The sequence below is a fragment of the Calypte anna genome, chromosome 3 (genome assembly GCF_003957555.1).
Source record: "Calypte anna isolate BGI_N300 chromosome 3, bCalAnn1_v1.p, whole genome shotgun sequence".
Classification (NCBI taxonomy): domain Eukaryota; kingdom Metazoa; phylum Chordata; class Aves; order Apodiformes; family Trochilidae; genus Calypte; species Calypte anna.
Window position 1 is genome coordinate 110,318,129 of NC_044246.1, and position 288,358 is coordinate 110,606,486.

The 288,358-nt window shown below is 40.1% G+C and overlaps 9 protein-coding genes across 16 annotated transcripts; 2 read left to right on the plus strand and 7 right to left on the minus strand.

The window, feature by feature from the left end:
* Positions 1-306: 306 nt before the first annotated feature.
* On the minus strand, positions 307-33,255 carry CDC5L (cell division cycle 5 like). Its single transcript, XM_008499829.2, has 16 exons — positions 33,094-33,255; positions 31,120-31,223; positions 30,036-30,197; positions 29,163-29,290; positions 28,253-28,352; positions 27,775-27,993; positions 26,684-26,828; positions 26,010-26,198; positions 25,092-25,240; positions 22,940-23,102; positions 21,823-21,987; positions 20,356-20,436; positions 19,804-20,049; positions 16,934-17,131; positions 2,416-2,628; positions 307-774 (listed from the first exon to the last, which is right to left on the minus strand). Exons 1-16 carry the CDS (start codon positions 33,136-33,138, stop codon positions 670-672), a joined length of 2,412 nt encoding a protein of 803 aa, XP_008498051.1. The 5' UTR covers positions 33,139-33,255; the 3' UTR covers positions 307-669.
* A 5,886-nt stretch (positions 33,256-39,141) lies between these two features.
* LOC103533938 (zinc finger protein 62) lies at positions 39,142-44,538 on the minus strand. Its single transcript, XM_030448215.1, has 3 exons — positions 44,383-44,538; positions 43,483-44,166; positions 39,142-42,808 (listed from the first exon to the last, which is right to left on the minus strand). The coding sequence occupies exons 1-3, from the start codon at positions 44,423-44,425 to the stop codon at positions 40,284-40,286; spliced, it is 3,252 nt and encodes a 1,083-aa protein (XP_030304075.1). The 5' UTR covers positions 44,426-44,538; the 3' UTR covers positions 39,142-40,283.
* A 27,189-nt stretch (positions 44,539-71,727) lies between these two features.
* Positions 71,728-77,784, plus strand: LOC103533937 (opsin-5). Its single transcript, XM_030447589.1, has 4 exons — positions 71,728-71,800; positions 75,019-75,312; positions 75,887-76,218; positions 77,437-77,784. The coding sequence occupies exons 1-4, from the start codon at positions 71,728-71,730 to the stop codon at positions 77,782-77,784; spliced, it is 1,047 nt and encodes a 348-aa protein (XP_030303449.1).
* Positions 77,785-82,457: 4,673 nt separating this feature from the next.
* MMUT (methylmalonyl-CoA mutase) lies at positions 82,458-120,323 on the minus strand. 7 transcript variants are annotated; one of them, XM_030447705.1, is made up of 14 exons: positions 119,898-120,323; positions 104,135-104,292; positions 101,765-102,172; positions 98,670-99,037; positions 97,800-97,957; positions 96,565-96,736; positions 93,988-94,236; positions 92,561-92,672; positions 91,074-91,189; positions 90,448-90,563; positions 87,743-87,874; positions 84,492-84,639; positions 84,209-84,376; positions 82,760-82,888 (listed from the first exon to the last, which is right to left on the minus strand). In XM_030447705.1, exons 3-14 carry the CDS (start codon positions 102,141-102,143, stop codon positions 82,760-82,762), a joined length of 2,247 nt encoding a protein of 748 aa, XP_030303565.1. In that variant the 5' UTR covers positions 102,144-102,172; positions 104,135-104,292; positions 119,898-120,323. The 7 variants fall into 7 exon arrangements, with proteins under 7 accessions (XP_030303561.1, XP_030303560.1, XP_030303562.1 ...); XM_030447702.1 differs by lacking the exons at positions 104,135-104,292; positions 119,898-120,323 and adding an exon at positions 103,451-103,694 and having other exon boundaries at positions 82,474-82,888; XM_030447707.1 differs by lacking the exons at positions 104,135-104,292; positions 119,898-120,323 and adding an exon at positions 103,204-103,393.
* Positions 103,516-110,964, plus strand: CENPQ (centromere protein Q). Its single transcript, XM_030447708.1, has 9 exons — positions 103,516-103,839; positions 105,623-105,772; positions 106,387-106,444; positions 107,004-107,127; positions 107,372-107,440; positions 108,727-108,856; positions 109,149-109,268; positions 109,491-109,568; positions 110,012-110,964. The coding sequence occupies exons 2-9, from the start codon at positions 105,626-105,628 to the stop codon at positions 110,138-110,140; spliced, it is 855 nt and encodes a 284-aa protein (XP_030303568.1). The 5' UTR covers positions 103,516-103,839; positions 105,623-105,625; the 3' UTR covers positions 110,141-110,964.
* Positions 120,324-122,014: 1,691 nt separating the features above from the next.
* On the minus strand, positions 122,015-129,696 carry LOC103533936 (cytochrome P450 2K6). Of its 2 annotated transcripts, XM_030448013.1 has the most exons (9): positions 129,389-129,696; positions 128,063-128,225; positions 126,619-126,768; positions 125,786-125,946; positions 124,950-125,123; positions 123,776-123,917; positions 123,387-123,571; positions 123,016-123,157; positions 122,015-122,671 (listed from the first exon to the last, which is right to left on the minus strand). In XM_030448013.1, exons 1-9 carry the CDS (start codon positions 129,572-129,574, stop codon positions 122,484-122,486), a joined length of 1,491 nt encoding a protein of 496 aa, XP_030303873.1. In that variant the 5' UTR covers positions 129,575-129,696; the 3' UTR covers positions 122,015-122,483. The 2 variants fall into 2 exon arrangements, with proteins under 2 accessions (XP_030303873.1, XP_030303874.1); XM_030448014.1 differs by lacking the exon at positions 124,950-125,123.
* A 7,706-nt stretch (positions 129,697-137,402) lies between these two features.
* On the minus strand, positions 137,403-150,027 carry RHAG (Rh associated glycoprotein). Its single transcript, XM_008499826.2, has 10 exons — positions 149,853-150,027; positions 145,209-145,392; positions 143,844-143,994; positions 143,524-143,671; positions 142,508-142,674; positions 141,533-141,670; positions 140,626-140,747; positions 139,902-139,987; positions 138,446-138,519; positions 137,403-137,639 (listed from the first exon to the last, which is right to left on the minus strand). Exons 1-10 carry the CDS (start codon positions 149,986-149,988, stop codon positions 137,562-137,564), a joined length of 1,284 nt encoding a protein of 427 aa, XP_008498048.1. The 5' UTR covers positions 149,989-150,027; the 3' UTR covers positions 137,403-137,561.
* Positions 150,028-162,789: 12,762 nt separating this feature from the next.
* On the minus strand, positions 162,790-168,364 carry LOC103533929 (cysteine-rich venom protein). Its single transcript, XM_030447301.1, is given in 8 exon segments — positions 162,790-162,917; positions 163,118-163,206; positions 163,837-163,931; positions 164,483-164,628; positions 165,150-165,240; positions 166,547-166,678; positions 168,243-168,326; positions 168,329-168,364. Coding segments are annotated over 8 exon segments (801 nt in total).
* Positions 168,365-197,608: 29,244 nt separating this feature from the next.
* Positions 197,609-206,955, minus strand: LOC103533935 (serotriflin). Its single transcript, XM_030447302.1, is given in 8 exon segments — positions 197,609-197,694; positions 198,754-198,842; positions 199,708-199,802; positions 200,514-200,659; positions 201,942-202,047; positions 202,533-202,652; positions 203,909-203,970; positions 206,882-206,955. Coding segments are annotated over 7 exon segments (627 nt in total). The 5' UTR covers positions 203,969-203,970; positions 206,882-206,955; the 3' UTR covers positions 197,609-197,683.
* Between the last annotated feature and the right edge of the window lie 81,403 nt (positions 206,956-288,358).

Here is a 288,358-nt window from a genome sequence, read left to right on the forward strand (position 1 = left end):
GAACCATTAGGCTATGCTGGGTGCTACCCTGCTCCAGGATGGTGAAGTTATGCTTACTGCTGGTATGACCATTTGAACATCTTGATATAAATAAGAATGTTCAGTCATATGCACACAAATCAGGAACATGCTATTACCTGGATCACAGCTATCCTGCACAGGTTCTCCCTAATACAAATAAGTGTCTTGGAAAATAAAAGCAACAGTAGGTGAAGGGAAGAAAGATAATTTATCAGAAACACTAATAAAGCCTGGGATAGGGGAGGACTCCATTTCAGTTAAAAAGACAGCCATTTTATTTCTTAATTACTTTTTAACATTCTGGGTTTATTCAAAAGACATTATTCGGCAGGCATGTATCTTACAGATTTTAAGACTGATAAAACACCAGGAATAATGTGGCAATCCTAGCAAATGAAGACATGGCTAAAATCAGACCAGTGTTTTATGCTTTTCTTTTCGTAAAATTCTGGACATTTCAATCCTATTTTTAATATTGGCCAAAGTCATTCACACCTAGAGCATTTGGAATAGTCCATCAAAGGAAAAAACTTGACAAGATGCAAACAGCAGACTATATTTGATTTCTGCAACTGATGGCAAAAGCTGCTGGAGAAGTATCTGTACACTTTAAAGATGTTACATCAATGACAAACGGAATTCTGTACTTTAATACTTTGCTTGGAAAGTCTCTTTATCCAACATGAAGTCAGAAAATCTCTGCTGGAGCTCCTTTTCTCTTTCCTGCTGTCGCTGCACATCTTCCTTCAGACACTGAAAAGAAAACATAAATAAGCAACTAAGTAAGTCAGATTTTGTAGTAGTCACACTCATAATGATCTTTAGAGAAAGTTTTACTTCCATCAGAGGAAGGGGTCAGAACTGAAACAGAGCACTGCTTATTTTAAATGTAAATGCAAAACAGAGCAGTTGCTGTAGAGTATCAGGAATCACAGTTATCTTACTTCAGATGTCAAGCATTTTACCCTGGTTTTGACAGCAGTTAGTATCAAATGCTTCAAAAGGAGAGATTTCAAATTGGAAACTTGCCACAAGCACTTCACTGTTTTTAAGTTATCCATGGATTCCTCTTCCATGAGTTTAAAATCTTTTTCTGAAGGTAAACTGCATCACAGGCCTTGTTTCACTAACTACAGGGCATGAACAAACTGCCTGGGCTCAAACTGCCAGCTGCTACTTCATTTGATCTCCCTTCACTCTTGTATCAGCAAAGCTGGTAAATGTATTCCAAGGACTAGATCTGAGTAAGGTGCCATTGACTAAAAACAGGTGCTATGTGTAGCTGTTGAGCTATTTAATATATTTTTATCATTAACTCTAAATCAGTTAATCACTCTGAGTTTTTAAAAACATCTTTTAGCATTTCCAAACCATCTTGATAAAATCAGTTTTAAGAACTGATACGTTTTATCTCCTTACAGCAAGCAGTTGAGAAGATGTGAGACAAATGGAACCCTCTCTTCTGGAAGAAAAAAGTGAGCATGGTTTCAACCAAACTGAGTTGCTTGAAAGTTGCCTTGTTGGCTGAATAAAGCAGCAAAGGATATAATGGAGATGATTAGCATAAGAACAGTGGCTCTGAGACAGTTTTCAGGTACCTCAGTGTGTGTTTCTCTGAATTCCAGGCTTCATTTAAGGATACTTAAAAATAAAGATTTTCCTCCTCAAAGCCATGCCAGCTTAGTTAGAGGCTGGCAGGCAGGTGGAGTTATTCAGGATGGTCCACATCACACATGTACCCACTGTCAGCTACAAATAGGTCTGAAGGCAAAGGGCCTGAACTCTGAGGATGGCTCAAAACTATGATTACTGAAAACTTCTGAACTTCTGCAACTCAGAGCTGTGTTTAAATCAGTACAATAACCCCATTTCAGTACTGGCTTTCTAGATGTCCAGCCATCTGCTAGTCTGACAACAACAGTTTCATGGAGTAATGGAATCAACATGTGAAAGGAACAGGGAATCTCCTGCAGTGGCATTGGTATTGGCATTTGGTCTACTGACTTTTAAGGAAGCAGAAGGCTTTACACACATTTCAGATCTATCCTAACAGTAATTAAAACCAAAATAAGCCAAATTACGATAGGTACGGAATTTCTGCTGATACACATTGTGGAAGATTAATAAAAAGAACCACATAAGGAAATAAAATAAAATAAAAGTTAAAGAACACACTAGTAGATTAGTCCCAGCTTCTAATAAATATATCACAGAATCTTTGATATTGAACTAAACAGCAGAGAAGTTTGGCAATAGCCAAAAGTATAATATAAAAAGACCATTAAAAACTTGATACAAGCAATGGCTGTGAACCTCAGAGGACATGCATTGAAATCACATCTTTTCCACAAAGTGCCTGTCTCTGACCTAAGGTATTACATTTAGGAATCTCACCTCCAGTCTCCTAGGGATTGCAGCATCTTCATGTTTCTTCAGTTCCTCAAATGTACGGAGCTCCAGATGTGCCTGCTCAATTTGGTCCCACAAATCATTTAACTGTTTGATGAGGCCCATTGCTCGAGACTGATAACCACCCAGCAAAATCTTCAGTTTCTTCTCCATCTTGGCAGCCCTCTTTGCTTCAGTTGTCATGTGTCCTCTGTTTATCTGTCAGAAAAAACCCAAGAATTGTTTTATTTAGCCAGAACTCAAAAGTCAAGATAAACAGACAAACAAAAATATAGTCAACATCTATCTGTGCAACTGTATTGAGTTGACCAAGTTCTCTGATTTCTATTAATAAATCATACTGCAAATTTTAACATTTCTAGATTTCTGGATTAAAACCTTTACAATGTCAATACATTGAAATGTGAATATAGGGGTGAAGTCCACTAGCCAGCATGTGGGTGATGACACACTGTATCAGTACAGCTTTTTAGTACAGCAATTCTTATGGTTGCTGACCTAAATAAGCAGCCAAGATACAGGACAGCTTGCTACACCACATCCCACCTGCACAGGAGATGTTCTTGCCTTAGTAAAGCAAAACTAAATTATTTATCCTTATTATTTATTCTTTTTTAAATTACATTCTTATTCTGCAAACCAGCCACCCCTTGGAACCCTTCTGCCCACCCCAACAGGATTTATCTAAATCATATTCTTTAAAATAAATAAAAAAAAAACAATTGGGAATGCTAAAGCAGCTCTGAATCCGTCTCTCTACTGCAGAGGACTGTAATGAAAACATTCAGATCAGTATGAGTGGCAAATGAACAGCAGTGGGGGGCACGGAGGCACTAACTGCAAGAACAGGAGGAGGGCTATTGAAATTGTAACAACCTCCTAACACCTATCTGCAGGCACTTTCTCAGGACAGCCAGATCAGAAAACAATGGACCAAGACTAAATCCTGGTAATTCACAGGGGTGGGACAGGATGGAGACACCAACTACTGTCTGCTTCTAAAAGGTATGAAAGGCAAATTAAAAAAAAACAAAAACAACACACGGTCTCCATCCCAAGAAGAACCCAGGTGACACTCATCAGGTGGTGCCCCTTCATTCCTGGAATCACCACAAAGCATCTCAAAGACCACTTGGATTCAAATGTAGCAGAATGCTGGACAGGTTACTTGAGTTGCTGCCTAAAGTCAGCTTGGATGGGGCTTTCAGAAACCTGATCCAGTGAAAGATGTCCCTGCCCATGGCAACCAGGGCTTTTCCTTTATGGATTACCTTTAGCTCACAGACAACTACTGAATCAGCTGCCCAAGGTCAGTAGCAAAAGCCAGAAGCAAAACTCCACAACTTACAGTCCAATAGTAACATAACAGTTAGTATAACAGAGTACATAACAGAAGTAACAGAGTTAGGAAATTAAGATGTGATGTTAAAACCATGAAGCACCTGGCACATCAGATACGAAACTCCCCCTGGTATACCCTGGATATAGAAGTTCCCTTAAAGTTGTCCAGGTCAGTCCTCTAAAATCCTAATCCAAATAATCCAGAAGTTATACAAATCTAAAATTCTGCCAACTGGGACACAATGCAAATAAACAAGCATATTCATGTTAACACCTTGCACATATTTTATATAACATTTATAAATAGCAAAGGTAACAGAAGCCTTTGCACAATTTTATACATTTATTCAGTGGGGCAAAATGAAATGAGCAGTAAAAGCATTTTTAGAGCTGGATAGATGGCAAAGAAATCTTTAACACCGAATCACAAACTAACAACACAGGGAGAGGTGTAGCATTTCACACCTCTAAATGTGGACATAAGGTTGCTGGTTGTTTGGGGGTTTTGGTTTGGTTTGGGTTTTATTTTTTGTTTTTCTTTTAATGCTACTTCCTTTACAAGAAAACACATACGTTTTTTAAAAACCATTTGGTGAAAGACATCAAACTCAATGGAAAAAAGAACTGTGCTTCTCAAATTTTCATTGTTGTCACAGTTAAGGATCTATTAGTCTAAGAGATGAAGAAAATATGTTAGGTTTCTTAAGTGTTAAAATATAAAAGCCTAACTGGTGATTGAACCACAGCCTAACCACAGTGGCTGAATAGCCTGTCCTTGCCTTGTGTCTTTCAGAAGTGAAGCTGTGTTGGTGAATGTTCTTACACACAAAAAGAATTTCCACTGACAACCAAAATGCAGAAGCTTTCCACAGGTTTGAATCCTACTGTCACCCAGGACACCATCCTTTACCAATGAAACTAAACAAAAACTGCCCTCTGATCTGCCCTGTACAGTAGTACAAGAGCAGCAACCACAGCCTTATGCACCAAGCTATTGTAAAGTGCATTTTCATCAACCTTTCACCCATCCAACTTGCTAATAAATTCTATTATACATCTGTACATTTCTCTAAACTGCTCTGCTCCTTCACAATTTATTCCCTCATTTAGAACAGTTTTGGTAGGTGAAGCAGAGATAAACAAAGTGAATGGTCAAGGGAGAAAACTGTTAGTGGGGGAGTGAAAGAGAAATTTGACTTTCTGAGCTGTCTAGTTTGCCCCTGGGGGAGACAGATGCAGACTGCTTTGCTTTTCAGGTTCTGTTTGCAATACAGACTCAAGCTATGCCCCAAGGTGCTTTAAGTGTACAGAAAGGCGCCTCATTTTCAATATTTATATAAATCTAGAGAAAATTAAATAAATAGATTAGGGATTTGCAAGGATACTCTCTGATGGAAAACTATGAAAGCTTTAAATGTCTTCACTGGTAAATAATATGCTATTACTGCAACAACAAATACAGCTGTGTGGTAAATGAACTGTTTTCCAATTACTGTCTCTTGGATGAAAAACGTGCATTGAGAGCCACTGACATTTAGAGATCATGGAATAGATGGATGCACAGGCCACAGAATTTTATTTGTAACAGAGGTGTAGTGTAACAAAGACCAATTGTGCTGTTTCATGGCATTACAGGAAAAGGAGAGTACACTTGGTGTGAAATGGAACTCCAATCACAACATCACTTCTCTGTAACAGGTTAAAAAAAGACCATTTAGGAAAGCCACTATTCTGTCATCCTGAGTGAAAATCTGTCAACAACCTAATTTTCTAATAAAATATTAAACCCTGAGTATCTGAAGCCATGAAATGCAGTTCTAGATGCTATCTCCAAGCCACAGAGAGGCTGGAGCAGGGCACGACAGTCAAAAGCACTCAGTTACCTGCATGCTCTGTGGACCTGTATGGTCTGCAACTGGTCCTGGCAAGTACTGGGTTGGTCTCACACTTTTACACACTCCAGTTGAGATTCACTTTGCATCTAAGCTTGTCACTCAAGGTCTTGCCATCATCAGGAGAGAAATTGGTGACTCTAAGGCATGGCTTATCTGAATGGGCCTCAGAATGAGACCAAGTGTGGCCACTGAAGTTCTCTCCACTGAGATGTGAGCCCAGAGTCCTTGCTCAGATGCTGTTACCTGAGGCCACGTGGATCAATCCCACCCTCACTGTGTACTCTTGTCATGTTTCAGATATAATAAAACATGCTTTTTTTCTCCAAGGAAAAACAAAGCCAATTCAAAGCTAATGCTTCTTATAATATCAGACCCTGACTATTTAAGCACTCTTTAAATTTTCAGACAATGAGAACTGGACTTAATATTTCCAAGCTGTTCTGAATATATTTTCTTACTTACTTTTAACTACTAGAGCTTTTTACATTATACACTGCTATTCAGCCCTTGTTTTTAAACTCAGTTCCTTGTCTATCTTGGATTATGATAGGCCTCACTGCTATAAAACAAAAAAATAAGAGGGGAAAAAAACCCTCCCAAGTATCTAAACCCAGAAATAACAGCCCTTTCTTCCCTGTTTGCTTATAGAGAAAAATGTGAACACTCACCACCTTCCCTCCTGCCTCCCAACTACAAGATTTTAGGATCTACTACAAAAAAGGTCAAAAGGAGGCCCAGCTTTTGTAACAAATACTATTTATTAAAAATTGCTGACTGCTGCATTAATGCCAACAACTGCATATAATTTTAGTTCAAGCTTCATAAAATTTTAAGGCTCAGATACCAAGCTCAAAATTCCAAGCACTTATGAAGAGGTGTGTTTAAACAGTAGTCTACATTATTTTGCTTGAAGCTAAGAAATAGATTTTAGTAAAATCTGACAACCATTTCCCCCTGAACTTAGCAGAATATGTTAAGGCATCTGAAAGATTTCTCCACTTATTTATTTTGTACTGCACCTTGGCCAACTTTGGTTCCACTGATTCTTGTACCAGCTATAGCAAAGCTGGAACAGCATGTACAGACATGGAGTAAAGTGACACATGAAGTTAGGGCAAGAGTGAGAGCCTCATTTCATTCCAAATTTCTAATGTAAAAGCCTTTCCTCATGCTTAGGAGAGCTTTGTTCTGTTTTCAGTACTGCACTAGAGATCCAAAGAAGACAAACTACAACAGATATAGTCAGAGGTTTACAAAACACCAAGTAGAAAAGGTAGACTGACAGGAAAAATGGGGGTGTTTTTAGTTTTGGGGTTTTATTTCCATCTAACAAAAACACAGAAAATGAAGAAAGACAAAATGTTTTAAATATGCCAAGGATCATCATGAAAAATTGTTCTTGTCATATGAGAAAGGAGGAGGGATTTAAATTTGGCAAAGGAATTTTAGATAGAAGGTTAGTTGTAAGGTTTAGCTAAGGACAACAAAGAAAAGGGAAAGACTACTTAGGAGAATAAACATTCATTGGGAAATTTAAAAAAAACTGAAACTGAGGAAGGAAGGGTTCAAGTGCCTCCAAAACTGCATTTTCACAATTCCTTATCTCACAAACCCTACTAAGGACAACCCTCCACAACTCAAAGGGGTTTTCCCTTGTAGTGACTGCTTTGCTTTTCCTTCCATTAAACATGGAACCTCTGCTAATCCCTAAGGAGCATTAAGATCTCTTGTATTCTAACCAATCTTCCTAATCATGCTTGATGGATGAAAATATGGAAGAAAAACTACTGCATATTCTTACCAGAGCCACAGTTAAAAGTAAATCAACTTGGATTCTCCATATCACCATCATAAAGCTGCTTAAGCTTGTGCAGAGAAATCCTCTGCCAGCTTCAGCCAGGCTGGCTGAACAGGTTCCTCTTGGAACCTATACAGGATACTCCAGATGTTACTATAACTTCCTTACTCACCTCAGACCCATAAGTGGCCTCCCCACACTCAATTCTGCTGGCAGAGAGTTGCATTAACTCAATTTATATAGCAGGCTTGGTGAACTTGCCTTGCAATGGCTCAGACAGCCAGAGAATGAGACACTGCACACTGAAATTATTTCTGCTCAAACCCTACAGGTTTCACCAGCACTTCAAACCACCCCAGGGACAATGATGACTGGAACACTAGGGAACCCTCTGTGTGTATTTCAGCCTTTACAAGCAAAATGGTGCCACACTACAATAATACCTTTTTACATGAAAATCATTAATTGCTCTACTTGAAAATATTTTTCCACTTCCATGGGACAGAATTCTTCAATTTTTCACTTGATCTATCTACAGCTTGACCAGGCAAAACTCTATAAAGCCTGCCTCTTATCTTGAATTATTAAAAGGTAACAGTCAGCTCTGCTGGTAACTGAGGCTGGGGGTTATTATCAAACAAAAAATTGTATTTACAGAGAAAAACAATATGGGCTCAACCTATCAAACTGACACCAACACTAGGATTAGCTCAACTAATCAGCTGAAACCACTCAGTAGCTTGACCCAATTTCAGCTCTCTGCTGCAACACTGAAGATGATGGGCATGAGGATCACGAAGAAAAGGTGCTGCCCAGTATCAGAGTAGTCACAAAGGGACTGAGTGTGTAACTTCGAGGGATGGCAAAGTTGGATTTAATTCTTAATGACTGGGATTCAAAGTTTTCCATGGGAAGATTGAGTCAAAGGTGATCCTCAAATTCAGTGCTTCATATTAAGGCACTGCTGGTATTTAACTGCAGTTTCACAACTGCAACTAGATCAAACAACCAAAGCTTGCATGGAAATATAAAACTACCTTTTCCCAGTTTCATTGGGAAGCCACAACATCAACTCCTGTGCCGTACTTTGTTATGGAGATCAAGTATCATTATGACTGATACCTGCAGAAAGCTACTCCTCTCTCTACTCACAGTCAAAACTAACAACCCAAGAACAATCTCCAAGTGAATGGTTTCAGAAATGATGATGCCCCCACCTTCAAACATCATAACAAGAGTTGGTGAGACTGTTGAGTAAACACAGTACAGGCTTTACTGAGAGTGTTTCCACAGATGTTCATGGCACCCAACTACCCAGATCTAGAATAATCCAAAAAGTGACTGGCAGTCACTGCTGATCTACAATGATGACATTAAAGCCCACCTTGAATACTTTTATTTGGGAACTGCTTCTAAGCAGCATTATCAGTGATACCCACTATCACAACAACAGTAGAAATATGTCTAGAAGAGCATAGATTAAGAAGTAATTTATTTTTACTAAGTTTTTCTGAAAACTCCCTAGCTCTTCCAGGGAAAACAAGAGTGACAGAAAGATCACAAGCAACAACTACCACCTCAGGCTAACAGCTTTGATTAACCCTAAGCAAACACAGGTTACTGCTGTGTCTGATGAGATAACACAGCAGTGAGCATGGTGTAATTACCTTCAAAAAACTACACCTTGGAACCCAGAATTCTTGGACTGGTCTCTTGCAGAGAAGAGGATGCAAGCTCATGCAATAAACAGGCCATCAAATAGCCTGGTTCCTTCTCAACAGACAACAGAAACCCCACGATGAGCTTGCAGCAGTGCCCAGTGTTCTACTGTAGCAGCTTCTATTACACAGCTATAAAATAATCAAGGTATGTTGTGAGTAGCAACCCAGACTGACCCAACATGGCCAGGTTCTGACATTGCTTCACATTAGAACACTCTTTAAAGAGTGACAGGTCCAGAGGTAAGGTGGCTTCCAGCAAAAGACATTATCAATTTATACTGTTCTCTGTTCAAGCACAATTTTCAACAGTAATAGTAATAACAGCCTTTTGTAATGCTCAACGTTTTTTTTTAAGCACAGAAGTTCCCATTATGAACTACATTTGCAAATGTGAAGGCTCATTTCATCAACCACGACAGAGGAAATTAATGATTTTAGACATAGAGGGAAAAAAATCTCTCACCAAGCTGTGAGCAACTGGCCACACAACAAGTAACTGCTGTGCAATCAAACCTTATTGTTAAAGACCTTTTTCATTGTTTATTTTCAATGTTTTGGTACATTCTGGACAAAAGACGTAGAAAAAGACTCTTTTCTATATAAAGATTTATCCAGCCTCCCCAAAATTATGAGGAAGAAAGGCTGGCACAAAGTTGCAATTTGAAGACAAATTTCAGTGTCACAGGCAAGATCACATAAATAAGAATATGAAGAACCTTCATACTGGTGTTCACCTGCTTCCTTCCAAAGAGCCCAAAGTAAGTGAGTAGTTAAGAGAACTGGTATAAAAGCAACTAATAGCATTTTCCTCTAAAAGTAAATGTTTAACATGACAAGTATAGCTGTGTTTCCCAAAGTTGTTCAACTGGCAGCCTAGGAAATTTCATTGTTTTAAGAGTTAACTGGTTACATTTGAATAAAATTAGATCTGCTTTCCTCCTTCCTGCTCACAGTGATAAGGGTTTTAATGGGGGGGGTTTAAATGTAATTATAATTTGTGGGGAAAACTAATAATTTAATTCACCTAAAGGACAGTGAACAATGTAGTGTTGTTTCAACAGACTTCTAATGTGCCAAGATGGAAAACTCCCGCTCAAGCTGTAACTGGAAAAGAAAACTATTTTCTGAGTAGTACATGTACACTTAAAGATTATCAGTTTTAGACAGTGATTTTCAGACACAAGCCTAAAATTGCTTTGCAAACAAAACTACAGAGCAGATCAAGGTAGGCATTACTCCTTTTCTAGTGACAGAGTAACCAAGGGAGATGTTAAGACCTAGATTTGTTTGACTGAACCGAGGTGCTCTAGGGGGTGTCTGTGATAAAAAGAGAAAAACAAGAAACTGGAGAGGGAAATTCAACTCTTAAATGGGCCAACCTGCTCTCAAGAGGTGCCTTGTATCTACCAAAAACAAAGGAGGCCTAAGGCAATTGCAGCTTTGTTTTAGTTAGAAGGCTAAGGTGTATGAAATCTAAACTCACAAGACTTGCTCAAAAACAGGCAATGAACACTCACCTGCACTAGAAAGAAAACACAAGATTTCTGGCTAAATCAGTTTTTCTTCCCTGTCACATTTTTTTCCTGCTGTAGACTTGTTATCCTTGGCAATACAAAAGATTTTTATTTATTGCTTTCCTCACTATAGGTTATAGGTTACCTTGATTGTGGGTCTCACAAATATTCAAAAATTCTAGAGGCAAAGAGGTGATGTCTTACAGCTAAGCTGCTCTACCACCCAGCTACAGTGGAAAGGGGTTTGCTACTTAATCTAAAAATAATTAAATTTCCTGCCAATTCAATGAGCTGATCCAGATTACCACAAAGTTACAAGAGTAATGGTGGTACAAGGTCAGGTGGTTAATGGCAGGAGGACACTTGGAGAAAAATGGGTAGCATGGACCCTTTTTGACATAAGCTAAAATGTTAGAGCATCCTAGGTACAGTATAAACTGCACAGTAAACATTCTGGTAAACAGTAGAAGTGTTTTCAAGCAGAGGCAAAGAAAATTCCTAAGGGATCTGCCACATACCTGGGTTATCCAGGAGAAGTATATACCCTCCAAAATTGCTATGCTAAATGCATGTACTCTGATGATCAGCTGTACATTAAGCAGACACTGCATAAATAGTCAGCCCTTTCAGATTCTGAACAGTTTGGCAGTGAAGACCACAGATAACCCTCAGATGAGAACCTCTGAGGGCAGCAATATGCCCAACAGACCTTATTTTAAAAAGTGTATTTCACAAAGGCAAAACAGTAGTACAAATGAATATATGTGACCACAGAAGGAGGCTACTCAGTCATTCCACATTTTAGCTTTATAAGTAATTTCTCTACTTCTAGTCTTACAAATTCTCTTTGTTTTCTCCAGGTGTTTTCTCAGTAACAGCACACTTGACAGTCTGAAAGGAATTAATTGTAAATTTCAGAAGCACCTGAACTAGAGAGAAATTAAAATTCAATCTCCAGTAAACTGATACTCCTTGCATCAGAGTGTATCGTGTAGCCCATAAAACTCCAGCCTAGCAACTGGTTTTCAATGTAAAGTAATTCAGAGGACTTAGGCTGCAACCAAAACCAAAATTGGACACTTTGGTCTGGTAAATTACCATCTTGGTGATTCTTGGACATTGCAAAGAACAGGTATTTTGCTTTGTGTTTACAGTGTAAATACATCTTCCTCCCTTGCAGACTTCCAATAGTGTTTACCATTTAGCAATCAACTGAAATAAAGACATTAACTACCACATTTTAATGTAAATATTTGTATGCTGCAAGCCAACATGAAGATACACCTTCAAAGGAAAAGTAATGTCAGCAGGAAATTCCTGTGCTATGAACTAGGAAGGGAAGCAACAAGCTTCTTAAACAGGTGCCTCTCCTATCTCATTTCATCTGATAAGGGTCCTAGTTTAACATCCACCTTAGGTAGGAAAGCTTTTCTTTGTATGTTGCTTGAAAGAGTACAAGGTATCACCGAGAACCCCAAATATAACTGCAAGCATCAGAAAACTCCCTTTTCTGACATGACTAACTCTGCAGTGTAGCCCAGCCTTGAGCAAATATGCCAGACTTCTAGAAGCTACTGGAATGAGCAGAGAATTCTATTAGGATTCAAGCAAATCTAAGCTGTACCACAGGCATACAGTGAAATCACAGGGATTCATTTATATGGACCCGAAACCCCCCCCATCTGTAATGCAAAAAAGTTCACATATTAGTCTTGTAGTGCTCATAAACCACATTGAGTAACACATTCAGAGAGTCCAAAACCCTCAAAATAAAGGAGAACTGAAAACTATTACTAATCCACAACAGTAGACTCCAACATTAAAATGATCTCCAAGTTGCGTATTCTTGCAGCTGATGCCTGGACAGGATATCCAGCCAAACAGAAGCTCTCCACAACTGCTCCACTTTGCCTCCTCAAGTTCATCAGTAACAGCACAAATCTGTTTGTGATATCACCATCAATTTCAGAAAGATAAATGTCATGTCAACATACACGAGGCTGCCACCACTAAATCACTCAGGCAGTGAAAAGAGGCCAATTAGAGGAGGACGACTGTTTGTCCACACCATCAATCCACCCAGTAATCCCTGAGCTCTGAAGACAGAGCTGGAAATAGCACAGGATCTGCAGGGTGTTAGCAGTCCCATATGGAAGTATTAGACACTGACTACCCGATGTGCAGCTGTCTCCAGGAAATATCACTGAACTCTTTTGTGTTTTCTTTTTCCTGATGATCTTAGTGCAATATGAAGGGGAAGAAGCAGCCCCAAAAACTGATCAACATCAGTTTCTGGTGCTGGCAATCTCTATTTTGAAGTTTCTACTCTTCTCTCAAAGGAAGTTAAGAATACAAGAAAGTATCTTGGAGCCCTAAAAGCTGAGCTAATATCCCTGGTTTTCATTAAGGTTGCCTGATACTTCCCATTAAAATATCTATTTCAACTGACATTGCTTTCAGACAATTTTCCTTGGAAAAATATTAAAATGAAGGTGGGTTTTGCCATTGCTGAGAATGGGTTAGGAGAAGATATAATTGCTGTGGGGTTTTTTATTGCACATTCATTTGTTCATTAAGCTGCTATGCTTTTTATTTATTATTTTTCAAACTATTCAACTGGTGACCTATACTTAGAAAACCGTATCTTATATCTTGCTTTTAGGAAGGGCTTTATAAATAGGTCAGGCAACAGAGCTGCACTAAACTGCATTTTGCAGACACTTGGGAGAGATTTTCAGCTCAAATTCAACTTTGTAAAGAGTCCACCTGCACTCAACAAAGAGCAAGTTATGAAAGGCAGTGCTGCACCTGCAGCTGTGGGGCACAGCAAGCTCTGCTGGCCCCAGGTGCCTGACTGAGCTGGGGTGTGTAGTACTTTGAACATCTATTCTCTCATTTCACTCATTTAATTTATCATGTAGATATATTATAGAATCATGGAATAGTTTTGGTTGTAAAAGACCTTTAAGGTCATCAAGTCCAACCACTAACCCAGCACTGCCAAGTACAGCACTGAACCATGTCCTCAGTGCCACATCTACAGGGATGGTGACTCCACCACCTCCCTGGGCAGCCCATTCCAGTGAGTGATTACTCTTGGTAAAGAAATTTTTCCCCATATCTAGTTTAAAACTCCCCTGATGCAATTTCAGGACATTTCCTCTAGTTCTATTGTTATTTACTTGGTAGAAGGGGTCAACAACCACTTTGCTCCAACCTCCTTTCAGGTAGTTGTAGAAAGCTACTTTACCAAGACATGGAGTTTGATGACTGCAGCATCTGACTGTAGACACAGCAAGCTGGATTTTGTTACCTGTCTACCACGGAGGCCCATGCAATGTTGGAAGTAAATGGAACCTAACTTTTCTTCCTCAGCAAGGTTTCTAATATGTATTTTCCTGCCTGGGTGACTGTCCCATGACTACAAAGCAATAAACACTTACAGACAGAAGAAATGCAAGGGGTGTGACAACTGGATGACTTGACCTTGCTTTCTTTTTTTCAATATCCTTAATAAGTATACCACCACCAACTACTCAGACAAATATTAGGAGCAGATGAACAGTAATAAACAGCACAAGAAGACCACCAGAATACAAGAAACACTGGCACAGGTTGCACAGAGAGGTGGTGGCAGCCCCATCTCTGGAACTTTTCAAGGCTAGGCTGGAGAGTGCTCTGAGCAACCTGCTCTAGAGGGACGTGTCCCTGCCCATGGCAGAGGGGTTGGAACTAAATGATCTGAAAGGTCCCTTCCAACCCTGAAAATTCTATGATTCTAAAGTCCACACACAAGTAACCAATTTAGACTGCAGAAACAGAGTGCAGCACAAAGGCACAGGGCCACACAAGGAACAATGAAAACAGAATATTCAATAAGCTACTCATTAAGCAAGTACCATCCACCCTATGCAGTAAATAAGTCGTTGGAAAAAATGGCCTATAATCATGAAATTAAAGACTGTCTCATAATGCAGAGGCAAATTAAGGCTGCCAGAATAAGGCTGTTTGTGCATTCCCTAACTTTGACTGTTTGACTCTGCAGCTTTAATAACTCACTTCGCCTGCAGTTTCGGGCGTAAGATATTTAAATTTCAAAAGCATTTGTACCCAAATTAGGTACAGCCCTCCGACTGCTGGAGTGATGCCAGCACAGCCCCGGCCGCCATGCGAGCTGCTGCTGTGCTCAGATACTGTTTGTGTAAAAATTTATAGAGTAGAACACAGACGAGGCGAGAGCACAGCGAACCCTCTGACAGCCTTGGGCAGGGCAATGGTGCTCTCTGCTGGGTGAACGGCAGCACGACAAGAGCTCTGTCACCAAAGCTAAATGCTCAGCTCCTGGGTTGACCTGCAGGTGAATTATTCCTGGCCCAAGTGGTCGACTAACAACCATGGAGCCTGTACCTGGATGAGTTTCTTGACTGACAGGCAACAAAACACACGTTCAGGTGTATGAATCAGGTGCCAACGTAGCCTTCTTGGACTGTCTCTTGTGTTATTCCACTAGCTGAAGAGGTTTAGTTCTAGCTATGTTGATGTTAATACAGAAAAACTTTTTTTTAAAGTTTACTTTTACCATGGAAAAAAAAATTAGAGACTAAAAAAAAATTAGAGGCTAAAATGGTGTTCTGGAAAACAGTTAATGACTTACTGCAAATCTGGTGATGACTTACTGCAAAACTGCTGTTCAGCCTGGAGAAGAGGAGGCTCAGAGGAGACCTCATCACTCTCTACAACTCCCTGAAAGGAGGTTGGAGCCAGGGGGGGGTTGGTCTCTTTTCCCAGGCAACTCTCAGCAAGACAAGAGGGCAGGGTCTCAAGTTGTGCCAGAGGAGGTTTAAGTTGGACATTAGAAAGAATTTCTTTACAGAGAGGGTGATGAGGCACTGGAATGGGCTGCCCAGGGAAGTAGTGGATTCTCCATCCCTGGAGATATTTAAAAAGAGACTGGATGTGTCACTCAGTGCCATGGGCTGGGAACTGCAGTGGTAGTGGATCAAGGGTTGCACTTGATTATCTCTGAGGTCCCTTCCAACCCAGCCAATTCTATGATTCTATGAACAAACACATGTTCTGTGGGAAGAGACAATTTAAAACCATGCTGCTTTTTATCATGGAAGCTCAGTGTCTTTTTGTAAGGAGTGTTGGGAAAAAACTCTAGAGAAGGAGACACAGCAAGGGTAACTGGTGTCAAAGGGTCTAAATTCTACTTCGTGCACCACACTTTAGATGATTTCCTCCCCCCACAAAATTCCCTCAAACCCAGGACACCCTACCAAATCTTCTTGTGTAGTTAAAGCTTGTGACCACTGCATTTTCAATAAACCAAAGCATGGTGACAAGGGAGGATGCTGTATTCTACAAATCAGATGTAGTTCCAGTTCTTAGTTCCTTAGTACCAGTGCCCTGCCACACGACTGAAATTGCATATGGACACAATCATGAGATGCTGCTATCCAAACTCTGCTGTTCTGCACTTGCAGAAAATATTAGTTGGGCAAAGGCACAATAGCAAACTCTAAATTTGAGTTTAAAAATCACTCGTAAGGAAGCCTACCATTTCCTGAGAACGTGGAATGGGATCTCAAACATCCATTGTTCTCTTTTTTTGGAGGGAATCACTGGAACTGGCAGAGGATGTGAGTCTGGCAAGAATTCAGGACTATCTGAACTTATATGTATGCAACAAAGAAACCAAATATTAAGTTGGAAAGAGAACTTGACAAGAGTTTTGGGACAGAGACATTCTTTTAAAGCATCTTGCTCTAAAATATCTCATACTGGCCACTATCAGGGAAAAGTGCAAAACTTGAAAGGTTATCTGAGCTGCTCATAGCAGAGACTAAGAAAACAGAAAAAAACCATTATGGAGTCAAATCAGAGCAGAACCTGACCTACTCTGCAGCTGATAATGAAGTGGGTGAGATGAGCAGCCTTACAGCCAGTACTGCAAAGAGAAACCGTGTGGGGGAATACTCTTGGGATATTTAAAGGAAAGGAGGAGGTAGACAGAAAGGCAACTGCAACACCTCAAGATTATCTATTAACTCTCTAGGAGAATTCCTCAACAACCTCTTTGAAGGAATCCTATTGAAGATCTGAATGATTTATAAAGTAACCAATAACTTATACAGAAAAAAAAAAAAAGGAAACAAAACACACCAGGAGAAACTTGAAAGAGAACAAACACCTGGGTGCACAAAAAAAAAGGAGAAATAAAGCAAGACTGACCTCAAGCCTCTTTTCAAGTGACTCTATCCTGTCTTTTTTGCTGGCCAGGTTGGCTCTGGTGTAGCGGTTCTGTCCAGGCAGGTATAACACTTGGCTGTAACATTCTTCCCACACCTGGTTATAAGCTTCACTTGAGAGCTCTCCATGCCCCATTCCTTGCTTTACCACTTCCATCTCTTGTGCCAGAAGTTCCTGTGCCTGTTGGAAATGATGAGAAATAAGCTGCAGCTACAATACACAGGATAAAAGAGAATTCTTCTTGTTTTCAAACCTTTAGCATGCAATTCATGGGGGCAGTTTCTCTTTTCATGAGGAAAAAAACTTCACCATCAGGTTAAGCTAACTATGAAATCTAACACAGATGCTGTAGATTATAAAATGAAACCCAGGCTAGAAAGCTACTCATGGTGCAACTATGCTTCATTTTATATAATTTGACCAAACCTGACATCACTCTACTGTAGCTAATGAAAGCTGTGGCACAGCTAGATAATTCATCTTGCTGAAGAAGAAAAGAGATAAAAGCAAGAAACTTGAGGGGAGGGAGAACTGTACAGACAGAAGCAGCTGTTCTATGAAACAAAAATCACTTTTCATTTCCTTTTGCTTGCTTTCTCCACACAACCTGGAAAATAAACTAAATATTAACGGGTGAGCTGTGTAAGCTCCACTGCAGGAAATACTACCCTGACTTGAGCTATCACATATTCTGTTGCTAGAGAACTACTACTAAATATGATCATTCTGTTTCCAGTGTAGTTTACAGTGAATTTCATGTTGCTCTCACAATTCTTAATATTTCTCTCAAAAAGCCTGGTCCACAAAGCTATAAAGGCACCCAGGTCTTTCCAATTTTGGTTTTTTTTTAAAAAAAAAAAACACACACAAAAAAAATCCAACCCACACTGAAGTATTTTTGTGGATCTGGTTTTAATTGGTCGGAAGTGCATGTCTTCCCTTTCAACAGGATTTATATGTGCACCACAAACTTCCCTATCAGTAGTAGAGACCTCACTACATGCAGACTTTTGTTTTACAACAGTACATTGTCCAGGAAGTAATTCAAGTATCATCAGATTAGATAACTTCAGGGATAATGGGGAAAGGAAAATGTAATTACTTGTCTTTGATGGTCAAGGCAGATAAAACATGAGTGCTCAAACCACATCTACCAAAGTTAAATATTATAAAGGTTCTCTTTCAATTAGCCACAATTTGTGCACTGTGACTCCTTAAGGATGTTTAGTTGTGGCACCAGAAAAGTTTCACAGCTTTAGAAGTTCAGGACACTGTGATTAGCACCACTGCTGATCCTTCCCCCAAAAAGCACTACACATTAGGAAAAGAAACAGGTATTTTATGAAGGGATTTTAGCAGGAAGATGTTGTAAAACTTATAAAGAAATAAAACAAACTAAACAAGCCACAGATGAGAGAATAGAGATAGGAAAACTTCCTTGTTTTAATTTGATTTTCTACAAACAAGGAATATTATGTTGAATGTTACAGCAGAAGCAGAAGCAACTATGCAAAACACTTCTGCCCATCAGTTAGGAGGCAAAATTTCCAGGGGCTGGGAAGAAAATTTCCAGACAAAAACTACTGGACTGTGTAACAGGCTTTAAGGGAAGCAATCGAAAACCCAATTCTCGTTGCACTTCAAAACAACCCGAAAAAGCACTCAGAGAGTGTTCCTAAGGGAACAATTTGACACTGGCAGGGCAATATAATTCATGATCTAACTGCATTTTCCATCTTTAACTTCTCCTGCTCAGAAATCTTGAAGTATAATTTTTCATTTAAAAGCACATTGGAAGTACATACTGTTCATTGTTTCTCATTTGAGGCACTTGATTCATTTGTCAGATATGGTCAAGGAGATGGATTTAAAATCTGCTTGTATATCTTTAGAGTCACTTTAAAGTAATATGGGATTTAGGTGTAGTAGATACCACAACTGTTGTCAGAACACAACACTTAGACAGCAGGAGGCTGCATAAAACAGATGATTTGGTGGCACGTGATTTTTTTTTTCCCTCATTTTTATTCTTATAAGCATCCAGTCAAACGTTACTGGCACAACTTCACAGGTGAAACTCTTTGAAAAACCTAACCACAGCACTGTGTGTCTGAACTGTCTGTCACTTGGCAGCAAAAGGCAACATCTGTAGCTGCTTAAATAAATGAACAACCCGAACCGGAACCCTTGGTAGAGCACCACTATTTAACTTGGGATTACAATGCAAAACAGGACAGAGTGCCCAGACAGTCAACTCATTTCATCCAGCAACAACCTCTCATGCCTATTCAGCACTTTTTTTTACCAGGTACACTTTAAGATCAGTTGCCACAGCCCAGCAGGCTCTGCACTACCACAGCTCTGTTGGATCAGGCTTGACAAGCATAATTAAACAACTTGTTTTGCTGCTCCAAGTTCTACAGGGGCTACCACTGTCTGCAGCGCAGTAAAAAAAGGCTTATTGGTTCTGGATTAACCAACTACACAGGCAACAGAAGATGGATATTCACACTTAATTAATGTCTCAATGATTTAACATCAATTTCCAGAAACAGCCAAGTAGATTTTGGTAAGTGTTGGGGTATTATAGCTCCTATCTTTACTTAAAATGATACACAAACACAACACACTCAAAGTTTTGTGGACAAATGCAGCACAACAATCAGTCTGCTGAGTTCCTAGATCAACATTAGTTCTCAGAAAATACATTGTGCACTTCTATTATCCTTATGGCTCTTCATGCAATGACCTGGAGGTGTACAACCAACTTCTGTGCAGGCTTGAATCTGGTTCTTTGCTAGATTACAGAAGAAGACATTAGGTCACTGGTAAATAGGTCACATAATTCTCACCTTCTTGAGATCCTCTTTGGAGAACTTCTCATAAGGATTTTGTTCCAAGTAAGCCATGTGTTCTGCATTGTTGCTTCCAAATCCTGGGCCTTTCCCCTTCTTACCAATGGGCTGTTCTCCAAAGGGGTGGTGTAAAAGATCAAAATGAAGCATAGTGATCATCTCTTTCTTTATCAGCTCTTCACTTTTCTGCAAGTCTGTTAAAGGTGGTTCCACATTTAAGGGTCTCAGTATTGTTTCATTAACCTGCCCAGGAATAACAAAAGTTCATAAAAATCATATACACCAAGATCACATGAAATTGATATTAAATTCATCCTTAGATGGAGGTATATATCAGCTAAACAATGCAGAACAGGTGCCAAAAATCTTTCATTTGTGCATATGATACACCTCATGACAATTTCACTGTGAAAGTTTCCCATAGTGCTGAAATCAGCATTCTCAAAGATTTCATTCTCTCGTGATCAACTTAGACTGCATTTCCTCCTAGAGTGGTTAGAACCTTTATTTCTACTTTTTCCCTTAAGAGTGAATTTTGTTTCCACTTACTTCTGAGGGCCGTGGCAGATTCTTCTGAACAGCTTTGTGCATTCTCTTCAGTTCCTTTGCACGTTCTGCTTCTCGAAGAGCCTAGAGAAACAAAGCTAAGTTTTACTCCAACTACTGTAACACAGTTGGATGCTTCCTAAAAATGTGTGAGATATAAAAACTAATTGATTAGTGCAGGAACCATTCCTTTAAGTATAAGGATTAAGTATAAGGATTTCATGTTATGGTGCCAGAGCCAAACAATGCGATGACATCATATGTATTGCCTCTGAAGTAAAGAGGACAGCAGAATAACTCTAAGAGCAGTTATCCTAAAAAGTCATTTCCAGGCATCAGATTCTCTTCAGCTTCAACCCCAGCAGACTTTACAATTTCTCCACATCAAGTGTGACAACTGCTCTAACTCTCCAGACATAAAATTCACTAGAAAAAAAAGAGTCTTAAATTTGCAGCCAAGACTCCTGATCATTTGCTTCATTGACATAAAATAACTACTTTACTAAAATAGCAATAGTGAGAGTGCAAAACCATGACAATGCTCTTGAAATTACACTTTCAGGAAATAAATAACATGAAAAGGCAATGTTGTCTAAAAATTCTAAAAACAATGCACATCTTTCATGTTCTAAAGTCAGCCATGTCACTCCTTCATTTGAAAGAAAGAACTCTGTTCTCTTGTATATTACAACTCAAATTCTTTATTCTACACAAATAACTTACCTGCATTTATTCAGAATTTTATTAGGGTGTGTATGCACAGCACATGCATATATATGCATATAATGTGCTCCTCCCTAACAGCACGTGCTAGGAATAAAATTCTGGAAAATGCTTATAGTATTAGAAGATACCAGAGCACAGGATTTTTTAAAAATAATTTCTTCATTTGTTAAAGCACAGTCATTGAAAAAACCCCTCTGAACTAAAAAAAAGAAATTATTTGAGGTATATAAGAAAACTAGATTTACATCACAAAAATCAGAATAAGCAATAAATGGTAAAGATATTGTTCTTATTAACAGAGAAATTCAAAGTGCCTCTAATTACTGGCCAGTATAGCTTTTTAAGCAGCAGAATTTAAGCTAGCAGTTCATCCAGCCTTCCTTGATTCTGAAACAAAAAAGGTGACCCTTTCACAACTGGATGTCTGGGGAATCCTGTGGTACAAGTCAAGTACAGGGACACCAATCCACTCCATGGCAGATTTCTGTCTGTGTACCACCAGCCTGCCTGAATTTGTATGTACCTGTCCTACATTATCAAGTTAAGAAAAGGTTTTAGAGATAAAACTGATTTAGACTGTCTGTATAATACAGATGGCAGCACAAGAAACTAGTACATTTTACAGTGTTATCTTGTAGAAGCTGTACCACTTCTACTAAAAAGGTAGGAAACACAGGAACTATACAGGGAATGTAGTTTGTTTTAAACAAAAGGCACTACCTCATCACACACACACACCCCTACCTGCTTACGGGCATCAATATCAGCAGCATCTTCTACAAAGGTTTCATCTACTTCATGTTCTTCAAGTTCTTTTTCTGCATTTTCAGGTAAAACAATCTCAAAGTCATTTTTTGGAGCAGGTAGGGCCATCAGTCCAAGGCGAAGGTGTTCACGAGACTCTCTCTCCTGTTGAAAGGACACCAAGATATAATTCTTGATATAATTGCTTCTGGATTCATCATGCAATACAATCAAATATCATCAATCTATATTAATAGAGCTGAACAATGAAAAAATAACATCACCTGCCAATAAATATTTTTCTTAAAGACAGTGTATGAAATCCTCTTGTAATGAAAAATACACTCAAATAAAATAGCAGGGCACCCTTGCCTGTGTTTCAGTACGACAGTAGAGACTTGCATAAATACCTTTCAAGAAACTGAGTATGTGAAAATGAATCCACATGGGGTGGACACGGGGGTATTTGCAAGCCTAATTGGAACTTTTTTTCCTTGCAGTTGCTCACAAATCTGGCAATGGTAGCACAGTTTGAAAATGAGACAAATAGCACCAGATCTGGAAAACAGTACAGTCCATCAGGAAACTGAAGTTCCAGTTTTCTTTCTAGCAGTCAAAAAAAGCCTTCTTACTAAAAAAAGTGGCTAAGACAGAACTAAAGTAAATATAAGGATTAACCTTGTTCTTTAAGCTAAGAGAAAAACTGAAATTCTGAACCTGAATAGTTATTTTTATACGAAAACATGCCAAAAACTTGAGGTGGATACCCTTGGCTAGCCCAAAAAGAAAAATGTCAATTGCTCTGGTGGGAGAAAACCAAACCAGCAGTTAAGGCTGCAAAATCAGCCATACAAAAGGAGTTCCTAAGGTGCTACCTATTAGATATCTGCCCTTTTATACCATGTCTAATTGGCAGGGTACATCTGGATGAATCTCCAAGAATGGAAACATCTGTTATCAAAGGTGATGAAAGAGGCTGGATGGGACTCAGATTATTAACACACCTCAAACCCAAGGGCTTCTAATGGCAAAAATTAAATTCCTTTAGCTCAATGCTGTCAACAGGAGGGACTGATGAAAAGATCCTGTAGGTTTCCAATTCTAAAGTACTTCTTACCATTTGTTTTGCATAAGATGGGTCACTGTAATCTGCCATTCCCTCTTCTGGGTTGATATTTAATTTATCACGCAGTGGAGTTCTACCAGGAGTTGTCCCAACCACAGGTTTAGGAGTCAGCCCTCCACGAGGAGTTAAGCCTTCTTGTCCATGAGAAGGTGTTCTAGAGGAAGTACAAATAAGTTATTTTTTTTCCTAAAGAGATCTACTTACAGAAGTCTGAATGCTGCCAAAAGTTACATAAATACCATTAATAAATTCAATCTAGATGTTTTTTTTCTTGCGAGGCAGTGAAACCATAATATGCAATTAAAAGAATAAAAAAAATATATTGTTTAAATCTGCTAAGGTGTAACCAAGAATCTGTCAAGCTGGAATTCAGGCACATCATTGTTAGGAGATGTTTGAGGAACTACATCAACACTGTCTCCCACTGGTACTTTTGAGAGATTATTCAACCACCGTGCATTACTCTCGGATACAGTGACCAGGACTTAACTGCAAGCTCTGATTTCCCTACCACCTGTGGCAAATCATTCACTCTAAATTCATTTGGCTTAACAGCTGTCCCATCTTACAACTGAATGAATCACTCTGAAGATGCCTCTTTACTTTCACTGATTACTGAAGGGGCAATTACATTGCAGTAATTACTTTTAAGCACCTGATGTTTGGCAAGATGGGTTATCATCATTTGCAGGATGACACCCACAAGAAACAGCAAAATCAGTTTTTGTTTTCAAATGAATGTTTCATAGGATATATTTAGTTTGCTGACTATACTAGTAGAAAAAGTTTTATGCTGACCTCCTAGAAGGAACAATTTCCAAGTAAGGGGCAAATAAACAGGTTGTTTTTTTTCTAGCTGTCCCAGTTCCATGCAGTGTTTAAAACCCTGTTACAAAAGAATTCTTATAACTAGGATGTGGGGGTGAAAAAAAACAACCAATCAACTGACCTAATGCAAGGCAAAAATTTCCATTAAATCCTTCCATCAAAATACTCCAATACACATATCATGAAAGGAAAAAATGGTGTACTTAAATTGTATATTTGCTCTTTTAAGCTAAATATGATGATGGCTCTACTTCACTATTCCACCTCCTTAAAGATTTATGGCTTCCCTTTGTTTATTTTTAACCACTTAATGGATTTTTTGTTCTCTCTGCTAAAAATCTTCTGTTTTCACACTGATGCAGCATTTCTGCAAACAATTCAATACACAGGTACCACATTTACATGTGCAAATTTGAACTTTGAAGCTAAAAAACACCACAAAAAAACCCCCCTATAACGTCTATGTATTTTGTTTTAATATAAAATAACCCAAGCCAACAGCCAGATCACTCCAGGCCAAACTCTACATTTGTTCTGCACCACACTGACGCCAAGAAATCTCCAGAAAAGGTATGAAGATCCAATTAAAAAAGCACACAGCTTTTATGCAACATTACAAAGCTGCTTTTGAAAAGCTGCCATAAAGGTCCTTTTGATTTCCTTCTCCCCTTTTCCTATTAGCATGATACAAGTAAAATTAGAACCCAAGTTGAAAAAATTGACAGATAAAAAAAAAATGCATCGAGTGTAATATTTTTTAGCAGCATGGTATTTGGCATTTGTGGGCTAGGTATTTATTCAGGACCTACTGTAAGAGTTAAACCAGCAATTAATTCCATACTATTTAGATTGGCAATACAAGAAATATTTTATTTTGGATATATATGGCTTAAAAAATATTTACTTCAGCTTTTCAAAAATTCAGTGTGGGTTTGGCTAAGGGACCTCCCACACCTTTGCTTCAGAGGTAATACTTTGGAAAGGCAGGGATCCACATAGAGAGTGACATTCCAGCTTACTATTTATACTCCTGTATTACTCCAGTATAATTTATATTGCTCCAGACCACATAAAACCTCAGTTTGGACCAAAACTCCAGTGAGCTACAGACTGTGCAAATATAGATGAAGATGATGTGGCTGAGCTTGTGAAAAGACAGAGAAGGAGAAAGCTGTAAAAGGGCTTGAAATAAAAATGAGTTAATTTGTTTTAAAGCTCTAATCATGACCCACTCTCTCACATGCTGAAATCCACACTGTCCACCCCACTACAAATATGCCTAGCCAAGCATGCAATAAAAGAAAGGCTACTTTACCTGAAGGGTGTGGAAAGCACAGTATTTGGAGTCTGAACAACCTGCTTCTGTGGTGTTACCCCTGAAAAGTCACTTTCATGCAAGGGTGTGTTGAGACCTCCTTTCAGGGGGGTATCCACATTAGTGAGAGCCATCAAATTCTGTGCTTCCTATGTAACAGACAAGACACACAGTACATCAGTAACACCTTCAGGGTCACACTCTACTGTACATGTTTAACAGAGTCAGAAGCAGTAAAAATAATTGAAGAGTCATTTTAATATCAGTTTGTGGAAAATGTTTAACACTTCTTAACTGCAACTTCCATGTACAGATATTTACAAACCCTACTGCTTCTCTGAAAGGGATTTTCATTTCCAGTGAAATGTATTATAAATTGGAATTGCAAATATGAGTTATAAATTCCTTCAGTCTGCCAGACTCCACAAATCTGCAAGATTTATTAATGAACAGTCAAGTCATTCCAAGGATCCTGATTTTCAGAGGGAAAAAATCCAACCCCAATGAAGTTTACCCAAACTGCAGTCCAAAGAGAATGTTCCAGGTCCATGACTCAACTCAGACTTTCACTAATACCATTCTATTATTAATATTTTTATAATGAAGAATTAAGACATTGAAAATTAGCAGAGGTAATAAACTACTGCATAGAGCAACTATATTCACAGAAGATCACTAGAACATCTACAAAACTGTGTATATGCATAATACTGCAACATATGTGATATCTGAGTCCTCCAACTGAAGATGAATGTGACCACTCCTGCAAACACTGCACAGAGACTTTGGCCATGATCTGCAGTCAGGAAATTTCTCTTTTCTCCTATCATGAAAGAAAAACTGTTGAAATACAGCTTATTCTATTCAGTTGATCATTGCATTAAAACTTAAAACCCATTCTGTGCATTTATACTCTACCTGCAGTATTCTGTCTTGTGCTGCTGGAGTTTTGGGAGTCCTTAGTGCTATGCTGTTGTTGGTCACACTATATTCAGACAGAAGAGTGCTGGAAGCTGAGTTTGTAATTCCAGATTCCTCAGCAGTCTGGCGTGCAATCTCACTTGCCTGGCCCACCTTCACAACTTCTTCAAGTTCTGTATCAGATATCTTTAAAAGAAAAAACAATACCAATCAATGTATCACCTTTAGAAAAACTTAAACTTTTGCCATGTCAGGAAGCACGTTCCACTTCTTTTAATAGCATTACATAATAAGTCTCCTCTCATCACTACTCCCTTTCCCAGATGTGAATTGCATTCACACTTGGCATGCTCAAACCAGCTAAAGAAAAACCCACCAGTTTGTGAAGTGTCATGGTCTCAAAATAGAGCCCACTTATACCCTGCAGAAGGCTTAAACATATAATACCCCAATATACCTCCCTTCACCTCTTCCCCCAAATCTACTTTAAAAACCATTCCAAGATAAATCTTCCACCTGCATGTACTGACTTCAGTCTGCTCGTCTTTCAGCACAGAAAAAAATTCCAAGACATAGTAAAAACACAACAACACCAAAATCAACTTGATGAAACAGAAACCACCAATTGGCACTGGCCTTCTAGGTCATTTACTGATCAGCCCACTGCTTACCTGAGGAGCTGGGAGCACCAGTTTACTTCTTTTTTTGGTAAATTCTGACACCCCACTGGTCTGTATAATAGCTGAAGGTAAGTCTGACTCTTTTTTCCGTTTCATGTGTTGTTTGTCCTTTTTGCGCTCTCTTCCCTCCCTTTCACTGTCATTGTGGATAAAAGAATCATTTTAGAACACACAGAGCAGCAAATAAGCAGAGAACAAAAAGCCTGTACCCTAAAAGTGGGATATGCTGACATAAACCATGATGCAGAAGTTGTTAGCTATGGTCTGCTGATATAGATTGACCATGAATTTACATAGGAAGATTGCAAGAATCAGAGGAGGTGAACAGTCCCTCATTTTCTGTCAGATATGGGAACCATCTTCACTTCAGTATTTAATGAAAATGGTACTTTCTTCAAACAGCACTGAAGTCAGACAGCTTAGTAATACAGCTTGAAGCTCCTACCAGACCCTCTGAACTAAGAGCTGTACAGTATGAATTAATTATATACCAAGATAATAAACCAAATCATACATAATCCTACCTTCTCAGCTAAAAACTGTGTTGGCAGGAGTGAAATGCAACTGTGCCATTAAACATGTGCCACACTGCTGCTAATGAAGATGGGCATTTAATTTCTTAACCCTGTGCTTTTGGATTTCTTTGTGAGAGGGGAGAAATTAAGCGTTTAAAGAAGTTCTACCTAAAAACAATTCCATCAAAAGTAATACTACAAGAAGTAAAATCTGCTCTACTGAGCAATCTTAAAAGTGGTATAACTTGGAGAAACGACTGCAAACACACAAGCAAATCTACTGCTAAAAGGAAATGAACCTCAAAAATCTTAAGATTTCCATTTAAAGAGAAGAATGTGCATGAGAAACTTCATTCTCAAGGAAAAAGGATCAACTACATCTTTGAGAAAGTTAAAAAATACAGGAGACTGTAAAGGCAGCAGCATCTTGCATTAGTATCTCTCCCACTGAAAATACTGCTCCTGCTCACATTATATTTCAGACACTTCCAAGACTCAGCACATAATAAATGGATGGTTTTTTGCAAATACACAGTTTCCTCCTCAGCATCTCACACACACACTTACGATCTTAATTCTCCATCCAGGTCTTGCTGCCGTAGCTTCCTGAAATCTGCATCCAGGGACTGGTAGTTCTCCTCTGATGTATCATAAAAACCAGGGGCAGGCTTCTTTTCAAATGGAATTTCTGCATTATAGTCTACACCTCTCTTCTTTTTTCTCTTTTTCTGGATCTCAATTCCAGCAGCCCGAAGTTCTCGTCTCTTCTGGAGGGCTGCAAGCCGCCTGGGGAAAAAATCATGAGTGATTTCAAGCCCACACCCACCCGTGGCTCCTCTATCCTAAGATCTGGTACTACTTTAAGCAGTGACTGCTGTTGATAGGGCTGTACATATTTACACAAGAATTAAGCTCCTGTCATAAGTGACTATCAAAAAGTTTGATTCTGCAATGACACGAGGCTGTGCCTGACTTAATGAACTGTAAAATTCAATAAAGTCAATAAAAAAGCAGCCCCAGTAGATGAAACTCAGCTTATGCTTACCTAGCTTCTTCCAGCTGCTTCTCTCTGGCTTTTCTTTTGGCCTTCTTCCCCTGTGTGTTAGCCAGACGAGCTCTAGCTTCAGACAGCATTTCAAGTTCATCTACAAATCGTGCAGATACAGTTAAAGATGGGAGTGAGGAAAAAAGTGACATTAAGATCAAAAAGCAATATTCAAAGCTGAAACGTTGCCACAGGCATTCTGCATGGTCACTGAACTGTTCTTCCCCAGGTTGCTCCAATACATTTTATAAATCATTGGACAGGTGAAACGACTTTAAGAAAATATGCTTAATGCTGAAAATAAGTAAACTCATTTCTAAAGCAAATCAAAGTATCTAAATAATGAGGCAAACTAACCACACCAATGAAACTACAGTTTTATTACAGCTTCATCTGAAATTACTTTATCATAGAACTTGTTAATTGTGTCTACATCCCAATTCAAGAGCACTACAGTTGTAAACCTGTGACTGGTCAAAACCACCACTGGTCCATTAATGGCATTTCAGCAATGACCATTTTAATAATTCATAACATTGCTATGTGCAAGCTCTGTAGTTCCCCTGTGGTTCAGCAGGGATTTATCTGGGGAGGGGGAGGGGAAAGAGGTACTGGCTGACAGGAAAAGATGAAGATACAGCAGTAAGAATGAAAACAAGCAGAGCAGTTGTCAAAGAATAGTCAGTCATCAACAGATGACAAAGACAGATGGGAAGGCAGGAAACACACCATGAAAAAGAAAACTGGAAAAGTGTAACTGATTGGACAGTTATAGAAATAAGAGAAAACCCACCAGAAAAGAAATAGGAGGGAGGGGCAGAGACAAGAGAAACCCAGGGTAGAGAGGCTGTGTTAAAATTAAAAACAAAGAGGTCACATTTCTGCCAGAAGTGGTAAAAACCTGTCTTACCTTCATCCATGTCAATAGGATCTGGCCTGGCTGGTTTGGTTTCTGGATTTGGATCAATTTCTCCAGGTTTAAGTTTCCGAGGATCATCAGCAGTTTCTTCCTCATTGTCCCTCTGAGCAGCTTTGTCCCTAAAAAAATATTGTATGTATGTCACAACAGGCTCTTTGTCACCAAAGACTGATCAAAGAAGTAACCTTGTACTATGTACCATGGTACCCTAACATAATCTTAAATTAAAAATAGAAAGAAGTCAACAGAGTACCCTATTCAAAAAATAAAGTATTAAGTAAAATACAATAATGACAAAACTAATAGCAGAGAACTCTCCTCAGCTAAATCTTTAACAGTACAAACAAAAACTCAAGCAGTGTGAAGAAATGAGCAATCAGGAGTTCCTCAATATGCTGTTATACTCAATCACACCAGAATTAATCAAGCTCACAAGGGAAGAGATCACTTTCCTTCTCTTCTCACAGTCTACTGAAACCCTCTGGAGCATACAGAGAGAACTCATGACAATATGTTTTATGTTTCTCTTTTCTCTCACTCATACTTATCAGCCAGTAAAAAATACACAAATAAACCTAAACAAATGAAATGGAAGAGCATAAAAAGCACCTATCTTGACACTCCTCAGGCCAGAATCACCAGAAGCAAGAAAATATACACTGGTGTCTATTTGAGCATGCTCTCCCCAGTTTCAGAGCTGCTTTTTTCAAGCTAGACACATCAACTGAGAGAGTCTTCATGGACTTGCTTACAAATGGACTTGATCAACTTGAAACTTCAGCACCACAAGAGTGGGGAATGACACATCCATACAACAAACTGCAGATTTTCCCAGTGTGTAGCTCTGGATAAACAGCAACTCACAGCAGAAACTCATAGTGCTCCAAACACTGTGCAGCAGTTCTCCCAATAATGGGAGCAATGGTTCTCCACTGGGTTGGCATGAGCTTGGCCAGGTGCAACAGTTTCTCCTCTTCTTCCCGTGACCACTCTGTCTTCTTGATGCTTGGATCCAGCCATTCATACCTGTTAAAAAATAAAAAAATTAAGGATGACAGATCCAAGTTATCCATTGGTCTGTCTTGCACTGAGAACACTGTTCAACCAAATCATCTTAGCAGGAATTCAAAACCTTGTCATGCAGATTTCATACAAGTTTTTTCTGTACAAAAAGAAGCTACTGCAATGTATTTTTATGACGTGTTTGAGCTTTGAAATGTATAATTTATTCACCACTTTTCACACAGATATTGCCACTTCTTTCTGCTCTCATCTCTATTCTGGCAAAGTAAAGAGTCACAACACTTATCCAGAAAAATTAAAGTAAAAATCACAACAACCAAACGTACCAAAAAGTGTAGGTTGGTTTGTTCTGAATCCTTTTAACAGCTATCTCACTAATCTTTAACTGCACCAGTGACTGTTACCTTTCAACAGATGTATTGTAATAACTATGTGCAGTTCAGTACTTGAGAAACTTTTGTCTGATTAAGTACTGCATGTATTTGCATTCAACTAAGTTTCTATTTTTTAATATAAATTAAATGCCACAGTGCTATTTCTAAACACATATCCCAAAGCTGAACTTTCATTATGGAAAGTCATAAAATTATCTCTAAGATATTAAGATACTAATTTTATTAGAGAGAGATATTAATATATCTAAGATATTACTTTTATTTCATAGGTAATACTGCTTGATTAAAACCTACATATACACTACTTTAAGTGATCCAGCACTTGCTAACAGTGCAGTCAGTAGCAAAGAACATCTGGCTACTGTTGTTCAATTACTTTCAAGCAACAGGAATTTGAACTATTCACAATAGCAGAAATCAAACAATCTGTAAAGTATTGTTCCTCTGTGCACATAAATTAATCTGTGGTAATGTCTAAATTCCCACTCATTATGAATCTCATATTGCCAGACACAGCAGTTCCCACTCACCATCTGGCTTTGCACTGCTTTGCTGATTTTCTATGCAATAAAGAGGCAATACGAGACCACTGGTTTTTGCCATATTTCATCACAGCTGCTTTCAGGATTTCATCCTTAAAAAAAAGAATAAAATATACTGTTATGGAATACAAGAAGTCACAGAGGAGAAATTTTGAGCTCAAGCAGAGGAGAGCACGGTGAACTTCACCTGATGGGCTGACCCAGTGGAAAGAGCACAGCACTGCTGCTCCTTTTTCACCTTTTCTTCTGAAGATCATAGAATACTGGAATGGTTTTGGTTGGACTGGGCCTTAAAGATCAACCAGTTCCAACCTCCCTGCATGGGCACGGACACCTCCCACTAAATCAAGCTCCTCAAGCCCCATCCAACCTTGCCTTGAACACTTTCAGTGAGAGGGCAGCCACAGCTTCCTTGGGCAACTTGTTCTAGCATCTCACCACCCTCACAGGACAGATTTCTTTCCTAGTGGCTACCCTAAAACTCCACACTTCAAGTTTTAAACCATTTCCTCTTGTCCTCTCACTACACATCTGTGCAAAAAAGCCCTCCCCCAGCTTCCTTGTGGGCCCCCTTCAAATATTGAAAGTCACTTTAAGGTCACCTCAGAGCCTCCTCTTCCCCAGGCTGAACAACCCCAACCTCCTCAGCCTGGCTTCCCAGGGGAGGTTCTCAGGCCCCTGAGTATTTTAGTGTCTCCCCTCTGGACATGTTCCAGGAGCTCTGTGTCCTTCTTATGCTGGGGACTCCAGAACTGGACACATTGCTCCAGGTAGGGTCTCCCAAGAGCAGAGGTGGAGAATCACCTCCCTTGACTGACCCAATATGAGCTGGTTCCACTTTCTGTGTAATTAATGTTGCATGCATAATCAAGATTTTAATTTTAAAAGTAAAAATCTCTGGTATACAAAAACGAGTGAATGAATGAATGATCATTTAACCCGTTGCTGTTTCTTGACACAGCCACCAAAATAAGCCAGAAATAAGACTGCAAGAACAGGGTAAGCACACAGTAGTTCCTTCTATCCAACTTAGCAGCCTCCTGTCAAACAGCTGACATGTCACAAGTGGTTAAAAAGAGATGGTAGATTCATATTTCTTTTCTTTTTCCTCACTGCTTATTTGGAACTATGTAAATGCCTTATGTTAACAGCATGCAGTGACAGAGTTCTGTATTTTACAGGATGTTGGGTACCTCCTTTTGCTTTAAACATGCATCTAATAAAACTGACATCCTTGACTTCTCACATCTTTTTTTTTTTTTTTTTTTTTTTGCATGGTCACTTACAGTTCTGAATGCACATGACAGCCCAAATAGGAGAAAAGGAGTTTATTTTGAACAATATTTCTGTGTACAAGGCAGGCTAAGCTACAGGTGAAGAGCTCATACCCATCTTCACCACTTTTGTATTTGGAAAAGTCCCCAAGGGCAAGAGATTCCAGAATCCAAAATAAGAACCCTTCCTATACAGAAGACACACTCCAGCCTACAAAAGGGTCACCTCTGATAACAATAATGCCCCTGCATTCCCCCTAGCTGCTCTAGGGAAGGTTTCTCGTGGGTGGAAGGGGGATAAGACACATTCATGTCTGTGGGGAGGGTTTGTCAGGAGAAAAAGGGGCCAGGATACACTCATGGCTGAGCTCCCTGTCCTCCCCAGCTCCCGTCAGGAGCAACATCACCGAATGGACCTTTTGCGCACTAGGACGGGGGAGAAGGAGGAGGAGGACCCGGGCAGTAGAGGGCTCAAGCCCACCAGGGACACATTACCTGGAAATAATGAACTCTTTACGCCCTGAAAGACCCCAAAGTGTCCCCACCACCACACGGACCCGCCGCGCATGCGCACCACGACCCCTCCGCCAGCGCCTGCGCACCAACGCTAACGACCCCCCCCCCCACATACAACACACCAGGCCCCAGCTCTCAGGGTCTGGGGGATTAAAGCCAGGCGGAGTCCTACCTCGGTGTTGCGCCACACACCGCCTTTAATCATAATCCGCGGCATCTTGGCGGTGTAAGAAGCTCCCAAGTCCTGCGGGGAAGAGGCGGCTAAAGGCCGCAACCGCTGCTCGCCTCAGCGGGACGGGACTGAGCCGCGCAGGCGCACAAGGGACGGAGGGGGGAGGGGGTGCTCTGCGCAGGCGCAGCGAGACACGCTTAGCGCCCCCTGCCGGCTGGAGGTGGGCAGGGCGGTCGGGGTCGTGCCGTCCGGGTTACGGGGAGGAACAGAACGGGAAGGGAGAAAAATAAAACTTTCAGCGTATCCTGGGTTGTATTAAAAGAAGCGCGGTCAGCAAGTCTGAGGAGGGGATTCTTCCCCTCTAAATGTGCCCTGGGGTCCCCAACCTGGGGTGTTCTGGGGTCCCCAACCACGGGATACGGGAGTTGTGGGGGTGAGTCTAGAGGCCAGGAGTGTGAGGCAAGGGCGGGAGCAGCTGTGAGGCAGCTGGGGTTGTGCGGCATGGGGAGGGACCTGAGGAGACCTTAGGGCACCTTCCAGTACCTGAGGATGCCAAAGTAAAGGTGGGGAAGGACTTTTTAGCAGGGCATGGCGTGACAGGGCAAGCAGGGGACATTTTCAGGCCAAACAAGGGTAGATGTAGGTGTGGTAATGGGAAGAAATTGTGAGAGTGGTGAGCCACTGGCCCAGGTTGCCGGTGTCCTGGTTTGGGCCACGATAAAGGTGATTTTCTGTCTTGTACTTTTGCTTTCAGCTAAGTGTCTCTTGTAAGTAGCTGCACCTGCTGAAATTAACAGCAAGTTTCTCAGACAGTGTCTGCTTCTAGGACTGATAACACTCAATGTTTACAGTTACAGCCAGAGACTGGTATGCAGAGCCAAGGACACTGCTCAGCTCTGAGGAACATTTTGCTCTCTGGAAGGAGAAAAGGAGTAAAAAGGTCACACCTTAAACCCTCCTTTGGGGAGGAACAGACAAGATAGATGGCCAAAACTGACCAGAGTATTCCATCCAATACACATCATAGTCAGTATAGATTTGAGGGATCACAAGAGTCAAACTCCTGCAGCCTCAGTGGTGATGAGTTATTGGGGGAAAGGGAGGAGGAACATGGTGTCAATTTTTCCTGTATATTTGTATAGATCTAGTAATTTTTCCTATTTATCATTACTGTTTCATTAAAGTTGTGTAGTTTAGTTTCCATCCCGTAAGTCTCTCTCCCTTATTCTCTCTCCTTTCTTTATCATGGAGGGGGATTAATAGAGAGCATCTGTTATTTAATTGCCAGGCCAGTGTTAAACCCTGACACCCAGAGAAGCTGTGGCTGCCCCATCCCTGGCAGTGTCTCAGCCCAGGTTGGATGGGGCTGGGAGCACCCTGGGCTGGTGGGAGGTGTCCCTGCCCATGCAGGGGGGTTAGAACGAGATAATCTTTACAGTCCCTTCCAACCCAAACCCTGCTGTGATTCTAAAAATGTTGCATTTACAGTGTTTGCAAAAAGCCACGATTTGCAAGGATGAACACATGAAAACTGCAGTAGTGACATGTAGTAACATACAGATTTTTACACCTAGTAAATCTTACCTTTGGCTCCCTAGCAGTGTGCAGAGATCTCCACACCATGCTGCCTGCCACCACAGGCCTGGCAAGTATTTCAATCCCCCTCAGATGGGTTTATCACATCAGATTTGGCTCAGGTCTCCAAGAAATTACCAGCATAGTGAATTCTCCTCATTTGTTTTTGGGATTAAACTGTAAGTAGTTGACAGAGACCAGATAATCAACAGTTTGTACTTACCTTTATGAGGCAGTACAATCTCGAACTGTTAGTACCGAACAATTGTTGATGGAACAATTCGACCATAAGCCCTGGGCTATGTGCAAGGACAGTGCTGCTTAAAGCATATTTTGTAACCACAAGGAACAGCACGTTAGAACACTCGAAGGTTAAGGAGTAAGCAAGACGATTAGATTAAGGGACTCGGCACGATAGCAACATCCACGAAGAAGCTCGAATGTGTGAAAGATAAGCTTTGTTAGTTAATTGTTGCTAAATGCTTTGTAGCCAATCAAGTTAAAACGTGTGTAACGAGATGTAGAAATCACCAATCAGCAATATGTATACGTGGCATTAGCTCTTAGATTAGTGTATAAATATCGCCTTCTGATTCAATAAAGGGGGACATTTGTTTGCATCAAACTGGGTCCCTGTCTTGGACTGCGACAAATGGTGACCCCCACGTGATTCGGGTTGAAGATTTTCCGGTCGCAGGTCTCCAAGAACTTTGGTTTTGAAGAAGAAAGGCTGTGAAGAAGCCGGTTATTTGGTGCGCACCTCATCACCTCCTCGCGATTGGTAGGTGAAGCTTGGAGAAACTTACTTCTTTTTATTATGGGTTCAAAAGAAGAACGAGACGTTTATTATACTTTAAAGACTTTACTTAATAAGGATAAAAAAGTTATATCAGGCCATGATCTAAAACTGCTTTTAAAATGGACTCGTGAGCATTTTTCTGACATCAATTTGGTCTCTATTTATGACCCTACATTTTGGGACGAGGTCGGAGTTAAATTATGGGATGCCACTACACGGGGCGATAATGAAACCACCAAACTCTTAGCACCTTGGCGAACACTTTTTGAAACTTTAAAAGGGAAAGACTCTACTACTTCATCTGACCCCCTTCCGCCCCCCCGCTGCTAACCACTGCTGCTATGGTGAATGTGGATTCGGAGCCAGACCCCTTTGACCCAGGTCCTGTCGATTCTGATTCGGAACCTGATTTATATCCTGATGATTATGATGACCCACGAAATGTATGGGCGACGATTAAGGTCGAAGCACAGAAAGCAGGGAATATGGACATTGCCTGTTTAATTGAAATCCCTCCAAAACCAAAGCCCCGTAAGGAAGACAGAGGATCCGTGATAGTTGCGCCTGTAATATATGGTGGGAAGGGGCGACCTCAATGGACCGCGCTGAATTTCTCTATTGTAAAAGAACTTCGCCGCACTGCAGCAGAAAACGGCTTAAGCTCTCATTATTTTCAAGGCTTGTTTGCAAACATTTGTGAGGGGCATGTACTTACTCCTTATGATTTAAAATCTATTGCTGCTCTTCTTCTCAATCCTGCGCAACAATCATTATGGGAATCGCGTTGGAGAACGGCGGCAGAAAAACTGCTACAGGAGTATGCAGCCGGAGATAACCAGCAGCTGCAAGCCCTTACAATTAACCATCTCATGGGTACGGCTGAGTTTGGCGACCCCGCGAGACAGGCTCGAGATGTTCCGAGAAGGGCATTGATAGATAATATGCATATAGCAAAAAGAGCCTTGTTGCAAATCCCTGATGCAAATAAGCCTGAAAAAGCCTTTACAACAATTTCTCAGGGGCCAAAGGAATCTTATATGGATTTTATTTCAAAATTGCAGGATGCCCTAGAAAAACAAGTTGATAATGCTGAAGCCCGAAACATTCTCCTTCTTAAATTAGCTGTTGAAAATGCTAATCCTGATTGCAAAAAGCTTTTGAAAACTTTACCTAATCCTAACCCAACTTTAGTTGAAATGATGGAAGCCTGTAATAGGTTTGGGTCTTCCGAACATAAATACGAAGTTATGGCAGCGGCATTCAAAAATATCCAGCTCACTCCAGCACAGCCTAGATTCTCTGGGTCCGCCCCTATTTGTTACGGTTGCGGGAAAAAGGGACATTCGCAAAAGCAGTGTCGAGTTAGAACACTCATTCCTATTTGTAGCTGGTGTCGAAAAGGTCGGCACTATAATAGCCACTGCCGTTCTAAGTTTGATATAGATGGGAATGTGATACTTCAACGTCAGAATGCCTTCCAAGGAAACGAGAGGCAGAGCGTGGGTCGGCGCCGCGCTCCGACACCAAATTGCATGCCGAATCAGCAGATGCACAATCTTCCGCAACCACAAGCGCCAGTGCTAATGCCGACCCAAACACCATTCGGGCCACCAGTGGCAGCGCAGGCTTGGACCTTTATTATAATTATACCTCTAAAAATGTATCTAAATCCACTAACAAACTTTTATTGCTTCCCCTGGGCTTGTTTTTTTTATAGACCATGGCCTGAAAGTTGCTGAGGAGAATGAGAACTGCTCCTCGTACAGAGAACACAGAGTAAAAAAAAAAGAAAAAAAAAAATGAAAAAGAAAAAAAAAAGAAAAAAAAAAAAAAAAAAAAAAAAAGAGTGTGTATGCCTTTGCTATTTAAAGGCTTGGAATTTTGTCTATAAATAATTTTATTTGGTTTTTTAGGTTTCAATTTGGCAACCATGGAGGAAACCAGGACTCCACCGTGCTGTGATCCAGGAGGGGTCTGGGGACGCTTTTGGGGCCCCCCGACCAATTTTTGTCGGATAAGCCTCCTCTACCCCCTTGGTTCTATGCGCCAGTGGACATCTGAACTTCCTCATACTAAAAAGTTATTTAAGTCCTTCCACTGCAGTGTGAAATGTGCTTTTCGTATTGTATTGATAACAGGCTTTTGTTAATGTTGTAATTCATGTGATCGTTTATATGTTGACTAAGGGATCCCTCGTCTATGTGTTGATTGTTGATTGTGCTATTCTGTTGTACTGCTCTTTTTATTGTTAGCTTTTAGGTCATGTTTGTGAAGATTTTAATGGAATGTGTTGTATGAATCTTTCTGATCACTCTCAATCTATACATGCTGCAATACGATCACTTAAAGAAGGGGTTGCACATTTGCAATCACAAGATAATTGGGACTGGTTTGATAAACTTTTTTCAGGATGGGGTTTAACAGGATGGTTAAGAAGTTTAGTTAAGACTGTTATGCTTTATTTGCTTTCCTGCTTTTGCTAACATTGCTACCTTGTATCTTCCAATGTTTTCAACGGATGCTCAATCGTGCCATGAAAAGAGTTTATCTTGTTCAGTCAGAAGGGGGAATTGAGGCAGTACAATCTCGAACTGTTAGTACCGAACAATTGTTGATGGAACAATTCGACCATAAGCCCTGGGCTATGTGCAAGGACAGTGCTGCTTAAAGCATATTTTGTAACCACAAGGAACAGTACGTTAGAACACTCGAAGGTTAAGGAGTAAGCAAGACAATTAGATTAAGGGACTCGGCACGATAGCAACATCCACGAAGAAGCTCGAATGTGTGAAAGATAAGCTTTGTTAGTTAATTGTTGCTAAATGCTTTGTAGCCAATCAAGTTAAAACGTGTGTAACGAGATGTAGAAATCACCAATCAGCAATATGTATACGTGGCATTAGCTCTTAGATTAGTGTATAAATATCGCCTTCTGATTCAATAAAGGGGGACATTTGTTTGCATCAAACTGGGTCCCTGTCTTGGACTGCGACACCTTTAGGCTGATGAGATTTGATTTTTTTTTTCCAGAGCTGAAGTCTTGCCTGTGTCATTCACTGACCAGCAGCAAAAAGCCTTTATCAAAGCAGCTGTAGAGCAGTTTCATTACTTTACTGAACTACAGTTAACAATGTTTGCAAACAAAAAAGTGAAAACAAAGTAAGAAGTAAAAAAAACATAAAAAAGTAAGAAAAAGCAGTAAAAAAAGGAAACTTGACCTATATCTTTCCATGTACCATAGATAAATCTTGTTGGTGGTTACCCATATTGCAGCATGGCTTTATTCACCTATATTAATTTACTCAGTGTTTAATTTTTATTCATTTACTTAGTAGATGCATAGTAGATGGAATTACCTATTATCTGAAGCTGTCATGTGATTTCCTTTTACTCTGCACTGTTTTATACAAATTCACTGTGTTCATACACAAAACTAACCATTTTTTTCAGTTGAAAATAACTTCATACTATGATTCAGGAAATGCTTTTTGTTCAAACTCTGCAAGAATAAAAAAATATTACACCTTTACCTAGCAAAAAAATTAAATATTAATAGCAGCCTATGTCCTTATTTTAAAATAAGTATGCCTTTACATTTAAATTTCCCTGACTCAGCAGATATAACATCCAACACCCCAAGGTGCAGTGCATTGCATAAGGAACAGAGGGGAATCTAGTCAAGGATGAAATACTTTATTTATTTTTATTAAAGTCAACTACCTGAAATAATTATTTTTACAAACTCATCAAGTTCCATCTGAAAATGTCTTGTTGCTCTTACTTAAAAGAACTAAAAGGAAAAACAAACTAAGGAAGAAAGCCTAAAAGAAACTCATGCTGTTTACAAGCTCTTAAAATTTCCTTCAGTGAATTTATGCCCTTTAAATTGTGCTCCCTTTTTCATAATTGCATAAAATACTTCTAAACAATTATTCTCTATCAGATTTAGCTTTCCTAGTCTCATCTGATAGAGGTTTTCAATTCTTTGCCATTTTTGTTTCCTCTTTGTATAGCTTCTGAATTTTTCTTCACATAAATTATCAGAACTGTACAAAAATTCCCCCTCACTTGTATAACAGTGCCAAGTACCTCTTAATATTGGCCTTGGAAATGACTGATTATTTTTACTGAATGTTTCTGAAAAAATATCTGTGTGAAACAAATGTGGCAAAAGAAATTTCAGCATGAAAGTGCCAGCATAGCAACAATTTATCGTGGAAAGTGTGAGGAAACCTTAATCTAGGATATTGGTCCCTCTGCTTTTGATAATCTGAAAAATGAACATAAAAACACTGACAATTTAGCAGAGTGTAATAAGCCATTGCTTGTCAAAAATAATATTGTAGGAAAAGGTCAGCTGCTCAGGAAAGCAAGTGCCTGTGGATTGACAAGGTTAATCATAAAAATAAGTGGATCACTGCCAATCTGTCAGTTGATTCTCAGTATCATAAAATATCTGCTTAAGAACAAATATACTATTTCTGTCAGGCTACTCCAAAGATTATCAAAACCACAGAGAGGATTAAATGCCCAATAATAAACCTTCAAAACTGATCACCACTGGCTGAATCTTAACTGATCTCACAGTATTAAAAAGTGACTTGGGCATGAAAAAGTGCCTCCAAGATCTTCTTTACCAATTCTTCTAGAATTGGAGCTCTCAGAACTTGAAGAAAACCAGCATTCCAAGTTTCCAAAATGCTGGATGCTTCCATCACCAGCCATCATTCCAGGGACAGCAGGGGAGTGTGAAGCAATTTAAACATAAATCCAGGGCACGCAAACCTCTCCGGAACCAAGCGCCAGTTTGCGATTCCTAAGCTTGCATTCCAAGATGATGTTGCTGGCTATGCTTTTCTAGGAGTTTTCTGGTAGGCAGCATCACATTACAGCTTCCACACCTGTATTTTTTTTTGTGTGTTTTCACATGCTTTTGGAAAGCATGTTTATCCAATGTGGAAAATTTGCACCTCCTGCAGCGCAGCTTGAGGTGAGTCAGGAAATGGCGCTTGAGGTGGCTGGATGTGCGGAAAGCAAGGAGGCACTGGCTGCACTTGAATGGCTTCTCCCCTGTATGAATCCTCAAATGTGGCTTCAAGTTTCCATTGTGGGCTGTGGAATAGCCACACTCCTCACACGAGTATATTTTGAAAGGCAGCTGTGTTTCTCTGTAGCTGCAGCCAGTAGATGAGCTTTCCTCACAAGAGTGGGAGGCCAGGTGCTGTTTCAACGCCAGCCATTTGTTTGTTGAATAGTCACAGTTTCTGCACTTGAAATGCCCCGTGTTAAAATGGGTGATTCTGTGTCTTTTCAGGTGACTGGAAGTACGAAACTTCTTGTGACAAACACTGCAGTCGTGAGGCTTCTCACCCGTGTGTGTTCTCACGTGTAGTTTGAGGTTGCTCAAAATGTAAGTTGTGTAGTCACACTCCACACACTGATAAAATGAGGGCTGACTTTGTGCTACCAGATGACTTCCATTGCCTCTATGGACATCTGGCTGTATTCCACAGACTTCTGACCCAAACAAGGAATGGATGCTGTCTGAAGCTTCCAATGAACCAAAATCTCTTTCTGGACACATGCCTACATGCATTTCATTCAGTCCTTCATCTGTATGTATTTTCTGGTGCAGCTTAAAGTCTCTGTGATCAGCAGTAGCATAACTACAGTGCTGGCATTTGTACATTCTGAAAGGAGAGAAGCTGAGAGGCCATGGATCTCTTAAGTTTTCCACTGATCTGTGGTAGGCATCATCATCTTGAACTTGGGCATGAGAGGCCTCGGAGTTGAAGTGAAGCTCCTCTTTGCAAATTACACTGTCCACTTCATGTGAATTCAGAACAACTTCTGAATAGTTCCCAATATTAGGTGGGTTGTTGCTTCCACAGCTCTTTTCAGGAAATTTCTTTCTAGAGCATGTTTTCTTACTGTCCTGCACACCACATCCCTGCTCCAAGTCGACTTCTGAAGCCAGCATTCCCCCACTGAGACCAATACCTTCTCTACCAGGAGACAGAGAATAAAGATCCCGAGACTCTCTGCCAACTCTGCACATTTTGTTTTTATGATACTCCTTGCTCTGATTTGTATAACCATTACCATTAGGCTTCAACTGCTCATGAAATTTCTTATGAAAGCTGAGATGTCCTCTGGTGTAAAACACTGCATTACACTCATCACATCTGTAGCTCCTTAAAGGTCTTTGAGCTTTTTTTCCTCCACTTACAAAGTCGAGTTGCTGCCCTTGGCACATTTCTTGGCCTGCATGTAATCTTCTGTGTCTCTTCAACCCAGCCATGGTGGCAAATGCTGACTGGCAGAACTCACAGGGATATGGCTTAGCCCCTGTGTGTATGTGGCTGTGCCTTACCATGCTTGCAAAATATAATGAAAAAAAGGTGCAAAACCTACACTGATACAGTTTATATCCAGCATGCCAGTACATGTGATTTAACAAATAGGATATGCTAATGCAGGAGTAATCACACTGAGGACACTGGTAAGGTGGCCTCTCTTTATGTCCTTTCAAATGATGAACAAAAATCCGAGGATTTGATGAAACAAAGAAACAAAATTTGCAGGAAAAACTAACTGGCTCACCCATAGGTGTGAAGTCTCTTTCCATTTTCAAGAAAAAATTCTCATATTTACTCTCTTTTTTCTTACTCTCCAATTTTTTTTCTTCAGATTTTTTCTGCCTAATTTTTCTTGCATTTATTCTATTTTTCCTTGCCTTTTGCAGCCTAGCAATCTTCTTATGGAATTTAAGGTGGTTGTTAAGGTTGACAGAAAAGAAAAAGGTTCTTTTACAAAAGCAGCACTTATGTATTTTCTTATCTTTATGAGCTGCATGAACATGTTTCTTTAGATGCGAGCTGCATTTATATACAGAATTGCAAAACCTACACTTCAAACTCAGTGTTTCAGGCTGATTTATAGAACAGGATGCTAGAGAAAGAGGTTTGATGGTCACATTGGTATTTAGACATGTTAAGTCTTCTTGCTGGCTTTGGAATTCTTTTGGGCTTGCATTATGTGAAACAACTTTTTGTTGCCGGTATTTTTTTTTATTAAATGGTACTAAAGTCTTAATAATATGCTTCCCAGTAGTATTTGGCTCAGGAGAAGTGGAAGCCTTCATCTCTGCTTTCCTGACATCTTTAAGCAATTCTTCTGAAGTAGGAGAACATCCAGTGAGAAACAGAGTAGAATAATCATTGGTACATTGTGGTTCTTCTTTCACGTCATGTTGCAAATGGAAACTCTGAGTTTCATCTTCAAATTTGCTTCTCTTTCTCTTTTTTTTATTAGTTTCATTGCCTCCACTCTTTGAAGGATCTACAGGGGAACAGCAAGTCACATGCAGGACATTTCAATCAATCAGCAATGTTCATGATGAACTGGTATTAATAATCCCAAATTGCCTACCAACTTCCTTGCTCTTCACTCTTTTCACTTCCTTAATATTTTCTTATCTTCACTTTCCTGGTGTCTCTCTTCATGCTTTCCTCCCCCCCAGAATTTAAACAACATTTTAAGGAATTCTACTGAGAAACCTCCTTCCTTCCATTTCCTCTTTTCACACAAAGCTCTGAATTTCTCAGGAAAACACTGCATGCCCTGCAGTTTTTAATGAAACAATTTTATGCCAGAATTCCTGTGAAAGTACTATTACTGTACTTGCCATTCCATTCTCAAAAGTAAAATGCTCCTTTGGCTTTTTTTTTTTTATTTATTGATTTTCAGATTCTTTTCCCTAATGAAAGGCTGCCCATTTGCAGCAGAATAAAACCACACCAACTTCCTGTAGTTTTCACTACTTTTCACAGGCCCCTGTGAAAGAATTACACATATTCCAGCCAATACCAGTATATGGTAATAATATATGCTGAAAAGCTTTCTCTAAAATAAACAGGCTTGGCACTCATAATAATAGGCTTTCCTACCTATTTCAAAACCTTGTGATTCAGCAGATTTCTTGAGCTGTTGCACAAGTCTTATTAAAAAGTTACCTTTCATTTCAGCAATTGCCTCCATCTCCTTGGGGATTTCGGGTTGCTTCTCTTGAGTGCCAATGGGAACAATACTTGTAACACTGACAAGTTCCTCTCCATGTTTGGGATCTTCTCCATGTTTGGGATCCTCTCCATGTTTGGGATCCTCTCCATGTTTGGATATCACTGCCAATGTCAACTCTCTACTTGTCTCAACAGTATCTTCTCTATCCTCACTGCCAGCAGCGGAGAGGAGTGGAGGTGTCTTTGGAAAGCCATCATCACCATCACATTCTTTTGTTTCACTGCTTTTTTTAACTTCTATAAGCTCTGTTTTGCAAGGCAATGCAGGCAGCACATTAGTATGACTATGTTTAGCTGTGCCTGCATCACACCCGTCACCTAAAGACAATTTTGAGCTGTTACACACCCTCTCAGCAATCCATTTGCCTTCAGAGCATTTCAGACTATTATCCTTATTGTCGGCAGCTTTGTTTTCTTCCCAAATGCTTATGCTGCCCCTGTCATTTGAAAGCGTCACGTCGCCCTTTAGGAAAACGCTATTGCTTAATGGCATCTCCTCCTCATCCTCCTTCACCTCGGGGACCGACGCTGCCTGTTCCTCGGCGTCACCCTGCAGAAAATCAGCATCGCTCAGCACCAGGACAGTGATGGGCAGAACGATTTCAAAGGCATCCGAATCTGAGCGGAAAAAAAAATAAATAAATAAAGAGTATTAACCCTAAAACCAAAACACCTGCAAGAACCGCAACCCCACCTCCCCTCCCCCATCCCATTGCGCATGCGCCGAACTCTGTTTTCCGCGCGCGCGTGGTACCAGTTGCCGCCGCCACCACCTTGCCCCCCCTCCCACCCCCCCTTCCCCGCTCCGTCCCCCCAGGCAAACAGGGCACCTACCGCTGTCTTCCGCCGGCTCCGGTTTCCTCTGCACCACCGACATCTCCCCGCCAGGCCCGGCCCGAGGCCGAGCCGGTACCTGACAGCCCGAGGCCACAATCCTTCCCTACGCACCTCCCCGCGGGACTCCTGCGCGCCTGCGCGGATGCCGGTAACGAGAGAGGGGGGCGTGTCCGGCTGCCGCCTTCCGATTGGATGGAGCTACAGGGGGGCGTGGCCTCCGCGGGGCGGGCTACGGCTTGTGCCCGCCCCCTTTCCCTGAGGTAACTGCGTGCGCAGGGGAGTCATCCCTGGTTGCTTCAGCGTTGGCGCAGTCGCTCTAATATTGTTTAAAAATAATTTTCCTCACCCCCTACCGGAACCTGAGTACCCCAACCGTGGGCAAGGAGCTTTTATGGTTGTTTTTTTTTGCTAGAAAGCTCTACAAAACCCATTCTCATTTTAAGCATGTAGTCCGTCAACCAGGCAATGGAGGGCTGGGAATTCTCGGTGCCCCTGAGGTGTTCCCTGGTCAGGCAGCGGAACAGGAGGTGCTTGTGGTGGGGTGGCCATGGAAACCCGTGTTTCCTTCAGCACAACCTCTGAGGAGGGATGATGGGGGTCTGAGGGGTTGTTTACAACAGGTATGTTGTTAAGAACAGTATGTTTACAACAGTATGTTAACAACATACAGGCGTGGGGACCTGTCTGGTGGGGGAGGATGAGGAGGTGCCAGCAGCAGCAGCTTCCCCAGCATGTGTTCTCCATAGGTAGCAGGGACAGTCCCTCAGAGGTGGCTTCAGGAGTGGAATTCAGAGTGTGTTGGTGAGGAGCTGAGCTCAGAAATTGATGTCTTGCTTCCCTGAAGCTGATAACGGAAGGAGGGGGTTGTCGAGTGAATTATTTCTCAGGGTTTAAAGACTGCTTTTCGCTGCTCTTGCTTGCTGCTCTTCTCCAGGCTCTTGGCCACGCAGCTTATTAACTGATGGGGAAAAAATTAAAAATAAAAACCATGGTGTTGTTAGACCCAAAGGGTTTCACTTACAGTGAAGTAAATTATTATACTGGGTCTGGTTGGCATAGTGTCCTGGTTTGGACCAGGATAAAGGTGATTTTCTGTCTTGTACTTTTGCATTCAGCTCAGTCTCTTGTAAGGAGCTGCACTTGCTGAAATTAACAGCAAGTTTCTCAGTCAGTGTCTGATTCTAGGACTGATAACACTCGATGTTTATAGTTACAGCTAGAGACTGGTATGCAGAACCAAAGACACTGCTCAGTTCTGAGGAACATTTTGCCCTCCAAAAGCAGAAAAGGAGTAAAAAAGTCACACCTTCAAACTCTCCCTTAGGAAGAAATGGACAAGATAGGTGACCAAAACTGATCAAACAGAGTATTTCAACCCATATACATCATAGTCAGTATAAATTTGAGGGATCACAAGGGTCAAACCCCTTCCTCCTTCTCCTTCTTCACCTGTCCCTGCTTGTTTTGGCATCCATCCATTCCATCCATCCATTCCATCCATTCCTCTGCCTGTGCTCCTGATCCATGCCAGCCTGAATCTGTGTGTTCCTGCCTCCAGCTCCCAACTCCTGCTGACCCCAGGATTCCAGCCTGGACTTTCCCAGGGCTGCCCTGCAGCCTCGGTGGTGACATGAGATTATTCAGATATTCAACAGAATATTGAGATTATCTGTCATTCAGTTTAATTGCTGAGCCAGTGTTAAACCATGACACACAGAGTTCATTTTTTTCATAGCAGCCAGTATGGTGCTGTGCTTGGTTTCTGGGACTAAAACAGCCCTTTATGCTGCACCAGGATTTGGGCTGAACAGCGTTTCCACAACTTCAAAACCTTCATTGTTTCTTTTCTCTCCTGTGGAGGAGGCTGGAGGCTGGCAGGAGGTTGGGAGGGGACACAGCTGGGACAGCTGACCCCAGGTCCCCCTAGGACCTGGCAGGAGGTTGGGAGGGGACACAGCTGGGACAGCTGACCCCTAGGTCCCCCCCCAGGTCCCACTCAGTGCCATAGTCTAGTGACTGTGGCGGTAGTTGATCAAGGGTTGGACTCGATGATCTCTGAGGTCCCTTCCAACCCAGCCTATTCTATGATTCTATGATTCTATGAATTTGATCCAAATGACTGACATAGACTCATTCTACACCATATGTCTACCTTGTCTGTTGTTAACACCGTTTAGTTACAAATGTAACAGCACCATGCCAGCTGCTATGCAGAGCTCTTAACTCCCTCCCAGCCTTGAGCCAGTGCTGGTGCTGTTGGCTTAGAGATTCAGAGGAGAATTTGTTCCTTTTTTGTTTACTGCTCAACTACTCATGCTCTGAGGCTGTTGGCTGACAGCAAAGGAAGGTGAATTAAAAAGTAAACCAGTAATGAAAGTAACATTTGTCACATTTGTGCTGAAGGGATTATTTTCAACTGCTCTGGTGAGCTCTCAGGTGCTGCCAAAAGTTTGCAGTCCCTTCTAACAAAGTGAGTATACAGTGAATCCCTCATGCAAGGCCTGAGAGGAAAATGTTATGGTTTGCTGAATCCAGTAGTTCATTCCATGGGAAGTGGAACATGCATGTGTGTTAGAGAAAGGCAAGGACAAGTGTAACCTTCTCTGGTTGAAATTCAACGAAACCCATGCTAACTTTGGCATGTAGCCAGTCATCAGTTACTGAAATTTTGCTTATATACACAAAAATGTTACCATCTGGAAAGTGAAAAAAAAAAAAAGGATAGAGAAAGGCAGTATCATCCGAAGCTAAATATGTGCCTACTTCTAAGTTTGTCTGCTGTACTTTTCTGCCTTCCATGAATGCCAGCCTGGTGCCTACTAGGTAGAGTGATTTTCCTGTGTGTTGGTAGCCTTTATACATTGAATCATGGAATGGTTTGGGTTGGAGGGGATCTTTAAAGGCCACCTAGTCCAGACCCTCTGAAGTGAGCAGGGACATCTTCAACTAGATCAGGTTGCTCAGGGCCCCATCCAACACGACCTTGAATTTTTCCAGGGATGGGGCACCTACCACTTCTCTGGGCAACCTGGCCAGTGTTTCACCACCCACATCATAAAAATGTTTCCTTGTACTTGGTCTGAGCCTCTCCTCTTCTTCTATAAAACCATTACTCCTTGTCCTGTCACTACAGGCCCTGCTAAAAAGTTTGTCTCTGTCTTTCCTCTAGCCCCTTTATATACTGAAAGGCTGCAATAAAGTCTCCCTGAAACTTTCTCCAGGCTGAACAACCCCTACTGTCCTCATAGGATGTGATTAAGATGTGATAATCTCCTTGGACTTCTTCTGGATCTGCTCACAAGTCTTTCCTGTGCTGAAGATTCCAGAGCTGAACAGAGCACTGCAGGTAGGGTCTCAAGAGACCAGAGGAGCAGAATCACTTCCCTCAACCTGCTGCCCATGCTGATTTTGACCTTGCCCAGGACAAGGTTGGCCTTCAAAGTTGCAAGTGCACATTGCTGCCTCATGTTTAGCTTTTCAGCCACCAGTACCCCCAAATCCACCTCATCAGGGCTTCTCTCAATCCCTTCCCCCCCAGTCTGTACTAATACTGAGGACTGCCCTGACCCAGGTGCAGGACCTTGCACTTGGCCTTCTTGAACCTCTTGAGGTTCTAGAAGCCTTTTTAAAAAAATCAAGTAGCTTTTCCTAAATGCAGGATTGCATCCCTTTTTTCCACACAAAATGAGATGAAACTCCAGGAATGTTAGAAAGAATAACTGAAATACTTATCTTTCTCTTGCCTTTAGTGGGAGAAGCATTGGTTCAGCTTCTGAAATGCAGTTATATTTTCAAAAAGAAGTTGCAAAACCTCTTGTTGGGAGCATTTGCAAAACCCTCCTAACTGGGAGCATTAAATTAGGAAAAATTGAGAGGAATATTTGTTTCTGTGTTTCAGCTCTTGTGGTCAGAAGACTTGAGACTGTCTGGGTGAAGCAGATGTTTGTGTGAGCAGGATGTCTTGTCTAGATTTTTTTCTGCCACAGCACTCCTTAGGAGTCCTTCTTGTTCCTCCCATGCAACAAAAAACACAAAAAAAGGAGCAAAACAAACAAACAAAACCCCAAACAAATACAAAAAAGGAACAAAAATCTCTCTCCCTGCCAGAATAGGTCGATTCTCCACAAGAGGGCTCTGCGGCCCTGGTTTGCTCCCCAGATGCGCTGAAGAGAGGCTCTGAAATCCCAAGGATCACGATCCTGTCTGTGTTCATCTGGTCCAGAACATCCCTTGGGGAAAAGGGTGGTGGGTAAGAGGTGAATTTCTGGTAGAAATTACGGAGGAAAAAAATGAATAATCTCAGCTGTAATTGTCAAAGTTAACGGGAAGGTAATATCCCACACAGTTGTTATTCCCTTTCCATAGGTGACTTTCAAAATGCAGAAGCCCCAGCTGTTGCAGGAAGTCCCTTATCAATAGGATTTATTTTTGGGATGTGAGTCAACTCTCAGTTCCTACCAATGTGTACACTGCTGTGCTGATGGACAGTCAAATATGTGTCTTGTATTTGTGGGAGATAATAAAACCTGAAAAACCTGAAAAAGATGGAAAATATTGGACACTGTAAGGAATTGAAGTATACCCAGTAAAATGCTGCTGTTATTATTATTATTATTATTATTATTATTATTATTATTATTACTATTAAGGTGGTGGTGGTTGTTATTGTTATTTGGATTGTGGACATCTTGAGGCAGAATGGTGGCCCACATTTATTCAGCTAACATAAACTATTGACCTGAAATGCATAACCTGGCAGTGTAGTCACCCTGGGCTGCTTCTAGAGCAGTGGTTTTTATCCTCATGCATCCAGTGCTGTACTTTGGAAAGGACCTGTGACAGCAATTAATGTTTTACATCAGGATGCTTCAGTTTGCCAGAGATTTCTCTCTGCCTCCAAGAAGAAACTTTTAGACTTCTCCAAGCTGAAGAAGGTTGAAAACCATTGTTATACAGTGAGAGCAGAGGTGAGGTGCTCTACTAGAGCTCAGCAAGTCTGAATCACCTTTTAATGGTGTCTTTCTTGATTATGGAAGAAATAAAGGGAAATCACACTCCTAATAAGCAAACTTTGGCTGCAATTCTAAATTGAGGGGGAGTGTGTGTGGCCCTCTGCCTGTGCTTCTGCTTGAACAGTACCTTGCTTAGTGGAGCACACTCTGATTACCCTTTTAAGTGATCCTGCTGTATAAATACTGTTATTGCAGCAGTTGTACTTGCCAGTTCATATCACATACATTCTGTTTCCTTATCACACAGATAACAGCAGAACCTGACAGATAGTCCCATCCTAGGCATGGCCATATCCTGTTTAAAACCTCAAGACAAATGGAATCATCTGTAGATTCTTTCAGGTAATCATCTGGCCATAGACATCCACTGGTCCTAATAATTTCAGCTAAAACTTGTGGTTTGGCAAGTTAAAAAAAAAATGATCTGGAAATATCTCAGCTGAGAATATCTTTCAGGCAAAAAGCCTGTAACCCCAGGGTTAAAAGGTAATATCATTTTTAGACCAGGGAGAGTCAGAGAATTTTTCCTATGAAAGAGCAGGCATGGTCTGGCAATTAGAGCAGGAGTAGCTGTAGCTGTATCCAAATCCAGTTGAATTGAGTTAGGATTGAAGTAATTAATCTATCAGTTAATGTAAAGAGGGAAAATATCTCAAGAAGGGTTGACCAGCACAAAATTATTTAGGATTATAAACTGCAATGGCCTCTTTCAGAGGCATTATGTTGCAACTTAGTAACTAAATGGCTTCTTTTATTGTAAAACCTGCTGGGTTGTTTTTTTCCCACTGCCACTGACTCATTTGTTTTCTTTTTTTGTTTGTTTTCTTGTTTTGTTTTTTTCCTTTGCAAACAGCTCCACTAAAGTCTGTTCCTGAGGGAAGAGAACACATCAGTGAAGAGCTGGTCATTGGCAAAGAACTGAGCAACACTTAGAGACAGAGCCTTCTAACACCAAACGCCCACGGAGACACTTGCCTGGGGACTGAGAGAGTCACACAGACTCCCCGGTGCATTCTTCTTTTCATTACTTTCTGCCCCAAGCTCTTGTCATTAAACTCACCTTGAATTTACTGAAACTGTATGGCTAAGGAAGAATCATTCAGTGTTACACTTAGGGCACAGTAGGCAGGAAGTCTGATTTCCACTCCTGATTTTTCTGCAGGTTTGTGTAGATCCCTCCTGTTGGCAAAGTGTTCTTCACATTGTTTCAGGAGAACAGTACAGTGTTATTATAAAAGCATTTGTAGCTCTTGGTAATAGGGAACAGAGTTTTATTTATTTCCATACAAGGCATTTCCCTAAATCATGAGACAAATGTATCCGAGGTAGATACTCAGGAAAAACTGAAAATACACCACCCTTTCTCTGGCAAATTGAGCTTGGTCCATTCTGCTGAATTTGTTCTTTCTCTCTCCCTACAGTTTTCTTGTGCCTTTCTGATGTGAAAGACAAAGAATCTTTACCAGCATGGACATCAATCTGAGAACATTTGAGGCAGATGATTACTTTTTATAGAACCACCCTTAGATACTAGTCTGGTACCAAAGTTACTGCTCTGGAAGATATGCAGAAAGAACTAGTAAGAGACAAAAATCTAAATGTTTATTCCTATTTTGATCTGAAAAAAATAGCTAAAAGCTCTGGTTTGTGGGATTTGTTGCTGTTTGAGAGAGGGAAAAGAGATGACACCAAATGTTTCTGTCATGCAGTCCTGGTCACAGCTGTTTCCCTAGAAGGGTGAGAGGTCCTCCTGCTGGAGGTCCTGTTTCTTAAACACACACTTAAATGCATAATCCATACACTTCCCTTCATCTTTTGCCCGTGTTCTGCAAGAAACATCTAAGAATATGCTCTTTCCTCTGCTCTTATTTCTATTAATTTACAGTTTTCTGTCCCTTTTTCCTACCTGCCAGTTTTCTTTTTGCATTCCCCAGAGTCTCATCTTTCTTTCTGCTATCCTTTTTCTCCTGAACCTTTTCATGCAAGGTCTTATTCTCATGTTTCAGAAATCTTTATTTTACTTCACCTTTCTTTGCATGGCAGGAGCTCCAGCAATTCCTTTTGCTTCCTGTATCCCTGACCAGCACTTTGGTGACCTGCAGCATCTTGGATAAATCTTTACAGGAAAGACCCCCATGACCCTCAGTCCCCATGACCAGAGGGTGGATGTGCCTAATGATGTAAGGGATGGTGGGAAAAGGAGTTGTGCTGAGAGGAGCTCAGTGTCAGCACACTGGACAATATAGCTGTCAAAGTGAGTCTCTTCTGAGCATGTATACATTGATTTTTTCAGAGGCTCAGAGCTTTGTCCTTTTTGGAATAACATAATGAAAACAGCCAAAGACACAGCCTTGTCCCCAGGGTCACATGTACAGCTCAATTGCAAGTTCCTGCTTCAAAGCACAGAACTGCAAGAGCTTTTCAGCAACACTCTACAACTGATTGTGGGGGTTTTATTACTGTACATCCACAAAGGATTTCTTAGCACTGGCCTTGGAAATGACTGGTTATTTTTACTGAGTGCTTCTGAAAAAATATCTGTGTGAAACAAACGTGGCAAAGGAAATTTCAGCCTGAAAGTTCCAGCATAGCAAGGCTTTGTTGTGGAAAGTGTGAGGAAATTTTAATCTAGGATATTTATCCCTCTGCCTTTGATAATTTGAAAAATGAACATTAAAATACTGACAATTCAGCAGAGAGTAATGAGCTATTGGTAATCAAAAATAATATTGTAGGAAAAGGTGAGCTGCTCAGGAAAGCAAGTGCCTGTGGATTGGCAAGGTTAATCATAAAAATAAGTGGATCACTGCCAATTTGTCAGGTGCTGGGTAACCCACAGCTGAAGGAAAGTGTATTTGCTTAATGGAAGAAATGTAATGATTACCAAATATGTAAAGTTTTGTGAGAACCCTTGATTACCTCATTTGTTCTGCTGCTGGTCTAGAAGGAGCAGCTGCTCTAATTGTGTCCTATTTGCCAGCTCTGTGAGGATGTCTCCCATACCACAGAGAGTTTAAAACAGTACCAGAAGTCCATCTATGAATTGACCCAAGAACATATGTAGACTCGGCCAGATCAATCAGGGTGTCTCAAATGGCTCAACACTTTTATTTAGACAATGCACTCTGCCTCCTATGTTTGGGCAGCTACTCTCTCTCCAGACTACATTGATAATATTCACTGCAAGCTCAGTTCAGTTGGCTGAACATGAATAACAGGTTTAGTTTTGATATATCCCTAATCAACATCAAATAAATTAAAATAAAACATTCATACCAGAGAAAATAAAGCATATGTGATTGTCATGGTTTAACACTGGCCTGGCAATTAAACCGAGTAACAGACGCTCTCTATTAATCTCTCCTCCTTGATAAAGAAAGGAGAGAGAATAAGGGAGAGAGACTTATGGGTTGGAAACTGAACTACACACCTTTAATGAAACAGTAATGATAAATAGGAAAAATTACTAAATATATACAAATATACAGGAAAATTGATACCACATTCCTCCCCCCCTTCCCCCAATAACTCTCACGTCACCACCGAGGCTGCAGGGCAGCCCTGGGAAAGTCCAGGCTGGAATCCTGGGGTCAGCAGGAGTTGGGAGCTGGAGGCAGGAACACACAGATTCAGGCTGGCATGGATCAGGAGCACAGGCAGAGGAAGGGATGGAATTCTCCCAGGATGCTGGGTGAAGGAAGGGAAGCAGAAAAGGCAGGAAGGACAGGCAGCCAGAAGCTGGAAGCAAGAAATCTGGCTTGGCCCTCATGATCCCTCAAATTTATACTGTGTGATGTGTATGGGATGGAATACTCTGTTTGGTCAATTCTGGCATCTTCCTTGTCCGTTCCTCCCCAAAGGAAGGTTTCAGGTGGGACCTCTTTATTCTTTCTGGAGGGTAAAATGTTCCTCAGAGCTGAGCAGTGTCCTTAGTTCTGCAGCCCATTCTCAAGCTGTAACTATAACCATGGAGTGGAATCAGTCCCAGCAGCAGACAATGACTGAGAAACTTGCTGTTAATTTCAGCAAGTGCAGCTACTTACAAGAGACTGAGCTGAAAGCAAAAGTACAAGACAGAAAATCACCTTTATCCTGGACCAAACCAGGACAGTGATTTATTCATGAAAAAGTTTCTTCACAGGCACAAGAGTTGAAGACCAAGACGAACAAATGGTAAAAAGAACTTGATGACTAAGATGCCTCACTCAAAATGGAGAATGTTCTTGCTTTTGACTGGATATTATTTGATTGTTCAGCTGATTCTTTCCATGTGGCAGGGCTTTTTTGCACACTGGAAGCCTTTTGCTGGGATCTGGTCACGTCCTGTTGTGAATTTCTCTTACCCTCCAGAACTGGGTGGCTAGATTCCAGTCACCATTTGGGAATTACCTATCCATCTCCCTCTCACTGCTAGGCTACACCAACAATTTAAACAGTGACAGACACCTGCCCAAGGCAATAAAACTCAGTCCATCTAGATTTTCAACAAGGTACTGGCCTGGCTTGGATCCAGTCAAATTAAAACTCTCCAAAGCAATTTCCAGGCTCAGTTTAGGAGTCAGCATGGGCCAGGGATAGTTTCTCAGGACAGAGAGCAAGACAGAGAAACAAACAGAGAGAATGACCTGAGAAGATTTCTTTACTAAACCAGGTGGAAATCTCTAGCACCAATGAAGTCATTTAGAATCATGAATGCTACAAAACAAAACTGGGCCAATCAGAGCTTAACTCACCTTCTCCTGTTTTCCCAGAATATTATATTGCCAGAATAATGTATTATTACCTCACTATCTACCTTTCTACAAGGCTTCCTTTAAACTAGACAGCTACAGCTCTTCTTATATATAAAAGAGAAATAGGCACCTTTAGTGTGTAACCTTTACATGTCTGCATTAAAAGAAGATTCTTTCACCTGGAAGTACCTGGTGTAGTGAGATTTATCTCAGCTTAGATGATTCCCATCCAAAGGAAGCTCCATAACTTTTCTGAGAAGCTTCTCTCTGCAAACTTTGTCCATTGGTCACTAAAGTCATCAGCAAGAGAGACTAAATGTGGACATGCAAAATGAGAGATCTCAGAGCTAGGACTTCTGGGCTGCAAAAAAAAAAAAAAAGGATCTTTTGTTTTACTGCATAAAAAGGTAATTTGCCTAATTATAACATATAAGTAAATTTTTGTTTCTTTCAAAATATTTCTCAAAAAATCCTGCCAAAACAAGGGCTATATCATGATCAGATGTGGCTTATGGAATTATCATCAGTTTGATTATTTTTCTGCAGCTGGGAGGAGTCTCTCAATTGAAAACAAAAGAGAAATGGCTTTTCAAGTGTTTTACAACTTTGCTGTGTATTCTGCACTGCTTCATAATAGCAAAAATAACTATACTGCTCATGCTGACAAAATAGAAAATGATGGAAAATAATGGAAAAGAAGCCAAAGATTTTGTGTTTGCAACCTTTTCTCCAGCTAAACACATCAGTTCCCTCCTAGCCTATTTCTGTGTTTTCCCTCCAGCTTAGCTGATTCCATCCTAAAACAATTTAGGTTATACTTTTTATAATGGGAAACACATGAGGGGCATTTTATGTGATGATACAAAAATTTTCACCAGAATTGATATTCCCCTGCTTGCTTCAGAGTACCAAATCTGGCTTCAAGCAAATTCCATTATTGCAAATACAAAATAGTCTTTTCCCCTTCATTTTGCCTCTCCTAAGTGACAGTTCCATAGCATGTTAGAAGTGACTGAAGCATTCACCAACTGATATGGACTTCTCATGATAATAGGATTATTAGTAGGATGACATCACTCAAAAGGCATTATATAGTGTCGCAGACGACACTAAGCTGGGGGGGAGTGTCAATCAACTGGAAGGCGTGAGGGCTCTGCAGAGGGACCTGGACAAACTGGAGAGTTGGGCTGCTTCCAATGGGATGAGGTTTAACACAGCCAAGTGCCAGGTCCTGCACTTTGGCCACAACAACCCCACCATGGGGAGCTCCAGGCTGGGCACAGAGTGGCAGAAAGGGACCTGGGAGTTGGGAAGCTGAACATGAGCCAGCAGTGTGCCCAGGTGGCCAAGAAGGCCAATTGCATCCTCTCCTGCATCAGAAACAGCTTCGCCAGCAGGTCCAAGGAAGTGATTCTGCCCCTATACTCAGCCCTGGTGAGGCCACACCTTGAGTACTGTGTCCAGTTCTGGGCCCCCCAGTTCAGGAAGGATATCGAGGTCCTGGAGCAGGCCCAAAGGAGGGCAACCAGGCTGGTGAAGGGACTCGAGCACAGACCCTATGAGGAGAGGCTGAGGGATCTGGGGCTGTTCAGCCTGGAGAAGAGGAGGCTCAGGGGAGACCTCATCACTCTCTACAACTACCTGAAAGGAGGTTGGAGCCGGGGGGGGTTGGGCTCTTTTGCCAGAAGACTTTCAACAAGACAAGAGGGCAGGGTCTTAAGTTGTGCCAGGGGAAATTTAGGTTAGATATTAGAAAGAATTTCTTTACGGAGAGAGTGATCAAGCATTGGAATGGGCTGCCCAGGGAAGTAGTGGATTCTCCATCCCTGGAGATATTTCAAAAGAGACTGGATGTGGCACTCAGTGCCATGGTCTAGCAACCGCAACGGTGGGTCAAGGGTTGGACTCGATGATCTCTGAGGTCCCTTCCAACCCAGCCAATTCTATGATTCTATGATTCTATATTTGCATTCATATTAAATGAAACACGGGTGAGACTCATAAGCAAGCATTGCTCTGAAAAAATGTTGTTCATATAATGCTGAATTGAAGGAAGTTTCCAAGGAAAGGGGACAAGAAGAAATTTACTTGGCACACAATTTCTCTGTACTGCCCCACATCACTGGCTTGTGCTTCCCCAGAGGCCAACCTGTGGCATGCTATAGAAGGCCACTTCATTCTTTCCTTAGCAGACAAAAAAAGCACTTGGGATTTTTCCAGAGGGTCATTTGTTGTGCCTGCATGCAGCACTCATTCCAGGTACAGCAAGGTTCATGCCGACAAACTTCTCCCAATCTAAAGTTAGCTGCAATAGCTACAGTTCACCCAGATAGAAACCAAACCATATTTCTGTTAGACAGGCTTCCCACCAAAAAAATATTAGAGAGGAGAGATCTCATTTTAGAGATGGAGAAAACAGAGAGGACTGTCTTGCCTAAGCAGAAAACTGGAACAGAGCCCCAGTGTCCTAGGTTCCATCTCAGTGCTGTATCAAGAGGACAACAGGCAGTTCATGTTGGTTGTTGCACTGACAGCTCTGCAGCCCCTGCTGTCTCCCAGCTCCTTTGCCTGACACTGCAGTGCTGCAAAGCCTTGTGCCACCTGTAATCCTACTTATTGGCCCTCATTGAAAAAAAACATTCCACACTTTAAAAGGTTAAGTACAGTTTCGAGGCAAAAACTTATAGTGAGCCTACTTGAAATTCCCAATTTGGCTCAATTTTCAGCAGTTCATGCCTTACCAGTATTTCTTTATAGGACTTTTGAGAAGAGAAGTTCTTGCCCCAGAGGGAGCTACATTCCCTCATAGATGATACAAGCCTGTACAACTTAACAGATAAGTCTGTTACGTTCACAAAATACACTGAGATTTCAAAACACAGCTATTATGGAAATAGCTATTGTTATTCTTGGTTTTAATAGCTGCTGACAATTACAAATATTTTGAGGACAAGTGCCAAGTTAGAAGCTGGGTTTCAGAACATAAATACACAAGGGCTATTATGGCATTTTGGACAATTTCATGAGAAGCTTTATGTTGGTGTGTCTGGACTTTCACCCAAGAAGCATCTGGTGGAAGGGGATCAGATTGACACAATAAAGACTGGCAGTCATAATTCAGGTTCCCTTGTGGAGCCAGTTTATGGGTTTGCTTGTGCTAAAGATGTTGGACACTTGATATTTGCAGGGCTTTATTGAATTTACTTGAGCTGGCTTCAACTCAGCATTTACATTTCATGACAGATTTCAGAGTTTGACAAAGTTTCATTCTCAGTGTGAACAAACCCAGGAGTACACAAGCTTTCCTACTCACTTAGAAAAGTGCAAGTAAAGTCCATATATTTATATATATACGTATGTATGTATGTATGTACACATAATGAAATTGTTACCTCAAAGCTTATTTGGGGTTGTTTTTATCTTTGTATTAATTCATTATCTCTTGACATAACAGCTCTAGTGGTCCAGGATATGGCACATCTCATCACACTGTATCCTGCAAGGATGTAAGGATGTTATTACTGGGCAACAAACTGGGCAGTTTCCACTGGATTGGATTCAACTACAATTACCTCATTTTAGGTATCTTTTTTTGTATAGTGATTATATTGGACCTGGTGGCCAAATTCCTCATTTGGAGGATTTGCTACAGATTTTCATCCATATCTGGAGTCAAGTCCAAGTCACCCTAGAGTAGACACCTACATTTAGGGAGGTGAATTTCCTTCCAGTTTCTGTTGCCTGTGTTGACCAGTTGTGCAGTAAATATAGCAGGATGCTAGACTCTCTTGTTGACACATGCATTAGGTGCTGAATTTCACCCTATGATGTCCACCAGAGGGAAGAATTTTCTGAGGACAAAGTAGTGGCAATAATTGGAAACTTCTTGTCCATCTAATATTATTATCTTTGAAATTCACCAGAGACCAATTTTGGACCTGTCATCCAGAACATGTAAGCAGAGAAAGGTACATTTTGATGGTTTTGGCTGTCTTTGTCACGGAAAAAAAAAGAAAAAACTCTATTTTTATATAATAGTTTACTATAAAATCCTACTGAGGCAAAGCTCTGTAATTCATGCAAGATAAAGCTGAATTTGTTTACCTGTCTCCACCAGGATCTTGTGCTGACTTCTCTCTTTTATTTAGCAATCAGATATAAAAATGTGACATTTTTTAACTTGTCTAATGAAGATACTTGAAGCTAAATTCTTCTGACCACATCTCAATGTCTGAATCTGAGCAAATTACCTCAGGCTCCATTTATTGTCAATGGGAAGAAGCAGGCATTTGGAGTGTGAATCATCTGACCTATTTCGGAGTCCATTTTGTAGTGATGAGTTGCAGATGAAATACTGACTTCTCTCCAGTTCTTTAGCACCAGAAAAGCAGAGAGTGAGTAGCTTAGATGTAGATGTCTAATGGGAGTAGATGAACTCATCCCATCCCCACTTAAAACTACAATGAGGTTACACTTTGTCTTATCAGCATCAGATTGGTTTTATCACCCAACAAAGACCAGGCTGATATGGGATCTGTTCCAAGTCTAATCTGCATGGAGATGAGAACAGGCACTGGAACTGGAGCTCCATTTCCATTTAAAAATGAGTCACAACCCACTGTGGTCAATGGGAATCTTTCCACTGGTTTCAGTGGCCTTTGCCAGTCCTGGGGTTTTGGAATACATTAATTTAGCAGCTGGGTACCACGGTTTAAGATAACCTCATTCTTTTGTTTTCTGATTGTTAATGTTTTGCCAGAGGTCACAACTTTTGCCACAGAGCTGGCAGAACAAAATGAGTCATATATTAATATGGGGGCTCACTCAGTTGTAAAGGATATTCTATCCTGGTAGAATACATCAGCACAACAATCCTTTCCCTTAGAACTTGGGTCTTCTCTGCTTTGGTTGATCTCAGTCTTCATTATCATGGCAATCATTAATTAATTCTTTTGTCCATCTCTTCAGAGGCTGTGATTTATAAACAATAACCTCTTCATCCAATTTGAGTCTTAACCACCTTCCTGAGAGAGCCTTACTAGTCTGGTCAGCTGGTTCATCAGAGACAGGAGTAAGTTAAGGAGTCTATTTTTAACTGGTTACAGAGGTTTTCATGATGATCTGTGAAGGGCAGGTCACCTCCACCCATCATCCAGGTGGGATGATGTTCCATATGGAGGGAATCTGTGTCTGTGCTGCAGAGGGTGCCTGTGGATAAATAACATTTACAGGACAGTCAACAAAATGTGAATCCATCAATAACTGTTTCCCTGATATCCAATCTTTGTTATTTCATCATCTGACCATTCTGAACCCTACATCTCAGAAGCAAGTCTGGTGGATCTAAAAAATTACCTCTGGTGATGAAGGGGCTGAAAGTACCTTTGATAAGTACTTTGATAAGTACCACACTTTTGGGATAGAAATGCTTGTTCTTCCTCTCTGCCGGACAGGCAGAAATGTCCCTTACATGAGGGAGAACTAAAAGAGGAAACACGTTATTGAACTGTATTGAAACTTTATTAATCACCAATGAAGTAACATGAAAAGCTATTGTAGCTTTTGGGGCAAGTGAAGACTTCAGAGAGAAAATATGAAGGTTTAAGGACTTGTCTTATTTTTGTGGCATGTGGGCACTCTTGCAATATTTATACTTCTACTCACCCCACTGCTCTGATCTTCCTTATCAGTTTCTGGGAAAGATATCTCTTTTGTGCCTGGAGAATGCCTCAGAAAACGTGCTAATGCATTACTAGCAGAGCCTTACAGATTCTAACAATTTTCTGCTACAACAAAGTGACAAACTTGTATTTCCCCTGTTGTCCAGCTCCGTGGGATATGACTTTCACAGTCAAACTGAGAGCATTCATTTACCAATTGTCCTGAACATGTTTCTACAAGAGGAAACTGGTAATTTAAAAGCTTTGGGAAAATAACACAAATTAAGTTGGACAGCTGGAGTACTTTTTCATTTTAAACAGCAAACAGGAATCATGGCTGTTGCGTGGGCTGAAGAATTTCAGAGTTTGGTAGCAATATAAACAGGGAGAATGTAAAAAAATTTGAAGCCTTGATTCAAGATCTGAGACACCTAAGTTCCAGTTCAGCCTTTCCTATAGGTTTCTTGTGTTGCCTAAAATAAATATGTCAGGACAGGACTCAACTCAAACCAAGCTACCAATTCAGGTGGCTTGTTTAAAACTCCTCTCTGGGCTCTCTGTAATGTCAACAGGAGCTTCCAAATGGCAACTGATCTCATTGAGAAAAGGTGCATGTTTTTCCACCAGGAGTGCCTGTCTTGCACCATTTATTCTAGAAGTAGTCTGGATATCCAGTTTGAACTATATCTGAATTTTTTAAGTGGTTTTATTTAGCTGAAATAAATTCTGTTCTAATATTAGGATTATAAAATCCATGTGACAGACAGGTTTTAATATATTCAGCTACAAGCCAATTAGTAAGTTTTGCTTCTCATGTTAGGGTTATAAAACCCATTTAAGTACATGTGACAGACAAAAATATTCATATATTCAGTTACAGGCAAAAATAGATTAATGTTGTCCTGTCATGTCCACGCATTAATGTGGTCACAAGTCAGTATCACAGAAACAATGAGTGAAAAAGGCATCATAATTGTGGTTCTTTATTTACCTCATGGTTTTTATGCTTGTTGTATTAATGCTTTCAGAGCTCTTCTAAATAACCATAATGGACAAAGATGGCCTAGAATTGTCCCTTCTGAATGAATACAGAGATTCTCTCCTAATGAGGAAATGGAGTCAACAAACAAACAAACATGTTTGCAACACAGACTGAATAGAAAATGCTCTTTGGGAGCATTTGGTATCATCCAAGTAGGAAGCATCCCTACTTCCAGATAAACCAAAGTGTGCCATGGGGACCTGTGCCCCTATATGCTTGGGTGAGTATATCAATTTGCCAACAAGAAGCCCCTTTTGTCTTCTCTCTGTGCTTATGTGAGTAAAATAAGGCATCGTCTGTGCTCTGAGCAGGAGGGCAGGTGGTGCTTTCTTGAACCTGAACCTTCTTGTCTCCCAGCACAGGAGGGAAACTGCCAACCAGAAATGGTCCCTGGGGCACCTTTGAGTCATGTCCAGACTTTGCTGTCCTTTGGGTCATGTCCAGATAGTGCCTGAGAAAACGAGGCTTTGCACGAGCCAGAACTCTGCCACGAATTTAAAGGCTTGAAAAAAGAAGAAGAAAGCTTTATTGACATCCATAGTTTAATTTTTGGGTGTTAAGGCAAGGGAAGATTAAATCACTTTCCAAAAAAACAGACAGGGAGACTGTGGTGAGGAAAGGGACTGAACCCAGCACTCCCCAGGGTCCTTGCCACAAGACTGTTGATGTTTGGTTTGTTTTTTTTTTTCCTGAGGCTGGGTTCACCTCTGTATTTTCAGGGTAATTTAGTGCAGAAAGTGCAGTCACAGTTGCTGTTTTTAAGCATGGGCTATTATGGAATAATCTGCAACACTGTCTTAAAAGTGAGACAGTATTTTTTTCTAATGTACAGCAGAGGCATTTGTGTCATACCCACCTAGAGATGCAGAAGGCTGCAGTGGTTCACAGCTTTCCTCAGGCCTTTTGTCTTCCTGCTAGTTTTTCCCTATAGAGTGTCCCTTGGAAGGGAATCAGAGGGATAACTCAATATTAGCAAAGCACTGCTTAAACATGGGGCAAATAGCTGAAAGTTTCTCTGTGCAAATACAGGGAATATCCACTAAATATTTAACTTAGCCCCTCATCCCACTTTTATTTCCTTTCAAGTATCAAGAGCAACAAGCAGAGCACCTGACTGCAAGTTAATAACACTGGTGAAAATTTTTTTTTTTTTTTTTGTAACTTAGATGATGCCTTATATCCCTACAAAGGGCATTTCACACTGCTGCAAAGAGGGAGTGAAGTATTGGAAGGCTAAAGCACCTTCCAACACAGAGGTGTGGGATATGTTCTCCAAAAGCAACATGTAGCTGCAGCTTAACTTGGAAAACTGAAGCAATGAAAATGCTGGTGCCTAATATCTAATAATATCAAGAAGACAGTGCAGGAGTTGCTCTTTTTTGCTTGACAATCCTCATCTGTGACATATTTACAACCAGCTTGATACCTGGAAGATTTTTATAGCAAGGATTAAATACTACTTGGTTTAAAAGGTCAAAAGGCCATAGAAAGGAATGAAATCAGCACAGAAAAGCTGTGACCTCCCTCACTCACATAAATATAATCTGAAGGATGGAAGAGACCTGAACATGATTATGCAAATTTGGTAAAGACCTCAAAAGATGACCTCAAAAGAGTCCTCACATTATTCTGCTGCCATCCTTGCTGCTCAGGACCCTGAAACTCACTCAGCCAAGCAGTATTCCTCACCTGAAGATCCAAGGAAGTTGCTTTAACAGTGAGTTGTTGCAGTAGCAGTTGCTGGGCAGGCAGCTCTGCTGAATGATGTCCTCAACAGGGTCATTTAAAAAGTGCTGCCACCACAGCTTATTGCAGAACAGAGGTTTTGTCTTCTCCATCCTATCTCATGAGAGATTTGTTATCATAAAGCCTCTCTTGAGCTTTTTGTTACCAATCTTTCAAGTCTTCTTTCTCCATTAAACATTGTGTTCCAGATTGAACAAAGAAACCTGCTCTTTTCCATCCATAAGATGCATGTCCATGAACTTCCACTCATATTTTGCAGTATATTTTTACAGGATGCAGTCTCTTGGCTATTTTTCTCTTTCAAATTTCTCTAAATAAACTGGAATCCTGGCATTTCTGAATTCCCAGTGTGGGTCCACTTAGAAATTAGTAACAGGAAAATCAGCCAAATCCTAATTTAAAAGAAAATTGGCCTCCTTAAAACTATTGTTCTTGTATCACAATTGTGCTGAGAGGCACAAGCCAATAATGGCACTGCATTGTTACCAGAAACTGAGCAGAAATAATAGGGCAGCCAGACTTTGAAAAATGTACAATTTCAGTAAATAAATTAGGGGCAGAAAGAGGATGATGAGTGTCACACAGTAGGCAATAGCAGGCCTAGAGCAGCACCATTGTGTTCATCTGGAGTGCCATATGATTGCACCCTTAAATTCTACTGATTGGTCTGTCTGCTCTGGATACACAGCCATGCTTTGCTTTGGTAGCACATCCCTTGTCTGCTGTATTCCTGCTTTTGTGGAGAAACTGGAAGAGGGAACAGAGGCAGGTGCACCTTGGCCTTAGAGCTTCAGTCCTGCAGACAGTGTTTGTAAACCCCAAAAAATGTCCAGGGACTTCTTGGAGTCACAACAACTCAGTTACACCACTTGGGTAAAGAATATCAGTGTGTATTTCATCTTTGTTTCCAAAGGTAATAGAATTCTTTGATCTTTTATCTCTTATTCTTCTGGTTACCTTTAAATACATCTAAAAAGCTAATCTCTCAAAAAAAAAAAAAAATTAAAAAAATCCCTCTTTCCCTGCAATGAAGCACACAACACCAACACAATCAAGAATGCAATTAATGTGCTCTACCAGAGGAAGCACTGGGTGAGTTTTACTCTCTTCACACCTGTGTTCAAAAAGGATCCTCCAATGTTTGCCATTCCATAGGACATTCCATGCCAAAAATCCTCATTTCTGGCCATCCCCACCACAGCCTGGTTTGTCCTGTCTCAATTCTGTCAGATCCTTGTCCTGCTATCAAACTTAGTGAACAAAGAGAAGGAGTAGTTTCACCTGTGCTGTTGGGGTTCTGCAAATGGTTCTGGATTTCCCAACAAAGTGGAAAGAATTGAGTTTTGTCATTCAAAGGAGGAAGGAATGAGCCTAAATCAGCACTAGGTCATATGAAAAAGAGACAAGGAGCAGAACTGGGACCTCTCCTGGAGCTGGGAAGACTCCTCTCCTGAAGCTGGTTTTGCTGCTTCCAGTTCTGTAGGGAACTGAGCAGGTTTGGCTCCAAACATACAAACTGTGATCCCTTTCTGATGTCTCTCCCAGTGGCATGATTACTATTTTGCTGCTTCCAGGACAATCCTGAGCTTAGGATCACCAACACTTAACTCCTTGTTGCCAGCATTCTGCACAGAACTGGAGAGTCTCAGGTGATTCAGTCTGCTCAGGTGTGTAGAGGGGCTGCAATGCATCACTCCCCACCTTCCCCTTCTCTTTAGCTGTGCCCCTGCATGCAGGCTGCCTAGAGGGGTGCAGAGATGTTGCAGAGCTACTGCAAATATTCTTTTGGTAGTAGAGTTCTTGGTGGTTCATTCTACCAACTGTATGACTTTTCCCCATGGCCTGAATGGCACAGAGGAACCATGATTTAAAGGAGTGCAGGACCAAAATGCAAAGGAAAATTCAGTGGAGCTTGCCACCAAAAACTCAAGTACATAAATGGTTGAAAAATGGCTTAAGCTAGAAGCAAATATCCCTTCATGATTATTTGTGCAATATCTACCATAAACAGACATGAATTTGTCTTCCAAACTTCATAAATGAGAGGATTAGTGCTGTTCATTCTACTCTTAAACTGAAACTGGGAACACTGTCACCAGCTGAAGTATGAGCACGTTTGCATTGTCAAATTCCATACCAAGGGCAATAAGTTTTATTCTCTTTTCCTGACATAATACAAGTTTTCATTTTATGTTAGCACCTTTGGTGCCAGTTCCTTTCCACTCACAGTGTATTAGTGTTTGTCTTCTCACACCTTTGAAAGGAATGGTTATAAAATGCTTCATACTTGCAAGCTGAGTTAACCTTTTCCTATCTCATTACCATCTTTCCCTTCCCACCTTGTGTTTCTTTCTGCTTTCTTTGTCTTGTTTTCATTTTCCTTCTCAAATTAGTGCCTTTCATTTCATACTTTGGGACTGTGAAAAACAACTCAAAGAAAAGTTGTCTCTGAGAGGGCAACCTGTTGAAAAGACTTAGCTGGCATGTCAGGGACCCAGCACATCTTAACTCCACATGTGACTTTCCTTACAGCTCTACATCTTGTCCTCTCCTTTTCTCCAATGCAGAATGAGTAATAATGTTTTTTAGCTACCAGACAAAAGATGACATTGTTGTTCAGTAAATGTGAGCTTCTGGGTTTAGTTCTGTGCTATACTTACTAGTCCTAGGGATGGAAGAGGTGCAAGTTTTTGTTTCCTTGTAGGTCAATCACTGGTCTTTCATTTAATGTTAAAGTGTTCTTTGTCCTCACCTCAAACTGCCAGTAATTTCTTCTTAAAAACGAAGAATAAAAGTAATGTAAAGAGTCTTAAAATAATCTTTCAGTCCTGTGCCTACAAGATGGTCTTGTAGGTATTCATTTTCTGCTCTGGGGTCAAACACCCTCTAGAATAACAGCTGCAGGCCAAGTCTTCCTGCTGACTCTTTAATTGTATGATGGAGAGCTGTGCTCACTTTGCCTGGGTTAACCAGCAGCTGAGATGTAAAAATGATTTTATTAGATGTAAAAATGGTTTTAGTGAAAGAGAAATCCAATGGATTCTTCAAGGGGGCAGCTACATTCAGCAGAGGGAAGCTGGGGATGTTACTGTCCCTAGACCAAATTAAACTTTGTAAATAACACCTCAGGAAATAACATGCAAGTCAGTGCAGACATCCAGAAGGAAGCAATTTACAAATGACTGTGCTTGAGGTTGCAAATACCAGCTTGAACAAGATTTGGTTGTTGAAAACATACAGCTTCATGGGCAGACTCTGGGAGTTCAGCTGAATGCTGATTCTGGTTGTCAGAAATAGAGGTGAAAACTCAGCTGGAGGGCTCAGCTCAAAGATGAGCTTCCAAAAGTAAGACTGCAGAAATAGCCTAAGAGTTAAATAGAGGAAAGCTGTAGGAATTCCTGGGCAATGAGATGGTGTCATCCTCTTCAAGCCGTTTGAGAAATGTGGCATTTGGTAATGGGAAAACTTGAGGGTGTATGATGGTTGTTTGGTTCTGAAGAAAGGAGAAGGCACCCAGAAGGGACTGCCCAAGTAAGACTGTTAGCAGGACACTGCTCAGCTTGAAATTTCAAAACCTTCACAGAAGTGAAGATCTAGACAGAGCAGCCATAAATAAACTAAATTAGCAAAGCTATACTCTTCTTCTAAATGCTAAGTGAACATATTCAATAGAAATTAATTCTGTGCAGATATGGATGTAAATTCATAATCCTCTCCATTGACATTGATGTGACAGAACCACAGAGTCACAGAATGTTAGGGGTTGGATGTAGTACCAAACATTCTTGGTCCAAACAGATCCAAATATTGAGAAATGTTATCTCTGCAAAATGAACTAGCACATACTGGCAAAGTGATAATCCAGAACAATTCCCTTGTTCTTACAGGTTTGGTTTTTTGGTATTTATATTATATAATATATTATATTATATCCCCATGCAGCGCTACAGACTGGGGACAGAGTGGCTGGAGAGTAGCCAGACAGAAAGGGACCTGGGAGTCTGGATTGCGAGGAAGCTGAACATGAGTCAGCAGTGCCCAGGTGGCCAAGAAGGCCAATGGCATCCTGGCCAGTATCAGGAACAGCGTGGCCAGCAGGTCCAAGGAAGTGATTCTGCCCCTGTGCTCAGCCCTGGTAAGGCCACACCTCAAGTACTGTGTCCAGTTCTGGGCCCCCCAGTTTAAGAAGGATATCGAGGTCCTGGAGCAGGTCCGAAGGAGGGCAACCAGGCTGGTGAAGGGACTCGAGCACAGACCCTATGAGGAGAGGCTGAGGAAGCTGGGGCTGTTCAGTCTAAAGAAGAGGCGGCTCAGGGGAGACCTCATCGCTCTCTACAACTCCCTGAAAGGAGGTTGGAGCCGGGGGGGGTTGGTCTCTTTTCCCAGGCAACTCTCAGCAAGACAAGAGGGCAGGGTCTTAAGTTGTGTCAGGGGAAGTTTAGGTTAGATATTAGAAAGAATTTCTTTATGGAGAGAGTGATCAAGCATTGGAATGGGCTGCCCAGGGAAGTAGTGGATTCTCCATCCCTGGAGCTATTTAAAAAGAGACTGGATGTGGCACTCAGTGCCATGGTCTAGCAACCGCAACGGTGGTTCAAGGTCTGGACTTGATGATCTCTGAGGTCCCTTCCAACCCAGCCAATTCTGTGATTCTATGATTTTTTTAGGGTTTTTTCCCTGTGGTAAGGAAGAATAAAGTTGTAGGATGTTCTAACTTGGTAGCACCAAGTAATTACTCAACCCCTACCTTGTTTTACATCAACAACAGAAATTTGTTTTGTATATATGGATATACTTCTGTCAAAAATGTATATATGGTTTCATAGTGAGTTCATTTTTTGCCCTAAGTTTCATATAACCTTTCAGAAGGGAGTAGGTGACAACTTCACTCTTCTAATTTAAAGATCACTTGAGTAAATTGAAGTTAAGTTTCACAAAACAATTCTAAAATATGATCCCCCAAAATTCAGCCTGTCAAGACTTATGAACCTTGACTGTGCTGTTGTTGTAAACAGCAAAATTTGGATTGGTTTGACATGCAGAAAGATATTGCTGGGTTCAGCTTGCTGTTGTTAAATGATACATGAATAGTACACTGGATTTAGGATCAGTCAACTCTTCTGGTTTTAATAATTTATTTTATTTTCTTCCATTTCGTAACTGGACAGTTGATGTAATCCTACCCCATGTGAATGCTAAATTCAGGGTTTCACAATAAATGAAATGCCATCTAAACCAGCATGAAACATCCACACAGTGTAATCTAAGGTGGTCACAAAAACTGGAAGAGGACCAGGCTCCTAATGTAGCCCATGGGGTCTCCAGGGAGTAGTTAATTTCTCAGCAAAGAGTTTTAATCTTGCTTCTGGTTTCTCTTTGCTTGCCTGAAGTCATTTAGTATTTTGTTCCTGTAGTGAGAGGATAGAGCATGCAACAAGTGGGAAAGCAGGAGATCTGGCTTGAATTGGGTGACATCAGTCTTCTTGAACTGAGCTCTCTGTCATCTTTTCATCAAGAAAGGCCAAAAAACATACAGTAGGTGTGCTGACTACAGAGTGGACGCTGGGCAGTTTTACAAAGAATTTTCTTTGTCAGAGCTATAAGCTCTATTTGAGCACTACCAACTCTTTAAATCAGTCACCTCTCATCTAATGACTGCACCTGGAGGATCTCCTGCTCAGCTAAATGTTTGTACCCAGGATTAAAGCTAAAGTCAGGGGCAACATCTGTTCCAGGGAACTAAAGAGTGTCACTTTGTCCTCAAAACTGATGTCCTCATTGCCTATTGGGAATGGACCTGGGTGTGTTTGAGTTGACTTTTGTCTGAGGATGACTTTGGCTGGGCCCAAAAAAGTGCCAGCAGCTCTTCTGGGAATTTAACAAGGTGAACAGTTGATTTCCAGCATCTTTGTGGTGATCTGGCATAGTTTAATTTAGCAGTACTATGGTTTTGTATTCACTACACTGGATTAATATCAGAATGCAGTGATATTCTACTTTCTGTCACAGGATTTACTGTGTCCATTGCTGACTCTAGCAGACATTTCTCTCTCAAACTGGGATCAAATGCTAACCTCTCTTTCTTGAACTGACTACACTGGTTTGACCAAGCTATTTAAGAATCTCATTACTGGGAATATTTTTGGGAGCTCATATCTGTCATTTTTTAGCCTTTTCAGATAGATTAACTTTCTTTTATAATTATTATTGTACATATCCTATATTCTTAGGCTAAACTGATGCTCACTTGCTTACACACCCAAGGCTTGAGAAGCAAAAGCCTTTTGAGATTAGCAAGAGGTATTCAGCTGGATGTTCTGCCAAGGAACATTTGGTGAAGGACATTTGTACTGAACAACTAATGAGCAGATGCTTCATTTCTTGAGTTAGGTGGCATCTTTATTCATAAACTCTATGAGACTTTGACTGATACCACAAAGGGACACTGGAACAAGTTGTCCTGTTGTGGAGTCTCCATTCATGGAGATCTGTAAAACTCAACTGGATACAGCCTTCAGCAATCTGCTGTAGCTGATACTGTTCTGAGCAGTGGGCTGGAGCTCTCTGATTTTCAGAGGTGATTTCCAGCCTCTGTGATTCTGTGTGCTCTGGTGATTGGATCAAGGTTTGGAATATCACTCTCTCTGCACCTAGAGAAGAGTCAAAGTCTCTTCTGCCTACTTTTTCTTCCCTCTACCCGTAACTCATGTCTTCCTAGTTGTGAACCCCACAGCCCTTTTGTCTTATCTCTTCATTTTTTTAAGGCCAGCAATTTCTGCCACTGAATTAGCATTTTATAAGCTCTGGAGAGGAATCAATGGACTGTTCCATCTCCTAGTGCTTGTCTATGCCACAAATACAAGCAGATACCATTGTGCTTCTACTGACTTTGGAGTGATGGGGAACTGGTTGGGGGAATTTTTGAGAAACACTTGAGCTGGCTACATGTAAGTCAGCCTTGGATTAGAAGTAACTTTGCACAGGGAAGTGGTCCCTGAGGATGAGAGTCTTTGGGCTGTAGCATCTCTTGAAATCTCCATGGTGGTAGCAGCATGAGCTGCAATGTCCATTCTCTGACAGAATAAGGGACATTCCACCTCTGATTTCTTCTGCTAGATCTTAACTACCTAACTCTGTCCTAGAGCTCAGTCTCCTTTAAAAATACAGATTGTGTCTGTGACAGCAGAACTAGTGCTTGAATTTGGCACCCAGCTTCTCAGTTCAGTGGGAGAAGCAGATTTACAAAACTCCTAACACCCAGCATGGTGCCAGGGTGGGGTCCTGATATGGAGCTACAGCTCCAGGTACAGGAATTTTGTTTCTCTGAAGTGATAACTATTTTATTAATTTTTTTTTTGTTTGTTTCTCTGAAGTGATAACTACACCTTGAGTGAGACTGGGTCACTTTGAAGCTGTCGCTAGTGGCCAATACTGAAGCAAAATTACCTCTGCATTTGTTTTGTTTTTCAAGCCATGGCTGTTAATTGCAAACTGCATTAATAACTTTTGGAACAAGAGCTCCCTTCAGCACCTTACTAGAGAGTCAGACATCAATTTGGTTTTTTCTCCCTCCAATCTTGTGACTTAGGTGTGAAGCAATCCAGCATCAAGTGGAGAGGAAAGCATCTCCCTGTTAAGCCGTTTTCATCACCCCAAAGCATCTATAACTTGCAGAATAAAACTGTCTTGCAGGAAAAACTTGTTATTTGAGGCTCTAAATCCAGAGGAGGGAACTGATTTCTCTGTTTCATGGAGGCTGGCTAAGCTTTTAGGACAACAGTGCCTTTATCCTATCCTTTTGAGAAGGCTGAGAATACTCCTGAGCCCTGTGCTGTACGTGTTGTGTTGCATGGGTTTGGTTGCTGAATAAAACTCTTCAAAGTCTTCAGTGTAGGGATCCCTGGTGTGTAAATCCCAGAAAGCTTCAGCAGGGGACAAGCACAGAGACATGCACCAAAGCTGAGGTGGCAGCACATCTGCTCATGGCCACTTTTGCTTTCTGGTGAAACTTAAAGCTTTTAAAATCTCTCAGATTCCAAAGGATTTCAGAATTTAGGGTGGTACTGTGATACTTAGGTGCCTAAATTCCACCTATGTTGCACAAGAGATGCCTATTTGCTCTTGGGGATCTTAAAATTCCCTGTGTCTGAACAGAGTGAAACAGACCAAGCAGAGAATGATGCTAATGCAGCTTAACATATCCAGGTACTGGAATTAAATAATTCAGAATAGGTCAGCTCTTCAGTGGACTGGCTGAGTTGTGCCCAGACTAAAATTCAGCTTAATGGCACTGCAACTACAGACCTCAGAGATGAGCCTGTAACACACATTTGGAGCTAGGAGCAAAACTTAGCATTCTTTGTAAAAAACTGAGAGACCATTATCAAGATTTAAGTCTCAGGTATAATAAGGAGAAGGAAAACCTGGATGTGAGGCATTTCTCTTGTTTCTTGCCAAGTCACACCACTTAGAGCATCACTAGAGTGAACTCAGAGCTTGGTTCCACTGTGCTGCTCTGCAGCTCTGCACACTGGGCTGAGCATCTTCCAGTTCTGCCCTGGAGCAGCTCTGAAAGTTCTGCCTTCAGTGATGGGACTTTGGTTCTGAGGAACCCTTGGAGTAAATCCCTTTCCTCTAATACTGCCACACAGAGATGCCCCCACCCCAACCTGGTATTTCCCATCAAGCTAGAAAATAAAACACCCAATCTTTCTTCTTCTGCCTGATCCCTCAGCCTGGATTTATTTCCCAAAGGCTGCTGATGGTGGAACAGAAATTGTTTGTGCTCAGCCATGGCAGTCTGAGGGAATTTGCCTTGTGAAGATGCCTGAGAAACCAGGGAGCAGAGTGGTGTGAGAGGAGGGGGTGGGTGGAGAGATGCTGCCAGCCAGGCAGGCGGGAGCTCTCTGGCAGTGGCTCTTCCTGGCTTTCACTGTCTCCCCAGGGAGGGAGCTTTTCTTTCACTCCAGGCTTTTTCCCTGCCACAAGAGAGGGAGGGAGAGAGGAGAAGACAGAAGGGTCCCTTCACCCTGACAGCACCCAACTGCCTGGCTCACATCTGCAGCCAGCAAGCCATGAAGAAGAATCTCTTTGACCCTACAGCCACTTTGCATCTGATTTAAACCCTTCACCCACTTCCACCAGGGACAATGGAGGAGCAATACATTTCCAAACTCCATCCTGCAGTGGATTATGGAGCTGGAGTCTTTCTTCTGATCATAGGTGAGTTCTGCCTTTGCACTGTGCTTGTTAGCTCCAAGCCCAGGAGCAGCCACACCGGGGCTGCCCCATCCCTGCTGCTCTCAGCCAGAGGAAGCTGGAGGGAAATGACAGAAAATCTGTTTCCACACAGGGTCCTGCGTGTTGCCTTTGAGTCTGTTGGGTGCCAGGATTAATCACTCTCAGATTTGCAGCCTTTTGTCTCAGTGCAGAAGATTTATTGCCGCCGTATGTTTGCCTCTCTGGTGGCACAACTGTTCCAAAGAAGTTTTCTACCTCTTCTCCTTGCATCTCAGCCCTGATCACCTTGGGTCTGACTCTTGGGTGGTTGTGTTTCATTATGCATGAAGAGCAGTTGTGTCCCACTAGGGCAAATTGGTATAAAATAGCAAAGAGTTTCCAAATAGCAGTTCAGGTTTTGATAATTGCCCTGCTGAAGGCAGACTGACAAAGAAATACAAGCAGGGATCTGTTCCAGCCTGTTCCAGCATGGCTTTACTTAAGTGTTTTCTTCCTTGTCTCTCTGTTGCCTGTACCCAGGTGATGTGTTTACTATGGTTGATTTTGACAGGAGCAGAACTGGTTTAGGCATGGAGTCCAAGTGAACTTTGCTAGGATGCCAGTCCCTTTCTCCCTTCAGCTCATTTACAAAAGCCTGGTTGAGATGCATCTCAGAAGGACAAGCACAGATTTTTCTGTGCTCTAACAGAGAAGGTTTAGGCAGCAGTTCCAGGCTTTAGCATTTCACATCTCATGCCTGTTTCTACACACTTTTCCCTCTACTGTCCCCTCAGTTGTGCTGACAGCAGAGAGTACCACCCAGGGGGAGAAAAACCACTGTCTGCAAAATGACAAAGGGTTTTTCTTTCAATGCAAGTCAGGATGCCAGCTGCTTCCTCAAGCAAAAGTAAGTATGCAGGTGCAGGTCACAGTTTTGTCCTGTACCAGCCTGACAGGCAGTGGGATGGAGGGGAACAGCATCTGTCAAAGTAAAAGAGAAAGTGGGCCTGGATGTTTAATCCTGTTGGTAAGATAAAGAGCTAATCCTACCTCCTGTGTAGTGGTTAGGGCTCTCTTGGAAAAAAAAAATGAATTGATGATGTCCCAACCTGTGGCTGACATTTGGCAGGAGAGTCCCCTTCCCACCAAGCCACAGGTTGCTCCCTGTCAGCAAGATGTCCTGTGCCAAACCACTGTGGGCATCTCTGTGGGTGCAGATGTACAACTCATGAGAGCTCAGGGAACTCTTCAAGCATATCCAGAGGTGCCAAATGAATGAGGGATGTGGCGTCTCAGATTTGTAGCTCTGGTCTGTTTAAAGCTTTCTCTTGGCATCTCTGCCCCCATCCTTGGATTTATGCCAATGTACTTAAAGTTGGTATTTCTCTAAAAAAAAAAAAAAAAAAAACAATAAACTAAAAAAATCAGTCTGGAAAGAAGAAGGCTCCAAGGAAACCTTATTGTGGCCTTCCAGTATCTGAAAGAGCTACAAAAAAAGCTGGGGAGGGACTTCTTAGGATGTCAGGGAGTGATAGGACATGGGGGAATGGATTCAAACTAGAGGAGGGGAGATTTAGATTAGAAATTAGGAAGAAGTTCTTCACCCTGAAGACATTGGAACAGGTGTCCCAGAGAAGTGGTAGAAGTCCCATCCCTGGAAGTTTTTAAGGCCAGGGTGGACAGGGCTCTGAACAACCTGATCTGGTAGGAGGTGTCCCTGCCCATGGCAGGGGGGGTTGGAACTGGATGATCTTTAAGGTCACTTCCAACCCTGAAAATTCTCTGATTCTACTTATTCAATTTTGTTGCATGTGACTTTATTAAATTACTTTATTACGTGGTGTCTGTGAGCAAATGCAGCCTTTCTGCTCTCACAGCAGTGAGGGAACATCACAGACCCCTTTTTCTGTTTCCCTACTTCACTTCTTAGTTTAGAGGACACCTTCTCAGGAAAATCTTTGATCAAAATGTAGCTCCAGCACTACGTTCACTTGAAAGAAAAGAAAAAAATTAGTTGTTTGCTACGTGTACTTTTGACACGGTTGTCATGACTGCTTTGAAGCCCTATGGCATGTCTGAATAATGTATGTCTGGCATGTCCTTTTGCAAAGCAATCTCTGGTCTGTTGCATTCCTCTGTCAAATAAATTCTTGTGTCTGCCTCACTGCACTCAGAGACCACCAGAGCAGTGTGGGTGTCTAAATGACAGCACACTGTGATTCTCAGCTGCTTGACTGGCAAATGTTGACTGTCAAGGCAGCTCAGAGGCCAGGACACTTCTGCTGGGACTCCAGTGGAAGATACGTTGCAAACAGGGAAGGCTTTGGGAATTGGAGGGCAGGAGAGGAGAGGAGGGGAGAGGAGAGAAGAGCAGAGGAAAGGAACATGGAAGTTGGACAGTTCTTCATTTGGAAGGACAAGTGGGAATATGACCCAAGAAAAATCTAAATGGATCTGTCTAACTTTTCTTCTTCCTGTACAGAACTATAGAGTGGCTAGGGGTGGATTGAACCTTACAGATTATTTAGTTCTAACCCAACTAAATAAGGTTGCTCAAGGCCCCATCTGACCTGGTCTTTCTCTCTCTCATTCTCTCTCTTTTCCTTCCTAAAATCATTAACTAATTCAAGGCTTACAACATTTTTTCCAGGTTATGCAGCTTGAACACATATGTGGTGTGATTTTATAATCTAAGCATCAGCCTGTATGGATTGCATAGCTCAAGCATATATAATAATCAAAGTATTAGTATTTCTTCTATAGTTCTAATTAAAACTAATGTTCAAATATAGACCTTGAGTGTCCTTTCACTTTAATCTGCTCAAGGAGTATCTGGGGGTCGAGCATTTCCTCAGAATGAAAAATTTCAATCACTCTCTCTGGGAGGGCCTGGTCTGAGACTAAAGTTGGATGCAGCTGCATGAAGACTCCTCTCTGAGAAGTTTAGAATGCAAGAGGGTCCAGTCTGAATCTCCCTGGGTTGCTCTGTCCAGGTGGTGACAGCAGGGCACAGCAGATACACACGGGGGGGATTTCAGAGCATCATCACAGCACAGTGTTAGCCTGGGAGATGCTGAATTCTGCCTCGTCTTCCAGTCTGTCCTGTCTGCTAAACTTTAATCCCAGGCTGACAACTGGCATTTTCCCCATTGTATGGAGAAGCATTTCACAGCTGTGTTAACTCTGTGATATTACTGTCTGTGCTGCTTCTTCTCTTCCAGCCATCCTGACCATCCTTGGAAATTCAGCCGTCCTTGCTACAGCCGTGAAGCGCTCGTCCCTCCTCAAGTCACCGGAGCTGCTTACAATCAACTTGGCAGTAGCAGACATCGGGATGGCAATCAGCATGTATCCACTGGCCATTGCATCTGCCTGGAACCATGCTTGGCTGGGAGGAGATGCCTCCTGCATGTATTATGCCCTGATGGGTTTCCTTTTTGGGGTCTGCAGCATGATGACCCTGTGTGCCATGGCTGTGATTCGATTCCTTGTTACCCATTCATCCAAATCTAACAGTAAGTAATTCCATCTCTGGTAAACTCATAAAGTTGAATTTGAGTGATTATGGTCAGAGAGGCACTTTGCTGAATGTGGCACTGAGTACCAGTTCAGTAACTGTAGGAATTAGCCTCAGCTTTTATCACATATCAAATCTCTAGTGTTCCCAGAGAGATCTGATTAAATTCCATATTAAACAGTGAAGCTTCTCAATAATACCAAGTGGAACTACCTGAGGGTGCAGAGCCCAGTTTTTTTCCTGATCTCTTTTTTTCCTCTTTATGTGCAAGCAGACATACTGAAACTTGAGAGGAAGTTCTTGTGGCATCCCTGGGCTGGAAGCATGGAACATTTTGGATCAACTTGATCTTGTAAAGCTGCCTGACATACCAAATTTAGATCAGCACCGAGGTCTCACCTTATCCATAGATTCTCTCTGTTATGTTTCTCCAGACCAAAGATTAGGGAACTGAAGCAGCAACCCAAGCATATTTGTAGCCACCATCCTGCTGGAGAAGAAGTTATGGCAAAACCCATGTGGCTGAGATGAGATTCATATATCCTTGCTCTTGCTCTTCCTCTTTCTTGCAGGTAACAAAATCACCAAGAACACTGTTCGCATCTTGATAACATTCATCTGGCTCTACTCCCTGCTCTGGGCCATTTTGCCCTTGGTAGGCTGGGGCTACTATGGCCCTGAGCCATTTGGCATCTCTTGTACAATAGCCTGGGGCAAATTCCACAACTCCTCCAATGGCTTTTCATTCATCCTGAGCATGTTCCTCCTCTGCACAGTCTTGCCTGCACTGACCATCGTTTCCTGTTACTTGGGGATTGCCTGGAAAGTTCACAAAGCATACCAAGAGATCCAGAATATTGACAGGATCCCTAATGCAGCTAAACTGGAGAGGAAGCTGACACTGGTGAGTTATCCCTAGGATATAGGAATCAGGAATCAGGAGCCTGCAGAGAACTGGCTCTGCTTATGCTTTGCTTGTGATGAGCTCTCATTGCCTGTGTCTGGCACTGACCAAAGACAGAGATGCATTTCCAGTCTCCTCCATACTTTGCACTCCTCAGAGGAGCAGAAGGCTTCTGGCATCCCTGTCCCTTAGCTGGTTTGATTGGGATTATATAACATAGGTATGATGCAGCTTGTTAAACCTTCTTTAGGCAGCTGTACCCATAATTTTCATGAACATGTATTTCCAGTCATGCTGGTGGAGCTGTTGAATCCAGACACATCACAGTTAGAGAGGAGGTCTTGTTCTGTCGTCCCAGGAATTTTTCACTGACCAAGTGGCTGTCATGAGTAAGAGCTACACAGAAATCCTATATGCAAGCATTTTTAAAAATATAACATTTTTTCAAATAAGCAGTTTAGTTGCTCATTTTTTGGTGAAAAAGCAGAATTGACCCAAGCTTTCTAGAGGCCAGTCTGTTGACAGGTTATACTGTCTGGCTGGGTCATCTATTGCAGCCAGAGTTAGGAAAGGAGATGAAAACAGCAACTGCGTCATGGGAAACCCAGAGTGTAGAGATGCTCAGTGGGAATAGAAGCAGGTATGTGCTGTGCAGTGTTACCTGTGTCACATCACAACTCAACAGACACACAGCTTCAGGTGTTGTGCCTGAGCATCAGACCCAGTCAGTGCAAGCCAAGAATCATAGAATCATAGAATCGGCTGGGTGGGAAGGGACCTCAGAGATCATCAAGTTCAACCCTTGATCCACTACTGCTACGGTTACCAGCCCATGGCACTCAGTGCCACATCCAGTCTCTTTTTAAGTATCTCCAGGGATGGAGAATCCACTACTTCCCTGGGCAGCCCATTCCAATGCTTGATCACTCTCTCCGTAAAGAAATTCTTTCTAATATCCAACCTAAACCTCCCCTGGCACAACTTGAGACCATGCCCTCTAGTCTTGCTGAGAGTTGCCTGGGAAAAGAGACCAAGCCCCCCCTGGCTCCAACCTCCTTTTAGGGAGTTGTAGAGAGTGATGAGGTCTCCCCTGAGCCTCCTCTTCTCCAGCCTGAACACCCCCAGCTCCCTCAGCCTCTCCTCATAGGGTCTGTGCTCGAGTCCCTTCACCAGCCTACTTGCCCCAGGCAAGGAACTGAAGCCCTGTTTCCTTTTCAGATGGCCGTGCTCATCTCAGTTGGGTTCCTGAGCTCATGGACACCATATGCAGCAGCTAGCTTCTGGTCCATATTTAACTCCAGCAATTCCCTCCAGCCCATCCTCACGCTGCTGCCTTGTCTGTTTGCCAAATCCTCCACGGCTTACAACCCCTTCATTTACTACGTCTTCAGCAAAACTTTCCGCCAGGAAATCAAACAGCTGCAGTGCTGCTGTGGCTGGCAAGTTCATTTCTTCAGCACCAACAGCTCTGCTGAAAACCCTGTGCTGATGATGTGGAGTGGGAGAGACAGCGCTCGTCCCTCCTCAGCTGCAAAGCTGGAGAACCAGGGAGCTGCCACCAGCTGAAGCCCCGCGGGGGTTTCGCGTCGCAGGTGGGAAGTGGGGCTCAGTCCTGGGTCCAAAGCAGGAGGAATGCAGCATGTGGGGTTGTCACTGCATCTCTTAGCTCAGCTAGAGGCGTTTAAGCATCTATTTTTAAGCAGCTTTCAACTAACTGTCTTTAGGCTGCACAATGGCAAAAATGCTATTTTTTTTTATTTCCAAAATTTTCCACTTTAGAGATTTATGTACTAAATATAAAACCATATAAACTAACTTCATTTTCAGGGAAACAGCTATAATTAAGAGGATTTATTATTATGGGGTTTTTTTTGTCATTGTTACACTCTTGACTTTTTAGTGCAATCTATCTGCAAACTCTTGGCTCTGTCAGCAAAACAGCCATCAGAGAGAACTGTAGTTTGAACACAAAGCTTTACCAAATAAACACAGCTGAGGGTGTAGCTTGCCAGAAAACCAAATGGGTAGCAAGAAATATTCACTGCCAGGAAAAGATCATAAAGTGGCTGCTATTGAAATGTCTTTATGGAGATCTACAGCTCTGTCAGAGGGATAGTTCCAGCTCCTCAGAACACAACCTCGAGAAAGCCTTAGACTGAAGAAGTTAGAATAGAATCATAGAATTGGCTGGGTTGGAAGGGACCTCAGAGATCATCGAGTCCAACCCTTGAACCACTGTTGCGGTTGCTAGACCATGGCACTGAGTGCCACATCCAGTCTCTTTTTAAATATCTCCAGACACGGAGAATCCACTACTTTCCTGGGCAGCCCATTCCAATGTCTGATCACCCTCTCCAGAAAGAAATTCTTTCTAATATCCAACCTAAACCTCCCCTGGCACAACTTAAGACCATGCCCTCTTGTCTTGCTGAGAGTTGCCTGGGAAAAGAGCCCAACCCCCCCCTGGCTCCAACCTCCTTTCAGGGAGTTGTAGAGAGTGATGAGGTCTCCCCTGAGCCTCCTCTTCTCCAGCCTGAACAGCCCCAGCTCCCTCAGCCTCTCCTCATAGGGTCTGTGCTCGAGTCCCTTCACCAGCCTGGTTGCCCTCCTTTGGACCCGCTCCAGGACCTCAATCTCCTTCCTGAACTGAGGGGCCCAGAACTGGACACAGGACTCAAGCTGTGGCCTCACCAGTGCTGAGCACAGGGTCAGAATCCCTTCCTTGGACCTGTTGGCCACACTGTTCCTGATACACAGGCCAGGATGCCATTGGCCTTCTTGGCCACCTGGGCACACTGCTGGCTCATGTTCAGCTTCCTGTCAATAAGTTAGGTGGGAATGTGGCAGTCAGTGAGAGATGCCTTCTGCATTTCACAGACAGCACAAGGAGAACTGAAGGAATCTTTTAGCTAAAGGAACTGTGCAGTGAAGCTGTGGCTTGCTGAGGTGTAACAACTCTTCTACCATGAAAGCTGTCCAAGCATTTGTTTCCTGGAACTCTGCATGGCACAGCAAAAGATGTCCCCAGGACAACCTGCCTGGCAGTAAGTTTGTAGGTACAGTCCTGGCTCTCATTGCTTCACCTGGCTGGAGCACTGACTCGACTTCCACAGGGAACAGTTTGCTGATTCAGTGTAAAGCACATGTGCAACACCCTACAACAGCACTCCCTAACACCCTCCTGCCAGCCAGTCTGAGGTGGAAAGGATGAGCTCCTACAGTTTAAAGCTCTCTCTCTGTGACTTAATTTGTAAATTAAAAGGACAGAAACACCCATCTTTAGGGTTTGAACTGTAGAAAACATGGCTTGATGGCTGCAGCAGTTGTTGCTTCTCCTGCTTGCGCAGCTGACCACAACTTTCTTTGCCTTAAGTCTGGTGAAGACAAAAGGAGTTAAATCACAAGCGGATTTGGCAGAGATTTTACTTGACAGCCTAAAACAATAGTGAATGGATTTGGAGGTGCTGGGGGATTAGGAAATTTTAAGGAGCCTGCCTTCCCCTGAGCTCCTGCCACTTGCAGTGTCACCAACTCTCATAAATATTCCACTAGATTAAACTAGGTTCATTTGTAAAAAGTTGTGAAAAATTCCTAAATTAAGCTTGCCTTCAAGGTGATGTTATCTTGTCCTGGGCTGTCACTCACAGATACTCCATACAGAATGAGACTGTGCTCAGTCCTCTGTCCCAGATACTAAGAGGTGAAGCATCCTCTGGGATACAGTTACCTCCAGCAGCCTGTGGCACAGGAAAATGGGAAAAGGGAAGAGGGATGTGAGGAGCAGAAGAAAATAGCTGTTACTGAGAGGGGAGCTTGTGAAAAATAAAGGAAAGTATTTGGGGAGAGAAGAGATAAGATGCAGGTCTTATGCAGGTGTATGTGGGAGGAGGGGGCAAAAGAGACAATATTGTAAAATATAAGAGGGGACAGAGGAGTGTGGCAGTGGGTAGAAAAAATGTTAACATGCTAGAAATGGACTTGTGAGGGTAAATGTCAATTATCAGCCTTTTTTTCAGCTTTTAAAAAAATAACCTGATTGGAATCTGCATTTTAATAATCATCTTCCACCTTGGAATTCCTGCTTTCAGTTGCTTGATGTTCACGCTAAATAGCAAAGTAGATATTCCCATCTGCTAACTGCAGAACTATAGATGCACATTTATACTGTCAGGTAACTGGACCTTCCTCTGTAAAAAATTCAGGAGCAGAACACATACGACCACATCCACCTGTAAATACTTTTAAAGTGTAATATGAAAAATATGTGATTCTACAATACAGGCAGAATCTCTGTAAACCCAAAAGATCTGTATATTGCTAATGTTCAAGAAAAAAATCCTTTAATAGCCTGATTTATTACCTGTTTGTGTATTTAATTTTTAAAAATCAAAGTCCAGGTGTTTGTGTATCAAATATGCCTCAAATTTCTTTTTGATCTCTCTGACTCAGTGAGAAGGAAATCAAAACTTCCCCAGTAGAGACTGAATTTTAAATGGCTTTATATTAAATACAGAAAACTCTCAACCCAGGGCTGCCCTTGGCCAGAGAACTAGGGAAGGAAGTATTTCATACTGTAAAGGGGACTAGTTGTTTTCTCTTAGTTTTCATGAAGCTGATTTATGGTTAAATTATAACTCTATTTCCCTGGTATTTCCTGCCCAGGCCTGGAATGTGTTCTCAGCTCATCTTCTGAAGCAGAAAGCACTAACCTCAGGGGTGAATCTGTCTGCAATCAGCACAGACAACCCAATATAAATATTTTAAGTAAAAATTCCAAGGGCATCTAACCTACTCACTAGGAGTTGTCTCACCAAACCTGTAGAAGTTCACAGTGCAAACATCCACCTCTGAGCAAGCCACCTTCAGCTAAGATTTTTCCACTGAGGATAAATGGGGCTTCCTACTGAGATGACATAAAAGTTTAGGGATAAGATGATGATAAAAGGACTTGATAACTCAAATACCAGTAAAGGCTGAGGAATAACTGGGGTCTTTTTAGATTGGAGAAGACTGAGGAGGAAGCTTATTGATGCTTATAGATGCATAAAGGAGGCTGTAGATATGTAAAGACTCTGTAAGGCAAAACCAGGTGGATGACACATTATCAAAAAACAGAGAAACTACAAAGATATGAATGAAACCTGTGTCATTGTGAAGCTCAGGTGTCATCAACACTTTGACCAAGTATTTTTTCCAGTTGGTTGGCAGAAAGGCTTGGGAAAAGACATTAAGGGATTATTTTTATTGTGGTTACTTTCTATATATCCTGGTTTGAACTATACCAATGCTTCTTGATGGAAATCAGCTACTTATAAACAGTTGAGGATAAACCTCCAAGGAGTTTTAAAGGCAAAGGTCTGCTTTGAGATCAATATTTTATATCTTAATTAGAAAGACAGAGAAAAGAAAACATCCAGTCAGTTATCCTCCTTGTTTCTGAGCAGCCTGAGACTACAGGCAAGTAAAGGTCTCACAAATTGCAATCTTTGAAGTGATGAGACAATGCTATTAATTGGATCTGTGATTTCCAGCCAACAACAGAAAATCTCATTTTGAATAATGTATGATGGTGCCAAACCTCTCAGAAATGTGCTGCAGCCTCTTCCACCACAAGGCAGATAAAAGCATTCTCCCAGTGAGGCTGTGGTCTCATTTAATGACGAGTTACAATGATCAACGATTGGGATAGGGCCATAGGACCAGAGACAGCCCCTCAAAAGACACTCACACCCTATTTGCCTTGTATGGACTCCACAAAGGACTTTTCTCATGAATAAATCAAATTCCTTCCAAAGGGGAGAAAAAATGGTGAGGATTTAGGATCAATTTACCTGAAGAAAGTCAAAATGCTCAACAGACTCAGCCAGCAAAACCAACAACTGGACATAAAATACTGATCTAATAAAGGACAGCACTGGAATCAACTTCATGTGAAAAACAGTGGAGTATCAGGGAAGGGCAGTGATGTAGACGAAGAGTAGAGATGCACAGCTGCTCCTGTGGAGGTATCTGTCAGGTACAGGATTTGTATCTTATTAATCAAACCACAAACTTTGGAAAATTCTGGCTCATGTACTTCATGCATTTCTTAAGCAAAGTAAATCAGATTAATGTTAACATCAAAGTGCTGCTGCATTCAATCGTATCTCTGCTGAACTTTAGTGATTCTTCCTGAAGACTTCAAGGTCTACAATGCCTGCCAAAAAAAATCAAAAGAAGTTATCTGCGTGCAAAAGAGATCAACCAAAGAGCTGGAATGGATATTTTATTTATCAGAGTACCTGAAAAAAAACCAAACAACCCACCTGAATTCCCTTAATTCCCTGGAAATCATAGTTGTAGAGATAATTTTTTTTTGTGGGCACATATATAAATAATCCTCAACTAGAACAAGCAGAGAATTTACAACTTTCTTAGAAAGCACAAAACACCAGGACACAGGGCAGGGGAACCAATGGTGTGTGGCTGGCCATCCCTTGCTGATGAGTACATTCTGTAAGTGATTACTGTAAGGCTGGTTGTGTTGTGTGACATTTCAGCATTACAGGGATTCCTGCCTCTTCTCCAGGCACTTCTCAATATCATCCAACACTTGGACAGCTGCTTTTGGAATGCGAGTCCCTGGACCGAACACGTTGGTAACGCCGGCTTGGTACAGGAAGTCATAATCCTGTTCAGAAAGAAATTGATTATCTGTAGTCAGCAGTGCAACAGAAAACTGACCCTGACAACTGGTGTGTAATGCTCTAACTTGCATGCTGGCCCTGAGAAAGCCCATGCAGCAAGTCCCAGAAAGAAGCACCACAGCATCAGAGGAAATGACAAAAAAAATCCAGTAGTCAGAAGGAAAACAAAAAACTGAAAAGTACTGAAAAAACCTAAGAACAACTATATCCATGGGAAAATTTTTATATGTTTTAACATCTGACTAATAACAGGTGCTTACAAAATATAAATCAACTGGATGGGATCCTCAATAACCTAACCTAAATCTGATCTCACTTCAAATTTTGAATATATTGTTTTGAACAAGGGTTTGGACCAGATGACTACCAGTGGTCTCATACAATCTTACAAAATCTCATACAAAAATTACTCAATCTCATACAAAATGACTTTAATCTTGTGATTGTCCAGGAACTTCAAAAACCCTGGGAAGGAGTTACATAGTTTCTCCTACTTCTATATAGGAGATACCTTTTCCAGCCACAGGCTAGTAGCATCCCACTAAGAGACTGGACAGAACTCAACTGATCTCCTAGGAAAATACTAAGAGTTTTGTTTGTTCAGATAAGCCTCACACCTGAACATTTTTCTAATTGGCTAGAAAAGGAAGATGGCTAGGAAAAGGGAATTGCATATACACAAAATCTATTTGAATCCCTCTAGAGAGAAGATGACACTAAAAGTGGTAGAGCCAGGCACATCGTGGGTGAACTGAGGAACTTTAAGGCACACTTCTGACTGCAATCCAACAAATTTCAATAGTTAAGGAGAAATAGTCAAGCAGAGGGAATGAGAGGCAACAATGGGGAACAGCAGAGGTTAAACAGTGAATGAGATGTGTAGCCTATAGGTGTTGGGACCTGCCAAGTACCTCAGTCCCTAGATGTGTCTTCTAAACTATTACTGGCAGCCATAAAGTCTAAGGCAGGAGTGCTCCTTTATGAGTAATATGCAAGGTACTGGTAAGCAGGAACAACAGATAAAAAAAAACCATCTCCCTGAGGCTAGTCCTTTCACAACATAACTTGTGTTCTTCAGTTCCATTGAAGAAAAGCAGTAAGTTACATGATGTACAGAAAACCACATCAACAACACCCCACAAGCATCCTGCAGATCTGTGCTGACCCTGCTGGTTGTTCACAGCAGCCTTCAGTGCTGTAAATCACCTCTGGCAATAACAGATCATAGAGGAAATCACTAAAATAGCAGGGACAGGAAAAAAGCAGCCTCCTAGCCTCGAGGGAAATTATGTTCACACCCATACCTGAGGTGGGATGACACCTCCACACATGACAAGGATATCTGGCCGGCCAAGGGTGTTGAGTTCTTTGATGAGCTCAGGCACAAGAGTTTTATGACCTGCTGCAAGTGTGCTCACACCAACACAGTGAACATCTGCATCAACAGCCTGCTGGGCCACCTCTCCAGGTGTCTGTGTGGAGAGAGGATTATGTGACAAGTAACAGCCCCAGCCTGGCTGCTGAGCAAGGATTAGGGGGAAAATGGCTGCACTTGAAATACAATGGACACCACTCCATCAGTCTTACCTGGAAGAGGGGACCAATGTCCACATCAAAGCCAATGTCTGCAAATCCTGTAGCAATGACTTTAGCTCCTCTGTCATGGCCATCTTGACCCATCTTTGCAACGAGGATACGAGGTCGGCGTCCCTCCCGGTCCATGAACTTGTTAACTCTGTTTGAAAAGACATACTGGATCATTGCAGAGCACTAAGGTGTATTAGAAGTATTTCCACAAATAAATAAATAAAAAAGCACTGGCTGCAACTTAATATCGTTTCTGTACATCAAATAAAATGATCTTCTAAGTCATGGTTTATCTCTGTAGTCAGCACATTATGTTAATATTCATGACATATGATAATGAACTGATTTATTGTATTTAATAGACTCAAAAATAAAGGTCATAGAATCATACAATGGCTTAGGCTGGAAGGGACCTTAGAGATCTGCTCCCTGCCATGGGCAGGGACATCCAACCTGGCCCTAAACACCTCCAGGGAGGAGGCATCCGTAATTCTCTGGGCAATCTGTTTCAGACTCTCACCACCTTTGTTCTAAAGAACTTCTTCCTAAAATCAAGTCTAAACCTATTTTCCTTCAGTTTGAAACCATTTCTCCTTGTCCTATTGCTGGACACTCTTAGGAAAAGTCCCTCTCCAGCCTTCCTGGAGGTTCCTTTCAGCTCTAAGTTACTCCAGGCTGAGCAATCCCAGGTCCCTCAGTCTCTCCTTGTAACAGAGGTGCTCCAGCCCCTATTCATTTTTTTTTAAACTACTATTTTCCTGCTTTCTAACAGATAAAATACTGAATGCTATGAGGGCTTAATGAGCTAAATTACAACTAACTAAAATACATTTTTTAAATTTTAAGAATAACTGTGACCAATTATTTGAAAAGTACTTGCATGGCACAGAGGCTATAGATGTCCCAGACACCATGCTGGGCATCATCATTCAACTGGGCACAAGACTGTGCAGAAAATGATTACTGGATCCCCCATTCCATGCAGTCACTCCAGTGCCTCCCTTCTTCTAGTTAGTGGCAGTTCAGATTTGTGTTAAAGTCACTGTAACTGCAGCCTCAGAGATGAACCTTTTACTTTATTTGTCATCATCCAGGTACCACAGTATCTGTCCTTAAGTGGGACACCAAGACTGCTGCTTCCCAGGAATATTTCTAAAAGATTTTTTTTTTAACATTGCACTGTCTAAGCATTCTGTAATGATGGAGCTGTATGGATTTGGTATGCTCTGAAACCATAGCTGGGATGGTCACTGTATGAATTCAGTGGTGTGGTTTGGGGAAAACAATGACTTTAGAGAAAGGATTTATCAGCACAAATATGAACAGACTCAGGAGATGATACCAAGTCAGGAATATGCATACCAAGTCAGGAATATGCAGTATGTAAGAGGGTAAAAATAAGAACTTGGGAAGTCTTAGAATGGAATTATGTCAAGACATCAAAACAGTCTGGAGAAGCAGACTACCAAAGGTTCTGCTTGAAGATGTGTAGGAGCTGGGCCTGCTTTCTCTGTTTCTACAGACTGTTGAGAATAGCAAAGAAGTTATGTATCCAAATTAATTTGTGATATCACAGAATAACAGAATGGTTGGAAGAGACAATAAAGATCCAACCCCCCTGTATGGTCAGGGACACCTCCCACCAGCCCAGGGTGCTCCAATCCCCATCCAGCCTGGGCTGAGACACTGCCAGGGATGGGGCAGCCACAGCTTCTCTGGGCAACCTGGGCCAGGGGCTCAGCACCCTCACAGGAAAGAATTTCTTCCTAATGTATAATCTCCCCTCTTCCTGTTTTAAACCATTTCCCTTTGTCCTGTCAATCCCTGCCCTTGTCAAAAGCCCCTCCCCAGCTTTCCTGTAGCTCCTTCAGGTGCTGGAATGGGCTCTATGGTCACCCCAGAGCCTTTTGCAGGCTGAACAACCCCAACTCTCAGCCTGCCTTCATCAGAGAGGTGCTCCAGCTCTCTCATCTTCTTCATGGCCTCCTCTGAACTCCCTCTGACAGGTCCACTACATATACTGGGGGCTCCAGAACGGGACACAACTCTGCAGGGAGCAGTACAGTGGGAGAATCACCTCCCTTGACCTGCTAGCCATGGTTCTTTTGATGCAGCCAAGGATATGGCTGCATTTCCTCTGTACTGTTTTCTCTTTCCATATTCTTGTTTTTTACTTCCACATCAACAGGCTCCCTCCCAACAAGACCAGCTCTAGGTGCTCCAAGCCTGCCAGGATAAAATCACTTGAGACACTGCAACCCAAAGCCTGGTTTAAGTGTGAGGCAAGTGGGAAATCAGACTTTTGAAGGCTACTTTTGAAACCTAATAAATACAGTTTCATTACCATTTGTACTAATTTGGAGATAAAGGCAGGTATGTAAAAAGGAAGCTAAATCTTGATTCTCAAGGAATCAGTTCTGTGTCATGTATGTGCATATTTTAAAATACCTTTAAAACAAATATTTAAAACAAAACATGATAGTGACATCCCTCAACACAACTACTTTCAAGTCAGGATAAACATGATCATTGTGAAGCCACCAAGTAATTTCCTTTTAAGAGATCCTGTAACTCTTTGATGTGAAAGCCCCAACACAGCAGGAACCTTATGAGTTTATTCATATGAAATCACCACCCACTACAGTAATTCACTCTCTTTACCCAAGAGGACAGCAGCAGAGGCAGAAGCTGACAAATGGCAAAAACAGGCGACTGTTTTCACACATACTGCCATCTTCTGATGTTCTTTTCCCTTGTGCTTTGGGTAAGTAAAACCCATAGACTGCAAGTTTATGTGGATAACCAGACATATTTTTGTCTTACATTTTTAGGAATAGCAAGAATGAAATTGCAGGGACAACTTATGGGCAAGTTTTGTAAATATAAAGTGCTGGAAACATTCTAGAGATCACTGTTACAGAGTCTTCAAAAGAAGCAATCCAATGTATGGGGATTTCAGGTAACCTTTCAGGTAACATTCTATCACTGCCCAATCCATTTGAACAAAATCCACAAATTACAACATCATCTCAGTGGATTTTGCTTACAAGCAAATACAAGATCAATTAAATTTTGCCTGCTCCCATTCTCCCTGCTCACTTACAGGCATGGCCATGACTGTGCAGGTCGCTCTTTTGTTCTGGGGATGTAACTGAGGTTTGGGAAATGGTTTTTTAGGCACAGTGAGTAGCACACAAATCTAAAAGAATAAATGTGAGTCTGTATTTGGCTTCCTGGGAAGCTGTTCTCACCTATTGATGGCATGAAGAATTTCATCACTCTCTCCAAACTCCTGGCGATAAGCTCCGCTCACCATGCGGTCACTGGCTTTGTGTTCCCCAAACACCTTCTTCATTGCATCTGTTATTTCTCCAACAGTGCACCTGAGACACAGAAAGAAAGTATTAATGCTGTCTGAAGGCTTATATAAAAAAAAATAACAGAATGGAAGTGGGCCAGCTATGTGCTTTGTTGGAGGAAAAATTTATTTAAGCTCATTTTGTCTTTGGTGCTAAAACTCTGAACATCCGACTCACCCCACTGTTACCCAGTAATAGGACATGGAAGGTTATTTTAAGAAAATACTGTTTTGCTGATGTGAGAAGGGATTTTACAAGTGACAAGGGAATGGGGACCACTGCACAGCAAAGCATTTCAAGAAATTAAATCCAATTTTTTCAACTGGAAATTTTTTGGGGGCTCAGGCTGCATGTTCTTGCATTTGGACTCATATTAAAATTCAAACTATAAATCAAGAGTTTAAAAATAAGGAAGAACATTCAGAAAAGACTGAAACTTAGCTTTCTAACTAGAATTTGTTTGCTTTTCCCGTGATGTTTATATTTTAACATTTATTCTTCTCCACCAGCCCTGACATAGCTCTTTTATCCACTGAGATGCAAAAGAATGTGGGAAATCCACTTACCTGCAGGCTTTATTTGCTATTGGAGACACAGTGCATATTCAAAATAAAACATTTTACTGCTGTAGCACAAGTGTTAGAAGCAAACTAGGCTGTGCTGTCTTCATGTACAAACATCAGTAACAACAGCCTCTGGCCCACAGCATTTAAAAATCTCATGCTTGGTGGATTTGTACCTTCCTCCATAAAATCTATAATGCAGACTGTATTAAAATGCTGTGCTTTAATCACAGCTGAGCCTGCAACCAAATATTGAAGAAAGGAACCTATTTTGAAGATAACAACTTGGATACAGCTCATCTGAGGAGAAGGAGCAGATTATCTGGTGTCTCCATCACATCATATTTACTCCTGGGATGAAATTAAGTGGGATTTGGTGCTGTGTAACAATTTTGCAGGTGTGCTACTGAGCTCCTGATGGATTTCTGCATAAACAGGTTAGATGAAGGTTTATAGTGGAGTACACTCCTCTTTTCTACTAGAAAAAACTGTAAACTTAGACACAACTTTCTCTTCCTTCTCTTTTGTGAAAGCAGCATCTGAATATAACTTCAGTATTACATCAGGGCAGCACATGTAGATACAGCCAAGGTGTGCTTTTCTGGTTTTACTACATACAAGTTTGATTGAAAGTTTCATCTAACAAAGTGAAAACTAAATGGTTTAGACTGTCAATTTTATTGAACTATAATCTGGTGCTGGATATGGAGATTTTTTGTGTAAGGCACAAAAAATAAAATGCAGGCCTTTCTTCTGCAAATACTGCTTCTGAAATCCCTTCAGAGCATTTTGAAAATTCTGCTCCAAGCCTCCTCAACTCTTCAGATCTAAAGTTAATGAGAGTTTTGCTTTTAAACTACTCACAAATGCTTTCCTGATATTTACCAGAAAAAAAAATTTTTTAAATGTCTGCTCAGTTTTTAACCCTGCTGCATCAGTGGGTGCCATTTATGTATGCATTGGAATAGCTGTCAAGAGCCAGGAATATCTTCTCTGAACAGGAGAGGAAAACCATACTTTTAATGACAATTACACTTTAATCACCAAGTAATAACACTGGACAACCTGGATGTATAAGCCCCTCCCCCCCTATTTCTGTTTACAGAAAAATTTTGTTCTGGAGAAAACTGTTTTCATCTCACTATTATAAAAATGTTGCATAAGCAACAATTGTTTTTATCAACTTACAATTTTTTCAATGCATGCTGCTAAAAACCTACTGGACAACTGTGCAAAATTGACAGAAGTCACTTTGCCTTTATGGTATAAACCTGAGCTTCTTTCATGTGACTGTCATTCAAAACTGCCTTGTACTGAACTGCATGTTTTAGTAGCATCCTTTCTTTTAATGAAAAACAGGTATTTTATAACCTAATCTGTGGTTTTAAGCTTAGTTTTAGGGCATTTACTTAGTCAATGATCAGACAGACAGGATCTATTCTGGAGACTGACACTTTGAAGAAGGAATGAGAACAGTCTTAAAAGCACCTTAGGTGAAAAAAGTAAATGTTCCACTGGACTCTAAAGAATGCCTCACTGCTTTATTCAAAAGTCTCTTTTACATCTTTGCCACTAAGCAAACTTACTTCTCCTTCAACCAAAAATATCTTTTCACACCAGTCTGTGGTGCAAGGCAGGATGAAGCAACAGACCATGATAAGATTGTGAATATCCATTTTCACATCTCAGACACTTCTGAAGCTCCCTGACCTATGAAACAGCAGGGTGACAGAGAAACTTAGTTACATCCTCAAACTGGTAAGAGTCTGAATTGGAAACAACACAGTACCTATGAACAACATCATTTCAGATTAGATTCTTTGCATCCATATTGCTCCTTGTGGGAAATAAAAGCATATCCTTGGGAGACTGTAAAATGTAATAATCTATCTGCAGCCAACTTTTACTTCACCCAAGCCCAAAACATCTCAAGATACCAACCTTAATGACACCATAGCCAAGAACAGTTAAAAGGTGAAACAGAACTAACACTTTTTAAACAGCAGTGGGAGATGGATCCCCCTCCACCAATACCTTGCACGTGCTGCTTCCACTGCAAGAGCAAGTAAGTTGCCTTCCCCAGTAGCTGCACATTGTGTTAGAGCAGCAAGACATTGCTGAACTGCTGCTTGATCTCTACTGGCTTTCACCTGAAGTGGAGGAGAAAAATATTAAGTTAAAACAAACAGCAAAGTGACTGGGAAGTTAACTGTGTTAGACTGTCTAACTTCAAATACTGAGTCTGGAGGCATGGAGTTGTTAGTTTTCAACACATGCTACATATTTCAACAGGATTAGAAGTAAAAAGGTGTCTCAGACTTTTTAAACATGTACAAGTCCATATAATAACAACATTAAAACCATTTTAACTACATTTTTACTAATTTGGAAAGGCTAGACATACATATTCATGAGTCTATCTAAAATGCTGTAATTAAAACCAAATGAACAGAACAAAACCATTTCTGTTTCAATTCTAATACTGTGCTCCTTGGGATTTTCCATCAGCTTCCACAAAAGTAGAAAACAAAATCTAGCTTCTCCACTAAAGACTAGAGCAGATCCTCAGAAAGCCAGAGGTTAAGCTTCTGGCAAGCCACCTTTACACAAGTTGTATCTGCAATTACAAGAAGTTTATTTTTTAAGAATGTAGTTCCCACCTTATTAATCTTCTCAATCTGCTTGTTACGGACTGAAGTGTTATCAATAGCCAGAACTTCAACTCTCTCCTCTTTCTCCAGCTGATGCTTGTTTACTCCAACAATTACTTCAGACCCTATTTCCAGTGGAAACACCAGAAACTCAGAATACATTTGCAAACTACTGAGAAAAGACACAATATTAATAGGACAAGAAAATTTTGAGCATTTTAATGCAATGTTTTGCTTTATAACTACATACATTTCAAATACTCAACATTAGTTCTTATTGGAAGGACTTAAGTCTGTATTTTCCATATTGTAGAAATCTAAGTATCTAAGAGATACTTAGATTCATCAACATTCAACTCAGGGAATACTGGGCCAGAAAAAAAAATTTTAAAAGAATATTATTTACCTTACAAAGTGATTTAGTAATAAGTCACTAAAAAAATACTATATTTTTATATTTTTTAAAGATATCTTTATCTTTTTAAGTTTACATAACTGATTTTTACAGCATTAAATAGTGCTGGTCTCCTGGACTGCTCTGCATTTACTTTTCTGATTTACCAGATAACAGAGAAAATGAAGTTCTTACCTAAAACTACTCCCTGTCAATAAGGCTTATTTTATCATGTTGTAAAATTCTGTTTTACTTTTCAGCCAGTAAGGGCTTAACAGCTATCTTTATTTGCAATGCTTGATAACATTCCTACACTCTTCAAATCAACAGGAAGTAATTTACCCTAGGAGAGAACTGACAACTCAGTTCTGAAACTCAGAACTTCATTGATTATTCTTTATGGGGCTTAATTAGACACCCACCCCAAATTTATCCTCCAAACAAAAAAGTTCATAGAACTTCTTTTGTGTTTGAGTTAACCTTAGTTTCTGTTACTGGACTGTTACAGGAATGCAAACTACAAGAAGTGAATACAGCTTATAGCATATATGTATATACATATATAGGTACATATCCACATATCCTTACTATATGTGCACTATATATGCATATACACATGTATACATATCACAAACAAGAATCTGAATCACCCCCTAACCTGAGATGACTATTTTTTTTTCTGGTCTATAGGAAAAAGATGCAGTTTAGAGGCAAAACCGGGACTTTGGCCCAGACACATCGCCATCTGCTGGCGGTCAGGCTTTTTATCACAGTTTGAAGATCCTAGAAGAAATTAAATTAACTATTAAAAGTCCAAAAGACTCCTATAGGACAATCTTATCTAATTGTAGGCATGTTAAGCAAGACTTTTTTCACAGTTGTACTGTATTTCATACATACTGCTATTTATTTCCAGAAACTTTAAATGACACAACACTAAAATATTACCACTGTATCACTTACAATCTGCTACTCCTAAACTACAACAAACAAACCAACCAGAAAGAATCCAATGCAACAAAAATATGTGCAAAAAACCCTCAACTTGATAAAAAGGTATTCTGTAGGGGTTTTGCCTTTCTTTTATCTCCCTGGTCCCTACCAGAGTCAATCCTGGCTTGTCTCCGGGCTGCACACTCCTCAATACGAAGTTTGGGAATCCCCTCAGCAACAGCTTTGGCCATTCCCCCCATTTCTTCAATCTCCTCAACAAGCTGAGAAAAAAATGAAAAGAAGGTTCAGAAAATAAGCTTTGCACTTGTATAGCAATCAAAGTTTTTGTTACACCTATAGACATATAGTCCTCTGCTCTAAAAGTGTGTTTCCTAGCTCCATGTCCCTGACTACAGGTTTTGGTATAAATGCAAAGAGGCTGCAGATAAAAGATCATTTTAATTGCTAGAGCTCCCTAAAGCTAAAAACAGTGCATGGCATAGTAACATCTGTGGATGAAAAGGCTTAAAATTTGAGATCTTGGCTAAGAACAGGCTTCTGCCTGCCAACCAGCCCTAGTGGTTACATGTATACAAAAAGAAATACACTGAACAACCCAGGGGTAAGTTCTCAGGTCCTAAACTCAAATGGCATGGCATGGTGCAGCTCTCACACAGCAGAAGCCTGTTCAGCTCCAAACCAAGGTGACTGGATTTAAACTGCCTACTGAAAAAGGCCATCAGACATTGCCTGCCACTGTCTAGAAGAGTTCTAGTCAACAAGGATGTAAAAAACATGTCAGATATTGTCATGGCAGTACAGTCCCAGGTTAGTGTTTGAGCCTGTCTTAGCTCATGTAATTTGGGACTTTGAGTAAGAGCAATACTTTGCTCAAAAGAAGAATCACTAGGTTTAGGTCTAGGCTAGAGACAGAATCATAAAATCATAGATTGGTTTGGGTTGGAAGGGACCTTAAATAACTACTATCATCATAGTTCCAACCCTATGCATGGGCAGGGACACCTCCAACTAGACCAGGTTACTCTTTATGCAGGATTGTCACCAGTCAGAGTACTGCTGCACAGTGCTTTCCACATGTAAGTAATGGCTGGCAGCTAAAAACATAATTTAAAAAGTGTTTTGATCCAACAGAAAGATTTCCCCTAAATTCTGCATAATGCTCAAGTATGGTCAGACCACACCTGTCTACATGGCTGGCTATAAAACTTTGCTTTCAATAACCCTTAAAATCCCAAGGTATGAGTAACTACCTAGGTTGATTTGACTCTTTTTTCTGTTGAACTCTTAAAACAGAGATCCCAATAAACTGGGAATCTTCGTTGTGCAAGTGACTCTAGAGGCTTGATTATTTGTTCCACTCTGGGATATTTCCCTTTTGAATGTAGTCTACTAGAAGGCTGAAGACTTTCTTTCTTGAAACATGCACTGTATTTTCATAAAGTTCATTTATGAAGAACTCACTGAAGCATAAGTGAAATAATTCCCTCTCCAGAAGGTACCATTTACCTTCCTTAAAAGTCATTTCTCAGAACCCCTATACCTAAAATTTTCACATACAAGGTGATGCAAACTGACCTTTAAAGCAGCTTCATAGACATCATCGGTGAGGCACTCCATGAGGTAAGATCCCCCCCAGGGGTCTGCCACTTTTGGGATACCTGACTCTTCTTGAATGATGATCTGTGTGTTCCGAGCAATCCGAGCACTCTTCACTGTGGGCAAACCCAGGGCTTCATCAAAGGAATTTGTATGGAGAGACTGAGTGCCCCCAAAGACCGCGGCCATCGCCTCGATTGTGGTACGGATCACGTTGTTGAAGGGATCCTGGAAGGCAAAGGAGAGCTCTGAAGCTCAGGAAATCTGCCATGGGGCTGAGGCAAATTAATCACATTTCATCTGCAATGAAATGAATGCAGATTCCCCCCTGAGACACTGGAATGGTACCAAAAGCTGAAAAAGAAGGTGGTTAATAATAAGCATCCAATCGAACTTATATATAAAGTATCGGTATCTCAGACAGAGATTAATTCATAAGTCAAGTAAAAATAATTAGTGTATGAGTAAACTGGTTATGCTAACAAAGCAAAGCCTAATTTATATTAAGTCTAACTTAATCCTAATTACTTAATATTACTTACATTACTTGAACATTATATTTAAATTAGTTATATTTCGGTGTTTCAAAGAACTTCATGAATCCAAGGTAGAGAGGATGGCACAGGTAGTCCTGATGTCCTCCATCCTTGGATTCCAGAATTCTCTAAGTAGTGAACAGCACACTTGTCAAAACAGTAAAGATCTGTTTTGGAACTAAATGTGGTTAATATTTTAATTAATTAATGATTATAATTAATGGTTAATATTTTAATTAATGACTGCGTTACATAAGGTAGGAATGACAGCTCGAATTGGTCAGCACCATAAAATAGAAAGATATCTATGAGAAAACTGGGATATTAACCAAAAAAAAAAAAAAAAAAAAAAAAAAAGGATGATTTGAAGCATGAGGTGCAGAAATAGTATCACAAAATATAATGCCAACCTTTAGGTCAAAATGTTTACCTGCACTTTTCAGACTTCTACACAGCTGAGCTGTATCTATGTGACTTTAGAGTCAAAGAGGAATTATCATGATCTCCTGGGAGTGACTTATGTTCTAAGAATCACCCACTGCAGCTGCCTTTCTTATTAAATGTGATTATTGGGGAAATTTAACAGTAGCTCAGATTGCATTCCTAATTCTTGACATGCTTTGTTGGGATGAAATGTATCCAAAATAATGAAGAGCCAGGAATATAACAGGATCTTTGATGATGGCAAAATTAATAATGAGATCTGTGAATTTCATTTATTTTCCAAAAAGAAATGGGTTTAACACCACTATTTTTCAAGGGAATGATAATTCTACCTACATTGGAATCTGTTTCTGGTTCAAGTATTCCATTTAGAGAATTACAGAAAAAAAAATTTGTGGGAGCAAGAAAGTAAAACCTAATTTATGAGTGGATACCTATCTTAAGGCAGACCAGAGGAAATTAAATTTGTACTCTGAACCCTCTAAGGAGTATACACTGGGCCCTGAGGACCTGTATTAACATAAATAATGCTTAAACAGAAAAAAAAAATTATGATCCAACCAGAAATATATTTAAGCCAGAGAATGGAAGATGGTTGAACAATTTTTTGTAATATTTTTGCACTCATACTTCTGACAGGAGGACTCACAAAGGCTACTGTTTAGTTTTGCAGTGTTCCTGTAATGTAAATAAACATGATGACATCTGCTTGATTAAAAAAAAAAATAAATCAGGAAACAGAAGTCAAATAACAATAGTTGCAACCACAATCTAAAAATAACTCATATTGCATGACTTTGACTGAGAAGCAGGCACTGGAATCAGAGCTGGAACCCAGATCTGACCTCACTTGGGAAACTATATGAAGTCTGATGATTTATTTTCTTGTTGTGATGTAACTCAGCAGGACAAGAAGGTTGTGCACCCACTTTTAAAAGAGCTGATGCGCTGTAACCATCACTTCAGTGTTCAGCAGTGAGAGTCAGGGGTATGAATGATTTCTTGGCTGCTCAAATGAATTCTCAAGCCAGTCATCTTGAGGAAACTGTGCCTCTATTTACTCATTCAGTTGCATTCTGTAAGCATAACTTAGAGGACGAATCCAAGAGAAACTCCTCTCCTGAGTCCTGAAGTAATATAACCACCTCTCAGAAATTCTCTCCCTACTCATCAAGTTTGGATCCTACTCAACTCAGTATCTACTTCTGAGCACAAGTGCTTGAGACAGTGATTCCAGAATGAAAATGAAGCCTTATAATGAAAAGCCAGACTGTGAACACAGTTTCAAGTCTTTAGTTTCTGTCCTTGTACCTGAGCAGTTCGTGGCAATCCAGAACAAGAAGATAATTCATAAACCAGCATGTTGGGAAGCAATGCTGTGAGCATCCAAGAGAACTTTTTGTCTTATGAAAGCAAAAAGATGTCTCCAGAGCTAGTGGGTGTCAGACTGAGAGTAAGGCAGGTTGTCTCTTTCAGCAAGCTGCATCTTCATGAGCAAAAACCAGCAGTCCCCTTTAAGATCTACACCATGAGACCATATTTGAATTAGGAAGCTGATGAGAGTACAGTTTCTAACCTGCTCAGTGAGAGACCAGCCTGATGTTTGACAATGAGCTCTCAGGAGAAGAGATTTGGGATCTTTGGGCTTAAACATTTTCTCTATCAAGTGAGCCCACAGCCTCCTCCCAGCTCTCAGCTTGGCTATTTCCATATAGAAGTTCATGCCAATTCCCCAGAAGAAGGAGAGCCTGTAACAAAAGCACCCAAACAGGATAAAACATTAAAACATTCTAATAACTCCATTTCAGTAAAAGAGCAACATCTCCTATTAATAAGATGATGGGAATGTTCCTGGACATTGATGCCATTTGCTCCAGAATGATGCCAATAAGCTTTCCAAGCCTTCAAACAAGGTGACTGCAGGCAAACTGGCAGTGACAATGGTCCCTGCAATTGCCATACTGTCCCCAGAGATTTCAAACTGTCCCCAGGGACAGCTCTGCAGGCAACCAAAGTCAAACAATGTTCCTGTTGATCTCCCTTTTCCTGCTTACAGCTTCTATGATTTTTAGAAATGTAAACCCACGTAGTTAAAGCCTGTAAAACTCATTATACTAAAGATACACTTTTTAAACAATGAATTAGCAAATGAAACAATTTGCCAAAGGCTCTAACAGATTCTCCATCACTAGAAAGCCTGAAAATAAGGCCATATCTTTTTCTACATGATCCAGTTAGTTTTCACCACAGATCTTGGAATCAGATTAATTCAGCTGACTTCTGTAGGTGGGATGTGCAACAAGCCACATGAACCACACCTTCTGTTTTTTTAAACTCATTATATAATTAAGGAAATTGTAAATCAACTAGACCACTAAAGCAGTGATTCTGCTTACTTTGGCAATAACTATATATAAATACAATATTCTGCTTAAAATTAAATTTTATTTTGAGGGAATTTGAAATATTTGGGAAAAGTGCTTAATGAGGGGAAGTTTGGATAGTCCAATTTACAGTTGCAAAGTAGTACTAATGAAAAAAAATTCAATAAAACAGCATAGAAAAACTGCAAGAGCTCTTGCTGCATTCTGGAGTCATAAAGCTTCCACTGTATTAGATATAACAGCTTAGAGATCCTTCTCCTGACTTAGAGACACCAATTCTCACAACAGACCTTGACTTGGGCTTGTGCTCGAGTTTTATTCAGTTTATTAGTGGAGATGTAGCCCAAGTATCTGCTACACCAGATCTATTTTCCTATAGGTTTTACTAAAAGTGAGTTTTATATATTTGCTTATTTCTTTAGCTCACCTGGGTGCAAACTCATCAATGGTAAGGCCAGCCTGAAGCCCAGTTCTGCAGTACTCCAAGCCATCTGCTATAGTATATGCTAATTCCAGGATGGTGTCAGCTCCTGCCTCTTGCATGTGGTACCCACTGATTGAAATGGAATTAAATTTTGGCATATACTGCAAAAGTAAAAGACAACACAATACAACAGAGGAGGGGATCAGACAGCTGTTCTATCAACATTCACAAACTATCCATTCTTTGAACACTGTGAATACAACCTGCCTCCATTAAGTGGTGTTCACAGCTGTTTACTTCACAAGTTTTTTTACCTCTTTGCACTCTTCATTGTGCTTAAACTCTAACCCACCACAGTATCTTTCTCAATTACAGGCTGCGTGCCACCTCTCCAACAAAAATGCAACTAAGAAAACCACCAGTAGTAAAGCACTTCAGCCATGAGTTGAGCACCTCACTCCTTTTATTACTCCTGCTCATATTTAATTTTGCAGCAGAAGTCCTTCAAGTTTTCTTAACACTTCAGTCCTGCTTACAGTTGTATAAAGCTTCTTGTCTGTGGAGCATCCTACTTTCTGTGAGAAGCACGGCCTGTCTGTTCTTGTCTCTAGGCTTCATGCCACCCTTTTAAGCTTAGGCTCATCTTAATCTGAATTTGATTTGGACTGGTTTAAAAAAATTGAATTGACTTGAAAATCTTCACAGTTGTGCAGTATGTGATCTGGAATCTGAATTCCTCCTCCCAGCCCTTCCTCAACCACAGCATTCTTCACTATGACAGCTCTTCCCATTTTCTGCTTTGTTCTCCAAAGCACCTCATGAATAGTTAATTAGATGCAGTAACAGAAGTAAATACATTTAAAGCATCAATACCTTTGAGGTGTACTGGAAGATGTCAGCAATAATCCTCATTGATGGCTCTGGGGGGAAGATGTAGGTGTTTCGGACCATGAACTCCTTCAAGATGTCATTTTGGATTGTCCCTGTCAGCTTGGCCTGAGGCACTCCCTGTTCTTCTCCAGTGACAATGAATGTTGCCAACACGGGAATGACTGCCCCATTCATAGTCATAGAAACTGACATTTTGTCCAAAGGAATTCCATCAAAAAGGATTTTGGTGTCTTCCACTGTGTCGATGGCAACTCCGGCCATTCCAACATCTCCTCGAACTCGGGGGTTGTCTGAGTCATAACCACGATGGGTGGCTAAATCAAAAGCAACAGATAATCCCTGCTGGCCAGCTAAATGATGACAAAACCAAAAAGCAAACAAACAAAACCAAAAACAATCAGCAAAGAAAGAAATTCAGAGGTGTTGAACAGACTTGCATTAGAACTGGATTGAAATTCATTAATTTTATCTTACACGATCCAGACTTGGACAATAAACCAATTTTTAAGGCTGTTCCATCCCTAAACTTGTCCAAGCTCTTCTAGTCTTAAACATAGGAAAAAGTTTCTAAAGGGCAGTCCTTCTATTCCAGCCACACAACCAGCTTACCATGCTTAACAAACTTAACAGTTTAGCCACAAGTAGCCACGTGCATAGAAATCCAGTATCAGGGCTATATGCAGAAATTCTGCTTAGCTGGAAAAACAAGCATGATAAGCTACATCACAGTACCTTCTCTTTATCATGAATTAAACAGATTGTTACCCTAACTCTGTAGTGATCCACACTGTTCATAAAGCAACGTGATGCACTACTACATCTATAGTAGGAGAAAATTATTCATATAAAGCAGGGAAGGGGATAGAGTTCTAGGCAGACTTATTGCTGCAACCTGAAAGCAGTACCTGAAACTCTGCTACCCCTGGGAATTCACCTCCTACCAGCACTGCTGTTTCTGAATGAGCTGGATCTGCTGCATCTGCAAATCTGCTTCTCAGCATTAGCAGAAAATCACTCAGATACCAGTTGTTATCTTTGATCAACAAAGCTAGGGATTACCTCTGAAAAGCAATGACAAAAATTTAAATTTCTGCCTAGTTTCAAACAATAGAAACTTCAGCAATTGTGAAAACTCACAATTAAGTAAGAGAATTCTCTTACTAATGAGAGATTTTAAGTGAATTACTAAAAATGATTTACAAAAAACTAGGGCAGATTGAGAATCTATGTCAAATAATTCAATATCAACACACCTTTAACACAAGATAAAATTATAGTATCATAGTATTAGAACTGGAATAAAGGTGAAAAATTCCTGGCAGCAAAGATTCCTGAGTTACTGAGCTGTATTACCAGTTAACCCAAGCATTAGCACTTCTGCTTCAGCAGCAACATTCAGCAGTAAAACAGAGAATATTCAGAACAGTTTTCCCACTGACAAGTTTGTTTATCAATCTCTAATGCCCTGTACTTTTAATTTCTTAATTTTCTGAGTGTTTCATAAATGGAAAGAATGGGAACACACACAAAAGGACTGCAGCAGCTAATATTACTTCCTATCAGCTAATCATGGTATCAAAAGAGAATAAAACCCCCGAGCTCTCCCCACACCCCCCCCCTCAAGTTATATTTTGAGTAAGAGGGACTTCAAAGTGGGAAATAAAAGTATCACAGATATATTATTACAAGGGCAACTTGCATTGGTTTGTTGTTTTAACTGGTAAGGTTATAATTAGCTTCAAAAAACTTCTAAGATGTGTGGCTGGTGTAAAACTACTGCTTCAGTCTATCAAGAACAACTTTTTAGTAATTTTTTTTACAAAGCCTAACTCAATATTATATTATGATGATGCTCTGGCTATTAGCTAAACAAATTGCTACAAAGAACAATACTGCAGAAATACTGGGAAAACATCTCTCATATAAGGAAAATATCACTATTTTTAGGAACCTGACTTTACTAATATACCATGAATGACACTACCCATATGTATTTATAAATTCATTTAAAATGGGTGAGATGGAAACCCAAAATATCAGGATGCAGTAAGACCAAAAGTCTAGCTAAGTGACAAAGTTAGACATTTTTTTCTCACGGTCACAAAATGAGTGTAAATTGCTCCATGACCTTTGCTGGTGAGACCCTGGCATACAGACAAATTATGTCTCTTTAAGTGTCCAGAGTAACTAAAACCAGCATTTAACACATTCATTTTTCCAGCTCAACAGCAAAGATGAAGCAGTTTCAGAAATGATCCAACCTGCCAGTAATAAAGAACTAGAATGCCACTGGGAAGATCCTATCAGAAACCACAACTCACAAGGAGGAATAATCACATTTGGCATGTAATTCAGGTCGTGAACATTCCAGTGGCTTTGCAAGGCAATGTCATCATAGATCCATAGAATTGGCTGGGTTGGAAGGGACCTCAGAGATAATCAAGTGCAACCCTTGATCCACTACCTCTGCAGTTCCCAGCCCATGGCACTGAGTGCCACATCCAGTCTCTTTTGAAGTATTTCCAGACACGGAGAATCCACTACTTCCCTGGGCAGCCCATTCCAATGCCTGATCACCCTCTCTGGAAAGAAATTCTTTCTAATATCCAACCTAAACCTCCCCTGGCACAACTTAAGACCATGCCCTCTTGTCTTGCTGAGAGTTGCCTGGGAAAAGAGACCAACCCCCCCCTGGCTCCAACCTCCTTTCAGGGAGTTGTAGAGAGTGATGAGGCCTCCCCTGAGCCTCCTCTTCTCCAGCCTCAACACCCCCAGCTCCCTCAGCCCTTCCTAACAGGACTTGTGCTGGATCCCTTCACCAGCCTCCTTGCTCTTCTCTGGACCTGCTCCAGCACCTCAATCTCCTTCCTGCACTGAGGGGCCCAGAACTGGACACAGGACTCAAGCTGTGGCCTCACCAGCGCTGAGTACAGGGGCAGAATCCCTTCCCTGGACTTGTTGGCCACACTGTTCCTGACACAGCCCAGGATGCCATTGGCCTTCCTGGTTACCCAGGCACACTGCTGGCTCATGTTCAGCTTCCTGTCAATCCAAATTTCCCAAACCAGCAGTCTTACCTTTAATGTTGTCCTTGTAGAACTTATTGCTCTCCTCCACTGTACTGAAACCAGCATACTGGCGGATAGTCCATGGTCTGTATGTGTACATGGTTGGGTAGGGGCCCCGAGTGAAAGGTTTCATCCCTGGCAGCTCCTCAGGGAGGTCTTTTGTGTCCCTTTTGGAATACAGGGGCTTGATGTCAATGCCCTCGGGGGTGTGCCAAATTAAATCCTTGGGATTCTTGCCTTTCAGCTGTTTTTCTGCAAGGGCAGCCCACTCAGGGTGCAGTGGCTGCCTGTGCAGGGAACGTTCTGAGAGCTGACAGGCTGGAAGTTGTGCCAGGAGTGTGCAGCAGGAAGGCTGCAGGCGCAGGAGAGCACCCTTGGCTCTCAGCATGGCTGTCCCACTCCTGAGTATGGAGGAAGCTGAAGAAAATAAAAACACATTATCCAATAAATCCAATGTGGGAGAAGTGAGCATGGAGAGGCCAAGCAGTTTTCTAAAAGCTAAACAAATACTCAGGGAAAAAATGAGTGTATTTATGTGCCTACACATTCGACATACACCCTTTCTCTCACCTTTCAACCAGAAAATGCATAAAGGAGGTCAAGAAAAATCCTGTATTTTCCTCTAGTTAAGGAAAACATTCCTACAACTCATCCACATCCACAAAAGATCTCTTCAGTGTCAGTCAGGCATGCCTAGTTACCTTCTCACCTTCCCATCTCTCATCTCTGGATTTCTCACTGTCAAAGAGGAAGCCTCAACATGAGATGCATTTAGAAGGGAGTGAACTGTCAGAAAACCGATGACAGATCATACACTTTGGAAAAGGTGCCTTGGGCTGGACAGAAATCAGAGATGTACCAAGAAACTAATAAGAAAAAATAATGTGGTGTGCAAGAACACAGGGGTAATAACAAGCTGCAGAGCTCATCCTGTCATGCATGACACTGACATAGGGGAGAGGCTCAGTAACTCCTGAAAGCTGCAAGTTCCTCTGCTTCTGCTCTCTATACCTTATGCCTGCACTTCCTTCCCAAGCCAAAACCTTTACAGCTTGGCTTCAAGAGGCAGTAACCTTATCTCCTTCACAACTACCTGGATGGATACACATGGCTTCCTGACACCTTTATGAAGAAATCTGCACAAAACTGGAAAGTTATCTCTGTTGCTGTTGTGGTGCTGCAGCAACACACTCCATACAAGTACTTTAATGATATATACACTACATATATATACATATATATGTATCTGTATACCACTATACAGATAATCTGATGAGCACAAAGGAGCATCGGAGGAGCGCCGAGCTCCCTGCAGACATGATCCTGAAGCCAGGATGGAATCTCGGAATCATTTTGGTTGGAAAAAATCTTTAAGATCATTAAGTCCGACCATTAACTCAGTTCTACCGTGTTCGGTGCTAAACCACATTCCTAATCACCACACCTACACGTCTTTTCAACACCTTCAGGCACTGTAATCCAGCCACCTCCTTGGGCAGCCTGTTCCAGCCTTTAATAACCCTTTCAGTCAAGAAATCTCTTCTAATACCCAAAGGTAAACTCTGCCTCTGCTGCTATCCGGGTCCAAAGGCCATGGGCCCAGTCCCGGCCCTGCAGTTCGACGGAACCACAGAGAAGCCTCTCACTCCCCTCCACCCCTCACACCACAGCCGAGAGAGGCAGAGGGCCAAGTACCAGACAGCACCGTTCGCCGGCCCAGCCTGGTAGCCCCAGAGGGCTCTGACAGGCCCAGCACCCCCAGCCCGCCCCCCACACGCCCTCTCGGCGGCCAACAGCGATGGGGAAGCGGAATAAGGTCTGCTTGGCGCAGTCTGTCAGCCCTAGCGACGGGATTGTGGGCTCAGGACAGGTCCCGGTTCCAGTCGCAACCGCGGCCCCGGTCCCGCTACCTCCTCTCAGCCCCTCCGCCCGCAGCCGCGCATCGCACCGCGCATGCGCGTCTCCCCCCCCCCTGAGGGGGGTGGGGGCCGGCACTGCGCATGCGCTGGGCTGCGCGGGCAAAACGGATCGGTTGGGATTTGTAAGGCGGGGTCGGTGGGAGTGCTGAAGAGATAATCGGGACGGTGAGTGTCGGGTGGGATGAGCTGATGGGAAGTTTTATGGAGGTTCCCGAGGTGTTGCCGGCAGAAGTGGGAAGCGGGAGTTTGGAGGTACTGGAGGAGGAGAGGGCAGGGGGTGAGCGGTGAGGACTACAGCTCCCAGCATGCATTTCGCTCGGCTGGGTTGTGGCGCGGTGGTGTCGGGAAGCGTTGCATGCCGGGAGTTGTAGTCCGTGCCTCCCGCATTGAGAATGGCGGCAGCTGCTCCCCCAGAAAATCAATAGTTAATAGAGGGGAGGGAAGGGCAAGGCTCAGTTACCTGGGGTCTGAGAATCGTAGAATGGGTTGGGTTGGACCTGAAGGATGATCTAGTTCCAATTCCCTTGCCATGGATGTTCATAAGGCTGCTCCAAGCCCTATCCAACCTGGCCTTGAGTGTTTCCTGGGAGGGGTCATCATTTCCATGGAGTGAGGGACCTGAGGGGATGACAGGAAAACTGAATACGTCTGAGTCCTTGTGCTCAGGAAAGAGGAGCCTGTCAGGGTATAAGGATTACTCTCCCCTGTGAGACTTTTTCTGACTCGGTCTCTATTGTGAGTGTCAGGGTTTAACACTGGCCTGGCAATTAAACCAGATAACAAATGCTCTCTATTAATCTCTCTCTCCTCCTTGATAAAGAAAGGAGACAGAATAAGGGAGAGAGACTGATGGGTTGGAAACTAAACTACACAACTTTAATGAAACAGTAATGATAAATAGGAAAATTTTCTAAATATATACAAATACACAGGAAAATTGATCCCACGTTCCTCCCCCCTTTTTTCCCCAATAACTCTCACATCACCACCGAGGCTGCAGGGCAGCCCTGGGAAAGTCCAGGCTGGAATCCTGGGGTCAGCAGCAGTTGGGAGCTGGAGGCAGGAACACACAGATTCAGGCTGGCATGGATCAGGAGCACAGGCAGAGGAAGGGATGGAATCCTCCCAGGATGCCAAAGCAAAATGGAATGGGCAAAGAAAAGGAAGCAGGAAGGGCAGGAAGCTGGTTTGACCCTTGTGATCCCTCAAATTTATACTGAGTATGATGTGTATGGGATGGAATACTCTGTTTGGTCAATTCTGGCATCTATCTTGTCTGTTCCTTCCCAAAGGAGGGCTACAGGTGGGACCTCTTTATTCTTTCTGGAGGGTAAAATGTTCCTCAGAGCTGAGCAGTTCCTTGGTTCTGCAGCCCATTCCCAGCTCTAACTATAACCATGGAGTGGGATCAGTCCCAGCAGCAGACACTGACTGAGAAACTTGCTGTTCATTTCAGCAAGTGCAGCTACTTACAAGAGACTGAGCTGAAAGCAAAAGTACAAGACAGAAAATCACCTTTATCCTGGCCCAAACCAGGACAGTGAGCAAGGAAAAGAACTGTAAATTTAAACTGCTGCAAGGAGCATTATGGTGAGATGCTGAGGGTGAAAAGTTCTGTTAATTCAGATGTCTGCACTGAACTGCATTAGAAACAAAGAATTTCCATTGTTGGAGGCCTTTAGGAACATGTGAGCCCCTTCTCAGTGCAGCTACTGCTGCTGCTCATTAGGATAAAACTTGTCTGACAGGCAAATTGGGGATGATTGCTTAATGATCCTGTACTTAGATAAATATGCAAGGTCTATGCTTTGGGTTAGCAAAATGCAAACATTTGGGCTCATTTAAGGTATTTCTGTTTTCTTGCCCATTAATGTGTGGTTTGTGCTGTATGGATGAGAAATGGATTTTAATTTTGTTTTTCTTTCCTCTTATTTTATTTGGCTTCCAGATAATGAAAAGCCACCGTGCATCTTCTAATAAAAGTGGGGAGAACACTGGTGGGGGAAAAAGAACATTAAAATCACAAAATCAGCCAGAGTCTTCCAGGAAAAGAAAGAGAACAGATGGAGAAGGAAGAAAGCAAGGTCAAAAAGGAAAGGTAATAATTATTTTAGAACAAATTAGAAAAGTAACCAAAGGGAGGGGAAAAAAAGAGGGAGTTTTGCCCAGATTTTTACTGGAATATCTTGGGAATATGTCATTAACTAAGTGTAGTCCACTTCAGGAAATCTTTGATGTGAACACTGCCTTAGCTGCTTCCTGGTTTCCACAATAATATCTGTTTGAACAGAATGATAAAATTAGAATTCATGCAGCTCAGGTGACATTTATTCAGTTCTGCAAAATATTTTCTCTCTGTCTTGGGAATGGCCCAGGCAGCTTTCTGCTGGAGGAACTTGCTTAACCACTTATGAACTGCATAATAGCCACACATGTTATGAATATCTTATTTCATGATCTCATTCTTGGAATGGGGGGAATTAAGAAGAGTGAATTGCTTCCCTTAACCTGCTTGAAATGAATTGCAGTTTCACAGTGTAAAAAAAAAAACAATTTCATGGTCAGCATCAGTAGCTCTGTCAAGCCCTGAAGTGCTTTCACAATGTTTTTATACAGGGCTTGCTAGTAATAAATAATGTTTCCATTAGATAATGGTAGCATAGCAGAGATTGTTTGAAAATTACTGAATTTGCTGTTAATTTTTCTTTTCAGCAGGCCACTCAGGCAGTGAAAAGGAAGGCTAAGGAAGACAGGGACTATTCCCCTCCAGGTGGGATTAGGTTCTTTTCTTACTTTTCTCTCGTGCAAATTCAGTGTTTTGAACAAACACTGAAAGTAAAAGTAGAAACTGCTAAGCTGAAATCATAGATGGCTGAGATGTGACATTTTTCTTTCTGAACAGTAGCAAAATCCACCACAAACACCCAAACCATTTTAACTTTCTCTTCAGAGCCCACTCCCTTCTCTTCTAACCTTCTCTTAAGCCTGTGTTGTATTGAACATACCAATGAGATGAAGCCCCTCCTGCACTGAGTTTTTTGTTTTGTTCCCATTAGTTTATTTCTTGTTTCTGGGTTTTTCCACATGTTTTGTCAATGATTTTGGGAAAGCATTTTTTTAGAATGAAAGTGCTGTAATAGAAATGGCTTTTATATTTTGTGCTTTTTAAATAACTTGTGACTTGCAAATAGTAAGTACCACCTACTAAGTTAGATTTGACCTTGGAGTTTTCTGACATGGAAAAATCTTAACTGTTACATCTTTGACTGCATTGTGACTGAACTGCATCACAAAGTTTATCCAGGCTTGAAAAACCATCTTTTCCTTTTTATTAACAGAAGGAAAAGGGTCTTCAAAAACAGTGAAACTAACCAGTGCTAAAACAGGATCTTGGCAGACACTCTCAGAGAGCAGCAGGCAGTTTCTGGAAACTGTGATGGATTCAGTAATACTGTAAGTGCCAAATATCCTGGTGATGTTCCCACAAGGAATAGTGTAAAAATCATAACATTGCTTGAATCAAAAAGCTCTTTTGGGCTTTATTGCTGGCTGTGTATATTTTGTCCAGTAGGATATAACACTTTCTATCTGAAGTCAGAAGTTTTCAGTTAGAGAAGTTCTGTCTGTGTCGACTTCATGTGTGTTCTCTGTGCTTTCAGGCTTTCTGATGATGTGTCTGCCTTTATTTTCTTTGCAGATCTGTTTTGTGCCAACAAAGTGAGAGAAAAGGTGATGTTCAGAAGCACCTCAATTTACTGAAAGGAAGGTAAGAAATTATAACTAAAGCAGGGAAATTATAACTAAAAAAGCAGGGATAGAAGTAATGTGGTTTATCCAGTTGTTTTATAGCATGCTTACAGAATTGCTTCTGTGAGAAATCACATTTAGGAAATCTTAGGAGGGGGAATTGATGCAAAATTAAGCAGGGAAATATCTTGATGGGACATTGATTGAAGTGGACAAGTGAGAGTTGTTTAAAGGTCCCCTTTAACTACCTCTGTATGAGTAACAGAGCCTAGGAGGTATTCTTAAGGACTCCTTGAGTCAGCTTTGTACTCTTTACACAGGATTTAAATTTGTGGGCAGCTATTTATTTTATTACCATTTTAGTAAAGTGGCAGGAGCTGTTATAGCTAAATTTTCCTAAATGGTAAATAATATTCTGGCTGTGAAGTTACTTCAAAAAGGGTTGAAATTTTTCTCTTGGGTCATAACTTTGGCCATTTGATGTCATTGTGTGAGTTCTTGTGGAGTAATTTTGTCACTGTGAGAGTAATAAAGTGCCTGAGAGTTTTTGTGTGCAAGTGTGTTCATATACCAGGCTCTTACCAATACAAAGCCTGAGCCTAAATGTTGCTTTCTTTGTTCTGACAGTACTCAAGATTCAAGGAGGAGCTATTTTTTTCATGAATGCTTTTGTGGTTGATTTTTTTTTTATTTTAATTTCTGACCTTTTGGGTCTGATTTCTGAGTTGTCAAGCTTCTGCAATCTTATCTGACATGCATGGAAATTGTGGCAGTTTGGTGTATGTAGCAGATCCAGCTTGGAAGAACACAGGTTTTCCACAGAATCAGAAGGACCTTTGAGAACAAGCTAAAACTCTTCATCTGGCATAAAACTATGTACCCTATTTTACAAAAGCATTTACAGATTTAACTGAAATAATTCTGTGTGGAAGCAGTTAAGAATGCTGTTTTCAGAGCTTAGTTTTATTTTGAAAAGCAGATAGGTCAGAACTAGGAAAATATTAGTTAATTAAAAATTACACTCAGGGAGTATACAGGCCAATGGGATAGAAACCTCACATCAGTGGAATAGCAAATGTTGGAATAGAGGGTTTTCTTGTTCCTGGTCTCTTCCTTAGAAATTTGTCATGATTTCTGGAAAAAATTCAAGCCAGCTTTTCTTTCTCTCTGGATCCTTTCAATTCACTGGCAGCAACTGGGCTAGATTCAGTTTAGTTTTTCTCCAGGGAAGAGTCAGTTTCTCCAGTCAGTTTGCTTCTTCAAACAACTCCATACAATTCATGCTTTCCTTTTTCTGTAATAAAGGTTGCTGAAATCTTTCAAGACTTTAAAGGTTCCTCCAGGGAAGTTGGGCAACCTGAAGAATGTCCGGAGCCTTCGAATGGCAGAGAAACAAATGCTTGAGACAAATGAAGAGTCTTTGGCACAATTGCAGGTATGAAGGGAAAAGAAGGGAAGAAAATATCTTAGTCATCTGCTTCTGTTCACAGTTTTGTAACTTCTTAGTAGATTGGTTAGTAGCTATGACTATGCTGTTGTGGAGGAGTTGACCACTGTTCATCATTGTCACCCACCTTCACTATAAAACATCATTTTGGATGTTTTTTCAGTGACTCAGCTGATTATCAGTGTTCTGTGCTCAGTGTTCAGAAGATTATCAGTGTTCAAAAGGCTCACCAACCGTAAAATAAATTTTTTTTCTGGCTGATATATCTGTTTTGTCTTAGGATGAAGTAACTGAAGCTCAGCAAGCAGCAGGATGCACTGATGAAACTCTCCAGCAGCTGCAGTATAAAATCCAGGTGCTCAAGAACCAGTTAGAGGAAGATGAAAGAAAGGCCAGGAAGGTATTTCCAAAAGATATTGGTACATTTCTCTTAAGGAGTTGGTGTTTCCAGAGCTAGCCCATAAGAGGTGTTTCTGCAGAGAGTATCATCTGAGGGTGACCTTATCACTCTTTAAAAATTTAACTTTTCCATCTTTCCAAGATGCAAGAATAAAATGTTATATTTTCAGAAGTTTGTCAGTTGATTTAGTTATTTATATTTTTTTCCTCCACCCCTTTCTAGGTGTTTCAGGAACCCAGCAGTAGAGCACTCCAACTTCCAGAGCTCCCCAAGCACAGTTTGCAGGCACCCACTTTGCAGGTGAGCATGAGATACATATTCAGAGATACTTTGGTAATGAGGAGAAAAGCAAAAGAATGTCTTTTAATCACTTAACCTCTGCCAGAGGGGAAAATTCTGAAAGGCCTGGAAGTTCTATCTTTTTTTTGGGTTTTGGTTTTTTTTGGTTTTGTTGAGAACTATATGCTTAAGTTTTAAACCCAACAAAACCCTATAAAACTTCCATGTCCTTTTCATGGCCACAAGGATTGCATTTCTTTTCCTAGGAACCCTGTGGTCTTAGGGAATTTATAATAATTTCTGAGATGTATCTCAGATGGGAGGAAGACTGCTTCATTCTGTGTTGTTAAACCTTTTTTATTTTACTTGTATTTAGGTACAGCTAGGCTGCATGAAAGTGAAATCTCTGGTGGACTCAAAGGTTGTTTGGGTTTTTTTTTAACTGTTACTATCTTCTTCTTTAGGAAGAAATTTTGAAGATAAAAGATCAGAAAGGTCTTTTAAAGGATATGAACATTATCCAGCAGTCAGATGACTTGAAGAACATGTTAAGCCTCATTGAGAAGACCTATGAAAAGGTGGATTTCCTTTGAGAAACCAAATATATGGAATTTTCTTTGAAGAAAACCTATGCCAGCACTCTGTGTTAATGCATGATGATGATAATGGAAACAGTGTTTCCTTCCCAATAGCTTTGCAGCTGTGACTGCTGAATTTCTGTTAAAGTGTTTTCTATGAATATTGGTATATTAAGTGATCTATCAAGGCTTTTTGGGGGAAGGGTTTTTTTGGACTTGTGGTGGCTTCTAATGCTAATAAATACTGTCTTAGAAGGAAGAGAAAGGGATGCTGGGTTTATTGGGCATTTTTGTTGAATAAAATAACCTGTGCCATTAGATTTGTACTTCTCTATCAAACCTATAAAATGGTAAATCCAGTATCTCTTATGAAACTAACTTTTGTTTTGGAGTTAGATCCTCTGTAAACCTGAAACACATCGTAACAATAGTCTTATGTGATGCTCAGTTGCAAATCCCCTGATTACTTTCTTACCATTGTTAATTAAAACCCTCCATGGCAGGAAAATGAAAAATTATCCAATCTACAGGATTTTTAAAATACATTTTTATATGCACTGCTTAAAACTTAAAAGATGACACTGATACCTGATTTATCCAGAAGGATGAGGAACACAAATAACATTATAGAGAAAAGCTGTATTCTCAGAGTTGTGTACTACTAACCTTACATTTCATTATCTGTCAGATATTCTTCAGCTCTAGAGAAAGTTAAGTCAAAAGTCTATTTTCCCATGCACCTTATGCTCTCCTCTATTTTTTCATGACAGAGCTTCTCCTGTAAAAGATGCAGTTATTAACAAAGTGCTTTCTCCAATCAAATTATCAGCTAGAAGACAGCAGTGCTCTTTATATTTTGTTTGCAAGCTGCTGGTAATACATGCTCTTAATGAGACATGAGCCAATTATCTCTATTCTCCTGAGAGATGAAAAGCCTCTCAAGCTGCTCCGTGTAGGATCAGGAAAATCAAACTAAGTATTTGCTTGCTTTATACTGAACAACATCGAAAAGTCTATAAATATTAAGAAATGTTTCTTAAAATTTTGATCACTTGACAAGGGGAGCAGTTACTGATGTTGCATGTACCCCAATATAGTTTAATGCAGTTTATGAGTTAATGTTTTCCCTGGTGACAGTTATCTTAATTTTCTGTGAAGTAGAGATGCACTCTTTTGCTTTCATTAAGGGTAAGTTACTTGCAAGAAATTTACTCTATGGGTTTTGATCTTCATGAATCATGGGTATCTTTTAAGAAGGAAAAAAAGACAAAGGGGAGGTAAAGTGTGAAGAAGGAGAGTGAGTAAGGATCAGAGATGTGATACATCCATGCAAGGAAGGCTGAAAGAGCAGTACCTGAATAAGGAAATAATAAAGGTGTAAAATATTTTATGAAACAATTGAGTTGATTGGTTACTCACTGCTTTTTACAACATAGGAGTGAAGGAATAGCCAGTTTGGTGACTAGACAGCAAGTTCCTAAGGTAAGGTACTTTGTCTAACAGTGTCAGAAGATTCTCTGGAAGCCAAAGTGCACAAATAGAATATGAAATAGAATATATATAATAGAATATGAAAGAAGTAAAAAAGTCTGTGAAGCATGTGTTCATCAGAGACAATTAAATGGTTTGGACAAGGTAGTGATAGATTGCTGGCACCCTGAAAGACAGAGTATTGAGATGAACTTTTGCTTAGTTATTTGGTGGGTTTCTAATGTTTGCCTAAGAAAGGCTGTAAGCAGTTGAGATCTTCTGCAATTATTCCTGTACTTCTGGAACTGAGAGTGGTGGCCTCTTACTTTCATTCCAGATCTAGATGTTTAGATGCTCAAAATAGTGTTTATGTGTGAAGAGGAAGCACTCCTTAGGAAGGGTGTATACCACATGTATGTGTGTTAGGTGCTATTTCTGTATTACTCCTAAAACCAGTACTGTCCAGCTCTGGGTCTGTATTTCCTGAGCTGTTTGTCAGTGTCATACAAAGATGAACAAAAAAGTTACCACAGACACCTGGCCAATTAGAGGAAGTGATAAATTACACAGCTGAGTAAAACATTCAAAGAGGATCAGAGAAACTGTGATCCTTAGTCCTTGTAGACAACAGGGCGAAGCTGTCACTAGGGCTGGATGTACTGCATTTCAGGGCTAGATAGTTGCAGGAACAGTAATTATTTTAATTTTACTTTTTTCCTGCCGTTGGGTGATTCATGATAGACTGGCTGGCTGTTGATGTTGTTACTTTGGGATTGTCATTGACACATAAACAGGACAACATAAAGGAGGAACATAAAACCAGGCTTTCAGGAGTGGTCTTAGCTCTATTTATTTGATGGTGGATTCTCTTGGGCAGTTGCTGAATGTTCAGATTGTGGTTTCTAATGAGAGGACTCTCCTAGGAGAAGGTTCACTGTTATCAGTGAGTGTGGAGCTGTAAACGTGCATGACTTGACCTGGGAGCATCTGAAACTTCAATTTCACAAACTCTGGCTTCAAGTAGGTAAGTTACAAGGGACAGATTTCTTAAGATACCAGTCCATAGCACATACTGACTCTTCTTCATGCTCAAATCATCTTTCTGCAGATGCTCTCCCAAAACACTTCAAAGTTTCTTCTCTGTTGACTCTTCTGCCTTGTGCTATAGGCTATGAAGCCCAAATCAAAAGTGCAATATGGGTTAGCATCATCAAATTGGACTGTGGGACAAATGAAAAATCAGGAAAAGTGTGAATGGGGCTGCCACCTCAAAATGATGCTTGGGGCTGCTTTGCTGGGTTGGTTTTCTCCTTGGCAGAATGTGTCTTGGTTTATCTCAGGCTCTTAATTCCCTCGTGACATGCAGCTTGGTACTGAAAAAGAGAATTGCCTGATTAATTGCCACAGAGAAGAAAAAGGATAATTACAAGTGTGTGCAAAGCAGGTAACTCATTGGTATAAGTGCAGAGATTAAGTGTCTTAATCAAAAAAATTGAAGGTTCTTGCTAGAGCAAACACTCCAGAGTCCCTCCTTCTCTGAAGGTGTGTCTGGCTCTGACTTTTACTTTCATGCTTCTTCAACACATAGGTGCTTTAGTACAAGTTAGAAGAGCTTACTAAAAGTAATTCCCATCAATTCTATCAATAAGTGACTCCAAATGCTATGCAAATGCTCCTTGTGGGGGTGGAAGGAAGCCTGTTTTCAATCTAGTGGAAAACTCAATTTGGCAGACAGAGGTTGTGAGATCTCTGTATTATCTCTCAGTCAAGGATGTGCATTCTCAAGTGCAGAGAAGTGACCACAGTTTCTGGGAACATAGGAGCCTTTGCTAAACCCTCTGAGCCAGGGCGGTGCTTGGGAGCAACCATGAGGATGCTCTCACTGGAGGCCAAGGGAGGTCACAGAGAAGTCCCTTTTATCCCCAAACTAATAAGGCTTTTCCACAGGAGCCTACTGGGAGAACAATGATGTAATGAAGAGCTTGTTCCTTGACTGGCACTACTGTCAGAACCAGGTTACCCATGGTTTAAAATACAACCAGGGCTCTACTTGGTTGGCCAGGGGCAAGCAGAGCTTTAGTGGTACCCTTGTGATCTGCAGCTGCTGGTCCAGAACACATCTTCTGTGTGTCACATTTGATAGCCCTGTTCAGGTATCCCCAGTGCTCTCTGGTGTCTGATGTGACAATAAAGACCAAGTTCAGTTAATGCTGAACAAACCAAAGTGCCTGTTTATGTTAAATCACTGAGTAGGCTCCACTGGCTGTTTTCAGGAGTTCTCCAATGAATAGAGACAATGTAGATTAACCTGCTCTTACTTTCCCAAGCATGGGTGTCTAATCCAGCATCAGGCAGCTCAGGATATTTAAGAAACCTTCACAGGAATGTGAAGGGTTTGTAGGTCTACACATTCTGCTCTTTGGTGAATTTGTTACAGGAGGTTCCTCAGGACCTGGAATGAATCAGTCATTAATTGCTTAATGGGCACTATTAAGGTTTAACCTTAAGCTTGTGTTTGTCTACTGAATTGAAAGGGGCCATGATTGCAGCACTTCAGCTGAGTCAGGTCCAGATAAAAAGAGTTCTATTTCCTTTTCAGAAGGGGATTAACTAAAGCCTGAGTGAGAACCAGTTTTGGCAGCCCTGTCTGGCAAAGGAAGGAGAGCAGAAAGGTGGAGCACAAAGGCAGAACAAGAGTCCAGGTGATGGAAAGGGGCCCTGGAAAGCCATTTAGATTTCTTCCTGCATTTATCTTGGAAATAGAGCAAAAGACAGTCCACTGGGGGAAGGGAAAAAAAATTTGAGGGAGCCACACTGGGGTAAGGGAAAGAAAATTTGAGGGGTCAGCCTGTCGGAGAAACAAGATAGGGTCAATCTCTTTACTTGAGAAAATGAGCTGCAAGCTTCAGAGAAGGATTTGAAAGACCCAAGACTACAGAGAGACTCTGAAGGGACTGCAGGGGGAACATAGACCTGTTAATTATGCATTATACCCACTTCTTCTGATAGTAACAGCAAGGGTGTCCTTGGCCATGTATGAAAGCTAAGTAATTGGCTTCATTGCTGTGAAAGTTTAATGCAGACAGCACATTGCCAGGAGGTGTGTTATAGGAAAAAGTGCATTCTACACAGATTTGAGAAAACAGATTGGTTCATACCCAAGAGACTTCTTCCTCCAAGGTTTGCCTGTCCTCTAAGCTACTGGCTTGACTTATGTCAACACTGTCACTTAGATCTCCTTTGATTCAGACAACGTGGACTTGAAGCAGAGCAGTGGCATATTGTTGGCCCAACAGCTGCCAGAGAGCCTCTGAACAGCAGCTGTCAAAGTGCTAAAAATTCAAATACTGTAAGTTCTGGCTTCATGAAGTTTCAAAGCTTCACATTGTTCCCAACTGACTGGCTTGCTGTGTTTCTTTGCATCCTTTGGCATCACTTGCAACATGACCTAACAAGCACTCAGGTGGGTTGAGAAAGGTAAATAGTTCATGTAAATAAACCTTTAGAAGGAATATAGAGATGCAGAGCTGGATTGATGCAGATCTTTGAGGTGGTCATGCTCAACAAATTCATGGGCTAATTCCAGGTTAACTTGATTTGTGGTGTATACCTGACAGGATGATATGAATGGAAGGCACCTCCCATTGCTAAATCTATGCCTGATGTGCAGTGGGAAGCCCTTGTCCTTTTAGGATTTTGAATTATCATCAGGTCTTGGGCTAAAAAAATATACTGCAACATTTTCTAAAAGCAGGACAAAGGGTGGACAGAAACATTAAATGTCACCAACATGCAAATATTCCATTGTTACTTTAGCTGAGTTTCATACTGCATTAAATATAAGAATGTCAGTTGTTTGTGGCATGAGAAAACAATGTGTGTATCTGAGTCACTTACATGGCAGATTTGGTTTCAGGAAACCAAGCTGAGACTCAGCTTCATCAATCTTTAAAAACTGAATATGTTTTTTTGAGCAAAGCAGTGATTTCTGGCAGAAGGGAGCTATTGGTGTACAATAGAGAGTTTCTGCAAGACCATAGAGAAGTGAGATTTGTGGAAACAGTTGTGCTTTGTTAGTGTGTGAGCATGTGCACAGATGGATACACTCCTGATTGAAAAGCTAGTCTGGGTTTAAGGCAGCCCAATATTTTAGGGTAACTGAATATACCAAGATTCTAATCCTTCTCCTTCTCAGTTCTGGGTAAATTCTGCCACTGCCATCATTCTTTCATATTGCCAGATGAGTACTTCAAAATTCTATCTCATTCAGCCCAACTAGACTATCTTTACAGAAGCTGGAAAAGAATCTTATATTTATTGATAGAATAATTGCCAAGTAACCATGGCCAGTGGTTGTGTGATTTAAAGACAGAAAATAAATCTGGTAAAAAAAGATACATCAGCAAAGAGCTTGCAGTGTAGGATACAGTAATATGAAAAGCAGAATTTCAGGTTGCTCACCAGATAAATGACCTGGAGGAAAGAGCAGGATCTGTTTAGACAAGACTCAACTTTTGAAAACTTTTAACATAGCCAGTGCAAAGGAACTCACTGGAGCAATACTACAAGCTTTGCTGCTTCTGTCTTCTTGCTTTCAGAAGTGTTGATAGGAAGAACTTGAAATGCTCATAGAGTGGTTTTATCTCTACTATCTACTAGAAATTTTGCCAATTAATGGAAGAGTGTGAGGAGACATCTACCATATGAAGAGAAGATGGCTTTTCATTCACAAGAGGAAAAGTAACACAGCAGGGTCTACAGACTCAGTATTGGAGCAGACTGTGGTCACAATCTAGACATCTATGCCCTTGCAATGGATTCTCACAGATGTGTATGTGATCTCTTGCCTCTCCATAACCTCTTCTTTTCTGATCACACTTTGTCTCTTGGTCCCCAAGTGATATGAATTCTTCATAACTGGGACAAACCTTTTCAGTTGCCAAAAATACCTTTGAGACAAATCAGAAATTACATGGCAGTGTGATAAAAGGCCATCTGTTGTAAGGAGAATTAAGGATGTAGTATTTGAAGTTTTTTTCTCCAATTGCATGTTTGGGTGGAATTCAGTTGAATATGTGTTGTTCTGCACCTGAGCTGAAGTTCAAATGGTGAGCATCACCACAAACACTCATTGACTACGCAGTGACAGTGGGAAGAAAAAGAAAATTTACATTAGCAACATCTAGAAGGATCCTTTCTGACTGGTGATGAGCATGTTTCCAATGATCTGTCAAGCCTTTGGTTTGGGGAAAGTTCTCTCTGCAATGTCTATCCCATAAACTTTTTATTTTTTCATAATCAGAGTCAGGAAAGGAATAAGCACCTAAGAGGTGACCATCATTATGCTTGGTGAGGGAATGGTGCCCTCTGCACCCTGTAGTGATCCCTCAGTAAACAACAATGTTCTTTGCTCAGGCATTTGGCTGATGAGCCCTGATGTGTCTGGGTGGCACCCTGAGGATGCTGGACATCAACCAAGAGTACCACTTGACTCCTGTGCTACCTAAGGGGAGAGAGCAGATGTGGAGACTTGGATCTGTGTCAGCCTGGGGCTGTTTTGGCTCTCAGTCAATTTTAACTTCCTTTTACTGTTGCCAGAGGGTGGGAAGCCTCTGCCAGCTGGAATCTGCAGAGAGTGTTTATGCAATTTTAATAGGAAGTCAGCAGGTTCATTACAAAAGCAGCAGTTTTTTGCCACTGGTGGATGCTTTATTTGCTGAGGTTATCCAGTTATGGAATATCCAGGAAAAATCTAATGACCCCCTGGACTTGGGTCAACTTGGCTTAAGGCTTTTTCTGGGAAGTGATCTGCTGTAACAAGCACACAGCTGTTATTTCTTTGCATCTGGTAGGCAGTGTCAGACACATCTCTAATTGTGAAATAAAGTTTTAGGGCTGTTTGTCTGACTTATTGCATTGCAGGCCTTTCGTCTTTGGAAGAAGGTCAACAGAACATAGCAGGAAAAGGAGAGAGAAATAATGATGAAAAATGAAATTGCAAGTGTCATGTGGTGGAGGAAGAGTTTCTGGTTCTTCTCAGAGGGAGAAGCAATCACCTGATGTGTCTGCCAGTAAAGTGCCCGAACTGTCCAAGGCAACTGGGCACACCAAGAGACTTAGCTCTTGTGGCTCTAACTGTGGGATTTTTGGTGAATGTTAGATGTGGATAAATGCCCTATCTCTACATCAACAGAATTCTGCCTTCTTCTGAAGTGTGGGGTCTCTCCTGGAAGAGTTACAACCTGTGTGATGTTGTTGATCCTGGTATTCTTGCAAATATCAAACAACTGTGTTTCTGTTGTTGGCTTTGCCATCTTTCAGATGATGTCCACTTCTGAATTAGTAAAGACCTAGAAATAGAGGTTTAGTCTCTCCAGGGCTGGTGGCAACTGCTGGCAAGAAGTAGTGTGAAGATCACAAGCCTGTTTTGCTCATGAAAAAAAAAATTCTTGTCATAATTTTGCCTCCAAACTTCCCAGTGAAAAAACAAAGTTTCAACTAAGTGCTTTGATCTGAAATGTTAGAGATGGAAAATGACTAAAAAATCCATTTAAGTCTGGACCTATCTTTGATAATAAATACATGGAAAATCCTACAACTGGAGTTTAATAGGGGCCACATACATCGACCAGAGTATTCCATCCCACGAACATCATACTCAGTATAAATTTGTGGGATCACAAGGGTCCTTTCTTTTTTCCTGCCCTTCCTTCTTCCCCTTCTTCACCTGTCCCTCTTTGTTTTGGCATCCTGGGAGGATTCCATCCACCCCTCTGCCTGTGCTCCTGATCCATGCCAGCCTGAATCTGTGTGTTCCTGCCTCCAGCTCCCAACTGCTGCTGACCCCAGGATTCCAGCCTGGACTTTCCCAGGGCTGCCCTGCAGCCTCGGTGGTGACGCGAGAGTTATTGGGGGAAAAGGGGAGAAGGAATGTGGGATCAATTTTCCTGTATATTTGTATAGATTTAGTAATTTTTCCTATTTATCATTTTTGTTTCATTAAAGTTGTGTAGTTTAGTTTCCAACCCATAAGTCTCTCCCTTATTCTCTCTCCTTTCTTTATCAGGGAGGAGAGAGAGATTAATAGAGAGCATCTGCTACTTGGTTTAATTGCTGGGCCAGTGTTAACTGTGGCAGATGTTAAACCAGGTACTAGACAGCCCTACCAGAGGGGGTGTGATACTGGACCTGTTGGTCACCAATAAAAGTGAGTTAATTAGTGATATCAAGACTGGAGGAAGCCTGAGCTGCAGTGATCATGCACTGTGGAGTTTGCATTCCTGAGGGATATGGGTCAGGCAGATAGTTAGGTCAGAACCCTGACTTCTAGGAAAGCAAAATTCCAGCTCTTCAAGTTTTTAATCAATGGGACTAACTTGCTGTGGTTATTGTTATATTAATGGTTGTTTTGTTGTCACTGTCAGTAGTTTCAAGTTTCAACAAACCTACTGAAATAAATTAATTTGCTCCCTACATCCAATGCCTTTTATGGTTTCTGATCCAAACTGATATGCCAGCCTCTGCTGCTTCTGTGGGAAAAAATTGTTTTGAGTAAGTCAAGAAAAAGAAAACCAACTCACCATTTCCTTTAGTCAAATCTTCAAAGACTGGGATTTTAGGTCTCTCTGCAAATGCATCTACCTGGTTTATGAGAGCTTCCCTCAGTGTCTCATACCCAGAAATCACTACAATTTTCCTTAGCCCCAGCTAAACACTGAAGACTGGGCCATATATTTTTGAAAGCTGTCAAAAGAAGTCAACAAAATCACCACCAAAAAAAAAATCATCACCTTTTCAGTTTCCTTATTTTCCTGTGCTGTCTCTAAGTTACTAAACTGTTAAATATATTCCTAAATACAGAAAAAAAAAAAAGAATTTATTTAAATAATGTGAATGTGCCAGACATTGTGATGGTTAAATACTAAATGGCACAGCCAGGATTAGAGCCCCATAGTGCAAAACTGAGCAGAAATATTAACAGCTGAAACCCCAAATCAGTCTAAGATTGTGCTGGCAGCTTGGTCCTCCATCAGAAACCCCTGTAAATTCAGTTTTGACTCATGTTTTCACAATACGTTATTGTGTTTCCTATGTTTACAGGGAAGGTAGAAAGTACTACAGTAAAGAAAAAAAGCTCCCTGCATTCAAAGTCCTCTGCTCATATAACAGCCTCCTGTCCCCTACTAAGGGTCATCTGCTGATGCAGCATGTTGTGTGCAACAGGAGAGACTCTCTGACATCTTGGTCTATGGGGCTTGGTGATATGTGCAATTATAGGACCAAGAGAAAAGATAATGACTACCTTTAGATAAGTCCTGTAGGGTCTCTTCAAATCAAACAAATGCAGATTTCCAATGATAGGCAATGCTCTTGGTCCTGGGGGAAAATTCTTTCTCTGATGTTCGTTCCAGAAACCTCCTGTTTTCAAAACGGATAGAAAAACTAGGAGGAAAAACAACCCCATGGAAGTGCAGCTGCTCCAGTCCATCTCTATTCAACCACGTATTCCCTACAAAATAGGAAAGAGAAAATGTGTGGAGTCGCAATCTTTGTCCTCCTGATTTCCCTGAGGGATGCTTGTACTATCCCATAAACATTTTTCTAAGTGAAGGGAAGTGCTTTTATTGGGATTGGTGACTGCGTTTGTTCTCTTCCCCTGTGCTTGCTAATGAATTCCCAGTCTGGCACAGAACCATGTCAATGTTTGCTAGCCAAGTGTGTATGACTGGGTGAGAGTGGGGCACTCTGACCCAGAAACGAAAGTCCAAGAACCTAGAGAACAATAGTCTGAAATTCTGCATGCTCTTCAGGTTACTGATTAGCTATATTTTTATCATGAGTCCAGGCACAGCCTTGATACCCTGAGACCTGAAATCAGAATGGAAGTACCCAAGTGATTCATGCACAGGGATTTGTATTTTCCAAGTCCTTAGGAATTGGTAGAACTTTGTTTCTATTGAATAATTGGAATTTTCAAATTGCAGAATAGTTAAGGTTGGAAAGGACCTCTAGAGGTCATCTGGACCAACCCTTCTGCTCAAGCAGGGCCAACTAGAGGTAGTTGGCCAAGACTGGTTGAGATGGCTTTTAAATGTCTCCAAGGAGGGAGACTCCACAGCCTCCCTGGAAATGTGCCAGTTCTTGGTCACTTTGGTGATTCCTGATGGTCAGAGGGAACCTCCTGCATTTCAGTTTGTGCCTCTGGTCCTGTCACTGGGCACTGACTCTTCTTTGCACCCTTCCTTCAGGTGTTTGAATATACACAGATAAGATGCCTTTGAGCCTTCTCTCCTCTAGGCTAAAGAGCTCCAGCTCTCTAAGCCTTTCCTCATATAAGAGATGCTCCAGTCCCTTCAGCATCTTTGTGGCTCTTTGCTGGACTCTCTCCAGTATGTCCATATCTTTTTTCTACTGCAGATCCCAGAACTGGACAGAGCACTCCAGATGCTGAGTTGAGGGAAAAGATCACCTCCCTTTACCTTCTGGCACCACTCCTAATGCAGTCTGGGATACCAATAGCTTCTTTTGCCTCTCCCAGGACCTCCAGGTCTTTTTTCTGCCAAGCTGCTTTCCAGCTGGGCAAACCCCAGTGCCTGGAGTTGTCCCTGCCCAGGTGGAAGACTTTACACTTGGCTGAACGTGTTGCACATGATTCCTGTCAGCCCATTCCTCCAGACTGCTGAGGTCCCTCTAGATGGTGGCACAACCTTCTGGTGTTTCAGCCACTCCTCACAACTTGGTGTCATCAGCAAACTTGCTGAGGGTACACTCTGCCCCATCATCCAGATCATTGATGAGAACATTAAACAGGAATGGACCTAGTACTGACCCCTGGGCTACCCTGCTAGTCACTGCCCTTCAACTGGACTTCATGCCACTGGTCACTAACTTCTGGTCACTAACTTCTGGACCTGTTTATTCTGCACGTTTTCAACTCATCTTACTGTCTTCTCATCAACAGCTTGCCTGTGAGGATCTTCCAGCAGACAGTGGGTAAAGACTTACTGAAGTTTAAGAAGACTTGTAACAAGACTTGTTCTTGTTACTGAAATAAAAAGCCATAGCAGGGCCACGTGAGAAAGAAGTTGGAGAGACCTAAGAAATGTCACGGAAGGGCTGGTTTGCCCAGTTTCCACTGGGAGCACAGCACTGGTTATCTGTTTCAGGCAAGTGTGCATTCCCAGAAGCCATTTCAGGAGGAAAAAGAGAATCTTTCCCACTTCGAAGGCAACAGTTTGATTTGAAATGGAGAAGGATTTTTTATTTTTGTGTGTTTTTATCATTGTCATTAATGTGTACATTATTCTGTAGCAAATTAATTAATTTAAACTTCCATAGAGTGCATAAGCACACACCTGAGATGCACCTCTGTGTGTCTGCATCAGGAGAACATCTCACAATCCTTGTTTTGGGTTGAGCTGCTCAGTTATATTTATGTGTATGTGTACATATGTGTTCAGGGCAGTGGGGGGGGGATAAATTGTGTAATGGACCATTTTCAGGAGTCAGCTGGAGGTGTGGAAAGTGAAAGACCTTGGGTTTGTGGGTGTGTGTAGAGCAGTGCAATATCCTTTGGGATTTGACCCTGAGACTGTCCCTGGCCTCTTTCATCAAGGGGAATGTGCAGAAGTGTAGAGAATGAATGAAGTGGATTTTGCTGTTTTCTTGGTGTAATTTATCTTCACAATGACCATCAACTTTCTTTTCAGGGGGTGGTTGAAATCAGGACTGCAGCTTGCCATTATGGTGGGTGAGACATCTTCAGCTATGGGTCAAAGTGTGTTTGGGTTAAAACTGGAATGCAGAAGTACCAAATGTCCTACATGAGTCTAGACACAAAGATTTTTTATCTGGCTGTTGCAGGAAGAGGAGGTGGCCATGAAAAGCCCTAGGAACGTGGCACTGCACAGACCTCATAAGTCACTGGGGAGCTGATGCCTCCCGCAGCAGGAGAGAGATCCAGGTCAGTGATGGAAACTCCAGGGGGAGGCTGGAAGGTGAATCTCTGCAGGAGGCTGGTGAAGAAGAGGAAGAGCTCCATTTTGGCAAGAGTCTCTCCAGCACAACTCCTCCTCCCTGCAATGAAAATGCAGAACAGGCCATAAGAGAGTCAGTGGGAGCTGCTTCTTGAGCTGCTGTCGGGTACTGTGAGCTCTGGTGGAGGGAGTTTTATGTTGAGACTCTTTGATAGAACTGGACCCTGAAGTTAGCAGGTGGAAAAGAAGAGAGGAGAGGAGAGGAGAGGAGAGGAGAGGAGAGGAGAGGAGAGGAGAGGAGAGGAGAGGAGAGGAGAGGAGAGGAGAGGAGAGGAGAGGAGAGGAGAGGAGAGGAGAGGAGAGGAGAGGAGAGGAGAGGAGAGGAGAGGAGAGGAGAGGAGAGGAGAGGAGAGGAGAGGAGAGGAGAGGAGAGGAGAGGAGTACCTGCTGAAAATGGTATGAAAGCTTCTTTCTTTACAAACTTCCCTTCAGAGTCAAGGAAATGCTCAGGGTAAAAGTTGTCTGGTTTCTCCCAATGGGATTTGTCTCGCAGGACAGAGGCCAGTAAGGGGATGATGTAGGTTCCCTGCAAGCCAAGGCAAAGCAGTTATTGCACTGAGGATGCTGTTGCTGTGACCCTCAGAGCAATGGTGACTGTTGAAGCTCAAAACCTCCACTGCAATGAGAAGGTCTTGTTAAAGTACCCATGAGAACCCCAGTGTGAACAAGCATCTCTACATGCAAGCAGGACTTAAAAAGAGGGATGTGTCACAATGAGGAGAGAGGGAATGAGAAGGGTGCTGAAGGCATCTCACCTTGGGAATGAAATAGCCTTTGAGGGTGACATCTGCAGTAGTCTCATGAGGCAAGTTCAATGGCACAATATTAGCAAACCTTTGAATTTCATGAATGACAGCATCTGTGTATGGCATCTGAATTCGATGCTCAATTCTTGGGGGGTTTGACCCTATCACTTGCTCTATCTCTTCTTGGACTTTTCCTGTGAAAGGAATAAGGATCAAATGTAGATAGATTGCTTCAGTGTCTCCGTTTCCTGCTAGGAATAGGGGGATGTGGAAGATTCACTTTTTATCCAGCTCATCACAATGAGTCACTTTTACAAAGTCACAGAATCTCAGCTTTGACCTGATGAGAAGGTAACCACAGACAGCTTACTCTGAATTTCTACTTACTTTCTACTTACTCTGAATTTCAGGATATTTCATCATGAGCAGAAGGCCCCAGAGCAAAGTGGTGGACGTGGTCTCCATTCCAGCTACAAACAGGTTTCTCACAACCTCAGTTAAATTTTCATTATCAAAATATCCATTGGCCTTTCCCTTCTCCTGGATATATGAAACAATATCTGTTGTTAAAGATTCAAGAAGGCACTTTTTTCATTGGACAATGGGGAAAAAACTTTCATAGGGAGGCCTCAGGGAGGATCTAAGTGTAAAGGATTTTAGGGGAAGCTTTGAGAAACCTGAGACAGAGTGCTTGTGCTGCCTACAAGAACACACTCTCAAGTCAACAAGGGTCTTGCTGGGTAACATCAGTGGTGACAAGAATATTTTATGAAAGAGTGATCAGTCACTGGGGCCACACACGTGTTTCAACTCTTTACTTCATTATTTTTCTCTCCATGGCTCCTGGACCAGAGCATCTTGCAAGATGAGATTTGTTGGGATGGAGAATAAATTTGCTGTCAAAGTTGGGCTTTGACATGAACTCAAGAGGTACTGGGGACTTGGGCCATGACTATATTGCCTTTACAAGCCAGTAGTTTAAAAGAGCATAGAATGACAGCTCAGGTTTCCCCGTAATCCAAAGGCCAGCCCACACTTTTGTTATCCAGACTTGGTCTGAAACTGTGTGAGTCCATACCACACAGAGGTGAGGGCTGGGTACAAACACTGACACATTTTAAAAGAATCATAAAACCAGAGTTTTTTTGAAGTAGGTAAAAGCAGCCTTGTGTGGAATGGCATCTGAAATCAAGGAGTATGTACCAAGGAGTCCTAGGCTTAAGCTTTCTCTGGGAACATCTCTATGAAGGATAATGTGAGTTGAAAAAAAGAGAGACAGAACTGCTGGGTTACAGAAAGGGATTTGAAACTACAGGGAAATAGAGATTCTCATGCCTTACTTGCTGAAATTGTATTTTGTATTTTCCTGATAAAGTACTGGGGATACATAAAAGATGCTTTTCTGTGATTAATTTATCTCCTGGCTGAAATGACTGCACACTCTTCTAGCCAGCCCACAGGTTTTGGTAGCACTTTTTCACATTCTATATTTCTGCTGAAGAACATTTCTATATCTATGAAGCACTGAAATGAGAGTGAGGAGATTTCAACAGGGTGCTGGGATAAAATTACCTCCTGTTGTCTCACAAGAAAAGCATCAATGAAGCTCCTCTGGTCATTTCTGTCTAATGTTTTGAGATGTTCTATGAAAGTAACCTTGATAAAATCATTGATTTGTTTTATGTTCTTAATGAAAGTTCTGTGGGTCTTCAGAAGGAATCCAAGGACTGGGATCATGTTGTACACCTGCAAGATGCAGAGATGGTGAGGAAAAATAAACAGCTGGTCAGTAAATTTACCACAGTTAGCAGTCTTAATTAAGAAAAACTCTTACAGACCACAGGGTGTAGCCTTAAACCTGTGATGCAGCAAGTCCCATTGTTTTCCTTCTTTCCTGACCAGTGTGTAAAATGCTTAAAATTTATTCTTACTCTGAGAATTAACCACACTAGCTGATGATGGCCTAGAAATCCCATGTCTGTACAATATTCCCTATAGAAATCCCATGTTGACAATATCCCTTATCTTCCCTAGTCTCTCCTTTTCCACACTGCTTGGAATTGTGAGTCCCAAGTTTAAGAGAAGTTAATAGGCATTCCCACACTGATTTTGATCCTGTTGTTTGTAATGGGAGATGGGGAATAATGACCAGCTCCTATTGGTAGGAGACAAAATCCTTTTATCATATTACATGGTGTTCAGTTCCTCATGAAAGGAGGAATTTATAATTTCCCAGGCTATGCTGCTAAGAGAAACCTATAAATATCATCAGAACTCCACTTTCTGCTCTTTCAGGGTGTATTTGTCCTGTACAGACAGATGTGTTGTGATAATGGGAGTTGGAGGGGTGTACCCTTGCTTTCTGTAACCAAGCTTTTGCAGAGCAATGTTCAGGCAGTATGGATTACCAAAACTGATGGTCTTCCAACAATCCTCATGCTTTTATTCACCAGTTCCAGGAGTCTTTTGAACGTGGGGTCTTCATAGTCATACCTCTTTCCGAGCAATATGGACACAATGACATTGGCAACAGCAGCATTCACCATCAGAGTCATCTCAATGGGCTTTCCTGGTGTGGGAAAAGGCAGTGCAAACAGCAAAGTCAAGAGTTACTGCAATTAATTAAAATAACCTGCAGAGGCTCAGTGAAATCTGGGACATGACTGGCACAGAGCTGGAAGGAGGAAAGGATCCCCTCTCTCTGGGTTGCACATCCCTAACGGCACAGTGACAAACCAAAGACTGAGTGACAATCTCTTGTTCTCTTCTGCATTTTCTCTCACTTTTGTGGTTCTGGGTCTTTGTGGCCCTTCTCCAGGCTGCTCTGTTTAGAAATACATGATCTTAAATTTTACCAATATGTAGTAGGTATAGTATATGCATATATATAGTACATACATATAGATAGGAGTGATATGCAAGGCCTTGCAACAACCTTCCACTCTCCCCATGCTGTATATCATCAAATGTCCTGCACATGGAGGAACAAATTACTTTCCTCAGATGTACTGTTTGGTGTCTAACTCCATGGTTGGCTTCCAGTGCCTCAACAACTCCTTTCCATTTGCATGCCATGCAATTGCCAGGTAGGAAGGCAGAGACAGGCAGCTTGTCAGAGCACGGGTGCTGGTGTAAGGCACATCTCTGAAAGAGGTCAGAGTATCTTTTCCCTTGACCTTTGGCATTTTTTGTAGGAGGCTTGGGGAAGATCAGAGTGTTATGGATATAAGAATCCCCTCACCTTTATGTGACTCAATGGTGTCTGCCAGGCACCCATACTCTTCTACAACACGATCTTCCACTGCCTTCTTGCCCATTCCAAAATCCCGTAAGGTTGTAAGAGTAAATCTTCGCATCACTTTCCAGTTTTCTCCAGCAGAAAATATAACTCCTGAAGTTAAACCCAGAAATAGAAGTTTCGCTATGTGAGCAAAGATTCCTCCTCTACCTTGAATAAAAAGTAAAGATGAGTGCTGGCAAGAAACCCGTCAGTCTCTCAAGATGTGTTATGTCCCAATGAGGAATGAAAGATGTGTCAGAGGAAATCTCTGAGGGAAGCAACTACCATTCTGAGTTTATGAGGTGTCTGATGTGCCCTCAGACATGAGAACTTTTGCTCATCTTTGTTTAGAATGGAGAGTTGGATTTGTATCTCTGTGATGACTCCTGGGATGATGAGTGTGCTCCTTAACCTTAGATGTCTCTCATAGGTGAATCACATCCTTTGCCAAGAGCACCTGTGACTAATGTAGACTGTAGAGAGTAAATGAAACCTCAAATTTGGGCATCTGTTTGGAAAACCTCCCTATCTGGCCAGGGTGATCCCACCCCTGTACACACTAGAAAAGCTGCTGAGAATTCTCAGTGGCATCTTTAGAAAAGTTTCAGTCAAGCTGCTGCTGCTATTTGCTTTCCATGCACCTACCATGCTCTTTTATTCTTGTTTAGAGTCTTCAAGAAACTGTCCCTAGTGAAGAAAGAAAACATTTGCAGATAGGTGTGTATTTGACACATTGACTGGTCACAGGATACAAATGTCAGAAGAAGAGAATATCTTATGTCCCTGCTTCCACCTATCCCAGCAATACTTATAGGAAAGAAAAGGTCAGGTTCAGGATTTAACATCTAAGGAGGGTGAAATCTGCACCAGAAAAACTCAGAGCAAGAGTGAGTGAGAAGCAGATTACTGTTTGTTCTCTCCCAAATGGAGATTTAATCTCAATTGTAAATTGAACTGGAATATTTAAAATAAGTATTCAGTAATAAAGTCTGATGAGGAATAGTTGGAGATAGTGCTGGTGATGTAACAGACACAGCTCTGCCAGTGTGTGTTGGGTTTATACAGTGAGATTTTGGTAGTTTGGATGGCTGCATGGGTGGCCTCTGGGATGTCAGGAAATGCCTCCATGTCACTCCTCAACATGTCATCTCCAAGGGAAGACTCAGCTGCAGATTCAAAACCATGCATTTATAAGTAAAAAAAAAAAATCATGCATTTATAAGTAAATTAAGAGTATCTTTTCACCTTATTCTCACTGGGTATCACCACACATTGTTCAGCTTCCTCCTCCTTTCCATTTCCTCACATGCTTAGCAAAACAAAGTGAGAGGTTCTGCATTCTCCTCTCCATTGAGAAAGTCTCATCCTCCTTCACAGAAGGCAGGTATTTGAGGAACACACTCACCTTTTCCTTTGGATACTTCTTCAAAGACTGGTAGCTTGGGTCTTCCTGCAAAGGCATCTGCCTGGTTCACCAGAGCTTCCTTCACTGTCTCATACCCTGACAGCACCACTGTTTTCCTTAGTCCCATCTGAATGCTGAAGACTGAGCCATGTGTTTTGGATAGCTAATGGGATGAAAGGGCACAATAAAGAAAAATTGTTTTCAGCAAACTCAAAATGCTTGTTTTTGAGAAGGTTCAATATTCCAAGACACAAACAGAAAATGAATTCTCTGTAATCTTGGCATAACCCGGTGAGTTCCTGGTGCATGAATCTGGGGAGGTACAAATCAGCTGGAATCATGAGTAACAACTCTTAAATAGTCTGGAATTATAATTTGAGGTGCATCTGGAGCTACTGCTATTAGAGACAAGGTGCAAGAGCTGCATCCACAACCAGGCTGTAACAGACTGCATGGCTTAAATGGGAATGAAACCCAGGTAAGCAGGTTAAGCATGGATTAATTTTAGGCTACTACATACCTACTACATAGACTCTTTAGGTCACCTTTAATTGAGATTCTGAGGCCTGGTATCCCTACTCATGGCAGGGGGGGTGGAATTAGCTGATCTTTGAGATCCCTTCCCACCTAAACAGTTCTATGATTCTGTTCTACAAACTCATAAGGAATATGTTGGAAATGGAGACCAGTTTTGAAGGTGGTGGTATATCTGGGCACAGGAAATGTTTGAAACTCTTAGATTTCCTGTTTATATCTTTGAGGAGTAGTCCAGTGAGAGGACCCTAAAGATCATACACTATCTGACTGTCACACAACATCATCTCTGAAGTCCTGGAGTTTACTGCTGCTAGGTATGAAAGAACAAGCAGAGTTTATTTGTTTCCTGCTTTGCTCTTGGAAAACAGGGAAAGTTCCTCCTTCATGGTGAGGGTTAAAGGAGAGAATTAAGAAACTGTTTTCTGACAGTTGCCTGAATCCCCCAAACAGCCTCTGGAAAGGTCTGATCTCTACCCTAAATGTTTCAGCAACCCCTGCTAGAATTTCCTGTAGGAAAAGAAAGGACGCAGGGACCCTTTCTTCTAGTCACCCTTGTCTGGAGAGCCAGAAAATTTCTTTTGTTCCATAGAAAAATGTCAATTTTCTTCATGACATGGCTGGAAGTCAGATCCCCTGCACTGCCACAAGACCATGTGATTAGAAGAGCAGTTACACAAAATTAATTCTGTTGTGTTTGTATCTACATGTCCAGAGAAAAGTTTGCCTCCCTCTTTGGGGGTCATTGAGTACCTTACATGAAAAGCTCTAAGAAAACAAAACAGAAATTACCTCTAGCATTGTCAGGTGAGGTTTCTTCAGATTCATGATGTGTAGATTTCCAATGATGGGTAAAGGCCTGGGTCCTGGAGGGAAGTTTTCTCTTGCATGGCTCTTCCAGGCATGTTGGCCTTTCAGAATCATCAGCAGAATGAGGATAAACAGTAACGCTACAGGAACAAGACTGACCCAATCCATTGCCTTTCAACAAAGGTTTAGCTGAGAATATGGAAATTCAGGCAAAGAGTGCAGTCTCCTTTCAGAAGTTTAAATTTCCAAGCACTAATGACACTTACACACACAGAGAGATGAGCTCCACCTGTAAGAAATGTTAGAAATGCCTGTCTGGCGTTTTATCCTTGGAGAATCTCCCCATGGTGTGTATTCACTTTACCCTCTGCTGGTGACTGTTTAACAACTAACGCCTAAATTAGTCCTGTGAGCTGGCAGAAATGGTGGTGGGCACAAATCCAATTTAGAAACAACTGCCTTGACCTTTGAAACTAGTAGGAGGTGGTAGAAGAAGGAAGAGGTTCCATTGGTTGATGAGGTTTTCCCTTCTCTTTTCATGGAAGATGCTGGGGATGCCAGGTCTTGTCAGGAGCAGAAGCTCAGCTGGCTAGGGATCTGAGATTATTAACACTAGGGATGTGAAGATTCCTCTTTAGTAACCTGAGTGTGGATTTATAGCCTTGATCTGCTTTGAGTCCTGTAGTGGAAAGCTGCATTGATTAGAAATACCCAAAAGAAGAAGAACTCAGTGTCAAGATCCTCTAAACTAGCTGAAAAATTTCTTGTGGCACACAAATCTTTGTTCTAGCAGGAGTTATGGTAGTCTGAAATGTAGGGTCAGACTGATGTGACCAAATGGTCTGTGTTCGTCTGGTAGGCTCAGCTTCCTTTAAAGTGAAAAGAGTGCAAGGGACACCTTCTCTTCCCAAACTAGAAGCTGAAATTGCTCAGATAATCCATGCTTTTACTGCTGATTTGCATGTAATGGTGGAGGCTGGAAGGGAACTCCAGAGGTCATTTGGTCCAACACTGTTGCTCAAGCAGAGTAAAGTAGAGCCTGTTGTAAAGTAGGGTCAGTGTCTTCAGCTCTGACAATTGCCTCTGACATCCAGAAGTAAATTGGATGGATACTTTGACATCCAGAAGTAAACATGTCAGGAAGAGTGGTGGAGAGAAGAGTGGGAAACAAAAGCTGAGAGGAAAATAAAGAAAATATGTTCTCTTGGTTTTGGAAAGAGGGCTGAGGTACAATCTGACTCATGTGGCTTAGAGTCTAAGAGAAGGAGAGAGAGGCAGCAAAGAAGGAGGTTATTAAAAGAAGAGGGAGTTTTAGGGGTCGCTCAGACTGGGTATTAGAAGAAAATTCATCACTGAAAAGGTTATTAATTACTGGAACAGGCTGCCCAGGGAGGTGGTTGAATCACTGTCTCTGGAGGTGTTTAGAAGACCTACAGATAAGGTACTTAAGGACATAGTTTTACACTAGACTCTGAGTTGAGTTAATGGTTGGACTTAATGATCTTAAAGGTCTTTTCCACCCAGAACAATTTTATGATTCTAAGAAGTCATGGAGAAGAAACCATCCAGGGCTTTCATTGAGACTGTCCAGAGAAGATGAGCTACAGCCTTCAAAACAGTCTTTGGAGCAGCTTTCTAATAGCAATATAAAGAACTAAATTGTTCAAGACCTTGAGGCAAAAATGTGAAGGCTGTGTGAGGTGCCCAGGCTGAGTCCTTTGACTCTAAAGTGACAAGAACCCTGCAGTGCCATGACCAAAGTTCTAGGAGTCAGCTCACCAGGGGATGGAGGTGCAGAGGCCTGGAGAAAAAGTGCATTGGCAGCTGGCTGGGAGCCTGGAAGAGGAGCTGGAACAAGCCTGCTCTTCTTATTCTGGCTTTCCTCTAGTCTGGTCTGTTCCCAGGGTCTCAGGAGGAAAGACATTTCACCCACTTGGAAGTTATCTTGGAATAAGTCCAGGTCCTATGTTCAGCTGTGTGCCAGCTGACCTGTTTCTACTCCACCTCCCCAGAGGAGGTAAAAAGGCATTGAAAAATGTCATTTTTTCCACAGGCATCTGAGATTTAACCATTAACAAAGAAAGAGTCAGATACTGAATCTTGAGATACAGGAGGAAGCAGCAATTCTGGGTTGTTTCTTGAGAGATGGGCCCAGCATGAAGTCTGTGCAGTGTTTCAGACCAAGCACAGCATTTACCAGACTGTAGAAGAGTCTCTGGGTTATTGGAAGGACACTGTGTGAACTCGAGCTGTCTCTTGAAATTCAGTGGGAAAAGGAGGTGACCCCTCTCACCTCATTTTCCTCGTCTTCTCAGTCCTCCTGATTTCCTTCAGTAAAATCTCTGGCTCCTGCTGTACTGGTAGGAATTGAGTGAGCTGAGAGGGTGAAATTGTCACAGACATGAGTGACAGACTGTGAGGGTTTCTTCCCTGCTTGGGAACATTTTCCCTTGGTCTTATTTTGAAGTGAACATTCAAGATTCTGCTTTGAGGCAGGTCTGACAAGCAATGTCTCTAGACACATACCTTGAACCAGACAAGTTGTTTCTAAAGTGTTCTTTAAGTTTATAGTAATCAAAGACTTTGCTGTTCTATGGTATTTTACATGATGAATGAGGAGAACATGGTCAGGTTCTTTTAGGAACAGGAGAAAATTTTTGTGGTGCTTCCTCATCTCAGTGAGCAGGACTTGTTAGAGGAAGAGTTGTTCTTTTCACTGTCCCAAATCTCCTCACCTACCAGGAACTCAAGAAATAAAGTACCACAAATGGATGTAGACACAGGGGTCATTGGCAAAACTTGCTGGAAAATTGGGAGATCTGTTTCCATTAACTATGTCACTCGTACTAAATCAACCATCTTTCCCTCTTTGAAGACAGTGCTGGAGACAGGTGGATTCTGAACCAAGAAAGTAGGATTTGGTTTCAGTTCAGTGGATGTCATTGATATCCATACTATTCTGAAATAAATTTGTTCTTACTTCCAGGTGTAGGACTTCCTCTGGGAGTCTTCAACATGTCTGCATGGCAGATCTGAGTCAGGAAACATTTTTTTTTGCAGTACGTTGCACCGGTGGTTTTGTGCTCTTTGTTCTCTGTGTGTGTCTCTGTGTTTGGAGGAGTCTGTAAAGAACCAATATCTGCTTTGGGGGTCAGGTAAGAGAAAGAGTTGTTGCATGATTATGTGATCTGTGCAGTGCCAGAGACCAAACCCCAGCCTCTGCTTGATGAGATGCATGGACACATGTGTGTAGGGACACATAGGGAGTGGCCTGGTGATATATTTTGTACTGAATGAATGCATTATTTGTTTCTGAGTCAGAAATACATCTGAGAAAAGCTTGAGGAAGGTGGTACAGTGTAGACCTTTGGGTCTAAAGGCTTTGGGTGGGTGGGAAACCCAACGCAAGGAAAGATGTCCAGGTCCCCTCCTAGGGTGGGGTGAAAAGTAATCTTCTGCAGGAGGATTGTGAAGAAGATGCAGAGCTCTCTTGCTTTCTTTTGGCAAGAGTCTCACCATAAAAACTTTTTTAACAGGTAGATCCCAGTGAGAGGGAATCATAGAATCACAGAATGGTTTGGGTGGGAAGGGAAACTTAAAGGTCATCCAATTCCGACCCCTCTGCCATGGGCAGGGACACTTCCCACCAGCCCAGGTTGCTCTAAGCCTCATACAACCTGGGCTGAGACACTGCTCTGGGCAAAGAAGACTGACAAAAAACATCAAACGTGCAATTGATCATCTGATCATTTAAATCACACATTTAATCAGCAACAGATTTGAACACAAATGTTAAAAGATATTTTGTAGGCAAATATTCAGTAAGTATTCAGTAAGTGGCTTTAAAATCAATCTGTCCTTCAGCAGTGACATATAAAGATATTGCTCTGAAAGAGGTAGTACTGAATATCCATAAGAGTCTTCAGAGTTATGATCATTTACAGGTGTTTTGGAAAATGTCTGAGGGTCAATAAGCTTGGTTAGTTAAAAAAAGAAATTGTTAATAAAAGGAAATAATACTAAGAAAAAACCATTTTATTTCTTTAAATTAAAAAAAAAATCTTTTATTTCTTTAAAACCTTTTATTTCTTTATTTCTCTAAAGCAGATATACTACATTAGAAACATTAAATTTGAAGTTTTTACCTAGAAAACCACCAGTCCCAGTGGTTTACATTGGTTTGACCCTGAGAAAGAGATCTGTTTTCTGACTAGGACTGGATACACAAAATATCTTTTAAAGGGTGACTGATCTAACCTCCAAAATGTTACTGATTTGAACAAAATGAACAATCTCCTAAGGTTTCTTCTGAGAATGACAGAAATCTAAGAAACAGCTTTCAGCATCCTGATGGCTGCTGCCAGGTAACATCTTTTTCAGATACTTTAATGCACATCTTAATAAATGCTGATGCTGAATAATTTTTTACTCACTTCTAAAAATACTTAATCTTTTTTTTTTTCTGTAAAATCAAGTCAAAATGAGAACACAGGGAGGACTGAAAGTGTGTTCAGTGGTTCCTGGAGAGGGTGAAACATTGACAGCCTTTTATGAGAAAGAAAATAAATTCTAGTTATCGAGGGCTTTAAAATTAGAGTAGTTGTACATTGATTTTGGTTTACTTTCCAGTCCCATCCTCAAAGCTCATCCTCCACCCCATGTCTCATTTAACTCCTTGCTTTCCTTCCCTGCCACCATACGACTCCCTCACTGCTGAGCAAAATATTTTAATATCTTAGCAAAATATTTTAAGCTTCTGTAATGCTGGAGACTTCTCCAGTAACACATTACACAGCAGTCATAACTGTGTACAGAAGAGCTTCTGCTGACTCAGCATATTGAAATATTTGGTTAATTTGTAAATAACCAACTAGAAGAAAATACTGTAAGACAGTGAACCAAGTGCCACTAATGTGTGAAGTACAGGGGTGAGCCCTTAAAGAACCTTAGGGGAAATAAATCATACACTTCAAGGGCACAGGGACATTGAAAACAAAGTAATAGTTAAAGCTCTGTTTAAATAAAGGTTATCTAGAAATCCAGCAACAGCTGTATTTAATTTCCTGGTGACACCATCATAGACATCTTTGTAGACTGTCTGTTGGATAGAGAGAGCCTATCCAGGGTGAAGAGCAGTCTAAAACAAGCTGAAAAAAGTATGAAACATGCTGGGAAAATTCTGTGTCTTTGAAAAGAGGATGCTGAAACTTTAAGAACTGGATCCATCTGTCTCAAGCTGAGGCACTTGTCTTAGGTTTCTGACCATAGACAATGAATACATTTTGGGCTGTGCAGGTTCAGCAGCTCTCCACCATAGTGGGGTGGAGAACACAGAGGAAACAAAACACACATAGATGGTTGAAATGAGATTTGATTTATTGTTTTGCTCTAAGCTGCAGTATTTTACTTCGGGACTGCCTGACAAGTACCCTAGACAGCCCTCAGTGTAGGGGTTTTTGGATGCCTTATTACCTTTTTCCCTGTTTCTTTCCCTTCCCCATCTTTGCCCACTACTAAAAACATCTTTATTGGTCTCAGATTTGCTCTATCTGAGGTTGGTATTTCAGCTATGCTCACAGGGGCACTGCTGGCCTTTCAAGGTTCCCAATTGTCCTCTACAATTATATGTGCTATTAGATTATTTCTCATAAAACTCACTTTTCATTTTTTATTATATCTGCAGTTCTTATCACAGTGTTATATTGTTTCCTATCACACCCAGCAATTTTCTCAATCAGTGGTCTGTAGCTTCTCACATCTTGTTCATTTAGTTTAATTCCACATGAGAGTTGAGTCATCTGGCTGCACCACATTGTTCAAGAGGTCGCTTCTAGTCCTCCTCCTTGTTATATGTTTTTACAACCCATGTTTTCTAAGTTTTCAATTGCTCTTCCTGGACTGTTAATTTTTTTTTAAGTATTGTGAAGAATGGACCTAGCAAAGTGTTTTTCAGGGATGCATTTGTAGTCCCTCTTCCAGTTATTAAAGTCATATACTCCTTATGTGGTTTCAAGCATCTAAAATGTAGTTTCCCAGGCTAAGCTAGACTTAGAATCATACAATAACAAAACATACAATAACAAAATAACAGAATGGTTTGGGTAGGAAGGGACCTTAAAGATCATCCAGTTCCAAGGATGGACAGGGACATCTCCCACAAGATGATGGGGTTGCTCAAAGCCCTGTCCTACCTGACTTTGAATGTTTCCAGGGATAGAGCAATTACCACATCTCTGGACGACATCTTCCAGTGTTTCAACACCCTCACAGTAAAAAATTTCTTTATAATATATAGTCTGAACATGCCCTCTTCCAGCTTTAAAACCATTACTCGTTGTCCTATCACTACAGGCCCTGTGTATAGGGTCAATCTTTGACAAAAGGAGACAAAGAATTTCCTGAAAATGTCCCCAAGCAGGATCATAAGGATTAGATTTTTACAGTCTATCTACATATGGAGTGTTTTTCAAGTACTTCAATAAGTTTTGTATGTAAATTATGCACAAAATACTTACATATGCAGTATTTACAAAGTGAAATGTCTTCTTGTTTTTTTATAAAAAGGATTGTGTGGAAGCTTTGAAAGGATAGAAGATGACTTCTAACCAACAAGGTAGAAAAGAGTCAGTCATTGAACATCTGCAAAGAGCATATCTGAACTAAAGTGTATTAAAACCAATCTATTGTCATTCTTGCACAAAAATCTGACATATGTAGCAGTATACAGCTGATAGAGCAAAGGGACAGCCCTGCTTAATATCTAGGTTTTAATGGAAAAATGCATCAGTGGGACTGAACACATCTGTTCTGTTTTATATGAGAAGCATTTTCCACTACATCTGATAAATAAGACTTAAATAAGATGATGATATTAAAAAAATAATAAGACTTAAGATGATGATATTAAAAATATCTTGAAAGTTCATCACTGCAGCTTTTCCTTCTGAGACATCACTGGTAGCTTTCTGTGCCTGAATAATTCCTGGAGGCACTGTGATCCTTCTGTTAGATTTTCATCTCCCATCCATGGCCTCTCACTGGATTACTCCATTGTGGAAGATATAGATGTGTGACACCCAGATAATGTCATTTCATAGATTTCCTACTGCTACCTCAATTTTTTTACTCTTTTAATTGAGCAGCCATTATTATCACTTCTCAGGTGGAATGAATTTACCTTTACCTTCAATTTTCTTCTTTTTCTTGCTTTAGGAACCAGCTACTTCAAAGGTCACACAGAAGTTCTCCATTGAGTTATCTGTAGGTTGATTATAGTTGCTTTCCAATCAGTTCCTAACAACTCAAACTTTTTCTTAGAACTAGAATTTAGTTCATTTTATATCTATGGACAAGATATATCTCCTGTCCATTTATTACTGTTGGCTATAATAAGGCATATTATGGAATTACCTGTTTTTGATGGGTTGTACTCAATTCTCTTATTGTGTTCTTGAAACAATCTAAATAAATCTGTAGTGATAAGGAATTTTTTCACCATTTCACTTTCTTTTTCTTTTTATAAACATATTAGCAAAGAATCTTGGTACTGATGTTGCCACTTAGTATTGCTTCATCAGTCACTATATTCTGTGCTTTGCCAATAATTTCCACGTTTTGTTTCCTGTCAGAACCAGCCTTCAGAAGACACAAAATATTTTCTCCCCCATCCAAAACCAGGGCAACACACTTTCTTTAAAAATTAATCTGGGATATCCTGGTGAGAAGCTTGGTAGAATCCAAATAAGCAATAGAAATCAATTTCTTCTTGATTGCCTCTGCACAGTTGAAGGATGTGACATAACTCAGAAATCTTTCAGCTAAATATCCTGGAATTAGTCTTGAAACACAAAAAGGTTGTCTCCATGGCTAGGTTGACTCACTGACCACAAAAGGTAAAATACAGATCATTTTGTAGAGCAGTTGGTGGTGGGTTTTTCTTATGAACAAATATATTGGAAGGATCTAATTAAATCACCTGAGCTTGACATAATGACAATGTGTTCTAAAATCAAGCTTGTTTTATATTTGAAAAATATAGCTACCTACAGCCTCTTCTTGAAATCCTGCTGTAGTTAAGACAATAATCAAATGTTTTTTAGCATGAGAAACTAAAAAAGAGCTCTATTAGGACAAATATTACAGATTAATTTCTTCTCTACATTGTGGCTTCAAATCTGCTGTGCTCATCGTGGTTGTTGGAGTGAATTTCATTTGGTTTCTTCTCTTCTGGAACCTGGCATGAAAATCAGAGAAGAGTTCCATTGATGAGATATAGAATTACTTTTTGCTGTAAGAGGTGACTTATAGCCTGATATGAACCCACACTTCCGAATTCTGAGGGATGAATTCAGGGTTTTTCTTAATAGTAGAATTCCACTCATGTTAGCTCAGGAAGTACAAAACAAGTATCTGGGATTTTCAAAAAGCTCTAAAGAAACAAGGTGACTATGTCTAATGAAATATAAATGTTTTATTTCAACTGTCAATGTCCCCTCTCAACTGCTGTCTTAGTTCTATTAATACTACAGAACCTTCATTTGAGCAGGGTTGTTTTATTAGCACTGGCCAACACAGGCTGTGAATTTTTCATCCACACTTTAAAACTATTCTTTTCCAGACATTTTTTTTTAATCATTGACATGTAGCAGTCTGCTTCAGGTCTTGCCAAAAGCCAGTGCTTTGACTTTGCTGAGGTCGAAGAGCAAATGATTTGCAGAGATGCTGTAAGAATTATTTTTCTGATTATCATTGACACAGCTGATCTTTTGTCTCAAAGCTTCCCCTTAGACTGCAAACTTTCAGCAAAAGGCAGTGTGTGTGGTTCATACTGGAATTTAGTTGTTCCAATGTGAATGACACGAAGAGCTAACAAGTCCAAAAAAAGATCCTGAAGGTGGCCTTGATAAATTCACAGCCTGAGGCAGAAGACCATTTCTGAAAGCTGACTCGTGTGTGCAAACCACAAGTCCCAGGAGTGCAGGACTGTAGCATGCTGTACATCTTCCAATATAATGAAAATTAAGGGCAGTTGTATCTTACCTCCCAATAAACAGAGTCATCAAAGCAGTTCTGGTCTGATGCTTGTCCCAAGAAGGGCAGCTTTAGAATACCACCTACAGGGAAAAGAGGTTAAAAAATGGACAAAATATCCAAATAAATTTCTGACTTGTTTCTTAGTATCTGCCCAAGCATCTTATGACATCAGGTCCCTTATTATGATCCAGTTTTCTACAGGACAGCATGAATAGGAGATTGTTTCCAGTTGCTCAAACCTTTCCCAGACTTCAGACTGCAATTTTCTATTTCAGCCTGACTATTTCATAGAATCATAAAATCATAGAATTAGCCGGGTTGGAAGGGACCTCAGAGATCATCTAGTCCAACCCTTGACCCACCGGAGCAGTTGCTAGACCATGGCACTGACTGCCACATCCAGTCTTTTTTTAAATGTCTCCAGGGATGGAGAATCTACCACCTCACCGGGCAGTCCATTCCATAGCCTAATCACCCTCTCCGTGAAGAAATTCTTTCTAATATCTAACCTAAACCTCCCCTGGCACAACTTAAGACTGTGTCCTCTTGTCTTGTTGAAGGTCGTCTGTGAAAAGAGTCCAGTTCCCACCTCGCTACAGCCTCCTTTCAGGTAGTTGTAGACAGCAATAAGGTCTCCCCCGAGCCTCCTCTTCTTCAGGCTGAACAGCCCCAGCTCTCTCAGCCTCTCCTCATAGGGCCTGTGCTCGAGTCCCTTCACCAGCCTGGTTGCCCTCCTTTGGACCTGTTCCAGGACCTCTACATCCTTCTTAAACTGAGGGGCCCAGAACTGGACACAGTACTCGAGGTGTGGCCTAACCAGCGCTGAGTACAGGGGAAGAATCACCTCCCTGGACCTGCTGGTGACGCTGTTTTTGATACAGGCCAGGATGCCATTGGCCTTCTTGGCCACCTGGGCACACTGCTGGCTCATGTTCAGTTTCTTGTCAATCCAGACTCCCAGGTCCCTTTCTGCCTGGCTGCTCTCCAGCCACTCTGTCCCCAGCCTGTAGTGCTGCATGGGGTTGTTGTGGCCAAAGTGCAGGACCCGGCACTTGGCCTTGTTGAACCTCATCCCGTTGGAATCGGCCCAGCTCTCTAGTCTGTCCAGGAATTTGTTTGGAATATATTCACAATCACATGGAAACATAAGACATCTAAATGAGTATGCCTTAATCTTCAGCTAGTTTCTGTTTAGAAAGTTAAGTGTGTAAATCTAGAGGAGAATTCCATCTGGAACAACATCTGACTATTCCTACATACACAACCCAGTATCTAGTCATCATCTGAAGACAAAATTATTGGAAAACTGGTTTTCTGTATTTAAATTCCTACCAGTGTGCCATCACACACTATTTCTGTTTTTCTGGTTTGTATTCTTTGCTTAACATTGTTAAACTGAGGGTCTCCATAGTCAACCCCCTAAATACACATATATATCATCTGCTATATGCTTCATACTGACCTGTCAATGCTCCACCTGCCAGTGCAATTCCAATTGAACTGCCCAAGGCAGCAGCTTGCATGCTAGGGGTAAGGTGGACACCTTGCCTGAAAAGAACAGAAAAATAAACCACTGAATATCAAAATACTTTTACACTTCAAGGCTGATAATTGATCTTATAACACTGTATTTGCTGTCTGCAGGACAAGAGAGCCCTTAGGAAAAGATCCTGCCATAATTCTGCATAAGGCAAAAATCTGAAAATTTGGAGTACAGATGAAAACAGTTCTTTGACAAGTTTATTAATATCTTGTAAGCCTTCTAGAGAATGCTCCCATTTGCCAAAAAGACCAACATTTATTTCACCTTCTTGGAGTCTTCTAAGCTAGTGGCAATAGCCCACTTTGCCAATTTTCTTGGAAATCTGAGTTGCCAGGAGTGTAATTGAAGAATCATATTAAAGATTCTTCTGTGGTCAAATGGTGCTGTAAGCTGGTGCTTTATTGTGCTTTAAAATAATCTAGTTTTACTTGAGCTTTTATTTTGGAATGAGCTTGGAATACAAACACTACTTTAAAGGCAGGATGTCAACAGGAATCCTATTTAAGGCACAACACAATATTTGGGACCAAATCAAAGACCATTTTCTGAAAAATATACCATTATTAGATCCAAAGAAGGTGAAAAATTAGCTCAGACCTTCAATAATCAATAAACCCCTTTCTCTCATCTCTCTATAACTCACCTGGTTTCATCTGTTATTGCAGTTACTACAATGCCAGCAATACCTCCCACTATTCCAGGTAAACCATGCAAGTTATGAACTCCACAGGTGTCTTGAATGTTCAGCTTGGATGCCAACAAAGGCTGAAATGAGGGGAAATATGAAGTTATGGTGAGTTCATAGTCCTCCATCATCTCCAGAATGATACACAAATGAAAGTAATGCAGAAGCACAAGAAACAATTTAATTTATTAAATATACCCAAAGTTTAGCTATAAAACCTTCTATCTTTCCCCTCATTATGAAATTATTTATATGCAGAGAAAACCAAGGATGTACATGAAATGATGTAAACACCCAAGCTATCATATAATGGTACAAACCATACCATGCTTCACTGAGACTCTTAAACTTTTCATCCACTACAGCAGAAGTTGAAAAAGGTGGCTAAGTAACACACACACCTGTTTTGAGCCTGCTAGTCAGAAATTTTTTTCCAGAATGTTTCTCTATGTCATTTTAAAGAGTTTTAGTCAGAATATTTAATGTCTGCATTTTGCACATGTAGCAATTCTGTTTTACACTTCAAAAGTATTTTTTGATTACAGATCTTTTCAGAAATTTTAGAAGATGAAATGTAATTACTCCTATTTCACTGAAAATAGCAAAATTCTGGCAGCTCCTTGAACAGAAATCCTGACTCGAGTGAACTCCAAGACCTCTGTGATCCTTCCTCTGTTTTTAGGTAGGTGATGGACTGAAGTAATCTCATTAACGTGTATTTAAATCACAGCATTTTGAAAATAGCTGTTATCTAGGGTTTATATCAACAAATTTCTCAAATCCCTTTCTGGAAAACCAAGGGAGCTGCAGCAAAACCAGTGAAGAAACAGGGATATGAGAAGAGAGCTGAGTCCTCAGTACTTACAGTCAGGAAGCGGAACCCAAGGACAGAGATGATTCCAGAGATGCTCCCAATGCACATGGCACCAAAAGGATGGATTGACATGTCAGCACAGGTACCCACTGCCACTCCTCCTGCCAGGGTGGCATTATGGATGAGAGCCTGAAAGGAATATACAGAAGTGGAGATGGTAGATGTGGAACAGAAGCTTGTCTCAGGGTGGAGTGATGGAGAAGATTTTTTTGCTTCTGGAAGTTTTCCATTTCTTCAGATAGGATTTTACCCATGAGGAGTGAGCAGGAATTTAAAACAGGACTCCCTGCTGCATGTTCAGAGAGTTGGTTCAAAGCTGCTCTAAGGCACTTGAACTGGGGTCAGTTTAATGAAATCTGACATCTGTGAAATCCCCAAAACTCATCTGACCTCATGAGAAGCCAGGGTGAGGTGGTGAGAACTGCTTCCTACAACAGCAGTGAGCCAGATCACTGAGCTGTGCCTGCTCACCCTGAGTGCTGGAAAGAAGAGGGTGAAAACACAAGGCTGGAATTTAGGGCAAGAAGATGACATGTTAGCAGGCTGGTAACCCCAGCTTAGCTTGGTTTTGCTTGTTTTGCAATGACCTGAAGCAGGTCATATTTTGGCTATTTCAGTAAGGTAACTCACACAGCATCTGCTTTGGAATAAGACCCAAAAGTCCACTTGAATGTTGGAATAATGTCTCTGTGGACAAGAGAGATCAAGGGAGCAGGACCATCACTATAAGATCTAAGAGGTTTTTTACTCTCCTCTTGCAGTGATCCCACCAGGGACCATGCCATTCCTCAAGGAGATTGGGTTTCCTCTTGACCCAAGGTTCCATTGTAGCTTTTAGAAGCACAAGAGCTCGAAATTTGCCCACAGTAAAGGCTCCAGATAACTCATGGACAGAGGGAACCTGCATAATCATCTTTATTGCAGAGGGGCGAGTTGATTTAACAGAAGTTTTGATGTTATTCTTACCATGCTGAATTTGCCTCTTTGATCCACCAGGCTGGAGAGGGCAAAAGTCATGACAGTACAGGCAGCCAAGGAATAGTAAGTGTTAACAATAGCTCTCATCTGGTAAGCTGATTCAGATGCAATAGCACAGTTAAAACTGGGCCAAAAAAGCCAAAGGAACAGGGTACCTGTATGAATAGAAGAGAAAATGAAACAAAGACTGTCCAGTAACAAGCAATTTTTTGATGTTCAAGATCCAACATAACAGAACCAATTGGATGGGGCTTGGAACAGCCTGGTCTAGTGGGATGTATCCCTCCCTGTGGCAGGGGAGTTGGAACCAGATGATCCTTAAGGTCCCTTCCAACCCAAACCATTCAATGATTCCATGAATTAGCTACAAGAAATGAGGAAGATGATCAATGTGAAACATGAAATAGCCAAAATGATGGAAGAAATACTAGCTTATGGAGAAGCTTTTGACAGTGGCATCTGAGATTTTAACACATGGCCTCTGTCAAATCTTAGTGGTGTACATTAACCCACTGTAAGCTCTTGTCATGTCCCACACACTGCCAACGCTCAGCATCACTGCTAAACCCATCCCAGAAAGGAATGAATTAGCAAAACAGTTCACATGAAAATCCTTCAGCATCTCTTGCTATAACTGATGGTTTTACATGGCAAACAGATTTCTGAATTGATCTCAAAACAGCTATATGAATGGTTTCTAAAACATTTGTTTGAGGGACAGAGCACAGCTCACTATCTTTAGTCAATTTGTATGGAAATGCTGCTCATAATAGGGAATCATCTCTAATGCTCAGCAAAAACATTTTTAATTTGATCTTTCCTTTGTTTAAACAATGAAAAGCTGTAAAAATTTATGTGCCACTGAAAATACTGAGTATGCATCAGACAAAATAAATAATATGTTTCTAGGAATGTACTTAAGAAAATGGATGCAGTGTAATAACAGTCAGTTAGGGATGAAAGAGGGATAACAACTGATCAGCACTCACTATTACTTCACTTACCAATCATGGCAAACATGTCAGAATGATAGGTAGATTCTTCATTTTGATGTTTGATTTTCAAGCCAGGACGATACAAGACAAGGGTCACGGCCAACCCAAAATAAGCTCCAAAAGCATGGATTGTCATTGAGGCTCCAACATCTGAGGCCTGGAATAGGGACCCCAAAATAATGACACATTAGGATTTGATGAAGGAGAAGTTAGGGTGACTTTAATGGTTTATTTTGTATGGTAGAAAGTATAAGCTAGAACATTTATGCTGTGAGTATTGCAAAGTGAAAGCATCTGTTATGAAAACAATTATTGCTAAATATCTGTACCTGAAGTACTCCTGCAACGAGATATTTGTTGCATGCAAAGATTGTGATCTCCAGAACTGTCAAGATCAGCATCTGAACAGGACTTGTTTTCCCCAGGACTGCTCCAAATGAAATCAAAGCTGTTGCCGTACTGAAGTCTGCATTTACCAAGCTGAAGTTAAGGGAAAAATAATTAAAAAAAAACAAAACCCCACAAAAAAACCCCAAAACCAAGGTAAAACCAAAAGCATAGGAAGAAGAAAATCAGTTTAAAGAGACCTGATGCAAAGCTATAATATAAAACTACCCTTTATCATTAAAAAAACCCCAACCTATCATTAAAATAGTAGAGCTTTAACTCTTCCAATATAGATTTATCAAAATCATCTTTGTGGATGAAAATTAAATCAAGACTTTCCAGATGTTTTATCTAGGGAACTTAACCAGCCACCAAGGGAAAGCTGTGGGCAGGTAACCCCCTACATCTATCTTATATCTGCTATTGAGAAGTCCAATGAAGTGTGTATCATGGATGTACAGGGGTATTTCCAGCTCTGACTGTCAAACTCCAAAGATGACAGAGAGCTTGGTCAGATAGTTTAGGTCATTTCAAAAGCCTCATACAACTTTCTATCTCTGTCCATTGCGTTTGCAGTCAGGAAGGACCAGTGTTAACAGGTTCTGGGGAATGGCAAAGATAAATAAAGCCACATGTTGGTCTAAAATTGACAGCACAGAGGGGCACTAGCTTATAGGTTCTTCCACAAATGTCCTGTAAGCATCAGGAGCTCATTTTATTTCTGTGTGTCCCTGAATAATTTTTGGATTCTGTTCCTTTCAAAGCTATCTACAGGTTGTCCCAGGAAACAGCACAGCAGATGTGGAAAACATCCTGAGACCTTGGTAAAAGCAGGAGAGATGGGTGGGAGGAGGATTAAAAGTAACAACATAGCTCATGAGATCTCTTACTCTATGACTGGGGACCAAAACCTACTGAAGTCTGGTGATCTCAAGAGGTGGAGAAAACCTCAGGAGAGGACAGAAACACTGTTCCAGCCTTTCTTCTGGTGACCCCATGTGTCATAGAAGGACAGATCCTGTCATGCTTGCTGGATCTTCCAGTCTCCACAACTCCAGAGACTGAAAGAAGTCTCCCTACATGATCCATAGCCCACATGTAATGTAGCACCTTAGATTTCATCCCACCCTTTGGTTCCCTTGGCCCAATGCACCAAGTGCTGCCCCTTTAGATGTAGAGGGCAGTTTAATGTTGAGAGGTGGTCAGCAAAGCTCAGATTTCAGTGAACTCATCCTACAGATGTTGTTTATGGCTTCTCCTGATATGTGAAGCAATAACAATGCCAATTTTGGTAAATTCACAGGTACCTTTTGACATCAACATGAATTTTGCCTCCTTTCATATTCCAAAATCCTTGCATCAGGGTTCCCCACTGAAGGCCAAAGGCAGCAATGAGCATGTTGAGGCCGATGCTGCTGAATCCATACTTCTTCAGAAAGGTCATCAGGAAACCAAAGCCAACAAATATCATCACATGGACATCCTGAAAGACTGGAGGGAAAACATGCCTAGGTAGTGACTATGAAGGAAATAAAGCTGGGGGGAATAAGGATTTAATTAAAAAGTTCCAAACTCATGTAATAAATGTGGTCCATCCTCCCTCACTTCAGGACCGGTCTGGCAGTGGAAGGTAGAATGTATGGAAAACATAAGACCCAAATATTGGTTTATTTCCTGTCTAAATCATTATGGAAAGAACACTAGAGCTTTATACCAGCATTTTTTAGGTGTCTGGAACTGTTCTGCATTTCTGAAGCTACCTGGAATATCAAAGCTTCACATCTTCACAGAAAAACTTTACTTCCCACTCAAAAAGTTGTCACATCCTTGTGTTGTGACTAACTCCAAAATTGCACATGGGATTATTTTGGAAGAGTGACTTGGCTCGGTGCAAATTTATTCTTGTGGTCCCTAAAAATTATTGTACAAGAGATTGATTTCTTTACCTGGGTAAAATAAACAAATGAATAAATATGGCTTTTAAAGTGGCATCTAAGCTAGTAAATTAATATTGCTAATCAGCAATTAATATTTTCTGAATATGAATTTTATTACAATGTGGCTAGTTGTTTTCCTACTTTTTAATATTTTTTTAAGTTCCTTTTTTTAGGCTTTTTAATGAAAAAATGAAAATGGGCTTTATCACCACAAATGGATATTTTGTATATTAAAAGAATGTGTTACTCTGCAGTTTATTGTCTGATCTAACAGATCTGACACCAAGCAGGTTTGAGTCCTGTAATGAAAGTTTTTTTCTCTGACTTTATCAAGAGAAAAGTTCTTTTCATTAAGAACCTAGTTCTAGAGAAACTATTTATTCTCATTTCAGTTCCAGTGCCTCTTACATGAAAATACGCAGGAAAAAATGGGAGACACGGACCAGCTTATTGTAGTACTTTTCTTGAAGTTCTACCTCTCAGTACTTTGCTCTCTGCATTACCACATTTAGCCAAAAGAGGGCCCAGAAGTATAGTAAATTACTGGAGGTTCCTAATAAAATTCTTTTTTCACTGTCATATTCCAGCCCTGACCTAACACTGGGATACACACATGAACGGAGTAAGATCCTTAAAATTGAGTTACATGCACCAAAGAAGCAGCACAGAAATGCAGATGGTTTGGAGACATCCCCAACCCTTTTACTTACACTTCAAGATGGACATTAATTTCCTGACTTCAATAGAAACCATTAATGGGATTTCTGAGATCCCTGAAGTCCTTAAAAAACTCTTAATTTTCCTCCATGTTACTCAGTTTCCAGAACTACCATCCAAACAAACTCTTATCTTGTGCTTGCTATAAACTGTATAAAACACACAACCAACTTAATTTTTCCACTTGGGATCCTGTTTTTCAGGCACTTGGGTATTTGGGGTTGGAATGTTGTGTGAAAATAATTGCCCTACTTAGAGCTCAGCTTCAAAGGATCTGACAAAGGATGAAAAAATATGGCTGGGAACAAGACCAGTGGAGACTGAATGTTGACTAAGCCTTTTTCTTCTCTTTTTAAAATAATTTTCTAAAAGTGACCATTTACCCAGCAACCAATCAACACCTTTGAGTTTGAGAAGCAGCCTGGGTAATTTATCTGACTTGTCCAACCTTGTTAATGCTACCAGAAAAATACAGAATTGGAGGGAAAATCCATGAAAGCTGCACAACTTATTAAAAAGGAGCCTTTTTGGTTTTAATTTATCTGAAAAAAATGGAAGTGTATTTAATAAAAGCTGAGTGTGAAACGTCAAAGTGATGCACAACTTCAACAGTTTTCACTTCATATCCCATGAGTTTCATGCTCAAAATGAGGAGTATGTTTGAAAATTAACTACTTCTGCTCTTTTGATTATTTAATCACCCTATGCCAGGGATTTTTGGAAGAAGTTTTGGTTTTGCCCATTCAGGGTAGTCAGCTCCAGGTAAGATTTTTCCAGTCTTCCAGAGAAGATTATAGTTTGTTAATATTTGCAGTCTTCTGCTTAAATCATTGCAGAAAAAGCAAATAAATGGTTCTCATCAAACCATTCACAGTCATATATTCAACTTTTCAATATTAGAAAAGAAATTAGAAAAAGATGCCTTGTTGCTTAAGAAACCTGATTCTACACATGAGCAAAAGAAGAGGTTTCCAAATCACATCAGTGACAGAGAAGTTGAATTCTCAGTGCTCCCCAATAAATCTTCTCCAAGCTCCAGTCTCTTTTCAAAGGTGCTTTTAGCAATCTTACCCCATCCCTGAAGCTTAGAAGCAATTCTGTTTGAAACAAGGACCTGGTTGACATGTAATCCTGGCTCCTCCTCAGGGCTAGCCAGGATTCATATAAAATTTTTAAAGCTGTCTGGACTTACTTATGCAAAAGATTAAAAATCCTGGTTAAAACTAGGTTAATTCGTAGATGAATTTGAGGGCAAATTTCAACTAGCCTAGGATATACTTTGTTTTTTAACTACCTCATGCATCCTTTTAATGAAGAGTAGGTCTGGAAATATTTCAAATGATGGAGAAAACAGCATGATTTGAAAGAAACTGTTTCAATAACTGAATGTGTTTAACAAAGCTTGTGTTTAATAACTTCTATTATGTGAGACAGGAGAATTAAGATTGGGAAAAAAGCTCCATCAGATCCTGAATAAAACCACTGGACATGACACTGCAAGGTTTCCAAAACAAACATATTAATTCCACTGCAAGGTCTCTGCATGGTGTCCAGACCCAAAGCACAGATGACTATGGCATCTAGGTTTATATGAAAACTCTGATTTTGATCTGTCTAAAGGACTAAACTGCAAAACTCTGAAAAAGAGAGATTTTTATTTTTCCTAAACCACGAGTCATGCAACAATCACAGGACATTACATACAAGTTACTGGCATTGAAGAAATCCTCTGGGAGTGCTGGAAAAACCATCACATGCCCTTGTCCTTCTATTCTAGAGGCACAGCACCCCTGAAGTTGGTCCAATGCAGTATTTACATCCATGAGAAACAAGCATAAGGCAAAGCCATGCTTTGGGAATGGTCTCAGATCAGCCTCTCTTACCTGACTTCAGAACTGTGGTGATCCTTAATTTTTATTTTGATTTATTTTCATCTTTCTTCAGCATAAAAATGCTGAGACATCTTGGATTCATGGTGCTGAGCTAAAAAAAAACCAGGGCATGCATTGCAGTTCTGACACTGTAAATCTTCCCCTGGATGAAACAAGTAAGTCTGAAGTGCAGATGTAGTTTTGGGGTAGAGGCAGAGAAAAGGTAGGTGGGCAGGTGTTTCAGGCAAGAGTGATTTTGGTAAAATATTGGTTCCAGAGCAGAATCTGTGCTGTCAGGTTATTAGCATAGTTTCTGGCATAGTTTTTGGTATAGTTTTTGCTCAGGCCAACTATCACCTGCTGGTACCAGTGGCTCACATGTCATTCCCAATATATCATCTAGAAAAGGCCACCTTCTTTAGGAATGGAGATAATTAAATATCATGAACATGGCCAAGCTGTATCTCAGAAAGAGAAAGGGCTCCACGTTCCTAGTTCTCAGGGATATTGCTGCATCTCAGTGGGGTTATCCCAAATGATACATTCCCCTGTATCAGTCACTGAAAGGCCCATTGGAATGAGACAAAAAGAGGGATACATTCAAAATTCAGTGGGCACTTCAACAGGCAAGGAGTTCTCTACTGTTAAGATCATCACAGAGGACTGAGGTCAGGGCTACAAGTTGTAAAGAGCTGAGAAAACAGGCAACAAACTTCAGTGCTGCCAGCAAGACACAGGGGGCTCTTCTGTAGTTTAATTTACAATAAAACAATTTATTTATTTAAAATAAAAGTATATTCACAACAGGCCAGATCTTTCTGCCTGAACTTCATTCAGCATTTGCAGAACAAATCAACAGAATTATTTGCAGGCAGAAATATTACAGTCCAGGACTGAGCCCTTGCTTTGAAAGATGGAACAGAGTTCTCCACCTTGTAACAAAAAAAAAAAGTGACCTTCATGGAATCCACTTTCTGCAAACATCTAATGATGAATATGCTGCCCTGGCCTCACAAGACAACCTTTTGAAACCTGGATGATAGTACTGAAATATTCTGTCCATTTTCATTACTGCTTCAATAATCAGGATAGAAAGCTCAGCAAGAAGCACTACAATCCATCCCTGAAAAATGCCAGAATTCTTCAAAGCAATTTATACATTTCCAAGCTCGAACCTGATATGCAGACACTAGAACTATTTTCAGGACTCTTCTCTCCAGCAGCTGGCTACTTACAGAATTCTATACTTGCTCAATTTGAATTTGCCTTTGAAGCCTTCTTATTCCACACCCAGAAAAAAAATAGTTTGCCCCCAAGCACACTTTTCTAGCTGTATTGTGAGGTCTCAGAAGTTATTCAGAAATCTTACTGAGGATTAGTTTAAAGAACTTCTACACATCCATAAATCTTGGACAGCATCACTTACTTGGGTATAAACTTTCAGAGGTGTCATTGGCTTCGTATTCCACAAATATCCCAAACAACACAATGATGACCACTTGTAGAAGGAGAGCCAGGATCGAGAACTTGAACCTCATGTTTGTGTCAAGGGCTGAAGGCATTGCAGGAGAGCAGGAGACTGGGAGAGCTTGATAAAGGACCCTTGCTTTTGGTGGAACTGCCTAGTTCAGTGAACCTGAGTGATATAGCAAAAAAAAAAAAAAAAAAAAAAAAAATAGAGAAGAGTGAGCGAAGTCACACCCACAGTGGGAGGGAAACACCATGGGTCAATATAGTGAATTTTATTTCCCAGGCTATTTCTGAGCCAGGCTTATATATTTTTTCATGTTGTAAAGCAAATCAGCTCATTTAGCCACAGATATGCTTCTCACTGTCTTAAGAGGATTTTTTAAAGGAAATAGCCTCAAAGGAAATCTCACAAAGCCTGGTTTGCTGTGCATAGGAAGCAGCACAGCCACAGTTTTATTTCCTGTAGTCTTAAATTTCTTTAAGTTGTAGCTTTTGTTTTAAAAGGTAAATATTTTTCATCTTACATGCAAAATATATATGTGTATATATATATAATTTACATATATATATATCATCCCTTCATATTATATGTATATATATGAGCAAGGAGAATCTCTTTCAGACTGTCAGAGAGTTCTTGTTTCTCAGTAGCTGCAGTACTCAGCTCACAAGTTCTCATTGTGAGCCCTTATTTCAAAACAAAATAATTATATTTCTTCATAAAAAAAAATGTTCTTAATTGTTAAAAAAACCCAAAACAACAAACCTGTGGATTTTTAAAAAGATAACAAAAAATCATTTTTTAAATGTTAATTATTATATTCTGTTTTTTCCTTAGCTCAGACAATGAAAATAAGTAAGAGATCAAATCTCTTAAATGGATTTAAACTTTCTCTTAAATGAAAGGACAATTGAAATTCTTTGATTACTGTAGGATGATCACTTGTCAATATTTGTCTTGACAGCTGAAAGTCTTGGGGATAAAATATTTTATTGATGTGATACTGAGTAATTTGGCCTCCATTAATCCAGTATTCAGACAAAAGGACAAAATTGTAAAGTAGGAGCCTTTTATTTAATGAGAAACAGGTACACCTATACTGGTGTACATGAGACAAATCCACATATTTGTCAATCTTTAATGTCTCAAACAGGGTGGCTGACATCAGGCACCTTTTAGGAACAGTGCCCAGTTCATGTTAACTTCTGGACTGGGCCTGCTTTACACTACTGGTGTAATCCTAGGTGTAATCTAAGTGGCAGTTGGGTTTTTCATCCTGCCTTTTAACCTGATGGAAAAAAACTGGTGTTGATGAAAGACCACAATCTTTTTCATAAATAAATGTGTAAAGTTATGGCAGACTTTTGAGCTTTCAGAAATACAAAAATAAGAACTAGAGGGGTAGTCTGAGCAGTAGGCTTACCTAGAGAAGGAGAAAGAAGCTTCTTTCAATAATCTTCTTACAAAATACCTTGAAACACCATTAGGAGTGGCATTCACCTGACCACCTATATTTCTGTAACCAATCTAACCAGTAATGCTTGCCTTTTAAATCACAACAGAGAAATAGAAATTTCCAAGAACAATTGCTTTAAAGGGAGATATCTAAAGTAGGCTAAATATCCCAGGTAAATGCAAAGACCTGCTTTGGTCATGTTTTGGGTTTTTTTTGGCTGACACAGGCCCAACCAGGTTGTTTTCTAGAAGAGAATCAATGGTTTGCTGAAGAAGCTGATGTGATTTACAAGTTGGTTCAGTTCATTGAAGTCTGAGCTTTGAGTATCCTTCAGCCAATGATGTGGATTTATGGAGCATGGCTTGGGTGAACACCAATCCCCAAACTTCTTCTTGGTGTGTGCTCTTATTGTAGGCATAGCTACACAAGCTTGGAAGTGCCTCTTTAGGATGAAGTGAAGCTTGAGCTGAATAAGTTCTTTTTGAGAACACTGAGATCTATTCCATTTCTGTGGTGTAGAAGATTTCTTTGCATTGAACATTGACCTTTGTGCTCAGACACCTACTTCACTTCAAGTCTATAGCTCAGCCAGGTAAATGCAGTTTGTCCATGCAGTTTTCCATCACATTGAAGAGGGAGGTGACAGTATGTGTGGTTTCTGACTCTTGGGGTAGCAACAATGGGATTGTCTTGACTGGATCCATATCACCCCCACCAGCCTCCTACCTTACTAGAAGAAAAACAAGGGAGAAAGAATATGACTGATGCACCACTAGAATTTCATTACAGGGAAATCTCCATCAGAAGAGGGATAAAATGCAGTGTAAAAATATCAATCACAGCTTACTAGAGAGATGATAGTTTAGTTTGCTTTGTTATTATAGAATCTCTTGCTGAACTGTATTTTATTTGTCCATTTGAAATCACAGAGACTTTCTTCTCTATGGAAGACCTTGCTTGTTCCCTCTCTCCAGTGCACAAAAACCTGATAAAGGTTAAGACTGAAAGGAATCACTCAGGCTTTTTTTCCTCTCCCCTAAGCAGAATAGGCCAGTGAAATACCTGCAGTTAACCTATGTTTGCCTAAAATGTATCCTTGTTGAAGAGCATCATGGAGAGCTTACCCAATTTCACTCATGTTCTGCTTTTATTGCATGAATGTTGCAAAGAAGGAATAAAATGCAGAACCAAAAGTTGTTGGTTGAGGTGTATGCCAAGGCTGCAGGAAAGCTGTTTACAAGAGATAATGGGCCAGTTTGTACTGTTTTTGTGATAAAAAGGGGCTATTGTAGGGAAGGTGGAGGCTTTACCTCAATCTTAAGGTCTACCTATTATCCTGAGAAAGCAATAAGAAATAGTGTGAGATGAATGCTTCAAATTAATTACTTTATAAATTAATTACTTATTAATTAATTAACTTCACAAATTAATTACTTTAGACATAGCACTATATCATTTCACCTGTCTTTCTTCACTCTAGGCTTCGAAATCCAGTCTGGGGCTGTGAAAACACCTGTATTTGTGTTCACTCTCCTGTTTGCATCTTGCCAGAAGAAAGGACCCTTGTCATGGGAACTGAGAAGTCTTTTTCCTCACCGACCTTTTGTGACCTCACTGACAACTTTCTTTACTGATATGAGCAAATTCCATTGCATGTCAATTGGAGTGATCTCCAAGTGCTTCTTGGGTCACACACACTTTGAACATCACTTGGTTTTAAATTTGTTACCTTCTGTGTGATCTTGTGGCATTCATGTTAATCAAATCAAAAGAGTCAAACAAAAAAACAGCAACAAAACAAAGGAAAAAAGATTCAAATGGAAACAGAAAATTTTATTCCACCAAAGCCTTTGCTCAGCAGTGGGGATGCAGTTAAATAAACACAAACAAACAAACCAAAACAACAACAACAACAAAAAACCCAGGAAAAATGCATATAAATTATTTTTCTGTTTTGTTTACAGGATTTCTTAGCTATGCTAGCTATAGAGTTATTGGCAACATGGAGTTTGGAGAGTTTTTTCCAGTGTCAAAGAAGTTGTGCATTCATCTGAGTTACCTTTTACCTGAAGATAGCATTAAGCACAAAGGAGTCTTCCAAACAGTTTCCAGCAACCGCTTCTATCTTCATCCATGGATGGTTGAAAAATGGACTTTCAGCGTTGGGTAAAACTCCTGTTCATCTGGGAACCTGCACAGATTCTGGAGCAGGCTGATTTCCCTTATTCACTTCACTCTTCCTAGCCAGTAATATGATTTTTTTTGTACTACTTCTATTCCCTAACAATTTCATGTAGGTAAGTGACTTTGCCCAACCCCCTTTCCCAACCCTTTCTCCCCTTAGCTCCAAATGCCACATTGTAGAAAGTATTTTCTATACTATACAAATTATTCTTTTGCATTTATGCACAGGTACCACTTTGAAATATAGATGATAGATGCCCCTGTCTTCCCACAAAAAATAATGTCAAAAAAGAAAGTGCTTTTGAGAAATAGCTCTAGAGAGCTACATGAGGTGGTGTAACTGCAACAGCAAGTGTATTCAGCCCTTTGCCTTGTCTTTTTGATTTCACAGAGGGCAGCTGAGCAGTGGAACGAGATCCCCAGGGCAGTGGTCACAGCACCAAACCTGCCTGAGTTCAATAAGCGTTTGAATGATGCTCTCAGGCACATGGGGTGATCTTAGGGGTGCCCTATGCAGGGACAGGAGTTGGACTTGATGATCATGATGGGTCCCTCCCAAGTCATCATATTCTATGATTCCATTACTCTATGATCCTATGATTTACAATCCCTGTCTCTGTGGGATTTTTTTTGTTCTTCATATCAAGTTTTTTACCAGTTATCTATGTTTTGAGGTTTTAAGGTGTGTAGCCCATCATCTGTAAATGTTGTGTGTGATTTCCATTTCTCTGCTTGCTGAGAACTAGATAGACATCTTGTACATTTTTTTTTTTATTATTTTTTTTTCCCCCCAATGGTCTTTTACAACTACAAACCTTTTCAGTATGATGCCATACTTTTCCTGCAAAGGATCTCTGTGCTCCATTTGCTGCCAGGAAAGGCACCATCACTGGAGTAATGACTACAGGAAAAACTGGGATGCTTTCTATTTCAGCTACAGGGCCTGTGTCCATCTCTTCCACTTCCTTGTGCCCTCTTGTTAAGAAGGTTAAGGACTTCTCTCTCCACTAAATCTTGACAAGTACACAAATGGTACAAAAATCTCGTGAGCTTTGTAATGCTGTTTGCTGTTTATGCATGCATAACGTGTCAAGGAGAGAGATCAGGGAATATTCCTCAGTGAAAAGGTGTTTTATCTTCAGTTTCCCTAGATAACACATTTCCCGGTTATAATTAATTTATCATTATAATAATATAACCATATATTTATAACACATCATTTATTATATATTTTAATTTATATTATATCTATAAATATAATAATAATAAAAATATATTTCCTGTGCAATGGTTCCTCTATAGCAGCCAGACTGGAAAGGGTGCCTGGAGGGAACTGGTCCCAGAAAACCTCCTGCTACATGTGGCACTTTCATCATCTAAATAAACATCAGCCTTTCAGAGACTGAGCCCTAACATTTTTGGTGGCACAGCAGCAAGGTGCTGTTTAGTGGCAAGTCATGAAATAATTGGTCTGACCAACAGGAAAATTTGTCAAGGGAGAGAGATAGTAAATATCTGATTTTGATGACTCAACACAGGTTGTAAACTGTGAGCTACACCACAAGTTAAAAACCACCACAAACTGTGTATTTTTTACATGTTTTAACACTGATCCATAAGTTCTAATCAGTACAACCATGGCACAAGTAACAAATATAGGTAGAATAACCTACATGTCAAAAATTCCTACAAGAAACTCCCATATTGTTTCTTTTTCTCGTGTACAACCAACAGCTGTCTGAATATTAGGCAAAGAGAGATTTCTTTGTTTGTAGCTTGAATGCTGACCAAATGGAAGGCATGATTTGTGACCTTCATAATTAATTTATATGGCTGTTTTTCACTTAACAGGAAGTAGATAATAAATCACTGAATACCCAGAAGTAGTCCTGTGCTATTGAACTGACAAGATGGATTTATTATTTCCTTGCAATGGGCCAAGCACAAACTCAATGAACTGCAACCCAACCTGTTGTCTAAAATACAACATCCTTTCTGGGACAAGGCAGCACTGGAAAATACTACATTGAACTGAGAGCAAATAAATATGGCCATTTAAGAAAAAACAGTTTCAGTGGAAAACTCCAGTCTCTGATGTTCATACCAACCTGTGAAACATAAAAGTATTCATAGCTCATTCAATGACACATTCTTTGTATGTGCTTTATAGCATCTGAAATATGCTTACTAGAATTAAATAACTCATAGAAGGCTGGAGAAAAATCTTTTATACTGGTTTATACTGATCTGTCTAGACAGCTCTGCAATTACTGTTACTGTGGGGCTACTGGACTAATCTAAGCTTCAAAGGTTTCAGCTTACTAAGGTCATACTTAGTCATACATGACATACTAAGGTCAATATTATGTCAAAATGGCTTGGATTGATGTTGTTTTCCACTCATCCTTATGTTTATTGCTTTCATGGAAGATGGTCCAAGGCCCATTCCATTCTACTTGATGAGGTTTGGAAAAAGCTTTTTGGGCATGACTACTCCTAGCTCATACTGAATGTAACCACACAATCCTGTGCCTGTTATTTAGAGCTAAAGGTAAATATGTATTAAAAATAAACAGATATCTTAAACCAAGGCTGCTTTAATTTCCCCTTGGAGCAGGGTGAGCTGAGACAAGTGTCTACTCGATAGCAGCATTTCTCTATACAGGAATATACTTGGTACCTAAGGAAGGAGAGAGGGTAAAGAGTTTATCTTCCTCCTCTAGGTACATAAAGTGGTAAATAAAATTCTTTAACCTGCAACACTAATTCTCCATACAGTTATAAAGCCACAGAATTCCAGGAAAGGCTGCCAGAGAACCACCAGCAGCAACATTAGTGCCTGCTTTGGAAAACACTGCAAGGAGGTGAGTCAAAACCTGGTTTTCATTTGGAAAAGCTTGTGAGTGTAGTGTGTCCAGATTTACCAAAATTTCAGACATGGGATGTTTGCTTCATTTCCTGCTCTTGTCTCAGCTACCCAGATTTTGCCTTGAACCCAGAGATGTCCAGAAGAGTCAGGGCATGTGCACACAAGATTCTTCCACATTTTCATTTTTATCTTGCCAGATCTTAACTGAGTTGCTCTGACACACACTGCTGTCACAACCAATTTCTGAGCTCTTCTACTTGCTGGAAGTATTTATGGCTAAAATCTTGTATCATTAGACTTTCATTGCCTTATGGTTCCAAGTGGTGAAAAAAGAACTTGACCTTTAGTTCCTCTACCTTTAGGTGAGAAGTCTGTATTCACATATCAACAGAGCACCTCTTGTAGATTTATTCATTTTTATCAAACACAGTTTTGCATTACTAATGCATTGCCCCCTGGACAATTAAAAAGAAGGGGGAAAAAAAAAGCAGTTTTGCCACTTGGGGGTGGGAAACATCTCCTGACATAAGAAATAGTGACACCTGTGCAGAAACCACTCCTAAAACCAGTTCTAACTTGAGTCTGCTTCAGAAGTGTAGGAGGCTTTTTTTTTTTTTTTTGCATTACCTTGCTGGGTAAAGGAGGAAAAATCTCCTCTACCCCATGGCCAGAACTGAACAGCCACATATGCACAAAAGGTGAAACGATTCTTGCTTTGTATTTTTTTTTTTTGTGTAATTTTGGTGCTTCAGTAGTACTCAGCATCTGTCCCTTCCTTCTAAGTCTTTCAATTCTATGCAAAAATTGCAAGGGCTGCATTTCAGCTTTTGCCAAAATAAACAGTTTTGACCCTTCAGGCACAACTTTAAGGAAAAATGAGGTTATCATATGTGCCTACACAAAGAACTCTTTATATCACTATATAAAAATAGCATGGTTTAAAATACACTTCCTTTGTTATCTTCTGACTAACTTGCTGGAATACATTTACATTGGGAAAGTACTTTTAAAAGAAGATAGGTAAGTGGTTATGCATGCCCTAAAATAAAAATTCCTGCATTGAATTAAGAAATTTTAAGAAAACTTTTGTTTTGTTCAAAATTTATCAAAAAAACTTAATATGACTGTAGCTTGGCAGTTTGGGTTTTCCTCCTTTACTCCTATCACTTTATGCAGAAGTAGCAGAAGAGGAGAAAACAAAAAAGTGTTAATGATGTAAAATGAAAAAAAGAGAAATGTAATTTCACTTGAAAGTATAATTTCCATTACTGTGAAAAACACCCCAAAATCTGGTTGTAAACATTTTAAAGTGTCATTTTCTATTATATGTGTTGAGTGTTGGGTTGCCCATCAGCAGCACAGTGAATAATTAACATGGGCCATTTCCTTGATGTATGCAAGAACATTTCCATGCCAATTTGTTACCTTAACTTTTCCTAAAAATCACCTTCAAGACTTTTTATTCACAGAATCATAGAATGATTTGAGTTGGAAGAGACCTTAAATATCATCCAGATCCAAGCCCCCTGCATGGGCAGGGACATCTCCTACCAGCCCAGGTTGCACAACCTTCACCCATCCTGGCCTTAAACACTTCCAGGGATGGGGCATCAACAATCTCCCTAGGCAACTTATTCCAGTGTCTTAATACCTTCATGGTGAAGTTTTTTTCTTAGTATCTAACCTAAATCTCCCCTCTTTCAGTTTAGAACCATTACCCCCTGTCCTGTTTCTATCCTCTCCAGTGAAAAGCCCCTCCCCAGCTTTTCTCTAGGCCCCCTTCATGGACTAGAAGGCCAGTTGATGTAAACACTTTGAAAATATAAAATATGTCTCTCAAAACAGTATTTTTTCTACTCTTTTAAAAATACCTCATACAGCCAGAGACCAGGGCCAGCAAACGGTGATAAAACTTCATTGCTCTCTTGTTTGCTCTTTCCTTTTCTTAACAACTCTCTCCCCAAAGTGATTAATTTATGTAAAATCTCTCCTCTTGTAAACTTGTTTTTTTTTTCTTTTAAAGGTGGTGTTATTGTCTCCTTTCTCTGAAATAAATCTTTGTAATTTGCTTAAATCATAAAGCCTGTTATTTTTGTAAATTCCTGTGACGTCTAGGAGTAGTGGCTGATTTATCCACACAATCAAAATATAAAATAATAGCTTGGATAGTCACACCACTATAAGGTCTTTTCTTCTCCAGCTTGAATATCCCAACTCCCTCAGCCTGTCTTTCCTAGCAGAGATGTTCCAGCCCTCTAAGCATCTTTGTAGCCTTTCTCTGGACCTTCTCCAACAGGTTTAAATCTTATGCTGGGACCTCCAGAGCCATTGACAGTATTCCAGGTGCTGGAATTGTTGAGGTGGGTATCAGAAGGTCTTTTTTAGTCCTGGGGAACAGCCCCAAGAGCTCAGCAATCAGTCCCTGAATGTTCAGACACCCACAGAGGGTCAGGATGGGAGGGAGTTTCATTTCCTCACTTGTATCTCCTGGTGCCCCATGTCCCCTTGACTTGCAGTTAAACTGAGATATAATTATGCTGGAGGTGTGGCCACCAAAAGCAATATTATAATTAACAGATCTCAGTGCTTCATAGGCTCAATGTCCTCAATTAATCTCCCTTGGCTGGATTCTGTCCCTTTATCTCTGCGTTGCAGTCGGTGAAACTGAGGCATGGAGGTGAAATGTCTTGCTTGGAGCCCAAAGAGAAGGCAGTGGCTGTCAAGTAGGTTCTTAATGAGAAAGTCCATGTCCTGTTTTGCAAGGTTTAACTCTGGCCCTAACACTCAGAGGAATCCAACTTTTGGCAGCCTGGCCCAAAAAAGCTGGGAGCAGCCCAGGATTGGGGAGCATCCTCCTCCCCTTGCTCTGATGATCCTTTGCTGCTTGGTCTTGCTCAAGCATCTTGCTACAGTTTGGTTTAGGGGGAATAGTTGACTATTTTGGCAAAAGAAAACTTAAAAAATTCTGATGATGTGTTACAGTTTCCAATTCCTATCTTTGGCTGCTTATCCTGTAGTAATTGTTGGTGTGAAATGCTAAGGACATGATTGGGGTAAGATTTATGGAAGAGTTATTTGCTCTATCATATCAAAAGATGGAAAAAACCTGGGAAAACTTAGGCCATGTCTCTCAGCAAGACTTGGTAATACTGAAAGTAAAAGATCTCCCTTTTTGCTTAGCCCAGAGGCTGATAACATGACTAGAGCCATTTGGATCATTTTAAATATTAAAAAATGTTCTTTCTTCACAAGCCACAAAGCTGTTTAATTTTGTTCCTAACACTTGTTCAAAACTATGTGTTTGAAGTCCTTGCCATGTCATTTGAACTGCTGAAAAGCTCTTACATCACTCACCACAGATAAGACTTTGACTTGTACCATGGTGGTTGCCCTTATCATCTCTCAGCACATGTGCTCCTTGTCAGTGTCTCTGGAAACAGAATAAAAGTTGTAAGAAACTGTCAGTGTTTGTGGTGTCTCCCCTGAACTACACCTAAAAAGCTGCAGAATTCTGTAGATGTAACTTCAGCAAATACCAAGAAGAACGTGCTAATACCACAAATGAAAAAACTTTCACAGCATCAGTATAAACATTTGTGAAAATACAGTGAGACAATGGGAAAAAAATGCTATTTGACATGCTGGATCTCAGTCAATGCCATATTTTTATGCTTTTACCTCCCCTGTGGATGGGAAACTCATTTTCAGAAGCACCTTTCCACCAACATGAACAACTAAGTGGAGGGGCCCAACCTGTCCTTGAAGTCTTTTGAAACAGGATCATCCAAGTCATATTGTCATCACACCTGGTATTTCTTCTCTTCCACATCAGTGGAAAGCAGAATCTTTTTAAATCCCCTGGGAAATAAGAAGTTAATGCCTGAGTGCCCTGCAGTGACCCAGGGGGATCCATGATGCTCCAGGGTGACACTCCAGGATGCTGGAAGTCTCTTCCAGCTCCTGCTGTTGCCATGCTCAAAATCTTGATATCCAGAGCACAAAAGTTGGCTCCATGGGGAAGGAGCTCCTTCAGAAATCTCTGACAATGAAATAATCTGACTATTCATTGGCCCATAGAGAGAGTGAGGAAAGAGAAACTGTATAGGAGGAGTTTTAACTCCCATCTCCTTGGTTGCAAGCAGAATAAATCTTGGAAAATGTCCTGAGAATTTTGGCAAAACTATGTACCCTCCTGTAAGAGAACTGGCACTTTAGGAACAGTATTTTCTGAGGAAAATAATAGGTTTCTCAGGAAATTTTCACCCAGCTTGGGTTTCCATTGCACTTTCTAAAATTTTTTCTGTCTGTATGAGCCTTGAACAGTGGCAGAGTCATGATGTTGAAATTGAGACCCACCCAGGTAGAAAATCAAGGCTATCAGAACTGGTCCTGGAAACCATAAATTGCCTTAATTTGGTGGTATAAATTGCTTTAACATGATAGGGACTTGTCCAAAGGGACAGAATGAAACAATGGAGGGGAGGAAACTGCTACCAAATGGTTTCTGTACATAGTGATTACTTATTTATCCAGGATTAGCTAAGAAATTCTGGGCCAGCAAGTATTAAAATCAGGCTAGGTTGAGCTCAGAACTTTCAGTAAAAAGAGGAGCCAGTTGCAGAGGTAGCAAACTGAAACTGATGCAGCTGGATGTCTGGGTATCTTTCACCCTCTTGTGTCTTTTACCAGAACTGCAGTCCCATGGAGAAAATTCTTTTTACTGGTTTCAGATAGGAAGGAATGTGCTAAGCGGGATCAGTCCTGCTCAGGGCTGGTGGATGTGGCTCAAGACCCATGGGGGACCAGCACCCATCTTGAGGAGCAGCTGGAGATTTGGTGGGATACTCCAGTGAATGGCATCAGGATGCATCACCTGGGAGAAGCATCAGGAGGAAGGACAGAAAGAAGGAGCTTGTCTCTTCAGTGAGAGGATGTTTTATCTGATGTTTGCTCATTTTTTTAACCTCAGACAAAGTTTGTAATGTGTAAGCATAAAGGTCTTCTGTATCTACCTTATGATTAAAGCTGATTGATAATAATAAAAAAACCTTCTTGCTCTCTGCAACCACCTGAAAGGAGATGGGAGCGAGGTCTCTTCTCCCAAGTAACAAGAAGTAGGACAAGGGGAAATGGTCTCAGGTTGTGCCAGGGGAGGTTTAGATTGGATACAAGGAAAATCTTCCTTGAAAGGATTGTCAGGCCCTGGGACAGGCTTCCCAGGACAGGGGTGCAGCCACCACCCCTGGAAATATTTAAAAGCTGTGTACATGTGGAGCTGAGAGACATGTCCTAGTGATGGGCTTGGGACTGCTAAGTTAATAGTTGGACTTGATGATCTTAAAGATCTTTTCCAATCAAAAAATTTCTGTGATTCTATTCCAAAACCTCAGCTGAACTTAATCCTCTTGGAGAGATCCTAGGGGTGGGCACTGCTAGGAATCAGCACTAAGATGTTTCCTGTGAAGTTTGGAGAAAATCTGTTGTTTTGATGGAGGTTTCTGAGTATTTGGATCTAATGATTTTTATTGTGGTTGTTTATTTGCTTTTAATTATTATTTTTTTGTTTGTTTTGTTTTGGTTTGTTATGTTTTCTACATACTGCAATATGAATTCCAAGAGAGTGAGGGACTGACTTACTTGGGAAGGGATATATATGTCTTTCTTTGCATAAATGCTTTTAAAAACCTTGTCTTTTTTTGACTGTTAATACCATATGAAAAAAATTAACATTTATCACCTGTGTACACAGATGTACCAGAAACTTTGTGTGTAATAGTTGTAAGTTGTAATAGAGTAATAGTTGGTAAATTCAATAGGTGCATCTTATTTTGGCTGTGAAAAAAAAGACATCACTTTTTGCTTCATCTTTCTTTTCCAGGCTCATCCCCACACACATAAAGTATCGAAGGGCCTTGAATTATCCCTAGGGAATTTTCCAAATAAAAAAACTGAATTATTAATAACTTTAATGAAAATCTCTGCCAGTGAATTTGTGGTAAATCATGTCTTTATTTAGCAGGAATATATTCCATGATAATAAAAGAGAAAATAACAACAGAAATTTAAGTTGCATTTAACATATTCTGTAAAAAAAACCCCTAAAATGTTTGAAAAGAAATGAAGTAGCAGAAGGTTCACTGAAAGGAAAATCTCTCAGTAACATATTAGTATTGTAAGTATGATTCCCACAACATCTAAAATAACATCAGAGGTTATTTTGAGCTACTTGACTATTTTAGGACTGAAGTAATGGTGAGATATCAGAAAAAAATGTTGCCTATGGGTCAATCTGAGCTGATGCATTGAGAGTGAAATCACTTCCCAGTGAGTTCTGCTCTTTCCTGTTAAGTGTCACAGCAGCTATGGTGACATAAACCAGGACATTAAATGATTTGAGTGGTGCATCTACAGGAAGCAGGGCACTTCTCCTTCACCAGTGGATGGTTGCAGCCAAATAAGCTTTTCAGATTTCTGCAGTTTGCAAAAGAGTCTTGATACTTGCAAGGATTGGCTAAAAAGAGAGAGAGAAAAAAAAATAGTTGAGTGTTTATTGAAAACCAAGTCTGATATTTCTGCATTTTCAAAAAAAAAAATTCCATTTCATCCAGATTAGCAATAAGTAACTGTGAAAAAAGGGAAATTCTACAAAGGAAGAACATCACAATCTGAGGGAGCACAAAGTTTGGGAAGGAGCAGGATACATTCACTTACTGCAAAGCCCTCTGTCACAGTGGCCAGGACAATCTGCACATTTTGGTCCACTTTTGTAAGGTGTAGCAATCTGCATTGGATTATTTCCTCTGAAATTGGAAAGGAACACAACATAAAACAACACCAAAGGGCAGCTCTGTGTCATTTATAAGAATTTATGTCATTTATCGTGGTGAGAGGCATCTAGAAGTTTTTGGATGGAGTTATTTTCCTAGAAGAGGGACAGTAAGATTTAGAGAAAGAAAACTAACTGTTTATTTGCCTTTGTATAACATTATCAGTTCTGATTTTCCAAAGGCTTTCAAGTGACTGATTATAGCTCATAAAGCCATAACCTCAGCAGATGCCTTCTGACGTGCAGCTGTTTCTGATGTGCCCTTTACCCCTCTGAAAATTCATTTGCTCCTGGGTTTCACTTGGCCTCTGACTTTCTTCTCTGTGGTCAAATTTATAGGATTTTGTGTTCATGTTACTCAACTCATCCAGAAACAGACTTTTCTTTGCTCGTATGCTAACATTTCTTAATTTCTATTTCAATCTGAAATAAAATCTCACTGCTTAGCCTGATGTCCAGCCCAGAGTTCACACTGGCATTTTTAAAATTAGAAATCATGAAAATAAACTCTAATAATCTTATCCTACACATGAGCAATGGACCACAGGAGATGGGATCCAGGATTATTGCATCTCAAAAGAATAAAAAGGCAGGAGGTACATACGCAGGGCAGTACTGGCAAACATAGAAGTAGTTGAACTGATTCCTAGGACAGTAGGCAACTGCACACCCAATCAGGTAACTGTTGTACCAGATTAGCTGGAGAATAAAAATTAAACACACTATTTATTTCAGAGTTATGTATTCTCATCCAGGATCTCACAGTATGTCAGAACCAGAAGCTATTTTTTGTTTTGTTTCATCTATTTAGCTTTTAATTTTAGAGTTTAGCTGTCAGAAAGAATAAATAGAATAATGAGTTAGTCATGTCCTTCAGTTTAAAAATGCTTTTGAACACAGTTGCTTGAAGTTTAAATTAAAATTTTTAATCATAGATGATTTTTTTTGACATTTCTTTATCAGGTATTTCAACCCATATGTAGAAAATATTTATTGCTAAATGGTAATAAACTTTTTTTACTACAAAATAACACTCTTCTTCTGGATGGCTCTTCCAAAATACTACCTCTATTGCTTTAGAATTAGATGAAAAAATGTTTTAATTTATCATTCATCTTTATCATTCATCTTTGTCTTAGAGATGAATGACAGTGATTTGATGACAGTGATTTTTTTAATCTAATAAGAATCGTCTCCCTTAAGTGGAATCCTGTAATTTGAACATTGCTGTTTGTTTCAGTTCTCCATACCTGAGTATAGTTCTCAATATTGACATTTTTTGAAGTTGCTCCAAATCCATACTTGAAATTGGAGGACTGGCTGTACCAGGTTTGAATTGTGTCAGCCCATGTTCTTGGGTTAGATGACAGTAATATATTCTCACCACAAGTGACACCTGAAATAGAAGTAAGGCTGTTGTATTACTCAGGTAAAAATCAAGCTGTAAGGTGGAACAGAGGGGTACATCTCAAAAAAATCTCTTCAACCAGTTTGCCCTGTGATTTTTAGAAGAGGGCTGTACACATGATCCTCTGAAAGCTGCAGGAAAAGTTACTGATTTTGGGGAGATTTCTGTCACAGATACACTTTTCTCTACAAAATGTCACAGAGAAATATTTGTTCTTAGTCATACCAACAGTCCTATATTTGCTCTCTTGTCTCCAGCAGGAACCAAAAGGGGACACTTAAACAAAATTTAAAAATAGGGCAAGTCTCTCAGAGCATGCCTGTCTCTCAAATTCCAACAATTTGTTTTTCAGGGTATTTCTCTGACGAAGATGATGGTTTTTGTGTTTAACAGCCTTCAAAAGTTAAACAACAGATTAAAAGTTATCCTTATTTCTAGTTCACATGCACGAGGGTCATCTGCAAATTGTCATTAGCTGATGAGCTTAGGCTCTTTTTTCTGCCATGTACCATTAATGACTCTCTGATCTCTTGGGCTGATTTTCATCCCACACTTATCTGCCCATTTCTGAGCATTTTTGGCAGCTTTCTCATTCCACACCTGAAAGACACAAAAGAAGAAGCATCCAGGTCACAGATAAGTTAGTGCAACCCCTGAAAAAAATAAAATGGGGAGTAACTCAGGTGTGGTGAATGCTCCCATGGTCCTCACCAGAAGGCTTTTGGATAAAGTTATTTTCCTAGACAGTCATGGTTTAGTTTCAGATGTTCATAGAATACAAGAACTTTGATTTTAAATAAGAGGGACAGTAAGATTTAGAGTTGTGCCACTACTGGGGAATGGGCACCACATTTCTTCTTCAGCTCTTAAATGCTACAGAGCAGGTTATTCTGCACAGTATCCCCCAGTCCTGATAAACTGGGATTTTATAACACATTATTGCTTTCTTTTAGCTGTGTATCTGAGCTACCTTTGCAGGGTAACTCAGACTCTGTGTGGTTTAAAAGAGATTTTCAGCCCAGGTGCAGCTGAGAGGTAATGATGGACACCAAGTGGCCTTTGAACCTGGGGAATGTTTGCAAGTCCCCCTGTGCAGATTTAACCATAAAACACAGACCAGCCCATCAGTTTATGGGATAGGGATAACAAAGTATATCAGGGGAGGATATCAGGGGGATAGGGATGGGAGCAGTAATAAGTAAAGGAGGCTCAGCTGAGGACAAGCTGTTCTGCAGATCTTTTTTGCCCCCTGAGTAAAATTCAGATGTGTGCTGCTGCTCTTGCTCCTGCTCCACCTTTGCTTTACATACCCTTTCTTTCATCATGTTTCTCTTCTAAGATAACTGCTGGTACCTAAAGAGTGTTATCCATAATCTAAGAGCCATCACGGCCATTTGTACCTTATCCCCTGTTTTTTGTTGTTTTTTTTCCCCAAAAAGTCTTGCAGTGCCTGTCCATTGCTATGACCAATAAGGCAATAAGGCAAGAACTTGTGGTTCACTGTGCAGGTTATGTTAGTGCAGGTTTGACAGCAATAAATATGGTTGGGGCAATCCTGTGGTCATGGTTCCCATCAACAAATTAAACCATGCATTGAACAGTTCCTATATTGCTTAATTAAGTTTTTCTAAGTGGAGAAACTAAGAGATGTTGGTTAGGAGAGAGGTTTTGGATAAGACTTGAAGCCCATCTGAGACTTTTTCAATATTTTTACAAGTGCTTGCAGTATCAAGGTGTGCGAATTAAGCATGAAGGCCCAAGAAAAAAGGGATAAAATTCTGTTTTCTTCATCTCAATCCCAGAGCACCTTTCCTGGCCTATCTGCTCACTGAGTGTGACTTGTTCAGAAGACTACAATCTTCTGCTAATGATGAGGAAAGTAGGTTAATAACAATGCATAACATACCATTTTCAGCATGTTCCTGGCTGTGGGAAATACAGATCTCCTGATTTCATTGTGCATCTCAAGGATCTGCTTCTGGTTTTGAGATTTAGAATATGGAAGGGAGGGAGTGTTGACTCGTTTAATCTGAAAGGTCTGAAAAACAATAATAAGGAAAGTTCCAGTTATCAGAAGTTGAAAAAGCAAGATAGATTATGATTTCCTTGTCAAAGCAAAGCTTACTGGAATTTTCCATATTTTCCTTTAGTATTGATTATATTCTTATAATTGCTGATTTCTTATTTATTTATTTTATTCCTTTCTGCACTTGCACAGCACTTTTCATTAGGATATGTGACCCTAAGTGAAATCTGTATGTAGGAATTCTACCTTCATTTTTTCCCCACATGAAACATGGAGAAAGCTTAGTTCTGGAACCAAATCTCCAGTCTGGCTTTGACATCTTGTGTGCAGTAAAAAATCTCCAAGCCCTTGTCAGTTGTATGTGAAGCTGGATCAGAAATTAAGACTATTTTCAGACCATCTTCTAAATTACCTGAGGTCAAGAAAGCAATGAAGGATTCAGACTGTCTCTTACCTAAGGATGTCAAGTCATGAATCCTTGCAGAGAAAAAGAATTGCAGTGTTTATGTTGAAGTCTGCAAGCTAAAAGCATTCCTCAGGAAAAGATTCATCCCACTTATGTCTAAAAATGGGACATTTCAATCTAAATTAGACACCTGCACTTTCTTTCTCACTACTTGAGAGGGCAGAGGTAATTCCTCCCACAAAACCTTAACCTGAACTTCTTGGTAGGACTGGAATAAATTTTTTCTACAAGTTCTTCTTTCTCCTTCCTTTGTAGAGCCTGACAGAGGTCTGGACACCTAATACATTGATACTTAAGACAGATGACTTCTGCTATAGTTGTGTGATGGCTTTTTCTCTAGGGACTGGCTCATCTTATTTAATTTTAAATACCTACACCATAGGTATAAATACCTAAAAGTCATCTCAGTTTGCCTTTATGGTCAATGAGGAAAGCATAAAATGAGAGAGACTAAATTCTGATTTATAGAACATAAGCATAAATGAATCCCACTGTTTTGCCTTCAGAGATCTCTTCGTTCTTCAGCCCTAAGTGCTGTTCTACAGCTTGTTTAACTAAAGACATTTACATTTAAGACAAATCTCAGCCAACTATTTTAAGCTGGTGTTTATACACACGTTATGGAAACAGGCAGAACACACTTCACCCAAAATTTATTAAAGATATGATTGGCATCCCTGAAGTACTCCATTTTTTTTTTTTTTTACTTCATTAATAAGCAGATATTTATAAAAATCTCACATTTAAGTGTCTACATAGCAGATATCTGCATCTTACAAGATTAATTTTCTCTATGGAGAGATGACTAGAATTGTGATACTTAGTTAAACAACTTTATACAACCTTCAGTTCACATTATTTGGGACTATGAATTTTTAAAATTAGTCTTGTGGTGAAGTGAAGAATATTTTTACAAGGAGAAGAAATATCTTAATTTTAAAAAATCTCTGGAAAGCAAGAGTTCATCTTTAATGTCTTATGTGAACAGATTAACAATGTTTTCAACCCTGACTTGTAAGGCTCTAGAGATCACTAGTCCAGACTATACCATATAGGATATCTACACAATATGCTCAGATTTGTCTTTTTTGCACAGATGAATGCTCCTACCTGTCCACCAGATTGGTGCAGCAAAGCAACCAGGAAAATGATTGCAGTTAACAGGCCCATTTCTGCAGAGAAAAAGAAAGACAAACAGCAAACAACCCAAAATCCATTAGTTTCTGTTTCATAGAGTTTATGGTGTACTGTGGAATGTCAATAAGATACAAAACAGGTGTGGAGATAAGGCTGCTGCAGAGAAAATTATTCTTGTTGATGCCTAAAACAGCTGAATGTGTTAAAACTGTGTCAGTGAGGGGTGATGGTGAATAGGTACCACTATCTTGTACAGGTCAGGGGTAAAGACCTAGGAAATTCTCCTTGATAGTGAAACTATTGGGATAAGATCTGTAAAAACCCTAATTATAAAATGACAATATAAACAATCCACCCATCCATCTCTGAAAACTGATTAAATAATCATTTTGATATTCAGTGAGGTCAGAAAGGCTGCTGAGGGTTTTTTCTGTTGGCAGGAACTGAGACGTGGATTCAGAGCTCAAAAAAATTAACAGTAAGTTACCAGGGTCCCAGAAAAGCAATTTACACTTCGTTTTTCTTTCACTGAGTAGAATGGATATTTCTTGGTCCTTCAAATGATGACTTAGAGTAGATGGCACTTAGAGCATTGTGCATATCCTGGTTGTTGTTAAACTCCTGAAATTGCCTGTAGGTTTTTGATCTGATCTGCCTTTTATTTGTTGGGTTTATGTTACTGAAGTCAGTGGATTCATTTGGTATTCTATGGGAGTGAATGAAGCTACACTTTTGGTGTCAGGAATTAGTACTTATTTTGAGAAAAATAATGATAGCAATTAAAAGAATCATTATGTTGGTACAGAAAGTGTGTTAGTTTTCTTCTCAGGTGCTTTAATGTGACTCTTTTTGCCAGTGTGCAGCAGTTCTGATATTTTCATCTTGACTGAGAAGCAAGTTCTGTCCATTCTGTCTCTAACTGGGGTCAAGCTAGAAGAACAAGTAGGAAGATCTGCTTGAAGACTGGACATTTTGGCAAATTTCATTGAATGAAACATCAAGAAAACCCCAAAACCCCCACCACGAAAATCTACAGCTAAAAAGTTAGAAGCAAAGTTGCATTTGAAAAATAACTTGAAAAATACAGTCCAGGTTTTTTGTGTTTAATCTTGGTGCTTTACTCCTCAGCTGAGCCTTCTTCCTATCAGCTGATAAAGCTTTCAACTTTATACCAAGTTTGAAAGTTTATATGAGTGGAAATAGCTGTCCTTTCAGCTACTTTCATAGAATTTTTTCTCCTTCTCTGAATTTACATCTTCTATTTTCATTTTGAAAAAAAAAAATCCACTCTGCATTAAGAAAATGCAAACAGCTTACAGCATATTATAAGATAAAATAGACATTTTAGTAGCATTTATACCTGGAAGCTTGGACAGATAGTTAAAATTTCTAGGTGCCAAAATTCTGAGTTCAGTTGTAGTGCTATATTCTACCAATGATCATCTGGAATAAATTCAACATAAAAATAATTCAAATGAAATTACAAAAAACATTTCCTATGATTGACCACCTTCATGCAAAATGGATTAATACATGTTCACATTTAAAGAATGAAACCTGTGAGTCAAAATATTTTTTTTGCTCTAAAGAAAGATGAGAATTAGACTTCACTGAAGCCATTTCTCACGCACACACAGGTGGAAGTTGTGCTTTCACAACAGAAGATATAATTTACTATTAAATTGTTCCTCTGGGATTATGATAAGCAAACATTTTCTTTTAAGAATCACATTAGGTGCAACTTAGATATTAATCACATTAGGCTTTGTAGCACAGTGCCCAGTCAATACTCTATAGATAAAATCTCTAATATTGAAATTAAATTCTGCATACATTACCTTTGTCCAGCCAGAATCTTTCTGTATTTTAGAAAGAGTTACAGGAGTGAGAGTCTCTCCTCACTAGGGTTATGTATATATATATGTGTATGTGTGTGTGTCCCTCCTCTTTCCTTGTCAATATTTATTGCTGATAAATGACATCAGCATTAGGGCTGCATGTTTTAGAAGAAAGAAGTTTTCTAGAGGAACAGGTGAATGAAAATTAACCAATTCAGTTTCATTGTTCTCTTCTGTTTGTTTTTTTCCTTTAGGTTTTTCTTGTCTCCAGGGCAAGAAAAGAGAGAAGATAAAAAATCCTTTTCCAGCACTTTAATTTTGCCAAAATGCTTTAGGGGGCTCAGGAAGCTGTGGTGCTGATGTTCACAAAAGTTTAGGAATTGTTGCTTTGCAATTGTCTTTTCTGACTCTGGCAAAAGAATGGAAAAAATGTTTTGAGACAGAGACATAAGTCAGCAACTCCCTTCTTCCAAGTGGTCCTTGGCCTTCCATTTGCTAAAAAAATTATATTGCATTATCTCACTCAAGCCAAAAGGCACCAGGCACTATTGTACACACAGTTTACTCCATGTGCTGTTCAAGTATTACTTACTTGTAGAAGGCTACAGACCTGCACAGCTTCCCTTTTGAGTCTGAAGGGAAGCATTGCACCGATTTGCTTTCTTGCTCCAGTGCAGCATCTCTGAGTTCATCTTTTCTTTTTGGAGGATCTTTGCTTTCACTCATTTCTAAGGTTATAGCACAGAGTCAGCTTGGATAGGTCAACGATGGCCAAGTGTTCTCTATTTAAACACAACCATTCTTCCTTCCTTCCATGCTGCCTGTTGACCTTCTGAAGGCCTAATTCATCTGCAAATCTCCTGTCTCCTTCCTTGAAGTTTCTCATCTTTGCTCTTGCTGTCCTGCCTTGCACACTGAGCACCATTTTCATTATGCTGGGTCGAGGTTACAGTCCACACGATAACTCAGTATTATTTGATATTATTTTATTATTTCATTCCCATTTTCTGCAGTATTTCTGCAGCTCTCTGCTCTTGCCAGCGTTTTAGTATCAGATTATAATTCCTTTCTAAACCAGCTGGGCTTGTTCGTTATTTGTAGAGCAGGCAGCATTATGGGAAGTCACTTGTGATAAAGCCTCCTGTATCCTTCTATACTCTGAGATAAGGCTGAAGGTGCTTTTTTAATTTGATGCAACTTTGATGAGATCAGGGTTCTCAACATCAGAAAATCTGATAAACTGCCTACCATAGTTGTTCAGACTGTATCTCTATTGGCTATGAGGAGAGGCAATCCAGAACTTCCAGACACTGAATGTCCTGCAAGAAGAGGCTGCCCAAGGAGGTTGTGGAGTCTCCTTCCCTAGAAACATTCAAACCCCACCTGGATGCCTTCCTCTGTGACCTACTGTAGGTGACCAGCTCTGTCAGGGGGCTTAGACTGGATCTTTCAAGGTCCTTTCCAACCCATTCCTTTCCCATTCCTTTCCCATTTCCATTTCCACCCCATTCCTTTCCATCCTATGATTTCTGTAATACTGTTCCTAACTTACTCCATCCGTCCTACTTGGTAATTTTCATAAATTTGCCAGCCACCTGAGCTTTGTTTGAATTGTTAAAATGAAATAACTCCACTGTAAGTATTTAGTTAAAGAGTGACACACCTGCTTAAATAGAGAAATCAATTTGTTCTATAAAGATATGCTACAATTCATGGTCTGTGAGTAAAATAATTGAGAAGAAAACAAAGATTAATAAAACTGCCATCCGGGACCATGGTACAAAGAACAATTTAGTGTATCAATACCTACTTCCTCATAGGGATTACCTGAAGGGGTGGTGTAATTTTTTTTTTTTTTAAACTAATTCCACAGGTTCAGCAAATATATGTATTTTTAAAGAGAAAGCTATGGAAATTCTTTAAAAAATATATATCAGCTGGAGAGATTTGACTGTGGAAGTCCTTCTTCCAGCCCTTATATAAACCTGAGCTGATTTCAGCTCAAGCAATGAAGGCAAAATTCCTCTTTCTTTAGTTCTTAAGTTTCACTTAACTTACTGACAGGTTAACTAGTGACTGATTACAATTAAATCTGTGTTTTTTGATGGTTCAGTCTTTGCAAAGACATTTTTACCACCTCTCTGGGAAACCTGTTTCAGTGTTTCATGACCCTCATTATAATTTCTTCCAATATATAGTCTGAATCTCTCCATTTTCTGTTTAAAACCATTACCCCTTGAGCTATCACAATAGGCCCAGCTGAAAAGTTTGTCCCCTTCTTTTTTGTAAGAAACCTTTAAGTAATGAAAGGCTGAAGAAAGGTCTTATTCTTTCTAATCTTACCATTCAAAAGCTGTTGTTAAGGTAGAAAACATAAAACTGCAAAAGGAATTTTTTTGGGGGTAGAAGTCCATTTTTTCATGAAAAATGGATTAACAAATTATTCTTACTAAAATCACACACTTACTCTGTGTGTGTTCATGCTCTTCTTCATCTTCTCTGTTGAACTGTGACAAAGCTGAGCAATGCCAAAAAAAGAAAAAAATAGCTTTGTTCTTTATTAACTGTATACAGGTTAGCAATTCAGCTACAGTTTAGCTTGTGTAATTGATTAGAAGAATTTTCTATATCTATCGCTAGCATAGGACACCAGGGATTTAGTTCCAGAAAAGAAATTCATTCCCACTCTTAGGACAACTCAACAGTGAAAACACTTGTGTTAGAGCTGTTTTTTCATCCCTTTTCCTTTTGAATAGCTAAGGAATACTTTTAAAGTCACCTTTAGGAAGCAATATATTTAATTCATTCAAATCTTAGATCAGAATAAGAGAAAATATCAGATACAGATCAATGAGACAGATAAACTACATCCTTTCAGTCATAATTCTCCCATGAAAGAAATAAATCACAGAATCATAGAATTGGCTGGGTTGAAAGGGACCTCAGAGATCATCAAGTCCAACCCTTGAACCACCGTTGTGGTTGCTAGACCATGGCACTGAGTGCCACATCCAGTCTCTTTTTAAATATCTCCAGGGACGGAGAATCCACTACTTCCCTGGGCAGCCCATTCAAATGTCTGATCACCCTCTCGGTAAAGAAATCCTTTCTAATATCTAACCTAAACTTCCCTTGGCACAACTTAAGACCATGCCCTCTTGTCTTGTTGAAAGTCGTCTGGCAAAAGAGCCCAACCCCCCCCTGGCTCCAACCTCCTTTCAGGGAGTTGTAGACAGCGATGAGGTCTCCCCTGAGCCTCCTCTTCTCCAGGCTGAACACCCCCAGCTCCCTCAGCCTCTCCTCATAGGATCTGTGCTCGAGTCCTTTCACCAGCCTGGTTGCCCTCCTTTGGACCTGCTCCAGCACCTCAATCTCCTACCTGAACAGAGGGGCCCAGAACTGGACACAGGACTCAAGCTGTGGCCTCACCAGGGCTGAGCACAGGGGCAGAATCCCTTCCCTGGACCTGCTTGCTGGCCATGCTGTTCCTGATCCAGGCCAGGATGCCATTGGCCTTCTTGGCCACCTGCCAATAATCAATGCCTGCCATAAATGAATGTTAACAACAATGTGAAATGATACAAAGAAAGGCAGCACAGGAGACTTCTTTATGGAAATCTCATGTGAATCAACAGGTTTTTTTGAGATATGTCTCCCTCTGAGTGTTTGATGTAACTTAACAAAACATAGTTATGCCCAGCTGATGTTTTAGAACAAATTGGTTTCTCAGAATCCAAACTGACTTTTGATATGGGTGATCTTTTTTGTTTTGTTTTAACAAGGGTATGAAAAATATCTCATTTTCCTTCTTACTAATAGTGAAAGACACAAACCAATGGGGACTCCAAATGAAAACATATATCTCAAATGTAATGATGATCTGCAGGTCATTGTTTCTTCCTCATGGATAAAAAAAGTTTTAAGGGCTCATCTTCAGTTTCCATGGTTAATGACTTCAGGCATAAATCTCTCTCTGTGAAACAGGCTACACAAACTGAAGATTTTAATTAATATCTTTTTGCTTGCTACATGTGTTGAATGGAAATCCAGTCATCAATAATGATGGCAATATGGGGATTTGTGCTGTGAATTCTTTAAAAAAGAGTCAGTCCTAAGTTAATTCCATATATGTTTGTTGTCTTTCTCAGACCCTTGACATAAGAGTATACAGCAATTATTGCACGTGGCACAGAAAGAGGGTTACTCTTCTTGTAGCAGTGTCCAGTTGGTAAAAAAACGTTTGACTTGCTAAAATTAACAAGCATGCTAAAATATAGAAGACAACAGGGAAATCTGTTTTGCAAGTCAGTGAGTTACCCATGGAAAAATCTACTTGAGTGGTAAAAAAATAAGTAACGTTTCATAGAATGTCAGGTTGGAAGGGACCTCAAGGTTTATCTGGTCCAACCCTTCTAATGTTATTGCTTATATGAGATGTCCCAGCACCCCATCGAGCTGAAACTTCAAACTTTCCAAGTTGGGGAAATCCACCCTTTTCCCTGGGAGACCATTCCAATGCCTGACTGTCCTCAGAGAGAAAAATTTTCCTCTGATGTCCAATCAGAACCTCCCTTTGCCCCTTGGCTTGTCCATGGGACTCCTTGTTCATAGGGAGTCTCCATCTTCTTTGTAGCCTCCCTTTAAGTACTGGAACATTCAATAGGGTCTCCCCTAAGACTTCTCTTCTCAAGGCTGAACAGACCCAGTTTTCTCAGTCTCTCCTCGCATGGCAGGTGCTCTAATCCTCTGATCATCTCCATGGCTCTTCTCTGGATCCTATTCATCCTGTCCACACCTTTCTTGTTACAAAACTGAACATAATACTCCAGATGCAGTCTGGCAAGTGCCAAGTAGAGTGGGGTGATGACTTCTTGATTTATAACTTCTTTGGAGAGGTGAAAAATAGTATTAAGATAATCTTAATTTTAAATGCCAGTATACCAGCATGAAGAAACATTTTGAAATGATATTGTGGATTAATTGTGGTTTGTCTCATAATTCCTGAACTTGGCTGCAGACAAACTTGTTTGTAGAACAACTTCTCACCTTCTTTGTAGTAACATAGGGGTTATAACACTCTGCAATGGGAAAATGCTTGATAAAAGATGAATCTGACCTACACAGCCAGAGGGCCTGTTCACAACATATTTTGACCAAAAGGGTTTTCCAGACACCTCTATGAAACTGAGGCATTTCGTTGTCTAACATGTAGGAACCTTAGGGCTAGAGAGGAAAAAAAGATGGCACCCAGGAGTATTTAGTTGCATGAAATAGAGCCTGAGAAAAAGAACTGTAAAGGGAGACATGATCTGATAGAAAATATACACACAGTCCAGGAAGCAGAATATGGTACATGATGTTCTGTAATAAACTGCAGAAAATAATTGTTAAGTAAAAACCCACAGCACTTCCTGGCTGAAACTGATTCATGTCTCTTACAAGTTTCTACTATTGGAAAATATCCAGTTATTCACACTCCTATCAACCCAACCAGGCACACGTGCTGACGTTAAGTGCTTTTCTATCACCAAGGCAGGGAAAAGCAAACACATATTTCTTCATAAATCACTTGGTAGACTCTTCTGAAAGAAACTGTAAGAAGGAGTTGTGGCTAAGAGAGGGTATCTAACATCTAAGTTTCTACATCCTACCTACTTATCCCATCTGAGGGAAGGAGATCTAGCTCAGTGGAAACCTAAGTTGCAATGGAGCAGCTCATGTAAAGCAGAATGTCCAAGAAACCCTAAAAGAACATATGGGAGACCTGTGCCCTTCCCAAATGTAACTTAAGCCCTCAGCCTGATACTCTGGGGCATCTCAGATCAGAGGTTGTGGACTCTCAACTGAATTAAACACTTCAATGAGACAATGAGAGGTGTCTCTCATGCTGTTGACAGCAGCTTTAATGTGTATCAAGCTCTGCTGTCTTCACTAACCTAACTCTTCAAAGGACAGGAACCCAGAGTAGTTTTCTGGAAAAGCTGAATTTGTAGAATCAGATGAAACTCTGGATGAAAGACAGATGAGATGTGTAGCACTCGAGGCATCTCTGTTTTCCAGGCATGCTCTCCAGCACCTTTTACTTCATGACTTCTAATATTGCCATTATGATTCCATGTAGCCATTACATGTAGCCTTTTAATAACTAAGGTAGAATTCAATATGTATCCAAACTGTATATATCTAGAGCATAGATGACTTCCCATAAATTTAGTAAATGTCACTTCTGAGATGTGATCTTCGTATCATAAAATCACTGAATGGTTTGGGTGGCAAACAACCTTAAAGATCACTTAATTCCAACCCCTCCGGCCATGGGCAGGGACACCTCCCTTTAAACCAGGTTGCTTCAAGCCTCATCCAATCTGCCCTTCAACACTTTTAGGGAAGGGCCATCCACAGCTTTTCTGGGCAACCTGTTCCAGTATCTCATCACCTTCACAGAAAAAAATTTCTTCCTAATATCCAGTCTAATCCTCCCCTCTTTCATCTTTTTCCTTTGTCCTGTCATTCCTGGACTTTGTGAAGTCTCTCTCCAGCTTTTCTGTAGCCCCTTTGGCCACCCACCAAAAGCAGGAACCTGGTTGCTGGTGCTTCTGGGGATGGAAGGTGCTCTAAGCTCTCCCTGGACCCTTCTTTTTGCCAGGCTGAAGAACCCCAACTTTCTCAGCCTCTCCACAGAAGAGATGCTCCAACCCTCTGACCATCTTTGCCATCCTCTGCACTCACACCAATAGCTCCATGTCCTTCTTATACTGGTGACCCTGGAACATAACACTGTCCTGCAGGAAAGTCTCATGGGAGAAGAGTAGAGTGAAAGACTGATCCATTATTGGCACTGTGAAATCATCACAAACTGGTTCCTGGGTTCCAACTCCTTTCCTGTCCTCAGCTCTTAGCACTTTAATGCCTTCGGATGGTGTCTTGATAAAATTTCAGATTTTGGGGGTGGGAATTCTGTCTCTCACTGCATCAGAACAGCTTCAGAGTCCCAGGAGACACCAGTTTTGTGGTAACAGCTGTGCCTGTGGATTTGCAGAGGCTGAAGCTGGCTTAGAGAACCCAAAGCAGAAGGTCAGATTATGATCAGCGCGAGGTGAACAGTGCAGCAATAGCCTGGGGCCACTCATTGCAAGCTGAAGATCTTCCAGGTTTGATTTCTTAACCAAGTGGAAATAAATGCTTGCCAGAAAAATAACAAAACTTGGCTTGGAGGAGGAGAGCACCCCTACAGGGAGGCAACCTAGAGCTGAAAAAATATCTCTGATGTTTTTGTAAGCAGCATATTTTCACATCCTATTTCTGACACTGAAGGTGAAGAATAGGTCATAGAATCATGGAGTCATTCTGGTTGGCAAAGAACTTTCAGATCATCAGGTCAAACCATTAACCCAACTCTACAGAGTCTGATACTAAACCATGTCTACACATCTCTTAAACATCTCCAGGAATTGTGATTCAACCACCACACCGGGCAGCCTGTTTCAGTCTTTCCAATATCCAATATAAACCTCACTTGGCACAACTTGAGACCATTTCCTCTTGTGTTGTTTATTACTAGGGAGAAGAGAACAACCCTCACCTTGCTACAGCCTTCTTTCTGGTAGTTGTAGAGTGACAAGGTCTCCCCCCAGCCTCCTTTTCTCCAGACCAGGCAATCCCAGTTCTCTCCTCCTTGATCCTTCGCCAATTTTATTTGCCCTTCTCTGGACACACACCAGCCCCTAAATTTCCTTCATGTAGTGAAGGACCAAAAACTGAATACAGGACTCAAGGTGTGGCTTCACTAGTGCCAAGTACAAGATATCAAGAATATTCCTCTTTTTAATGTCAACTCAGGTTGTGCAGTCAGCTAAGACTACAAAGAAGGGGTGGATTGGTGTTGACATGATGTAGGTTTTAATCTGTTCCCTCTGCAAGCCATGAGAGACTCAACCTAGATGATTCATGAACTCCACAGGAGCCTCTTTGGAGGAAAACTAATTCCTTATCTGAGTTCTCTGACATAAAGAAATTGCTGCTCTGATATGTGACTTGATTGATGTGAATCTGTGAGATTTTAATCCTGTGAAAAACTGCAAGAAAATAATTTTTGAAAGTGGGGCTGGATGATTTTGAACTCAGAGAGATCAGAACTGTAGTTTGGATGAGGACAAAGCTGCAGATCAATTTTTCAGAGTGGGAGAGCACCAGTGGGACAAATGAAAGTTTTACTGGTTCTGGCCCAGGATATTAAGCTTTAGAAGAAAGAGAGGGTTTCTTTTGTGTTTTCTATTTGTATTTAAAAAACTGAGCTAGATAGACATCATTGTTTTACTCATCCCAAAATTACTGGGGGTCACATCAACTGATAAGCTCTCTCTGGAAGTAATTTTTCAGTGTTGGGTAAAGACTTTTCCTTTCTCCTACTGGCATAGGATCAAAACACAGCAGCAGGCTACATGAAATGCAGTCTGATTTCCTCTGCTTTAGTGGAGAAGATTCAGCAGCTCTTAACAGAGCTCCATAGAAGGGATTTATGCATTTTATTGAAGAAGCTTCTCTCCCCTCTGGGTAGCAACTCTGCAGCCTCATGGTTCAGGCATCTCCCTAGGAAGCAGAGTAAATGTATTCCAGTGTTGCTCTAGAAATTGCAAATCCTGCACTGAAATATTGATTTATGGGTCATCTCTTTTTGGATATATGAACTACTGTGTATAGGCCACCCAGAACTCTGTCTTTTAATATTATTGTACTGCATGTTTTATCTTATTGTGAATATTTATTTGTGTGTTTTGGGTTTTGTTTGTTTGTTTTGTTTTTTGGTTTTTTTTTTATTTGTTTTTTATAGAAAAATGTTGGTCTGGTTACTCCTTCCTCCTCAAAAAGGAAGAATAAATAAATATTTTAGTTGTAGTTACTCAGTCTGTTCCTGCTATCTTTCTTTTCCTGAACATTATCAGTTTCACAGTCACCTTGAAAAAGGTCTTAATATATTAATTATATTCATTATATAATACATAATTATATATTAATTATAATAATTAATACTGAGGAAGGTCTTAATATTTTATATAGACCAAATGTGTCCTCCCTAAAATTCACATTACTTGAGGTAGAGCATTGAGCTGGATGGAGAAACGATGCTACTGGGATTAGTACAGTTGTGAAATTCTATCAAGGGATAAACCCTGAAAATCTCAAATATCTGAAAGAAGGAAGCCCTTTATTGTTTCCTGCAACCACGTAATATTTTAAGTTATCATGCAAATGACTTAGCCAAGCATAAAGCTAAACTCACATGTCCCTGTTCTAAAAAACTGTTCTAGGAATTCCCAGGAACTGCAGTAGAGTTGTTATGTTCTGAGTCATCTCTTCACTAATATTTACATAATGATATATTTAACATTCTTTCAAATATTAGCGTAACAGTTTAGGACTTACTGATGGTGAACAGAGTGAAATAATAAACTTGTAGGTCTTCCTAACAGGAAGGTGGTCAATACTTCTCAGAAAGAGACAACTTTTTTGGTGCCTCATTCATTTGAAAACTTGCTATCCTCCACTCAGCCTTCAAATATTCTGTTGGTTCATCTTTAATAACCCATATTTCCAATGTATTGGTCTCTGCTTTGAATTCTAGTCCTATCCTCTACACAATATGGAACCTCAAGCCACTTCAGGAATAAAATATTTTATATTTGAACTCTCTGTTCAATTGCACAACTAAAGAATAAAAGTAGTGTTTGGCTCACATGATATACCTGATATCAATTCTTCATGTCAAAATGAGATTGGAATTAAAACTTTTCTGAGCTTTAACAAACTGTGTTTCCTTCATGGGGATGAAATCTAAATCATATTTTCTTGCTTTACATGTAAGAACATAAAAGTCAATATCAAAAGTCTCCTTAAAATCAAAGTCTGTCTTGTCAACTCCTTTCAGTTTACTCCTTCTGCCAGTCCCCTTGTTATAGCAGAGGATCAATACTCCCCCTTTGGATCAGACTCTGATCAAGGTGTTTATTGATTAGTGAACACATTTTGAGGTGATAAGCAAAGCAGCCAGTACTCTAAATCAGCAATCTAAGGAAACAAAGTAATCCATAACCCAATTAACAAAAAATAAGCAACAAATATTGATCGACTCTTGTACAGCTATGCAGACATTTACATGCACACATGGAACTATTGTAGTTTTTGCAATTAATAAGACATAAATTATATTTAAGATCTAGACTCACTATTAAATTCAAATTCTAGAAATACAGTCCCACAGTGTTGTTTCCCCAGATGTGGATCTAATACAAAGTACAAGAGATTGTCCATCTGGGGATCTTCAACTGTCCTGGTGGACTCAGGTCCACACGTTGACACCACTGATGTCTGTAGGTGCCCACCCCTTCTTGCTGCCAGAAGATTAACTTACTACTGTTCTTTGATTTTATTCTTCTTTTTCCATTTTTCTGAGTCTGAGCCCAACTTTTTATCACCCTCTCACTCTGTTTAGTCAAACTCATCTCAAAAAACCATTCCTTTCCTAATTACATTTTTCCCTTTGATCTTAGTTTTGCTTCAAATGTATCAAAAAATTCTTCTTTCTAATATTCCCCAGGCGGTCTTGCCCATCTATGGTGCTACTGATATGGCAGGTGAGGGTGCCATTGCAACCCAAAACACTCCTCATTTTCCAGTTCAAACTGGTTGCATTTCCTTTACCACACACAGTCACAATTGGCATAATTATTCTTCTTTCACCTTGATTCTTCTGCTCAGCTTCATTTCAACACATGCATGTTCTGAGCTTATATGCTGGTAGTTTGCATACCAGAGCAGCAGAGTAACTTGTTTCATGCTTCTTCTTTGTGTGTATAGAAGGAAACTCAAATTCCCCTTGTAAGGACTCAGCTTCAATGAGGCCTCTTCACCTCACTGGCCTGCTGGATGGAAACCTGAAATAATAGATGTGTTTTGTTCTCAGCAAAACCTTTATGGATATATGCACTGCTTTTTCAATAATTTCATCCAGATTTTTCCCTTGAATCAAACCAAATCAATTATTCAAATGCTACTTTAGTTCTCTTTTTAGGCAGAAGTTCTATATTCACCTTCCTGAGTCTCTAAATGACATCTGTGAGGTGATTGCCTTCATGAAGTTGGTTGTTCATGGTCCAAAGATTTGTTCAATTAGCTCCTGAAGTATCAGTGGTGAATGAGATTTGACTTCACCTCTGCCACCTTCAGCCTTCAGGATGGTTTTGTCCTGTCTTCTATTGTAGTGTAGACAATTTACATGGAGATTTATTGCATTTCCCCTGTGAATGAGCAGGTGTTTGAATTTCACTACCTGGCTCATCCCCACATCAATGGAGGTGTAGGAGAGATACAGAAAAAAGCTTTCACATGGTGACATTCTCATATGACAGATCTGCAGATTACAGTCTCATGGACTTTTGTCTTGCTTGTCCTTTCCCCTGTGGAGAGCAAACACTTTGGGTCAGTGAAATACCACTCCCACAGAGCCAGAGAGTGTTTACCAGGAAACTTTCTGTTTGCCAAAGTAATTTTTCTTAAATATTCCCTGTTGTACAATGAGAGCATTTTTTTTTCAACTGCTCCAAGAATACTTCTAGTGCCAAGCAACAAATCACAACTTCTGTTCAGCTTATCAAATAAGCACATTAATGTATATTTACCTTAAAAGAATGTCATCATCTGAAAGCCTCAGTTTGAGAGCAAAATACAACTCCTTTCCTTGATCATCCTTCCTTAATCTTTTCCTTTCTTTGTCCCATGCTCTTGTGTGAAAGACTTAAACAAACACAGGGAAAACCATGTGTAGTGACAACAATATTGGTCAAAGGTGTGGAGCAGAGAGAGGGTCAGGTAGTTTGGAGGGAGGTTCAGTGTATTCTTTGGTCTCCACTTGTGTGTCAGTCTCTCTCTTGGGTCCATTTTCTCTGGCATGGATTTGTCTGACATAAACTGTTCAAGAAAGAAATACAAAATATAAAGCAACAGTTTATTGCTTTATATTTTTATCTTATGCAAAGGTGTCTATGGTCCAGTAAGCTTTGTGGCTAATAGGCTCACTAATGTGCTGAATCTTTGCTGAGATACCAATTTCCACCAGCTCCATGGTCACTGATGGTTCTGATGACTTACCCAAAAGCCTGGTAATTCTTAACTAGCTTCTGACCTGCCTCCCAGGCTTTTTTCTTCTTCTTTTTAAAATCTTTTTCTTTACTTTTAGGATTTTACACATTTCCATATTGATGTTTTCCTTATGAATTGTTGACCTACTATCAACCCTGTGTCAACAATATTTCCTCTTTCTCTAATTTTACTTTGCTGTCATCCTACTAACTTGGTTAAGTAGCAGCAGGAGAAGTCAAAGGTATGCACTGAGGCTACGGATATGAGGAATGCAGGGAGCTGAACCCATCTGGAGGGAGCTCACAGCAGGGATTGCAGAGGGACAGGATTGCTCTCATTCACAGTGTAAAATTCGAAGCACAAACTATTTGCACAGTCTGTGTACTGAGCAATTTTGATTAGGTCATGTCCAGTAGGGATGATCTTAACAGATGTATAAAGCTTTATACACTGGTTTGCTCTTGCCAACATCTCCACTTTTGCAGCAGGAGAATTCCATTGGTGAGGGTGAGGATGCTCAGCTGGCTCTTGAAGCTGGGCATCACGTCTGATATGCAAGGATAGTAAAGCCAGCTGAAGTCTCATGAAGTGGATGAAGTGGCTTATCTACAGGGTTCAAATCATATAATCATAGAATCGTCTGGGTTGGAAGGGACCTCAGAGATCATCAAGTCCAACCCTTGATCCACTACCGCTGCGGTTACCAGCCCATGGCACTGAGTGCCACATCCAGTCTCTTTTTAAATATCTCCAGTCACAGAGAATCCACTACTTCCCTGGGCAGCCCATTCCAATGTCTGATCACCCTCTCTGGAAAGAATTTCTTTCTAATATCCAACCTAACCCTCCCCTGGCAGAGCTTAAGCCCATGGCCTCTTGTCTGACTGAGAGCTGCCTAGGAGCAGAGCCCAACCCCCCCCTGACTCCAACCTCCTTTCAGGGAGTTGTAGAGAGTGATGAGGTCTCCCCTGAGCCTCCTCTTCTCCAGCCTGAACACCCCCAGCTCCCTCAGCCCTTCCTAACAGGATTTGTGCTGGATCCCTTCACAGCCTCCTTGCTCTTCTCTGGACCTGCTCTAGCACCTCAATCTCCTTCCTGAACTGAGGGACCCAGAACTGGACACAGGACTCAAAGTGTGGCCTCACCAGTTCTGAGTACAGGGGAAATACTGTTCTAAGGTCTTTTCTTTTGCCCTTGTTCAAATTAAAGGGGAAAACAAGGGGATATTCACATCACCTGTACATAACATACCCAATAAGCCATCCCAGACTCCATCTGCAGGCAGATGCTTCTCTGCAGGCCACCATGGGACAGCAAATCAGAGCTCCTACCCTGACCCATCCCATGGGCACCTTGGCCACGGAGCAGCCTGATGTGACATATGCTTCAGTTCTGTGTGGTGGATCCTCCAGAATGGCTTAGGGAGCCCCTTCCTGCCTACGTGGAGATTTTGCACTCACCATTAATTGTACTATCAGAGGAACAGTACCTCAGGGCAGCATTTTGCACAAATATCTTTCCCCCAGGCCTGCAGGAATGACCAAGCACACTGGGTAAAACCTCAGTAGAAATAAGCACAAAAATAATTCTATTTTCAAAACATTGACGAATTGGAACTGAGTTCCTGAGTGACTCTACTTTAGGCTGCATTTTTTCCAAAATTTTTTCCAAACGTCGTAATATATGTCATATATTTACTTATATATCTTAGGATACATAAAGCCCCATTTCATATATTTGCAAGATATTCAAATAGATGTGTTATTTCTACTTTGCAATGACCCCAGGCTGGGTAACTCAGTGTATTTATTATCTGTGCTGTACTCTGTTAGTGTATTTGAGTACTTTGCTCTGTTGTGGGAGTGATAACTGAGACTGAGGGAAAGACCACAAAAGTGCAAAACTTTTCATCATCTTTAGTTTCTGAACACAGCTTTGATAGTGGAAATAGCTGACAGCATTGGGCCCTGATCCAGACAAATCCTTCAGCATACATGTAGGTTTAAGCCCAGAAGATTTTAGATGCAAGCCACAAGACCAAGTGCCTTGGAGAATCAAACTCTGCATGTGTGACTGATAGCTTTAAATAAATAATTCTAACACAGAGGGATCCTCTTAGGTGTAAACCATTTCTCTACCACAGACTGAGCTGCCACACATCTGGTGGGCAAAGGTTGGTTTTTTTTCTGTTTTTACTGTTCTTTGTCTTTTGTGTGAGTAGTTACAACCACTAGACAGACTGTCCTCTGCTCCAAAAAAATCACCTAGGAGGAGATTCTTCTACCCTGACATCAAGGTCTAAAAGTTATATAGATTATAGATGTACAGGATGTTCACCAAGGACCAAAACACTGAGAGTTTACATCAGTACCTACATCAATCTGACATATTGATGCTAAAAGATGCCCTTTTGTCAGTGCCCATAGCTAAAAAAAGTTTGGTTATCTAAACCAGAACTCCATTTGCTACAATCCCACCAAAATTATGTTTGTGTTACGTGTTGTAATTGCTAAGCAGATAGTCCTTTTAAATTTCAGGAGATGAAATCAGTCCCTAGTAGACTAAGACAAGCTGTGTCCCAATATTTTATTAAAGTACAAAAGAAGATGAAATCTAAACAGAATTTTTTTTTAAGAATCAAAAAATTTCTCCAAGTTGTCTAACCAGGGCCAATGGTTTAGTATCCTGTCTTATTTCCAGGTGCAAACATCCAGGGATATAATGAACTGATATGAACCCTGCAGTTTCCTTTGGTTTGATAGCAATGAATTGAGGAAAAAAAAAAAAAATTAGTGCTGCTGAAGTTTTAGGTTCAGATGTTCATTTTTCCACCAGAGGGCACTCCTATATTTTTAATGAAGGCAACTTTCTGAGCAACATCGGGTAGTTTTGCTCTCCTGGGTGTGTTGGATACAATCCCAGCTGCCACAGAGCAGGCAGGAAAATGAAGGATTGGGTTCACACATCTGGCAACTCGCTCCAACATCTGGCACTTGGTTCATACAGAAAGCATCTGATGTGGGCAGGGTACAGCCCAGTTTAACCTGAGAAGGAAGGAGGCCACCTCTGTCACCAGGATTGGGACCAGATTTCAGCATTTTCTAGGGAATATTTAATCCCTTGCACTGTCCAGTGATTTTATTTCAGATTATGGAAATACACGTGGTTATAAATCACTCTGAGGGCTGGGGTTGGTTTTATAGCTTTGATGCTCAATAATTTATGCCAATAAAAACAAATATCTGCAGACAGGTGTGTAGAGACTAAAGAACATCTTGTTTTAGCTGGACTCTGTCAGTCAGGAGGAATGTACATATAATTATACTAGATCTTTTTTGAGCCTTTTTTTCACTTTTTAACATGTTTTTAGAAAGATTTTACAGCAGATAAATGCTGTAGTCTCTTTTTTGATGACAGAAAAGAAAGCCTGATTTTTAGGACACCCCCATGAAGAAGTAAAAGGTTTTTGAAAAGAAGTACTAGAAAAAAACTTGAGAAGTTTAGGTTTTCTAGGCATACAAGACTAAAATTATTTTCTTATAAAGCTCTGTCAGGACTGAATCACCCCCTAAAGATTTATTAAAGACAGACTCATTCTTTAGTAATGGAAATTGTTGACAAAGGCAGTTTAAGGGGGAAATTAACTCTTCTGGTAATTTGACTAAAATATATATGAACAGAGTCAGCAGAGATTTGCAGTGTGACACACCAGAGGATTTACATGTTCTGGCACTGGATCACATCCTTACAGCAGCGTTTAAACTGAACTGGTAAATCCTTTTCCCATCCTGTAAAATCAGGGAGAAAGAACAGCCTGAAATGGCACCCAGCTCTACACCAGGGAAGCATCTCTGTTAGCTTAAATCCAGCTGAAACAAGGGAGAGTCAGGCTGGGCTAACACAGTCTGAGCATTATTTTCCCCAGTATTTTCCTCTCAATTATATTTTCCATAAGGACACCTTTGGTTTTGGTTTTTTTTTTTTTTTTTTGTTTGTTTTGTTTTTTGTTTTTTTTTTTTTTTTTTGTTGTTGTTTTTTTTTTTTTCTGTTTTTCCCAGCTGATTATAGCTTTGGAAGAGGCAGTAAAAAATCACAAGTCTTCACTGGACCTGCACATATCATTTGGCTGTAACCTGCTAGTCTGGTCAAAAGAAGAAAAAAAACACAGAGACAAGCTGGGGAGCTCTTAGTTACAAATGTATTTTTTTCTGAGTTCCTAGAATGCATCATTCTATGATGGGGCCTCTTGTGCTCCAGCTATTGAGTCAGCAACTGCCTGCTCTGGACCAAACTCGTATTCTACAATGTAATCAAAGGGACATAAAGAGTAGGAGTTCTACAAACCCGTGATGTTGCGTCAGGAGGAAACATTCAGGAGCCAAATGTGGAGGATCTCTAGTTCATCCAGTGTCAAGGACTAAGGCTGTAAAGGTACAGAAAATCACATCAGTGCTCAGGTCTATGTTCTGGATATCTGTAGCCTATTAAATAGATAGAAGCATGAAAAAAGTAAGATTGGATGGAAAGGGTTAGGAGGAGGATCTAGAAAAAGGTCTAAATATAAGAGTACATCCAAACCATGCTATAGAGACAGCATTAACCCTTCTTTCTGTAGAACACCATCAGTGATTGTTTACTGGAAACATCAGAGCAAGGTCACCAGGAGGACAAGCTACACCCAACTGATTCATGTTCTCTTCAGCACGTCACCTTTGGACCCTGCTTGATGGTGTCCAGTAAATGGAACTAAATCTGTCTGGTGCCTGGTGACAAGTGGTGTCCCCCAAGATTCAGTCCTGGGACCTGTTCTCTTTAATATCTTCATTAATGATCTGGGTGAGGGGATTGAGTGCACACTCAATAAATTTGCAGATGACACCAGACCAGGTGGCTGTGTGGATCTGCTGGAGGGAAGGGAAGATTTATAGTGGGATCTGGACAGGTTGGACCAATGGGCCAAGGTTAATTGTAAGAGAATCAATAAGACCAAATGTCAGGTCCTTAACCTGGGTCATAACCACCCCATGGTGAGCTACAGACTTGAGGAAGGGTGGTTAGAGAGCTGTAAGTTGGAAAGGGACCTGGGGGTGTTGCTTGACAGTCGACTGAATATGAGCCAGCAGCGTGCTCAGGTGGCCAAGAAGGCCAATGGCATCCTGGCTTGTATGAGGATCTCAGTGGCCAGCAGGAATAGGGAGGTGATCATCCCTCTGTACTCAGCTCTGGTCAGGCCACATCTTGAGTCCTGTGTTCAGTTCTGGGCACCTTACTACAAGAAGGACACAGAAGTGCTGGAGAGTGTCCAGAGAAGAGCAACAAAGCTCCTGAAGGGCCTGGAGCACAAGTCCTGTGAGGAGCAGCTGAGGGAGCTGGGGGTGTTCAGTCTGGAGAAGAGGATGCTCAAGGGAGACCTTATGGCTCAGCAACCTCCTCAAGGGAGGTTGGAGCAAGGAGGCAGACAGCTTCTTCTTGGTGATGTGTGACAGAACCAGAGGAAACGGATGCAAACTATACCAGGGGAGGATATTAGGAAGCATTTTTTCTCTGAAAGTGTTGTCAGACATTGGGGCTGGTCCTTAGGGACATGGTTTAGTGATGAATTTATTAGTTAATAGTTATTGACATGTTTCCCAGTTACAGTCACACAGCACTTGCTCATGAGTATGGACAATACTACACATACTATAGATATTCTGTGTACGTGGAATATCCAGGAATGCTGCACAGCCACTATTTTGTCTTTGTAATACTTCTTGCTGCTTTTCCAGAATTGAGCTCATCCATTCATTCACCTGCATGGTGCAGTGATGTGACAATCCTGCTGGAAACAGTGGCATGACAAAAATTTGCTTTTCAGGCATAATGGTTCTTCTCATAGAATTGTCATAGAGTTGTTTGGAATGGAACTTTAAAGATCATCTCTTTCCAACCCTCCTAACATGAGCAGGAACTTTTTAGAATCATGGAAGCATAGAATCATCATGGCTGAAAAGGACCTTCAAGATCATTGTGTCAAACCATCAGTCCAACTACACAATAACCACTCAGTCATCTCCTGAAGTGCTACATCTCCCCATTTTTTGAACACCCTCATGGATGGTGACTCCACCACCTCCCTGGACAACCTGTTCCAATCCTTCACCACTCCTTTGGTGAAGAAACTTTTCCTAATATCCAATCTGAACCTCCCCTGGCTCAACTTAAAGCCATTTCCTCTTGGATCTGGTGTAGATCTTTGCCAACCCAGAGTACCAGAAAAAAAAAGAGTTTTCTATGAATTGTTCCACAAAATAACCAATTTGTCTCCCTTTTCCATGTTAAAGATGGTCAGTACGACTAAACTGGCTGTAGATAACTGAAGTAATTAAAGATGGCTCTCACCCCTATATTTATATTTCTAATTTTTAAATGGGTGAACTCCTTTACTTTGGTTGACCCAGGAGCTGTGTGATACCTCTTGACTAAAAGATGTCTTCAGTGCCTAATCTGTGCAATTTTGTTTCTTATTAACTGGTCCTGGGTGAACTGCCTGCCAGCATTAATGGGTTAATCTGAGTGGCCTTATTATTTGCTGTTAGTTTCATAAATGGAGCAAAACCCTAACCTATAAATCGTGTACCACCTCCTGGCAGGATGATTCTCCTCCTCCCACCCCCTAACAGGGAAACAGGTCCAATGCTGCAGTTCACAAAGTGAACCAAGACAGCTTGGGCTCAAGGGAGATGCTTGATGCAGAAGCTGAAATCAGGCTCAGACACTGAGTTGCTCAGGGTGATGTATTATTAAATGCTACCTACTGATATGCTGCTTTTGTAAAAGCTGATTAATGACATCCTACTTTATTATTCCTTAGCTTTTATGTTCACCTTGTTTCACAGATGTAGCTGGCAGGACTAACCAAGGACCCCTGGCACTCATTAGGTGGGGGCTGCTCCTCACAAGTGCCACCAGGCATGCAATTCCTATTCACAATTTTGCTAATGATGCTGCTTAACACCTTGCTGTTCAAGCAACCTAGACAACATGGTCTTGTCAGTCTTGAACTAACTTATCTTTTACTCATCATCTTCTTTGACAAGATCCTCTGATAAGCTGAGAGCTAAATACATGACAGACGTTGCAAAGTATTCCCCTGGCACTAAAATCTGAGCAGTAACACTGCAGAGGGGTTTCATCTAATGAGTGCTTCTTTTGACCTGCTTTCTATTTTGTCAGAGTGTTGCAGCTGCAGATCTTTAGGCACATTTAAACTAGAAATAAATTCTTGTTTAGCTGCTCCCCATGCCTCAGGAAGTTTTCTGTCTTTGTGTGAAAGTAGATGTTTAGTGCTTGCAGCTCAGGACAGGTACAGGATGCAGGCAAGTCAAATAAATTCAATTGCTTAAGGTCCTTGAGCTTTGATGCTGTGATTAGAGTAGGGGATTAATTCCCTCTATGAGAAAACTAACTACAGTAATAGTTTTCTGCTGGGTTAGTGTTCTGATTCATCTCAGTAAAGGTTAAACAGGCACCAGGGTACTTTAATTGAAAACAGTTAAAACTATCTCCGTTATTTCTTAAACCACCCAGATGTGCATTTGCTGAGGAGGAAGAAGAAGGCATGGATTAGGGAAATACAGCTCCCTGCTAGTCCTGGCCAGGCTGATGGTAATGGTTTGACTGTGATTTCAGGGTCTCTCCTTTGCCCTGAGGCTGTGCCAGACCCTGGGAGCAACCCAGAGCTTTTGCACAAGCTACAAACCCCATATGGAACAGCAATGAAGGCTGCTGGTATTACCAGGGCTACAAACAGGATAAATTCAGTTCCAAAAAAATCACTTAGAGCCACATGGGCTTCAGTCATCAAAAGAATGGCAGCATGGATTAGCTGTGGAGATTGATTTTGTAGCTCCTGCACATACACCTTCATGCTCTTTATTACAGGAGGCATTTAGTGGCTTTTCCTGATCCCAGGCCCACTCAAGTCTCCTTGTTAAGAGGAAATAATAGCTCTTGCTTCCTTCTAGCATGCACAGTTCTGATGAAATCCTGAAAGAACTTGAGAAAGTCCAGACTAGAGCAGAGAGGAAAAAAATATCCCTTGAGTGCATTATGTTTTCAAAGTAAACAATTTAAAAGTAAAGCTGTAGGTTTACCAACTATGGCTCAGGAGTTTTGACCTTAGAAAGAGGTTATAGCAGACCTCATCCAGGGGAATAGTAATCACCAGCCAGAATAAACCATAGTTGATTTGAAAAGTTCTTCATCACAAGCCATAGATATAGAAAAGTCAAAAGGACAATGTCCTCAAAAAGGAATGAAAAAAAAAAAAATTTAGATCCTGAGTGTGCAAACTTGAGATCCTGACCTCTGAATCCCAGGATATGCTAGAACTGGAGATGAATAATCTTCGCACTATGACTCCTAGAGTGCCTGCTCTTTCTCCACATGCACAGTAAAAAGGCAACAGGTAATAGATCTCTTTCTCATTGTGGGCTTTCTTACCTCCTACTTATTACAGACAAGAGACAAGAGAATGCACATGGGCAATGTTACAGAATACTTGATGTTGTAAGACTATTGCAATAGGTTTCTCCTACCTTTATTTGTTCTTGTCTTTACCCATATGGAGTAGTACCTTTATTCTTGAGTATTAGATGTCATGAGAAACTGCTCTCAAAAAACAAAGACTGACAAGGGAATGACATCCTTTCCATAAAATGTTGTCAGCTGACTTCCAGAATTCACACATCTAAGCAATTGTATATTTTAGAAGATACTTACTTCCTATCAGATTACTTTAAACTTCTGGTTAAAGGGTCTGATTTGCTGTAAATGATGAAACACTTTTAGAGCATGAGGCACAGGGAAAATGAAGGCCAGCTCTGATAAGTATGCAACTGGTGTACTGAACCTCAGTGTTCACTGAGTGGGTGAATTGGGAGGGTGCAAATCTAGTTTGGAACTTGGCTCCAAGGGTGCTACAGAAACTCCTGTCTACTCTCCAGAGAATTGTTATACCCCAAATGGGTGGAGCAAGCAAGCAATCAAACAATGTACATTCTACATACAAAATATAAAGGTAATTTATACTCAAAAAAGTTTAATATTACTGAGCATTAAGCATTAAGCACCTGATTTTCAGACCCTTATGTGAAACACTTGACCACTGCAGGTAATAAATAGGAGTTTTTAAAAACTGAAAATTTCTGAACTGAATCTGATTTCAACTGGAAGTGAGAATTCCATGTACAGGGACACGAGTGTTTTAAGTGTGGCATGCAGGTGGATGTAAAAGAAGGAGAAGAAGTCCTGGAAAACACAGTGAATTATTTCACTGCAACACTGTGACTATGTAAAGATGGAGCATCCCAACTCTTTCACTTACTTCTTTTTCTGTACTGCTGAAGACTGCAGGATTCCATGCACTGCTTTCCACAGTGATAGATGCCAGGCAGTGCTTTGCTGAAAGGTGTCAAGCAGATTAAAAAAAATACATCTCCTTTTTCAACTCTCAAGAAAATGTGGGAAGAAATTTACTGAAGTCATTGCATTATCAAAAGTCAGATTTCAACTGTATAAATTAATTTATGAAATTTGCTCACTTGTCTTGCCTACTCTCAGATATTCTTATATTCACCCCACGTGATTGCCTGGTTGGAATCTCTCTTTTTTAAAGTGTTGTGGATTTTGGTCTTTGGGTGTTACTTTGTGATGAATGAAAAGACACACACACACACAAAAAAAAAAAAGAAGTAAAAAAACTTCTGTAAATCTATTCATGTGAAAATAGTCTTGAAGAGAGATGACCTGGAGTCATTTTTCTCCTGCTGTTGATTCCACAAGATAAAATTTGGAAGTTATAATTGGTCTCACCAATCCTTGGACTGCTTTGCCATATCCCTGAAATTTACTTATCTTATAAAGCTCTTCCATGTACAAATACATTGTTAAACACTACTCCACTATCACATGCCAAAGAATGCAAAGCATTTATTAGCTTACAGAAAGCTACCTCTGTGATGAAAATGTTGTTTAAAAGTTAGAGATCCTTCTTGCAGTTATCTTGTTTAAATGGATACACAATTTGTTTCCATCGACTCCTTTTCACAGAGAACAGATGTTTCTTTAAAGCATGTACATTTTTTTTTTCCTTGAATTTTGAGAAAAGAGCATTGTGCAGCCAGGAGAGAGTCTATGTCTGAGGCAATCCACGTATTCAGAAGGGATTTTCAAACCCACCACATAAAACAACACTTCACCTTTTTTCCACCTTCACCCTTGAAACATGGCTGTAATATTTCAGTGTGTCAAATCAAACAAGTCTCCAGGCCCAGGTTTTGCTTTGCAAGTGTAAAGAAAGTTTCTTCAAATTCTCAAAAAATAAGTGAATCAAGACCTACAGCACGAGAAGGGTGTGAAGCCCACCTGTCTCACAGCTTTCAGAAGACTGTATGGATTCTAGGAATATCCAGAAGTTTCATTACTAATGATGATATAGTTTCAAAATGACATTAAAGTGCCTGTTTCAGCACTAAAAGGGTGAATCCACAACTCTTGGATGTAAAATCTAGGGGAAAAACAACCTGAGTCCTACCTGATACAGAAATTTTCTGCCTGCCACTGAAAGACATTTTTTTTAATCACAGAGTCACAGAGTGTTTAGGTTGGAAGAGATCTTCAAGATCATCCAGTCCATCCTTTGACCAACACCATAACCTAACTACTAAACCAAATGGTCAGAGACAGGATCTGCCTTACCTGAACTGAGCATATGAGAAAGTTTTGCTGTTCCTATAACACCAGCACAAGGAAGAACATTGGACTTTGTAGAGAGGAGCTGAAGGGCTTCAAAAGCAGTTTGGACTAGATGATAATTTTGAGTCCCTTGCAACAGAATTTATTCATAGAATCTCAGAATGTTTTGGTTTGGAACAAAGCTTAAAAAGCCTCTCATTCCAACCCCCCTGCCATGGCCATGGCCACCTCCCACTAGACCATGTTGCCAAGTCCCATCCAGCCTGGCCTTCAACGCTTCCAGGGATGAGGCGCCGGCAGCCTCACTGGGCCAGTCTCTCACCACCCTCACAGCAAAGAATTCATTCTGAAGAGCTCATCTAAATCTCCCCACTTCAATTTAAAGCCATTACCCCTTGTCCTGTCACTAGATGCCCTTGTGAAAAGTCCCTCTTTGTCTTTCTTGTAGGCTCTCTTTAGGCCACTCTAAGGTCTCCCTGGAGCCTTCTTTTCTACAGACTGAACAAAGCCAACTCTCAGCCTGGCTCATAGCAGGGGTGCTCCAGCCCTGATTGTAATTGTGGCCTCCCTCTGGGCTGACTCCATGGCCTCTCTGTGCTGGGGGCTTCAGAACTGGACACAGAACTCCATCCAAATGGGGCCTCACGAGTGTGGAGTAGAAAGGGAGAATCACCTTCCTCGACCTGTTGGCCATGCTTCTTCTGATCCACCCAGGACACAGTTGGCTTTCTGGGCTGCAAGCACACATTGCCAGCTCATGCTGAGCTTGTCATTGACCAACACCCCCCAAATTCTACTCTAAATTATGCTATAATCTACTTTAAACTGTGTACTTTTCCACATCACCCCTTGTGACCCAGGGGACCATGATATGGGACATAATTCAAGCACTGCCCTAGAGCATCCACCTGTCTGCAGGGACCTCCTTCTAGAGCAGGTGAGGAGGAGGAATGGGAAATTATTCCTTTCCACAGAGTCATCCATGGCAGTTCCTTGTCCATATGGGATCCTTGGTAAAGGTAGAAAGGATTACAAGGGTTTCACCTGGAAAGGTGGTGTCCTAGGAGGAATGTATGATCTGATGTGAGGACCTCAGTGACCACAGGGAGCTATCAAGTGAATGTTATAATGGTTTTTAAGTCTTTTACCAGTACCATCTGGTTTCAGCATGACCATTAGTCAGTCACTAAAATTTTCTAGCTGGACTACACAAAAAGCAGTAATCTCATCCATCTTCCTTCCAGTATATGCTTAAGAGAAAAAGAAAAGGTGTTGGTGGAGGTCTATTTTTCACCAATTTGCTTTATCATGAGAGAACGTGTCAGGAGAACAGAACACCTGATTTAATGCCAGTCTGCTTTTTCTGATGGAGGTCCTGTGAGCAGTAATATCAGTGCTATTTGGGAAAAGAGTGGAAAACATTCTGTACTTCAATAGTCAAAGCTATGTGCCTTTGGAGAGAAAAAGAACATAAAATTCCCTGAAAAAAGAGGAACAGATTAATGTCTCTTTAGCACAACACAGAACACCATGGATTTCCTTCTTCAAGGTGTTTATAAAATTATTGATGTATCAATTGTTACTATTTGTCCAGATCTTGCCTCTCCTAATTACTACTCATGCATTTTATACTAAACTGCAATGCACTAATAATCTGGCACGTTTCTTAGAACAGAGTCGCCTCTTTACATTCATTAGAAGTAATCTGGGAACTTAGAGCTCAGTTTTGCCCCAGAAAATGCCTTAAATGTGGTTGTAGCAAATGGAAACTGGGATCTGACTGCCTTTTACACAGGAAAAGCATTCAGTGAAGGTTTTTCACATGACTGGCAAAAGCTGTCTTCAACCATGATTGTGACTTGTGGCTGGGGAGGGCCATGGACATCACTTTGAGAACTGTGTGATTGGTTCTGGATGTGGGTACTGTCCATCTGTGCAGACACCTCCATGGATTGCCAGAGGCTTCCATCTCTGCGCAGAGCATCATCAATGTGTGTGTTTAACACTATGTGTGTTCTGTGTCTTATTACTTTCATTTGAGCCCCATCTGCCTGGTTTGCAAATGTCTTTTGCAGCTTTGTCAAACCTGCTACCAAGGCCATTGGATAAGAAAGTTTGGCAAGATCATGACAAATCCACGCTGGTATTTTAAGCTCATCTGATTACAAAATGACTGGTAAAAATTTTGCTACATTGGCTTCTAAAATATCTGATCTAAATTATGCTTACTGACCTTGAGTTCTCCTGGGTAAATGTGTAAGGGCTGATTTTTACCTCATGACACTTGTCTTGTGAGAGACAGAGAAATCTGTTCCTATATTATGGGTTATGGTGGTCCTGTTATTCTAGTAAAAGGAGGTTTTTTATGAGTGAGGGGCCATGTGTCTATCCATTTCCTTAATGATAAGAACACTGAGTTTGTTATTGCATTATAATAATTTTTGGAAGTCTGATAGCTGTTTAAGAGAGCAGTAAATGTTCCAGCACTGTCCTGGTTTGGACCAGGATAAAGGGAATTTTCTGTCTTGTACTTTTGCTTTCAGCTCAGTCTCTTGTAAGCAGCTGCACTTGCTGAAATGAACAGCAAGTTTCTCAGTCAGTGTCTGCTGCTGGGACTGATCCCACTCCATGGTTATAGTTACAGCTGGAGAATGGGCTGCAGAACCAAGGAACTGCTCAGCTCTGAGGAACATTTTACCCTCCAGAAGGAATAAAGGAGGTCCTACCTGCAGCCCTCCTTTGGGAGGAACGGACAAGGGAGATGTCATAATTGACCAGAGTATTCCATCCCATACACATCATACTCAGTATAAATTTGAGGGATCACAAGGGTCAAACCCCTTCCTCCCTTTTCTGTTACCCTTTCTTCACTTGTTCCCTGTTTCCTTTGGCATCCTGGGAGGATTCCATCCATTCCTCTGCCTGTGCTCCTGATCCATGCCAGCCTGAATCTGTGTGTTCCTGCCTCCAGCTCCCAACTGCTGCTGACCCCAGGATTCCAGCCTGCAGCCTCAGTGGTGACGTGAGAGTTACTAGGGGGAAAGGGGAGGAGGAACGTGGGATCAATTTTCCTGTATATTTGTATATATTTAATAATTTTACCTATTTATCATTACTGTTCCATTAAAGCTGTGTAGTTTAGTTTCCAACCCATAAGCCTCTCTCCCTTATTTTCTCTCCTTTCTTAATCAGGGAGGGAAGGGGGATTAATAGAGGGCATCTGTTATTTGGTTTAATTGCCAGGCCAGTGTTAAACCCTGACAAACACTCACACCTCTGTCCTGGCATTGCTTAGTTTACTGAGACGTGCATCCAGATGGAAGGGCAGCATACCAGGGAGTGAAAAAGTGGTGGAGATGAATGAAAATAAAAAGCCAGCCCAATATGCACTTTGAATTGTGAAACCAGGCTTTTAAATTAATGCTCATCTTTCATAGCAGACAAAACACCACTGAAGTGAATGAGTCAGAAATGTGTGGGGAAATTGCCACTGAAATGAATGAGTCAGAAGTGTGTGCTGAAATTATTCTGTGCCAAAGAGAGCCTGGGACTTGGAATCTAAATTGTGACAGCAGCTTCCTTACTAGAATGTGAAACTACTGTAAGGTGAGACTAAAATAATATTTAGTGTCCTGTTGACTGCAGTTTGCTTCCTAATGGTCACAGAAGTGAGTACTGCATGTCATTTATGCTAATGGCAACACTCTCTGAAAGAGAGTGTCTGAATGAGTTATTTACTTATTTTGCCCAGGAAATCTTGAATTTCTCACATGAGCTGTGCTTACAGAATCCCAGATTCATTTGGGTTGGAAGGACCTTAAAGATCACCTCAGTCCAACCCCCTGTCATGGGCAGGGGCATCTCCCTCTAGACCATGTTGCTCTAAGCCCCATCCAACCTGACCCTGAAAACTTCCAGGGATGAGGCATCCACAGCCTCTGAGCAACCTGGGCCAGTGTCTCACCACCCTCACAGCAAAGAATTTCACCCTCATATCCAATCTCTACCTTCTTTCAGTTTGAAGCTGTTCTTCCTCACCCCATCGCTCCACATCCTTGTAAAAAATCCCTCTCCAGCTTTCCTGTAGCCCCTTCAGGTTTCAACTGGAAGCTGTTCTGAGGTCTTCCTGGAGCCTTCTCTTTACCAGGCTGGATAACCCCAACTTTCTCAGCCTCTCCATAGCAGAGATGCTTCAAACCTCTGACATCTTTATGACCTTCCTCTGCACTCACTCCAATAGCTCCATCTCCTCCTTATACTGGGGTCTCTGGAACTGAACACTGCCCTGTAGGAAATGTACTGAACCACAGAACTTCAAACAATGCTCCTTGGGTACCATTTTGGGAAAAGGATAATGTGAGAAGCTAATTGTTAAATATGCCTGGTACCCTAATGCCTATTTTCAGTTAAGATCTCCATTATGTTCTTGACCATTCTACAAACAGAATAAATACATCCTCCTACAGCTGGTTCTCCTAGGAGCAACAGTGAAGTTGATCCTTCTACACATGTGGGAGAGCCAGGATGGAATCTGGTTTTTGTGAAAGAAGTCACTAAAGAGATGAATGTCCAGGAAGGGAAAGGTTGGTTCTGTTATTTTATTTCAATTTTTCAATGGCTGGAAGCAGAACAATGAATCTGATGAAGCTTGGGGATACATCCAGGAGATTTGCCAATGCAGTTGGAATAAACATCTTCAAACTTTCAAAGACTGGCTGAAAATGAATTGAAACACAAAAATCAATCATAAATGGCAAATCAACCTGCAGCATTTTTTTTTTTGGAAAAAATTTTCAATGTTTCTCTCCTCTGTATATTTTCCTCTTTGTTGACATTTACTCCACAGCAGCGTCCAAACCCTTGAACCACATGCAAAATTCCGAGCTCTTTCAAGGTTTCTTGTTGACCTTGCAAGGTGTTTTGAAGCTTCCTTCCTCTACACTACAACTCATGACAAGAGCTAGGTTAATTATGTAACAGAATTAGACTTGAAGTTAAGTCTTGAGGAGTTTTTATATTTTTTTATATGTTTTCAAATTCTCTTTGAGTTCTTCAAAGTCAGATTTGCTGCTTACTCTTATCAAGTGTTTTGCTACTACTGTCTCATCAGCCACTATATTTCAAAAAAGAAGAAAAAAAAAGATAAGTTTCCTCCTTCCCTAGAATTTCCTAGATTTAAGGATGAGTTGCCTCTCCTGGATATGGAAAAGCATGTAAGCACTGCTCAGCAATAACAAACACATCCCTGTATTATCAACACTGTTTGCAGCACAAATCTAAAACATAGCCCCATATTAACTATTATGAAGAAAGGTACCTCTGTTCCAGTCAAAACCAGAAAGAAACTGTAGCTGGAAATCTAAAGCTGAGTGGTATAAATGTATATTTTACTTCCTTGCAATCAGTGCAGATTCTTATATTAGGAAGCATTCATATGAGTTTCCATATGGAAACCCAGACACTGGAATCTTTAATGAACGTATTAGGCCTTAGGGATATCTTGATCCATAAAGTGGAGGGTATTTGTGTTCTCATGTACACCAGCCACTGTCTAACATTTGCCCACCCTTGTGATAGACTCTTCTTCCTTTGATTTCACTCCACAAGTAATCCCACCAAGGTAAAGGACTTAGCATGCTGGAGTGGGGATCTGTAATGGTGCTTTGGGCCTGGTATTTGAAAAACTAATTTTTAAAAAATTCCATTTTCCTAATTTTTGGGGGCCTTTTTTTAAAGCATCAACTCAACTCACAATTCAAACACTTAAAACTTACTGCATAATCCATCTTCACAAGCATTAGGGCAATCACCACAGGGTTCTCCCTTCTTGTAGGGTGTTGGAATTAAATGTCTCAGATTCCCCCTGAAACATCAACATTACCAACATGTTATAATGTCATGAGAACATATAGAAAATAAAATGTACTTTTACAGATGCCTACTTATATTACTTTTCACTCAGGTTATAAGTCAAACAGTTTTTATAAAATGGGGTTTATCTGGAAAGGTGGTGGTGGTGGGGCAGGGTGGATTTTTCAGTTATGGTTTATGCCAGAAGACATCAGAAGCTCCTCCCTGCTGCTTTAGGATTGGTTTCTATTTCTTCTTGTCCTACTCTGATTAGCAATAATTAAGTTAATTTCCCCAAATTGAGGCTGTTTTGCCTCTGATGGCAACTGATAAGTTGCCCTTATCTGGACCCATGAGATTTTTGTCATATTTTTTTCTCTCCCTGTCCCGCTGAAGAGGAAGGGTAACAGAGCAGCTTGGTTGGCTGTTGGCAATCAGCCAAGGTCAACCCACCAAAAAGTATTACAATATGAATGTAAAAATTAATTTTAGGCAGTTTACTAAAATCACTCTTCCTTAAAACTGCCATAATGTGGGCATTAATTACATTTTTCACTGGGCTGTACATATTGATATGCCTTCCTGAACCAAGATTTCAGGTAGAATGGAGGAAAAAAAAAATGTAATTTACTATTATGAGAACATGGGATTTTTAGGCAAATAAAATTTAATATGAAAATAAGTGTCAATTTTACTTGCTTTATGCTTTTGCTTGTTTGATAATTCCTTTAATGAGTATTTCTATCTTCTCACATTCCTAATATGCTCTTCAAGCCTGTTCCTCAGCTATAGCTGATGTGCCCTGTTACAAATTGCAACATCACCTAACGAATTTTGATGATGTAATAAGAAGTTCCAGAATCAGAATCAATACGTACGCAGGGCAGTAGTGGCAGACATAATAATATTTGAATTTTTTATTGGGACAGTAAGCAATAGCACATCCAACTTCATAAGAATTGTACCAAACCACCTGTAAGTATAAGAATAAAGAAATAAGAATAAAAACCTTGGGAGACAGAAAATTATACATTTCAAAATCATTTAAGTGCATTATGTATTAAACTAATAATTGTAACTAAGTTAAGTCACTTTAGTTATAGTAAAATTAATGTTCCACCCTGCTGGAAAAGTTTTTTTTTTCACTGCTTGCATCCCTGAACCAAATAACATTTAGGACACACTGATAATTTATCACACAGATATGAAAAATAATTGCAGTCAACTGTCTCAAATCACATATGTTTTCACTTAATTAAAAGTGTTGAAGAAGATGTAGGAATGTAAATGTAAATAATGCAAGACTGCAGCCTGTGTTTCAAACAGGTGAATAAGTCATTTTCCAACTGGAAAATCTGAGCCACTGCAACAAACTTATTTATAGTTCTTTCCTGATACCTTAATAACCCAGTCCTTCAAGTGTCTGAGCAATTTTCTGATGTTAAACAAACCATGTTGCTTCTTCCTGAAGTTTTGAAATACCAGCATATTTACTCTTTACTCTGTAAAAACACTTAGCCTATTATTTTCATTTGGTGTTACTTTGAAATTTTCATCTTGTTTTAATGGCTCTGACTCTCATGTCTCCATCATGTTCATTACCTTTAAATATAAGAGGGTAAATATTGCTCAGCTAAGACAATGATATTTATTCATTCTGAGAGACAAAACAATTGCATCTTACCTGGGTGTAATGGCCAATCACAGAACCTTCTGGGTTTGCTCCAGTCCCATATTCAAAATTTTTTTCCTCATTGTACCAGGCATCTATAGCTCGTGACCAGGAGGAAGGAGCAGTTGACATGTAGAGATTTTCACCACATCGTTTGTCTGAAAAGAGAAAAGCCCAGAGAACATTGGAATGGTCTCCCAGGGCTTGAGGTGTGTTCCCTCACTTTGGAAAACTTGAAGTCTCAGCTCAATCAGGGTGCTGAGACACCTCAGATAAACAATAATATTAGAAGAGTTGGACCAGGTGATCCTTGAGGTCCACTCTAACCTGACATTCTATGAGAAATCCATGAAATATATATTTCTCTGAGAAAAAGAAAGCAAGAGGCAGGATGATTTCCAGAGTTCTCATCCCAGATGGGACAGCAGGGAGGGGTTTTTCCAGTTCAGTGACATCACCCATTGTCAATACTGAAGTTGTCACTTGACTGGTTTGCAGCACGGGCAGCCTGTTTGGCTGGTACTTTGATTGCTGTCAGATCTTTTGAGTGGCTTTTGAGTAGATACTCCTGCACAAATGTACCAGAGATTTGTGACTGTAATTTTGTTATTTGAAAAGTAACAATCTTCTCATTATTCATTCAGGTCACAGTTCAGGAATCTTATTCCAATAATTCAGATTTAATTCTGGTACACAAGAAGGTGTCTTCACTATCATGTGCATCCACCTACAGTTTTTACTCAGGTCTGGTGCCTTTATCTGAATGTGCATTAATCCTCACCTGGGGTTCACCTTAGCAAGAACCAGAGGATTTGGTTCTTAGGCAAAAAAAATAATAAAAAAAATTGGGAACTGAAGGACAGTCCTCATCTTACATACAGGATGGACACATCCATCTGTGTTAACACAGTATATTTGTAACTTCAATATCCAAAGACTGAAGTGTTTATATGAACCTCCAAAATAATGTTAGGTGACAAGTTGCCAGGGGGGTGAAAAATTATGAGTCTTGTCTTAGCAGTTATGTTCAGCATCACCAGTGGGTTTAGGACCTTCATCTTTGGCCCTTCCTTCCCAGTTTCATCCAGCACATGGAAGCTGGATTGTGCAGTAGACAGAACTTGACTGTCTTCTTTCTGATGGATATTTTGAGAGAATGTGCTTTCTCATTGTGATTTTTTTTTTTCCCTGCTGAAGAAAATAGGATATACCTGTGTAAAACTGATACATTTGGGATGAGAATGGGACTGAACCTGTCAATTACTGGACAGATTTATAGCTAGAATTTTGCCTTTTTCCTGTGAATAAAATAATATAGAATATAAATATAATTTAGGAAAAAGAAACAAACAAACCCCAAACAAACAAACAAAAAAAACCCAAACAAAACAAAACAATAAACCAAACCAACAAAACGACTGGTTACATCACTTATATGACATTATTTAGTTGGCTTACCGGTCGCCCTCATGGCAGCAGTGCTGTGACGTAAGGTACATTGATTGGCCCATTCTCGAGCATTCTCTGCAGCTGCAGTATTCCATTCCTTCATGAAGGAAGAAAATATTATTCATTCAGACACACACCAAATAATAACCCCTTATGAAGGAACAGCTTTTGGAAATTACACTTGAAATAAAAAACAAAACAAAACAAACCATCCAAAATCTTTTTTTTTAACAGGGGGTGAGGGGAGGGAAGGGTGTAGGAACAAAGTTACTATGCATGCAAGGGAATATATATGGTGAATTCTGATAATGTGTGTGTCAGAAAGAAATGAACACTACCATAGCTCCTCCTTTTCATTTTCTTTTTCCTCCAAATGAGAAATACATTTTTGTACATAAACCACAAAATTTTCCAGACATTTTTTCCCACCTTCTCAGCTTTGTTTCTCTTGGTGCTGACCATGGCCAACCCTTAGGAAAGGTGAGTTTGTGGCTAGATAAAATAGTGTGACCTAGCATACAGTCTTGTCTCTCTCATGGGGTCCATTACTCATATGAAATAGATTTACAGTACACAACTTACCATCTTCATCATGTTTCTGGCAGGTGGATTTACAGCTCTCCTGAGGGCATTATGCTTGTCAACAATCAGCTGTTGCTGATCAGCTCTGCTAGTTGACAGAGCATCCAGACCTGTCAGTTCCTAAATTGAAAGAACAAAGTCATTTTTCTATTTATTTGAACCCTACTAAATTCTGAATCCTGTCTAGGAAACACTTGTGTCAACCAAGGAGATGATCTTTGTGATGAAGAAGTTACTGCAGTGTATCTTATCTCCTAACTATCTCTAGGGGTGTGAAAAAACACTTTAAATGGTTCCACAATGTAAAGCTTAGCAGTAATAACACCAGTTCCTGCATCATAATTCCCTGTGGAAGGCTGAGACGTCCTGGAGCATCTCATGTGCCAGCAGACTAGAAAATGCAGGCAACTGAATTAGACTTAATTACTATTCTGATAATTTCCTTCAGGAGGTTTTGAGGAAACAGGATCTAAAGATCAGCTGAAGGGATTAATGAGCTTATGATGTGTTCCCCTTTTTCAATATTTTAAACTTGCTTATCAATGTATTTTGATTTATTATATAATAACAGGATCATCACAGGCTCTTGTGGTACTTGATCAGTTCATCCCACTGAACAAAAATTGTGCCTGTTTTTCATGCCATAGATTCTCTTCCACCCTGGCTATAACTGTTAGCATTACTCAAATTTTTCATGTGTTTTCCACTTAAAAGGTAGCACTGTGAATAACTTGGCCTCCTTACAACCATCCTCTCTACTCTTCTAGACTGCAGCATAAAGAGCATAAATTGATGAATTAGAGGGAAATGTGGTCCAGCCTTCCATCGTGTTACTTTTTCTGAAGCAGATTCAGCAAACTTCAGACTAAATATGAGTTGGGAAGAACCACTCTTTTGTGCCTTGGGTTATGTTATTTTGTTTTGCTGTTTGAGGGAAATCAGTGCTACACTGCTTTCCCATTTTGAGAATGGGACTGTCAGCAATGGGAGAGGCACATATCTCAGGACCTGTAGGACAAGAAGGGGAGAGAATTAAGTAGCTGTGACTTGTAAAAGCACAGATAATTAACAAGAAGAGGGCTGGGTCTTGGGGAAATCCAGATTACTGGATTTGTGTATTGGAGCTTCTGGAAAATAGAGTTACCTCAGACCCAGCTCATAAGTAACAGGGAGCCTATAGATTCTGTGTTGAAATGTGGAACCAGTTTATTGCTTTAAAATTACCAGACTTCAAGCATAAATGCTTTCCAGATTCTAGATATGTAATCAAACTCTTTCTTGATATGATCAGTGTATACAGGAAAAGCCATGTTCATTCAGATATTGAGTGCCTCAGGTCTCATCCAGACTTTCTGACTATGAAGCATAGATCCTACCTGTCCAGTGGATGGAGGCACCACAGCTGTGAGACACAGGAACACAACTGGCAGGATCATCTCTGAAAAGTGGATAATGAGGATTTAATATATATTTTATAGTGCCTTAATTTCCCTGAATTCATCTTTCACACAACTCATCTTTATTCTGTGTGTTTCCTGGCTTTGTCTCAAGTTACAAGGTGATGTTTTCTTTCTCTCCTCCTCCCATTTTTAGAAGTAGAAAAATAAAATCCATTCATCTTTTGCCTTTTCAAATTTCTATGAATCATCTGTTTTTTACATCTTTTACTTCCTGCTGTAACTCTGGCCAAATACCTTCACCTGAATTCATAGTACAGGAGGAAATTTGCCCTCTCCTTCATCTAGGAAGCCTTCTCCTCATTCCTATACTGTGGAAGGGCTGGGATGCAGCTTTGAGCTCGTTGCTGTGTCTGCATTAGCCTGAAACTGCCTTCTCCTTATCACCTGCTTTGACTCCACTGCATTGGTTGAAGGGGGTATTAGACATCCAGCCCGTGTGCAGGTTTTTATTACATTTAGGTCTCTGGGACCAGTTTCAACCATCTTAATGACCAGCACTGCAAAGCCAGACCTGGCTGGACTAGAAATGGATCAGCACTGGCTTCCTGGGGAAGACTTGCTTCAGAAAGTTTTTATTAATTTTTTGTTTCTTTGAAGGTAACCCTTGATTTTGTTACAGGTAATGTGGAAAGGCAACAGAAAAGAGGACTGTAATTGAAGAAACAACCACCAGGCTCTGGAATCCAAGGCTGAAAGCTCCCTCTCATCCCACTGCAACAACCCAGGAGGAAACAGGTCATGGGTAATAGGTCACTTCAAAGTTCTGGTGTCTGATTCCAATCAGTTACATTCAGCTTTTTTTCTGCTTAGGTACCTTGGGCAGGCAAGCAGGTAACTAGAGTGGAATTTACTTATTTTGGCATTTTTCCCAGCCTCCCACTACAAGGCACATTGCCATGGAGTTACACCATTACCTTCACTCCTTGTTTAGTTTTGAGGGGCTGCTGGTTTTAATTTTAATTTATTCTTGAGGAAAGACCACTTGGGTTTCCTGATCTTTCCATAATCACCAAAAACCCCTTTACCTCAAGGCAACCAGTTTATGTAATTCACAAGGTGCTCTGGCTCATGGAGAACATCTGGGAAAGGAAAACTACCCTGTTCCAAAATGTACAGCAAGTCTCATTTTCCTCACCAGGTTAAATTGCACCAGAGGTGATCCAGAGTTCCCAGACTGTGGGCAGGCCAACTGCTCCAGCTCTATTAAAGTGCAAAACCCATCAAAATGGACTGGGACTATGGACAGCTGGAGCTGAGAGGCCAAAAACTAGAGATTGGTCACATCTGTACAATTAAACTCTCAGAGCTTTCAAAATAGGGGGTCTTATTTCAAGCACATATAGTTGAAGAAAAATTTAGTTGATATGGGAGAAAAAAATACTGGGATATATTCTGATTACTAGCAGTATTTATTTGTAAGTAATTTCCTGTTCTTGATGTTACTTTCCATGTTTAATTTTGGCACTAGCTATGCCTCCTTGAAGTGCTTCAGAATCACAGAAGTTTTTTTTGTTACTAAATTTCATACCACTTATTCCTGAGAGCTATTACAAAACTTGGCAGTGTATATGATCAAGGGATTTGACAGTAAGAGGTTAAACTCCCCATAACATGAAATATTATTATTTTCACTTCATTTCTAACTAGAAAGTAAATAGAGGTAGGGGTTATTTTTAGCTGTACCCATTAACATGAAAAAAAATTTTCTTGTAGTACAAAATGTGATGATATGCAAACAGAAAGCAACCCTTTTTCACACAGAATCTTAAAAAATCAATTCTCTGTTTCAATGGAAAAATACTTTTTCATTGAAATTATGAAGCTTTCCATTTTGCAAACCAAAGTGAAGAAGCTAACTTCAAGACATAGGCAAAGTTTTCATTCACTATAATATTTTCCATGAATTAACTTACTATTAATTGTAATTGGTAATTTAATACATGATAGAAGTTTCAAAATGCTATTGGAATTCTTTTTAAGACCCAGTGGGTTTCCTGCTCCAAGATATTAACATACTTTTGGCACTCCCACTGATTTCAACCAAATGCTTATAGTTTATGAGATGTAAATTTAATTGCTCTGCATTAATTTCTAGGCACAGGTCCTAAAATCAGTCTCTCTGTCCCCCTCCCCTGCTCCCCCTCAATCAAAGACAAATCAGGACCTGTGCCAAGTCTTACTGACTTTCCTGCAACTCCATCTGTGGACAGGGATCTGCCACTGAGAGATGGTGCTTTAGCATCCCTGGTTTGTATGAGTTTAGCAAACTTGTGTGAATATGTTTTTCCAATCCCTTCTTCTAACAGCCAAAAAAAAAAAAAAAAAGAAAAAAAAAAATTAAAAAAAATCTCCTAAATTATTCATACAGTTGAGTATCTATCACAAAAGGAAATTCCCATTATTATTGATTATCCTTGAAAAACAGCTGAAATAGAGAAATGCTCCCAGGGATTTAACTTGCACAACATTGGTGAACAAATTCCTACATAGCAGCCACCTTGCAGAGAAATTATAAGTTGCACAAGGTGGTAATTTTCCCACTTTGAAAATAAGTGGTGATGGCTACATATACTTGTAGAATATTCTGAATTGATTATGTATCCAATTCAATATGTTCAGTCTGTCTCTTTTTCTACGTATCTATAATCTGCCAAGACACTTTTTTTTCTTGCATACAGGCAGCTTTTCATCCAGTTTCAATCACCAATTTTCTCTCTCTTTTTTTCAGGTCGTGTTATGCTATTTCCTCTATAATCCTTATTTTTCACCTACTAAAATCCTCTTTCTGTGACTGTCCTGTTTGCTCAAGAAGCCTTCTGCCAGTAAGTTACATTTTAACACATGACAAAATTGCAGTACTTTAAACAAACAAAAGAGACTAAATCTTACCTTTTCTTTTTAGGAAGATTAGAAATTTCTCCTTGTCCTTCAGCAGGCTGTGGAAGTGACCAGAGCTCTTCCCTGGGGGTTGATTTATAGCTCTCCTGTTTCCTGATAGGACAAGGTGACTCAGTGTCACAGGTGCTATAAAATTCAAATAGTGACCAGATAGAACAACTCACTTGTCAAGAGCACATTCTTCCTAGAGGGAAGTTATTTGCTTCTCTTCCATTTGTACTTCCTTTTACTTCTCAGATTTGAAGAGATGAAACATTTCTACCTGAGTTTTGTATGCATTGCTCCTTAAATGTGAAACTTGCAGTCAAGGAGAACACCAGGTGCAAAAGCTCTCTGCTAATAATTGATGCATCTGGTTGCAGTGAGACTTGATCTTAATCTCCAGCAATGCAAATAAACTCAGCTGGCTATGTATGTGTCTTCAGACTGACTTTGTAGTAAACAAGAGAGAATCTCACCTGTTGGCTTTTCCATGGTGGTAAAAAAAGTCTTGTCCCAAGTTGCTGTTGATGCTGTGGTTTCTTTGCATCAATTTTGTTGGATAAAAACTGAAAAAGGAGATGTGGATATTTCTGTGACTGATACTTTTAACCATTGGCACTTTATCCAGTAATGAAAGATAAAGATCGAAAGATTATTGTGTGCACTAGGTTTCAAGCCCATGTAGCAGTTTGATTTCACATTTTCAGGTACATGGAGTAAGATGAGAATGGACAGAAACACTGCCAGATCAGGAGGGTGTCTCTGTGCACATTTTGTCTCAAATAACTACTGATCAGAGCAGCTGTCATTTTATGCTTTTATAAAAAGCATATTTTTCTATTTTTCTATTACAATTCAGGTCTTCCTTCCTTTTAGTCATTCAACTCCTACCCTAGGCCCTTGTGAAGTGTGACTTCAAAACTATCTTTTGCTTTCTGTTACCTGGGAAACCACTATATTGGTTCTACCAGACAAAATGCTGTCATTTGTTGTTTGGTAATTTCATGGAAAGGAACCCACTGTCAGAAGTTTGTGGTTGACACCAAACTTCAGAGAGTGGTCAATGTGCTCAGTAATAAGGCTGCTGTGTAGAGGAATCTCAAAAAGCTGGAAAAGTGAGTTCTTTGAAATGATCTGGAAAGAAACAAGCTGTAGATACCACTTGTTCAGGGAACAGCTCCAACAAAAACCACTTAAGCTGCTGGATGACAAGTTGGATGTGAGGAACCAGTGCACCTTTCAACATCTGATCATGTTGAAAGGGGTTGATCATGAGGGATGATCATGTAGAATCATAGAATCCTGGCAGGAAGGGACCTTCAAGATCATCAAGCCCAGCTCTAAGTCCTACACCACCATAACCACTAAATCATCTACTGAAGTGCCTCCCCTACCCTTTTTTTTGAACATCCCAGGGACAGCAACTCCGCCACCTTCCTGGGCAACCTGTTCCAATGCTTCATCACTCTTTCAGTGAAGAAATTCTTCCTAATATCCAACCTGAGTATTACAGTGCCTCAGCCAATATGTCCTGAGAGTGCTGGAAACAGGGGTTATGCTCATTTTTTCATCACATCTGGAACTGTGTCTTGACTACTGTGTCCAGTTTTGGAGTCCCCAGTGCAAGCAAGAAATTAGCAAACTAAACTAAGATTAGCCAAAGGCCACTATGTTGGTGAAAGGTAGAGATGGACTTTTACAACACAGACATGAGGTAAGGGCCACAGGTTACAATCTTAAACAAATATAAAGAAAAAGAATTTTTGTAGTGCTGAAACACTGAAGCAAATTGACTAGAGATATGGTTGATTTTGCATACTTGAAGATATTTGAAACTGAACTAGGTGCTGAGCAATCTAATCTAACTTTCATGTTGGTGATGCTTTGAACATGGTGTTAGCCCAGAAGAGCTAATCCAAAGTCCTGTACAACTAAAACTGTTATAAGGTTGTGTGATATTTATATTGACTTTATCTTGACTTCAAGCTCACAGAATGGTTTGAGACCTCTCAATGTTCAATCTCCCCTCTCAGACCAGGCTTCTTAGGGATGTTGTGCAGTTGGGTTTATGAATGTCTCCAAAGGTGGACACCCCACAACTTCCCCCTTACTGCTGGGGGGTTAGACTATATGACCTTTAGAGGTCCCTTCCAAACCAAAACATTCTATGATTTTCTGGGTAAGCTGTTCTGTGTTTCACCACCCTCACTGTAAAACAGTTTTTTTCTGAAGTTTTAATGGAATTTCCTGTATTTCAGGTTGTGCCCACTGCCTCTCATTCTTTCCCTGGATACTACTAAGAAGATTCTGGTTCCTTTACACACTCCCATTAGCTGTTTGTACATATTCATAAGTTCCCCCTTGAGCCTTCTCTTCTCCAGGCTGAACAAACCCATCTCTCTCTCTCTTTCCCCATGAGAGATGCTCCAATCCCCTAATCATCTTAGTGGCTCTTCTCTGGACTTGCTCCAGCATCTTCATTTCTCTCTTTTACTGGGGAACCCAGAACTGGATGCATCATCCCATTTAGTGCTGAGTAGAGGAGAAGGATCAGATCTTGACCTTCTAGCTATGCTCTGTCTTCCGCAGCCCAGGATGTAATTGGCCACTTTTGCAACAAAGGTACATTTTTGGCTCATTGTTGAATAACTTGTTTTCTATCAGGACTCCCAGGTCTTTCTCTCAAAAGCTGCTTTCCAGCCAGTTGGTCCAGGGTGTACAAATATTTGGGGCTTTTCTTCCTTAGGGGCATGACTCAAGCAACCTAATGTAGTGGGAGGTGTCCCTGCCAACGGCAGGGGCATTGGAACTAGGTGATCTTTAAGTTCTCTTCCAACCTAAACCATTCTGTGATTGTGTTCAGACTGCAAAGCCTTCAAGATGATTAAGGAGGTGGAACATCTGGTGAGAAAAGGCTGAGGGAACTGGGTCTTTTCCTCTTGGAGAAGAGGAGACTGTGGGGCGACCTCATTAATGCTTATAAATATGTAAAGGGCAAGTGCCAGGAGGATGGATCCAGGTTCTTTTCAGTTATGTCCAATGATATGACAAGGGGCAATGGGTACAAACTTGAACATAGGGGGTTCCACATAAATATGAGGAAAAACTTTTTTACTGTGAGGGTGACAGGACTGTCCAGGGAGGTTGTGGAGTCTCCTTCCCTAGACACACTCAAAACCTGCCCAGTTGTGTTCCTCTGAGACCTACTATAGGTGACCCTGCTCTGGCAGGGGTGTTGGATTTGATCTTTTGAGGTCCCTTCCAACCCTAAATTTCTGTGGTTTCTGTGGTTTCTGTGGTTTCTGTGATTTCTGTGATTCTATGACTTGGTTGTATTCCTTTTTGTAACTTTACACAGTTCCTGTTGGTCCATTTCTTCATTCTGTTGACATCCTTCTGAATGGCAGCACAACCACAGAGCTACTACTCTGAGCTACTCTCAGTTTCCTGTCATGTGCAAACTTGCTGAGCATGTTCTCTGTCCCATCACCTGCATAATTAATGAAGATGTTTCATGTTATTTTGTCCAGTATTGAACCTTGAGTGGAATCACTTTGGTTTTTGTGAGCTCATCTCAATTTGCCCTGCACTCTTCTTCTCTGAGAATTTATTTTTTTTTTCCTTCTTTTCAGTAGTCCTGCATTGTGAAGGGGTGGAGCTGTTTCATTTTCTTCCTGTCACAAACTAAAAGTCTAAGTACTCACCTGGAGCTTCGTGCCTGTTACGCAAACGCAGCAGTCAATAAATACATTGCTTTTAGAGTCAAAAGAGGCTTCTTGGCAGCTCTCCCACTGGTGTTTGGGACATAATCAGCCACATTATTTTCTCATGCTCTATATGATGAAAATGTTCTCAATTATTCGAGCATATCGGTTTTTTATTAGGCTGAACAAAAGTCTGCTCTTTTCTAGGTATCTGCATTCATGTCAGGGAGGTAAGTCCTTTAGTCCTTTGTGAACAGAGTAACCTCAGATCACACATTTGATTAATATTTTGAGTCCATTATTGAGATTCCAAACTATATTAATAATCTTTAAAGAAACTTGATGCCTTCAGCTTTTATTTCTGCCTCATTTTTGTGCTTCCCAAGGCCACAGTTTTACAAGAAAATGATGGAAATATTATGCCATCAAGCACAATCTTTGGAAAACTGCAGCCTGAAGGCTCCACTACGTATCTTTAAGAATAGAGTGGTTGAAAAATCAATCAATGAGGCACAGTGCTTCCAGCCCAAGGACTATACCGGTTCAAGAGTCAAAGGTTCTTTCTTCATCATTCCTTATTTTGAACAAAGAGCACAAAACCCAGGCTATAGCTCTCTTCCCAAAGTGCTAAAGCCAGTAACTTTAAGCAAGCATCACTTAGAAGAAAATTAAATATCCCCTTAAATTAGTGACTTCAGATTTTTGCATAGCAAATGCATTTAACAACAGTACATTTATGTAGAAAGATTACATTTCAAGGAACTATTCTTATTGGGCAGTAACACAGAAAAATGCGACTAAAAATTAAATTAAATGCCAATAGTTTATCTAAAAGAAGTGCTTCCATGTTTAAGGTGAGATGTTGCTTGCCTCTATTCTAGCAGTATAGCAAGACTGTATAACAACATCCTGCATCATACCATGCTCTTCTGTAAAGCCTCAATTAGATCTTTTGTATAGTTAATTCCCAGCATAATGGCTGTTCCCAATTCTGATTTTAAAAATTCCAAGAAAGAAGTGTTAAGTATCATGGAAGGGAACATCTATGATAACCCTTTGGAACCTGATAAAGGTGATAGAAAAGGAACATTCTGTGGATCTTTATAAATATCCAGTATATATTTCTTACTTTTTGTTGAGGTTGGAATTTTTAAAGAAAAAATATTTTAAGGAAAAAACAAAATTTTTTAAGGAAAAAACCATTTTGTTTCAAAATTCAGTATCTTCACTGCATGCTGCTCTGAACTAGAGGAGATCCCACTGACTTTGTCCCCAAAGGGATTTTCAGGTGCAGTCGAGCCTTTAGCCTGATCAAACCCTGAGGAATGCCTAAAGCAAGAATCTGTTAGAGAAACAGCAAAGTCTTGTGTTGAAGACTAGTAATGTAATTTAATAAGAAAGAGGAGTTGGAATTAAAAATGAATTCTACCAAGGAATCTTAGTGGAAGAAAATTTTTCTGCAAAACTATATTCCTATTTTTCTCCATCCTTGCATGTGTGCATTTATCTCTTCATGACTCAGAGTAGAGAAAAAAATCCACTGGGTGAGAAGAGTTGTGATCACAGTGCAAACACATTTTTTCTCCAGAACCTGTGGTTTCCAAACCCTTCTCATCAGAAGAAATCTTTGGGTTTTTTGGGCTTACTGAAGACAACTTGGTTGCTAATTCAGCCATTGTTTCACTGGCTGTGAAACACGAAAAATCTTCTTAAAGGCAGAGCAGAATTATACCTCGTGGCCTTGCATGGGCCAAGTGAAAGAAAGGGAAAAGCCCTAAATGTTTTTTAACAAAGAGGCTTTCTCTTAGTAACATGAACAAGAAAAATTCAGCCACCAATATAGCATAGTCAGAGACATTAATATTTATTTCTATATATAGCATACTTCCAGTTTTATTGAGAAACCCCAAAATCTCTGGGAGTCATTTATTTTCTTTCTACAGATTAAAAACACATCTTGCTTTCAAGTACTTGAACATGATTCTGAAAGACTTCTGAAGTAATTTTTTTTTTTATCTCCCCAGGTATTCCATGTCAATAGATATTGCAATACAGGAAAGTTTATCTATCAGCTTGAAAATCTGAAGAAATACTGTGCCAAAACTACATCAAGTGTGATGGCAATGCAAGAAAGAAATACAGACAGAGCTACTGAATCATGCATTTGGTTTCATTTTAAGAAGTTTTTGCAGCCCATACAACATTGTAGCAGTGGCCACATCCTGGATGAGGGGTTTATATAGTCACACCCCCTTTGAAGTCACTTCAAATCAAGGTTTATTAGGAAAGATAATACAAAGTTCTGAAGGAAAGGATATTACAAAGACCATTAAGAATGCGTCGTCCAAGTCTTTTATGTACCTGGAATGGGATAATTTAATTAAACACAGATATTTACATTTCAGCAAGACTCCTTTCATAGACTTTGGAAATTAACTGAGATAAACTAGACATGTTTCATTTCATCCTGAAGTTAATACCCAACCAAAATCATACTTTGTCCTAGAAGTACCTGTTTATCTTATGATTACTGAATGGCCATATTAAAGTTTCATAGTTTTTTAATTGTTTTGGTTTGAAAAATTATTTTTATTTAACTAATTCATAAAAGACATACAAATGTTAGCTTAACCTCAAATTTGCAGAGGTTAAGACAGAATTTTCGGTGCTCACCAAAAATAATAATAATAATAAAAAAAGGATCAAATGGATGGGAGAGAAGTGAAAAAGTTCAGTACTGTCAGGAAATAACTTTGACTGTTAACTCTCTTTAATTCTAAAAAATTCACTGGCAAAGCTATTTCTGGTTTTATCTGATAAGCATTAATGGATGTGTTTCTTCAAGAAATATCAAAACAGGGTAAGTAATATTTGCAGGAATAACAGGAAAACAGTTTCTTGTCAAACGCAGGAAGTTTGTGGCTCAGTCACAAATGGGCTGGAGCTTCTATACACGAATCCAGCTCTTCCTATCTCCTCCTCTTACAGAAAACATCATTAAGAGAGATCTTCATGATGCAGTTCTTAACTCATATGCTCCACATCCCCCAGAAGCCATAGCTGGCTGACACTTCCAGTTCTGTGCTATGCAGGTGACAACTTGCAAAGCTGGATTTCCACATGGCCTGGGAAGTTTGAAGTGCAGACACAGAAAGGGGGATTTTGTTGCTGAAACATAGATCTCTGTTGCCAATTTTGCTGTAGCACATTTGAGACATATGCATGGTACTGGCAGGTATCACACAGCCCTTATTGGAGGCTGCCCTTCTGGAGAGTCAGCTGGTGGCTAGGTAGGACATTCTGCACTGCTTAAAATAACCCTAAATATCTGTTTGTAGGCAAAGGAATCAAATCCTTATTGTTAGAGGCATCATTGAGTTATCTGGTCTGGGCTCAGCTATGCTTCAGAACTCTAGGGATTTCCCTGAAGTTGTTTGTCATACCTGTATGGCTTCTAAAATGACAAAAAATATCAGAGTTTGGACAGCTAAGTATAGCCCACTGTGATTTAGTCACTTTCTTTCAGATATTGAATTCAGTTGCCTCATCTTGACTGCCTGGCAGTATCTTACAGCTGAGATGCTGTAAGATGTTCTGCCTTAACACTGCTACTGATTCAGAAAGTTTGAGCTTCCCATTGATATTTTGTCATATCTGGCAGCTCTGGGTGGCTGTCTCAGATATGCCATGGCATTTTACACAGCCAAGAATATCTGAACTCAGGAAAAGAAAGTGCAGCTGAATGTTAGGCATTTATTCCAACCTTAGGACTCAGTCCATACTCAATGAAGATAAAATTCAGTCACTTCTATCCAGTCTACACTTGACATATTTTTTCTCAGTCTCAGGAAAGGGTGAACCAACCTCTACAGGTGCTTTATGTCTCCAGTGACTGAGTGAGCCTGTGACAGGATTCAAGTTCACAAACCTAATTTTGGTGTCAACATTTGACCTTCATGTCCTGACTTATGTTGTAATCACTGCCAGTAAGATTGAGTTGTGTACAGGCATCCAGAGACACTTAGTGTAGATGTTCTGAAGCTCCACCCTTTTCCAAGACACAAAGAATTTCCACCAAGAGAATGGTGGACGATGGGCACCAATAAATCTGTTAGGTTTTAACACTGGCCCAGCAATTAAACCGAATAACAGATGGTCTCTATTAATCTCTCTCTCCTCCCTGATAAAGAAAGGAGACAGAATAAGGGAGAGACTGATGGGTTGGAAACTAAACTACACAACTTTAATGAAACATTATGATAAATAGGAAAAATTACTAAATCTATACAAATATACAGGAAAATTGATCCCACGTTCCCCCTCCCGCCCCCTTCCCCCAATAACTCTCACATCACCACCGAGGCTGCAGGGCAGCCCTGGGAAAGTCCAGGCTGGAATCCTGGGGTCAGCAGCAGCTGGGAGCTGGAGGCAGGAACACACAGATTCAGGCTGGCATGGATCAGGAGCACAGGCAGATGAATCCTCCCAGGATGCTGAAGCAAACCAGGGAATGGGTGAAGAAAGGGAAACAGGAAAGGCAGGAAGGGCAGGAAGCTGGATGGAATACTCTGTTTGGTCAGTTCTGGCATCTATCTTGTCCATTCCTCCCCAAAGGAGGGCTGCAGGTAGGACCTTTTTATTCCTTCTGGAGGGTAAAATGTTCCTCAGAGCTGAGCAGTGTCCTTGGTTCTGCAGCCTACTCTCCAGCTGTAACTATAACCATGGAGTGGGATCAGTCCCAGCAGCACTGACTGAGAAACTTGCTGTTCATTTCAGCAAGTGCAGCTCCTTACAAGAGACTGAGCTGAAAGCAAAAGTACAAGACAGAAAATCACCTTTATCCTGGCCCAAACCAGGACACTTAGGAATACCTTTGAATATTCCAGACACTCAGGTGGGCCATGTTGTTTGTTTAGATTTATAGGTTATATTATAGAGTAATGCAATCCAGCGTGTCTAAAATATATCTCTCAAAGCCACTAGAAAATCAGGTGCAGTTAAACCAAATGCTTTATTCTCTGGGAACAAGTTGCCCAGAGAAGCTGTGATTGCCACATCCCTGGAAGTGTTCAGGGACAAGCTGAATGGGCTGGGAGCAACCTGGTCTAGTGGGAGGTGTCAGGGCAGGGCAGGGAAGGTTGGAACGAGGTGATCTTTAAAATCATTCTGGATTTAGAATGAAGATGTTACTCTGAAGTGAGAGTTTAGGAACTTTGATTTTAGATCTCATGCTTTTTATTTTAATGAAACCATTAAATATTCCTTCTTTGTTTGCAAGCTCCTAGCCATATCTAGGAGCACCCTCTTCCTTCAGGGTTTTTTCTGTATTGTTTTTTTGTTGTTGTTTTCCTGCTAGGACCTGATCAGTAGCCACCGATGGCTGTTTCTGTGTGTGTGCATGTGTGGTTGTGAGCCTGATGCCATATTTGAAGTCTTTCACCTCGTGCCTGTCTGACAGCTGACCAAGTACCCAAAGTGTCTGTCACAGACAGATTTTCACTGCAGTTCACAGCTAACATAACAGAGGGAAAGACAGCTCCCAAAATGCATGAGGAAACGTGCTGGGAAGATGCTGGGATCTCTGCACAGACAGAGTGTCTTTTGTCTCTCGGGCAGAATGACTCCTTGGCTCAAAGCCCACAGCAAAGGGAATAACAGAGCAGATTCATTTTGCCCTAATGCTGCTACATGACAGTACAGCTGGGAGTTCAACTAGAGACAAAGGTGGGCTCTCTCTCTATATTATTTTTTCTTAATCTCAGTAAGTTGCCATTGTCTCACCTTTCAATACCTTCTTTGTATTCACTGTGTTTGCACACCTAGCCCAAAAGCTAGGAATAAGTTACAGTTGCACTGCAAATGTTTCCTCATGTTGTTTTCATTGCATTTCTAAAAGGACAAGAGCCTATTATTGATCAGAGTTATATATATATATTTTAAAAAAACACAGATGGTATTTTTCTTTTCTATATTAGAAAATATCATAACAATCTTCAGTTGTGAATGGTAAGATTTTTTTAACACAGTTTTCATATGGTAAAATCTTATGTCTGATGTCAGCAAATATATAGAGGTCCTGTAGTGATTAGAATAAAAAAGACATCAATGAAACATGACTTAACCCACTCGAAATACTAAAGACAAGATGCACAGTATGCTGGAAATGCTTGCACAGCTCCATTGATTACAGAGATCTTACAGTTACACGCTACTAAAAGAACCTAATTTCTTCTGAGCACTCAAAAAATAATTACTTTAATGACGATCTTGATTTTTTTACTTAATATTTTTTCTTTTTTTCTTTTTTTCTTTTCTTTTTTTTGTTGTAAAAAGTAGAATCTGTAAACAAAGAACCCCCACTCTCCCAACCCCATATTAATATTCACACCAACTCTTTTTATCTTTTTACAGTTATTTACAGGTGGTATTTCACACTTTCACCATTTTATTGATCACTCTCTTCACCCGTTTCAATGAACTACCAGGGCTGATAAATGTCTTGTTTTCTTCTGAGGTTCTTGACATTTTCTTTTATGCTTTGGTAGCTGCAATTCCTTGATTCATTCAGCTGCAAAACAACAGTGAGTGGCTTGAATTTGGAAGCAAAAGCTCTGCTCAGAACCAGTTTACTGTTTGAGCAAGATAAAACTCCAATAGCTTTGATATGTCAAAGGGAACTCACTGGGTATTATATCTCTTCTAGATGAATAATTTCTCAAATATCCAGCCAAATCTCAGGAATTACCATTGATTCTGTACTGATTTCCCAGAGCACCTGGGATTCCTGCAGGTATACAGATTTCTCAGAAAGGATCCTGCTGGCAAACCAAATGGAGCCTCAATAAAAGAGTCTGGAGAAAGCACCAATAACTTATTTGGTGAACTTGTGAGCTCTATCCTGGCTCCATTTGAAATATTTTTCTTTTCTCAAACAGCTAATTTGGGTAGAGAAACACAGAGGTTTCCTAATGTATAAAATGCACAGTAATTTTCAGATTTGAAATTTGCACACTAAGCCCAGATGAAGGGAGCAATGCATAAAAAACACCAAAGACACAGATGTGAGCCTAAATGCTGCCAAATAAATTATGTTGTCACACATTTAGTTTGTAAGAAAGACAAGGTAAACAGAGACTTTTAAATGGAATTGCTGGAGTTAAGACCTATGCTCTCGGGCTTTATCTATTATATGTCTCTATATTTACATATATACATATGCCTAGATTATGTATTCTCCTCTCCTTCTCTATTTATACCATAGAGAAATATGTATATGTGAATACACATACATACACATCTATGTTTAGCAAATAAACTGGTTCCATAATTGTTCTCTAGCTCTGAGACAAGTTTGTGACCCTCTCAGCCTCCAAACTGGATGACTGACATAAAATTGGGGTGGTCTCTGACCCATGTTGGTTCTTGAACCATGCTTGGATATTATTTGGGTAAGAGTTGGATAGACAGGCATTCTTCTACCCATTACAACTCTGAGTGAATTAATAGAGCCCACAGAGCTATTAATTTTGGTTATATTGACTGGATCTCTCTTGGCCATGGGGGGACCCCAGGCACCTGCCTTGAACATGGGCACCTCTGTATTTGTACTCAAGGCAGGTAAGTTGAATTCCAATTTCATGCTGTCAGGGCAACTCTGAAAGTGAAAACTCATGGCTAGATTGATTTGCTCAATCAAGTGAAGACTTTTCTGAATGACTGTTTTTCTTGCATATCTATTTTTTTTCTCTTTTTCTTTCCTTTTTTTTTTTTTTTTAATAGGATCTTTAAAGTGCCATTTGAATGTGCTCCATTAATAGGACAATATTACAAAACAAAAGATGAAAAGCCTTCCAAGGCTCAAAAGTAATGCCTTGGATGCCAAAGATGTTTAAAATCACTACTCTTTCACTCTTCCTGACATCCTGCACCAGTGTTGTCTGCTGTTCACTGCAGTTCAAACAGAGTAACAACCACCTCTAGTACAAATCAGCATGAATTAAGGGCCATATGTTGACATTACATTGCAAGTATCTAACCCAGTAACACTGTAAGCTTAATGGTTCATAATTTAAAGGGTATTAAATCCCTTAATTATTTCTGCTTTTATTAATTATATTTTCTCAGTATGGATGCTGTTGACTTGGCTCACACAGTATAGGGAGATATTTCCAGATTTCAGCAAGTCAAGCAGAGGTACATGAAGATGACTCCAGGGCTAGACTTAAAGGTATCACTGGAGATGATAAAGGAGCTGAATTTCTTCAGCTTGGAGAAGAGGCCAGTGAGCAATGTCTAATTTATACTTCAGCAAGGCCGTTATAAAGATGATTGAGATGCAAAAAAATTCACAAAGGGTGTGGAAATCAAGGTGGGATAAAGAGGTACAGCCATAAGAAAGTCCTATTTAATGGTTCTTATATTATGAGTAGCCTATAAGAAAGGAAAATAAGAGCCTCATTAGCATAAATGCTAGGGAAGGCAGCAGTTTCCCTGTATATTGTTATATTCCCTGTACATGACAGTGTTATTGGCCATGTGTCCTTTTTTCCATTCCCCCCCTTTTCCTCAACTATCTTGAGGATGTTCATGAAGGATGATGGAAGCTAATGCTTTCTTTCTTTCTTTCTTTCTTTCTTTCTTTCTTTCTTTCTTTCTTTCTTTCTTTCTTTCTTTCTTTCTTCCTTTCTTTCTTCCTTTCTTCCTTTCTTCCTTTCTTTCTTTCTTTCTTTCTTTCTTTCTTTCTTTCTTTCTTTCTTTCTTTCTTTCTTTCTTTCTTTCTTTCTTCTTTCTTTCTTTCTTTCTTTCTTTCTTTCTTTCTTTCTTTCTTTCTTTCTTTCTTTCTTTCTTTCTTTCTTTCTTTCTTTCTTTCTTTCTTTCTTTCTTTCTTTCTTTCTTTCTTTCTTTCTTTCTTTCTTTCTTTCTTTCTTTCTTTCTTTCTTTCTTTCTTTCTTTCTTTCTTTCTTTCTTTCTTTCTTTCTTTCTTTCTTTCTTTCTTTCTTTCTTTCTTTCTTTCTTTCTTTCTTTCTTTTCTCTCTTTCTCTCTTTCTTTCTCTCTTTCTTTCTCTCTTTCTTTCTCTCTTTCTTTCTCTCTTTCTTTCTCTCTTTCTCTCTTTCTCTCTTTCTCTCTTTCTCTCTTTCTCTCTTTCTTTCTCTCTCTCTTTCTCTCTTTCTCTCTTTCTCTCTCTCTCTTTCTTTCTTTTCTTTCTTTCTTTCTCTCTCTGTCTGTCTCTCTCTTTCTTTCTTTTCTTTCTTTCTTTCTCTCTCTGTCTCTCTCTTTTTCTCTCTTTTTCTCTTTCTCTCTTTTTCTCTTTCTCTCTCTTTCTCTCTTTCTTTCTTCCTTTTCTCTCTTTTCTTTCTTTTCTTTCTCTCTCTCTTTCTTTCATATATACTTGAGTAACTGCTGCATTTCCCTTCACCACTCTCTCCTCCCAGTGTTTTTTACTTGCTTGCTGCCAGTCTGCAATAGCTCGAGTTGCACAGGATAACCCATTTAGAGATGCCTGTAAGGGTCACACATATGGCCTGATAGAAACCTCAGGTTTACATTCTTAAAAATTTCCATATGCTGCCACTTTTCCAAGCTGTCCTCACCTCTATGCTATGTAAATGTATGTCCTAAATCTTGTCATTCCCAGATCAACGGAGCAAATGACTTACTGAAAACTGTATTCTGCCAGTTGTTCAAATGTGCAACTGACTTAAACAGAGAAGTTGATTTTCTGGAGACTACTCAAAGCTTCATGTTAAATATTCCTTTCTGAGTCAGTTGACATTGACTATGTCTCTAGGCAATTAATATGAATTTCCCAAATGACAGCCATTTTCCCCTGGTAATTTCCTTTTTATTCCATGTGACTCAAAAACAATTTCACCTGGGCAGATTATGACAGGTTGCTACTATGAATCTGCTGCAGTGCTTCCAGGTATTCATAATATTGTTTGCATTGCTAAGTACTGTGAGGAAAAAATATCAAAGTTAAGGGATTATGCTCTGCTGAAGCTGATTAAACAGTTCTTCCAGTTTTCAGAATTATGACAAATAAAAATCTCTTATGCACAAAACCAAGTTATCCAGGTTGTCTGTTAATGAAACAGATGTCAGTTTGCTTAACTGCCAGATTTTATTTTTTTGCTTTTTTTTTTTTTTTTTTTTTTTTGTACCTTACATCCTTGAATTTCTTCCTGAGCAAAAGTTAGGAGTGTGCTCTTACAAAACATTTGCTTACATCATAAAGAAGATTCTTTAACTTGGGTCTTCCAGGATATAAAAAAGTGGTCTTGCCCCTAGATAAAGCAATTTGAAATGCCTCAGGGAATCCAAGATACCCATGCATTGGGGCTGACAGGGAGACATGCACAGGATCCACAGCCTTCTGGAGCAGCAGCTGGGTCCTAGACAGGACACCTGTGAGTGCATAAGGTAATTATATAAAGTATGGATTAAGATGTGTGTGCTATTTTTTTTTTTTACTTCTGTGTAACAGAAGTAACTTGAACATCTTGCTCAGGTGTGTAACTACATTGCAGATCCTGAAATCTGCAATGACCAGTGATGAATACTACCCTGAAAGACAGATGACTTCAACCTCACCCCTACATTTGTGTGCAAATTTAAGACACTAAAACCATGTCATCATATACTGAAAATACCTCATAGTAAAGGTAGCAAGAATCTCCTGCAGTCTAAAGCTGAGGTAGGAATTTTTATTCTGTGTGTAACACAGATACCATGCTCTGTTGACTCCTTTGACTCACAAACAAATACTCATGGATAATATTCACACTGGTTTACTCATATTTGTTCTGAATTTAAAAGGCCAGAAGAGTTAATCCCATCTCAGTTGAAATGGCAGGGAGTTTGTTATGAACTGAATAAAAACGCATCCGGTAATCCAACCAAGGATTATTTAAAGCAAACAGGTAAATCAAATGTCCTTGACTGAACTTGGAACGGATTAGTCAGCTCAACATTACCAAAGCCACACCAAATCTTCACAAGGGTTATTGTCATCTCTTCCCTTATTCTTTGGTCTGTGATTGCACTCATGGGGAGGGTTTCCGCAGGGGTTTCTCTAAACACAAGGTTGAGATCAGTAAATTTCCTCTGAAATTTTCAAATGATGTAGGATGGGCATAAAAAAAAAAGTCTTTCCTTTATATCTAGTTCCAAGAGTAACTTTGCTCCATGGTGCTGCAGTTTCTACCCAAAAGGAGAAGCAAATATCTTGTGTCTATCAACAGTTCTCTGTCCATGGAATTCCCACTTGGAGTTCTAGGACTGGCAGAGAGTTGCTGGTTTTACTCATTGCTATAGCCCTTGTCTGCTGTAAGGAAAACTTAACAGTGGCATGATCCAAGAGGTTCTGAACACAGGTACTGATAGCAGTACTGAGCAAAGCAATAAAAGTCTGTCACAATTTTGGGACACGTTGATGCCACTGTCATGGCTGTTCTCAGTGCTACACAGCAAAAGGTTCTTTCTTGCAAAGCAGGATAATTTTTATAGTTCAAGTAATACCTAAGGTTGACTTTTCACCACTGCCCTGGATGTTGTTGGTCTGTTAAACATAAAGGTTTGGGTTTCATCAAACTGGTCCTGAAATGAAGATGATCATGGGATATATGCACTTGCAGGGGTAGGTGCTTTTAGTCATAAGAGAAATGTAAATAATACCAAAAAAATCGTGATAAAATGTAGGCATCTCCAGAATTAAAAGAGAATGGTGTATAAATGAGACAGAAAAAGTGCTTCAAAATAGCATTTTGGACACCTCTCAAATATCCTTATCAACATTAAGCTTATCAATCTTGCATGTCTATCTATTACCATTTTGAATTAACTTGCATTTATATCAAGGTTTCTTTGTTTTGGTGGGACAGCCTAAAGGGAACTTAGTTTTAAGAATCTTTGAAGCTTCTTCATTTCACACATTAAGAAAATGTGAGACAAGGAGCACAATCAATTCAAAGGAACTAATGCAGGGGGCTTGCCTGTCGTAGTGGCTTTACCTGAAGTTCAATATTCAATACTAAGATGATATTTGCAATACCTATCAACAAGAACTCTGTGTCTAGCATTCTAGAACCTGTTGAATTTCTAAACCCAGTGTGCACAGGTAGCTGAGCTGCCTATAGAACAAGTGCTTACAGTGGCTTATGTCCCTCATTAACACTGCATTTCTCTGAATCTATAAAAAATGGCCACGTAATCAGGTTTCTCCCTGAGGAATTAAATTCCTATATCCAAATATCTTTTTTTTTTTTTTTAAAAAAAGCTTGTTCTCATTTGCTTAGTGTACCAAATGTCTCATGAGATACAATGATAAAGTTTTACCTTTAGCTAACTGAAATTTTGGTTAATAAATACTGAACTGAAGCCACGTCCCTCAGTTACTTGTCAAACTGGTTGTTGCTTTCAATTCAGTACTATTTGAGGAACTGCTTACTGAATAAAGAAAACTTCCATACTAACACAAATTTCCAGCATTATTGGCTAATTAAGGCTTTGTCTACACTGGCAGCTGGGGACTTTAGGCAATCTCATGCCCATATGCACTAACCATTTACATTGTAAATCTTTTGGCTAGGTCTTAAGTGACAGTCTTGCCTGATGCTGCAAAAAATGTTGGCACCAGGCTGATCTGACCCCTTCATACCATGTGCTTTGAAATTATCTGAGCACACAATCTGTAAGCACCATAAATCGATCTGCTGCCATCCCACAAGTCCTTGCTTTTGACTTCTTGCAGTTCCTGCAAATCCTTTCTTTTCTTTTTTTGCAACCCAGAAGTACAGACCATCTCAGAAAAAGGGAGAGAGTTCACAATTAATTACTAAAAGAGCCCAGTTTCATAGGGCATATGGGAAACTGGGATTCACTGTAGCCCTTAGTCAGGTGATATGCAGCATCAGATACATCTTTTACAGTCTTTGGGAATGGGGGGAAAGGAATTTTCCACTGTGGAAAATTCAAAGTTGTTCATAAATATCAGATTTGATTTCCTTTGTACACCATAGTAAAGACAATACTTCAAGGAAGCTTTTATTTAGCAGAATAAAATGAAGTTTACCTTGTAAACTGTTTTTTATGCACAGCTTTTTCCAAGTCTTGCTTTTTCCAAAGATCTTTCTCTCATTATGTGATCACCTAAGAACAAATCAAGCCTTTGACTTGTCCAATATGTAGTGAAAAAAAATATTTTCAAAACTAAAAGCCATGAAAACACAAGGAATGCTAGAATTTTTCAGCTCACTCAGAAAGAAATCTATTTTTATTGAGTCCCAAACATGACATTCTTTTACACTTGTTGGCATTTTGTTGGGTGACTAAGAGCAGTTTTAGTTTTTACTGTCTAGAGTTCCTCTCCTCTTTTTCTCCAGATTTTCTGCATTCTCACTATCATCAGTACTACTTATTCTTCTCATTAAAAGGATGAATAATGATTTGTAGCATATCTTCCTTTAGTTCCACAGCATAGTGCATACATAGGTAGTTCCATCCAGCCTTAATCCTGAATAAATTAGAATGGGATTTTAGATATTTTTGTATAAAGTTTCCCTTTTCTCATGCAGAAATAAAGGTTCTCAGACTAGGGGAGGTACACATATATTAAGAGAAGAGCATCCTTTTCAGAAGGGACTGAAGTTTTATCTGAGAGGGGGAAGAATGTAGGCCAAGCAGACAGGATCTTCCACTGCAAAGGCTGCAGTATGAGCAGCCTTAAAGGTGGCCTGGTTAGAAAGGGAAAACTACTTAAAAGAACTAAATTTCTGCTGAAAAAAAATCACAGAGAAATTGCCTGCCAGCCTGGGAGCTGTGAGCCAGGGAACTAAACCTTCAAAGTAGAAACATCCCTGAAAACTGCAGCTGACCTCTTTGAAGTACAACTGGGGTGCCCAGGAGCCAGATACATCTAAGAGGCTAAGCACAAGTATCTATAAAAGCACTTTATTATCTAAAAATTGGAAACAGTCTGGGATAATAAAACTGAAACCAAAATCATCAACATCTATTGACTAGTACAGTTGAAAAATCACAATTAATAACATCTATTGTTCTTCGACATAATCGTGTTCTGTACCTTTCTATGCTATGAAAATGACTTATTTTTTATCCAAAATGGAGCCTTTGCCTCTGAGAACTTCCCATTTCTACATGCATTTTACCCTTCCTAAACAGGATGATTTCTCTGTGTGAACTTTCTATGAGATCTTGGTTTCGTATCAGGGATATCTCAGTTCCAGACCTTGAAACAGATCATCTTTGAAGTAAGAATATTCTCCTTTGGAATAGTTTATTCCCTTCTAGAGTGCATCTAATTCACTTGATCCCAGTATTATATATGTATATAAGTAATCTACCATATCAGCTGTTATATTGTTGACACATTGTTTAACTAAGAGTAAGTTTGTAGTAACCTGTAAGAGTAGAATTCTCCTTGGTTAGTGTTGCTACTGGTTGTTGTAATGTGGTTGGTTGCAGCTATTTTTAACAACTGCCATACTGTTAATTATTACTATATTGTTGATTATTGGTAAAAACTGGTGTTATGGTCCAGAGTAACATTAAATTGATTTCGTTTTGGATCCACAAGAACAAAGTCCAACCATCAAGGATTGGGTGCAAGCACAGACTTTTATTTGACAATTGACACAAGCAAAAATGATAGAACCCCATGAAAGTATGGGGAATATGTTGCCAGGCAGAGGAGGGAGAGAGGAAAAGAAGATGTAAGAGAGAGAGACAGAGAGAGAGAGAGAGGGAGTCACCACCAGGGGTCCAGCTGTCTAGGGAATCTCTTCAAGATGGTGTTGATCCATGGATCTATGAGTCCCTTTTTGTTCAGCTGTCAGTCAGCTGCTGCAGAAGCCAAATTCATTAGATTAGAATCAAAACTATGTGATTTCCTCACCCTAGTCAGGAATATGTCCTGGAGGGGACTTCCAAATGACAGCGATCAGTTCTTATCTTCGCCCACTCCTCTTTCTGCTCAGATTCCCAAGCATCAGAGCCATTGAAGACAGGAACACCTGGAGGGGACTTCCAAAGAAGGGTGTAGTCCCCTCACCTACTCATCACTTCTTATCTCCTTCCAGGCATCACCCCTCTTCTGCTCAGGACAATCTGGGTTCATTAGCATCAGAACCACTGAATAAAGGAAGTCCTGGAGAGGGAGGGGGCTTCCATCTGAGGTGTCACAGACGGTGAGTTCTTATTTTTTTCTCTAGGTGTCACCCAGCCACCTTAGCCAGGTACATCAGCAGAAGTACAATCACCCCAGCCAGGGCTTATTCAATTTAAAATTGTCCTTTTGGGGCAAATTCCAATCAGTGAGATCAACAGACTCTCACAAGCTGTTGACACATTGCTTAACTGAGAATAAGTTTGGAGTAACCTGTAAGAGTAGATTCCTCCTTAGTTAGTGGTGCTACTGGTTTTTGCAATGTGGTTGGTTGCTGCTATTATTAACAACTGCCATACAATTAATTATTACTATAATGTTGGTAAAAACTGGTAATGAATTTATATATATACTTGCTCTAATAATCATAGGTATAGTGATTATTTGTGGTGATGTCTAATAAAGTAGAGGCATTTACAGAATAAAAGCCCCTGTGTCCTTGTGTATTTCAGAATTCATGGTCATGATCTCTACACACCCACAGGCCAAGTAACTCTTTGGGTTGTGACAAGCTGAACTTGTGCCAATGAGTGCAAAGAACTCTCCCTAAAGACAGACTCCTCAGAGCTGAACAAGACAGTGGCAGGCCAGATTCCACAAAATTTTAGGAGTTCATTGTTATTGATTTTTAATATAATGAAATGCCACAAGAAAAAAAAAAATCAAGTCATGTAGTTACTGATACATGATTTAGTGTCCTAGGAGACAGAGAATCGCAAAATGGTTGAGGTTGGAAGGTATTTCTGGAGGTCATCTCGTCCAATTCCCCTGCTCATATGGAGCTACACAAAGCCAGTTTCCAGGCACTATGTTCTGGGAACATGCCCAGGGCTGTAAGAAGTGTTTCTGGTCACCACATATTGGGTCTTCACAAAAGTTTTTTATAGAAACACCACACCTTTTGGGGGAGGTGGTGTAGTGGGGGGAGGTACCTCAAATTTCAAGTTCATACCTGTCTGGTGAGCACAGTTGGTAGACTCATATCTGAAGAAAAAAAATAAAATCTGTGAGTTCCTGGAACTGCTAGAAGCTTAATCACCTGGAGAGTTCCTGTAAAACCATTTCAAAGAGACACATAATTAACATATCAATGAGCGTGACTATATTGAACGATTAATGACACAACATGTGCAAATGTAGGAAGGGATTATTCTAATGTTGGCAGGAAGTGTTGACTGTTCAATCTGAAATGTTCCAGACAAAGATGTCATCTGATTTACCAGAGTTGAACAAGAAATCAGAATTTTGTCAGATTTCACCCTGTGAGGAAAGTTAAAACTGACGTGGGATACTGAGCAAGGCTGCTTGGTAAATTTTTCAGCCCACCTGTGTGTGAACACCAGGGTACTGTGATACTTTCCATCAACTCCAAGTTTTACAGGTGTCCAGCTAATGAGTCAACCTGTTTATCTGCACTCATAAATTTTATAGAGCATGATCCTATGCTTTGCAGTGCACCACAAAGCCTCTTGGTTAAACTGTTAGCACAGACCTCAGCTGGAGCTCCAGCACTCTCCAGGCAAACCCACATTAAAATTCAGGACCTACCATGGATCAAGGACAATCCCTAAGTAATAGTTTAGGATCCACTCATGCTGTTTGGAGTGTTACAGCTGTATCTGACTTGAGCTTATTTATAACAATACTTGGGCAATATTTATAACATTTATATAGATGTAGTCCCAACTGTGGAATGGAAGGACTATACACTGTCATCTATACTGCTTAAAAAAGCTGCTTCACTTTAGTGTGCAGTAAATTTGGGGTCTATACTGGAGTTAAATGCTGGGGGAGAATATATGGAGGTTAGTAGAAGTTTTTAGGCTAAATGAATAATCCTTGATAGGTTTATAAGATACAGGTTGAATACAACTACTGCAAACCATCCTAAAAATTTGAATAATTGTGGCCTCCCATAATGGCCACATCTGCTTCTGAATTCACTATGGTGAGAAGTGTGAAAAGGCTCAGGGTGAATTCAGTGGTCCTTTATGTTTTCTTAGCTGTTGTTACACAACCAAAACCCAGGAAAAATTAATTGACCTGTCTCCAAGCATGACCTGTCACAGGACAAGAGCCCAAACAGCCTTTGTGACTCCTAAGCTTGGCATCCATGACAAGCCCTCCATCCTTGCCAGCAGAAAGACAGGTTGCAGTTCTGGAATAAAAATAAATCACCATCCATAATACATTGTGATATATTGATATATTGTTCTTGGCAAATACACAAGGAAAATGTCCCTGCATCCTGGTGAGAGGATCCTCTTTCCAGCACCTCGTGAGTCTCATCTGAGTGCAAATCAGACTTAAGGAGACACAATGGGATGGGTACATACTATTCTGAATGTGAATCACCTTTCAAATAATTGAATCTTTATGGGCACTCTATCAAAAAGAACGTTGCTCACACAGGAAAAATAGAGCAATCTTTATGTTCAAAATACAGAAGGATTAGAACATCATGAAAACCGCCTCAGTCCTACAACAGAAATGGTCTCACTTGGAACTGATACAGAAAATCTCTTGCAATCATTTTGGCAAGGAAAGAAACCTTTCTGATGATGTGTGTTTTTAAATATCAAAATCAATGAACTTTCAATGAAAGAAGTGAGAATTCATTTTCAGGTTCTCTAAAAAGTCTGTAGAAATTAAAAGTATCAAGATACGAAGTAATTCAAGGTACTTGTCTTTCTTTTTACCTGCTGTGACATTATATATCAAGCAATATCTGATTACATCCAACCTGAGAAACCTCTTCTGGTTTTGTCCTCTGTGTTTCCAAGCTGTATAAGCAATATTAAGGTTCTTACCTGGCTGTTGCTGTGGATGCCAGCAGCATGCAATGTGAGCAATGCAGTCAGAATATAAAGTTGTCTCTGGGTTAATTTACCCACTGGTATTACAGTAAATTAATTTGGCAGCCATTGTATCACAGGTTTTTAGAATTTATGGAGCCTCATTTATATTCTGAAGATTGTAATAAGCATTCTTTATCTATTTTCTTTTATTACACCTGTTGCAAGCTTCAGCTAACCCATGACATTTACTTAGGCACTACCTATAATTTAAAATCAAATACCTATTACAGTCATTTCACAATCAGTTCAGACTGGCTTCCTACTGCACGACTCCCACCAACTCCCAAGGGAGTGTCATATTTAATTAATATTGATATTTTATGTCTATTTTAATGGACAAATAAAAATGGATTAAAATTAACTTTTTTTTTTTTTCCTAAAGGATCAAAAATAAATGAAGTTTTACTTGTCCTTGAAAAACAAATTCCATCATAAAGTGCTGATATGAAAGCTGCAGAATAAACAGAAACAGTTCTTGATGCTGGGGCCTTTTTGTGCTCATGCTTCACCCAACATTATGGCAACTTTAGTACACATGGAAATGTAGAAAATACTTTTTAGCACTGCAATTCACTGTGCCAGCTGGGGAGAGAATCAGCTATCATTATGTTCTCCTTAATGCTATGTGTATACTATGGTTCTGGCCATGTTGCCCAGATGTTAAGCAGTCAACATATCCAAAAACTCATAGTACAGTTGTTCCCAGCTAACTTTTTAGGAAGTCTCTTCCATTCTCCAGAGTTTAAGTCTCAACAAGGGTTTCAGACAATTTGTTGTATCCTGGGCCTCAGTAATATTTAATATAGTTTTGCACATATCAGCTGACAGAAGTTCACACACTTGTGGTCAGGCATCGTCTGAAAAGCAGGTTGGAAAAATACCTCCTTGATGGAAATAAGCAGTTAGATTATTTAGAGATTTTGGGCTGAACATCAAATCATGTTCTCAAGATGTAATGTAGAACAGATATTTGCTACATTTCTTATGGCTCCTTGTCAGAAGAAGTCTTGGACACAAGACTAGAAGGGATTTTCTGAACTGTTAAGTCTAGTCCCACTGATACTGCTGAAAATGAATTAATTTCTTTTCAGTTCATAAAATGCCCTATTAAAATCAGTTTATATTTGCTCTCACAATATGTTGTTTCCAAATTTTGGCCAAGCACTTTAAACTATGTACAGCTGCTGTTGGGTTGCTAAGAAAGTGTGTTAAACAGAAGTACAGAATATATCATTCCACAGTAACAAGAGCTGACTTGTTGCTAAACATGTATTATCTTTCACCATAGAAAATCAATACTATCTTTTTCTATCAGTACAGATAATGACTCTTGATTCCAGTTTCCTTTGTACAAACTCTGGGACCCTGCAAGGAAGGGAACCTCTTCTGTCTTCCTTGAACAAGAGAATGCAGGAAGGAGAATAACAGAATTTTAGATATAAATAAAAAAATCAGATACATTCATAGTCTTTTATTCTCTTTTAGCCACTTCATGTTGAATCACATTTTTTAAGTAGTAGAAGTAACTCAAATCACAAGGGATAACAAGTTGGAAGCCATGTTAGAGTAAGGCAGAAGTATCTTAGCCAAAAATCAGTAATTACAAAGATTAATTGAGGAGGCTTGTGGATGGATCACATATTTTTTTCTTGTTCATTTCAAAGGAACAGCATTCTTTATGTACTCTTTAATGTACACAAGGTACCATCTTGGAAATTATTAGTTCATAGCAAGAGGCATAGAAATGGTGAGATCATGAGACTGAGATCATGTGCACACAGTCCAAACAGAAGGTCGGTTTGTGGCTCTTACCTTTTACATTTTAATGGCAGGCTTTGTAGTTTTAATCTTGCCATTTAAGAGAAGTAATTAATGCAAATATTTGTATTCATGAAGAGGAATGGATATTTAATATTCAGAGTAACCATAAGGATAGAAACCCTGCATTAAGTTCATGACTTTATGCATCACAAAATTAATAGTGGAGGATGGTATTCCATCTGCCTTTCTGCCCCAGCCCTGATGAAAGGGATAATATATAAACTGTTATGAAACTTCATTTCAAAGCACATGGTCATAAAGCCTATATCTTAAAACAAGAGTTACCCTCTTTTCATCTGCTTCAGTTTAATCCCTAGAAATAAGTATAAATTTTAGATTAGTCATTCACTTGCAATTATAAAAACATTTGCAGAGTTTTGCCATTGAACCTCTATTATTTAAAAATGAAATGCAACTAAAATGCCATAGACTTTAAGTGCTGTTATAACAATCAGACCCACTGGTATTCAAGTAATTACTCTTTTTTTTGTTTGTTTTCTTGAGACATAGTCATTGTCCCTACAGTTTAAAAATCTATGTTTACTTACCAGAAATCTCTTTTCACAGAGCCTGGCAAGTTGTATTCTGGTCTATTTCCTTACTAAACATATGCTGTGGGATTTAGTGACATATTTCCTGCTTTGAAGACAATTCCTTTATTGAAATCAAATAAACTAGGATGTTGCACAGGATAATCTTAACCTTTATAGTAACTACTCCAATTACTCTGCTTGCATGTGTCAGTTCATTCACCTGAAAAATGTTCCTTCCATGACATCTCAGTGCTGGCTTAGAACCAGTTGTCCTGGTAGTAATCTCAGATCTGCATTTCCTTCCAGATGAACAGGGAGATGAAGCAAAGATGACAAAGTCTGATCTGGAGCCATGCCAAATGACTCTTCAGAGTAACTAGAGGATCCTTTTCTTTTTACTTGCTTTAGAAGACCTGATTTTTCTTATCTTTTATATTTTTATTCAGAATATTCTCTGACGTAAAGAGATATGTCTCCAAAATGGACAGATATGGCTTTCCAAGTACACCATATATTAGTATACACTTTATACCATATTCAAGATCCATGTTTTGTTGTTCTTTAACTTCCCCATTTTTAGAGGCAACACAAAGCACAGGTATTATTCACCCATATGATCTCTGACTGTATTTAAGAAAACTACTGACTGTTAACAGTATGAGAATATTATTCTTGTGATTCTTGAAGAATTTCGTTCAGCTGGCACTAAAAGCACTGGATGATGATTATACAATATGTGACCTTTTCAATGCTTATAAATATTATACATGTTTTTACAGAAGTCAGTTTCAACACTGTGTCAAAACATTTACTTACTTATTGTGGGTTTGGGCTTATAATGAGCAAAAGGATCCTGCCTCATTCATCCAAAGTAATTGAAGGCATAATTGACTGAAAGCAATTTCTACCAGCCACCTGCATGAAGGAGCATTTGTTGAAATTGCCTTTTCCCTGTAAGCAATTATCAGATTTGTTCCTGACAGTATCATATTGAGCTTCATTAACCAACAGCTCCTGAATCCTGCAAAACTAAATGTGCTTAATTATAGTCCCAACCTACCAGGCTTATTCCTGGAAATGCATCCTAACCATAAGAATTGGACCTATTCATTGCAGCTCTAGTGCTGAATAAAGCAATCACTGAGCTATTTTTTTTTTCTTGATGTATTTGGCATGGAGATTGTGTAGTTGGATGGGGAAACACTGTAATTATTGACAACTCAGGGAGTTTTTGTCACCTTTCTGATACTTCTAAAAACTGAGTTTTGATATTGTGCTGGTTGATGTTGGCACAACTTTATGCTGCAGCAAGCTCACAATAGTTTAGCCAAGGTCATTGCTTACAAAAAGCAAGGAAACCAAATTTAAAAGGACATAATATAAAAAGTTTCAGTTGTGTGGTGCTCCTAAGACACAAAAATAAGTACAAAGTGGGAACAGAGGCTATCTTAGCAATGTTGTGACTGAGAAGGAAAAGGAGCATGGAATACCCTGGCTTATGTCTTGCTTGCTTGGATGAATGATCTGTGGAAGTATTAACTAAAAAGGAAGAATTTTGGTATCGTAGTTTCCAACCTTCTATTAACTTAGAGACTTAAAGACTGGATGTGGCACTCTGTGCCATGGTCTAGTAACTGCAGCGGTAGTGGAACAAGGGTTGGACTTGATGATCTCTGAGGTCCCTTCCAACCCAGTTGATTCTATGATTCTATGAACTTCTATTAACATCCGTCTCTGAGCTCTTGACTTTAATAATGTTTTACAAGGCATTATTAAGAGATTACTTTTGTCTAAAAAAGGTTATTCAGTAAAATAATGATAATACACTTTTCCTGCTTTTATATATTTATATATATATTAATATAATCAACATACTTGATACCTAAAGATCTTCAATGTCATTATTTTATGAAAGAAATGATATATAGGGGAAAACAAGATTTGGTAAGCAGAATATTAATGTTGGGGTTTGGGCTAGATGACTTTTAATGGTCCCTCTCCAACCTTTAACTCTGTGCTATATAAAGGTCTTGATTTAAATTCTTCATCTATACTCCCTTTGCAGTCAGAGAGCAAAAATTCTAGTTGCAATTCGTCTTATCCCAAGTGGATGGCTAATAAAGGTGAGAGACATCATCTTATAGGTATCTATTTCTTTCCATGAACTACAGACTGACCACACAGTGGTTTCAAACATAGCCAATTGAACTGTCAATATCTAATGCCCTGGGATGGGAGTCTGACCATCCAAAGCATCTCTCAAAGACAGCTTCACAGAATCACAGGATGGTAAAGGGTTGGAAGAAACTTCTGAGGATTGTCCAGTCCAATCCCCCCTCCTATAGCAGAATCCCCTAGAGCTGGTTTGAGAAGAATACATCCAGGTGGGTCTTGAGTGTCTTCACAGATGGAGACTCTACAACCTCCCTGGGCAATCTATTCCAGTGTTGTGTTATCCTCAGAATGAAGAAGTATTTTCTTGTATTTAATTTCAATATCTTTTGTGACAATTTGTGTCCATAACCCCTTGTTCTGTCACTGGACACCATGGGGAAGAGTCTGGACCCATCCTCCTGGCACCCACCCTTTTAGATATTTATAAACACTGCCGAAATACCCCCTCAGCCCCCTTCTCTCTGAGTTAAACAACCCAAGCTCTCTTGCCTTTCCTCACAGGGCAGATGCTCCTTATCCATCTTAGAGGCCCTGTGCTGGACTCTCTCCAGTAATTCTTTGTCCTTCTTGAACTGAGGAGCCCAGAACTGCACACAATACTCCAGGTATAAAAGGACAAAATGTGGCACACTTTGTGAACCACAGATAACTCCTTCTCCTACAAAATTATAGCTTTTAGGGTGAATCTAACGTCTTCCTGGGAACTTCTGCAGCTAATATTCAGCTGCTCATCTGTCTAATTATAAGACAGTGTAGTGATTGAAATAGATATATAAATAAATAGAGAATGACCAATATATGCTTGCTGAGCACTTAAAAGTATTAGAATTAAGAGGGTGAATAAGTGTGCTTGTTACTTGCCTTTTAAACATGTCAAGTTCCCTGTATATACTTGATTTAATTTCTTCAAAATGATATAATTTTAAATGCAGCAGAGCTGTAAAGATAAATTTCCTGATTTCCTATATTTGTCATTACTTGTAGACTAAAGTTATTAATTACAGCAATTTAACTTTGCTTTCAGTTGCACTTGTCAGTGTTTAGTGAAGAGCTACCATAGACTGGCTGCAGAATAACAGCAAAGTATTTCCTGGGGCACAATTGATTTTTTTCTCTTTATTCCCATCCAGCTGCAGAAAATACCTCTAGAAGACTGAAAACAAAGGGTTCCTGCTAAAGACAGCTGAGAAAACCATGATTTTCTCAGGGCTAAATTGCAGAATTCAGATCTCCTGAATCCCCACCATGGCAGCAGTAAAGCTTCACTGAAATGTGTCTGACATCAGTCCTTTTTTCAATGAAGTGATCATCTAAGTCCACAAGCAACTGTCTGGATTTTGTCACGAGGAAAAACGTCAAACAGCTGCAGAAGCTATTTTAAGTTAATTCTTTTATTGCTCAGTAGTTAATTAGGAAGGAAAGACAGATCTTCAAGCAATCTGCATCTTTTCCATGTAGGCTGTATCCTGCACCCCACTGTGCATGCACATACACAGATACAGATGTTCATGAGCACTTGCATTCACTTGAAATAGCAAGTTTGCAACTGTTAGTGATTTCCCTAAGTCTGTCATGGCATCTTAAATCTTTTCCTATGCCTGGTAGCAGTGCTGATTTGAAACATGTTAGGCAAAATTACATTTTGTGACCTTTTTGTGAAGGTTTTTATGGAGATAGATATGATTATAAGTCACAAGAACTATCAGTGAACTGGGGGGTGAAGATGGGGCTTTGAAGGAAGCTCCAGGGATATGAAAGGGGGATTAGAGATGAGACCAAGGGGGTTCAATGAAGATGTGTAGAGCAGTGAACAATTTCAAGCAGTCATTCATAGGAGAAAGGTACCTTTCTCCCTTTCTTACCTTTTGTTAACATTTTTGGTTTTGTTAACCTTTTCTTACCTTTTATTAACATCCCCTTAACATCTGATCAGACTGAGATTTCAGTGGGACTTCAGTTTACCTATCTCCAGTCTTCTTCCCAAAAAGCAATTTCAACCTCACACATTACCATGTAGAAACAGGAATCATAGAAGGATTTTGGTTGTAAAGGACTCTTTAGAATGGTTTTGGTTGAAAAAGACTCTTTAAAGATCATCCAAAGTCCAACTCCCTGCCTACATACAGGGGCACTTTTCACTGGATTATGTTGTTCAAAGCCCCAAACTGACCTTGAACACTTCCAGTGATGAGGCATCCACAACTTCTCTGGGAAACCTGTTCCAGTGTCTCACCACCCTCATTGTAAAAAATCTCTTCTGAGGACTCCAGAGCAAGACACAGCACTGCAAGAACAGACCCGACCTACAGGGACAGAATCACTTCTCTTGACCTCAGCCAAACTTCTTTTGATGCAGCTCAGGGTACAGTTGGCCATGATTGACATCCTAGGACTCTTGGACACCCATTTGTCCAGGAAAGAGTGGGAAAGCATCAGTCTAGTTCTGCCTTGGTGATATGTGAGGGTGTCAGGGTTTAACACTGGCCCTGCAATTAAACCAAATAACAGATGGTTTTTTATTAATCCCCCTCCCTTCCCTGATAAAGAAAGGAGAGAGAATAAGGGAGAGAGACTGATGGGTTGGAAACTAAACTACACAGCTTTAATGGAACAGTAATGATAAATAGGAAAAATTACTAAATCAATACAAATATACAGGAAAATTGATCCCATGTTCCTCCCCCCTTTCCCCCAATAACTCTCACATCACCACTAAGGCTGCAGGGCAGCCGTGGGAAAGTCCAGGCTGGAATCCTGGGGTCAGCAGCAGTTGGGAGCTGGAGGCAGGAACACACAGATTCAGGCTGGCATGGATCAGGAGCACAGGCAGAGGAAGGGATGGAATCCTCCCAGGATGCTGAAGCAAACAGGGACAGATGAAGAAAGGGAAGCAGGAAGGAATTTGACCCTTGTGATCCCTCAAATTTATACTGAGTATGAGGTGTATGGGATGGAATACTCTTGTTTAGTCAAGTTTGGTCATTTTTCTTGTCTGTTCCTCCCCAAAGGAGGGTTTCAGGTGGTATCTCTTTACTCCTTCCAGAGGGCAAAATGTTCCTCAGAGTTGAGCAGTTCCTTGGTTCTGCAGCCCATTCTCCAGCTGTAACCATAACCATGGAGTGGGATCAGTCCCAGCAGCAGACACTGACTGAGAAACTTGCTGTTCATTTCAGCAAGTGCAGCTCCTTACAAGAGACTGAGCTGAAAGCAAAAGTACAAGACAGAAAATCACCTTTATCCTGGCCCAAACCAGGACAGAGGGGGAGAGAGGTTGTAGGCAGAGGCTGGAGCAGCAATGGGAAGCCAGGTTTAGGCAGGAGAAAGGATGGGAAAAGCAATGACTTCTGAGAGGGGGTTTTCTCCCATCTGCACTACTGCCCACCACTCAGAAGCAGATTTATCTCAGTGTCACGAGCATTTGGGTTGTGTCAAGCTGTGCAGGAAAGGGAAAGAAGTGAGCACAGAGATTATCTGCACAGATGATGCAGTTTGCCCTGTAATCCCTATATAGGAAAGGTAGTACAACCTGTTCCTTGTTCCAGCACACATTTTCCTAGGTAAACACTTTGCCATTTATTTTTTTTTCACCATAATCTTGACCTTTAGCAATCCAAGAGTCTGAAAACCTGCTTGGACCTGATGAACTTGAAAATCTACTTCAGTTTGGCTGTTTTTCACTGGGATTTATCAGTTGCATAATGAGAAAAAAACAACTCTCTGAAATTTCAGTGTGTCCAGAGTCACAGCCTGGAAGTGACCACAAACTTTGCTGCAGGCTCCAGGTCTGACCTGGTGAAATAGGAGAGGTCAGCCCTGTAACTGCCCTCAGAGGTGAATCTTACCAGCAGTAAAAGTCTGGGCAAAGGGCAAGATGGTTGTGTTAGATTTTTTCCATTGCCCCATGAAGTGCAAGATGTGGAAATCTTAGAATGTGGAATGACAAACCAAAGTTAAAACCAAAGCAAAGTCAACAACTGAAACCCTTTCATATCAAACTGCTTAAATGCAAGAAGCCAAGCTCCTAGGCCCAGTTAGCCACATATAAAATAATTCACATGCTCAGCTATGTTTTCAGGTAACTGGACAATAATTTTAATGTCAGCTTCAGCAGATCCTTCTGGTTGATTTGTTTCTACAAGAGCCAGATTATCCATCAGCTGCCCAGGCAGCACAAACCCACCCCTGGTTATATGATGTCTTCATCATTCAGTGCTGCTCTGGGACATCTTGCAAGCTGCTCAGAAGCCATAGGATGACAAATCAGACAGATGATGGATTCTTCCTAAAAAGATCTCAACAGACCTGGCATAACTGTCGTGTTTCAAACTCTATCTATCCAGGGATTTGTTCAAGCCTCAGTCCACCTTCTTGCCTGACACTGCTTCTTTGGCATGGAAGCCTGAACACAGCTCTCTGACATTGAAGTTATGGAAGCAGAACTGAAATAACTTAAATAACAAAGCCAAACAAAGGCAGAAGTTCCAGTGTGGAATGCCCTATTTGTTTTTGTCTACTTAATACTAAAAGTTTCCATTCTTTCTCTGAACAGAAATTTTGATTCAAATACTACAAAATTCTTTAATGCTGACTCGTTTCTATCTTCATGAAAAGTGCAGAGGAAAAAGGTCTCTGGGACATAGGCACCCTGGATGGAGAGCCTGGAAAACCAGGAGGTTTTTAAACCCTTTTAGGACACCAAAAATAATGTCCACGAAAGCACTGATAAACACATCATTAATTATGTATTACTCAAAGAATTCTGGGCTAAGTGCAACACTGGAGAATAAGAAAATGTGTATACAGAGAGTACACATGTATGTACATATGCTGGTTTATGCAACACTACAGTACTTAATCCTCCATTCTCTAAACCATGCCAAGAGAATAAATTGGCATAAAATGTAATACATTCTGGAAAGAAGTAGGAACTTCCTGCTGACTGACAGTGGCTTGCAATGCCAGGGCTTGTTCTATATTCATACTTACAAAATGCAGATTATATTTTTTCTCATGCTGGCAAGCCAATAACTAAGCTTCACTGCTTTTGGCTTTCACTAGGTTTTTGTCATACCTCCCTAATATGCCTTAAGGGTACTTGTTGATACCAAGAATTGAAACAAAGCTTATGCTTTTGCTTGCCAAGTCACTTCAGCCAGATGGAAACATAAATCTGGAGCCAGAAAATATTATTACTGTTATTTGAATTTGGAATGTACAATGGTGGCTTTGTTTTTACCATGTAAAGGGTTTCTTTTTATCATGAAAAAGTCTAACATAAGAAAAGACATCTCTCATTAAGGCTGCCTTTGTTGCTGTCCTAAGAAGCTGGCTTGAGTATTTTTCAAGGTCTATAGGCCAGACCTGGTAAATAAATGTCTCATGTTCCTTCCTCTTCAACTGAGCAAGGAGGAACAATTAATAATGGTTGTAAGATGAAGCCTGGCAGATCGGAACAGAGCTGTGGATATGAATTTAACAGATGTGACAAGGTATTGGGGTGAACTACCAGGGATTAACAACTTGATGACCTTAAATCAAGTCTGGTTGTCTTTATGGAATGTCTATTCTCATGCAGCCTGAGTATAATATAGTTTTACCTGGACAGATAATGGGTGATGTTACAAAAGATGTTAGGAGTTGTAACCATCTCAGTTGGCTTTATGAATCTATGGAACTTGAAATAAAATAGCAAAGGTCTTAATTTGCTGGGACTGTGCTCAGGACATCTTTAAAATAATGGTCCATATTCTATGTATGTTTTCATAAATAATAAATCTCTTTATGATTTGTATGAAAAAGATCTAGGAGAAAAGTTATCTGAAATAAAAAGTATCCCTTTTCCAGTAAAAGGTGTTTCTCTGTATGAAATATAACAGGTACTGATGTATTCTTCTGAACATCATCAATTTTTTAATTATTTACCTGTGTTGCTGGAAAGATATTTAAAAGATTGCAACTAAATTAGCCAATGTGGTTTATTTAATGGAAGGTGCCTGGATTTAACAGGGGTCATCAGAGACTACAGTGTCACCTGAGAATGATGAAGCTTTTAGAAGTTGTTTTTACAGTCAATGCAGCCCCACACTGTTACATTGGATGCTCCTTGTTCCCACTGAAAGTTTTGTTGAAAGGACAGTTCCAGCCATTCCAACTTTCAGCTGTTCTACAACCAACAGCAGCAAAATAATCAGGGCCATCAGACTTTCCAAAATGGTGGAACAGGCCAGACAGCTGTCAAAGACTACAGAACAATGAATTTCAAGAGATAAACCATATTTTCTTCAAATGTGGTCCTGCCCGTGCAAACAAATGCTGGGTGGGCAAAATCAGCCATCTGGTAGAAAATTTTGTCAGGGTTTAACACTGGCCCAGAAAATAAACCAAATAACAGATGCTCTCTATTAATCCCCTTCCCCTCCCAGGTAAAGGAAGGAGAGAGAATAAGGGAGAGAGACTGATGGGTTAGAAACTAAACTACACAGCTTTAATGAAACAGTAATGATAAATAGGAAAAAAAATACTAAATACAAACAAATATACAAGAAAATTGATACCACTCTCTTTTGATTCCTCTCTGATTGATTCCTGCCCCCTCTCCCCCAATAACTTTTACACCACCAGAAAATTACCTTTATCCTGGCCCAAACCAGGACAACTTTCCAATCTTCTGTTCAGCCCAAAAAGACTGGAGAGAAGCAGCATCAGTTGGCCAGAAAAAAACCTAAAGTAGAAAATGAGAGTTGAGCAGACCTCAGAGATACTTTAAGTGCTGCTTCCACATACCAAATGTCAGCAGACCCTGAGTCTTCTCTCCGTGATGCTCAGGGCAGGGTTGGTGGCTTTATTGAAGTGTTGGGTCCCCTGAGCTGCCTGGCTCATGGACCAGCTCTCTCCCCAAACACCTGCATCCCACTGGCTGGTGTCCAAGCCAGGAGCCAGATGGTCTGGGAGGCTGGAAACACGGGGACCAACACTTCCAGGGTAATCTGCATACATCCAACCTTTCCAGGCTGCTTTTCCAGTTGTCCAGCCTGTGCAGCACTGATGGACACTGCCCAGTGCCACTGTTAAAAGGCTCTGCTGTCCCAGAGCAGATTGTCCCCTACCACCAGCAGCTGTCAGGATAGCTGGGGAGTGTGTTTGCTGCAGGATCACAAGTGTACCAGGAGTGCTGAAAGAAGGCAGTGCAGGATAGCTCCTTCTTCTTTTTCTATTTTTTATCTTTTTTTTCGTATTATTTATTTTATTATTTTATTTATATTTTATTTTATTGTTTTATTTTATTTTATTATCTTATTTTATTTACATTTCTCTTATTTATTTTATTTATATTTATATCTTATTTATTTTATTTATATTTATATCTTTGAAGTTTAATTTAATTTAATTTAATTTAATTTTATAATTTTTATTTATTTTATTTTATTTTATTTATATTTATATCTTTTTACTTTATTTATATTTATATATTTTTATTTTGTTTATATTTATATATATTTGTTTTATTTTATTATTTTAATTTTATTTTGCTTATTTTATTTTATTTATATTTATATATTTTTTATTATTTATTTTATTTTATTTATTTTTTAAACTCGCATAGTGGTGTTTCTGACTGTCTCTCCTCATGCAGCATAACTTTTCTCTGCTTCCATACTGGATCTGGAGTTACTGCATCCTGATAACACCCATGCCCGAGCACTGCAGGTTAAAAGCACCATCTAGTGGCATCAGGGTGACTTTACAGGGAACAGAGAAATTCTGGTTTATTTGTAGATAACAAACCGCAGTCAGAGACAGTTGAAGTATCAAGGCCTCTCTTTGGTCTTTCTCTCCATGACACCTTCTCGAGAGGTGCTTGCTGCATGAAAAACAAGTTTTTAGGCTACAAAGAGAAAATCCTTCAGAGGACAAACCCAGGCTCAGCATCTTGCTGCCCCCCTGTACCACTCTGCTGCCTGTGTCTGAGGAGGATGGGGGCAGTTCTAATCTCTTCTCCCAGAAACTGCTGGTCCATTCCTCAGTGCAGGACTCAGGTATTGGAGAAAATTCACCTGGAGATGTTTCAAGCCAAAGGAAGTGCTCTTCTCCATTCCTTTTCATCCCCCCCAAAAACTTCATTCATTTTTCACTTCAGAAAAGTCTGTGGCATCATTGGCATCATGTGGTTCCTTTGGACATAGCAATCACCTTTGGGCTGCACCTTTCCTCCAGCTGGCAACCTGAAGGCCTCCTTTCCTTATGCCCTGAGAAGCATCTGGGTTTACCTCTCATATTGGAGGCTCAGTTTCCAGAAATATGTGTCTGCTTTTCCAACAAGTCTCACTGAGCTACTCTGTTGGCTGTCCCATTCCTCCTAGCTGTAACAGTGCTAAGATGATGCAGCCCTAAAGCTCTGAGAGATCAGCTCCTGGAATGATGGGTGAGGAATGTCAGACCTAAACTCTTGGATAGTGGACTAATGAGTTGGATGCCTAATATCTCAGGATTAAACAAGACAGCTGATATATTGCAAGAAATCCAAGGAAGTCAAATACAGCACAGTTAGGTATGAAGACTGAAGAGACCATGCTGGCAGTGAGTGGAGCTGGGGCAGGTAATGAAACTTTTCAGAAGGGTCACAGGGACACAAAAAGAAACAATGAGAATTTGGTGAAAAGTAGGGAGGGGAAGGACAGAAACCAGAGCCCAGGCCTGAAACATCTGAGTTTATGTGTGCTGCTTTGTTGTGCTTGAAGGGTTGTGTGTTAAAGTTTCTCTTTCCTACCAAGCAGGGACCCCCATCCACATAACTGCTCTGCTTCCCTGTCTTTATCCATTTCCCCATGAATGTATTATGCATTTTCCTGTAGCATCTTCCATCATCAGCCTCTCTCCCTACTGACTGGAAACACCAAGAGTCAGCTTCAGATTTTAGGATCATTAATGAGCTTGCAATGGGGATCATTAGTAACCTTGTGAGTCCTCCCTGACTGCTCTTTCAACCTCTGCTCTCAGCTTTAAGTACCATGTATTGCTGCCCTAGTTTTGGCTGTGCTAGAATTAATTTTCTTCACAGCAGCTGATTGCAGGGTATGTTCTGAATTTCTGCTGCAAACGGTGTTGATGATGCAGAGATGGTTTTGTTGCTGATGAGCAGTGCTTACACAGCAAGTGGGCTGGTGACACGAGACATTGAGAAGGGACATAGCTGGGACAGCTGACCCTGACTGATCAAATAGTAAAAAAAAAACTATTTGAGAGGAAGAAGGGAAGAAGTGGTGGCATTTGTCTTCCCAAGTTACATGTGATGGAGCCCTGTTTTTCTGGAAATGGCCAAACACCTGCTTGCTGATGGGAAGTAGTGAATTAATTCCTTGTTTTGCTTTGCTTGCTTTGTGTATGCAGCTTTTCCTGTACCAATTAAACTACCTTTATCTCACCTACAAGTTTTCTCACTTTAACCCTTCCTTCTCTCCCCCATCCCATCAGGGGGGAGTCAGGGAGTGGCTGGAGAGGGATCAGTTGCCAGCTGGGGTTCATCTAGGGCAGAGGAGAGACACAAAGCAGCTTCTGTTCAGTGCTAATGTCCTACTCTGAAAGTAGTCAGAAAGCCCATTTCCTGACAAAGGTATTGGCTACACAGTAATTCCAATATTGCTTTACTCATTTGCAGCCTCAGTAAGGTCTCCAGCATCTTTCAGATGCATCTTCCAGAACAGTTTGAAGTTACCCCCATTTCAATGGCATGGAACTGATTTCTTCATGCAAATCTTATGGGATGCAAAATCTCATGGAAATCAATGATCCCACCAGTCCAGGAAAATTCCACTGAGAAAATTGCTTCTTTTCTGTAATCCATGTACATGGGCTAAGTAAGAGGAGTTAAGAAAGATTGTGATGCCTCCTTAGTGCTGGCAAACCCATGAACTTTTGTTCTTGCCTGTTGGCTACCTCAGGTCAGTGCCCTCATGGAGATGTGATGTAAAATGATGATACTGTCATACATTGCAATATGTGGCATATGTTAAAGACATAAACAGTCCTTATTTTTCATACAAACTGTAGGAAAAAGATATCTTGCTTGCCTGATAAATAATATAAAAAAATAAAGGAAAAAACAAACAAAACAAACAGCTTGTCTGAAATCTAAAAATAAAAAAAATCTAATAATTCTGTCCATATCACTGCCCCATAATTACAACAGCATATACATGACAGTTTGACAGATTAAGTTAATTAAACAACCTCTAGGTATCTATTTCTGAAAGGCTGCATTTGCCCTAACCCAGAAAAAGCCTCCCATTCTTATTCTGTTATATCTGGTAGGTTCAATTCAAACCAGGTTTTAGCTACACTAGTTCTAAGCAACAGCCTAAACATCATCCAGAAAGCAGGCAAGATGTCCTTTAATGGACCGGGTTACACATATTATTTGGGGATATAAGGTTGGCCAAATGGCACTTCTTAAGTTTCTTGTAACTCTTCTGGGGTGAAAAAGCAGCTCTTGGAGCATAAACAACAACATGAGGAACAATAATTAATGATTGTGGCCTCTAAGCTCAGTGGGAGGTGTGAACTGGGGGCTCACACTGAGGCAAAATGTGTGTGAAGCAGCAGCTCCTGCCTTCTGCTGAGTTACAAAATCATCTTGAGCCAAGGAATAAAAGGAGGTTGAAGGCATAAAAGTGATGCCTTGGAGATGAGGAAGGGAAGGAGCATGGGAAAGCATTTTGATAGCAGGAATGAGAGGGCAGTGCAAAGTCAATAAGGTCAGTAATGCATTTTCCTGATACAATATTTTTTTTCCAGGCTGTTTGATCTGGGAAAGATTGGCTATATACAGGCAAAACTCTCTTCAGTTGTGCTGGAAAGGCAGGGCCCTTGATCCCAAACCTGCTCACATGATTCAGGAAAACAAGTGGTTCTGAATCTGTGCTTATCTGTAAGATGCTGAAGTTGATAGCAGTTAAGCACACCTAGCTGGAAAGGTACACACATGCTTAGAGACACACACAGATTTAAGATTTTGTTTTCAATTTTTTTTTTCCTGAATCCAATTTTTCCTTTTATTTATACTGATATAACATCATACATAGGTATAGCTTTACAAAGCTAAGATGAACCCAGCATAGAGAGAATAGAGGCAGGAAAATCTGAATGAAATATGAAGATCAGCTCATGTAGAATTCATCTGTGCAATTTTATTATCCAATTAACTAAAAGGAGATTAATCCTTATTCTGAGGGTTTCTATTTGTGGGATGTTTGCCTTATTAATTTTTTTCTTTTTGGTTTTTCCTTCTGTTTTCCCATCTTAGTGAAACACATGCAAGTTCTAATACAGAGCAATCTGACTTCTTGTGCCTTTGAAACCCTAAACTGTGCTGACAGGACAAGTAAATGTTGATTTGCCAGCAGTTCATATATGTGGAGAAAATGCAGAAAGAAGATAAAATGCCATGACTTTAGAGGGAGATTGAATTTATCTGTTCTTTGTGGGTGTGCAAACATTACAAGTTTCAAAGTGCCTTCACAAAAGCATTTCTCAGACAGCACATCATCTCTGGGGAAGCTAAAATCAAGGCAAATATTGGAAGGTTTAAAGGAGGAGAGAATTAAAATAGCCCAATCACAGACCACAGAAAGATGTGAAGGCAGCAGGAATCCTTCCACAAAGAACATCACTTCAGGAGTGTGTGGAACTAACAGGGATACTTAAGCTATGGACAAAAAAGTCTTAATACAGACAAACTGACTAATCATTCAGGACAGAGTAGAAAAGATCCTTTGCATCCTGAAAGAACAAAATATAGAATTAGGAGAGTGAAAAGAGCCTTTTACCACTCCTTCCACTGGCACAGGCCAGCACTATGTCTATCCCATCACGTACTTGTGATGGGAATCATAGAAACCATCCCAGTTCTAACACCTCTCCCATTTTGTCTGGACCTGTGTGTGTCCTGTTGAAGATCATGAGTGCCCAGAGGTAACAACCAGACCTGCACTCAATCACCCCCCCAGGTGAGTAGAAAAGGGAGAAGAAAATCCACGTCAAGACTTCTGAATTCAGACAAGGACAGGGAGATTTCCACTCCACAATTGTCATCAAGGGCAAAACAGGCAGACTCAGCTTGAGGAGAGAAAAAAATTAATATAGTCTTCAGAACAGGAGAAAGAGATAAAACAACAAGATTTTCAATAGCTTCCCCCCTACCCCTTCCTTCTTCCTGGGATGAAATTATTTCACTCCTGCCTGCCCTTCAGTGGCCCAGGGGATGGGCAGTGGGGTTTTAGGGTCAGTTCACCATGTGGTGTTTCTGCTTCTCCTTCCTCCTCAGGAGGAGGACTCCTCACAGCCCTGAAGAACTCCAGCATGGGGTCCCTCTCATAGGAGAATCCTTCATGAACCTCTCCAACATAAATCCCTCCCATAGGGTGCAGTCCCTCAAGAACAGACTGCTCCAGCCTGGGCTGCCCACAGAATCACAGCCTGGGGTGGGAAGAGTCACCTCCTCTGGCACAGGGTCCTCCATAGCTGGAGATCCACATCTGCCCCACCAAAGGACCTCTCCACTGTGCTCCTCCATGGGCTGCAGGAGAGCTGCCATCTCACCATCTCAGGCTGTGGGGAAATCTCTGCTTGAGCACTTCCTCCCCCTCCTTCCTCACTGACCTTGGTATATCTGCTCCAGCATTGCTCTCATCTTGTCCTCTCCTCTGCTCTTCAGGTCTTTTTGGGACTTCCATTTCCCCCTTTTTGAATATCTTACATCCAGCAGAACATCAAGCTTCCCATATCTTATTGGCCTTGGCCAGAGGCAGGTCTGGAAGTGAAGCCTGGGAACATTCCATCAGCCTCTCTGCTACCAAAACCCTGCCACACTAACACAAAACAATGAGTAGCTGATATATCTGCTTTTTGCATAAAAATTTGTAAACTGCAACCACGAGTGTGTTTAAGTTTTGCTGTTTTAACACCTTCAGCATGTTGATTTGATCTGTGGACGTGTCATGTCTTTCCATCAATTATAGAGTTCTTTAGAAGTCTGGGATGAAAAACTATACTGAAATGGATTATACATTCATATTAGCAAATTAATTTGCCTTTTACAGGTCTGAGTTACCCCTAGGCAAGGACCATTCCAACAAATATCTTGCATGCAGTCCCCCCCCTTTTTTTTTCTGAGAATAAGATTATATGGAGATAGCAGACTATTCATGGGCTCCATGCACAAAGAATTAAGATTAATACTATAATCAAAATGTCAAGTTGGGAAGGTGAAGAGTATGTAAACATAACTATAAATGGTTTCACAACCAGAGGTCATGGACCATGGAGCTCTTTCATAAGAAGACTGCTTGAAAGCCTGTGGTCTGACTAATAAATTAGCTGTAAGGCATCATAAAATGATACAATGGTTTGGGTTGGAAGGACTTTCAATATCATCCAGTTCCAAACCCCCTGCCATGGCCAGGGACACCTCCCACTAGACCAGATTGCTCAAGGCCCCATCCAATCTGGCCCTGAACATGTCCAAGGAGGGGGTACCCACATCTTCCTTGGGCAACCTGGGTCTAACCACCCTCAGAGGAAAGTATTTTTTCATAACATCAAACCTTAATCTCCCCTCTTCAAGTTTTAACCACTTCACCTTGTCCTCTTCCTACACATCCTTGCAAAAAGACCTACCACAGTTTTCTTCACATTACTTCAGATGTTGGAAGATTGCTATAAGCTGACCTTGAAGCTTTCTTTTCCTGGTTTGGTCCAGAATAAAGATAATTTTCTGTCTTGTACTTTTGCTTTCAGCTATGTCTCTTGTAAGTACATGCACCAGCCTCAAGTAAAACTGAAAGGTACAATGGACTGTTAAAAACTACCTTAAAGGCAATGGGTGGTGAAACCCTTAAAACCTGGGACATTCTTCTTCTCTAGGCTGAACAACCCCAACTTCTTCAGCCTGTCTTCTTAGACATGCTCCAGTCCTCTGATCATTCTAGTGGCTTTCCTCTGGATATGTTCAAGAAGCTCTATACCCTCCTTATGCTGGGGACTCCAGAACTGGATATAGTCAGCTTCATGTTTCATTAAGAAAAGAATAGCAAATCCTTTGTTCTATCAACACACAAGCTGTGACACCAAGTTAGACATTGGGAAGAAATTCTTCACTATAAAGGTGATGAGGTACTGGCACAGTTTGCCCAGTGAACCTGTGGATACCCCCTTCCTGGAAGTGTTCAAGGGCAGGCTGAATGGGGTTTGGAGCAACCTGGTTTAGTGGGAAGTGTCTCTGCCCATGGCAGGGGGTTGGAACCAGGTGAGGTTTAAGGCTCCTCCTAACCCAAACCATTCTGTGATTCTATGGTTCTATGATAAGGTGCAGACTCTCAGAGGATTTAGGCACTCAACTCTTCTACAGTTGTTTGGTTCCATCTGCAAAAAGCTAAGTGCTAAATATCTGATGAATATTTGGTACTTGCACATGTTAGGGGAGGAATCTGGGCAGAAAAGCCCCACTTTCAAGGAGCCACCGGAGAAGTGGAACAGTATTTTATCGGGAAGGAGCTATCTGACTTGGCTTCATTACACATTCACACATTCAATCACACCAACATCACTTTTCAAATACCATCTCTTACAAATGGATGTTGTTAACTTTCCCCGACAGTAAAGGCACAGCATGTGATTTTCATCCATCAGAGGAAGCTTAATAAATCAACCACTACATTACAGCTTCACGCCAAGTTAGCACCTTCATCGTGGAATGAAATTAGCAAAGCAAATACACTGGCTAATTGTGAAATATGCTAATTACCAGCTCAACCCGTGAAATAAGGCATGAGTGATGTGTGAGGAGCTTTGTACAGAGTCGTGAACACTTGGAAATGCGACACTTAAATAAAGTCTAAAACTGCTTATGCAGAGAGAAAGGAGAACAGACAGGGCTCGGGAACAGGCATGGTGGAAAAATATTTTCATAAGAAGTTTGAAACCTTTACACTTCCGCTGCTCTCGTGGGACTAAAGGCTGGGAGTAGGGAAATGCACTGATAACAGGCTACAGACCAGTTTTTGTATCTTTCACACCAAACTAAATCTATTCAAGGTCATTACCAAAGAGAAACGAGGTAGCAGTTTGGGATAAATCCTCAAGTTGGCACAGTTTGACTTGAAAGTCAACAGAGTTGTGGTTTTCCATCATTAGAGAATTTGTCTTTTTCTTTGATGAATTCAGGCTCTTTTGCTCACCAGTTAGGATCTGACAGTTGGTCTTTGTAAATGTCTTCATTAGTGAGAATGGGAAAATGATGCAGGGGAGCATATTCCAGTCTAAGAGTTTCTCTGCCATTCACCTCAGCCATTGAGTAGACTCTTACTTTTGCTTCTACGCAAATTTCCTACTAGTGTTTCTGTACTGAGCTTCTAAGTTATGAAGTATTTTTCTCTGTGTAAACTCCCTCCCCCATTTTTTCGTCCTGCTAAGGGAAAAAAAGGCATAGAGAAAAGAAGAAAATCTTATTATAGTTCAGCAATGAGGGAAAGCAGCACAGATGCAAAGAATGAGTCCTCTTTTAAGAGAGCTGCACAATGCTCAGCTGATATCTCTTCAGCTCTTACCATGGAGAGTACGAAGGTCTACTCACATGCAGCCTTGGCTAAGATGTGCTGGATCTAAGCCTTCAAAAACCTTGAAAGGCAGTGCCAGGGTCTGAAAATTATATGACATTTTGATTGGTAAAAAATGGAAATAACCTAAGAGCTTGTTCCATAATGAACAAACAAACTAACTCTATCTTTAAAAGTTCTTTTCTGAAATTGTGACCTTGAGCATTCCCAGCTCTCCATTAGATTGGCAAAAGCTCAGTAATTTTTTTTTTCAAATTTTGCTGTAAAAAAGGTGATAGAATGATACCTCTGAATTAAACATTTGCAGAAGTGCTCAAAGTCTAAACTGAAACTGAAGTTTGACTGAGTTTGACTTTTTATATCTCACCAGACTGAAAAAAAATGCAGTTCACTAAAGCAGAAATGGGGCAGTATTTCATGAATTATTATGAACAGTAGAATGATTTGCAGCTGTCCATAAGTTGGCAAAATTAAAAATTTTGTTGACCCATAGCTTATCTTCCTTTCCAGGCTATGTTGTCCCTACTATCTGCTGACCTCATAGATACAGACCTTGCCTACCTCATGCAAGATTTTTATAGTAAGCACACTTGACAAAGATGAGTAACTCCACCTTCAGTTTAGAAGGTTGTCAGAACCTCCTATCCCCCACCTCTTGACTCTTGCACCCTGCCTTGTGCCAGCACAGGAGCTCGTGTGGCCATACTGAGTAGGATCAGGAAACTGATTCAGCTGAAAAATTAAAGAGTGAATTTCTAAAGACACCAAATTCCATTTGTTGCATTCATGGAGAGATCTTACACAAGATCTGCCCAATTCAGCACTGTCTGACAGCACATGCTTGGGGAAGAAGATTTGGTTTCTGGTTTGTAGATCTGTGACTACAGCACGTCTGATCTATTGTCTTTGTATACTGCAGCCAAACTGCAGAAATATGGAGTAACTTCACCTCCAGATCTATATGAAGAAATAAATGGGTTCCACAATGGGTGACCAGTAATTCATGTGATGGGGAGGAAAAAAACATGCAGGTTTTTAATTAGGTCTTAAAATAAAAAAACAATCCGGTGTCCATTGACTCTTATTTTTTTTCCTCTAATTATTAGCTACTTGCTAAAACATCACCTCATTCAAAGTAAATGAGTACTGAAATGTTTCCATAAATTTGACATAACTTTATCTACCTACAAACTCTGTGTGCACTAAATTTTAAGAGTCATAAGTACTTTAAAATTCAAAGTGAGTGTTTGTAGCAGAGCATTGTTTTCTGCCTGCTTGATTTATTTTGGATCTGCTAAACAAACAATTAATTTTTTTTGATTTCTATCTTAAGGGTTATCTAACTTAAGGGTTATCTTTCAAGACAGAGAGGCAGATTTCTGGAAGGGTAACTAGCTCATGCTAGCTCATCCCATGAGCTTATTTCAGTTTTTTAAATTTCTCCTCTTCAGGGATTAAATATCTGAACTATTTTATCAAAAAGATTGTTGCTGGATCTCAGCAAGACTAAGAAAAAGAGGAAAATGTAGTCTGCAAGTGCCAGTTCATTTACCCTCTGAGAGGCCTCAGAGGACCAGGCTGGACAGAGAGGTTGGAGATGGTTCATGCCTGGAAACACTCAAGGTGAGGTTGGGTGGGGCTCTGAGCCCTCTGATCTAATTGAAGATATCCCTGCTCACCAAAGGGGGTTGGACAAGATGATCCTTAAACCTCCCTTCCAACACAAACCATTCTCTTACTCTGATCCAAAAAGGTGGTGAGGGATGGAGAAAAGCCACCAAATGCATTTGTTTTCTCATTGTCACTCAGGAAGAAGGTGATAGTGATAACCCCTCAGGAAGAAGACACTGGTGACAGTAAGGCCATCCTGTAAGATAAGGACATGAGAACAAACCCTGTAAATCAGATCAGAACAATATTTCCACCTAGAGCAGAAGTGCCAAACAAGCATCTAGGCAGAAGATGAATGGCTGACATGTAAAGCTATGCTGGGAAGCTGACCATATCATTTAACATTGTTTGAAAAATAAAATATCTCCAGGTCATGACTCACACTGCCTCAGTGTAAACTCAGGACTTCCTGACTCATTAAAAGGCAATTTAGCTCCAGATATCTCAACAGGATGGAGCCCAAAAGGGATGTGCCTCTTACATTTAAAGCAGAGTTGTTGTTTCTGTCATAGTCTAAAGAAAAGGAGATTTCAGAATCTGGTAAACTGTGGGATTAGACTTTATTAAGTTCATTTATTTGTCACTTACTGCTGGCCTGAATCAGTCATGCCCACATAAGGCTGATAAGTCTGACAGAAGAATCTAGCAAGATATTTTAGCATTTGGAATATTAGATGTATAGAGGCTGGGGGGTGAAGCAAGATGATGTAAAGTAGCACAGTTTTTAGAGAAACTTACGTGTCCCTCAATGAATTCCCCTTGACAGTTTGCAGAAGTACAGTGAGTCAGCTGTCATCATATAATATATTAGTATAAAACAGTGTAAAAAGGGACAATATGCTTAGGCACTGATTAAATAGAAAAAAAAGGAGGAAAAAAAACCCCACACCAACACCCAAACAAACAAGCTTTTTGTTACCGAAAGGGAACTGTGAGAAAGTTTGGAAATGTGCCTCCACTCAACTTCAGGAATTAGTTTGGAATTAGTTGGAAGTATATTCATTCAAGCTGCAAACCAGCCCAAAGGCCACCTGCTGTGAAATAAAGGAACACAGACCAGCGGTTATTATAGCAATAGCCATAAGTTTATTGCTTATTGGTAGTAAACTTAAATCTCAGTAATTTTGAATTACTGAGTTAGCTTAGATTTATGGAGATGCAGGATCATTTAGAACTGCAGTCATTCCAGAAGGGTATATTATCTAAACCAATTTTCTTATAGTGATGCAATTGCAATACCATAGCTATGGTTGTATCAGCCTTTTCATTATCAACTCCTATTTTCAGGGTTTTGTAATTTGACCATAAAAATTCACTCCTTGTTGAAACTTGGCATACAAGGTCTGAGATGAACAACTTTTTCTTTTTTTTTTTTTTTCAAAATTTAAAGGAAAAAAATGTGATCAGTTCATCCAGTTCTAATTTTCTGGCTTTTCAGACAACAAAAACAAAGCAGAAGTTGGCTGCTAGATATTTTTCACTGTCCATGTACTTGTCTGAGAGCTTTCATGGTAAGCACAAGATGGCAAAAGGCTCATCAGTTGTGATGGGGAGGAAAAAAATCATGCCATTGTTGAAAGTGGGGGAATATTTGTATTTCTGTGTAACTTTTCTGGTGTGCATGCATGAGATTTCAAGTATTCACAAAATAATTAAGAACAACTTTTTAAGAATTTCTAGGTGCAAAAAGAGAGCTTAAAGTTTGGAAAGCTAAGTGGTTCAGAAGATGGCATGGATTTTTTGAAAACACCTCCTCTGATTTTTTTTTCCCTTGTAATAATTTTGCTCAGAAATATTATCAACCTCTTTCCAGTAGAGAATTCCCGTCTACGTAATTGACCTAAAATATTAATATTTACCTAAACTAATCCAACACTGATTCAATTTGCTAGGTTCAATTCTGGCTTGCTGATTAGCATTTCCTCATAAATCAGCTATGCTGATATATTAGATCAACCTGCTTATTTCAAATGTACCTCTCTATCCACTAGAAGGCACACCTTGCATTCAGATTAATGTATTTACAAGGCTTGCAGTCTTATTCAGCACCATGCTTAAAAGTGCATTTTTTCCATCTGATCTTAGAATAATGCAGATAAGGTCTGAGATTTCAGACTGGCTTTGGTTTTAGCATTAAATGAAACCAGCAATGATTATTTTGCCTCTGGCTGTTCATTATTACCCTACAGTACTTCAGAAATACTTAAAGCCACGGAGTGTGTAAACCTACAGCAAAGTTCACAAAGTCACAGTCGGATGAAGAAACTGCAAAGAAATTGCTCTGGCAAAGGCTTCTTTTAATCTCCTGGTGCACTTAGCTGAAACTGAGATTCTGTAAAATCATGCCTATTTAATCAGTTCTTTCAACTGTGAGATGAACTTGTATTTTTGTTTATTTCTCCTGTGGTTAATAGGCCATTGAAATGGAAGGATTGGGTTAACCTCAGCAAGGATGCTGGATCCTACTATTGCTTGAGGGGTTAATCCTATGCTCAAGGAAGTCAATAACAAAAATACCCATCTATTGCAAAAAATTGGAATAAAACCCAAACCAATAATAATGAAAAACCCACAGTGTGTTGTAGTCCTAAGAATCTGAATCTTGATATAATTCTGAAAGCAGAAATGGTGTGATTCTACACTAGGCAGACATTGCATTAACCTAAAAAGAACCCAAACCTTAGGTGATGTTTCTGATGAGGAACAGGAATGGGTGCCAGCCATAATGTTACAAATCCCTGCCTGATTTATGCAAATCTGTATTCATTAATGTAGAAAATAATGAAAATTCTTTTTGTATTATTGAAATGATGTAACCTTTTTTTAAAAGCTTCTAAAACTGCCTCTTATTTATTTCTGTAATTATGAAGAAAGCTGAAAAAATGTTGAATTTCTTTTAAAAGCTTGAGATAACGTCAGAATTTATTTTTGCCACCATTTGGATCTCTAACCTCAAACTTCTGAAGTTTTTTACTAGATTTACAGTGCTTCCAGTTTACTGCACATACCCAGCACCTCCCAAAACCCAGCTAAGATGCAAACCAAAATGAAAGGGTTTCAAGGAAACCTGTTTGGCTCACATGCAGTCCTGAAAAATGCTGGTAAATTGTCTGATGTTTTGAAAGAGCTAATAGATAAAGCCTCCACTTTTTGATATATTTTGTGATGGCTAAAGAAGTGTGCATTTTCTATATATGAAGACATTTTTATGCAGACTTAAACATGTGACTTTAGTCAGCCATGCTTGGTAATCTTGATCCAAGGCTAAGGTGTTGAAATACCATATTTTTATCATTATGAGGCTGTATTATTGGCTATATCATAATTAAACACTCCTGTGGCTGTATTTCTATTGGTGTCCCTGACACTGGAAAACTACCACAGAAAGAAGCATGAAGAGAATCAGCTCTTGCCTTGATAATCTCTTTATTAAAATAGAAAAGATCAACACTATATAAGACCAAGGGACTATCAGCTTTGCTAAATTACCCAGCATCTTTAATATAAGTGTGTTGAAACACTGGAAGAAGGTTTCCCAGGGAGGTTGTGGGTGTTCCCTCTCTGGAAGTGTTCAAGGCCAGGTTGGATGGGGCTTTGAAGAACCTGGTCTAGTGGGAGATGTCCCTGCCCATGCAGGGAGAATGGAATTAGATGATCTTTAAGGTCCCTTCCAATCCCAAATTCTATGATTCTATGGTCATGATGGAGCAATCCAGGATTACTTATCTCCCATATTCTGGATATATTGTGATTGTGACAAGGCTGGAGCTTCAGCAGTGAACTTGGAGCCCATTCTATTAAGTGAAACCTTGTGGAAAGCCATGAGCAGTTGTTTCCAGCAGTTGGAATTACCTTGTGCTCTTCTGAGCCCACATGAAATATATTAAAGAATTCATGGGGTTTTCCTATACTCTCTCTGGTAGCAGTGAGACAGAGGTGAATGAGTGAAAATCAAAACTGGCAGAAAGGAGCCTCTAAACTATGATAATTTAAATTTTCACACTTTTTTTTCCCCTAACTTAGTACAAGATGGGGCAATTAAATAGCAAACATTTTCAGTAGGCAAAATAAGCCAGAACAGATACTGGATTGGGTCAAAAAGCAATGTTTGTTTTCATCATCTTAAAACATCTAGTTTCAGAACCATTTTTTTTTACACTTTCCTAAGTTACAAATTAACCCACAGCTTTGAATGCTCTTGAGCTAGAAAAATCCTTGAAAATGATACTTCCTCAAGGACTGAAAGATTTGTCCCTGAAAAAATCAGCATATTCTAATATTTTGCTGAGGGAACAAAAAATTACAATTGTCAGCTGTAAAAATTCCTGAACAGTACCACTAAAAATAAACAGCTAGTAGGAAAAGCAGGGGGAGAAGGTATGGATCCTAGTGGATGTCTTTCATGTTTCTTGCACATAGTTTTGATTTTGCCAGTGTCAGTGAGAAGACACAACATTTTCTGGAGTTGATTTAGCATCATTTTCAGGTATTCCATCTTAATTTCTTAAACTGCCTGCTACCCACCTCCAACATAGAAGATATTTTCACACAAACTTCTTGTTTCCTCAGGAAAATGGGAGCTTATAGACCCCATAGCTAGAGAGAGATCTTTTATTTTCATTTTCCACACTGGACAAGAAGAGTGCTTTTTATTTTATTTTATTTTATTTCTTTTTAAAGTAGTTTTACCATGCTAAAAGTCATTACTCTGAATTAAAATCTGGGTTAAAAAAAAAGATGTGAGAGCATTGACAAAGTCAGCCATGTTTATCATACTCAAATGTATTTATTAGCTAGAGAGCTGGTAAACTACTAGTACTTACTAGGACTTCTAGTGGCACTCAGTGCCATGGTCTAGCAACCGCAACAGTGGTTCAAGGATTGGACTCGATGATCTCTGAGGTCCCTTCCAACCCAGCCAATTCTATGATTCTATGATTCTATGATTCTACTTACTAGTCCTTACTAGAACTTATTTCAAGACTTATTTCATGGCATTATGCAGTGCTGATTGGTACCAGCCAAAGGTGTGCTGAAGAAATTCCCAAGAAATGGTGGGAAGACTGTGGAACTCAAGTCAAGTCCATGCCTTTGAGCTGGTGTGTGTGTTTGTACAGATGCAGTCTGGGAAACTGAGTTCTGGTTCTTTTGTTTTTTGTATTTTAGAAAGAATTAAAGCCACAGTAAACATACTTCCCCTGTTTATGTCTCTTTACCCATTTGTTAAAGGGCATAAAAGTACTTTTGCGAAGATCTTTCAGATTTGTTGATGAAAAATGCTGAGTGCCAGCAAAGTTTTGTTTCATCAGCATTGCCCACATACTGACTTAGAAGGACAGTGAAAATAGATCACAGAGTCATTGCCAGTGAGTGAAATAAGCATGAATGACTTTGGCACCAGCCACTACAATATGGAAGTATTGGTTTGATTAGGGCCAACAAAGTTGGAACAACTTTGGCCCTTCCAGCCAAAAATGTGGCTTTCTGGCAAGTAGAAAACTCACCAAACCCCCTGCCAGACACTGCATGCACAGCTGCATAGATTATGTGCTATTGCTCTTCCATCTATAAAAAGGGACCACAAGTCCAATACTTCATGACTGGACTGAGGTTGAAAGGGAATTCATCAGGAAAAGAAAAGACCTGTATCTCAGAACAAGAACTTTAATATTCTTTTTGCCATATTATCTTCATTCCTTTTCATTTACACAAATCTGGTAAAGTGCAAACCAGTAAAATTAATTTTATTTATTACAATAGGGATCAGAAAGCCTTGTTCTGATCCAGTACTCTATTAAGACATGGATAGAAAATGGCCCAAAGACAGAGAATCAGCTGGACTGTGTCCAATCATCTAAGGATCTGAGACAAAGCACTCTCAGGGAGTGATATATCCAGGAAGAAACTATGTACCTTAGCTATTTATTACAGGAAAACATCAAATATTTTTGTAGAAATATTATTTGTTTAATTTGTCTTGCTAACTAGAGACACAATATTCTTCCATTTTCCCCTTCACCCAATGAGATCTGGGGTGTAAAGATAAAAATCTTCTAAAAATCATGTTGAAGGAAAACTGAGAGAGGTTGGAGGAAACTGGAAATAAAAAAAAAAAAGACAATTACAGAAAATAAGAAGGGAGAAACATGGTTTAAAGAAAAAAGAGCTTGGATTTGCCCAGGGAAGTGGCTGAGTCACCAAGCCTGGAGGGATTTAAAAGACAGGTAGGGACATGGTTTAGTGGTTGAATTGGCAGTGCTATTTTGGACTAGATGATCTTAAAGATTTTTTCCCAACCAAAGTGATTCTATGATTTTCTTGGTCATATTTGCAGGAAGGAACTAAGAGAAGAAAGATGACTCTGGAAAGCTGTTTTTGAGACAAGCCCAGATAATATCAAGAGACAAAGTTATTAAGTGGATGGTTCAGGAAGCAGTTCTGGAAGGTCCTAAGTAAATACATACATTAAGCATAATGTACAAAGAGACCAAAAGGCAAAACTAATGAACACACAACAAATGAAAAGTGTAGCTAATGTTGCTATCTTCTTTGAGTCAACAAATTAAGAAAACCTGCTTGTCTTCTGGGGCAAATTGGATTTTCTTGTTCCACTCAATTCATTTCTCCAGTTTACTTTTGTTCTTTTTCACTGTACTTTTTTGTCCATAACTATAAATTAAATTTTCTTTTCAAGATCTCTGGGTGCTATGACTTAGTTGCTAATTTCCCCCTAATTCAGTGACTTCCTGCCCTCTCCACTGATTCTGCCAATCTAAACCAAAACATTCCTTTTGTACACCCAGTACGTGTCCCTATTTCTCGTTTTTTTTTTTTTCCTTTGCTGAAAGCAACATCCAACCAAGCAGACTGCAATCTATTGGTTTGAGATTCCACTCTGATTCTCTGTTTGTTGTTTTGTTTTTTTTTTTCCACCATAAATTTAGATTCAGAATTCCCTGCCCAGTAGGAGAGGGAGGAAAGATGCTTGTTGGCCATTTGCATATTTTAACAGACGGAGCTGCTTTTACTGTGCAGCTGTCGATGCAGAAGAAATATTCTTTGGGGTAAAGCACTGGGCTAGGCAAAAAATTCTGTAAAATCTTCCATCCCTTCCACTCATGCCTTTTCCACCAATGGGGACAGAAGATACTGTCACAGTGTCAGGTTATCTGTCCTTCTGTAGTCAGAAGGACAAATATCCCTGGTGTCTTCTGCAAAGCTCAGCTCCCCCAGACAATAAAATCCTTTCTATTTTTAAGAACTCCAAGAACAGATGAATATGCTTTGCAACTGCTTGAATTTTGTTAATCGAACAGATTGGATTAAATTTTGCACCAGACCCATAAAGGAAAGTTTCTAGCTCACTGGTCAGTGATGGCATCTGCTGCAGCTAAAGTTCTGGGAGAAATCGAGGCTTAGGTTCACATTAAATTCTGCTTTCCAAAGCTGGACATGTGCTATCACAAACAATAGAAGAGAAAGAAACAAAGAAAAATATATATAAAGAAACAAAGAGAAATTATATATTTGCCACTGACTATGGTAAAATGACAGGATTAATCTGTTTGTAACTGACTAAAAACATGTGTATAGGAATGTATTACTTAATTCAAACCCCTTATTATTTGAGGCTATTTCTTTAGACAAAGAGACAAGAAAAGCCATGCTGAGACAGTTATTCACCATACCATAATACCCAATGTCTAATATGGAATATTTCCCTGGAGCTGCCCTATTTTGTTAAAGGTGATGAATTCTCAATATTTAGATTAAACAGAGTGCACAAGTTTTTCAGAGTTAAACATAGATGTGCAAATTCAAGCTTGCCTGGGTTTACTGAGCTGAAGTTACAATGATTCTTCCAGTCTTTTTGTATGGTGCTTAAATATGTCTTGTTTTCAGAAGGCTTCCTTGCCTTTACTTTTTTCATGTTTCAGCTTTGAAGCACAGGGTTTTTCTATTCCTTTCTCTACTCAATTAAAAACTGTGCCCCAGAGTGGGTCCCTGGGTCAAAAGTAATAGAACCTAGAGACTGACAGAAAAAATGGGGACAAAGACACAGAGGGAAAGTAACAATATTTCATATTGTTGATGAGGGCATCATCATCTCCCTCTCCCTACACCCAGTCTTGCAGTCTGGGTACTTTTGCTATCCATGTGGCTGTAGTTATTAATTTAGGAAGTTTTAATTTGGCCAACACTCTGATTTCAGTCCCCCCGATAAATTTGCAGAGCTGTACGTTTTTGAGCTTAATGTTTTTGAGCATAACCCAGTTACTTTATATGCTTCAATTCTCAAAGCAAAAAGCCATGTCTTTTTTTTTCCTGATTTATTTTGTGTTTGTGAGCTGTGTCCAACAATACTGCCCACATATTTTAAAAGTGGCAACATAAGGAGTTATTTGCAAGAAATCTTGAAACACCATCAAGGACACCTGCTTGCAGGATTGTATTAAACTGAGATCAGCCAACACTACAGTGTATTTCAGCCTCGGAATCAGCCAAAAATATGTCCCTAGCAGTGCTATTTTCATTATTCAGACCTTCACCCAAAGTCTGTGGAACTGCCTCTTAAATTAATTTTCACACTTGCATCTCTCTCTATAACTGGCTTCAGCAGTGTGCTGGATATTTTAACTACAAGGAAATACTGCAGGTAGAAGAGATCTCCCTGAAGTCACTGACATCCTCCTTAAATTCAGTCCACGGTCTCTCAGTCCCACGCTTGCAGTGGGGGGCACCTCTCAGCTTTTTCATCACTTCAAGCTGTGCCCTAGATTCTGCACCCCCTCCCCTTCCCACCCTACAGGTACCTGGGAGTGTGTATTCTTTTCCCACTGAATTTTTTATTCGATAAATAAATAAAACTTTCCTGAAGTTGTGAAGGTCTCAAAGGTGTGGGAACTTGTATTATGAAGGAAAAGCAAAAAAAAAAAGAAAAAAAGAGTTCAAAGACAGGCAGGCAAGGTAGAAAGGAAAAGATCAGTTCAATGGGACATAACAGGAAGATGGAGTTGTTCAAAACCAGTAGAAAGGATGGGTAAGATTAACAGAGATAATAAAAAGTATAATGTTGATCTTATGTAATTGGGCCAAAATCATGTGGGTTTTAGCAGAACCTAGAATGAGTACCCAAATGCCTAGGGCTGCAGCAAAATTTCACTGGTAAAAAAACCCCAAACCCAAACATATTTCCTAGAAAGACAATAATTAATGATACCATAATGAAAGTAACACATCCCTCTCAGTAAAATGCAGTAAAATGCTACTTCCTCTTAGGTGATGTGCAGAGTAGGCTTTACTAATATGTTAGGCATAATATGTAGGTTAACTAACTTTTCTTAAGATGAGATGAAATCACAGAGTTTTCTGAAACTCTTTGCCCATTTTTGCCTCGTCCCACTTGAAGCCATTGCATAACCTCATCATTATATTAAAAATCATAATAAAATCTTTGGAATCCGTCTTAAGCACAATAATCATCTGCTCATATCTACAGCTCTTGTGTTTCTCTCACAGTAGCTCATTCATAGAGATGTCTTGGAGGTGGAGAAAAAGAATTTTTAGATTATTTTCATCAAACAATTTACACCATTAAACTTCAGTCTCCATCTAAACAAGAGTTGACACCACAAGCTATTTATCCCTACCCTGCTTTGAGGACCCCTTTCCTTTCCTTTCCTTCCTTTCCTTTCCTTTCCTTTCCTTTCCTTTCCTTTCCTTTCCTTTCCTTTCCTTTCCTTTCCTTTCCTTTCCTTTCCTTTCCTTTCCTTTCCTTTCCTTTCCTTTCCTTTCCTTCCTTTCCTTTCCTTTCCCTTTCCTTTCCCCTTTCCTTTCCCCTTTCCTTTCCCTTTCCTTTCCCCTTTCCTTTCCCTTTCTTTCCCCTTTCCTTTCCCCTTTCCTTTCCCCTTTCCTTTCCCCTTTCCTTTCCCCTTTCCTTTCCCCTTTCCTTTCCCCTTTCCTTTCCCCTTTCCTTTCCCCTTTCCTTTCCCCTTTCCTTTCCCCTTTCCTTTCCTTTCCTTTCCTTTCCTTTCCTTTCCTTTCCTTTCCCCTTTCCTTTCCCCTTTCCTTTCCTTTCCTTTCCTTTCCTTTCCTTTCCTTTCCTTTCCTTTCCTTTCCTTTCCTTTCCTTTCCTTTCCTTTCCTTTCCCCTTTCCTTTCCCTTTTCCTTTCCCCTTTCCTTTCCCCTTTCCTTTCCCCTTTCCTTTCCCCTTTCCTTTCCCCTTTCCTTTCCCTTTTCCTTTCCCCTTTCCTTTCCCCTTTCCTTTCCCCTTTCCTTTCCCCTTTCCTTTCCCCTTTCCTTTCCCCTTTCCTTTCCTTTCATTCCTTTCCTTCACCAAGGACCTCAGTTTTCTACACAAAATGTGGGTTTGTTGCAGGACAAACATTCCACTCCAAACCTTTTGATTTTTGTGAGAGAGAAGCAGACAACAGATAGATTGCCATTCAGACAATCTGATAATCCACAGATAATTTAGATAACCCATAGCAATGATTTTTTGAAATAGGAAGGTATCCCACACATTCAAATCACAAGATTTATCCAAGAGCAGCACTGCTGATGAAATGCTTTTTGTTCTGTCTTGAGACTGATTGAAAAAACCAAACATATTTGTTGATATGTTTTTGATCACGGGCCAAAAATAAGAATTTGAAATGTTTTTGTGATACATCTCAAACTGATGTTGGAAGGTAACCATTGTCCAGGAGGCCCTTGAGGTTTGTTTTGGGTCCCTAAAAATTCCAGAAATAGAATATTACCTGAATGTAGTTATAAGTACTTTATATAATTAATTTAGAAACAATTAAATTAATTTAGAAATAATTTGCCCCAAATTAAATTATAAAGAATTACCATGTTGGGTTTACATCTTGCTGGTCCTGTTAGTGGGTTTTCTTCTCTCTTCCTTAGGATGTGAAATTCAGGCAGCTTAGTGAACCCCTGCAATGCTCAGAAGGATGCTTTAAATAGCAAGGAGAAGAGATGCAGCTTCTGTTACCTTTTTGTAGCTTGAAGTACAACACGTCACCTCATAGGTTTCTTCTCATGCTGATTTACTGATTAAAACAGAAGAGCCCTTGGGGTATGAGCTTTTTGGACAATGGGGCTTAAGATCATGGTTTCTAGATGTTTCCATAGCATAAATATTAAGTGATAGTGATCTACTGGCCTCCAAGGCTTACTGAAAAAGGGGAATTACACCTGCCAGAAAAAAAACTCATGTTTTTTTTCCAAGTCAAAGGAACCTCTGCAACTTGAAGCTTCTAGAACACTTCCAGCTCACACTAAATTATCTTTTCCACTCTCCATATGACAATTCTCTAGGTGAGATTTCAAAGGCCATTGCTTTTGCCAGACATTTAATTTTTTTTTTTTTGAATGATTCTTTTACATCCATCTTAATTCTTCTCAACACTCAGGGGAGCAGAAAAAAAAAAAAAAAAAAAAAGAGTGCAGGAGAGAAAAAAAAAAAAAAAGACAAACAAACTCATCAAAATGATAATTGCTAAGTTATCATTTGCTTGCTCTTTTCCAGCCTAGCTGCTGTGGCAGCTCCCCTCTCTCTCTTTCCCTCTGCCTTATCTCCCAAATGGTATCAATTATCCACAAATCTCACAGGGCCTGCACCATCTGAATAACAATTCATTAACCTTCACTTTCCTCCTGCTGATTAACTCGCCCCCACCACCTCCCTGATGTAGGAGACAGCATGTCGGAAATTCAGCCAAACTTTTTAATTATGCAAATAATACAATACCCAGAGATAATTATTTAGCCCAGGACTCAGGCTGCAGAGTCTATGCTCTGCTCTGCTCTGCTCTCATAGGCTTTTCAGCTCTGTTCTCTCCAGTACATCATCTCAGCTCTGTCAAGGAGGATGAAGGTTTTCCACTTGCAGCACAGGTGATCACTCAGAGCAGCTGCACACAGCCATGCCATGGTTTGGGGAAGAAGGGGCTTGCTGCACAGCTGGCCAAGGAGCCTAAATTTTCAATACCTACCTTTCAGTCTGCTGACTTCCAAGCAGCCTCCAGATAAACCCTATGTGGACCCAAAAACCTTGAATTGCAGGTCTGAATTTTGGATCTCACATCTGATAGGACCCCGATGCATACAGCTCAAGGTTTTTTCTTATTGCTCAAGTCTGGTGTAGAATTGCTGTGCACTGCCTGTTTTATTTCCCCAGCCAAAATAATTCCTTATTCTAGACAAATTTAATATTTCATAAAGGGATGATTAGGAATTAAATTTAAGCTCTCAAACTTTTCTTTTTGACGATGATAACTTTAAAGGAAGAACAGAACAAAACCAAACCAAAATCACCACCACCACTACCACCAAAACCCAAACAAATTTTTGGTTAGAATTTTAGGTTATACAGAACCACTTAACTTTTATCCAGAGCTCAGGAATGGCAATATGGATTTGTTTCAAGCTCCAGCACACTGACAGACACATATGGGACTGTTTCCATTATGCATGGGGTGAGGCTCTGGGCACAAGAGATTTTGAACTTGGGTCTGCAATTGATCAGCCTTTTGGCTCTGACCAAGTTCTCTACATCTGTGTAGGAAGGAGTACAACTGATCTACACACTCATCTTGGTAGCTCTGGCTGCTCTGTTGAATTTCTTTATTTGTAAAGTAGATGTGGAATTGCTTTATGAAGAATTTTCAAATTTCTGAGCTGGAAGTTTCTTAGAATTATAGATCACATCGACAATATTGAATTTTACTGTCTGTTACATTCGTCTGATATCATCCTTGCACATGGGAAAAAAGATAATTTATTCTGCTTGATAATCAGCTTCAAATATAGTAGCAAAAGTAAAACTTTTTTGAGATTACACTGTGCAAAATTCAGGAAAGAATGGATTCCTCTTGCAATATTTTATATGTCCTCATTTATTTAAATTTTGGTCTGGGAAGCAGGTCAGAATTATGTATTTAATACCTACAATTTCTGCTAGAAATTTTATAAATTTTTGAAATATCAAAAACATTTGGACAGATTTCCTTGTCCTTAGTGTAGAAGAGAGCAAACCTACATCATTATGGTGGTTTGCTGGTAAACTTCAAAATTACATGGAACATGACAGAACAGTACTAGGTGATTATTTTATCTTGTATTTCTCTATTTGTTAGATATTTCAGAGTAGCTAAATATTATTTCAGCTTGGTAAGTGGGAAAGTGAAGCTACAAAAAAGATAAGGCCCTGTTCTTAAATTATTTTTTAAAACTAAATAGGAATTCCTAAATCCATAAATGGACTATGGAAAATGTTTTCTCAGCTGCTTCTTAATGGAAGGGGAATCCACTTATCTTTGGCATGTTGCTTGTCCTCCAGGAGCACTTCTTTTTTGTTGGTGAGAATTAATTTCTCACATTGTGATGCTGGACAGTTGAGCTCCAAAAATCCTAGCATTTCTCTTTTAGAAAAGACATCACATACTTAATTGCTTGTATATGGCACTTCATAACAGACTGTTAGGACAACTGGGCTTTAATTGTTTGCCCTGTGAAGCTGGGAGAAATCAAAGTGAAAAGTAGAGCCTGTTCTAAAGTGAAGATGAAGGAAGCCTTAACTCTCTGGCATATGTTCAGCGTCTTGAATTCTATTGCTTCTTTATATTAATGCTACATATGAGTAAATCTTTGCCTGCCCAGGAGTTCCTGTCCTTTTCAGTGGCCACAAATTGACACTTAATGCATGGAAATCAGGTTAGGAAGTTAAAGGAAGAATAATATTTGTTCTGAATGAAACGTGTGAGACACAACATCAAGCCTATGTAAGTTACTAATGGAGTTGGGTCACTTTCCCAAAGATAAGTTTGCACTAAATATTTTCTTATATTTCTATGAATAACTACCTTTAGAATGTATCTAGGACATCACTCTTGCTGAATCTTCAATCACAATGAACAGCATAGATTTGATTTTTTTTTTTTTTTGCTGACTTTGAGAAACCATATAATCACAGGATAGTTTTGTTTGGAAAAGACCTTTAAGATCAGCAATTTCAACCATTAAGCTAGCACTGTTGAGTCCACCACTAAACCATGTCCCTCAGCACCACATCTACATGTGTTTTAAACTCTTTCAGGGATGGTGACTCCACAGTTTGTTCCAGGGCCTGACAACCCTTTCAGTGAAGAAATTCTTCCTAACAGCCAATCTAAACCTCCCCTGGCACAACTTGAAGCCATTTGCTCTTGTCCCTCTCCCTAGTTACTTGGGAGAAGAGACCAATCCCCATTTTGCTACAACCTCCTTTCAGGTCATTGTATAGAGCAATAAGATCTCCCTTCATCCTCCTTTTCTCCAGGATGAACAATCTCAGTTCCCTCAGTCAATTCTCATACATAGGAGTTGTTCTCTAAACTATTCAAAAGCTTTGTTTTTCTTCTTTGGATACACTGCAGCTCCTCAATGTCCCTCCTGTAGTGAGGAGTTGTAGATGTTCTGGAGGAAAAGTACAAGACAGAAAATTACCTTTATCCTGGCCCAAACCAGGACAGGAATCCAAAACTGATACAGGATTCCAGGTGCAGCCTCACCAGTACCAAATACAGGGGGATGCTCCTCCAGTCCTACCATAATACCACCAGGGTTTGGTATCAGGTGGGATTCACAGGGAAAACTCTTCTCAGTGGAACTCCAAGCCCTGTCTTGCACCATTCCAAAGGTCTTTACGTGTCCTTCAGGTTTTTCCACTTAATCAGAGAATTATGCAGAAATCTTCCATACCAGTAATTTGCTAGTATCTGGTATAATATTGTCTTCTTCAGTGCAACCATGCAGTTTTTATTTATTTTTATTTAAGTGATCCATGATATTCCCATGACATTTGTTTTTTAGGTTATTTAACCCTGATTATGTGGTTTGCCTTTTTCTTTGTACAAACCAATACTCACTCTAGGACATTCTAAGGATAGAGTTGGAATAATGTTTCCAAGTAAGATTTTCTAACCCTGTTTCTCTATCCAGCTAGGCTGACCTTCAAAACCAAAGTTGGAAAAGGACTCAGTTAATATGTCTACAAACTTGTAACTTGATTTTTATATAAGTGCTAAGCTAACTCTGTTTAATTGATTTTCCACATTGTACACTGAGAAATAGGATTTTTATGGCTCTTGAATAATTCAGAACTTTGATTCCTAAGGCAAAAAAAATGGGCAAGGAATAAAAGCATAATTATCATTGTAGCAGAGGTCAAAAGGACAAGCTGGCCATAAGTTCATAATGTGCTTTTGCTCTTGGACTCATTGTGGGCTGTGGAATATTACCTTGTGAAATCTTATTACTTAAGGAAAAAAAAAAAAAAAGAAAAAAAAAAAACCACACACAGGCAGTTAGCTGCAAAAGAAATGGAGGAAGTGTTAATTTTTAAGCAAGTTTGACAAAGATTGAGTTTCATATGACAAATACTGTCAGCAAGACAGGATTCTGTCAGTGGAAGAAGTTTAAACATTAACAATTTCTGTCAGGCTGTTGACACAACCACGGCAGACATTTCCCAAGATGCTGAGATGACTGCTGGCATTTGTCAACAATCCTGTCACAGTGACAGCAATAAGACCATGTCTGGAAATGTGACAGTTTTGGCTTTGTGTTCCCCTGAGCATTGGCCCAGGTGTTCAGAGAAAGTGTGGGAAAAACCCGTATTTCTGCATTGTCATTCCAACGTGGAAAAAAACACAGGAGGAAAATGAGCTGTCACTCCAATTCCCGTGATGCCTTGCTGCTTAGCATAACTCTACTCTGTGGCCCAGGGTCCACTGGTCCATACTCTGACAGATAATTAAGAAAGCAGCAGCTTTTTCTAGACGGCTCTTCCTCCTGATTTGCATTTTAGCCAGAGGCGACCAGTTATAAAAAAAACATGATGGAAAGATGGTAAGAAGCCAATTAGATGGATGGATGGCTGACTGACAGCTCTCTGGTATTACTACTCCAGATTTCATTGTATGTAGCCTGGCAGTTTTCAACAAGAACCAACTTCTGCAGGTTTGTAGAGCTGTTAAATGAAGGACTATATATAGAATGCAACAGTTTTGTGCAATTCTTTTACATTTTCCTGAAATAAACATTTATTATTTCCATTCTGGTTTCAGTGCAATAACCTTTCTTAATTAATCACAATTTACATAACTGCATTGAGAAATTCTGGAGTGTTTTTTTTTATTAAAATAGCTCTGTCAGTACAGCAATGATTAAAAAGTGAGATGTAAGTTAAGCTGTGACATTTTACAAAACAACTGAGGTGAAGCCAGTTAGTAATTAAAGTTTCTGTAAACAAGTCTGACTTTTAACATTATTAAATTACACTGACTCTTTTGAAAGAAAAAAGTATTTCTTTTACAGAAATAAAATATTTGAAAGAATAAAGAGAAAAATGCCATATCTCATTGTGCTGGGAGAATCTGTTCTCAGCGGATGTTTCCTTTCTTCTGGGTAGCTTTTTTTTTTTTTTTTTGCCTTTTTCTCTTGTTTTTGCCAGAGAGAAAAGATTGCATTGCACAGGACCAAGCAGTTTTAAATATGAAATAGCTTGTAAATTGCTACTTTCCATCTCATCTGTTTAGCTCCAACAGCTGGTAGCCAATCAGAAATATTTTACTGTGCTAGTGCCTTGTGGCTGTATCTCACTATAAAATCTGAACATTAGCAGGGCTTTTGTTTCAGTTTTGTGTTGTTTGTGGATCTAATTTTTTTTTTATTTATTTTTTATGAATACCAGATTTTAAAAAGAGAAGCAACAATTGCAGTTCCAAAGCTGCCATCTGATGAGTAATAGTTTTCTCCAACATAAAACGTCCCTCACCCTTCTTTGGGTTCTGCATATTTATCCAAAGCTGGCAATTGTGTCTTGATGAATGGTTGGTGGTTATAGCAAAGTTTCCCATAAACCCATGCTTCAAGGACTATGATTTTGTGGACGAGAGTCATGTAAATTGTTTGGAGCATGGATAACAGAAAATGTTGTCCCTTTGCCTGCTGCATTAGAAACAAAACAAAACAAATCTGTTATAACCTCCTTATTTGAAGCTGGCAAGGTCCTCGTGGTTGCTTTTACTTTTAGCTAAAGAAATAGGACAAAAATATAACGAAAATTCATAGCATGGTAAAGGCCAGGTTATACTTGCATGTTAATTATTGGTCTGTGGGTTTTCCACTGGAGCAAAGTTGACATATTCATAAAGTGAATTTATTCTATAGTGAATTACTTGGAGCCTGAAAATCTTTTAGAAGACTTCTTATAGTCTTGACTTCTGTTTCACTTATTTCTTTACTACTTCTCTATTTTTCACCTCTAGGAAGAGCCTGAACCACAGCCTACAGGACATCTGGTGAACCTCCTGGGGAAAAAATTGGAATTCTATTGACCCAGCTTCTAGCAAAATCCTTCATCTCCTTTCTATCATCTAACTACACAAAATCCTTTCCCACCTAATCTATTATTACATCTACCACAATAGATGGTCCTTAAGCCTCTTCATTGACCTTTCACTGTCTCCAAGATTTTCTACTGTAATTAAGACATCTTTTATTCTGAAAGCCCTTGGTCTCAGATAGGTTTTTTAGTAGACATGCTTAGCCACCTCCATACTAATGATAATTCTAGCATAACACAGATTTAGCCTCAGTTTCATTAATAGCAAGAACTGAAGACTAAATGCATAGCAGTGCATAAAAACTGTGGTACCAAATAAACTTTGTCACCTCCTTGAATAGGAAACATGCAGATCTGTGATGGGACTTGGAAAACTAGAACAATTCCAAAAAAGCATTGGTATAGGGATGGTGATGTGATGCTCAGAAGGTGCTACACAGCTGAGAAAAATGTGATGCTACTTTTGCTGACCTGAATTTAAAACTCTGGGAGAACCCTCCCTGAAAAAAATCAGAATATAGTCTCAGATTTATATTCATAACCTTTGACAGGAACTTGTCACATGTCTTCCATTTAGCAGCAAGGATTCAAAGATACTGTTCATGACCATTTCAAAACTGAAACTACAATCTGTCATTGGGGTGGCAAGAATTTAGGGCAAAGTATTTCCAAATAAACTGAAAAGTGCATCAATCCTACATCTTCCAAATCATTTAATTATATTTCCTCCTGTTAGTTTTATGCCCACATTCCCTTATTTCAAAATATTGACAGTGTATTTTGCCTAGTAGCTGTTACTTGGTTCATGAAAATTCCTGCCATTTAAGCTCACCTTTATTCCTCTAGGTCTTCAAAACACTCATAACAAAATGAAAAATAATTAAATCATCGTTTTTAGGGGCAGGATTTTTTAATGGCATGGAGATCTAATTAAAGCAAAATATATTTTAGCTTGCCCTACGAACCAATCTGTGTGTCCATATATACATATACACACACACACACACACATATATATGTACATATCAATTGGAATGGTTTCCCAGGGGAAGTGGTGGATTCCCCCACTTTGGAAAGTTTTAAGTCTTAGCTCAACTTCTCATATAATCAATAAAAATAGTAAAAAACTTGGACCAGATGATCCTTAAGGTCGATTCTAACCTGACATTCTGTGATCTGTGTATATAAAGTATATATATATATATGTATATATGTTCTTGTGTATATTTATATATATATATACACACACACATGTATGTATAAATACATTTCAAAGAAAGGTTATGCAAAAAACCTCCAAAATTAAAGATCTGTCCTCACAGAAAATTATACAGATTTCAAGAGAGACAAAGTCTTCCAACCCCTAGGATTCTGTGATTCTGTGAAAGTCTGGAAGGAAGATTATAAAGTGGGAGAAGAGGGAAAGAGGGAGGTTAATGTAAATTTTTATTATAAATGTCTTCCAATATTTATTTATTTAAAATCTAATACACAGATTCATTTCAGCCTCTTCTTTATTTGCAAACAAATGGAAGAAATGCTTTCTGATTTTATTTCATGATCTCTAAGAGTGTGGTAACACCAGTCCAAAGACTGGACAGTGAAAATTGTGTTGATTTCACTCATTGGTATTAGAGAACAAAGAAATTAGCAGTAATAGCATATTTTTATACTTTTTAATTTGGAAACACCCTAAACAACTGGACAAAGTAAACATTGTACACTTTTCTTGAGGTATTTGTTTTGTTACAGTTGGGTTCCTGAAGATGGGAGGGGAAGGAATAAACACAATAATTCCATGATTAGGGTGGAAGAAGGGGGATAACGTGTGGTGCAATAAAACTTCAGTGATGATTTTACTGTGCCTGGCTGCAGTGATCAGATTTGGAAAGTGACTATGAAACCTGAAACTATTCCTGTTGGAAAGATTCAGGGACATTTAGAGTAAAAAACATCTAATCTGGCTTTAAACTGTCTAAAAATTAACCATTTAGTCTAAGCTTCATACTTCATACATCAGGTTCCTCAGCCACTCTGAGGAATCATTCTTTCTAAGACCAAGTGTCTTGACAACTCAACTATTTATCTATATAAGCTATAGGAGGAAGTTAACTCTTTTAGTCACTTTTTAGGTGGTTTGTGTTGGAAAAAATGGATCCCAAACCCACTCCATACATGACTGGGCTTTGGAATTTAAATCTTATTCAGTTCTCTGGCTTTATCCAAGACTTGAGGCCAGGATATTGTTCCTTTCTGACAGTGTTTTGCATTATAAATCACTTTGTCTTAGGAAAATCCAGGAATTTTCATTATAGACCTTTTGACTCATGGTCAATTCTGTCCAGCTCCCTGGATGAGTAGCATTATAAACTTGCAGTGTTGTTTGGTTTTTGTTCTTTGTTCTTTCAATATAAGTTGCTAGATGTGAACTGCTGCTTTATTATTACATAGGGAAAATTATTCTCCTTGACTGCTTGATGCCCTATTTCCCCTACAGCAGTTCTGAGAAATTATATGAGATAAAGGCAGAAGATACTGAAGGTAAAAATGACTTTATTATTCACCACTAGTTGTTATCTCTAGTTCAATAATACACTAACACAGTAATAACACAGACCCAAATACAGCTGGAATACTTTAGGGGAAACATTTTGCCCCTGATCTTGATGCCAACACAAGCATAATTTTGTACTAGATGATAGGATGGATGTACTGAACATGACAAAGCACCAGGCTCTTCAGTCCAAACCCACACAAACATGACAGATGAAAATGGCTCTTAAAGTGGAACTTAAAAGCAGAGCAATCTTTGTGTACAAATGTTGCAGCAGGTCTTAAGGTGTGACTAAAGACCAAAAAAAAAAAAAAAAATCCTTGCATTTCCCTAGTGACCTGGAGAGCAGGTTCAAAAAGCATAGGGCACAACAGCAAAAAGTTAGATCACACGGGGGTTTAAAACAGAAAAGGAGAATCACAAGTGTTCCCTAATTAGAAGAGCAGAGAGAAAAAGGGTGAGAGCAGCTTTCTAAAATTCAGAAGAAGGAAGACTGAGGAAGATGAGGCATGCACTGAAATGTCAAGATAAAATCGATGCAGCATTTTCTGGGAAATCAATGCAGAGAGTGGAAAACATTCAAGATAACAGAGAAGCAAAAGCTTTCTCAGGAAAGGATGAAAACTCCAACAGTGGCACTGAAAACAGGTGTTGTTTTCATAATTAAAACTCAAGGGAAATCTGCCTAAAGGGAGCTGTAATAATGAAATAAGGGAAAAAAATACCCATGGAGAACAACACCTCATTAGGAGAGATAAACTTCACATCTGAACAACGTTGAGTTAGATGATATTTTTTTTTTCTTAATGGTACTCCAGTGTGAGGCAGGTTCAGAGGTTCTGCTTATTTTGCTGCAAGCTGGTGATTAATGACTGTGAAGGGTTTTTCCACAAGTGTGAAAGACAGAACTGGAAAATGAAGATGCAAGTTGACTCTCCAAAGGGGCACTTTGTAAAACCAGTGTGTGGACAGAAATAGGAAAGCCTTTGAGAGTGTAGAAAACCCTTAATAAGTGGCTGTGGAATGACCCAGTTTAGTTATTTTCTGTTTGGTTTCCAGTTAATACTGTTATACCCCTTGTAACCAATGCACACTAAAACCTCAAGAATAAGACCCTGAGGCAATCCTGAAATCATCTACAGTGTATTTTCTCAGAGATAAAAAACATCAGTGACTCCATCCAGTCCCTCTGACTCAGCTTGGTGTTGAGGTATCATGGAGTCAAATGTGGTACAGACAAGCAGAGCATGGCTGGAAAAACCTCCAGGAAATTACAAAATGTCTGGATGATTCCAGGCTTGATTTTTTGTAACCTTATCAATTCCGTGCCTCAAATGGTGATGTTTAAAGATGGAGAGAAACTGCTTGTGCCAAGGGACAGCTTGTAGTGGAGAGGAAAACTAGTTTGCTCTGAATAAAACTCTTCTGCTGTGTGAAGAGATTTAAGAGGAGCAGTGGAGTGCAGGGATTTCTGATAAGGGATTTTTGGGATAAATATCTGCAGCAAATCTGATCTCTGGTTTCTATGTGCTTAGTAGGCACAAATGGGATTCAGGAGCTTTTATGGTTGACTGTCTACCTGCTGTATGTCCAGGAGTACCAAATAGGCCAATAAATCCTATGTTCTGTAAACAAGGCTGATATTCCTGGGTGGGAAGCAAAAATACAACAGAAAGAACTTGGTAAATTATTAAAATGAGGAACGATATGTCATATTTCTAAGCATATAGGCTGTGTTTGAAGAGTGGGTTCATCATCTGCAAGAAAAAAAATTAAGATAAAAATAAATAATGTTCTTCAGTGTGTAACACAGAGTTAGTAATAAATAGTATTTTGTCTCCAAGCACATCACTGAAAAAATCAATACCTTATTGAGTTTGGATCTCTAGATATTAAGAAAGAGTGCTGGAAAACTTAAAACATGTGGAAAGCCACTGTCAGCATTGAAAACTTATGCTGGAAGATTTAAGAAGTTCCATCTCTTTTACTACATCTCAAAGACAACCCTGAGTTTATACTTCATATTCATGGAGTATCAGGAATCATAAGACTTTTGTCCCATAGAGAAGAACCAAATCCAGAAAAAAGAAAAGCAATCAAACAACTTCTTAAATTCAGGGCGATGGATAATAAGAAAAATAACCTATACTCTTATAAATGTTCTTTCATGGAATTTTACCAAGACCTATATTAGTCATCATAACAGGAGGATTTGCTATAGAAATTACATCTTTGCTGTGAGACTACTAAACTGATAGAGATGTCTAGAATAGATAAGGCCTTCCTATGATCTCAAATCATCTCTGTTCCACAGATCTTTTCTTGAAGATGTCACATGGGGACATAATGTTTCTTTTGTGTAAGGAATCACAGCAACCCGATCTAGTTAAGTGTCCCTGCTTACTGTAGGGGGTTTGACTAGATGGCCTTTAGAGGTCCCTTCCAATCCAAATTATTCTATGACTCTATGACTCTAGGAGGTAAAGAATCTCAGTACACGTTCCTCTGCTCTGTCAGGTTTGACAGAAGTCACTTTATTTTGGGAGGCAACGTGGCAAATATTAAACATGATTGCAGAATGTCCCATGAATTCAAGAGGGACACTCGTGAGATTTTGCAGTTAAAATTGGACGGGGAATATGGATAGGTGAAATACTAATTATCAAATTGGAACCTTGCCAGAAAAGTGGGACAAACTTCTTTGGTGTTTCAGACTTCTCTTGTTCAAGAAAAAACAGTTAATGTGTCTCTCTAGAGGGCTTTATGCATCATCCTCACCCAAGGGACTGTTTTAAAAATTTATACACTTAGGACTGCTGCCTTAAACACTGCCTCTTACAGCCAGCAAGGAACTTAAATCCAGTTATTCTCAGCAATGCAGCACCTATTTCCCAGCCAAAATTGAGAGCTCATGTCTCCTGTCCAGAGAGTAAGTCAAGTTCCTTAAGCTAAATTCTTTTGGCCAAGCAACTTGAAAAGCCAACAAAACTGATGTGTCCTACATAATCACTTTTTTACAGCTCTGGGATAAATATCACTGTGAACTTGGAGTGCTGGAATATTTTTCTAGATTTCCATTATGAACAAGAGTCATTGAGTAGCAACTTTTCTACACACAGTTCTAGCCTTGACAGGATATGGGGGTAGATGGTCCCCATCCTAGCCTGGGGCTGGAAGAGCTGATGGTTTAACCTGGTTTTCATGTTGAGAGAAGCACAGAACCCACATTTTCTCTACTCTGAGGGAGCTCTCCAATCTCTGGATGAGATTTAAAATGAGCCCCTACCAACATTGCTCTGGTCTTTGGTTTTAAATGGAAAAGAAGAAAGCTGTGCTTTCTTAGAAAAGTCAATGCTGCTGACCAAGGCAACCCAAGGCTTTCCTCCCTTCTTCATGTACCAGCCATGTGGGTCCTGAAGAACTCACAGACATGGCATCAGTACCAAAAATCTCTGCAGTTAAAATGTTCTGGGGTTTTATACATCTCTCTTTAGTGGTATTATGAACATACATTCTTCCCTAAAGCAAATGCCTGTATTTGGGTCCCTTTGGTGGCAGCAGTGCCACTGAAGCACAGCCAGGCTCTGGTTCAAGCCCTGCAATGCAGTGAACTCTACTGTTAATTTCTAGGACTGTTCTTGGGCTCACACCTTGATTTTTGGCTCAGACCAACCAGCAGCAGCCCTGGTGTTTGGCACCCAGGGCTCATGCCTAATAGGAAATTTCTGGGCAGTCATTGGTTGTGGAGGATGAGACAGGTGATTTCTGTAGATGGAAACTCTCTTGTCTTGGATCAGGGAAAATTTACTGACTGGTTTTATAGTAATAAAATGATAGTATAGTAATAAATTGTCATTAAATCTAATCATTAGCATAGTAATAAAACTTATTTTATTACTATTATAATCAGACCAAATATCCATATATTCTGGAAGCCTGTCTCTGGACAGTGGTTGGTAAAAGAGTCATGAAAAAGACAGCAAGAACAGGCAGGTATTTCTCCAGCATTTGCTCCAAACCTCACCAGCAGACTGCCTGGAGCATTCCTGAGCTACTGGTTGGAATGAAAATCCCTCCTGGCATCTGGGGCCAGAGCACTGCAGAGCCATTCAGCTTCTGGACATTTGACTGTCCATGAAGTACAATTTAAATTGGCTGAATTAGCAGCCAAGTTCTGTTTGGTAGCCAAGCTGTGGAGAAAGCAAAGAAGGGAGAAGTGCTACTATCCAACAGGAACGTGATGTGATGAGGATGCTCTCATCTTGCAGGAGCAGTTAATATCCACAGTCAGCATAGGAGATGGTGTAGACTGTGCACACAGAATAATAAGCAGGTTTTGTCTGAGGAAAAATAAAAAATAAGCTTAAAAATAACATAAAAAAGAAATATATCAAAAAATCAACTTAAAAATATATATAAGCTTAAAATAAGTAACAATAATAAGAAAAATAACACAATTAAACAAATGATGTTTTCCATATTACAGGAAAGGCTCAGAAGCACAGACAGACTAAATTATTTGCCTCAGCTTGTACAGATAATGTGTCTCCTGATTTTCTCTCCTCTGTTTGTGCCCTAAGATTATCCTTACTCATGTTTGTAATATTCAGAGTGCTTCAAGTATTGAACATTGACAAATAATATTTTTAAGGAGCCATTCAAATAAAACCTAATTAACCAAATCAAACAAAAATTCTCCTAATTTCTCACTGGGCAGAAGGGCTGAAAGTCTGTAGGAATTTGGAGGAAGGCTTTAAAAAAAACATAGAATGAGAAGAGCTACTTGAACCAGAGCCCCACGTGCATTTTAAAGCTTAGGAGAACAAGATATAATTGCAAATGCATATCAGCTACAAAATGCAATGACAGCAAACCCCCCAAATCAGTCATCATATACTCAGTTTAACAGACCTGCCAAAACTCCTAATTAAGGTCTCCCTTAGGACTCTTGCTTTCTGTCTCATTATTCTGATAAAGTGGACACCAACGAGTCTCTTAATGAGGATTAAACTGGAGGCTTTAGTTGAATTTGCATCTCACATTTGCTGGTGATGAGGCTCTCCTGAAACATGCCACATACACTCGCCAGAATTCAAAATACCATCTGAAAAACCTGCTAATAGAACTTCCACTGCTTTACCTAGCTATTGTCCAAAAATAAGAGAGAAAAATCATCTGTGTTGTTAAATACAGCATCTTCCCATCCACAGTCCAACTGTGTCTGTCACATATTGCTGTGGATCTGGCTTAAAAGGGACAGCTGCTCCAGGGATCTGGAAACACTCTCTTTAGTTTTTAACAGAAGGAAAAACTGAAATGGAAGCAGATGTTTGTGACTGTACCATGCTTGAGATAAGGCCTTTGGAGACTTTTTTTTTTTTTTCCCCAACACCAAGTGTTTAAAGTCTCATCTTCCTTAAAGGAATTTTGATTTCATGCCTGACCCAAGAAATATGTTTCGTGTAAATTTGCATGACTGAGTTTCTTGCTGATGGTTTTAGTCAACGTGGGGCTAAGTCATGTTCTGAAACATGGTTCCTGTCTGTTCTTACCAGAAAGATGATCCAGTGCCAGGTGGGTGTTTGCTCTTCTGCATCTCCTCCATTGCCACACTGTTAATTGTAAGGTGGCACCACTAAAATCCATGTGTGCTCGAAGGCCAGGAGCTTTCTAGGTCCTAGGAGACAGAAGGGCTATCCTTTAGAAATAGGACAAAAAATAGTTTGCTCAGCATTCCTAAAACCTGCAAGTCCTGAATTGTGTCTCAGTCAATTTATCCAGAGTGTTCAGCAGACCAGAATTAGCACTCTCTCAATGAAATTTTTCTCTGTCCTGCAGAGATCTTCTGTGAACTGAGAAGCTCATTTTTTTCCAAGGACTTCCTTGCTTTTCAACATAAACAAGGAGCAACACTCACACTCCCAGAAGTATCTTCACCACATTTGATTCATCTCTTGCTTCATCTCTTACTTCTCATCTTATTTCCTTAATGTATTGATTGACCTCTGACAGCTGATGGGTGACAAAATTTAAGCCTCAGGAGAGATGAAAAATGTTTCCCCTCACATATAGTGGAAAGTATACACACACCAGTACTTATTTTTACTCTCTTGTGCATTTGGAGACATTTTTGCATTCATGTTTAAATCAGGAAAGACTCAATTTTGGTTGAATTTTTGATGCCTAAATTGCCTAAACTCCTTTATACCTGTATTAGATCTTCTGGCTACAGAAAATCTGATGTCTAATAAAAACTGTGAAAATTTCATGTTTGTGAACTCAGAGCAGAACTTGGAAATGCTGGAAGCACAACTCAGGGTTCAGAAACTAAGAAGGAATAAAAGACTCAATATTCCTTGTTGATTTAGACATCTTATTTAAGATATTTTCCATGTGTTTACATACACATTGCCTGATGTACAACATTTGACTGGTTGGGAGTTAAAATTTATTAATTTGTAATTTTCATCACCTTTGCATATCATCATCTACCAAATCTAAGCTCTGAAACACATCTCTGAATGCTCTTGTTACAGAGATAAAATCACTTCTCCTGGTTAGGTTCAGATAGAAAATATTACAAAAATTGTAACCACAGTGACACACCTGAAAGCAAATCACAGGTCTCAGGCAAATCCAGAGGAAATAAAGAGGAATTCTGTAGCCTTAGAGGCAAGGTTTCCCAATTTTGGTGGTTTTGGCCATAAAAAACTGTCAAAGAGGTTTTTTTAAAGCATTGCTTCTTTTGCCCATCCAGCAAGAGTAGCCATGACCATAAATTTTCTACCTTCTGTGATGACAAACAAGTTTTCACCTCACATCAGACCTTCTGCCCTAAAAAGGTTCCCCATACACAGAAGAGCAGTGAGGGTCACAAATGTCACAAACTTTTTCTATTTCATGGCAGAAACCAAAGGAATCTCATTCATTCAGCAAATTATAAATGTCTGGATATTTTTTTTTTATTTTTAATTAATTAAAAATAGATAAATTGGGGAATGGTTTCCTGCTGATTTGGTGCAACAGTGAGGTACACCCAATGAAACAGGACAGATTTCAGACAAACTTTTCAAAGAAAATCTCTCAACATACTCAGCACTGGTTAGGCCACACCTCGAGTACTGTGTCCAGTTCTGGGCCCCTCAGTTTAAGAAGGATGTAAAGGTCCTGGAACAGGTCCAAAGGAGGGCAGCCAGTCTGGTGAAGGGACTCGAGCACAGGCCCTATGAGGAGAGGCTGAGAGAGCTGGGGCTGTTCAGCCTGGAGAAGAGGAGGCTCAGGGGAGACCTCATTGCTGTCTACAACTACCTGAAAGGAGGCTGTAGCGAGGTGGGAACTGGACTCTTTTCACAGACGACCTTCAACAAGACAAGAGGACACAGTCTTAAGTTGTGCCAGGGGAGGTTTAGGTTAGATATTAGAAAGAATTTCTTCACGGAGAGGGTGATTAGGCTATGGAATGGACTGCCCGGTGAGGTGGTAGATTCTCCGTCCCTGGAGACATTTAAAAAAAGACCGGATGTGGCACTCAGTGCCATGGTCTAGCAACTGCTCCGGTGGGTCAAGGGTTGGACTAGATGATCTCTGAGGTCCCTTCCAGCCTGGCTAATTCTATGATTCTATGATTCTATGAAAGTGCAGTCAACCTATGGCATTGGGTTTCTAGACCCTGATATTAGACACTGCAAGTGCTAAAACTTTAGATTATTTCAAGTGTTGCCTTTGTAACTTTGCAGTTGGATAAAAAGCATGATTTCAGGTTCAGGAAATCCCTGAGTGAAAAGGTATTGCAGGCTGGGAGAGAATTCTGAAGAAATCATGGATTATTATATCAGATTAGTTATGCTTTTCTGTAAGCATTAATTTTTGGCCCCTCCTAAAAACAGAATACTGGTCTGGTTTGGTACTGTGCTTTTTTGTTCTTAAATGGCAAAATGTTTCACTTGGCATTGCAATGTGCAGCATTTTGTCTTCCCATTCTTGATTTCCCAAAGATTTTTTTTTTACACAGAATTTAGAGAGAGGCAGGAAAAAAAAAATCATACGACTTCTTTCTTTTTGAATTATTCAAGTCAATTTTTCTTTTGATTTTCTTTTTCAACATTAAATTGAAAAACCTGGTATTTGCAGTCGAAGCCAAAATTTGCTTTCCTGAGTTTAGTCAGTAAATCATTTGGACTCGAATTTAAGCAAGTTTGCATAATGACAGCCTGTTATGTTTCTTAATTTGGGAATTAGGGAGCTTGGAGGAACCCTACTGTTTACCAGCTTCAGTAAAAAATCAATTTTAAATTAATTTCAGTGAGTTCTGTTTCTTCTCTTCCCTGTGGACAGGTACACATCAGATTATGGCACACTGGTAACACCGACCACCCTGACTGCATGGACATTGATTTTCAGGTAAAAACAAAGTTTCCTGTTATACTTCAGAAACTGGAAAAGGTTTAGCCTTGGTTAAAAATTCTCAAAGCTAAATCACCTCGGGTTTGAGATCTCTTGTACCCCACAGACCCTATCAGAGTGTGAGACATCACAGCTGACAGTCCTGAGATGTGTTTGTTTGGGGACAGTGATAGAGAAATTATTTTCAGTGAAGGGCTTGACAGCTGCTGCCCTTGGTATTTTGTAAGCTGGACTTTCTAATCATCAGGGCATTTTTGCAGAGCTTGGGTTGACATGAAAACATTCCCTGTGAATCTACTATAGAAGTGTAAGATCTTGAAGTTTGAGCATTAAAAATCAAGGATGTAATTGCACTGATTAAGATTTTAATAATTTATTTCTTAGTTTGGTAAGATGTACCTGTAGACATGGAATATCAGCACTTCCATTTTGGCTCTAACTGCAACAGTTTATTTCAGGTGTTCTCTCTCTCCACAGGGAATCTCCAGGTTTCCCAGCCAGATTTCCATGTGCACTTGATGAGTCTCACAGTAGTATTAATTTACCCAATCTCAAACTATTCCACAGGATTCATGCATTTAGATGCCTTCAAAAAATATTTCTAATCTTACTCTAATCAAACCACTAAGTGAGAAGTGTAGCAGCTTTGTTTGCCACATCTGCTTCAGGGCTTCTGTACAAATAGGACCCAATTGTCCCAAACTGACATCTTCCTTCTGGACTTTGCCCTGGCAAGACTGAGGCATCTGAAGTTAATAGGCAATTGGCCTATTGATGTCAAGGAATTTGTAGTCATGGCACTGAAGACAGGAAAAAAAAGCTTTTTGAGTAACAGGATGACAGTGGGAAATGAGTTGGATGTGTTTATCTCTACTCGGCCATACCTGCTTCAAGTGGGATTGATGTGACTCCATTGCCACCAGTTCTGCATTGTAGGTATCTAAATCTGAGCCAGACTTTGTCAAATCTATCCAAAATCCATCTTAGAACACCATCACAGCCAAGGTGGACATTTTTTTCAAAAGTAGGTAAAAAGATGTATTTTCCACAAAAGAATATTTGTCCCTGGTTAACAAGAGAGTTTGTGAGTGTCAGAAATAGACTCCTTCAGGTAGTAGCAATGAATCCCACCCTGAAAATCTTGACTTGTTCTTTGCTTAAGACTCATATCAGTAAAGTCAAAGATGGGTCAAGAGGAGATCAGGGCTTACTCTACAGTGTTTGATGGTAAGAATGTGTGAAGTGTACCTGTAATACTCCAGTTTCACTTTCAAAACAGAATTTCAATTGCTCATTTGAAAAACAAAGCTGTGTTCATCTGTTATTTGCAGAAATGAAGATTATTAAATAACAGCAGAGACAACCAACATCAGATGGGTAACATGTATATTACAGTAAATTTTAGAACACCAGATGTTTTTCCTGAGATGTTACACTTTATGGGGGGTTAGTCTCTGTGAGATCACATCTGTCACTTTTAAAAGAAGGGAAAACACTTCATAAGACAATTAAAAGGAGAAAAAACTGCTGTTTCCACTTCTGCAAGTCATGTGTAGAGCCAGGAGCTCCCATCCACCCATTTATCAGTTTTACAAGGCACATGATGTTGTCTAAAGAGACCAAGTAACTACTGTATATTTTACTACAGGAGGAAAATCTCTCTCCAGTGGTTTTGGACACCTTGTTACATCCCATTCCAAAATCTGTCAAGCATGTAATGACAGCTAGGACACAGAGGAATACTTCTCCAGTTCAAGAACAAGAAGGCCCACAAGGAAAATTTGCTGATTTGCTAAACCCTTTACATTTCCAGATACAGCTGTAGGATACTGAGCATATTACTGTAAACTATCACAAATATCAGGACTGCTGCCTCAATGGGTTATTGACCCAGGCAGTTCATACCTGCAGAGTTCCCCTGTAAGTTGGACACTGCCAAGAATAATCCTTGAATTTTCTATTGACAGATGGACCTGCATTGGGATTAATCCAAATGCAAGTTGCCTGGAGGTTTCAGTGGAACAACTATTACAGGAGATTTTGAAACAAAGCCTTAACCACTTGCATGTACTGACACATCTTACCACAGAGAACAAAATAATGTAGTTTTGTGTGGCTTTTTTTTTTTTTTTTTAGGGTAAATGGTTGCAGGAAAAATAGCAATTCCCAGAGATATATCCAAACTGGTGTTGTAATTAATATAACTGTTGGGTGAGAAAGTGTACACGTGATGCATGAAGTTAGACTTTATAGCAAAATGTAGAGGTAATGTAAGAATGTTCCAAAATCATGCTGGGCAGGAAAAATGCAAGAATACAATCTGCAGCCAGACCATTTCAATCCCATCTTTACAGATTTCCTCCCAGAAATCTTCCTCCTGTAGTGTACCTGGCAATATGCAGAAAAGGAAGCTATTTCACATGGCAAAAACTCAGATCAACAGAGTTGCAGTGAGGAAAACTTCAACCCTGCTTTCCAAGAATGTCTGGAATAGATGTTTTTATGCTGTTTTCTTTTGGGAATAAAAACCTACCTCTACCCTGCAGGTATCCTTTCTCTCTTTGTAGTAGCTTAGTCACTGGGATCAAATTTAAAATGTTCAAAACCCCAAATTCCTCAAAAGATATTGTGGTACTACAGCTCACCTGTCATTGCAAAAGCAAGCAAGCAAGCTTTGAATTATTTCAGAAGTGGCATGTTCCTTCCTTCACTTTCATTAAAAGTTAGTTGCACAAAAGAATCACACAGAATCACAGAATCATCCAGGTTGGAAAGGAGGTCTGAGATCATCAAATCCAACCCTTGATCCACTACAGCTGTGGTTCCCAGACCGTGGCACTGAGTGCCACATCCAGTCTCTTTTTAAAAACCTCCAGGGATGGAGAATCCACCACCTCCCTGGGCAGCCCATTCCAATGCCTGATCACCCTCTCCAGAAAGAATTTCTTCCTAATATCCAACCTAACCCTCCCCTGGCACAGCTTAAGCCCATGGCCTCTTGTCTGACTGAGAGCTGCCTGGGAGCAGAGCCCGACTCCCCCCTGGCTCCAACCTCCTTTCAGGGAGTTGTAGAGAGTGATGAGGTCTCCCCTGAGCCTCCTCTTCTCCAGCCTCAACACCCCCAGCTCCCTCAGCCCTTCCTCACAGGACTTGTGCTGGATCCCTTCACAGCCTCCTTGCTCTTCTCTGGACCTGCTCCAGCACCTCAATCTCCTTCCTGAGCTGAGGGGCCCAGAACTGGACATAGGACTCAAGCTGTGGCCTCACCAGGGCTGAGCACAGGGGCAGAATCCCTTCCTTGGACCTGTTGGCCACGCTGATCCTGACACAGCCCAGGATGCCATTGGCCTTCTTGGCCACCTGGGCACACTGCTGGCTCATGTTCAGCTTCCCAACTCCCGGGTCCCTTTCTGCCTGGCTGCTCTCAGCCACTCTGTGTGCCCAAAGAAGTGGCAGTGTGTCTAATACAGAGGATTATAAAGATCCTGGTTTTTTCCCTAGTTTTGCCATTCAACTACACTCAGACTCAGCTCACCCAGAATTACCCAGCTGTTAACTTGGCATCCAGTCTTAGTCCCTGGGGCTCCCTAGATGATGAGCAAGGAGAATAAGAACACAGAGAAGATATTTATTAATGTATTTATCATCATTCATACTGGTAAACACATGCTTGACAATCAACACGTTTATTAAGGAAGTTTGTTAATAAACACATTCTTGTTTCAATTGGACGTATGGCAACCTGAGGGTGATGCTTATGCCTATTTACATCAGAATGAGTCTAAATGGCCAATTTAGGTTGATTCTTAGCTTTAAAGTGGACAGATTTCTAGGTGATGGGTGACATTTTTAGGAAGTCTGCAGTGACTCCAATGCCAGTGCCTCATCTCTTGGAAAATCTTCCCAAGCTCTTCGACCAAAGGGGAATCACCCAAAAGAACCAATGCATTTCTTGCCCCTCAGTGACTCCTCTAAAACATTAAAACAAGTTCAACAAACTTGTTTTGTACTTGTTTAGGCAGCTGAAGAACCAGCATTTCCCAGGCCCTGGTTGAACTGTAGCAGAGGAGCACTAGGTGGCAATGTTGTTACAATGAAAACTCCTCTCAGCTCCAAAAGCCACGGCTGCTTCGTGACATGGAACATCCCAGGGATGCTTCGCAGGGAATGCAGAAGCTGCCACCACTTCTTCAGGGCTTGCATGACATTATTTTAGTTGCCCAGGTTCACTCTGAGTTAAAAGCTGTTGGTTGGGTTGTTTGTATTTTTCTTTATTAAGGAAAATTAAGGTATTGACCGGGTATTTAATATAAATATGGTTATTCCCATGAAATATCCAGTGAAACTGAGGGATGCACAGGTTATCCTTGAACTGGATAAATATCCCTATTCAGGGCACACAGGAATGAGCTAACAGAATGGGGTTCAAATGCCTGACAAAGGGAGGTGGAAATTCAAACTTGATCCTAATATGGGTGGGATCACTTGTGCTTTCACGTTTCCACATGTACTAATTGCAGTGAAATCAAAGTTTCTGGGTATAAAGTTTAGGATGTGGGTATTTTTTTTAAGACTGTAGTGATAGGATGAAAGGGAATGGTAACAAACTGAAAGAGGAGAGATTTACATGAGATATTAGGAAGAAATTCTTTACTCTGAGGGTGGTGAGACACTGGAATAAAATGTCCAGAGAAGCTGTGGCTGCCCCATCCGTGGAAGTTTCTCAGCCCAGGCTGGATGAGGCTTGGAGCAACCTGGGCTGTGGGAGGTGTCCCTGCCCATGGCAGAGGGGCTGGAACTGGGTGATCTTGATTGATTGATTAGTGCTTTAAAAGAGAGAAGAGGTAATGCAAGTGTGTTACAGCTAGTAGTTCAATCTGTGTTTAACCAGTGCCAGACAACTAATTAGCATTATCAGGTCAAGATTTTGAGGTGTATCTTCACATTCTGAGTACTTATTTTAATCCACTTCAATACCAAATTTACTATTATCAGCCAATTGCATCTGTGGGTACCAGTAAGATAATCAACAGTCCTGGTCTGAGTTTACCCCATCACTACAAGAACTGTAATGAGGACTCAAGATTTAACTTCTGTTTTAAGAAAATGTTGCATTCTGCTTTCTTGTGGACAAAAGCAAAGATGTTCACAGTTCAGACTTCACTGGGAAGAGGACTGGGCATCTCTCAGGGCTGACTTCCAGCATTGCATTTCTACAAGTCCACGAAGAGCTGGATCCTGCAGTGGGTGTTGGACTAAGTCATGGGATGAGCATCTTGGGCTGCACCAGAATTACAGAGGGGTGAGAATAATCCCAGATGTGGCTTCTCAGTGCTGCACAGTGACAACACTTCATGGTGCCCAGGTAGATCCAAAGATCTGTCAGTGGCAGGGCTAAGGGTGGTCTAAACAACCCACCCACCTATTTGCCCAGTTTGGAGCTGCAGACTGTGAGCATTCCTCATTCTATCAGCTTTAGTTATCAGCTAAGTGAATACTGGTTTACTCTCTATCTTAGATGGAGGTCATCTACCAGGTCAATTTCTAGAAGGGATTCTCACAGTGTGGGTTTCCTCAGAGTATTAATTATACTGCTAAACCACAGCAATATTGTGAAGGAGTGAGATGCAATTTTATCTGACTGGAAGAACAGGAGAAAATTACAGGTTTTACTCACAGTGTGTTCTAAGACATGAGAATTGCTCTCTGGACTTTTTAGGGGGAGTAAGGAAGAGCTTAATCTTCATTATTTTAGCCTTAAAATTCCTTTGAAGTCTTATGCAGCTTATACATACATCTAAGTTAAAGAAAAAAAAAAGATAAATTGAATTGGATGCACATCCACCGACTTTTTGTAAGAGTTTCACATGAGAACCCAAATGTGTGAGGTTGCTTCATGCACTTCTGCTTGAAATGCTAAATGCATGCACTTTCTTGAAGTTTTTCAGTGGGAAAAAGATGAGTAAGACTGCTGCTCCAGAAGGCAAACACATTTTCCTTTGGAAATGTCTCATTTATGTCGATGTTTTTTTCATGAAAATGCTATTAGAATTTTTCCACAAGGATAGAATTCTACTTCGGGTAGAATTGGTTTTCTTTTTGAAACAGATCATAAATTCTAATTTCACAAACTATTTAAGCTGGTCAAGGTGTGGGCAGCCCCAAAAGGGTTCCTGCTTTTTCCCTGTCTTTACTGACTGCTCTTTGCTCACCCTCTCTGGGGCAGCACTAATACTGAAACTCCTCTGCAGTGAGGATGCAATGGCATTACTGCTTCAAATCCAGTTTTCTTCTTCATTAGAATAAACCCATGATCTGCTGAGAAGAAAAGGTTGTGTGACTGGAGGAAGGCAGAGCTGAGCAGCCTGCATTTGGTTTCATTCGAGCAAGCAGTAAAACCACTTTTCTTATGCTGGAAAATTCTCTTTGCTGGAATTCAAATTTTTAGTCCTTCAGTGCTTCTTGCAGGAAATAAATAAGGGAATTAATTTAAAAAAAATTAAATCCAAAGTGTGGTTACTAGTAGCTGCTACTTACTGAAGAGTTTTGTGGTTTTGGCTTCTGTTTGCTTGTGTATTTCCTCAATAATCCATTGCAAGGTGGGGAGGGAGGCAAGAAAAGGTTTTATTAATATTATGAAAAGAGCAGACTCTTTTTCTCATCCAGAGCCATCCATTTAGCCTGGGATAAAAAGAAAGGGATGAAATGAGGAATTTTTGCTGTGTTTTAGCCATGTGACCATACATAGACTTTGACAGCACAGCAAAGTTCTGCTGATATCTGAAGAAAAATCAGAAGCAGCTAAAAGATGGAAAGTTTAAAGAAGTGAAAAGATGTGCATTTCTGACCTTCTGCATTTCTCATTAGCTTCTGGCACAGTAAATTGCCCAGACCAGCAAAACCAGTTGTTCTTTTTCTTTTTTAATGCAAATTTTCAAGAAAAAATGTAATGTCAGTGAAAAAAGTGATGCCCAAAGAATAGAACAGACTTAACATTTCCATAAGCATCAGATATTACAATAAGGGTAAGTGTCCACCATCCCCCTTTCCAAATATCTTCCCATAATTCCCATTAAGACAATTAATTGGTAAGTTTTCTAAAATATATTCTTTCCATCAGATTCTCCACATCTCTGTATTCACTCAATAAATTAGAAATAAAGAAATCCTCCAACCCATGGTGGGGATGTGAGAAAGCCTAAAAAGGAATTTATTCAGCACACTTTGAAATCAGAGGGGTTTGGATAATCTCTTTTTCTTGGAACTTGCCCTAGCATGAATTTCCAAAGGTTGCTGGATGCTAAAACATGTGGCTGAGTATTGACATCTTTTTGAAGCCTCCTGACATTTCCAGGCACGAATTTGTCTCTCATCTGCTCCCAAGGATCGCAGTGAAGTGACAGCAAAATAAATGTCCCAGCAATCTCCAAAACTTCCTTGGTATTTCCAAAATTCCAAACTCCCAGATGAAAAAATCAGGGAAAGAAAATGCTGTCTCTTCTTACTTGTGGAAGACACCGTGACTCAGAAGAGGCATTCTAAAGCTCAAAGTCCTTCCTTCACTTACTGCTTGTGATTCCTCTGTGACATTGGGCTGCCCAGGGAAGTAGTGGATTCTCCATCCCTGGAGATATTTAAAAAGAGCCTGGATGTGGCACTCAGTGCCATGGGCTGGGAACTGCAGCGGTAGTGGATCAAGGGTTGGACCTGATGATCTCTGAGGTCCCTTCCAACCCATTTGATTCTATGATTCTTCCCACATTCTTAAGAGAATTCCCTCGGAAGGACCTCAGTGTAGAAATTTAAGCTAAACAATAGGCACATGAGCACAGCCAGAAATCCTGGAGCTGGCTAAGCAGATCATTAGAGGAGGTGGGACAATCCTGAAGAATGCCACCCTTCAGGAAAGCCTCTAGCTGGAATCTAAAAGAGGGTATTTAATTTTTCTTTGACTTTTTAAAAAAGCACTTTGCCCCCCACATACCTCCTCCTTCCTTCCCACCTTTGCACCTCCTTCCCATTAATAATTTTCTCTCCAAAATATTTAAGAAAGTCCTTTGGTAGGCAGTGATGTGTATTAAACGCTATGACACCCCTCCCCAATGTTTTTGTTTATTTATTTAAATTAAAAACTGTTTTTAGGAACATCTCTCTCACCATTTCAACACAGATGCTTAGAAATACCTATTGGAGATGAAAAATACCCCAAAACCCTTCTCTTTTTTTTGTGTTGAAATACCAGATCATGAGTACTTTTAAACTCAGCTGTATCTGAACTGGAACAGTGACTTTTAAGCTTTACCCAGAAGTAGTAGGAAGAATATGTAGGGAAGCAAACTTTGGTCCTGCACAATGTGGTATGATGATTAAATTAAACATGTAAAAAGGAGAAAATGAAGAGTAGTCTAAATGTGGCTCTTTGCAAATAAAATAACCTACCCCTCCAGCTTTTACAATTATAGAAGAAAGAAATGAGATTGGGAAGAGCAAAACCAGCAATCCAGATCAAGGTGCTTGCAATTATCCTATGGAAAAAGCATTCTAAAATTTTTTGAGGTCTCCTCACACATCTTCAGCTGAAGAGTAGTAGCAAAGGTGCTTTCATGACTTCTCCCATAAGTAATTTTTTTTTTTTTTTCACACACCTGCTCTGGAAGCTCTTTTAGCATGACCAGAATTAGCCAATTACATTAGTGCTAACTAAAATGCTAATTAGAGCATCATCCAAACTGGAAGTGTTTCAGGTCTCTACATCAGCTGCATAACAAACGTGGGGCACAGGAGTTATCAGTGCTCTGGTATCCAGCAGATAAAATTGTTCAATATATATTACTGGCTATTGGGTTGATTAATCCATAGTTTCAATACGTAGTTCCACTTATTTTAACTCCATTCTCAGGCAGGTCAAGGCACACATTGCCATGAAAAATGTCATTCTTCCTTCTTCCATCCAAGACAGCTTTTTTCAGGTTGTTCTTGGCCCACTTCTCTTTGTTATAACTCTTAAGGCAAAATTTGGCTGCAAGAAAGATATTAATTGTGGCACAATAACTAGGGAAGTTTCATGCCATAACCCAGTAATTAAATGAGGAAAAAATAACTTTTTGTCTACACAGTGATGTGCAATCTTTCTAAGAAACAGCTACACAGCCCATGACTTCCCAAAGACTCAGTAAAGCAAAAACCTTGGCCTTCTTCCTCCTTTCATAACCATAAATTCTGCTAGGATTACATGCCAAGTTGATTTAAGGTGGCTGCTCAATCAAAAGAAAATGTTGACTCTAAATTCAGTGCTTTCTCTTGTTCTGAAGCAAACTGTAATCTGCTTTCATGGATAAAATGAGACTTTTCACCCTTCTGGTTTTGATTGTCAAGCTTTTTAACTGATATTCTGGGATAAGCATCCTTTGGTCTGTTTTGTTTATTGGTCTAGTTGGTTTTTTTCTTCTTTTATTTTTTTTCATAGGAATCACTGATTGTTCCACATGCAACTTGCATGATGTCCTTTGGAGTTTCTCTTCCACCTGTGCACCAGTTTAGGTCACCGTGTATAATTCAGTAATGAAGCTCACTCAGACCTGGG

Excerpts from the sequence above, each read along its gene's own strand:
- CDC5L (XM_008499829.2), bottom strand. The coding sequence starts at position 33,138 with ATGCCGCGGATTATGATTAAAGGCGGTGTGTGGCGCAACACCGAG. Across the intron at positions 29,291-30,035 it reads GAGCACTATGAGTTTCTGCT|GGACAAAGCTGCTCAGAGGG; the intron begins GTGAGTTGCTGT and ends ATATTTTTTTAG. Across the intron at positions 21,988-22,939 it reads CATCTTATGCAAAACAAATG|GAGAGAGAGTCTCGTGAACA; the intron begins GTAAGAAGTACT and ends TCCTTTCAACAG.
- LOC103533938 (XM_030448215.1), bottom strand. The coding sequence starts at position 44,425 with ATGTCGGTGGTGCAGAGGAAACCGGAGCCGGCGGAAGACAGCG. Across the intron at positions 44,167-44,382 it reads GGAGCCGGCGGAAGACAGCG|ATTCGGATGCCTTTGAAATC; the intron begins GTAGGTGCCCTG and ends TTTTCCGCTCAG. Across the intron at positions 42,809-43,482 it reads GGCAATTGCTGAAATGAAAG|ATCCTTCAAAGAGTGGAGGC; the intron begins GTAACTTTTTAA and ends GTTCCCCTGTAG.
- LOC103533937 (XM_030447589.1), top strand. The coding sequence starts at position 71,728 with ATGGAGGAGCAATACATTTCCAAACTCCATCCTGCAGTGGATTATGGA. Across the intron at positions 71,801-75,018 it reads AGTCTTTCTTCTGATCATAG|CCATCCTGACCATCCTTGGA; the intron begins GTGAGTTCTGCC and ends CTTCTCTTCCAG. Across the intron at positions 76,219-77,436 it reads TGGAGAGGAAGCTGACACTG|ATGGCCGTGCTCATCTCAGT; the intron begins GTGAGTTATCCC and ends TTTCCTTTTCAG.
- MMUT (XM_030447700.1), bottom strand. The coding sequence starts at position 102,302 with ATGTGTAGGCACATAAATACACTCATTTTTTCCCTGAGTATTTGTTTA. Across the intron at positions 84,640-87,742 it reads ATTCTTCATGCCATCAATAG|AGTTAACAAGTTCATGGACC; the intron begins GTGAGAACAGCT and ends CTTTTCAAACAG. Across the intron at positions 82,889-84,208 it reads GAGGTGTCATCCCACCTCAG|GATTATGACTTCCTGTACCA; the intron begins GTATGGGTGTGA and ends CTTTCTGAACAG.
- CENPQ (XM_030447708.1), top strand. The coding sequence starts at position 105,626 with ATGAAAAGCCACCGTGCATCTTCTAATAAAAGTGGGGAGAACACTGGT. Across the intron at positions 106,445-107,003 it reads CAGGGACTATTCCCCTCCAG|TATTAACAGAAGGAAAAGGG; the intron begins GTGGGATTAGGT and ends TCTTTTCCTTTT. Across the intron at positions 108,857-109,148 it reads AGTCTTTGGCACAATTGCAG|GATGAAGTAACTGAAGCTCA; the intron begins GTATGAAGGGAA and ends GTTTTGTCTTAG.
- LOC103533936 (XM_030448013.1), bottom strand. The coding sequence starts at position 129,574 with ATGGATTGGGTCAGTCTTGTTCCTGTAGCGTTACTGTTTATCCTCATT. Across the intron at positions 125,947-126,618 it reads CACCATTGAGTCACATAAAG|GAAAGCCCATTGAGATGACT; the intron begins GTGAGGGGATTC and ends TTCCCACACCAG. Across the intron at positions 122,672-123,015 it reads TTTCATACCATTTTCAGCAG|GGAGGAGGAGTTGTGCTGGA; the intron begins GTACTCCTCTCC and ends TTTTCATTGCAG.
- RHAG (XM_008499826.2), bottom strand. The coding sequence starts at position 149,988 with ATGCCTTCAGCCCTTGACACAAACATGAGGTTCAAGTTCTCGATCCTG. Across the intron at positions 142,675-143,523 it reads TGACATGTTTGCCATGATTG|GTACCCTGTTCCTTTGGCTT; the intron begins GTAAGTGAAGTA and ends CTATTCATACAG. Across the intron at positions 137,640-138,445 it reads ATGACTCTGTTTATTGGGAG|GTTCCAGAAGAGAAGAAACC; the intron begins GTAAGATACAAC and ends TTTTCATGCCAG.